Here is a 288,358-nt window from a genome sequence, read left to right as displayed (position 1 = left end):
TCTTCCCAGCAGTTAAGATGGCAGTTCTTACATATGCATATGTCTTAAAAGAGTAAGTGCATGCAATACTTGCACCATTTTACCCTGAAGTGTTACATCACTGCAACATTGCACCTCCTCAACCTCTGGTCCCAGATATCAAAAGTACATGTCATATTTTAAAATGTAAAGTGAGCGGGGATGGCTGCTGAACAACTACTGCATCATACTTCTCTATTGATGGGGTAAACCTTCCGTCACCAACAATTAGATTAGAAAAATGCAGCTCATTTTTTAAATTCCACCTTTCTTCCTTCTTCTGGCCTTGTCAGATGGCATGTACTAGGAAAGAGCCTAGTGCAATTGTTGTGATACGATGATTTTGAAAATCTTAGCAATTGAAAAGAGGCAAGCAAACACAGAAAGACTTCTTTATGTTATTTTTAGGTGCTATTTTGAACAGAATACCAGCAATTTTATTGACAATGATTCTGTGACATCTGATACCAATCTCACGAGACATTCTGCTGCTATAAGTACCCCAAGTACGGCTTCATTCCCTGACAATATTTCTGTTCAAAACCAGTGGCAGCAGAATGTGACAAAGATCCAATGCTTTCATTATTAAAAATCTTGTTTTAAAAAACAAAAATATTTTATTGTGATAGGTGAATCTTTCTATGGTGAAATATGAGGAGAGACAAATGGACACGATACAGATATTTTCCAGAGTACATAATTTTTGGTAAGTAAGTCACTGCTAGTGAAGAGGACGATGATTTATAGTAATCATCTCTGCAAACCTTGCTCATATCATTGCTGTTGCTCTGTGCTAGCAGATGAAGAAATGGCAAAGAAAGAGTATTTTCAGTTTAGCAGATGTGTACTTGTCTTGCAGGGTGGGAGCACATTGCGCACATACACATGCATACCTAGACGCACACACACACAAATACACACACACACACACACACACATACACACACACAGCTAATCCCTATTTACTGTTTGAAGAAATAGTGGTATGAAATGCAGCATTCACAGCCATGCTGTGTATCCACCTCCTTAGCCAGAGGAATGGGTTACACCAGCTCCCTGCATGCCCTGGGCCAAGGTGAGTGCAGGTTACCAGTAGCAGAGACTCAGCAGAAGTACAGAAGAGATATGGGCCAAGTAAATTCCTTATTCATGTACCAGGAGACCTACTGCTTAAATATAGAGCTGTACTTTATGTTTTATTGTGATGTTCCGTGTTTTTAACTGTTACTGTTTTATCAAGCCCCACTGTCCTGAGGGCTCCTGATGATGTCAATGAGAGTTTTGTGTAGACAGAGATTTTGGGACATGGCTCATAATAGAAAAGATGATTGATGTAAATAAGAATACAGAAGCATCCATAATTTGATCTGTCCAAAACCAGTTTGACACAGGTTCAGTTGGCAGAGACGAACATGAGGAAAAAAAAAAATGGGTGTTTATCTCCTGAGACTTACAAGCTTGCCACTTGAACCAACAGACTGCATAACATCCTGATGCACTTGGCCAGCAAGATTACCATTCATAGACTTTGAAATGAAACACCCTTCACCCTGTTTATGCTTCATGCATGATTAAGTGTAAAGAAAGCAAGCTGTATTGGTACGACAATCTGTCCGGGAGAGGAACCTCTTGCACAATGATAAAGCAAATATCTAAACACATTTTCAGTGTAAAACCTCTTGTGTTGTTTGTAGAGTATTACATGAAAACGGTGTTAAAAGGACATTAAGACTGAAAAGTCAAGCTTCTCAAAGTCAGGAAATAATGGAATTCAGACTTCTTGTGAAACAAACATTTTGTGTTTTTGGTAATATTCATTATTACCCAGTAATTAGATACGTGCATGCTGTATCTTTGCATTGGACCCAGGCCTTTCTCAAAGCAGAGCTTCAATAGTGCTCTGTGAATTAGAGGCTATTCAGTATTTAGATTTAGCCTCATTATTCACATACCTATGTACATAGTACATAGGTATGTGAGTGATATTTTTATTTACTCACATACCTATGTATTGTGTGTTCACATACATAGGTTATTCAGTACTGCTTCAGACTCCAGCATTCCTTATGTCATAAGTTGATGAAAAATGCCAGATTGGAAGGGAATTCAGAAATTGAAAGAAGGGTCAGCTGTAAAACAAGATGCAGTTGCTCACAACCTCTCTGGGCAGCCTTGTTCACAGACTTTTTTTAAAAAAAGAGTCTCCTTATATCCAGTCTCAAGCTTTCTTGATTCCATTATCCCCACTGCCTTTGGCAACCTCCCCAAAGGTGCCTGGTGTGGGGGGGATTCTGTTAGGTGTTCCCAAAGTTGCCTCTTCTGCAGTCTGAGCCAGTCCTGCTCCCTCAGCTCCTCCTCACAGGTTGAGTGCTGAAGTCCCAGCTGGTGACCCTCTGCTGAACTCCCTCTCTTTTATCAATGTCTTTTCTTCCCTGGGCAGGGCAGAGAAGGTCACAGTATTCTAAATGTAATGCAATGAGTGTTGAGTAGAAACGCATAATCACTTTCCTGAACCTACTGCTTGTGCTTTTATTAATACAACACAAGGTATTTTGGGCCTTCTTTGCAAGCAGTGCACACTGCTGGCTCATCCTCAGCTTGATGTTCCCCAAGATCCTCAGGTCCTCTCCTGTAGAGCTACTCCCCAGGCAGTCAGACTGTGTTTTATGGCAGAGTTTTTGCTCACAGGTGCAGAGCTGTGCATTTGTCCTTGCTGAATTTCATAAGATTCCTGTCAGTTTTTTTAGGTCCCTGTGGATGGCAATTCTGCCCTCAAGCGTATCAAGCAGTCCTTTCCAATCTTCTGTGGCCTGCAAACATGGTAAGAGTACACACCATCATCAAATCTAAAATATCAATAAAGGTAAAAGGATGGTCTCCAGGATAGATCCCTACTCTAGAAGGTAGTTACAGGTACACCAGTAGAGTGAATCTCATCTAAGCATTTTTTTATCTGTCTAGCTGTGAACCCAGCCAGATCATACTGTCCTGCAAATGCAGCCATCCCCACCTTCAAAGCAAATGGATTCTGGGTGAAGGCAGTTGACACTGCTAGAAAAGTCTCCCTCTGTTCTGCATCCCTTCTTACAGGACTACATGCCCACCAGAATGCATCCTGCCTGTGGCTGGCTTGTTTCATGAACACTGGTGCTGTTGCACTTTCCTGCCACAGGGCCTCTCTCATAACAAATAAATAATATTCCCCTTTTTAATATGTATGTATGTATTTATTTATTTATTTATTGCGCAGTGTGTGGTCCTGAGACTCATGTACTGCACGCTCTTCAGTTCTTCTGATTAGGGATGTGGGTATTTCAGCGCAGGCTTTTCTGTGGAGCTCCCTTCTGTCACATGCAAGTAGCAATGCTTTAATCTCCGTAGCCCTCAGGAGAGGTAAGGCGGCGGATGCAGAATTGTTCCGATGTGGAATTGTCTCTGTTGATTTCAAGTCATATTTAAAATGTGTAAGTCTGGTTATTCACAGGGTTTAGCTTTCCGTAGCACATTGTGCATTCAGACAACAACTCAGAGGCTTTTAGCTGGGCCCAGGAATAGCCTTAGAGGCTAAATTTGTGCACCCAGGAAGTGAGAAACACATATCGAGAATTACTCAGACATGCTGACATCTGTCTTTGGAGCTGTCTGTCAACTACCACTTCTCTCTACTGAATGCACAGAGAATTTGGGCTCTGAATTTTAGACTGTTTTTGGAAGTTTGCTTCAGAGCCGTTGGTAAAATATAGCTCTCCAATGGAGCACAAAGCTACACAACTGTGTTACAGCAGCCCAATCCTCCCTCAAGAGAGGGCACCCTCTTTCTGCTGTACATCAGCAGGCATCTTACAGGTAAGAGCTGTTCTCAGAAGTGTTCCTGCCTAATTTCCTGAACACAATTCATCCATTCGTTAACCAGAGCAGAGACCTCATATTATAAATTATCTATTACCCATATTGTCAGACAGTTGAGGACATACATGTATACAGAGACTTTCTGACTTTTCATCAAATTTGATGTTTCCTCAAAGTATTTGACTTTGGAAACCTCAGTAAAACCATTTTCAATAGACTCAAACACTTGTTTGTTTTCTAAGGTAGCTATGTATGAAACACTAAGAGTTGAATTGCTCTACACCACTTTTTCTCTTACTCTGGAGATAGGCTGTGCGTGTGTGTGTGTGTGTGTGTGTGTAGATCTAACACAGTTTAGGCTCCTCTATAGTTAGGCTGAACTTAAAGTCAAATCACGCTCCTTCAAATGACTTTCAGCACAATAGTTCATCTGGTGTGAGGCAACTAGATGACAGAACACTCAGATCTTTCTCAAAATCTAAATTACACAACAAAAAAGGGCACAGATCTGAGGTCAAGACAAGGGGTATCAATTATACAGAAAGCTAAAAGAGTGAGTTATGGGTGGGATAGACAGAAATAAGGAAATATAAATTGATTCAGAGTTTTCAGATAAAGGAGAAATGAAAAAGCAGCTCAACTAGATTTAATTATATGCTTCAAGATTGAATAGGAAACATGGGTCTCAAACGAGGCAGATTCCAGATGGATCTTCTATGTGCCAGAAGGCAGTAGGTGCAGAAATAACTGCTTACAATGAGAAAATATTAGTGAAAATTCAGGCAGAATTCCTGAATTTCACCAATAATAAATATCCATCCTAATAACAGTGCTGCTCTGTATTTTTTAAGAGATATTTTCATTGGTCTGCCTAACCTGTGTTCATCACTGAAGAAAAATGTACATACTTAAAGCAGAGAGGAATTTATTGAGAAAGCCAGACAAAGATAAGCATGTAAGGGCAAAATTAAATTAGGACTGTGAAAGTGTAAGCTTCTTCTGACTACAGGCTGAAGAATGTTGCAGAAAATTTTCATGCTTACAAATTTCTTTTAAGAGTGGCTCGTGATGGATCTTGTCTTGAAAAAGAAAATAAATTTGAGCCAATCTACAGCTCTATAAAAGCTGGCAGCATGGTTAGCTTAACATATCCCCCACTCCTTTCTAAAAAGAGCAGCTGTTAACTTACAGAACAGAGTGAAAGCAGCCTATCTGTACTAACACTCCGGCTACCAGTGAAACAGGAGGAAAAACAAATCACACATTACTAACTGCAGACTAAATTAATTGAACTCTAGTGACAAGTGGCATATAACAAAAGATTTATGAAGTGAATAGAGGCCGAGAATCGTCTGTTGTTACAGATTGCTGCAGACTGGTCGTGTCAGCAATGCGAACAGACGGAAACGTCAGCAGCATCAGCCCACTGACAATCCTGTATTTAGAAAAGACGGAGCGTACACTCGTAATTTAGTTCTGTGCTCTGTTTGCAGTACTACAAAGGCTGGAGTGGTTTGGTTTTTCAGGCTTACAGTATCCTCAAATCACCCCTTCCACACAAATTACCATATTTATCAATGGTTCCATCCTAAGCAATAGCTTTCAGGACTCTTGTCACATGTCGTTTGAAAGAGCAGAAACATGCCACCAGGGAATAGGACTGGTGTGAAAACTCTGGTAGCACATTTCTATCCCTGAAATTCTGGCAAAAGAAAAATGCTTGGTGGAAATGGTTCAATTCTGACTATTGCTTTGTGTGACTAAATAATTGTGAAAGTATGATTTCATCTGGGAGGGTTGAAATAAAGCGGTTTCATAAAATCTTGATGATTACATGAAATTCCAAATATGAAAGAGCACTTCAGCTCCCATTATGAGGGGCTTCCAGTCTCTGTAGAGGAAGAGTACTTCCTCACCCCTTCGCACTATGAAGGAGGTGTCAGCTAAACAGAGTCACTGCCAGATTTGGAAGGTATCACCAGAAGGTTAGTTTACCATGTCTAAATTTAATCTCTCTTTCTGGCCTGAATCATTCACAAGATATATGTGAGAGCACCCTGGAGTCCTGTGAATATGAAGAGAGAAAAAATTCTCCTGGAGAAGCCAAAAAACAAGAAAGATTAAATTATGATGGTTGCAGGACAGGAGCAAACTTCTCTCTCTTTTTTACTCTGGAGATTGGTGTGTATGTGTGTGCTTTTGTATTTTTTGTAGCTTTTTAGGCTCCTTGGCTTCCTGAAAGTAAAGAAAAGTTGACTTTCTACTCTGGTGAACATACCAAAAGCCTCACAGCGCTGTATTATTCATTTGCGCTCTATGAGTCATTGTCTGATCTCTTCGTCAAAGAAAATAATTGTGAGTAAGGGCAAAGGTGAAAAATAGTCCAAACCAGAATCATAGGCGTCTCTGTAGCATATTATGCTAGCAAAATTACAAGCAACTCTGTGCCAGGACAAACAAGTAGCTGACCCCTAGGGCAGCATAAAACTAGAGATGGTGGTTTTGGCCCTCAGTTGTCTACATACTTGAGGTTTTAATTTCTTCTCTTCAGAGCCCTAAGCCACATACATCAAAAGCTTCTAAATACAGTGTAAAAAATTGCCTTCCTAAATATGTTGTGCTAAAAACCCAACAAAAATTAGGACTAGTTTTAAACAATTTCACCATTCCTGTATAACATTTAATCAATGGGATTTAAAGCATTATTAGCCAGAAAAATTCCTGAGAAATTCCAATTTTCCCCTAATCCTGTTCAAAGCCTGTAAATGCTTAATAAGGAAGCAGGGACCTGATGTCCAAATGACCCAAAATTTTCCCAAAACGTATGGCATCTCCATTTTTTTACTCACTGCTTTTGCTCTTATTGCATCAAAATATGGATTGTTAAAATATGCAGCCAGATACAACTCTTACAGAAAATAAAATGCTCTGTGCTAGGCTAGCTGTGTTGCAGTCCTGAAATTTGTACTTCTCCCTTAAATAATCTATGTGATGCTTAAAGAAACCTCTGGTTTTTTTGGGTTTTTTTTTGTTTGTTTATATATAATGGGGCTATAAGTTCTTTTTAGCTCTCAGACCTTCACCAGCCTGTGAAGTACTGAGATGATTTGTGAACAAAAGTGTTGCTTAGAAACAAAAATAAAACAAACAGGGGTCTCTAATTTTGCCTCTCAAGGGAACTTAAAAAACAAAATAGGTCTTTGAGACCATGTTTCTCCTAAAGTGCACATGGGAAATAAGCTCAGAGGCAGAAAATGGTGCTGTGCTTTAGAAGCCAGGTGACCAAGCAGCGAGCACCATGTTCTGTGCTGCAGACTGCCGTCAGCTCTGCCACCTCCCCACATCCCACTGCTCCTGGCCTTCAAGGTGCCCAGAGCTCCAGAGGTGCCCTTGAGCCCTCCAGCCCTCCCAGGTCTTTGGCAAGCTGGATATGAAATGGTTGTTACCCACAGCTGCTGCACTGAGTGGAACTCTGGTTTAAGTAATTCATTTTGATAACAATGGGGAGGTTAATTGATCAGTCATTAATTTTCTTGCTTCACAGTTTTTCCTAATTATCTCCGTTACACAGAAGGTCCGCAAGGCATGTTCCTTGGTGAGCATGCCTACTTTTTATTGCTTTGTGTAAAAGTGCAACATGTGTGTAATTATTCAATGCCATTTCATCTCTCAGCATCCCTCTTGGCACAGCATACTCCATTCCTGGACTCCTCTAGATAATAGTTAACCTCTCTTCTCATGGAAACTGCTGATTTTATGTGCTGCAGCAGGAATTCAAGTGTTGAGAGAAAAGTCAAGAAAGAAGCACCTTTTTCCAGACTTGACAGCTTTTCCAATGAAATTCAGTTATGGACTTGTAGAGACAATCAGGAGCAACCCAAATGCTCCTGTTCCTTTTTAAAATCTGAAACACAAGCTAGTGGAAAAATATTTTTAGGCACAAATGTTTATTGCAAAACCGTGCAGTGGCAGCAGGGGTCAGATGGCCCATCCAGGTATCATTCTGTTCTGATACTTTGCAAATGGGCAAGACTTCTTATGCCACTGAATATTTCTGCCATGTATCCTGTGTGTTGTCTCTTTCTGGAGGCTGTCAGGTGCGGATTTGTCCAAGTCTCTAGGCAAGTTTACGCTGAAGTGTAAAGGGACAGAGGGACAGAATGTCTGTGTGCCTGATAGAGCAGGGGTGTGTATGGACACCTCTGTGCAGGCACAGGGCAATGCTCACGAGTTACAAGAGGAGATTTCTGATTTAACTGTTGGAACAGCTGTCTCAGCTGAACAAAATCAAGTTCCTGAAACACCTGTCTGACAGGGAATTGAGCTGGAAGGAAGAAAAGGCAGGCAGACACTAGGAGCATATTCATCTTTAAATAGCAAGGCTGCATCGGTAGGATCCTGAAATCATACAAAGTCACAGGGGCACAACTACAGCACAGGGTTCATTCACTCCCTGTTACATCTGTCCCATGAGATGTGTGATATCTGCTAACCACATGCTGTCCCTGTGCCAGGAAGAATCCCAGGTGTTCATTGTTTTCCTTGTCCTGATTTCCCTGGGGAAGAACATAGCAGGGAGGGAGGGACCTGTGTTGCACTCCCTTCTCATGCACTGGTGGAAGGCTGGAGCATATGGGATGAGCTGAATAAAACACCTGCTCTGCAATCCAGACATGGGTGCAAGGTTTTCACTTTTAACAGCAAAAAAATCTGTGCACATCAAGCTTCTTCTTAGAACCTGGAAAATATGACCCCTCTGACCCCATTGAGCTGTGCAAGGTTGCTTAGCAGAGAGGAAATGTAAGTAGTTCATGACTATTTTTAAATTTCATTGTAAGAAAGGCAGCTTCACCTTGAAAAAGGAATTCGTAAGACCCTAGGCACAATAGTCTATGATTGAAGGATTAAGACATACATGGGTTGTAAGGAGATAAATATCTCTGTACTCTTCTTGTACCTTCCAATAGGTCATTCAACAAGAAACAGTGAGAGGCAAAAAGCAACACCTCTCTGACCTTGTGTGTCATTTTTAAATTAAAATGCAGGACATTTTTTTTACTATTAGTCGAGGATGCTTACCATAGTATAAACCCAGGTGTATATAACAAAAGGTTGTATTTTCTCTTATGTCTCTCTAAATTCTCCACCAAATTCCCATGCCTCACGCATCCTGTGCTTGCATTATGGTGACATTTGCAGCCTTTCCTCACTCTTCACTTCCCACATAGCACTTTGTTTCTCTGCAATACCCACACCAACCTGCTCTTCAAACCCATGACTAGAAATTCTCATGAAACTTTTGTGGTTACCTCACAGGAAACCTACATGAGATACTCTTTTGAACCTAACACCTGGAGAAGTCAAGTCTCTCCCTAAAATATTTGGTGGGATCTGTCTGCCCAGACCCATTGCAGAGGTCCTCCACTGACTCCTCCATCCAACAAAGGTTAGTTGTGTTTAGTTCTCTGAATTGAAAAGGATAGAGGACTGATTTCTTTGCCTGGACAGATATTGTTACGCAATGCAAGTACAAGAGCAAAATCGAGCTTCAAATGGGCTTATATTTGGAGAGAGGAGCACAGACAAGTAATTGCATTGCAACAGCACCCCAATATCAATGGCATCTCTCAGTGTTGTTTTAGAGTTTGTTATCATCGTCATTACCCTGTTTTTCTGTCCTTTGCCCTTAATTACTGATGGTGCATCTGAAGAAGATCATAGCAGCTATGAAAATGCCATAATGCACTGAGAGACACCAAAAATGCTTATACTGAAAGATTCACACACTGTGTGTTTGGTGGCACAGGTGAAGCATCTGAGATATTTCAGGTCTGTGATCTGCTCAGAAAACCCTGTTGCTCAGAATACGGCTGATGGTCCTGCTACTGGTTTCCCCATCCTCCTCCTCCATCTCTTAAATAATCTGCACCTTCTGTGGATCCCACCCCCCACTATTGTATTAATTCTTATAGGAAATATTTCTCCTCTAGTCATTGTCTTTTTCAGGAACAAATTGAGGAAGAAAATAGTATCTGTGACAGTTAGATGGGCCCGACCTGAAGCAATGATGATGAATATCCATGCTTGTGGACAAGCTGTAGGAATCAGTTTAGCTTCAGCTGACTGCTTAAATCTTTCTATTGGAACTACCTGAAACACGTCTTTATCTGTGTTTTGGAAAACATAGATAACTTCTGTGCCTCTCTTCCAGTAAAATGGTGTTTGAGTCTTAAGGGGAAACCAAATAATGTTTCAAACCTCTTTTGTGGGGATGGTTAAGAAAGGAAAATACTGGAATCTCACACATAATGCAGACTCAACTACCATTGTTATGTAACTGTGTTTGTAATAACATACTTCTATTTGATACGTTGAGTTTGTAATACTTTGTTTGCACTCTCTTTAGCAAGTCCTTTCAAGCACTATGTCAACTTCTCTCTCTATGGTTTTGCGGTATTTCAGAGTATCAGGCTGCACTACTTTTATTATAAAACATGATCTTATTCTTGCAGACAGCCTGTTTAAGATGAGAACTGCCATCTACTCTATGACAATATGGAAATTCTGTTCTACAGCAACTTCTCCTGCAGCAAATTCTTCGGCCAGTTACTACCCATTAAGTTACTTTTTTTTTTTAATTTACTTTACCTTTCTTAGAAGTGTAGAATAGTTTGGTCTCTGAACTAACTCCTGCTTTCTAATTAAAACTGGCACATGCTCTGACACAAGTCAAAATTATGAGTCGTCCTTCCTCTTCAGAAAAAAACCTTTACCATACGGCTTCTAAAATAAGAAAAGGTAACTGGATATTAAAGCAATGGCTCAGCAGATGGATAGATAAACTTTAAACAAGTTATATTTGATTAAAAAAGGAAATATGAATGCTGAGACTGTAAACATGGTTAAATCCCAAGTAGTTCTTCAATGCCGCTGACAAGTGAATGAGTCAAGGGCAGTGGTCTCTTGCTGACTTTTCCATGAGGTTTGTCCCTCCACTTCAGCTATCCTTTATAGTTTTGCCTGTAGTTTGCTCCTGCCTTTTCTGTTTAATTTGAAAAACCTTTTCTAGCTTTCAGCATAGCTCTCCCACGCACTGATGACCTTTTAAATAATTAAAATGCTAACAGTTCATTCAAGCTATTATGCAACTCACTCTTCAAAGTAGCAGGCAAAGGATCAAATCTGGGAGAAAGAAGACCTTTCTGTGCTGCTTGGTTTTGACTTGCTTTGTTTTCCTGACAGGGTCTGTTTGAGGAGAACTGAGGAGTGTGCTTTGTTACTGCTTCAATAATCAGAAATTCTCAGTGTAGTGTCATTATTCATCTTTTCTGTTTTGATCATTTAAGCTATTTTTCACATTGTTTTCCTCCTGGATATATTATCTGACACGCAACTACCAGAGTTTTCATAAAGGTCTTTGGTGCCCACAGGTACACACATAGCTGCTGCCTGTTTAAATGGCAGCTTCACACCTTTCAGAGTTGTGCTGCATTATCCAAAAGAACAATTGCTGCACTAGAAATCTCAAGACACTCTTTTAAAGTCATCTACTCAAAACAATGACATGATGTGGGAGGAGAGGTGGAATCTAGGCAAAGTAAAATGTTAAATATCTTGGACTTGCTTCCTAAAATGCACCATTTATTTTATTTTATACCAAATCAACAGAAGCCTAGAAAATAGAAAAAAATGAAATCAAGAAATCTTGACTTAGAGAAAAAAAGTTGATAGATTTAAAAAACATGAGTTACAGAAACCTCCTCATCTGGGGTAAATAAATGAAACTGAAAATATGTTCCCAAAAAAGTGGACAAAGTTTTAAAAATGCTAATACAGCTGCTCCTTTATAATTAATGGGAACTGTCAGTGCTGGGATGCCACAGTTCTGCTACAGTGAAAAGTGGTATATGAGCACTAAAAATGCACAGGATTGGAGAAATAAACAAGGATTGTCTAAAGCATTATAGAAACAAAACAAAAATATGTGTTGATGTGACTGGCACACCCTGCTCCTGACAGTTACTTTTACAAATTTTGATAGCTGTACAGGCATTTGTGTCCCTATAGAATCACACATCAAGACAAAGAGATTGGGATTACATCTAGAATTAAATTCTTCTCAGAAGCAGGAATTCCTGAAGCACATCTCCAGGGTGTCAGGTAAAAATCCCAGATTATAAAACCCAGACAGGAGTTTTGCATGTTATATTTTAGATATGTGTTTTATATGTGTATATTTTAAATATGTTTCCAGCCATATTTCCTCACTGATTTTTACATTTTAAATTCTACTTACACCTTGAATGTCTCAGCTGTGAGAATGCCAAGCCTTTGCTAGTTTTACAATATGTATGTACATTATCTTGCTCCAATATAGCATCCGCAAAAGAGGCAGACGTCATTACCTGCATTTTGCAAGAGGAATATCACATGCAAAGCAATGTAGTTATTTGACCAAATGTGTTCACAAAACCAGTGGCAACTCGGGATGGATGGAATCTGGAGTATTGAAACATTTTTGAGGAGTCAACACTAAGTTATAATTGCATTATTATTTTAGTGGTTAACATTATGGGAAGTCAACATGAGAACATATGCTACACAGAAAGAAAAACAAACAATGCAGTGACACCAATATACAAATGAAATCTTTAGACATGGGAATGGTAAGAACTTTAATCAAACAAACAAACAAACAAACAACAACAGCTTGGACTAATGGCAATTTCATCATAATTTTTCTTTCTTTGTAGCAAGAAATTTGAGACCATATGAAACATAAACATTTTTATAAACATTATACAGGTCCCATCAATATTTTCTTGGGTCAGAAGACTGACTGATCTTCTGGGCATTTAAATGTAATATCAGAAGAGTCATTGCAATGTATGGAAATGATAGAAAACTAGTTGAAGAACCTCAGTGGACAAAGTCACAGAATATTCTGTTCTGTTTTGTAACTTCTGCTGCCTGAAAGTTTACCCAGTAAAAAGAGATGTGGCATCAGGGTCAAGCTTTCCTAGAAGATGCACACCTAAAGTGGCTGTAAACATTGCTCTCTTTTTAAAGCAGTGACAAGGTTGTCACTCAAATTACAAGGGCACCTGTTTCTAAATGTCCAAACTGCTTTCTGAAGGACAACACCACACTCTGGATGTCATAAAATAAAACAAAAATATTGTTTAAATTGATTGCATTTGAGGGATACATTCACTCAGTGCAGTATATGATCCCTTGTAACTTTTAGTCTGAAGACAAGAAAACAAGAATAATTTCCTTCTGAGCTATATGTCCAAAAATTTATTCTAACAAATCTAATTCTTGCTTAGCTTCAGATTCTGGTTCTCTTGGATCTCCTGGGAAAAATGTCACCTGCTTTCCTTCAGGGTTTCCAGAAGAAAAAAACAAAATAGCCAAAATTAAAATTTATCAAATTAAAGGATTCCCTCCTATGCCACAATATCCATTGAAAGAAGGCAATAAAAAATAATCCCTAAGTAAAAAATGAACCAAACAAGCTCCTAAACCTTCCTGTCAAAGTTAGTCTGAATAGGCTGGCGGTGTGCACTATGTGAATTTAATCTGATAGTTCAGTATAAAAAAAGTACATCAACCTCTGGCATCAGTAAAAGATCCACTCTCCAGAACTATAACCAGCATGACTAATGATATTTTATCATAACTCTGAAATGTCTGTGATTTAGCTATTTCAACATAATATTGAATAAAATATAGCACTGCATAGATCCTATGCATTTTAGTTCCAATCCATACTTTTTGCCTGGAAAGGGGACTGGTTTTTTTCACTTAGGACTTATTAACCTACAACTTCAACCCTTGAGATTGTTAGATTCACAAAGATTTTCACATCACAGACCTATTTGAATGAGATTAGCATGGATCCTTCAATCTCTCATATTTTTTTCCACATAATTTTGTCCAGTCCAGTCCAGTCTCAAAAGCACAGCTGTTCATCACTTTGCTCTCCAGAAGATATTGCTTTACCCACAGTTCTTTACTAGTTATTCCAAGTCAGGTTACAGGTATTTGACCTTCCCTGCAACTCCCTAAAATTATTTCCTGCTTATCTTGAAATTCTCCTAGCACTTCTTCATACTTTTTTCTCCATTCAATCCCTCTAAACACTCAATTCTTCTTGAATATAGAGACTGGTTTGATATGTAACTTTGTTTCCTATTTAACTGGGAATTTTGTAAATCTCAGCAGCCTGCTATTGGTTAACATTTCTCCAAGTACCATATTTTGTTAGACAAGGAGAAAGTGTCAGGACGCATGAAGGCCAGCCTGGTCTGTGACAAGCATCAAATACTTCACAGTTTCTCTGCTTGCTATTCTTTGCAGACCACAAAACCTAGAAATAACCCAAAGGACAAAAGCTTTAGTGAGAACTGAAAGAAATTAAACATTCTGGACAGGCAGAATTCCTGTAACTGGTAAGGGCAGATGCCAAGTATGCCTGTATACATGTTGCACTGTGTCGTGGATGGCTATAAAAGTCAAATTTTAGCATGTATTTTTCCTTTTTTTCTTGAGCATGTCTGCAGACAAAAGTAATTTCAAGAGTAACACTGTATTAGTAAGTTCTTCAGAAAATAACTTTCATTTAGAAAACAAGTCAATAGACTGACAAACCCATACACTCTTTAAATCATTCAAGAACATACTTGAACTGTGTGCATACAAAAAGGGATTTGAAACCAATTTATCGAAGGTCTTGCTGTGAAGACCCTTGCACTGATTAGGTGGGCTTCCAATTTTACTCTGCAGCTCTATCATCTTTTTTTTTGTGATAAGCCTCTGCTTTAATTCTTTCACAGGAAAAAAAAAAAAAAAAAAAAGTTTTTAAATCCCTAAGCTTATTTGCTGAGTTTTTCTCTAATCGAAAAGTTTGAACTCAGGATAAAATTTTGCATTTTGGAGGCAGCCTCTTCTGAAGCTCTCAGCCCTATAATACTGACAGGCCTTATGATACAGAGAGGAACAGCAATGTAATTGGTTTTGTTGGTGTCATTGCCTGACTCCAGATAGAGTAGGAAGGATTGTAGAGACCAGCTGATTCCTTTTCCATACACAGCTTGTTAATTTTTTTTTTTTTCCTGGAGGAAAGGTAATTTACTCTGGTTGTATTGTCAATTGTCAGAGGGTTGCTGCAGTGTGCAGTCAAGCTTCTAAGCAGTGTTTTGTTTTGTTTTCTATTCTTGCCTGGATTCCCCCTTTAACCTTATCAAAGCAGTTAAATTTCTTCAACCTATCAAGCTGAGCCATGTCAGCATCTTTAGATAGTTGCTGTTGACACGGCTGAGCAAAGCTGAATTGATCTCACAGCCTCAGGACATCCTGTACAGCATGCATGCTCTATACTACTGCCACATGCCTGATTTAAAGTCCAGACATTTCTAACTCATTGCTGGCAAGTTAAAATTGTTTGTATCACTAACGCTATTTAAGATCATTCTGTTGCCACAAATGCTATCCTAGTAATCTTAGATTGTGCACTAGAGATGGAAAAAGGACAGTGATGATAAGCTTGTTCACACTAAAAGAAAAACCACAAAACCCCTCCAATCTGAAGCAACAACAACAAGAAAAAAAAACCCCTAAACAAAACAAAAAAACCCCACCATGATTCAAAGTTGAGCTGTAGGTGTCTGTCTGAGAAAGCAGCAATAAAACATTAGGTACATGAGAGAACAAAGTGTGGTTGACAAGGCTTCCAGCTACTCTCCATGAAGAACTTGACAAGTGAATGGCTGCTTTCCAAGCTGTTAGGCACTCAAGTTTCTGCACATTTTCTTGTATCCTATATGTTTTCCATTAGCAGACATGCACGGTGACAATAATCCATGAATCATAAGAATCCTGTTTTTGTGCACTGTGAGCACAAAACTACCTGGATTTTGAAAAATGCAACTTCTTAACCAGGCCACCCAGGTCATCAGGAGAGCTCAGCCTCAGGACAACAAACGATCTTAATTGCTCATTCTGTTTACTTCATTCATAACTTAATTATATTCTTATCTCCTAACTTTCAAGTAGAGAAGCAGAAGAAAATTCTCTTGGAGAAAAGAATAATTTTGTTTTTCAAAGAGTCTTTGTTCATGTGTTTACGTGCCTACCTGCCTGTGTGCATTTTAGTTAATGGCTGTTTACAGAGTGCCCCCCAGAGAGGTGACAGACACTTATTGGTGACCTAATTTCAGTGCAACACCAGTGAAAAATGAGTAAGCTTGTAGAGATAGTGGTGGCCTATGAAGCAAGGGCCATTGATAATAGGGAAAAAAGGTTACATTTTAAAAATAAAGGACCAAATCTTGGGGCTCTGTGTGTAATGAACCATCTCTGCTGAGGTACAGAAAAAGTACTGGCCATAAGCAGAAAGTATGTCCACTTTGCAGACCCTAAGTAATCATTAGAGAAATGCAAACCAGCAATGTCACAGAAAACTTCATATACATTGAAGTCCTCTTTGTATAACCACAGACAAGGGTCTGTCCTTATGAGTTGTATCGCATAAGATCTTTGGGGTTCTTTTTAATTCACTGTCAAAATAGAACACTGAAGAAATGGTGTTTATCAACAGAGATGTGCGCAAATTCTCCTCACAACAGTTAATTGCCCAGAGAAGTTGTTCCCTAAAGTTCTTAAGTTACATGACAAATAGGTGTAAAACCTTGTGTTTTTTGCGGTAGAACAAACAACTATGACTTGGGAAACAAAGCTTGTGAGAACGGCAAGCAGAAATCTGCCTGCTCTCCAACTCAGTGGAAAGATGTCATGTAAACTCTCAAAAAAATGTAGTTAATAGGAGTGAAAATCTGTCCTTTAACACAAACCAGAAAACAAATAATGATCACCAGAATAAGAATTTACATAGATTTGAGGATTTTTTCTGAAGTGGGAACTTTCAAATTGTGGTAACAAGATGACTGTAATACCAAAGCAAAATTGGGGACAATAGGTACTATAATGTCAGTAATTTCATTAGCAATAAATAGGCTGGTGATATGGAACAATTTGTTCATCTCTCAAATTATGACTTATTGGAGCACTCTGATTTCGGAACTTGATTTCAAAAACATTTCTGACCTAATTTTTCTTAAGAGCAAGAGGGATTTTCATTTATATATTCTTCTCTTTCACCTAAAAATCACTGTTTAATCATCTTTCATTGTGCTTTTATTCAGAGTCAAGGAACATGCTTTACCTCTTTCACAGAGCATTCACAGAGCATTCACAAAAAAAAAGAAAGCACAACTAGAACTCAATTAACTTGTATGCATGCAGATGGTTTGGAAAGTAATTTTATTTGTATCTACATCACGATTCACAGATTGTGATTATTCCAGAATCCACTTTTTGGAGAATTTATACTAAATAAAAAAACACATTGAAAAGATATCTTGTTTTCCCTCCCTCATTTTTCCAGAGCAAGAAGCCAGCTAAAAGTGGTGGTGGTTTGTAATTTTACCTCTGACTGCAAAGGCAGTGATTTCCTCAGGAGTTACTTTTTGGGTGTTCAGATTAGAAGCAATAATAACATATGTGTTATCCCTCCTTTATTTTTTTCAGCCAAAATTCTGAGCTATAAAATGCCCTACAATCTAAAATCACTGCCAATGCATTCTGTGCTGGGATTTTCTGTGTGGTACATAAGTGAATCGAAGCAGCTGGAATGCTGTTTCACACATACACACACACACACACACACACACACACACACACACACACACACACAAAATCACATTCATAGCATTAAAATGTTCAGTCCATAATTTACCTATAATTTGTAGAAAATTAATAATATGATAAGACCTTGCATGTAAGTAACACAAAAAGTCTTGCAAGTTTGGGTGAATTTTTAAAATCCATAATTACAGGAGTAACCAGTTGTGTACTTTTTTCCTCAAAACGGTAAAGGAAGCCTCGGGGCAGCTGAATAGTGTGTGACTTGCACAGAGGCAGCATCAATATTCAAAGGAATTTGGAGGAACAGAAGGAACTGCTCACTGATGTTTCCTGGGATTACATTAAAACGTGTTTTGGTGACAACGTCTAGAGTAGAGGGAGGAAAAGTAACCAGACCAGCTGATACTCCCTGGCATTTTCTCATGTAAAAACATTGGGTTTGGTCAGCTGAAGAGCTGATGTTGGCTGCCAGTAGCGGTGCTTCCTATCTAGAGATCTGAGCAGGAGGTAGGTTTTTGGAAGTGCTAATGTTGGCACAACTGCCAACAGAAGCTAAAACCAAATCGTGTTCCCACATAGCCTTTGTCGTTTTCTGCTTCTGAGAGCTGGTGAAAAGTAACACCTTAGCACTACTCCAGTCCTTATGTATTTAATCTCTCATGAAGAAAAAAGTAAATGAGCTGCTGTGGTCTGAGCTAAATATGCTCTTCTCCTGAAATATGAGCTCAGGTGTCTCCACAACAACTTCTCAACAGGAGTTAAATGGGAGGATTTGTCAAATAGAAACACAGTCTGTCATACACAAAGTTTTAGTGCTATCTCACACACATACAAATGAAAATAGGCTTACAGATCTTGAGGACTAGAAATAAAAACTATGTCTGGCACTGTGTCAGGGGTTAATAATAAGTACTGCTTATGATATGGTTTGGCTATTTTGTAAGGTTTCACCAGTTTTCTTCTTGAGTATATTTAGGAAGTTTTATTATGATATTTCCCTAGCTTACTGGAATGGGTGAAGAGATCAAAGGAGGACAGTAGCCTTGTGTCCTGAAGTGAAATTATGATTCTGTTATTAGCTCTGCTACTCAGAAGCATACACGAACTAATGCAGCATCTATCCACTTTGCCTTATCTATTGTGACAAGCCTCCGGGGGGCTGATCCACAAGAAATTCATTTCACATCTCATTCATTGAGTGCCTGGGATTTGAAATACCTTTCTGCTCTTCTTGGTTTCAATAAGATAGACTGCACAGACTCACTGCCAGCAAAAAGTAAGAAAGTAAATGTCTCTGTAGAGACGGTGCTTTCAAATTTCCTGCGATGACACTGGAGATGCACTGACATTAATTTCAGGAACTGTGCACATGTGTACCTAGGACAAGGCTGAATTAGACAATAATTATACTTTTCAGACCAATGAAAACACATTTTCTATATATTACAGCTTATATTGAAGTTTATATCATATTAAGTAAGAAATATAAAATATTGAATTCAATCTGAGATATGACAATGAAAGCTTATCTTTTCCACTAACATCAACAAAAAAAACTCCTCATGCTTCCCTTTAAGAAAGTTGAATTATTAAATATTTGGCATTTTGTACTCAGTTTCTGTACAAATTTGACTGACAAAAGCAGAGCGAACAAGAGCCCACTGTTTGTCCAGAACATTGTTTTTTCATATTTCTAAGCAAAAACCTAAGAGAGAAACAGTATTACAGGAATTTCCTTCAAAATAAAGAAGCACCATACACAAAACCAATGCTCCTCCTCATTCCATTGCTCCTCAAAATGACCATTGCTCCTCAAAAGGACCAAAGCTGTCACTGTGCTGGGATACACATACCAACATCTCCAGAAGCTTGTAGACCTAAAGGAAACTTGGAAATAATGACGTTTCTTGCTGCACAAACAAAAAATTATTATCGGATGTCAAAGTGTGAACTACTGTATTTTTTCTGCAGTAATACTAAATCCTTGTGTCAACTAGGACAAAACTTTGGCATGCTACTTGATAAATCATAAAAATAAAACATATTCTGAACATGTTCTAAATTTTCATTAAACAAAATTTGATACCAATTTTTTATGTAATTCTTCCTTAATTTCAATACCAATAATAAGTTATTTCCTCCTAGGCAACTCTCTAGGAAATATTCTGTAATATATTTAATTTTAGCATTCACAGTATCTCTAATAATGTGTCTGATTGTTAATACAAGTCACAAAATAAATTTACCAAATTATCAAAATAATATTAAGAAAATCAAACAGGAAATACCAATTTACAACTCCTGTCTAAATCAGCATGCACACTCAAGTTCTTGGCAGATTTTTCTCATTTGGTGATGCGCACTTTCTTCACTAGTTCCTAAATTACAAAACACACAACAGCAGGGAATCTACAAATAAAGAAAGGAATTTAACAATACCATGGGATTCTCTTTGGATAATGGCCTCCCCACAAGTATAATTTTCTTCTTAAAGCAGCTTTGCATTTCTCAGTCTCTGATGCTTGTTCACCCACACACATTCAGTGTGATTTTATAAATTAGTGGTAGGTCTTGACAACACTGTCTTTCTTTTAGGCAGTTGTGCCAAGACATTATAGCCTATATTCCTATATTTCACAGTTACTTTGCTTGAAGTGTTTCCTCTAGTTGCTATCATGCATACACAGGGTACTATGCAAAACATTACATGCAACATTTTTTTCTTTGATGCTGAGCTAATGAACTAATTTAAATATTGTTTCCCCTTATAATAAAACACAAGCCTTGCCTCAGTGCAGTCACTCTATCTTCATGAAGTGGAATTGAATCAACATGAGAGTATATTGTAATCTTTCAAAAACCTACAGTTAGTGAACCTGGTTTTGAAATGTTCCCTGACAAAAAGCACATCAACTAAGCAGTTGAAAGCAACTAAATTAACAGTTAACCAAATTATTATTGTTAAAAGTTCTGTATTGCTATTGAATTGTTTGATGCATGGACTACGTAGATATGATTCTTAAAAACACTGTTCTGAGATAGTGCGACATTTCCTTCAGAATGGGACACGGATAATATTCCCTCGCAACACTTTGAATTGGGGAATATCGTCAACTGTCAGCACAAATCATATAAAAACTTATGCCAGTACTGCTTTAAATGTCTTGCTAAGATGGTGTGTTGTATCACTTTGCTAAAAATTTAGATTCTACACAGATTTTTATGCAAGCCAGATAAGCATGGCCATTTCTCTATATACTGCATGTTTACCTTCTGAGACTGTGCTCTGCACCAAATTAGTGGGGGCCTGTTCTGACAAAGACATGCAGTATTAGAGAAAACTGTTTATTGTGTAAGTAGGTATAATTTATATTACCCTGAACTTTTCAGGTCCAAAATTTTGTTCTTGTGATTTTCTTATGAAGAATGTGTCAGGTAAGTCACATCAGTTCTTAGGATTTTTTTTTCATCCCATCATTTTGTATTTTAGTTGTGTGTTTTTTGTTGTTGTTGTTGTTGTTGTTTTTTTTTTTTTTTTCCTTCTAATTGTAAAATTTTGGTGAAATATAATGAAGATTAAACAACGTAATATTTATTTGGAAATACACTGCATGGAGAATAGAAAGGAAAAAACAATTGTCATACATCTGTAAATTCAATATCCCAACCATTTTATAAACCTCTGATTCACAACTTTTCCCCTCCATGGAGGAGTGGAAGATACAGTATTTTTTCCTCCATCTGGTTCAAAGTATGTTACCTGTCAATACAGGAAATAATGTTTATCCCTATTTTTCACCAGGATAAACTGCTTTATTTAAGTCCTGCATAAAAAGAATTCTTATTAAAAATGAAGGCAATCCCCTTCTAAATCACTGGTTGTGTCTGTCTACGTGGACAAAACTGTGGATACAGCAGGTGCACTAAAGCAAATTAAGCTAAGAGACGAGCTCATGCCAAGCACAAATACACTCTGGGCAGTGAATAGAGAGAGACCAGTTCTGACAAAGAGGATTTGGGAGGTTGGTTGATGAGAAGCTTACAAAACTGTCCTGTGTGTTTGCAGCTAAGAAAGCCAGCTGTGTCCTGGGCTACCTCAAGAGAAATGTGGGCAGCAGGCTGAGGGAGGTGATTCTCCTCCTCTTCTCTGCTGTCCATAACTGGAGTGTGACATCCAGCTCTGGGACCTACAGCTCAAGAAGATCATGGACCTGCTGGAACGAGTCCAGAGGAGGCCATGAAGATGATCACAGAGCTGGAGAACCTATCCTATAAAGACAGTCTGAGTTGAGGCTGTTCAGCCTGGAGAAGGCTCCAATGAGATAGATCTTAGAGCAGCCTTCCAGTACCTAAAGGGGACTTACAGGAGAGCTGGGGTGCACTTTTTGCAATGGCTGTAGTGACAGAACAAGAGGGGCTGCAAAAGGGCAGGTTTAGATTAGATGTTAGGAAGAAATTCTTCACTGTGAAGGTGGTCAAATTCTGGAACAACTGGCCCAAAGAGGTAATAGATGCCACCTCCCTGGAAACATTCAGGATCAGTTTGGATAAACCTCTGAGCAACCTGATTTACTTGAAAATGTCCCTGATTACTGAAGGAGAGTTGGGCTAGATGATCTTTAAAGGTCTTTTCTAAGTGATCCTATGATTCTATGATCTTGTCCCTCACTATCAAGTATAAGTAAGGGATTTTCTGATGACGCACTTGAGAGTCCAAAACGTGTCCCTGAGGATGGCAAAGGAGGAACCTGCACCAACACAAGGTAAAATGGATGGTGAAACAGCATCTGCCTGGACTGCCAGATTTCTTCTAAAGCTGTGCCTGCACTGCAGGCACAACTTTTAAGTCTGTCAACTGGATCAAAATGCGCAGTGAAGGAAATCCCCCACCGCGGAACATGTTCGGAATCAATAACAGGACTGCCTCAATTTATTGCAAAGACCTTGTTAGGGGACTAAAAGGACGATTAGAGCTAAGGACCGCCTTTTGTGTGGAGTGTCACAAATGGCTACCAGGCTGTCATTCTCAGGGCCTTGCTTTGTACTCTGCAGGCTGCTGTGTTATCGATGCAGCTGTAGCCACCACCAGCCAGCTAGGCTGAACACTGCAGTTCTCCTCCCTCATTGTGTCAGCATGCTGCTCTCAGCATGGGCTCTGTGCACTGACCCGACTCTCACATGGAGACTTGAAAGCAGGTAAAACAAGACGTAAGACTCATATTAGCAGAAGGAGACAGCGTGATCTAAATTATTGTAATACTTTAACATGTGCTGTCAACCCTAGTTTAAGCAGCAAAGACAAAAAGGCAGACTGTCCTGAACCAAAATTTATGTTCCTTGCTGTATTAGAGCTGCAACAGAGATGTAGATGTGTTTGTCTTAACAATACCCCAGAGGACAATTTTTTATTCAACTCTATGAAGTATCAGCATAACCAATGTTTTTCCCCCTTAGCGTTATGGAATTCCTTCAAAGTCTGCTCTGTTCCTGAATTTCCAGTGTGGTCAGCTGCTCGGAGGCAATGCCTTGAAAAAGCACACCCCAAAATTATTGATATTCAGTCAATTTATTCCTTTTTCTGCAGATTTGAATATACTCAAGGCGTAGTTTATCCAGGGAAGTTTAATTAGCTGAGACCACAAATTAACTGTTCAGATTATATTGCTTGTATATATCTAGCACTGTGATATATTTATTTATAGAGTAATTATTATTGAATTTCTGAGATAAAAGCATTTAGACTAAAAGCACTTTTATCGTTCAAATGTATATTTATGTATTTCAAACTCCCAACCCTAAACCTCCACCTATGCTGAGAAAATGTTTGAACTCACAGTAAGACTCAAAACAAAGGAAATAAATAAAACATTAAGGTTGAATATGCAGTCATGAGATTGTGAAGCTAAGGCTTTTGTCCTTGTGAAGCGTCTATTGAAGTGTCTAACAGACAGTGGATATTACTCAACATAATTATTATCCTCTTATTGCAAATTTTCACATCACGTTTTCTGCGGGTTTGTTTCTTGTATTTCCTACTGAATCATACTTTTGGAATGATTTCTGTCAGGCCTTGGAGACTCTAAGGGAGCACAGGAGCAATAAAAAAGTTTTTAAATATTTGGGGAGGTTTTGATGCAAAGCCATGGAGATTCATTATAGAAAATACTAAACAAGGTTTTTCTTCAATCTATATAACTTATGGCACAAACATCACTGTCTTTTGCCCATATAATAATACTTCTTGGAATTTTCTTACTGCACTTCACACTTTTTGAACTCTTGCTCAACCTGCCTTGAGGATTTCCTGTATGTTTTTTCCTGACTCCTACAAAACCATGAAAAGTTTCCATTTGCATTGATTAGTGATCTAATCTTATCTATCCTTCTCAAAAATGTGACTGTATAAGGACTAAGTGTTTGAGAATCTGTCTCCCAAAGAATTATAGACAAGCTAAGCATTTAGTTATTTTGAGGATCTGGGCCCAAATCATGGAGCTTTTCCAAGGTGTTTTTCAATGCTGACTTCTAGTAAAGACTGAGAAGAAGCTTCATTTCAGTATGAGGGGAAGTTCTCAAAGGAAAAAACACAACTAAAAAAATTCCCAAGAGGTTGTAGACGATGAGATGTTTTCTTTTCTTGTTGTATAACTCCACGTTCATAGCTGCAGAACCTCCTGAGCTGAGATGGCCTTCAGCTTCAGCAGATGTCTCTGTCTTTCTGATCTTTCTTGATCACCTCTCATTTAATGGAATCTTCTCTTTGTGCTCAGAATACCAACTGGGTGACACAAATCCATATATTCAGTTACATATTTCAGTATATCAAAAAAATATTACCCCATTGATATTAGATTGGAAAGAAGCAATTTACTTAATAAGCAAGGCAGACAGTCAAGACTCTAATCTTTGCACTAGGTTCCAGGGTCTCAGGCTCTTCTGTGGAAATGGCTGGAGACTGTCAATCCTCTGAATATTTGACTCAAATTTCACCTACATCTCCACACATTTCATCATCTCAAGTCTGAGACATGCAAGAGCTGGAAACCAAGTGGCTGCAAATCACATTGATGTTGAAAAGAAAGGAAAATATCATTCCCTGCTTTCACAGTAAGCTTTCTTCCTGTTTTCTTACAGGAAGAAAAAGAAACAAAAAAAGTAATATTTTGGGTGCAGCTGTGCTTTTTCTTTTTTAAGAAAAAACCTCCAGTGGCTATGCATTCTTTATTATAGGTTTTCAAACTGAGGACATTTGCAGTCAGTGTTTATAACCTGTCCAAGGAACCTTTAAAGGCCATAGAAAAAGAAGAGGTCAGGCTACAGATAATCCTGAAAGTCACTCATGTTATTAACCTTACCTTCATAGAAGGAAAGACAAATGCAAGCAATATCGTGCTCCTTGCAACCTCAAATGCTTTCTCCTAAAAGCATCATCAACAGGTGGAGGGATGTAAGAAGCAACTGTGAAAAAAGCTAGCAAGACTCAGTTTTGCATAGACCATAGCTTCATTTTAGATTTCTGGAAGCATGAATTTTGATAAAACATCTTGGCCATGACAATTAGAATTATATTCTGAATTTCATTAAATTAATATCTGCTAGTAAACACATTGAGAAGATCCAAGAGTGTACTGGGAATTACTCCCAATGCATTCACCAAAGTTATTTCATGAGAGTCCAGAATACCCCATTAGTAAAAGCAGGTCAGAGAGCATCAGCTTCTCCTGTAAGACATTTCTGACCAGAAACAATTTACAGTGTACTGGTCATGTCTTTAGTATCTGACTTTTCAGGCCAGAGTAAAACTGGTGGACAGATTATACCACCAAATAGGAGATCCTACTGAAAACCTACACCAGGAGAAACTTAACACCTTTTCTTTTCAAAGAACTTGCCCACATGCTGTCTTAAAGAATTTAGCTCTTCTTTTGCAAATGGGGATCCTGCAGAGAAATCCCCATGTCATATGTGAACATGCCAAAGTGACCAACATATCAGTAACTTTACAAGAGTGCAAAAAGATGGGATATGCTGCATTATTATCTAGAACAATAAAACATTACACATGATTTGTGGGGAAAGCATGAACATTTCCAAAAAAATAATGTCCGTTTGAACCACAGTCACTTTTATATTTCAAAAAAGCTTAGCATGATTATAAACACTCAAATTGAGAACTGCTGCACACAGTGTCTGCCTTAAGCTGTCGATAATCTTGGATTGCTTTTCAGATCTTCCCTGGTTTAGCAGCTTCTCTCAAGATGTAAATAAAGGAGATCATGTGACATTCCTTCTACCAGTCATGAAGAAGTCACTTTGTTCACTGGCTACCCAGCAGGTTTGCACAGCAAGTCTGTTCAGTCACTGGAATTTTTGCCTGTTGTCTAAGTGATCAGTAATCCACTCAAAGAATGACAAAGTTACTGAGGTGCCAAGGGACAGCATCTAGGAATGAGAAGTATTTGAAGGTCGAAAAATATGTGGTTTTAGTGATGTTTGGTTAATTTCTCCAAAGAGACATGAAATTGCAGAAGGCAGACTGAGATCACTAAAACTCTTTTGCACGTGGATTAACTTGTAATTCACTTACTCATATGCATGTGGGAATACAGCTTCTCAGACCAACTTCCTTCAGCAATAATGCGGTTTATGCTTCTGCTCTTGTGTCTTAATAAAAGTCATGAGATTAAAAATTCTCCCTAGTGACTGCCTTCCAGAGCTGAAATGTAAGAAAAGGGATCATATATGGTACCTAGAAACCACAGCAACTGCGTTTTTATAAAAAAAAGTAAGAGATCAGTTGTAATGTGACGTGGCTTCTTATGGGATATACTAATCCTGCTCAGAAGAATTAGCTCACTTGGCTCAATTGCTCCTTCGGGGCTTACAAATAATGCACATTCAAGAGATACATATTTGCATGGTATCAAGAAGAGTGTCATTTATGCTTTAAGGTGCCCCGTAATGTAAAGTCTAGTTATGGAGAAAATTCTAATCACATTAACATAGCCTTATAGAAAAGCAGTAAATGTTTTACAGGAGAAGCAGTAAACTTCCTTTTCTTTAGTGTTTATACACTTTCTGGTCCTGGACCATAAAAATAAATATAGGCATTGCAGTTAGATAAATAAGTCATGAGATGCAGAGGCTACAGCAAATCCCTGCTCATCAAGGTGTTTAGGCTTTGCTCTCTCTGCCCTGTCTAACCAGGTAATTTGTGTTAGTTATGCAGGTCTGTATTGGTTTTACATGGCCTGGTTTTTGGTAATGGGGGGTGGGGTCACAGAGGTGGCTTCTGGGAGAAGCTGCTAGAACCTTCCACCGTGTCCAGCACAGACAATGCCTGATGGCTCCAAAGATGGACAAGCTGCTGGCCAAAACTAGGCCAATGAGAGAAGTCAGTAATGCCTCTATGATAAAATATGTAAGAAGAAAATCCAAACAACATCACGCAGGGTTTTTTTCTTCTAATCAGAGAAGACAAGGAGGTGAGAACATGTGAGGGAAACAACATGGCAACATCAAGGTCAGTGGAGAAGGAAGAGGAGAAGGTGCTTCAGGCGCCGGAGCCGAGATTCCTCTGCAGGCTGTGGTGAAGCAGCTGTGCCGCTGCAGCCCATGGGGATCCATGGGGGATGCAGAGATCCACCCACAGCCCATGGGGACCCATGGGGGATGCAGAGATCCACCCACAGCCCGTGGGGATCCACGGGGGATGCAGAGATCCACCCACAGCCCATGTAGAAGTTGCCCATGTAGGAGCAGTGGATGCCTGGATGAGGCTGTGATCCAGCGGAAGACCTGGTGGAGAGAGAAGGCCCTTGCTTCCAGGCTGGAGCAGTCTGTCCTTGGAGGACTGCACCCCGTCGGAAGAGAGCCACATCACAGCAGTTTTGGGGGGGCTGTGCACCCCTGGGGGGGACTCATGCTGCAGCAGGTGCAGTTTGGCTGCTGCTCGTGAGAATGTACCCACGCCAGAGAAGTTCACGGAGAACTGTCTCCTGTGGGACGGACCCCACGGCCTCATAGGGGAAGGACTCCTCTCCTGGAGCAGTGGAAGAAAATCTCGGTTGTGAACTGGCCAAACCCCACCTGCCTTGTCTCCCTGCTCTGTCTGTAGGAAGGAGGGAGGGGCTGGGGGGAAAGAAGGTGTTTTAAGGGCTTATTTTACTTCTCATTATCTCCCTCTGATACTGTTAGTAATAAATTCACTTTGCAACTTTAAGTTGAACATGTTTTGCCCTTGAAGTGTTTTCTCCCAGTCCTTATCTCACTCATGAAGCCTTTATTAATTTTTTCCTCTCCTTTGCCCAGGTGAGGGTGTGTGAACGACTCCCATGGATACCTGGTATTGGGCCAGTGTCGAACCATGACAAGGTCTTTGCCCTCCCACTTTTAGGGCAGCATCCTACTCATGCCTCAGTGCCTCCACTGTTCCTACTCCTTGAGCAGTCCCTGCCAAGCGAGCAGTCCCATAATTCCCAATAATAAGAGAAACTAACCCGTGTGAGCAAGAGAGGCAGAGCAAGCCTTGAGAAAGGCAAGAATGAGACAGAGAAGATAATCTCATTCTTTAGGGAAGATAAGACAGGCTGTTTAAAACAATGTAGTGTTATCTACTTTAAGTAACGTGTACTAACACACAATTTAACAAGCATTGCTTACTCTAGGAAGTTTAATTACTCTTCAAAACGCATTCAATATGAAATTTCTCAAGCTGATTGCTTCTGCTGAATGTCAATGCTTTATGTCCTAACCACTTCAGTAGAAATTGCTATGTAGCAGCCAAATTTTCTTCTGCTCCATAAGTAACATGTCATAAAAAATTATTTAATGTACTGATGTGTTCTGCATCTGTGTAAATAACTTCCATGTAAATATGCATTATGGATGATCAATGTGGCTTCCCCAGTGGTGAGAACAGTCAGCAGTTATGACTGTGTGAAGTGTTTCAGGGTGCCGTGGGAAGATGGAGATTTAGAGCAGATTGCAGCAGTTTCTATTGATTAAAGCTTGGCTTGCTACAGACCCTCTCCCTCTATCCTCAAGACGTCCCTTCATCTCCTTCTTTCTTCAGTCACCAGGGAGGCTTTGATCCCTCCCCCACCTTTCACGACAGCAGTGTTCCTGGCACCAGTGGTTCAGTCATCTGCAGCTTCCAAGTAACTTGCACCACAGAGGAGACATCACCATGTGTAGAGACAGTCAGAGAAGCACAGCAGGGACAAAGGCAAAATCCAGGTAAAGAAATACAGAGAAATATTAAGAAAGAGGATTCTACGAGAGATGGCTGAGGCTGGTGGTACTGGCAGCAAAATGTCTCAGGTACCAGTCTAGAGCACTGGAGGATGTTTCTATGAACCTCCCAGGGCACTCAGATGAGAGGATTTGTGCGGGACCTGGAGCAGGTGGCAGGGTGTGGGAGGGAGGTGGCACAGAGGAACAGGGTGTACCTGCTACGAAGGGTGGCAAACAGGAGGCAGAAAGCAGAGAAGAGAGAAGATATTTCTGATCCCATTCTGCCCCTCTTTATCACAGTCCAATGTATGTTTTGAATGTTAGCAGTTTTTTTAAAGAAGTTTTTTCTCTCATTTCTAGTTGGCCATATAATTGCCATATATACTACATATATGCCATGTACAGTATTATATTTTACACAGTATCTATTTCTATTATTTTAGGAATGGAAATCCATCCTCAGAACTTGCTTTGTCATGATGTGCAGGAACAGTTTTCCCACATAAGACTGCATCCAAGCTTTACAGTGCATGTACTTGTGAGGTTGCTGCTGGTAAAAAATAACTAAATTCAAATTATTGATGTCCAGTTTGGTCTTATAAACATACTCGCTTCTCAATAGTTGAAAAACCAAACAACGGGGTTCATCTCCATATTAAATTATTAACTCCCAACGGACATTGCAGAAAATGAGTTGTTCATACTTCTGACCACTGGCACTGTATCACTATGTTTGCCAATGTTATGCTTATGCATATTGCACCTAATTGTGTGTATATTTAAGAGACATTTAAGATGCAGGATTATCAATACTGCCACAAACTGAGCCGCCTCAAATTATGTTCCGATGGCTCTTGAAAGAAAAGAGTGAAGGATTTTTGGAAGGCAGTGGATTACTTGCAAGGCATTAGCTGTTGGACACATAGATTTTCACTGCAGACAGACACATTAACAATCTTTCAAAAAAAGGCTTAAATTGGTTTTTGAACTATGGTATGACTGCATTAAAAGCACTGTATTTTAAAGAGGAATTTATAGCGTGAATGGGAGTCTGCTTAAATGAAAACATTTGAGTTTTGCAGAGGTCATTGTCATAACTTCTTTCAGCTGGGACTCGTGGTTTTTGGGCATTAATCAGCAGTGAAAGCCAGCAAGATATAACATGCTTTGAGCTGCCTTTGAGCTGCCTCAGCTAAATCACTGAAATAGAGAAATCTGAGCGTGAGACACTTGGAAATTCTTTGCCTACTCTTGGGGTGGAAACCAACCCAAAATAGTATCTTGAGTCCTGCTACTGTACCACTGATATTAAGAAACAAAATTAATCCCGTTTGTGCCTGAAGTTTGCAGTGAGAATGTCTCACTAATGGCTAAGGTAGCTGTCAAGATGTGTTCTGAGGTGTGGGTTTTCAAAACTTTACATCCCCCCTTGTCTCCCTGCAAGAAGTATCTTTCAGTCTCTAAATTGCTAAAAAGCAAATGCATCTAGGAATCATCAGTACATCAGGCAACATGTAAGTCAGAAAAAGCAATGAGATGTTGGCTTTGGAGTCTGACCTCTTCTTAAACTTCTATAGAAAGAAGAAAACAGCCCAACAAATTGTCTTTGTCCAGGGCTCTGCTCCCAAGTTCCAGGTGATGCCCACTCAGAGGGGACTTGTCAAGTGATGAAAAGCCCCTGTCAGAAGATGATGGTTAGCAGGCAGTTTGCTCCCCAGGTCTGTCATCTGCCCAGCAAAGTTTGCAGTAATTGCAAAATACGTTTCTGAAAGGGTTTCTTCTATTGTGCTTGTCACAACTCTTGACATGTTAAGTAGGACAAAGACCAGGACAAACATGATGTATACCCTAAAGACAAATAGCTGTCTGATTTTCCTCCAGCTGGCTACAATCCCAAATTCTCAGCAGATGATACATGCACCACACATCCTCCAGTATCACCAATGAGACTGTCATTCATGCAGCAATTACAGTGTTCGGTTAAGCTAAAAGAAGGAATCTAGGACTTTAAGGCATGAACAAATGACAAACTGAAGAAATTTGGAGTTGGATAACATGCCAAGCACTCAGTTCAGAAATCAAAACAAAATTAATTTCTGTGTCTTCATGACTTGTGACAACAGCCTCACTAGAGCTCAACTCACAGCCTGAAAACCCGCTGCTGCCACCCGGTGTTACTCTGCCAGCATCGGCCTGCATTTACTGGGAGCAAGGAATGGACTTGGCCTGCAATACTAGGAACCCCAAGACAGGTGTTTATGGCTTCTGGCAGAAGAGCAGAGAGAAAATGGCAATGTATGTACATATGTGTGTGTGTACATACTGATCCCAGCTATCTGAGGCATCATGTTGGCATGATCTTAAGAAAAATAAAAAATTGTGAGAAATGAGGAAATAACTGTGGTTGTTCAGTAATTGTCTGTATGGAGCAATCAGATGGGCTGTTTTATTTGATTTGGAATCACATGCAAGTATATTAAATCCCCAGGAAACGAGTGAGGAGCAGGTGACTAGCAATATCATACCTCTTTTCATTTAAATAATCCACTTCCTTTCAAGTTTCATTCCATGAATTTTCTTCAGTGGTGCTGCTTTGCTAAGCAAAACCTAATGCATTTGTTACAGCCCAGGGAATGAGCTGAGGGTTGAAAGGTAGATTGAGAAGAAAAGCATACATTCATTGTGATTTTCCAGGTGATCAGTAATATTCAGGAGTCTAACTTGCCTTGCACTCCAAATTGATTGTTTTACCCAAGATAATTAAAGCCTACATTCTCTGAGTGCAGCAGCTGCTTGTGAATGTCAATGTTTTGGCCAGAAGCCTTTTCTCAAGATAATTCACAATGCAGTATTGTTAATATGCTGTCCTGTGGGGAGCATGTTGTGATAGAGAGACTTCTGCTCATCAGACCATACTCTATATTCAGTTTTGCACTGAGTTATTCTTCTGTGACAGGTAGGGTTTCATTTTGTTCAGAGGAAATCGAGCTAAACATTGTTTTGTATCACATCCTCTTGAGAAGGAGCAATGTAGGAATACAAAAATAGGGAGGAGAAATTTAGCTCTGTAGGGTTCTGGGCTTTTCTTGCATGAAAAAAGAGAGCTGTTTGATTGCTAGAACATAAGGGATTTTCCAAAAGAAACCTCCATCATGCTTAGGAATGACATAGTATGTCAATTGGGAAAAAAAAAAATAAAAACAAATAGCAAAATAATTTATATTGCATAAGGTACTTCCAATCCCTGGACTTTCCCAAGCCTGTCACGAAATTTGCCAAAAAGACAGCCAAAAAAGTAGAAACAGCATGGGTGAAATTCCTCTAGCTGGCTGAACCAAACTGTTGCCTTCTAGATCTTCCATCAGAGTTGGTGAGTCTGCTTCCCTTGCACTGATCCCAATGTCTGGCCCATCCTCTGTGGAGTCAATTCAGCCTACTAGAGTGCTAAAAATCCACTCACTGCTCTATTATGTTGTCTTCAGCCAGATGCAGTGGCTCACAGCAGGGCTACATAAGCCTTGCAGATGGCAGAAAGAAAACAAGGGGAGTAGGAGGATTGGAGGCAAGGATCAAGTAACCCTGCTACAGAACTCCAGTCATGTAGCTCATCACTATCAGTGCTTCGGTTACAAACAGCCTTATTAATTGTTAGGTGGAATTTTGGGCACTGCATCTTTAATAACGATGTCCTCATTAAACAGCAACAAGACTTTTATTCTGGGGAGAAAGTTACAGAAGAGTAGGCTGTCAACACAAACTTACATTTGGCTCTGGAGTCTGAGCAGGGATTGACAGCCACACCAAAGAAATGGAGACATATTCACTGATGTTGGTGCAATTGGAGGTGATTATCAGTCTCACAGCAGGGAGTGCGTTTAATTTTTCAAGAGGTATTTTGACCTTGCCAGTTAAGAAATAACTTGAGGAACATATCTGCTTATGAAAGCTTACATAAGCATATCCAGCCTTCCAGCTCCTGTGTGGTAACGAGGCATTTCCAGCTGCACATCCTTCTCATATCTTGATAGGAAAGGAAGGATAACCAGCCCTTGGTGGACACCGATTTTATCTTTTTTAAGCTATTGACTAGTGGATTCAAATCATCATCTTGAGATACAGAATCATAGAATATCTCATACTTGACAGACACCTGGACTAATTTTTTTCAACCCTCTTCTCTCAGCAAAGCTAATAGGAATCCTGATTTCCTAGAATAGTGTTAGCTGAGATGGAGCAAAACAAGAAATAGGGCCTAGGAAAAGAGATATTGACAGAGGAAGGCCGCAATGCTTTGTAAAGCCAGCATCCAGGTGACCAGAGTGCTGTCTAAGCAACATCTGGACATGGATGCCAAAGAGGACCCCAGGCTACTCAAGAACTCCCCTATGTTTCTTACTCCCTACAGAGGGGAGAGTTGTAACAGTGGTTGACAAGGAGGGTCACCTTTCTCCTTCTTCACCTCATGTTATAGCCAACCCTGACATTGAGTCCTGTGTCAGTTCTGGACCTCTCACTTTAAGAAAGTTATTGAGGTGCTGAAGTGTGTCCAGAGAAGGGCAACAAAGCTGAGGAAGGGTCTGGAGCACAAATCTTATGAGGAGTGCCTGAGGGAGCTGTGGTTGTTCAGCCTGGAGAAAAAGGGGCTCAGGGGAGATCTTATTGCACTCTGCAACTGCTTGGAAGGAGGGTGTAGCCGGGTGGGGGTTGGCCTCTTCTCCCAAGCAATAAGTGACAGGACATAACCTCAATCTGCACTTGGGGAGGTTTGGATTAGACATCAGGAGGAATTTCTTCATGGAAAGCATTGTGCAGTATTGGAAAGAAGGAGGTGGTGGAGTCAACAAACCAGGAGGTGTTCAAGAAACAACTGGATGTGACAATGCTATGGTTTAGTTGACATGATGGGTGCTTCGTCAAAGGTTGGACTCGATCTTGGAGGCCTTTCCAAGATCAAATCCATTAATGGAATTCGAACAATGACCTGTAGGAGTTAAATCAGAGATCCTATATACCCAGGCAGTTCCTATGGAGAAATGGCTGGGGCTCAATGTTCCTGTTAAGCTTTCAGTGACCAACAAGTCAAATCTTCCATAGTGCTTTTCCTTCCTCTCAAAACTCTGAAAAGTCAACGTTTGAATCGAGGCTCCAGTATTTCTGTAGAGAAGGGAGCTTCAAAGCCACATGAATACTGCATGCTGGCAAGTCAATAAACACAAGTTATAGAAAGTGAAAGCATTGACAACAGAGAGATAGGAGAAGAATAATAAGAAAAGACACTTTCAAGTCCAAATTTGGATGGTAAAACAGGGTCAATTTTTATGTAAAAATGATTGAAATTATGTTGGAATGCTATTCATAAATATCAAAATGTTTTACAAAGAACTGTTTATTATCTTCTCCTTTTATTTTACATAGGAGAAAACTGAAACCTATATCTCTGTATCTTTCCTGGTGGCCCAGTGATTAGTGCTAACAGAGTGAGAATTCTGAAATCTGAGCACTTGAAAGACTGAAGGAAATGTCTTAGAGAACTCCCTTATTTCAACCAGTTCTGCAAGAGTACATCCTGGAGTTAACAAGCCCCAGTTCTGTTTCCTTGTCTCATGTCCCAGCCTTCATTCATTTTGCAAGTGCTTTGGTAATACTATTTCTATAGAAGCTTTGGCTCTTCTGAACTAAAATGAAAAGCTGCTTCTTCATGGCAAGTTAGCTCTATCAGAAAAGAAAAAAATCAACAGCTTATTTAAACTTTCATTATTTAATTGGAATTAAATGTAGCTATTTAATTACAGTTATGACTGAACTTCTATTGCATTACAGTGGTATCTCTGCGACCATATAGCAAATTGATTAACAATGAAGGAGCAAATAATGTTAGCAGAGTTTGAGCACAAGCAGTTACCTCCCCTTAAACACCCATTAACTATTGCTTAATTGATAATAAACTATGTTAGACCACGTGAGAACTATCTGAATATTAACAGATCTTACAGGGGGTGTGCAGGGAAGAAGTACAAAATTAATTCATACTAACTGGTCACAAAATCTTTGCAATGAAAGAATAATTCATAGAAGAGTCTGAAATAATTTTTCATTGCATTATGTTCATGGTCCATCAAAAGACATAAAAATACAGCAGGATAAATTATGGCATCCTCTGCTAAGCATAGCCATGTCAGATGTGATCAACAATAATTGAAGGAGTCTACTACCTTTCTCTCCAATAGGGGAGAATGCATCCATTTAGCAAACTCCATTTCAAGTTGAGGAGAGGAAACTCCTTGGAATAAAAGACATAATTTAATAAATAACTTCATTTACATTTCAGCAGAAATAACAACCAGGACAGGATCCCAAACTGGCTGGTCAGTGAATATTAAACATCTCTTGATTATCCAGCGTTCTTCAGAATTCTGAAACGGCACAAATATCCATGTAACGTTTCGATACACCAGTAGAGGCCACCACACACTTCACAGAACTACCAGACAAGCTGGTCAATCAGTTCATTCACTTCCAAGTCGGGTGAGAGCTCCCGCCTGGATCCCACCAGGGCCAGGCTGCTGCTCACAAATTCCCACAAAGTACCTTCTTCTTCTTCAGAGGCCAATTTATTCTCAAGTATTTTCCCCCTAGTTTATCTTCTTTCTCCTACAACCCAGAATTCATTCCCATACCAGTTCAAATTCATTCTCGTGATCCCATCTTTGTGATATGTCCTGTTCCAAGTACGCCACTGAGATTACTTCAGCTGGTTAGAGCACGGTGGTGATAATACCAGGGTTGTGGGTTGGAGGCCCATAAGGGCCATTCACTTAAAAGCTGGCCTCAATGATCTGTGTGGGTCGCTTCCAACTTAGAATATTCTGTAATTCTGTGAAATTCACTGAACAGTTTTCCTCAGCTTACAAGGCCGCTGTGGGTGCAATGTGGCAAGGCTTATCTCTATGGAATACCAGTGTTCTGTGAGAAAGATGGCAATGCTTTCTCTTTGTACAGTGATACACAACAAAAACCCAGTGCCAAAACCATGGCTTATCTTCTGCCTCACTCACCCTCTAGATGCTAGCCGAAGATTTTAAGGTTCAGTGATAAAAAACCCTGTTTTTATTTATGCTCATCATACAATCCCTTAAGAGATATTAACAGTGTTTCTTGATACTCAAGTTTTCCAAATATACACATGGGCTAGAAGTCATATTTGCACTCTGTTCATCAATATATACCAAAGATTATTTTCATTCTTGTTTACATTACAGAGATAATTTTCAATTGTAGAAAGACTCTCTTTTCAAGTTTTATATTGCTACTAAATAAAGATGCATTAAAGGAAAGGAAATGGCATTTTCAGGATGAATATTACCAAGGTATTTTAAATTTTTGCTCCCCATTGAAATTCATGCATTGAACTGAAATAAAACAGTCAGTTAATAAACACACACAGAAAAAAAAAAAAAAAAAGGAAGGATTTTTTTCTGCTGTCTCTAAGGTCCATCCCACCTGGGTCATTGTCTAAATCCAGGACATGTTTGGGATTTCTTAATGACAAATATCCTGCTGCTAACACACTCAGCTATTTCTGCTGAATGTAAAATGTAAAAATCCAGATGTGTCCGAAAGCCCAGGAGACAGTGAAATATGGCCCTTGATTCATTAAAAGATGCTGTCAGGAACCTCAGTAACTTTGAAAGGTTTTCTGTAATCTATTAAAGTTATCTTTCAAGAGGAAAGTGTAAGTATCTCGCTATCTGAAGTACACAACACATATGAAGTTGTGCAAGCAGTATTAAAAGAGGAAAATATGTCTATGGAACTGAAATGCCAGACAGGTAGAGAACTGAGTGGGAGACAGATTAACAATGAGTGATAAAGATGGCAGACAGTTCATTAAATCTGTCTCTGAACAGAATTATTCAGAAGATAAAGCTAAGACCATTTTATAATGTACATCCCCAGAGTGAAATGAGAAAAATGCATCTAGTATTAGGCTTTCTGAGCCAATGTACAAAACATGAGGAATGTCTTTTCAATAGGCAAAGAGCAGCATTATGGAGTCTTGTTCAGAATGTCATTTCAGGTATGCTTTGAGAAAAATACAAAACAGGAAGAATAAATTAGAATTTTAAAAGCTTACTTTAACATTTAAAACTTGCTTGGTTTCCCTGTAGAATGAATCCCACAAGTCTATAGTAAAAGCCTGAATGGGCTTGAAATCTGAAAGCAAATATAGAGTGTATGTACCCATAGATGTGGGATTTTTTCATTTGTTCTGTTCCGTAAATATTGTCTGCTCTCAAAAAAGGGAAAGAACTGGGAAACTTCTGCTCCTGAAAACAAATCTGTAAACCATCTGTAAAAATTCCTGAGGGTTAGCGCTGCAAAAATGGTGATTGCTGTGTGTAAAACATCTGTATCTTAATTTCAAGTACAATTACACTTTGCTCTTAGTAGAAGTGCAGATGTAAATGAGTCCACTGATTGTATTCAAGAACCAAAATAACTTGTATAAGTGTAAGGAACTTCTATCGGTACAGAAAATGGATCTGAACAGATGTAATTTGTTAGGTCTAATACTCTGCTGTCCTAGAATATATCATCATATATTTTTCTTAAACTAGTAAAAAACTATTTTCAGAACAGTTCTGTTTTCTTTTTGTTCTTTCCCCTAGTTCTTATTCTTGATGAAAGATGATACCAGACCTCATTTCTCTTATCAGAAGTCAGTTAATTCTAATTTCTGTTCTGAATTCTATTCAAGGAAACTGTGCCAAAGTTCTCAGCTACCCTAAATAACTTTTCTTTCTTCTCAGAGTTTGCTTCTGTGGTCCATGAATAGTGACATCCCTTCTTGGCTTGTCTCTACCTGATGTGATCCTCTAGCAAAACAGGGTCTTGTGAAATACGATCTAGATGTTGTGTCATGCTCATAGCTCTTTTCTGAACCTGTCCCTTTTCACACTCCAAGTAGGAAACCACTACTGTGTACAGCTGTTCTGATGAACTGTGCTAGTGTCTTGCACAACACCACTGTGGTTTTTATTATCACTGCCAGAAATAATGCGTCCAAATGTTTAATTTGTTCCCTATAGCAGATTCTGATCACATATCTTTAACTGATAAAACTTTGAGCTTAGATGTTGCTGCAACAATTGGTGCATTCCTAACTGTTATCTATGATCTCATTCTTCTTATTTAATTCTCAAGGTTCTTTTGGCTTTTGTGCATGTGATTCTGGTTCCATCACCCAGTGCTGCTTATGCCTGTACCTCTCTGAATTGTGTCATCCCCACAGGTACTCACTGTCAGTGCATTTTCCTCTTCCTGCTTTGAGCTTCTAAAACCTAGCTTTGAGGTAGACCACAAATGACTTCTTTGTGACAGCTTCCCTTTCAGAATGTCTACCAGTGTAACTGTACAAGTTAAAAAGCTGTCACATATCTAGTTACCCTGATGGCTGCTCCTATACAGAAAAGTGTGTCACCACATCAGTATCAGGATGAACTGATCTGGATACCTACTTAAATTTAAAGAAAAAATAAGGGACTTCTAAATTTCTGTCAATGGCATCAGTTGGAAAGAATATTCACTTGAACCCCTTTTCCCAGCACTAAATTTAGCCTTAAACTTTCAGTGGTCTTAAAAAAAAAAAAAAAAAAAAAAAAAAAAAAAAAATATATATATATATATATATATATATATATATATATATATGATGATGTATTCTATCTTTAATAAAACAAGATAATAATAATAAAAAAGGTATTTGATGTATTCTATCCTTAATAAAACAAGATAATAAAGAAAAAAAGAAAAACTTGCACTCTTCCTAAATCAAATTCTAACATATGAAGTGCAGAAGTTCAGGGATTTGGGAAGGAGATGAATAAAAATGCTGTGAATCTCAGCAAAGCCTAATGTATGTGTTTATAAATCATTAGCAAGATGTAAAACACCTCTGGTCCCCTGTGACTGGAGTTTAAAGGCCATTTTAATTCAGCCCCCAAAAAACCTAGGGAAATAAGATATTATGAAATAGGCAAAAACCAAAGTGCTAAAAACATTCTTGTGTGTTGCCTGACTATAAAGAATACATCTAATATGAGCACTTCTCGTCTGTCCTGCTGTTGGATCTAGCTATGAATGATGTCTGTGGAATCAGAGGAGCAGAGAAGGAAACCAGGGAGGTCCAGCAGCCAGCTGCAATGCCAAATGATTTTATGTCCTGCCTGCTGGTGTCTTCTATTTCTCCATTCTGAGAAATTCAGTTGATGGGCCCCTGGGTATGAGGGGAATTCCTGGGTTATTCAGGCACAAGTAGACTGTCCCTGTAACAGTCTTGCACCCCATGAATTACACAGAATACCACTGATTGCCATCAAGAGCAGAAAAACAGTTCTACTTCGCACCTCTCCCTGCCTTGAGACTAATACCATTTCCATATCCAAGAAGAGTGAAATGGCAAATTTTTACATATAGAAATTGGGAACAATTCTGGAAGCATTAATATGCTAGTGGGATATATTATATAAATAATCCCAGGGACATAATTCCCTGAAAGAATGTACAGAGAATAGAGAGTCACTGCTGGAGACCAGACATAAAAATGGTCCCTCATAACTTCTTGGGATTGATCTGGGCTCATATGTCAAAGGGTGAATAGAATGGAAGTAGCAATTTCATTACTGCGTCTGTCAAAATAATGTATTAATTGATCCAAAGTCTTTGCTGTCTTTAATGGATTGAGCTGCCAGAGAGAATTAATGTCTCACAAATTTGGGTGAATTATAGGTTAGGATGCTCACAAGCTTGTCAGAAGAAAAATGGTCTCTCTACAACTAAACTGATGGCTAAGCTGAGCTTCTCCAAGTGCTAAGAAGAAATTGTGCTAAATGAACATATTTAAAATATGTTTTCAAGAGAGTTAGAAAACAGAAGAAGCAAATCAAAGAATTTTTCTGCGATCCAATTTTACATGAAATAACTTGATTTCAAATTTAGCAGTCCCTTGCATGAAGATCTGAAGAACAACACCACTGCAGATTAATATTTAAAAGAAAGGTGCCTTTGGGGTGGGCTAGAAGACAAAATTTACCCTTACTTACGTGTAGGGAATTCTTACTATTTTTTTTTAGAGTATAAGAAAATTCTGTGCATAGAAATAGTATCCCTCTATGGACTAATTAGATAGAAACTGAAAACAATGTTCGTAGCAAAAAACAACACTGATAGACCTTGCACGTGGACACAGGACTTGCTTTCTGTGTGAGTTCGAGGTCTGAGCATTTGACAACTTTACATCACTCAGTGCTCAAGGACAGGCAGGGATTGCAGCTGATATAGTGAGGAATGCATGGATACAGTGACTGAATTTTTCACAAGGAATGGTATTTTCTCTACCAGTTATAGCCAGTTTCTGCAACTCTCTCCTTATAAAGGCTTTATTTGATAGCCTTTCTTCCTCTGTTGTCCCATGTTTTTGGCAGTGATGCTGTTTTTTGCCTCTATTTTGCACAGAAAGAGAGACATTAAAAAAAAAAAAAAGAAGGGATAAAAAAAAAAAAAAAAAAAAAAAAAGCCAGAAAGAATGGGACCTGAAATGAAAACAGTCTTTTGATGTGTAGTGCTATTTGTCACTCTTCACCCAAAACAGCAGAGGTCTGGAAAATGTTAACTGTCTGGAAAATGTTTTCCCACCTTTTAACAATAAAGTCCTTATGATGCGTGTTCTGCCAGCAAGTGGGATTCTGGTATAAAAAAGGTCATACAGAACTCAGATACTTTTATTCAGAAGTCTTGCAATGAAGCTTCATAGCTAGAGCCAGCCAGCTGCTTTCCTTTACACAGCCAACATCTTATTGGAGCTAAAATGATGATCGTATGTCATCTTTTCCTTAGTGAAATCCCTGCCCATAGGGAGTAGCAACAAAGGATGTTCACCTGGGATTTCTGAACTACAGAGGAAAATACAGGCACACTATAATAAGGAAAAAAAAAAATCTGAATCTAATTCTTTGGATCTGTAAAAAAAAGCAAATATTTCAGCCAATTAATTACCAATTTTTCAGGCTGTAGTCAGTATTTGCACACATTCATTTCTATTAGCTGTGAGTACCACTATTGGAAATGCTATTAAACATTATGTAGAGCTGATGCAAAGCCTCTGTTAATCTCTCCATCTGACAGAGGATCTGGATCTATAAACATACACTGGGTTGACAGGTTCTTGCCATCTCCCTGCAGTCTTTCTTAAGGCACTGAGAAGCAGTAGGGTAGGGAAGCACCATCAGTGGTTCCTGGGCAAGAAAATCATGCTGTCTACCTGCAGTCCTGCAGTGCAGGCTTCCCAGGATCCATCTCATATGGATCTCCAGGATGGGGAGAGCTGGGATGATGCAGGTGACCTGGTGATCATTAATGGTTTGCCTCCTTCCTAAGTGGAATCCTGAATTTTCCAGCAGCTCCTGGATAGGCTGCATTTGAGCTGCTCAAGCATAGCTTACAAACTGTCTACTCTTGCCCTAAATTTAGAAGCTCATAAAACTCCTCTTGTTACTTCATACTATTTTCACATTATGTTAAATAAGTGGAAATTTTGATTTATAATGATTGACTTACATATTGTCAATCTACGAAAGAAACTGATGTAAAGAGATGAATGCTACATCTTGCCTTTAGTGTCCCCAGGGTGAACTTTTGCCTTCAAAGACAAACTCAGTTTTGCACACAGATTCTGAAAACCAGTGAATCCATTCCGGTAGCTGGTCACTGCCACCACAATCCACAGGTAAACAGGTGGACGCTGACATAACCAGGACCTTCCTCTCAAAGGATTTAAAACTGAAGCAAAACATTTTTAGTGCAAGGAGAAACTGCATATAGTTCCAAGAAAAGCAAAGGACAACTGGGCTGATAGCTGTCTTAGCAATCTGGTTTACAAGAGGTGCAGCTGCATCATAGACCAGCTAAGCCTTCACAAAGATTGTTTCGGCTGCCATAATCCATAACATAAAAACCCAAAACATGAATTACAGAGACTTGGTTCCCCTCCAAAGCTGGATTTCCTTGCCATCCACAGGCATTCCTTTCAGTGATGATCATAAGCACCCAAGAGTGGAGGAAAGTCTGAGTAGATGAATCCAGCGCTATAACCTAAACAAGGGCTGGGAGCAGTCCACCTGTGAGGCTATTCATGTAGCTCTTTCCTCTCATCAAAGTGATATCCCTTTTTTAAGAAGTTGCAACTCTCATTTCTTTGCCTTGAGCCTGGTCCTTTTCATCTCAAATCCCACTTTTCAGTGAATTAGGATATTGTTTATGTTTGTCATTTAAGGCACTATAAACAGACTTTATCTTTTGTGACATAGTATTACATGTATTCTCACCAAAACTAAGAAAAGTGGAATTCTGCAGATGTTTTCCAGGTGAGAACTACTTGGGAAGGAGGTAGAGGAAGTCCCTAATAAATAGTCTCAGACTTTTTCAGAGAGGAATGGAAAAAAGATATTTTTTAAAGGGATAAGATCTCCCCACTCTCCCAAATTTCTCAGGCAAGTCAGCTGCATCAAATGCCAAGTAAGCTAAAACAGGACTACAGCTTGGTAGAACAGCAAGGGCCCACCTGCTGGTAGCCCTAAGCAGATCATCTATCAGTGACAAGGGACTCTGACTCTACACATAGAGCAGCATGAAACTTCCCTGAGACTCAGTGAAGCCTAACATTGCAAAACTCGGCCTGACACCAGCTCCTCAGTGCTGATGTGAAACAGGACATGGCTGGGGCTGTGGAGGGCACTGATGTCAAAGTGATGACTTCTTAGCCAGAAGCAGATCAGTTAAGAACTGGGCAAATCAACAAGGCAAAAAAGAAAACAAGAAAGACCATGGATGGTTTCAAGGCCCCTACCTGATCTGCAGGCTCCTAACTGCTGTTACAAGATCATTTTCCTGTGAAGCTGAGAAGGCCTGAGGCTAAACTCAAACCCTGAAAATCCTAAAAGGATAGAAAAAGAAAAAAAAAAAAAAGAAAAAAAAAAAAAAAAAAAAAAAAAAAAAAAAAAAAAAAAAGAACGCGCCAGTGAAAGACAGTCTTGACAGAGTAGTGGAGATTCAAGCCTTCAAAGCCACAGCGAGAATTCCTGAGCTTGATAAGAGAATGCAATCCCTGGGCACTGAATTATGCTATCTTTATTTCTAGCATTTCTAATTATTATCTCAGTCCAGAATTTGAAACTAAACCACAAAGCTTAAAGCAGTGGCTACATCTCAGTATATATCAGCTTTCATTTCCTGAAAATCCTTCATGTACTAGAACTGCAAGCATAAACATTTTTATTGGAAGACAAAGCCTAGATATCTTAACAGTGATTTTGTACATTTGAATCCTGCAAAATGGCAGGCCTGTCTCAGACAGTCATTTTCAACTTTTGTGTTTTGAAAAGTGCTAAAAACCTAGTAGCACTAATGCGTTTCCAAGGTTTGTTAACCTTGCTGGCTGAACAGCTGCTCTCTGTCATTTTAGGGTTGAAAAGGAGTTAGAATGGCCTTGGCATTGCCAGAATTTGGGAAGCTGTGCTCTAAAAGCTTCAGACCAATTTCCCTCTTAGTGAAGGATGATTGGCAAATGTCGACAAGCTGAGGACGTTTACATCGTGTGATGATGAATGTCACAGACATTAAATAGGGCCTCTGCAAAATATAATGGCTGCTTTCGTTGCCTCATTTCTTATTAGAAAAGGTCACTTATCATCCTAGCTCACATGATTAATATGAGCTCCTGTATCTTTATGGGGTATATCTGCAATATGTGCTTTGTTTGTTCTCCCTTTCAGACTATACTAAGGTTTACTACTCAACGTGAATTTAGATTTGTTGTTGAATACAGGCATTTTTCCAGAAAGCTTGTGTAAGCTGTCCTACTGGGAAGAGGCTTATGTCTGGGGCCTTAAGAACACTTGTAGACCACTTTTGTACAATTTACTCCAGTGGGATGGCTAAAATTCATGACCACAGTGCCATTTTAAATAAACAAATTACTAAATCCTTGCAGCACTTCTCTACCTGCATTGTGAATTTGAAACGGGATTTTTTTTTTTTTTTTTTTAAATCGTTATTTTCCTGAGGATTTGGCAGGTTAATGCCATCCATACAAAGGAAAAACTTTAACAAGTTGTTTCCTCATTCCAAGATTTTCACCTTATATCGAGGAGCTTAGCTCCTTCCAATACGTCTCATTGCTGTGATACTGAGAAATGAAAAGCACTTTTCTTTTAACAGGAAAGGACAAGTGACTTTGAGCAAGACTGGGACAGATTGGCAAGCAAGGTCACATTTGGTACTGGGATCTTCATTTGATTTTGGAACCCTTAGTCAACTACTGCAAAGGTTGTACTTTACCTCAAATATTTAGGCTCAATCTCCTTAACTCAGAAGTTGATCCCTGGACAGCCAGATGCAGCTGTGCGTCCACCAAAAATGGAAACTAAAGAGGGAAAATAAAAGCCATGAGATCTTTAAACTGACTGCACTTCCCAATTCAACCATATTACTTAATTATTCCACAGCTGATTTACAGTTCAGATAAGACCTATCCTACGCGTAGTCCCTCATTCTGTTCTTATTATCAGTATTTTCCACTTTGCTTCACAGGGCTGTTACAGAGGCAAGGCACCAAACAAAGAGACTTAAATAGCTGAGGTAAATATCTGCCACAGAAGTCAACTTGTGCATATGAAGTATATGTAATACAGCCATATCCATAGGATGAAACATAATGATTTTATGACAAGATAACGTCACAGACAGGCTTTCCTTCCAAACTCCTGAATTATTAATAGGTACGCCAAACCTGTGAGGAATTCTGAAAGGCAGGCATTTATACAACACTTTTCAGGTTATTAGGAAATAAAAATAGAAATAGAGATGAGGTATTTCATATATATTGAGTCTGAAACTAAAAATCTACTGCTTGTTTTTGCTTCTGAGTTTTGAGCCCCAAGATTTTTTTAGCCTCCATCTATTGCTGTAGCTACCCTTACAACCTGTCCAGCACAAACTTTAAAGCAAAAGAGATGGCTGAAGGCTTTTACCCAATTTTCTTCAAGGTTTCACAGATATATCCCATTAAAGCAAGATCATCTTCTGTTGGTATACTAAACTGCTGAATATGGATAGCAATTATTTGCCACAATTTAAAGACATTAAGAGCTTGTCAGATTCAAATCAATTCTTGGTTAAGTAAGGTACATTAATAATTGCCAGTTGATGAAACTAATATGGATTTTATTTTAAACTGAGAGAGAAAGAAAATATTCATCATATTTGCCATTTTTATGGAGTTATTCAGAGAATGAATTATTGATTATAGGCACAGGACAAGTGAGTAGACTCTAGATATTTAGGTACTTGTCAGACTAAGAAGTATGATTATGTTCAAATGCAGAATTGCCACAAAATGGGTGCAGTGGCTCACAGTTCATTGCCAATGGAGAACAGCTACACATGGCTTGAATTGATTGTACAGAATGAGGCAAAATAAGAAAGAATTTGGTTCCACGTAATGCACAACTCAGGAACAAAGTGCTAATGTCAAAACAACACCAAAGATAAGTACTCCTCCCCTATCCTCATATTGCTGGGAAGGCCCCATTCCAACTAGTCCCCAAAATGGCAGCTCTGTGCCAGTACAGAGATTCTTGTGTTTCAACAGCAAGTCTGCAAGGGATGGGAGAAGAAGAGCTTGGGTGATCACCTCCTCCAAAACTTTTGGCACTGCAATTGCTCCCATGAGTAGGTCAGATGCAATTGCATAGCTGTAGGCCAGCGTACACTGATTAGGGATCAACCACTAATTTTTGTGCAAATGCCTTTCTTGGATTTTTTATTATATTTGAGGGTATTATAGTATTAAAAATAATTTGTCTTCAACTGTTGCCTTGCTATTAAAGGTCACGCTCTTCATTTTGAGCTACATGAAGGCAGTCATGATCTTTCTTTGTGAGATAACCTCTCCACTGTTCTATTTTTCAGCTTTGCTTATTAATAATCACACAAGGATGTGATTTAGGCAACAGCATAATGATAAAATAAATTGTTACATTTGGTTAATGTTATAATTTGTTGGTGCAGCTATGTATGTGTGGCTCAGGTCACCATCTTCATAGAACTGCGTAGCAAGAATAACCTTTGCTGCTAAAAGCGATCCTGCTGTTGACATTTTAACTGGAACATTTTCATGGGGCTACTGAGAATGACATACAAACTGCTCTTTGAAAGGTCATACATATGTGTGTATTGATTTAATATTTAGAGATGCTTTCAACAATCAGGAGGTACAGGTTTCTGCAAACATCTGTTAAAAGCTCCTCATGGGTTTGTTTTAGGACTGCAAGTAGAAAGTGTCCACAAAGCTAAATTAAAACTGGGATATAATTCTAATTATTTTTTTGCCCTTTAAGAAATATTGACCACTGGGAAGAAATTCAAGCTCATTTTTGTTTGGAAAACTGAATCTCAGTAGTTAGACTGCAATTATAGGTCCTTTTTTGGTCACTGACCCCCTGATAGAGTTAAGTGAATATTTTACTGTAAAACATTTGCACTACCTGTAGTGTATTATATTCTAGTATATTTCAGACCACTGAACTGAGATTTTTTAAAGCTGACTATACTGATATACCACTACATATGTTTGTTAAAGAACATGTTTTTGTAAGAGTTTACCTTATATGAGGAAGACTTTAAATTTTCATTTACAAAAATACCATCAAAATGAGATAGTAGATGTTTGTCATTTGTGAGTAAATAAGTCCTAAACCTTGAGGGGAAAATGGGCATTGGATTACCCAGTGCAATAGCGCACTTGTCAGTCCTTCGGATAAACTGATGATTAAGGAAAAGCACTTTGTAATGCGTGATTTAACCCTGCTGATTTCATTATAATGATCTGAATGAGACATGTATGATGAAGTGACTTAAGATACATGAATCTCTCCACTGTAAAAGGAAAAAGAAATCTGTAAAAGGCGTCACAATATACGACCCACACAAACAACTTGAGGTCCCGCTGATCCTTCATAGGTTTGTTATGGAGGAAAGCGCAAAGGTCTGGAGTTATAAGAGGACTTCTTTATCACAGTGGTGATATTACATTATTTAACTTCGGTGCTTGGTCCTCCAAGCATGGCCCACAGTGCTGCCTAGAATGACGACAAAACATGTAGGAAAACAAAAAGCCTTCCAATCAGCTCAAACTTCCTGCACAGAGTCCCCTCCCTAAAAAATCCAGGAGAAAAGCCATTTAATTTAATTAATTTTGTGAAGTAGCTGTTACAGAAGTGTACCAGGCTCTGTACAAGCATCTCAGAGAAGGAAGAAAACATTGATCCTAATCAGATTTATTAATGAATTGGGCTTTGGACTTGCCACATCTTAACCACATCTTCTTTGTGTTCTTGTCATACTCAAAAACAGGTCCTGATTCAGGGGGAACCTGCAGCAGCCAAGTACAGTGGAGCTGGGAAGCAGCTCAGCTGCCATCCTGAGGATGAAAGTTTTTCATTGAGAACCATAAAATATACTTAAGTCAATTTTGGGGTCTGTGCCCAAGTTTATTTCTGGAAATTTCTCTCCAACTTCTGCATAACTGGGGTGTTTCTTAAGAGCCTTGTAAAATGGACATTGTAGGGACTGGAAAGCAAAGTCTGATAGGGGATGGAAATATGGTTGAAGTCAGCGGCGTATCTGGTGGGAGCTTAAAGTGGAATGCACCCTAAGGCTGCAGTGACACTGTTTCCAGTTGCCACTGTCCCTGCACTGGTTGCTCAGCTGTCACAGTCTTTTTCTTTGTAAGCTCTGCAAAGGCCAATATTTAGAGGGTGTGGTAGTAAATGTCTTTCCTGAGTCCAACCTACCCACTGATCTCACAGCCCACTCCTATCTCTACAGCCATAGGTGCAAGCTATCATCTGGCACAGGGTGCTCATCTTCCTGAGGCAGAGTTTTCATGGCTGGAGAAGAGAATTTGCATGTGTATTGTACTTTTTGGCATATAACCCGTAGGGTAAAATCCAGATCAAAAATGTCCTTTTTTTTTTTTTTTTTTTTTTTTTTTTTTTTTTTTTTTTTAATAATATATACCCTTTTAGTAATTTCAAACCTGTACACCTTACCTACTTTTCATGGCTATTTTTCATAAAACTTTTAATTAACAATAACTTTTCACATTAAAATTTAATTAATTTTTCTCCCATAGTGAATAATTGGTCAACAATTCACAGCAAGTCTTATTAAAATCCAATGTAATTACTCTCTGCATGTACTGAGAACATTACAAACACTTGGTTCTTATGGTCAGAATGATTAAGGAATTGAATTTACTGAATATTATTCTTAGAGCTTACACGTCCACCAGATCAAATGTATTGGTCCTTTATGTTAGACTTGTATAATCTCCAATTCACCCAGCCAAGCTGCTCAGCTAAATCCTTACTATCAGACTGGAATTGGAAAGGACTGTGGAGTTTGTAGGAAAAATTTGTAAGTGCCATTCTTCTTTTTGTTCTTACTGCTTGGACTGCTGATTGCATTCTCCCGTCTGCCTCACTGGATTTTCCACAAGGGATTTACAACAGCTCACCATATAAAGAAGGAAAGAACAGAATAAGTAATGACCCATTGACGCCTGCCAATTCTGAAGAGGTTATTTACCTGGGGCTTTCAAGTATTTCATAATTATTTGACGCCACTGATGGCTTTTGCCAGGTCCATGTATTTCTGGACTCCTGCTGCAGGCTGCACAAATACATTCCAGGATTCCAATTATGCACCGGCTCAGTCCAACACGTAGATTTTCCACTTAATTTACAATGCTAACAGGTGTTCCTTAGGATTTAGCATGTGATGTGCCACTCATCACATACCTGCCATCACTTCTTAGGTGTCAAGGACTCATTTTCCCTTCTTTGTCTCTCCTCACTCTCTATACTTGCATGTAAATCACTTCTATTTTAGCAAACTGCGAGGTTCTTTCTCAGATGCTTCATAGACACCACTTCACAATAAGTGTAGAAAGTAAACAGGTAGAAAATTAATTATTTAAAATGCAGAAGACCTCTGATTTACATTTCTAAGACCTGGCCTGCACTTTTAAAACAAAAGTCATAGTTAACAGTAGTGTATTAAATGTGCAAAAAAACTTTTTTGGCATTTTGATTTCTCAAAAGCTTTTAAGACAGAAAGATCCCCACACTGCAGAGTAAGGATCAGTGCCCTCACACGTCTGAAGACAGAGTGCATTTCTCTTGCTTTCCTTATAAATCAAAAGTGTTGCAGACCCTTCACATCCATCCACTCCTCTGCAGATATTGACACTAAACCCTGTTCCCATTCCAGGTGGGCTTGATTTTGATTGACTGTGGCCCAACCTATACTGGAAAAGTTGTCCCTTTGGGTGTCAGTGCAGGTGATGAGGACATAAAAACCTGGATTTACAGAAATCAGATGCACAGTCTGAGTCCTTTCTCAAGCTAGTAGTGATTTCCATATCTGTTCACAATATCTCTACACTGGTGAGAACATATCGTCTTTCAAAGAATAATCAGTTAGGGAAAAGCTAACACATCTGATCTGTCAAAACAAAAGGAAAGGAGAATAAGATGTTTCCCTTGCTGTACTACTCACCAATTTCAAAATGCAACTTCAAGGCATTTAGGTGCAAAGATCTACTTGCTTCTTCAAGTGATTCAACTAACTGGCCCCCAATAACCATAGCCTTGACATTGTAGCCCTTTAGTGGATGAATCAAGACAGAATGACTAGCAGGCCCCTGTATATGTACAGCTCCCTATGAACTAGTTATTCCTTTTAAAAAGAGGAAAGATAATTTCCCAGATTTTTTCTCTAGCTGCCATTTTCAACAGACATGATTTCTAGGACAAAATTATAGTGCATGTATGAAAAGATGACTAAAAGATCAGAGGGAAAAAACCTCAGAACATGAAAAGGAACGGCTAAGTCACACTGTTACAAAGCTTCCTTCCAGTGAAGGTGTTGCAGAGGAAAATGTATGAAACAAGCTATCAGGGGAAACCATTGCAGTGGGCCCGTCTGCTTTTTGCTGGTCTTGTTTTCCTTCACACCTGAGCCTTGGCTTTGGACAGAGCTAGAAATGCAACAGGGAAGGCCAATAACAGTTCATGACACAAGGACAATTTTGTGCATCGATTGTCTTCAGATTAAGTAAGTAAAGCCTGTAGGGAAGACAAGAGACTGAAAAGGGGGATGATATTAAGGATCACATGAAAAATTAAGTTCCTACTAGAGCTTTAAAATTCCTAGCTTATTTATCTTTTTTTTTTTTTTTTTTTTTTTTTTTAATATTAATTACCTTGCAGTATTCAATATTTCCTCTAATTCTAAAAATTTACTTTCATGTTGGCAGGAATTTTTACTCACAAAAAGAAGAGCAGAGTTTTCTAAATCTCAGCTAAGATCTAGCATCTACAGTTGCTGAATAAAAGAACCAAAACTTACACTTCCTTTGATGACAGACAGAAAAGTGTGATGACAAAAGCCGTGTGAAACTTGGTGATAACAACAGGAGCAGTCTGCATGGCTGAGGCAAGGCTTTGCTGTCTGTGTGAGCTCACAGCAATGTTCATTTTTAGTTTTGAAAGTTATGAAGGAATAATTAGCTGGGAATGAAAAGGCTGAAAGGCATTGTGGGCCCACAGTAAACTTTCTGATGGAGGAATTCTACCCTTTCAAACTTGCAGTGCTAGGTTAGACTTGCACATCATAAGCAAAGCACATTCCAGCTGATTAAGTTCTCTAGCATGTGCTTTATAGCACATGAATGCTTGCTTCTTTAAAAATACTTCCATAGTTAATTTTAATGCTTATCACATAAACTATTAATGCCAGGACTCCAAAATGGTGCCAACACAACCCGTTGTAAGCTGCAGCATTTTATGACTAAATACTAAGTGCAAATATGAAAATGAGATTGGAACGGGCCTTGCTCAGCACTGTTTAACATTGAGTTTAGACTCTTCCCTTTAGAGGGCACATAACTTTCCACATCACTCACTGCTCTGCTGGGGGAGTTCTTGTTTTAGCGTTTGTGAGCTGGGGAGCTCGAGTGATTTCAGCACACAAACTCCTCCGAACAAACCCTTCTCCAGCTGAAAGCTTGGCCACAGCAGCTACTTCTCATTCCAGATTCCAAATATATCCTAGGCTCGCCTCTCCCTCCTCGGCTCTTGGGCTGGAAATGCTGGTTTTGTACAGCTGGTCAGAGAATGCCTTAAGCACCTGGTTATTTTCATTTCCCATTTGCACCTTCTCCACTCTTCTCACTATTCCTCTGATCTCTGGTATGGCTGCAGAAGAAGATCAGTAAATAGAGACAAGCTAAAGAGTCTAAGGAAAATCTGAGCTCTTCCCTGCAGCATCATCATCCTTGTCTTCAGCCCTGAGGTAACAGCAACCTGAGAACAAAAGCACAAGGACTATTAGGTGTAAGGGAGAAAACAGCCACTGCTTCACTATAAACTCCCTTTACACCTTAATCTTCACAAAACTCTGCAACTCACTCCCTTCATTCCCAGGAAATGGGTGTAGGTGATACCCACCTGCCTCCAAATGTATAAGGCTTTTGCTAATGCAGTTTGATAACATACCCAGCAGCAATTCTTAGTGGTTTTGGAGGAGGGTGTGGGTGTGTGTGTGTTCCTCAATGAACTTTTTCAGAATCTTATCTAAGTAGGTTTTCCAATGAACTACAGAAAACCTCGAATCCTAGCACTTTCATTCTCCCCTAGGAATTTTATAGTAGCTTGCATGTAAAAAATGTATCAAAAATCCTTTTGAAACCAAAGATAAAGAAAGACACCACTGTCCATGCTTCTCTGCAGAAGAACAAAAGAATTAGATGAAAGATGGTAGACATGTTGCTTAGGCAATAGGGAAAAATGTTATGCTTATGAATGAAATATAAGACTCTGTAGAACAGAAAATAGAAATAGAGGTAGAAGATTTATATGGGGTGCTTGGTTTTTTGTGTTTTAATTTTTCAGGAAATTGGATTCATGTTCCCAGTACTGAATGCATTAAGTAGCTTCATTTTCACTTTACTTCTGTTGTCCACATACCTGAAGCTCTATTGTGATGGCATTATTCTGAATTTCCTGATTTCAGGACAGGTGCCTGAAATCTAAACTAATAGCCTGAGACAGTTTGAACATGTCCTTAAGTAGCACTAGGCTGTTGTGCATTTGCCACTTTACTGAAGTCACTACAAGAAGACATTCTGTCATTCAGAGCAAAAAAAGCCTCACTGCATGCTGCAACGGTATAAGCTCAGTTGTTTGTTTGTTTGTTTGCTTGTTTGTTTGGTTTTAGATTTAATATCTTTCCTCATTTTTTGTTGCTATGCTTCATCTCTTTGGTCATGGTGTCTACATCAGGAATTTAGTTCAGCTGTTTCCCTCCACAGCTCTGTTCCTATTGAGCTTCATCTCCTGGTGTGTCATCAGTATCCATTAACATCTGCTAGATCTGTTCCAGCTGTTTTATGGAGTTTACCCTGACACATTGTGGCAAATTGTTATTTTACAGTGCATTGTCTATTTATTTTTCCAGTGTATCATAGAACTTGACTGCCTTGTTGTTGTAGGAGATCCTATCAATAGTGGTATTGCTTTACATATTATTCCCACATATGTTACAAAGTATGGAGCAATCACAACAAATATGCCAGTGAAAGCTGTTCTCTGGTCAGCCTTTCTTTTTCTGCTGAAGAACTTTCTTTCTCTGGACAAGAAAAAGTCATTAAGGATGTTTTTTACTCAAGCAAGAAAACAAATGATCAAAAGGTTGAATCAGAAAAAATAAACATCAGATAAAATGAGGCTGTGAACTACAGATAAATTGCAGAATAGTTACTGTCAATAACTTGTTATTCATTTTACTGTTGCCAATCTCCTTTTTTTTTTTTTTTTTTTTTTTTGGTATAATTTTTAGATAAGAGATTACTCTTGGGAATTACAAGAAGGAAGACAGGAAGAATAACATCCAGTTATACGGGCTGTAGATAATCTCACAGTCAGGCTGCCTTTGCAAAAACCTGACGGTGGCATTAGACTACACTAAGATTACCCTGAATCAATCCTGTGTACCCGTCTCCCCAACTGGAGGCTGAACAGTGACAGATGTAGGGCAAGGGCACATCAATCTCCCTCCAGAATTTCCCAAGCTGCAAGCAGCCCTACCCCTACCACAGACTGCAAATTAGGTGTTTCCAAGCTGGAAAACTGCTTGGGACAGGCTCTGCTTCCCAATCCTCCATTTGCATGTTTAAAACTTTGAGGTAATGAGGAATGAAGAAAGCTGTGTAAGCTCCCTGTGAGCACAGGGAGGAGTGGGTTTCAGCTAGGTCAGTCTCACAGATGACCATCACTAGAGACTGACAGACCAACAGACTTGCAGTTTTTGCTCAGTCCCTGACCCTTTGTGCTGTGTTAAGCCCAATCATTTGTCATGTGCACACAAGAGAAGACCTAGAGCGCTCCAGATTCAAGCAAGTCTTTCTGACCTTCAGGGAGTACATGAACTTTAGTGCCGCTCTGCCATGAAAAAAATAAACAGAGCCACTCTACTATTTCTTTCTTAAACAAGCAAGGGGGCACACAAACCTCTGTGTCCTTTACATCTGTGAAGAGCTTCTGTGTACGTTGCAGGTTGAGATTATGTTCTCCACCTATAAGCAGGTAGAAATCCCAGTGGTGTTTCTCCCTTCACAGACTGTGGGGCTTTTATGGTAGATTAAGCCCTTATCTAGCTGTGCCTTTCTTCCCAGAAGTGGTCCCAAACCACCCCAGGCAGAGGAGGCAGGTTTCACGTCACCTTCATTAAGAGATGTAGATATACACATGGAAAATTGTAACTGCAGGACCTTGGGATAGCGACAAAGACTGGATTAAAACTCCTTGATTAAACCTCAGACTTCCATGAAAACTACAAGTTCTTGGTTACATTTACCTGATTCCCCCAGTCCCTATCCACATCAACTGGACTTCGGACTCAATGGTTGGCATCAAAAGGTGGACTTAATGATCTTAGGGGTCTTTTCCAACCTTAATGACTTTCTGACTCTTAATTCATACTGCCACAGTAGTAGTAGTACTGTAAGTCTATTAGGGGAGACTCCAATCCCAGCTTCAGACTGGGGTCCATGTTGTAGATTTACAGGAGATAACCAGCAGGTTGGGCCATAGGTTCAAAAATATTAAGAGCACATAAAATTGTAAATAAGACTGTGAGGGCAAAACTAGCTAAATAAACTATATGCAGGGGAGTTACTAATGGCACCAATGTTACTAATGACTGTTCTGTAAAGCTTGTGTTCACTAGCTTTCCATGTTGTTGTTAATGAGCTGGATAATGGAAAGGATGATTCCTAAATCTACAGGGTACACCAACATGGAAAGAGAGGAAAAGAAGAAAGAAAAAAATTGTGACAAACTGGAAACACAAACAGACAAGATGAGAACCATGGTCTTAGGGACACAGAGAAATTTCCAAACCAGGCAGAAGAACTGACTTACATGAATACACCTGGTGAAGTTCTGGACAGAAAGGAGTTTTGCAGAAAAGAACCTGGGCATATGTTTTGTTTGAGAGAATAATATCACTGTGCCATCAAAAAAAAAAAAAAAAAAGGCAACCAAAAAATAAAGCCTACTGCACTGTATGAACAGGAGAAGAATCGAAGAATCTGCAAGAAAACGACAAATTTGTTTCAGCTGCAGAGGTTCTGATTAAACATTCTATATATTTTCATGTAGTGTGTAACAAAAAAGGTGCAGGGTAGAAAGAGAGTGAAAGTGAATATTAACAGACCCAGCTTGCAAGGGATTTGGCATAGATGCCCAGGAAAAACTTTCTAGTGGTAAATATAGCAGTGCACAGGGATAGATTTCCTGGGAAGCCTCCCAAAATAGATTGGCATCTGCCAGCTAATGTACAGTTGACTGCTGGGTAAAAGGATAGATGGGATGATCTCTTGATTCTCCAATTTTTGACAAAATGTTTAGTTTATATTAAAGCAAAAGCAAAAGTGTTACTGAGTTCAAATTATCATGTTACATTGCACTGCTTAAAATGCAGCTAAAAAGAAATCCAGGTATTTATGTTTTATTATTTTTTATTTGAAAGAAAAGAATTAATAATGAGTTATACAATGAGAAGATACCATTGAAATTACTCCAATAGTGCACTAAAGGTCATATCTTCCAGGAAATAAACAATGTCCCCTTTCTGACTAACTAATATTTGCATGTAGACAAATTATCTGTGCACATGGCTTGTCTCACAATAAAAGACAGCCAACTGAATATGAAGAATACTGGAGACCAGTGCTGAAGGAATTTAAATTAATTAATTATTAAAAAAAAAAAGGAAGAGGAAGGGTATGCTTGCGGATGTGTGAGTGTGTGTACATGCACACAGACACATGCTGTGTTTCTATGAATGTACACATGAATGTCTAAATTCACATTGTATCAAAGTAATGCTTTGTTTTGTTGTGGATTGTTTGTTTGTTTGTTTGTTTTAATGCAGAGGGAGCTATTTGTTTCTTATTCCTTTAAATCAAATTAAAGGATCCTGACTTTACAACTTCATAGTGTTTATTCATTGCTAATGGCAATTTGAGGATGGTGGTCTCAGTATCAGCCTGTTATCCTCACAGGCAGAGAAAATTTTTATAGAGAGGGCTGCAAATGGTGCTTTGCACAGTGTTACAATCTAAGCAAAACACTCATTGAGCACGCACAGAGGTGATCTTATTTTAAGCCTTCTTCCTTCATCTCCAGCCAAAGAAATCCTTAGCAATTGCTATATACAGGCCAAGCTTTTATCTTCAACTAGTTGTACTATATTATTCTACTAGAAAAACACTGGGAGAATATTTGGATAATGGATTATACTTTTCAGCCTGAGGTAATTCAAAAGGTTGAAGGGATTTTGCTCAGTGTTATATCCAGTAAACAGAGTATCACCTTTCAGCACAGCCAAGAATGGAAATGTTCAGCTGAAAATGTAAACATGTTGGTAAGTTATGAATGTGAAGAAAGGAAATGATATTGTTTTGCTATGAAGGTTCAAAATAACCACTGAAATGGCTCTAAGCAAACCTCAAATCTTCCAGTCACATGCAATTCTCCACACTTCTTATTTACCTTGCTGCTGGAAATAAGAAAAAAGAAACAGACTTTTATATTAAACTGCTTTTCTCTTTTAGAGAGAGATTCCAAAATGCTTTAAGGGCTCATATACAGAAATCGAATACAGCCATGGAGTGAAGCCACAGTTTTAGAAGTATACAAATTGCATGTGCCAGTTTTTCTGAATGCCTAGATAAAAACTGAGGTTGCAAAGCCACTAATGGCACAGATTACCCCTAGGGTGCTTGGAAGAACACTCTGTTACTGTACATGGAGCTATGGGCTCCAGGTTCATGGCAGGTCAGGTTCACAACTCACACCAAGCATCCCTTGATTAGAAAAGTAATCTAGCCAAGAGATGATTTAAATTTCCTCCAGCACTTCTGGAGTCTACAATTTCACACAAAACAAACCTGAGCTAGGGTGTAGGTCTTTCAAACCATGTTGCTGAAATGGCGTACGGTCACTAAATGATAAAACCTTTTAAAATGGTGACACTTAGTGCTCTTTCGGTGGAAGTTTACCCTATGCTGGCAGTCATGTCCTGCACCTATCCCACTCGCTGAAACACCTGCTCAGTTGGGTTCTTCCCGTGTGCTTGCACAGATCCAGGGGCGTGTTTGTTGGCAGGAACTGCTGGAAAAGATGTTGCTGCCTGCTCAAAACAGGTTCTTGTCCAGCCCTTTGTCAAGGTCAGCTCTATGTCTTTTAGACATATGCCACAGTCTTCTTTTCTTCATCACTCTTCCTCTTTGTCTGTGCTGGTCTCGTAAAAGTTTTCAGGAACTTCATGAACACTCAGACCCACAAATACATAGTTTTCTGTACTACACAATGTATTCTACATAAAGCTTTATCTGAGACCTATTTGCCAGAACAGCAGGAATAGTGATAAAGTACCTTGTTACTAAATATGTATGAATGGCTGCTCAGGTATGCAGGAGAGAATGAAAACTCTCACATTTGGACCTCTAGGGCTGTCAAAGTGACCTCTTAATAGATTGGCAGGGTTTATAAATATAATTCATTCATTTTATCAACTTATTTGTTAGAGCTTGAATTTCTTCTGATATATTTGCCTACTCCCAGTTTCAAAGGTCAGTTTGGCTAGTATGAATTGTATTCATGATTCACAGAATTACACTCTGTAATGCTGCCAAGGAAACAAGCTGAAACACAGTAAAACAGTCCCAGGAATAACATTCACTGTCTACGAGGTATCCTGAGGGTTGTCTCTTATGCTGCAGGGAGAAAAGACTACTATTGCTACCATGAGTAGAAAGGACATTCAAATTCTGGTGAGCAAGCTCTCTTTAAGCTTGAATGGCTGATGTTGTTCATCCATTAGCTGTAGATCTTACTCATACTGTCCCTTCATGGTTACTGAGTTTTGATTGCTTTGGCTGGGTGTAACAGAAAGACTGTGGTTGTTATCAACAAACACTGTCAATCAGCCTATTTGTTGACTTTGGTGCAGAAATTCACTGGCTTGGCTTCCTACTCTGTGCCCAGCTCTGGAGTGCATTTCCCTGTAAAACAATTGTGTTACTCCATAATCTTCCTTTTTGTTGCCAAACCTCAGAGATACTGAAAAAGTGTCCTGCTATATGGTGGTAGAAGGCAGCACACAGGCACCACATTTAATCCACAGTATTTTGTTTTTCCATTTTCAGTTTGCAACTGGCTATTTCCAAATGATGGATCTATCAGTGTTTACCTTAAAATTAAAAGATGCAACAGCCTGGAATTTCACCACTAGATATGAAATCTCTATAACAAACCTACTGCCTTTGGATATGAAGTTTAATAAGGTTACTGCTATTGCTCAGTACCAGTGGGGATTAACTTGAATTCCGCCACGTTTCTAGATACAGAAATATTTGTCTATTAATTGCCTGTTTAATATTGTGTATTGAAGGCATTTACTGCAGCCTCGTAGTAAGGTAAGTAAATACTATTTTGCCCTTTTCAATGCCGTTACAAAGGAGTGTTTCATTAGCCTAGTGTGGAGAGCCTGCCTGCACCCCATGGCTGTCTGCTGCTGCCCCACAGCTGCCTGCCTGCCTGCTGGGCACCCCACAGCCCTGTGCGAGTGATAGGCACCAAAGAGGTGGGGGTCTGATGCTGAGTTTCTTCCCAGGTCTCACCACAGTAGTTCCTGCTTGGAATCGTTTGCTGTATTTAATCATTTCTATTGTTCCTTGCCCTTGCAAGGAAATGCTGCAGAGTGCTACAGAACTACAGATTCCTAAGCTTCTCCCCTTTTTCCAGGCATTCTGCATACCAGGCTGCCTGCAGATACCTTCCTCATGAGTGTGAAATGCCAGAAAAATGTTCCTCAGAGAGATTTTTTGTTCCTAATGGCCTTCTCAGACAGGTCGCAGTGGAATTAGGAATCAGTGTCGTGATTTAATTGGACAGCTTGCTTTATTTTCTACACACTGCAGATTTTCCCTACATCTGCTTTCATGGGAATAAAAACTACAATCCTTAAATGGAGGAATTGGACTGAAATTAGGGTATTTTACTAGCAAGAGGGATGAGTAGAAATGAAAAAAAAACCCCATATTCTGAAGAAATACTTCTTCCAGATGATTCTCAGAGAATCAAAGCAGAATGCTGTTAACCTGTTTTTCTCTTTCTGACCTTAGCACAGGTCAGGAATGCCTCTTCTTCAGTCACACTGCACACAGTGGCATCTAAGCCTGGGTATGAAATACCCTCACCTGACTCTGAAAAAGCTTTTGAACTCTTTCACACTATCAGTGTTATTCCTTCAGGCTCCCTTTCCACATTTGCAGCACCCCAATGCCTCATGCTTTGCCAGTAATTTGCAGGGCTAATACTGAGCAATCGCTTCAGCAATAAGAAAGTATATAATTATGTCAGATCTCTTCCCAGCTATGTTTAATGACAGGTTAGTCTGCCTTTCAATACTCAAAGTGCATTGTAACAACAAGCCATGTCAGGACTAAGGGAAGAAATTGGCTTAATTGAACATTTTGTATGAAGGCAAGGGCTAATGTTACTTTGACAAAGTTAAGATAGCATCAAATCAGAGATGCTATATTCACGGTGAGCTACTCAGATCTATTAATATCCTGCTTTATATAAATTAACTTTTTCTTAGAAAAATATCTGCTGTTAGACTATTTCTATTTTGTTCTCCAGTCAGTAAAAAAAATACCCCTGGATTGATCGAAAACTTTTCCAGTTTGAACCACATTACTTAGCAGACATTGATTTTATTAGTCACATGGTGTTGTTCCTATTACCCAGCTGAGTGCATATTCAAGCTCCTTGAGCAACAGTGCTCGCCCTTGGCAAAATATAATATTTGGTTTCCAAGGGCACTTTTAAATAAATTGCTAAAATTGTTTTTCTACAATTATGGAGAACAAAATACTTTTCACTTGAATGTTCATAGAAAGAGAAAACAAAAGGAGTAGAGGTACATATTGTTGCTTTCAACTCACTCTATGTAACATTAAGTAAACAGAAAGTGTTTTTACTGCCTCCAATCGAAGGTTTCAAATATCCCCCATTTCTCAGTCAGGGAGGAAAGAAAACATTTCAAACTAGGATGGAAAGGAGGCCTCAATAACAGGAAGTGAGGGTCCCCAGTTATGGGGATCAGGTTGAGTCAGTCACCATTCCAACTCTACAGAGCAACACTGCTGCAGGAAGAGCTGAGTCAACACTGTCACAACACAGCTGGTGGCAGAGGTTTGTGTTACTGATTTGAATTGATAAGTCAAACCCTGAGAATTAAAATCCCTGTTCCTTGTTCTAGTGTAGGGTTACTTCTTATCCAAGGATATGTGCCTTGTTCTTTCTGGAAACTGCTTCTTGTTCCCTTGAAGAATTTTAGTGTTGAAGAATCAAAAATTCCCAGCAAAAAGCAGTTTTGTCAGAGAGGTGTTACTTTAAAGGGAGAAGATGGTGAGCTATGTGAACATCATCTCCTTTCACCCAGATGGAAGTCTACCTGTGGATTTTGACATCCAGTCCTGAATGGATACAAGCAGGGCGGGGTCTGTTTCTTCTCAGAAGATGAACAGCACTTAAAATTGTGTTGCATACAGATGCCTCGTTATATCAGAATGGTTCTTTACCTTGGAGGCTACATAAACTAAGCCTCTAAGAGTCGCACTTTTCACTCATCCCAAGGCAAAAGATCCCCACTGGTATGCATTAGGAGTGAGTCCTCAATACAGCAACCACAATAGAAACATTTTATTTTTTAACTGAATATTTCTAAGCTTTACTAATTTACAGAGAAGAAACCTCTTCTGATGCAAAGCTTTATACACAAAAGAGGCACCATTAATAAAATGTTCTGTGACATTTGGCAAATCGGGAAACTTCTGGCTACATTAATCAATGGGAAGCAATCACTTCAAAAAGTCTGTGCTTCTGACGAAATGCATGCATGTTGAAATTAATGTAAATGGATGATAACAAAATATTTTCACACTTTACTGACAAGTAATGGTAGAAATCATTATCCTAATGGCTTATGAACTTTTTATGCTAGAGTGATGCACAGTGGAAATATAATGACTTTCTATTCTGCACTTGACATAGTAAATTAATGGAAATTATTAGTGCACAGGAATTGATTTCTGTGTATGTTTTCTGTTAACTACAGAGAGAATACAAGTGATGTTCTGTCCCTCAGCATATCTTAACCTCAAGTCTTCATCTACACTAGTACAACGGGCTCTTTAGTTATAATGGACTAAAACCAGCACAGTTTCTCCAATCTGAATGCAGTTAAATCTGTCATACCAATAAAGCAGTTCCCTCATGGGCAAGAAACTAAATCAGTTATACAATTTTTCCTGTCTGCACCTGTACCACTGACAACAGAGACCTCTTTAATTTATTTTTATTCCATTTATTTATAATTGTAATGTGACTGGTATTTCCAGCATATAGGAATAACTTCTGTATTTGGATCCAACTTCAGTTATAAATTGACATCCGTATTTCTCCATCTCCAACTCCACATGCTCTCATTAACTTCATGCTGTGGCTGAGGTTGTCATCACTGATATTTCAGGTAAGTATTGGTGTGCCGTCGGGAAAAATCGATGGTGTCCTCATGGATGGTGGAATTGCTGCAGCACATCAAACCTGTCACTCTACAATGCTTGTAGCTGCAAAAGCCTTGAGTTCTGTATTTTGGTGGAATTGCTTGAGGTGAAGCATGCTTTATCACCATAACTTTCACATCCTGTACTTGAGGTGGTTCTGCTAGTAAAATCCCAACAGGACAGTTACAACATTGATATCCTTGCTCTATCCCTTAGGCTTTTCTGCTGCTACCCCCACAAACTACTCAATAAAGGATTCACCTGCAGTTAGAAATGTCACTAAAGATACATTCAAAAATTGTATGGGACCTTTATCTCGTATATCTAGGTCCACATTTTTGGGAAAGGGAGATCTTATACCAGCAGAGTTAAAGCAGAGTAAAAAAATAAGGCTGTAGAAACTGTAAAACAAAAGACTTGGGGCCAACTGCCTGAAAGAAAGAAAACCATGGGTGTTGAATTTTGTGTCACTGTCCTATTGTGACTCAAGAGTAAGAACACAAACAGCTTTCTCTCTCTCTCTCTCTCTCAAAAAAAAAAAAAAAAGAAGGAAGAAAAACAAAGAAAAAAGATAAAAGACAAAATAAAAAAAGAAAGAAAAAAGGGACAAAATGAGAAAGAAAAATAAAAAGAAAGGAAGAGGAAGATGAAGATGAAGAGGAAGAAAAAAGAAAAAGAAAAAGAAAAAGAAAAAGAAAAAGAAAAAGAAAAAGAAAAAGAAAAAGAAAAAGAAAAAGAAAAAGAAAAAGAAAAAGAAAAAGAAAAAGAAAAAGAAAAAGAAAAAAAAGAAAAAGAAAGAAAAAGAAAAAGAAAAAGAAAAAGAATTAAAGGGGAAGAAATTTAAAAATAAAAAAAATAGAAAACAAAAAATGAAAAAGAAAAAAGTGCAACTTGTCATAAGTTCAGAAAAATGTAGTGATGAGATGAACTTTGTGATAAACTTTGCAAAACCTGTAATAATTACAGCTCTTCAGTTAGATCGAGCCATTACCAAAAAGAAGAAAAAGCCTGACACTCAGAATCTCTCTTCCAGCTTTCCCATCAACATGTCCTCTCAAGCAGGTAACCAGCTTGACAGGTCAAGGAAGCTCTTCCACTTCTTGTGACAATGACGTGCTCTCAGTAGCCCATGCATCCTGAGCTAGGAGCAGACAGAGATGTCACCTCCGGGGATGGTGGCAGAAATAGCTATTTGCGTGTAGGGTTTTGTTCTTATCGACAGGAGAAGGCCTTTGAGGAATAAAGCCCAAGTTACACAAAAGCATAAAAGCAGAACTCTTTTTTTCTTTTCTGCAGACACTTCCATTATAAAAGTTAGAGCCTGCTGCTCACAGAGGTTTCTGTGTAAATGAAGGTCTGCCCTTGCACCACTGTGGCAGAAGAGAAGAGTCTCAAAGTAGAAGTTGGCGCACGCTGGCGTTAAAGTACCTCACAAAGGACATGTGGATAGCAAAAGACATGTGCAAGGCCTGGGTTCCTCCCATGCATGGCCCCCCCCGACACATAGGGTGCCGAGCTTTGCCCTAGGCAGCCGTGGCCACATTCCCATTATGAAGGCACACAGCAACACCAGGTGTGTGATGCCACAGTCAGAATATCAAATGTGTGATGAATTGCATGGCTTTCATGTGACAGCTGACTCACAGCCAGCCTACCCACAGCACAGTGCTCTTCCTGCGCTCAGCACTGTCATTGCACCCCCAGGGACACTGCACACTGTTATTGCAAACAAGTAAATACAGACACAGAACTTCCTTTTGTAAGCTTCTCTTTCTTCCCCAGTTTCAGAGCTTTCTGAGCAAGACATCAACCACCAATAGTTGATGTCTTGCTGTGTACTTCTCAAAAGCCAGGAAAGAGTAAATTTAGATTCTCTTAGGGTTAGATTTAGAGAACATGCACAGTACTTCAGGGGAAAAAAGAAAAAAAATATATTTTCTGGCTCACATAAAATCGGACTTTTTAGTTAAACACAAATTCTCTGCAGTTATTATTGTCTGGTATTTCAGCTGACTCAGCTACTGTCTATAAACAAAACTGTTACCAAAGGATGCTCAGAATACTCAATTTAAAAAAAAAAAAGGAAAAGGTTTGATTCTTGCAAAACTACAATCAGAACCATAACAGCACTTATCACAACCTAAGGGAGGAAGCAAACCAACACCTTACTACCAAAACTCTTCACAGACAGGCAATAAGCCACCAAGTTCTGCTTCATTCACTGAAAGAAGAAAACCTAATGCATATCATACAATTTGAAGAACAAGACAATGGGCAAGTGTTCCTCAGCTAATACTGAGCAACCTCCAAGGTGTCTCTTCAGGTTACAAACCAAGAGGTAAAGGGCATCAGTCCACATGAATTAGAGACACAGGGGAGAGGAGCCCCCTTGGTTCCTGCTTTCTACTTGTGCCAGAGCTGTTTGATGGTTGTGACAATAGGCTAGAACAAATAGCAAGGAACTAAAAAATCCATCCATAACATTTGAAAATGAGCTCAGGAGTCTTCGAGTGAATGGGTATTTTTCTATTCACGCCAAAGGATGAGGTACAACTGCAAGGAAAATTTAACTATTCCTCTCTTCTTTATGCCACCAGGATCTTTTTGAAGGTCATTTGAGACATGAATCTGACCTCTCAGTTGCAGTACTTTTTCTTCTTTATCTGTAAAAAAAAATTGGACAGCTCAGCAATGTGATCGATATATTTCAGATGTTTCCTGAAGTGGAATCCCTGGACTTACGTAGGAGGGCAGTATATAATGCTGCTGGTTTGCTTTAAAGCTCAAAAAGACAGACAAGGATGACACAATGGCTTCAGGAATCTTGATATTGATACATACCCATATTCCCAAGTGCAATAGTACAAAATAGAACCACAAGGAAGCAAACTCTGATCAGGGTGTACCATAAACACAGCAGTAGAGCTGGCTGCATCCTTGCTTTGTCAATGCCGGAAAGACTGGCTAACACGCCAGTGGGCACATTGCTACTTAGCTAACATAAATGAACCTTGCAAAGCTGCCATTAAATAAAAGAAAAAAAAAAAAAAAAACAACCAACAAACAAACAAAACCACAACTAAACTGTCTGTCAAAGTACTCTCAAGAGAAGAGGAATACTGAGGCAATGCCAGCCCGGTTGCCATCAGGCATGGCTTGATTTTTGTGGAGAGTGACATTGTGAAATGCTCCTGAGAAATCTCCCTTTGGCATGGGGAGAGTTTTCACGTTTACCCTAGAACCACTTACTGAGCTATTTGCACTCATTTCCACAAGAGTTTCTGTCAAGAGGACAGCTGGGAGCTCTGGCAGGAAAATGTTTCTTAGGGTGCCACTCACTAAGAAATACATGATACAAGCAATCCAACTTTTCTGGGTTATTTGAACCATAATGCAAACATTACCCAGTTTGAAAACACCATCATGCTCTGGATGAAAAGCTTTGGATGAAAAAAGGAATGTTAATGAGACCACAGAGGAGCCAAAACCAGTGAGTGTCAGGAGAAACATGAACTCCTTTTGCCCTGCATGGCAAGGATGAGTAAGTGCTTCAAGGAGTTTTCTCTCTTCTGCAGTTCTCTATTGCAGCAAAAAGGGAGATAGAAATATTTTGGCGATGTTGAGGAATAAAAAATATTTTGGTGAGGATGAGGAGGAAATCGCTAGGTGGGCTGGTTACTTGCTTGATGCTTAAAAAGAATAAAATAAGTTTTCAAATAAAAATCTCGGAAACAAGATGAAAGGTACATTTCCAGAAACATCAGCTTTTTAGAGACAAATTATCTAAAGCTTGGTTTACATATGTTTTAATGTTCACAAAGTAGAACAACACTATTCATAAGAAGTATTCAAGGTAACTATTGAATGGTGCTTGACAAGATGAACTGATCAACCCTATCACACTGTTGAACAGATACCTGCGTCTTGATTTCCGAAACTTGTAGGTAGCTCTGTTTTTAGAAACGGGTTCTTCTAATACTATATGTTTAAAGAATCAGAGTCTAGGTGATGAGCTACTTAAATACCTCTGCTCCACTAGGTCATGCTGGATTGTAACTTGTCTGCACAAAGTTTCTTTCTCCAAGTGGCTAAACTTCCCATAGTTTGCCTTTGCATGCAGAGTTGAGGTTTCAGATCAAATTGCCTCTTTTCTGCAAAGTTATTCTACAGATGCGGGAGGAATGATGCTGGGCATGTTAGATAAAACCTTGCATTTTTATGCTCTCTCTCCTTCACTTTAAGCAACAAAGTCATCTACAAAGCATGCTTTCTGTTAATTGTGATATATGTCCTAAAGTTAATTTGTGTTAAAAGATATAAGATGTAATTCACCCCCTGTAAATATAAGTTTTACTTCTAATCAGATATACTACGGGTTAACTGAGATGAAAGCTGCATGGAGAGAGGTACAAGGAATTTCTTCTGCCAGAGATTACACAGGAGGGACACGAGAAACTATGCTAAGAATTACACGAAAAGGGACACGAGGATACCTCTGCCGGGAATCGTTAAAAGGAGAACAAAGACAATGGAAAAGGGAAATGGAGAACCAAATGATTACATCAGATGGATATCTCATCCGTCTCCTCCCGACATTAACATCTCTACACAGCACCTGGACACAACAATAAAAGACATTGTCTTCCCGGGCGAATCCATTCAAAACACCAGAACCCGAACATGAATATCTAATGAGGCTGCCTCAGAAGAGGGGACCTTGGAGTCCTGATTTTCTCTCAGTGATCCAGTGTATAAAAAGAGACAGCGCCAAACCAGAAATGTGAACTTGGGGGGTGACATACTGACTGAGTGTGTTACCGCGTTCACCCAGCGCCGATCCCGGGCTCGATGCTGTCCTTTTAATTGTGGCTATCAGAGACTGTTATTTTTTCTCTCAATAAAATTCTAAAATTTTGATTTATAGAATTTGGTCTATCGTATTTATTACATTAATTAAGACAAAGATTTTGGCCTTGCTGCCGCCCTTGCTACATTTACATGATTTACATTTACAGTTGCCTTGCTGATACTAATCACATATTGCCTTGTTGACAATCTGATTTCTGCTCAAGTAATGCTCTTAGATTGTAAAAACCCTAGGTCTCAGTTGTCTAGCACAAAATTTAACTCTAGCTTCAAGTTATTCACTGACCAGAGTACTTCATCAACACAAAGCATTAGTTAACTTCTTACTTATTGCCCTATTACAGAGGCATCAGGTGATTGCTATTTTGAAGTACTCATCCCAAACTCTGGTTGCACAAATCACATGCCCACTGCACATGCAGTCTGGATTTTAAAAGGCAAAAGCAACGGGGTATATTTGCAGCTCTATAATGGTAGGAATTAAAAGCATAAATCCTCTCATGGTGTACAGGAGGTTTGTACCGTAGTTGCTGTTAAGTGTGTGAAAAATTTGGACTAATCAGGCCATCACTAAGAGGCACAATTTGCAGGGGGCCACTCAGTATAAAACATTTTGGGATTTTTCAGGTTCATTCTCTCTTCTATACGTTTTAGACTTTGTGCCTTACTTTGACCTATCAAGTTATTTAAAGGATGTTAAGCGCTTTGTTCCCTGCAATTCACAGTCCGTAGCTCCCATCCTCTCTTTTATCTCTGAAGAACAGGACAAGAAAAAAAGAAAAAAGGTGGGAAAAAAAGCCTCCCCATTCTCATTGCAATCATATGGCCAATACTAATGCTTTCTACAGAAGTGCCTCACCTGGGATGTTTTACTCATTCCCCTTCGACTGATTGTTATTAAAGGTCTTTGGAGATATTTTGTTTCATCCTTCTGTTCTAGTTTAGCAAGGGTGATGACATACCAACTGAAATGTCTGGAGGCTTGTTAGCAAAAACCCTGTCACTGGGAGGGATCAAAGTGGTTTTGTGCTAAGTCCCTGGGGCACTGATCCTGGCAATACAGATGGACTCAGATTCAGCCTCCACATGGTTTAACATGACAAGCAGCTGGATCCTCAAGCCAACAGACAAGAGAGTTGTCTTTGCAGAATGAATAGTGTTTCTCAAAATCAAGGGGTGAAATGAGCACCACTTCCAGAAAACCTTAATTTATTTTGCGATACAGGGAAAAAAATATTACTTCTTTCATCTTACTAAGAAGAAGAAACTGATTCTTCTCTCTGCAAAAACCACAGAATGAGGATCTGAGCAAACTCATCAGTGCACATCAAAAATTTTTAAGAGCAGGGGAGTTGAGAACAATTCACTTTCATGAGGCCAGCCTTCTGTGTTAATAAGTCATGGTTTTAAGCTGAAAATAAGCCCACATTGACTGTCAAATGTATACGCAATATTTGCAGTCTAGCTGGAAGATGATCTACAAACACAAGCTGGCTGTACATCCATAATCAAATAATTTTCTGGCTGACAACGGAGACCAGTATTTGGCTTGATGCCCCTGACTAGACAGGAAATGGCATTTCCTGCATCTTGATAAAGCAGATGTCACTTGGTCCCTCCAGCAAAATACATGGCACCAGGGGCATCTTCAGTAAAAGTTTCTTCCGAAATATGCAGTACCGGTCAGTTAAAAAATATCGTCCTGCAGTTTTATTAGGCACCAGCTCCTAACAGGCTAAACATTTAGGGGAAAAATTATGCAACAGATATATCTTCATAGCTGGCTGCATCTGTTGCACTGCTTATTTCCCAAACTGGCATTTCTGCTCTCATTTAGGTTGTGTCCCTCCCTGAGGACACACTCCCTCCTGCACAGAAGCACAGCACTTTCTCAGGAAAGCAGGGATACGGCAAAGGCTCATGAGATTAGGGTGACTCTTGAGTTAAGTACAACTAGGTAGCTCTGAGCTAGTTGTTTTGCTGTCTGTGTTGGTTTCCATTAACTTAACCTACAAGGCTTCATTCTTCTTGTGGTTTGCCCGGACGGAAATAGTAACTGTGACTGCAGCTAGTAAATAGTATGTGATTGATGTTTTCCAGTCTGAATATGTGTCTTTCTTTGGCAGTTTACTCCACAGACATGGATTAAGCTTATAATCCCTAAGTCACCTTGCATGCTGTTTATTTTGTTGCCCAGCACTTCAGAAAGTCTTGTGGAAGGTAGTCAGCTTCTCTGGGGGTAGCCAGAAATGTGGAGGAAGCAATGTGCAATACGTGCGAGCACCAGTCTCTTTTCCTATGATTACTTTTCAGTTGGTTTAATTCCCTGGACCAACACACCTCAAAATCACACATACACCGTCAAAGAAGAAAGAGAGAAGATGAAGAAGGGACAGGGGTTCAACTGCAATCCCAGATGGTAGCTGCCTCTGTGAATGTGAGATCAGGATCCCAGCAGACCTCTATTTATAGTGCTTCCCAGAGGGGAGGGGAGGTAGTTTAGTTCCTGCCTTCTGGAAGAAATGAGAGCATTGCCGTCATGCCAGAGATCAGTGCTGCCAGTCTCTTTTGCCAAGAAGCATTTGGGACTGCAGAGTATATGCTCCCTTGATGAAATATGAAGAATTTGCATTACCAGATTACTCCACCAGTCTAATGCACATTCTGACCCTGACAGAAGCCAGTACAGGTTCTTCAGAGACTGAAGTCCTTATAATAAACAACATTACAGCCAATAGAATAGTGAAAGCCTGTATGCAGACAAATCCCTGCAGTTTTCACATTCAGTTTGCACAAGTTAAAACTGAGAGTTGACCATAGGATTTGGCCTGGAAGAAAATGTCATGTCCCTGTTACCCTCAGAGCTTATGCAACTAACAGTGAAAACACAGAAGCAGTTCTAGAGTTATCTGCACAGTAACAAAGGACTGCCCTTAAAGGATGCAGCCTTTAGTTCATATTTACAGGGAAGATGGGTACATGTTCCTGTGACTGCTTTTCTTCTTCCCACTCCAAGTGCTGATGTCTGAAATCATCTCTCCACAATGGGTGTTGCAGGACCCCAGATGTAAAACCCCGGTGTGACCCATCAGGCTGGTTATGACACTTGGTATGCTGTAAGGATAGTTGAGCTGAACTTAAGGAGGCAAAAATCAATTCATAAACAACATTTAGATTTGAAAACTGTCCAAATGTTTACCGCTTGGGTAAAGATAATTGTACTTGCATGCGTTTCTGAAATCTATGGCCAGGGTGCAAATAGGTATCACTCAATAACTCATGTTTCAACAGTAGCTGTAAATAAACTAGTTGAACTATAAAGATGGCTTGGATTTTTTTTTTTTTGTGTTCTTTCCTCCGCTAGTTCTTCATCACCTCCTTTTTTTTTTACTCTTCCCACCTTCCTGAAAATATTTAATTTGCACAATCCCTGTAGTACAAGCATGCCATGCACTTATACTGCAGGCACTTAGGACGCCACATGAAGAGTAGAAAAGACTCAAAGTTTTTTAAAAGCATTAAAACTTGCAAGCAACAATAAACACTGTAAGGACTACTTTAAAACTTGAAGGGAAGATCTAAAGGGTTTTTCATTTTGGATCAATGGGAAAGATAGAGTTTTCCAGGCATGTCGTTGGACTAGACAATTATTTAGGCATAGTCTGTAATCAAGGCCTATATATAGCTCACTTCTCCCAGGCCTGAAACAACATTAGGCACTCAGAATATTTAACAAAGATGTGATTCCTTAGCAAATGAGGTTGATCCAAGTCAGCTGTGCCCCAACCCAGCATCCCATCCAGCAGCTCTGCCCCCAACAGTGATATTGCCTACTCCTTTGCACCAGGATTGATACCCACACTGCTGCATGAAGAGCTTGTTTGGGGAGATGAACTGTAAAACTGTTTGGGGAGATTAACTGTATAAAAATAAAGAAAAAAAGCTTCAGAAGTATTCAGTTAGTTCAGATCTCATGCCATGACCTTACAAGCAGCAGCAAAAAAAAAGGAAGTGAGGAAATGTACAATTGGGGTCAGAATTGATGACAGAATCAGAGAAGCCCTGTTTAGGATCAGTTTATGCTGGATAACATTACATTCTCGCTCTTTTCAAGGCATACTCTTACACTGCTTTTGGGGGGCAGAGAGACTTCGACATACATCAGAGTCCACAGGCCTCAACATATTAGGGTGCCCTCATGCCTCCAGATACAAACAAATGTGCACCTTGAAGGAAGGGTCTGACTCGGACTCTAAAACCAGGCTTCTGATAACATTGACAAGAGTGTAGGGTTTTGTGATGCTTTGTGTCCCCAGTCCTGGAGGAGAGGTGCACTGGGAGATGCAGAAGGGCAGCTGCACTAATTTTGCCTGTGTATCCCTAATCCTGCAGTTCCCCTTACTTGCATTTACCTATCACCTGGGGGATACTTCATTAATGTATACATTTATTTATAAATTCTATTTATTACTGTTTCTGACCCATCCGTTCGAGCAAATTTCATCCCATGATCTGTAGAGACCTGGTGGTTTATATCACTTAATGATAGTCCACAAAGCAAATGTGGCTCTAGAGCTTAGACTTGTCTTGCCACCAGGCAATTACTAGGGCAGCAGATCTGTCTTCCCACTTGGGCTTTTCATTGCCACCTCCATGTAATTTTATCTTTTGATGGATGCAAGAAAGGAGGTAATGGAGAGGCAAGACCGAAGGTTGAGCATGGCACAGCTGCATCTGGCTGTGGAACTGGTCTTACACTGCCTGAAAGCAAACATAAAATAATAGACTGAGAAACAGGGGATATTGTTGTAGGCTTAAATTTGCCAAGGATCTCCTGCTCCTCTAAAATATTTTCTGTGGGTTCACAGAATAGAGGAGGCTATAACACCACGGCATTACAATATCCTGTGTGTATCAGAGCTGCTTCAAAGAGGAGAACAACTGCCATCTGACACAATGCAATCAGACCTCTGGCTTCTTCTCCATGCCTTTGGGATTTAAAGTTGTGGGGTTTTTTAACCTTCAGTTCTCCTGCAAACCTAATCTATCTCTTATTCTACACAAGCATGTAAAGGTTAAACTTGAGTTACACAAAGTTCATAGTGAGGCAAGCATCTATTATTGCTTCTAAGCACCAAAAGTCAACTTGTTTCTTTACTATCCTCATGTTAACATTTCACCCTTGTCTAACACAAAAAAAGGTTCTGCAAGTGAGCACAAAGCACATGGTGGAAGCCACATGCTGAAGTCAGTGTATACTCTGCTTGCCTCTTGAACAGTGTGTTGAGGTACAAGCAAAATGTTTATCTTCGTGTATTAACCTGATTTGCAGTGGTAAAACCAGTAGAATGCGGGGAAAAAATATCTGGGAGATGAGGGGAAATACAGGGATGCAGTCCTGAGCTGCTCCTGTCTAGTCTGCAAGCTGATGAACATCGATTGTGCAGTGCTGGACTAGTGCCTGCAGACTGCCCAAATCCTGGATTAAACAATCATGCACTGAACTGCTGACTCCACTACATTCCTGTGCAGCCCGGTGCCACAGATATCCATCCTGTTGTCACTTCTCTTTAATAATAAAAGCCCTCTCTGCTTTGTGTTGTGCTACATGCAAAACCAACAACAGTGAAAGAACATTGTGGGTGCAAAGTCAACTGCTCAAAAGTTAGGAAATGACATGTTTAAGATTTTCTGGTCCCCTTCCACTCACAACAAAGCCTTTCATTATAAGTCCACATACTATTTTCTCTGATTAAACCCTGTGCCTCACTCAGTGCAATAGATGGTGCCAATGCACAGCTGTGCAGTGTATTGTTTCATTCCCTTCGCCTACCATCTACTTCCAGCCTCTGCTTAACTGTACAGGAACCAAATCCCTTCCCTCTGCATAAAATAATTTATCTCTTCATGGGCTCTCCTGTGGTGCTTCTCAATATGCCACTTGAATGCTTGAGAAGCAAAAGTTAATTTATCTTTAAATTAGAGAGGAGTTTATATTCCCTCCATTTTGAAGATGGGAAGCTGATGAAGTGAGGCTGCACTTACAAAGCACAGCAGCTCACCAAAATGTACCCTCACACCCCATTTACTCCTCTCATCCGTTCGTGCACCCCAGCTTGTGCACGCATCTCTCTCAGGGTGTGCAGGCAGGTGGGGATGTCTGCCCACAGAAAAGGGGCTGTGGGAAGGGAGGAAGGCACCTCCTCTTCACCCCTCTGATGTGGGGCTGCAACACAGCACGTGCAACCAACACTGCCATGCTCCCCTGGCTTACACATTACCCAGTGAAATGAATTGGAAAAGCCATCAGATATTTCTCAGGAATCATGCAAAGAGGCTCCAGATTTTCAGAGAACTTTTACTTCATCACTCTCACATTTGACCACTTTTGATCTTATGTACAACTATAGCTCAGCATTTTGGTGTGGGGTTGTAAAATCTCCAAGATCTCTGGTCAGGGAATTAAGGAGCACAGTCCAAGACTGTCTGCTGCTATATTTAGTCCTGCATTTTTTCCAAAAGGAGGAATGTCTCCTTTTGGAATGTATACAAAATACAGTATCTTTAGATTGGATCAGACACTTCTCAGTGACTTGGAACCTACAACACAGCCATTAAGAACAATAGGTCCTTTATTGCCACAATGGAAAAGGGGCTTTTGCAGAAGAGCCATGCAACCATGTCACAGCAAGAAATAAATCCCCTCAAGCAGCCCCCTGGGGTCAGCAGCACAGGTTATTGCCTTGGAGCCTGAACCACTACCTCTAGCACCTCAGCTCACAGCAAACAGGTCTCAGTAATGACTTGCCCATTTGGTAACTAAATCAGTGGCAAAAAAGACATACTTCCTCTGGAGGAGGTGTCATAGATGCTTCCTTGCCTCTGAGACACAGAACAGTGGATCCCCTCTCAGGCAAGGATGCCCCTCCTGTGTGTCCTGACAGCCATGCACACTCCTTCTTTCCCCTCCCAGGGCTCCCCTTTTAATGCTGTCCTGTCCAACCAAGCCTCAGCCTGAGTGTTCTCCATGCTCTCTGCTTTTTCTAGCAGAGCATAAATAAAACGTATCTATTTAGTTACTCACAGTGGAACATTTTTTCACGCATTTCCCTGGCCTTTAATTAATATGCTTGTTTCACAATTACTTCATTCATCCCAAGGACGTGGAAGACCCTTCTTCTCCTTCAGATCTTTGTTTATCTTTTATTCTTTTTTTTATTTTGTCTGCCTGCATCTTTTCCCTGAATCTGCTGATGGGCTGCTTTGTCACATTAGTTTTTCTAGACCCAATATTCTTCCGGCGACAGGCTTTTTTGTTTTACTCTCACATCTCGGAGCAATATCTCACAGCCTTACTGACGGATTTGTATCATCTGACTTTTTCATGTTCAGTGAAATAGTTTTCAACAACACTGTAATTATTGTTGCATTTATAATCTAACCTGCTTTCACCTTCCGACACAGTAGTCTGGGCACTGTTTTTGCTGGCCACAGGGATTCACTCCCAGGGTAGCTGAGTTTATTGGAACATTTTGCTTCAGCCATCACATTGCTTCCTTGAAACAGTCAGAGAAAGACTTTAGGGAGAATGCCTTGCACTGAACAACAGTCACCTTTCATTTTGAAGCCAATTCAAGAGATTTCAGGGACTTCTGTACAGCCAGAAGGCATTGCTATACTTAAAGCAATCACCTCTTACCAGCACTGGATTAAAACAGCTTGTGCTTGTTTCCTTTCCACTCTCAATCAAAAGGCAAAAAAGTACTTTTCTAAGATCTGCTCCTTTTCCCGAGAGCCTGTTGGGTGATGTTTATGCTAGAGCAAGGTTTGACTAATAATCTTTCTTTGGCAGCTTTTACTGCACAATTTGATGGATTCCTACCCCAACATGTGTGATCAGACAGCTCTTTGCTTTCTACTGTTTCTCCCCCATATCTAATGAGCTGTGTCCTCTCAGTCCTTGCATTCTAATCTGAAAATTTCCACTCATTTCCACTTCCTTGGTCCCAGGTTTCTTTGCTTGGTTGTGAACATCAAAGGGGTAAAGGGACATCTGCCAACTCCTTCTCCATGGAAATGGTGCTCCACAGGTTGTTCTAACCAGGACCTGATGAATTTGTCATTTAGTGTTGTTTTTCCTTTTAACTTCCTGTTTTTATATCACAAGTGTTGGGGCAAATTTTTATACTTGTCAATTTTGAATTTATTTTCTTTTCCAAATGAAAAAAAACCCATTTCATATACTGCTTGAGTAAGACTCCCCCCTGCGCCACATCACACAATAAATCACATGATAACAAAACATGCGGCTACCAAGCTTCCCAAAATAAGCCAGAATCCCCACTGAGGAAACTACCTTCTCTTTTGCTCAGTCTCTTTCCTTCACCCCATAAACAAGACTGTTCCTTCCCAGTGCCCAGCTGCTCCCAGGACAGCTGCAGCACTGCATGGCAGGACTTGTGGTGCATTTCTGGGCATGTGGTTTGCCATGCAGCCGGCAGCTGGGAATGCAACTCCGTGCAGGTGGGACAACAGGGCCCTGCTTGCCTGCAGGAAAAGGGAGACCAGGACAAAACGTTGCTGATAAGGGAATAAAAGAAGAGGAGAAGGGGGAGAGAAGGCAATCTCTGTATGGAGGAAAAGGGGGGAAGGGTTGAAGAGCAAGAAGCAGTTTTGGAAGGAAACAAAAAACAAAGCCTGTTCTGAATGTCTAGACTATGTCGTTCCCATCTCTCTCCACTTATCACCTATCACAGCAATTAATAATTTCATCAGACCTCTCAGAAGGGGGAAAGGATAGAAAACTAGGAAAGAAGCAGCTTGAATACTGAGAAAAAATTCTGCTTATAACCTGGCACTTCTCTCACATTGCTGCTGCTTGACACTATTGCTTTCAGAGAATAATAACCTTCCCCACATCTGTTTATGTGGAAACTGTCTAATCCAGTCAATCCATCGCAAGCAACAGGCTCTGGCACCCCCACCCACTCCAGCATGAGCTTTTCGTTTGCCTTCCTCATTCACGTGGCAGCAGAAGGATGTTGAAGCATTCACTTAGCCTTCAGTTCTCTACCCAAGTCTCAAAAGCCATATTTCACCGTATCAAATGCTAAACATGGGATGACATTTAATTTTCAGCTCAGGTTTTATACCATTCCCAAGTAGTGATCTACGGATCTAATGCCCTGATGTGTGCTCTATATCTTTTCAGCTTATAACCACGCATTTAGAGAAATACCATTGACTCACCATTCAGCTATTTTAAATTAATTAAAAGGAGACTCAATTTTCACATCCAATCCCAAATCTCTTTGCAAATTTTCAACCTCTGCTTTCTTTAGACACTTCCCCCCCCCACCCCCTTTCTCACAGATATCACCTTTCTTGGACTATAAGACATATAAGGTAAATTAAAACTGACTATGCAGGAAGGAGCTGTGTGAGTGATCATTCTCACATATACCTAGTTCAGGCTGGCCTCACTTTTGACTCATTCTCACAATATTGTTTGGATCTCACCTCTCTGCATCCAGTACTCTTTAAGCCTTCAGAGTCCAAATAGAAACCAAACCACCATTCCAGGGCTGAAGTTCATCTGTAGCTTTGAGTCTCTTTGTGAATATGCCCTCCCCTCCTCCCCCAGAAACTAATCTCTATTTCTAACTTTTCTGGAACTGGACTCCCAAATTCTATCCATTTACAGAGATGTCTGAGGGACTGGTGACAGTCACCTCTCACGTGTTTTTTTTGTTTTGTTTTGTTTTGTTTTTTATTCTCCTTAGCAGCTGCATTAATGGTTTGAGTCCTTGCAAAGAACACCAGAGCAGCTGTACTTGGGTCACATCAAAGGTCCAGCAAGTCCAATACCTCATATTTAACAGGAGGCAATAGCAGATGCTCATTATAAGCTGCTATCAGTTTACATTAATATGCCAGGCTGCACAAATCACAGCTGAAGCCTCTGACTCATCATCTATCATGGATTTATCTGCCCTTGTTACAACCCTCACTCCTGCTTTTGGGGGTAGATGTGGTGGGGACAAAGTAATCAGTTTAGCTGCAGCTATATGAAAGGGAAAGTGAACCAAAGCCTAGAGACTTTTCCCAGTGGTTTGAATGTGACCCCTTTCTTTTCAGTCAGAAATTGAGCTGAGGCTTCAAATTGCTATAGCTATCTGCTGAGCTTCATTCTCCTGCCCCCGACCCCCAAAATGAAAGTATTTCTTCTAAAGATTTATGTATAGTAAAACATTTTTTCAGGTTAAAGCTGAAAAAAGAAAAAGTGTTTCAATGTGTGAAATATACAATAGAATTAAAAAACAGGGTTGCTTTACCTTTGCTGGTCTGAACATGTAGATGCTACTTGCAGTAGTGAAAGCTGGAAAGTTTTTAGATCAAGGTGATATTTAAATTGGAAGATGTCCTTCTTAAGAATAGAGGTTTGCACATTTGACAGGGTGTTAAATCCCATAGAAATCCGCATGAATTGTCACCACTGGGAAAGGCTGTGAATGTACAGCCTTTTGTTGAAACAGAGTATCAGGAGTTGTTTCTTCCAAAATGAAGGATATGGAGGAAGAAAAAATGTACAAAGTCTGTAATATTGGTATGGTGTTAGAATACCTTGACTATTAGCAGATGGCAGGACAGGTTAATATTTTGAATTTGAGCTCATTAACTTTATGAACTGTATAATTTTATCACTAGGCCTGAAATTATCACTGCTTTACCAGCCTTCCCTGGACTTTGGAGGACCATAGGAAAACAGCCATAGCCAAATTTTGGGTGCAGTACTAGATGGAAAAAATTACGTTTAGGCTGAAGAGATGTTTTTATAGAAAGTACTCCTCCTCTTGAAATATTTTTGTCATGGTCAAAATAACTAAATGCTTGAATAGCACCAGAGCTCTCTCAATTTACCTCTGAAAACTATGCCTTGCCCTTCCTTCTTCTAAATAGAATGACCTATACTTTTCCTTCCATGGAACCCAGTTTTCTAGCCAAGGACACTAATAAATCAGTATTTTTTACTGCTTTTGCATGTGTGTAAATAGCTATGCAAAGTGACGAAGAAAGGGGTTGTGGGATTTCCATGTACTCAGGTTTTTTTCAAATCCATTATCCTCCACAGTTACAGAGTTGTTTTTTCCTTTTCCTCTCTAGTCCTTATGCCTCCTTTTTGCTAACAGTAAACATTAAAAAAATCCCAAAACTTGAAGGCAAAATTCATAACAACAGCAGGTTGGAACAACTGCCAGCTTTCAGAAACAATTGTTTAATTAAAAAGTTATAAACTAAAAGCAAGTACATGAACTGTAGAAATTGTCTGCATGAAACATTTATAGTGAAAAATTCCATTTCATAAAGATAGATGGAAGGACATCTTCTATGCAAAAATAAAACAATTTATTTGCCTGCAAAACTGGCTTATTCTAAGTGTGGCTCTGAAGAACTAACTGGAGCACAGAGCAGCAGAAAAATGCAAACTCCACTTGCCAAAGCATTCCTGCATCCACATGAGTGACCAAGGGAGGCCACGGGGAGCCAAAGGTGGCGCTGAGAAGAAATGAATTAACCTGCCTTCCCCCATGTGAAGAAGTGTAAATAAAAATCAAAGGGATCTTTATCCCACTGACAATATGGTATGCAAGGTCACATGGCCTAATATTTTAAGAGGATTAAAGGAAATCTCTGCAAACTTTGAAATGGCCCAACTGAGCCTGTAAGGTTTTCAATTTAAATGGGTGCACAGCATGACTCCTACGATCATTTAGAATCTGGTAGGATGAGATGTAGTGATGTGGACTCAGACACAATTCAATCCTACAGCGATAGGCTTTACACATTATTTGTTAATTTGAAGCTGTGCAAGAGGTGGAAATAAAGCAGATCACCAGAGATAAAGTACATTACAAAGAAAGTTTGTGTGAAAAGGAAAAAATCCTTCATATTTATTATTCATCAAATTACAAACATCATGTCTGTAGTTCTGCTTTATTTCTAGGAGAATTGCAAACACCAGGGTCTAACTGGAGCAGACAAACCACTTAAACCACACTTCCATCACTCTTAAAAGCCATAGTTCTCTGAAAACATGAACAGCATAGAGCAGAAAGCCCTGCTATAGATAGGGAAGAGTAGACTTTTACCAAAACATCTCTATTTGAACCTCAGATGTTATCACATGCAAGGTGCACGTGGAGTAAATCTATTCACCAGATGGGAAAAATTGCTAATTGTCCAGCAAGTATGTAGCCACCAGCTGGCAGGCAGCTACCGACATGCAAACAAGAAGCAATCCCAATAACCACACATAAAAATAGCATAACAACATGCATTCAACCTGAACCATCAATTCTTGTGAGGGGCAGAGCTGACAGGGAAAAAAAAAAAAAAAAAAAAAAAAAAAAGGCATCTGAAACATCTGCTCTGAAAGCCGCACGTGAATATGTGAATTATGTGAATTTATGTGCTTGTGTTTAACTTGTGTTTGGGAGTATTGCAAAATGTTTCCACTTTAAAAGCAGTGGTAGTAAAGCAGCTGGGAGATACATTGCCTCTAATGCTGCTGGCTGCCCTCTGGAGCTCAGAGTTGAACCCTCACATATGGAAAGATACGAACATTTGCAGAGTACGATCCCAGACAAGTAGTCTTGAAATAATTGTGCCAACATGGTACCTGCAATTACCTAAGAAATAAAACCGCTGCTGATCTCCTAGAAAGTCTGGGAAGATTCAACAGTTTTGGCATGAGTGCAGACACCTTTTAGATCTTAACTAAATTGCTCTTTTCTGAAAAAAATTAGAACAATTTAAATTATTTATGGAAAAGAGGTCGCTGATGAATTCTGATAGCTCTGTACCTTTTATCCTTCCACATGGAAATGCTGATATGGAGACGCGGCATTTCCTTTCCTTTGGCACAGCCAATGATTTTTTTTTTTTTTTTTTTTTTTTTTTTTTTTTTTTTTAGCTCTTTCTTGTCCACTTTCTTCCAGCTTTCCTGTGGCTTTTGTTAAAAAAAAAAATCATGACTTAGCCAAGAGACCCTTGGGTGAAATGGGAAGCTACAAGAGGGACAGCATATTTTCAGGGAAAAATGTAAGGAGTATTTAACCAATCAAGCTTTTAACTCAGGCTTGCTCAGGAGGCAATGTTCAGAATGCATGGATTGAGACTCTCCCAGTGACCCTTAAGACAACAACAACAACAACCCACTGCCTTTAAAGTATTTTTTTCTTTTCAATGTTATTCAGTGCCAATGTGTTCCCAGAGGCTTCCTCAGTAAAATACGTCAAAGGCATCAGGACCAAGAAACTGCAGTGTGGGCTCAGATTTTCCAGCTGGAGTTCACTAGCTCAGAACTGCCCCCTACACCTCTGTGCCCCTGAGAGGTCAAAACAGAAGGGTTGGGGGTTAAGTTAAAGAAAACAACAACAAAAATACTCAGGAAAACAGCATTTTTAAAAGGCACATTCAAGTAAGCAACATTCTACATAATAACCCAGTTTTAAGCACCTATCTGAAGATCTTAATTAGCCTATTCTGCTGTTAATTTCACATATCCCCTCTTTGCCTTCACTATCTTTATAGAATAATTTTCAAGCAACTGCATCTATGTTTAAATCCATATCCATCTAGGCAGGATATGATTATGATTATTTATGATTAGTCCTCTAAGCATTCCCACTTGATCAGTGTAAGAAGACTGAGAAATTAACCTGCTGCTCTCCTGTCCCTAAGTAACCCCCTGCACCCCACTAAAATAATAAATGCTTTTTACCCAGCAAATTTTTATGGGTTATTTTTTCTCTTCTGATACACTCTTGTTAGCTTTACAGAACAGTCTCAACTGTGTTTTCACTTGAAAGAAGATTACTATCTTTTTATTCATAGATATTCTGGGGACAAAACATCAGTTTGCAATTCGGGGCCAGCCGGTTCACCTGTTACTGTCCCAGGTAAGGTGCCCAGGGACTGTCCCTGACAGTGCTGGCTGTCTAAAATGACAGCTGCCAGTGCTCTCGAGACTGGAATGGGCATGGGCACAGGGACATTGGGATGCCACTCTGGGTCATCCAGTCATCCCCTTGTGGGATCAGAAGAACACACTTGCGCTGGCTTGAAGGCAAAACCAGCGAGAGACTATAAGTCAGAAAAAAAACAATTTAATAGGAGAGAAAAAAAGTAAAATAAAATAAAATAAAATAAAATAAAACAAAACACATGCAATAGTACAAAGATGACTGACAGAGTCAGAATACAACCTGGCACCGTGGTGGTGGCAGTCCAGATGAAGTGGTCTTGTTGAAGCAGTGTTCCTGCAGAAAGGTCTGGTAGCTCTTGTCCTCTGGGAATCCAGTGAGTAAGGCTGCCTGTGCTGTCCCAAATCCCAGATTATATCCAGGTGGGAATGCTTGACTCCTCCCCCTGGGCGGAGCATCTCACAATGGACTGATATCATCTCATCAGTCTTGTAATGGGTCCTTGATTGCCCATTAAACAGAGATAGCTCCTGGGGAGAGTTATCTATGAGTCATGCAGCAGGGCATTGATGGGCCATTAACAGAAGATAGTCTGGAGGGAGGGGGCAAGGGAAACAGTGCACAATTTAGTTTCAACATTTCATGTAGATGGTGATAGAATACATACTTTGGGCACATTTTACATTGTAACCTAGGACAACACTGTCCTCCAACCTGGAACTCACAGCCACGGCTTTGGCCCCTGTGATATGGTCAGAAGAACAGGTTTATCTTATTGGAGCAGGGCTGGCCATCAAGCATCCCCCAGACAGCTCACAGTGTCTGTGCACCTTGCTATCCCCTGTCCCTCCTTTCTCCCTCCTCACAACTCCCCTTGCTTACTGCAGCCTCTTCCCAAATAAACAGCAGCCTTTTTATTTTCCCATGGCTGCCAGTTTTGTTACATCCATACCCAAATAAAGTATTACTGATGTGGTTACCTAGGCACTGGTGACCTTGCAGGACTATGGGCAAGAAGCTCCCAGCACTCCTCAGCTCGGTTATTTGTGACAGCTGACTATTCCTCATGTATTTTCTTAGCCACCTGTAAAACCCCTCCATCCATCCATCCATCCATCCATCCATCCATCCATCCATCCATCCATCCCTCTTGATGCTACCTTTAACTTCTGCCAGTTCCTCACATGGATATCTGTCACATCCAGAAATTTCCCGTGTCATGTCTTGTCCTTTTCTACTGAACACCACACTTGTTTGGATTAATGGCAGGGCAGGACCCAGACAGAGGTTCAGACAGTTGTCTGCAGCCCTAAAACCAGGTGAAGAGACCCAGCATCTCTATTATTTTTTCTCTTCCAAAGCTAATTGTTCTTTTGTGCCCAAATGATACTGTAAACTCATGACCAGTGTTTTCTGACCAATCCTTCACCAAAGACTGCAGCACAGATTGGTACCTTTGGCATTCCGCTTTCAAACTTAACTATTTTCCTATAACTAGTGCTTGAGTTTTCTTCTGTGTTCTGGTTCATCTTTCTTTTTGGGCCATAACTGAGTCAATACACTGCACTCTTTGTTAGAGTAACTTTCTGCCCACAAGCCTAACAGCAATGGGCTTGTGTGTAATGGGACACGTGAAAGTGGGAGGGCCTTCAGAACTTGAACATAACGTGACTGTGGAGTGGTCTGGCTGAAGTTTAGCTGCTCGGTGAGATGGGTATAAAATGAAGCTTCATGTTGCCAGTAAGCTGATCGAACAGATACTGAAAATTCTATCTCTGGTTTTCCTGGCCTTCTTGCAAACTCTTCCCTTACATCAGCTCTGGCTGTTCATCTGACCCCACAGCAGACTGTTGCAAGGAGGAAAATACAGCAGAAAGCTCTTCATCAGTGTTGACAGCAGCTCACTAATGCAAGCTTAGTTTAGGCTGGAGGCTCTGTTCATTTTTGGCTCAAATCAAAGTCAGAGATTTGACTCTTCAAAGTAAATGCAATCTGGAAGACTCAGGCTTCTTTCACCTATGCTAACAGCCATGTACAAAGCCAGCTGTCCCAGATGTGGACATTATGTTTCTTATCTTATTTTTACTTTTTTATAGGCAAGGAAAAATGATTCATCTCTCTCTCACAAAAAAAAAAAAAAGATTCTGTCAGATATCTCTAGATAGTTATCTCAAAAATTAAGACATTGAGAAGAGAAAAAACAGCCACTTTTGAAAAGTCCTGAGATATATATTTAGCCTAGACCTGTATCTTTGTTGGACAGCACAAAGAAAGAACAGTATCTGAAAGAAATCAGTATATTTTCATTATCTAAGAGGAAGAATATTTTGTACTAAATTTGTAATATTGACTTTGCTGCCATTGCCTCCTTTCATTCATAAGCATTTGAAGCCTTTGCCTCTGCTGTGGATGTTCAGACAGTGCCTTTAGAGAGCAGAAATAATTTTCTTTTGTTAATTTACATTATATCAACATAATACCACTTAAAAAAATGGAGGGGAATGAAAATAAAGGCTCCTAAATTAGCTTCTCTGGGGTTAGAAGTGCATTATGGGTAGCAATTAGAAAATGCTTGCACTAACCATCAACCAAGTGAGCAGATTTAGCACGTCACAGAAATTAATGAGTCTCCATGTAAAAGATGATAATAATCTTTCCTCAAAACTACCACCTTGCTTGCAGCACAGCAAATGCAATTTAACTTCTTGAGGCAATAGAGATGGTTTTCACTGAAATGTTTGAGAGAGAGATGAATGCAGACGCCATGGTCCTTGATGCAAGGAATGCAACAGGAACCTCTGACCTAGCCTGCTCTGCCTTCCTGCAACTTGACTTTACTGGCCAAGAGGCTCCTAAGCTGTATTCCTGCAGGTTTTGTATGCAATGTTCCCAACAAGATATCTGTTTGCTGAAATACTTGATCCTTTCATGCTGTTGTTCGCCCTCCCTGTCTTCCTAGTGGAATTCCTAGTTAAGATCTGAGAAAGAGAAGGAGAAAGAGAAAGAGAGAAAAACTAGTGTGAAAACTAGCAAAGGGAAAGAGACCAGAAAGCTGAAAAGTAAAACAAAGCACAGCCTGGCCTTGTGCAATTGAGATTCCCATGCCAGTTTATTTCTAGCCAATATCAAAACTCCCCAGGCCAGATTCATATGCTAGAGATGGTCCACATGAAATAAACAGCCTGTCTCCTCACTGAGAAACTGCCACAGGCCTAGAAAACAATCAGCCACAAGGGAGGGGAAAAAATGATGAGGAGAGTGTAAGGATCATAACACTAATAGAAACAGTGAAGCAAGACAAAGCAGAGGAGTCTGGTGTATCCTCACCTCCTTGCGAGAAACCTGTAGGGAGAAGGCTAGCAGCTTCCAAGGGAACAACTTCTCTTTGAATGCTCTGCAGGGGCTGGGACTTGAGGTAGAACCCTGACACAAAGCAACTGCATTTTAAGCTGCTGTGCTCTAATTAGGCAGCTGGCCATTTTCCTTATAGTAAATAAAGGATTGGCAAAAAGGACTGATAGAGAGAAAATAAAGACAGATATTAAACAACTGTAAGACTTTCATTTGTTGTACTAATGCTAAATGTGCTAAAAGCACACATTTCTCTTTTCTACATCCTATGAAAGATACAATTGTCCAGGGAATAAGAGAATTTCATCATATTTGTATTCAAGTATTAATGGTGTAGTTAAAAGGTCAGGAGTTTGCTTTTAAAAGTGGTTTGTGGAGAACCGATCTGAATGGAAATAATTAAATATATTTACAAATTAATATTCATTAAAAGAAATTCCTACAGTGTTTCCTCATTCCATTATCTCTAATGTCACTGTAGTTTTGACTCGAAAGGACGTGTTTCTAAGGTTTGTTTTGTTGGTGTTTTTTTTTTTTTTTCCATAAGGACTCACTTTCTGTCCCAATGTGGTCTTTTCTCCTCAATCACTCCAAGCTTTTTCTCTCTATCCGTTAAATATCATGCTCCAACTGATTGGTTTCACCCTTCCTGAGCAGTGGGTCCCTCAGCTGATGCTGTCTTCACACCTTTCCCCGTCTCCTGCAGCTAGCACAGCTATGCCCTGCCACCCCAATCACTCAAATACTTCACACGCACAGCAGCCGCCTTCCTACAGAGCGACACCCAACTGTATCACATGGAACTGTGAAATCCAGGAATTACATGTGGTATTCTGCACCTGAGTGATTAGAGGAGGACTGCGTGTTCATCCAAAACAGGACTGATGAAAGCAATGTACCATTCCAACAAAGACAGGTGATGGCAGAGCTATGTGCACTAAACATATTGTCATGGGGATGGGAGGCCCTGCTTGTTAAAAGTCCTACTACTCCATTTAAAGAACAGTTGAGTAGCTTTCTTCATCTCTGACAGAGTCTGCTGCTTGTCTGCCAGCTGTCATATTGTCCCTATCTGAGAGAGCGTTTATACTTGGAGATCATAAAATATACTTCCGATGAGCTCTCTTTGCCTTTCTAACGAGGTAGATTATACTATGCTGAAGATATTTTCAGACATGTTCTCAAGGAAAAAATAAATCCAATACTCGAGAGGGAAGCTTCACCTTAAAAGTGAAGCCGCATAAATGCTGCATATCTTTTCCCCAAAACCATATATTGTGGTTCTGCAGCAGAATTTATTGTGGTGTGTCTTTCCCGGTTGTTTTTCTTCCATAATTATGAATGACATATATGTGTTCAGTTTAAGAGAAGAAAAAGTGTCAGGCTTTTCCCTCAGTCTATAGTACATAAATGCTTTATGTGGAACACATACTTTCAGTGGAGTAGAAAAGTTTTGTGGGTCTTTACAAGGTCTTAGACAAGCCATGGAATGCAAAATGCATTATAAAACTGTATGTGATTTTACAAAAAAAAAAAAAACAAAAAACCCAAAAAAACCCAAAACTACCAAAAAAAAAACCAGTGGAGGCATATTCTTCCACTCAGTAGCTTCAGTATGGCAACTACACCTGTTTTTAACACCTCCACGACTGGATGATTACTCAAGGTGAGGGAAAAATATATTACACAATAAACAAGGACAAATAATAATTATTTGAAAACTTATACAAACAGCAGCACCCACTTTAGCTACATCTCATATAAGAGGAAAACTCATCCAAAAGTTGGTCCCAGGCTGGTAGGGTGCTCCATGCAGATGGCAAGATTGAAATACAAAACTATTGAGGTCAGAGGAAGAGGCCACATCAGATCATGCATCCGTATATTCTTCCAAGCAACTCCAAAGGCGAAGCCTGAGTACTGCTGTACAAACATCATCAGGCAAGTCATGAAGACCACAATGAAACCAAAAGAGAGTAAGAGTGTCTTCTACTGCCTCTTCCAATAGTGTGAACCCTCTATGAGCCAGGCTGAACATAGAAATTAAGGAATTACCAAGAAAATGACTGTGTTACAATTATTTATGTCCATGCTGAGAAGAAAAGCAGAGTGTTAGTACAATGTGTATTACTAAATCATTGCCTAAAGTATGTCTACTGTATTCTTATCATCAGGCTGAAGCAAGCTCCTTTCCTTGTCCTGTGCCTTTTTCTCAGTGTTATCATGTTTTCCAAGAAATCTTATTTCATTCTTCAACAAGAGAGGCAGAATGATACCCCCAAAACAACTTGTTTGTTGAAGTAGTCACGTAGGAGGCAAGCACTTGAAATTGCTAACTCTTCAAAAATGCACTTATGCCAGGCATCTGATCTCCTGGGTGAATGGTATCACAGCTATGCAACTCTGTTAAATGGAGGCAGGATTCCAATCTCCAATGCTTTTTAGAAAGGTTTGCCAGAGTCCCCGTGTTTTACACATAACACTTCTGATAAATGTGAAAAGCAGGTACATCAGGGAAGTTACCCACAAAACTTCCACATCTTCAGTGGAAGAGCTTTTGGTAGTTTAGGTGGGAGACAGCTGCTAAAGTGGAGTGGTTAATATGGCAGAAGGTCTGGGAGTTTCATCACTGAGGATGCATTTTATTTCTCAAATTCCAGGTCAGGGAGCCTTCCAACTACAAGCCTAGAGTGCCTTCCAACTCAGAAACACACCAGCAAACAGCTGCAATAAAAATTATTTGTCTAAACAATCAGGGAACTGTCTCCTAAGGCCATGATGTTAAATTTGGATGCACCAGTGGAGAATTTTGCACAAGAAAACAAAAATAACTACAGTTTTTCAGACACAGAATAAGACAGGTTTAGGCATGACTTTATTTTCTAGTCTTAGGAACAGAAGTCCTTTGTGGGCTTGGATTGCAGTAATTTAGTTTTCTGGTCCTGTATAAAAGATTCCTTCACCTTTTCCAGTGCCTCATAAAGGATCCACATGAATGATTACCTTGCATATGGTCACCTGTTTGGGTGGAGCAGGCAGCTGGGTCTTCACCTTCTAAAAAGAAACAGCAGACAGCTCATTTACCGACTCCTGTTTCTTTGCACTACTGTATTATTTTGTACTTTTAAGGGGTTCTTGTGGACCTAAATTAAAAGGAAACTGCTGGAATTCCCAGTCCTGTGTGCTGAAAATGGGAAATGTTCAGCAAATCAGTTCCATGGGAAAAGTTGGAAGAGGATCCATAGTCCTGCCAGATCATAGTTGAAGCTCCTGATTTGATTTTTGTACATTTGATGGGTTGTGCTGAAGTTATCCGAAAAGTGGCCTGTGACACAAGCCAATCTTAGAAATGTTGACTGACAGCCATGGTTTGGGCTTAATAAATATTTAGATGACCTTCAAGGCTTTTGATGATAATCTATGCAGGCTAAGACTGGGAATAAGACATTTCATGGTTTCAAACATTATGTTGTCACACCAGTTAATTGCTCTCATCACAGGGTAGAAAGTGGAGGGCAGTTTATTTAAATCCCCTGTAGACCTTAGCTCCTTAATTTCCTACACTCTTTCACTCTTTCATCACTTGCTCTTGATAATCTTGTAGGAAACTGAAGGACTCCATGGAGAACCAAAACAAATTGTGCAATGAGTGAAAGAGAGAAGGTGGAGTGGAAATACCAGATAAGATGCATCTGTGTTTTTGACCAAGAATGAAAGAGCTTGTTACAGCCTATCAGGCAACAATTTCTTCCTTTTGCTCCAGATGTCACTTTTTAATTTCTTTATTTATCTCATAGTAATTGACATTCATGCATGGGTTTTACTTTGTTTTCTGTTAGTATTTCCAAAGTCTTTACCATGAAGGGGTAAATCCTGTTGGAAAAATCTTACTGGTCTGTAAGGACAAGAAGGTCACCTGTATAACAGAAGTTCAGTCATGTACATATATATATAATCATCATGGAATCATAGAGTGATTTGGGTTGAAAGAGACCTTAACGATCTTGTAGATCCAACTTGCCTGCCATGGGCAGGAGCACCTTCCATGAGATCAGGTTGTTCGCTATGTAAAGTGTCAATTACATATATTTATTACATATATATATATATAAATACAAATGCATGCCTGATCCATATATATATTTGATCAAATCCCGTGTCCGTGTAAAGAGACAACCAGCCTGACGCACTCTTTCCTTCCAGATAACCTGGCATCCACATAAACAGAGAGGTCAAGTGTGAGGCAAACAGGAGCCAGAGTTGGTTCCAAGAGGGAATCAAGAATCAGTCATTGTATCATTTTTTATTCAAATCAAGTTTTAGAAGCCTCTTCATAATCAGTTTATTCACATAAGTGTCTGTTTTCTCGCTCAGATTCCAGTCATCTGTGGTACAATTAAATGCATGAAATAAGAGAGCTTTCCCTGGACAATACTAAATTACTCCCTTCTGAAAAGGAAAGTTGTTCTGAAGAAATTCACAATAAAAGCAAAGCTGTTGATCTACATAGGCAGAAAGACATACCATGCCAAGTTTAATTTATGTATGTTTTTGTTTCTTCAATGTTTTGTCAAGCACCCTGCAGCACAGTTCAGTGATAGCGGGTAGTGTTTGAATGAGTGGGTAAAGAATGTCAAACTGAGTACAAGAATGAAAGCATCAGCTTTGACTATGGAAGGTCTGGTTGATTTAAAAACTAATTCAATCATACAAGCCTTCACTCAGTTGGTCTGTTCAAAGTATGCAAGCAGACTTTTTTCTCTACTTTTTTCCTCCTTGTCTTTTCAACGTGTGTTGCTGGCCTCAGGCATCTGTTCACAGGCTTTCCTTTTCTTACTGTGGAGAAAAATCTTCTCACCTGTCTGAAAGATGGAGTCAGGACACCACATGACTCTCATTAGTTGTGAAAGCATTTTCTTGCTTCCTTTTGGTTCTGGGTATGTCTTTATTTGTGTCACTCATGCCTCCTGAACCTCTCCCAGCTATATCACCTCAGGACACTTATAGCCTAGTACAGCACGTTGTGAGGTGCTCAGCGTTTTCCTCTGACCAGTGCTGCTCCTCTGTGAGGCAGCTGCTGTGCCATGAGGAGGATGGGGTGGGAAGGAGGCAGGGCTGGGAACTCTGGCTGCTTGGAGATTAAGGCAAAGAGCTCCTCCTTGATCTTTTTTTCCAGCCCACTGGCCTGCAGAATGACAGTCTGGGGGTCACTTGCTAGACTAGTTCCCCAGCTGGGCTTGTCATGACACCTAGTTGAGAGCTGGGGCTGTCTCATCCTGTTATAATTGGATCAGTCTTCTGGCTTGCCTGGACAATGGAGGAGTTTTGTAACAATTGTGTGTATATCCAATACTGTGTGGACTTGTCTTGTATGGACTTGTTTCGTCACAACCGGTGACATAGCCATGAAAAAAAAAAAAAAAAAAAAAAGGGAGGAAAGGAATAAATATTTCTGATCCTGCAGGATAAAAATTATCTTCTTGAATCAATCCCAATTTGACGTTAGTGTAATTATGGATTATTTACCAAGATCCAGTCTCATACTCATAGCATCGAAATTGTGAAGGTGCCTGGCACTAGTAAATTAGATAACAAGGAAGGTGATTTGTCATTATTACAGATCGTTAATTCTTTTCATGTTTAAACTTGCCCTTTCCAAAGACAGACTTCTTTTGGGTGTCTGGAAGATACAATATTCTTCCGTTACAACCCAGCTCGTCTGTTGGTCATTGCACTGGATTGATTCTGCCCTCACCCAGAAAACAGCATTAACAACAACATAAAGTGTGAGCTAAGAAAGCGAGGTCCAAGTGGACAAACAAGTCTTTGCCAATAGAGAGATTGTAAGGTCATGAGCTTCATCAGCAGCCAAAATGTGAAAAGTAGTTTTTTCACCTGTTCCTTGGACTGAGGATCCTCTGTTCTGCAGCTGTTTAAGAAAAGAGAACTCTTAATGGGGGATACATGAAACTCACAGAGGTTTGACAAAACTGTCTGAACTGGACCACTTGGAAATTATGGCATCCTAAAATCCTTTTCCTTGAAGGTGAGAAAATGTTACTGTGCTGCCCTCTAATGCTCACAGCCTTGCATTCATTCGTGGATGGAGCGGTTTGAGGTTGGTGTCGCTTAATAAGCAAACCACTGCTTTTTTTGTCTGGTCTCATCACATAAAATTGGAAAACCAGGAATTTATGCTAAATTGCATGTCTCTTTTCCTATGCGAGCACACTTGTTATTATGCAGTGAAAGCATGAATTATGGAGTGCTTTGGGGTGGTAATCCAATTTGTGGATATTTCTTTTAGAGTGTGCCATGAGTGAATCGTGCCACTGTGATGTATTGATAAGCTCTAGGCTCGTAGTGTCACTGAGAGGTAAAATAAAGCAACTCAACACAACTGGAAAAAAAAAAGGGGAACCATCTTTTTACAAAATCATGATAGACGTGTCAGGTTCCTGTGCCTTTAAATTTTAGAGCATGTAGAAATGATGCTCCCTGGTCTATTATATCTTGCAGAACCATTTCACAGGATCACTTAATCTTTTTCAGGAGCTTCTCTACATGGAGTTTCTTATTGTTCTCCCTCTGCATCACCTAAAACCCTGTTAAAACTGCTATCCTAATCCAAGATTGAACGCCTGAGCTTTGTCCTTTCATACCTCCTGTTTTGCACTTAAATAGATGCCAGTGATCCCCCTCTTCTTCCTTGCAAAGAGATGAAGAAAAGGGGGAAGTAGAAGTCGTCAGGAGTTCCAGTTTAAGGCTCAATAGTGTTCAGGCCCCTTAGCGCTTCAAAACTTGACCTTGAAGTCTGAGAGCTATAGCAGCAGCCACACAATTATTACCAGGATGGGGGCAGGAGGAGGAAGAGGAGGGAGGGTAGGGAAGAAAGCACAGACAGAGAAACCCAGTGAGGGTCAGGATCTAAACTAGCTTATCAAGCTACATAAATATTAATCGTACTATTTAAGACTATATTCTGCTCCATTTGCAGAGTTTCACTCTGAGAGGTGTCTCTAATAGGGCATGATGTCTCCAAGTGTTTTTTATTAATAATTAAAACACTATATCTTGAATTACCAACTGGTTCATGAAAGATAATGCTGTGTTGGCAGTGTCAGGCAGGGGAGAGCCTAGTGCAGAATGCCGAGGTGAAAGGGTTAGGTATGCAGCCTTCTGCCTTTCTCTTCATTATTTACATTTCATTGCTTCCTAAAAGCCGTGAGAATGTGCCCTTCTTGTGCTAGGCTCCTGCTCCACGCCTCTTTTGCTCATCTGAAAAATAACAAGGCTTTCATTTGTCAAGATCTTTGAGGCCTGCCAATGAAAAGCATCATACATGAGCTGCCCTGAAAAATAACTTCCAATCCCAAGAACTTGTTTGCTAGAATGTACCAATGGCATTGTTAAATGCTAGTGCCAACAAATTTTGCTCTGCCTATGGTCTTAGACTGCCACAGGCAAGCTCGCTTCAGGTTCTGGAAAAAGAAAGTATGCATTATGGAAAGAAAAATATGCATTTAAGGATTCCTTTCTGACAAGGAGGAACAGTAGAAAATGCAGCACAGTGATTCAGCAGAGCTTTGGCAAGGAGCGTTGAAAGGCACTAGCAAGACTCAAGTGATGATGGTGGAGGAGCATCAGTGTCATGGACTAATGAGTGGAAAGGTTTAAGGATGGAACAACAGCTCATCATATGGCTTGTAGCACACAGGAATGTGAGTGTGATCAGCAACCACCTCCCTTCAGGGAGCTCAGCCACAGGAAATGAGAGCAGAGTAATAATAAAGGGAGAAGATGCAACCAATCCAGATACAAATTATTTTAATTGTGACCTTGTGTTTCTCGAATTTACGTCTGGCAACAGGCATTAAAGTGTGTACAAAGGCAGGTCTGTGTCTCCTGGTCTGCCACAACAATAAAGCTCAGGGACTGAAGAAGAAACAGAAAGAATTGAGGCCACACAATGCTAAAAGGACTCTGCAGGAAAGATGTCTAAGGAAATGATGATCCAAGCATTATGGTTGGTATGGTGTAATCCGTACTTGACCAAGATTGTGGGTTTAGCTATGGATGTGGTGAAACTGAAGCAACCAGGACTCTTCTGGAGTGCAGTATTAGAGCATATCCATGCTTTAACTATTTTCTGGCTGTTGTCATGTCCTTGAATCATTCTATGCTCTACCAAAATGAGTAGAACAACTGAATTTGTGAGCACCTGTATCTCAGGCCACACTTACATCAGTGCAAGCAGGTGTTGCATGTAGTTTTTTTTGAAATTATGTAAAAAAATCTTTTTTTGTGTCTGGAATGGTGTAAAAGGACTTCAGAACTGATCTTGCATCATTTGCAAAAGAATGATTTTGCAAGACACATCTTTTATTCCTATGCAGATTAACTTTATGTGAGGATGAGAGAGGGGAATCACTGATGAGAGCAGTTGAAGTTCCCAGTGAAGCTGTTGATGAGCTACCTGATTTTTCCAGACATGGCAAGTTACTTGTTCTCATCTGCTCTAGTCATAAGGTTAATTTAGTTCTAAAAGAAGCCTGGATGCCAGATTTATTAGTTAACAAATCTGGAAAAAGTAGAAGAAATCCCTAAGAAGCAGATTAGAAAAAGGTTTGTATAGCACAAGGCACTCACAAATGGAGATGAAATTTTTGCTTCCTTTTTGGTAATAATTTTAGCACCCATTACCTTCTTTGCTTCCCTTTTGTGCTCCTTTTGCCATTATTTTCTAATTCCATTTTCTCATGATAGCTGATTCACAGGAGGCTCTTAATCTTTTGGCAAGGTGTCGTAATTCTGTGAAAAAATATTAGATAGCTAAGCTGAGGGACAAGAGAATTAAGGGACATGTCTGAGGTCACACAGTAAGGTTAATGGCTAATCACAGTTTGAATCCAGGAACTTCTAGTTATTAGACTTTTTCTGCGATAGACTGTGTTGTCTCCTGGAACTCTGAAGTGCTATAATATCACTTAAAAATTGATATGTGTCGCGTAGGTGGAAATTAAAAATGTGGTCATGAGAAAAAAAATTATTGGGGATCATTAACAAGCATCCAACACTGATTGCTTCTTAAAACAAACAGACTGGACTCTGATAAGATATATCTGACACCCTCAGAACAATTAATCAAGTCTCAGATGTGGCAAGCATCAGTAATAATATCTTACTTGTAGATCACTGAACATCCACTGAAGACTGTTTATAATAAAATCTTCCCTCCTTTTGTTTCCATGGTAGAATATGTTGGCACTTACTGCTCTGCTGGGAATGTTATGTGGGAGAAATTCTGGATGAAGGCAGAGTATTGTTCTCCTTTACCTGCCTCCTTCCAATTAAACCTCCACAGATTTATGTCTTAATAAAACAGCAGTTATACTTTCTTTTTTTCAGTTCAACTTTGCAGTTAAAAACCACTACTCCAAACATAATAGGTGCTGTCTGCAATTGCTTAAATTGGGCATAAACATTTATTGCCTCCTTAGCTAACAAATGCAACCTTGCTGTTCAAAGGAATGAGGAAAATTCCACTCAAGGTCAAGTGACCTGATGTTTTCAGGCAGCCTCATTACCCACATTAGCACTGTAGAAGACGAGGCAGAACATCTGGTAGTGCCATAAAAAAGATAGAAATATATGCATATTTGCTTTAGCTCTTCATGTTGACATTGAGCCTGTGCTTTCATTTTGGCTCAATGTTCTGAAAAACTGTTAGTCTCAGTCCTTAAGATTAAGCTCAAAAGTTTCCTTGGTCTCTACAATTCCTTATGTCCAAAAAAAAAACCATGAGGATACTGAAACTGTCTTTTCTTGCTGCTCGGCAGCACTATCAGATTTCAGGCAGAGATGGCCCAGCCAATCTGATATGGATTTTGTCTCACACATCTGACACCTACGAGGGAGCTCTTTATTGGAGAGCTATCGGCAATCCTCTGTCATCATGTCCATCAGCAGGAGTTTGCTCACCATAATGAAAGTTAGTTACAAACCTGGAAGAAAAGAGGATGGCTTTGCAGCACTACGATTTTTCTGCTCCTCTGTCACTGCCCTCTAATGAGTTTCCTCCCCAGTGGCTTTACTTTCAGATTCTTTGGAGGGTGTGGAAGAGCAGCAGCACCTCACCAGTTCCTGCAGGAGCAATCTTCCTTAGCTCATTTGAGCTCCATGGCTACTGTTTACAGAGCTCCTTGTTACTTTGCCTGACTCCCTCATAAGAGTAATTCTGGATTTATTTTGCATCCATAGGTTATGATTGCATACTGACAGCTGAAAGACATTGCTCTCTGGCTTGGCATTTCTCCTGAAGTCTGACACATCTGAGGGGTGTGTGAGAGAGTGGGGATGGCGATGAGAGATCTCTGGAGTCCAGGGCAGCTCTTGAAACATGTGGTTTGTTGTATTAGTGCAAGAGCTTTGCTTAAGCTGCCAGCCACAGCTAAAAGTGTGCCTGAGCAAAGAGACCTCGGTTCTTGTTACAACACATTATATCTCCTTCTGTGTTGAATATTCTAGTTTACACTAACCAACCAGTACAAGACACAAATGCTACAGAATTTACATACAGCCTATAAGAACTACTACATTACCATACTGTGCCACTTTCCAAACCCTAAAAGCTAGTTTCCAGACTCCTTTTCCCTGCCACCTTGGCAAGGCCCTCCCTCTTGGACCTTTGGCATCCTTTTGTCTGTTAGGGGTATTGCTCAATCAGCAGGGCTCTTGCCTTCAGCTAACTCAATCACTGTCTTCCGGCTTGGCGTCCTACGTCTCAAAGCTTGCTTTCATTGCAATTTCTCTCATAGGTTTCATGCTGTTAGAATCTTTTGCCAAGCAATCATATTTGTAAGGTTTTCCTGTTTCATCCTCTCCAACAGTGTGGAAGGAGGGAAGCATAAGATGTGACTCCACAACTCCTTGTCATGTGGGAACACTGTTGTCCAGAGTATTTTACTATGGAATTTAGAAGAGCTTTCCCTCCCTTAAAGGCAGGGTAGCACTGCAGAAGAGTGGTGCTGGGGTGAAAAGCTGCCTGAAACACATGCCCATACAGCCCATCCACACAGTGTGACTGCTCTGTATCATATTAGCACTCCTGTTCGTTTCAGTACAATATAAATGTCTCTATTCAACACTCAGGAACTCCTGCTGCAGGTGCTATGATGATCAAAACCTGGACCTTTTGTGATCAAAAGATCCCAGAAACTCGCTCTCTCCCAGAAGGTCCAGAAATGAAGTCATGAAAACAGAAAGTTATCCAAAGGGTTGCTGGGGGGTATACAGTGTTGGTCTTGAACTTGATGTAGAAGGCAGACAGGAAAAAGGGAAGAAACTGGGTAGGGCAGTGCCAGACATTAAACTGGTCCTCTCCCACTCCCACCCGTTCCTTCCCTTCCTGCATGGTTTCAATTAAAATACAGAAGAGATAGCAGGATCGTCCTCCAGGGAAAATGTTTCAGTGTCAGTCATTCATAATGCTGTGACCAGGGATAATAAACATACATTGCTGGTGACTGTTTGGAAACTGCTGCAGACAGAAGTACAGGAACAGTACCCAGTGATTAACAACAGTCAGTGCAGCCTTTTCCAAGGTGGCCTTAGTGGAGTTCCATGCAGAGATGTGAAACCAAGATAATCTAAACCCACATTTCACTCCATATGTTGTATTGCCTTAGCACACTTCCTTGCCCGTATTTTAAAGTGCTTCAATTCAGAGTAATTTAAAACCTCATCAGTACTCACTAGAGGGTTGGGGTTTAGAACCTCAGTCAATTAGGTCCATGTGGATGAGTAATAGGAGTAAAAAGCACAGTTTTCAGTGCAGAAAAAAAGAGAGAAAAAGAAGAAAAAAGATTCTATAGCCTAGCTATTCAAAAGCAATTATATTTTTAGTTACACAGGGAGACATTTTCAGACTTCTAATTGCTCCAAATCTATCTGCTAAAGAGTCATTACATTCCATTTTAACCCCTCTCTGACACCAGGAACTGATGCTGTAATTGAACTGTGTCACCAGTGATCTCAGTTCAAAATCATTAGTGGAGTTCTTCTTTTTTATATTTGCTCTAACATTTCTGCTCATTGCTTACAGGCATGGGGCCAGATTTGCTGCCAGCATATGTGGGTACAACACCACTGAGATCAGTGCTGTTGTGTCCAATTAGGCCTGTGATGAGGTTGGCCCCATGTGCTACGAGCTTTCATTAACCAATATATTCCCATTATAGACTGTGGTCTGTTCACCCAACTACATCCTCTTAAACATGTGGCAATGCAGTAGAATAAAACTCAGCAGGGTCATGCTTTGAATTCTCCTCATTTTTATTTTTTTAATTACCAGAACCCCATCTTTGGGCAATTTCATATCCACACACGTGATTTTGATTTCACGCTCAGACAATCAAGGAACAATATTTTTTTGAGAATTTGGGTTGCTGTGTGCTCTCTGATTCCTTGTTTATAGCAACGCATGAATGTAAAGTACCCTGGCTTCATCTCCTTTTTCTCCACAGACCTTAATTCAAAAGTGAGAGAATCAGAATATCATGGTAAACATGTTAATAAGGGTCCATGCAGCTTATGTGTTACAGTCGTTGTTGCACTTATGAAAGAAAAAAACATTAAATGTCAGGGATATTTCTAAATGTAGTCTTATAAGGCGATATTTAACTGTAAACAGTATGATAGTTATTGGCAACTGATAATGTGAGTCCTATAGCAATCTGTTAATTAAAATTCCACCCACATTTCTAGTTTAAATGCTGCCATAAAATTATGCTCTGTACTATAATCTGGAACACAGATTTTAGCACAGCAATGCTTTTTGTTTGTTTTGTTTCTAATTCCAAAAAATCATTCAGCCATTTTATAGCTGAGAAAGGCAAAAAGTAAGCTAGAAGTTTCCAAGCCCTCTGTTATGATCTTACACAACTCATCCAAACTCAAGATTAATGCTCTCAAACGCAATAACTCAACCCCATTCCCATGGCATTTGACAGCTTAGAGCCCAGCATTTAGTCAGCAGGTACTGGAGGGGTTTGCTGGTGCCAGCGTCTATCAGACCTGATTCATAACCTGCCTGACTCCTCTGAGCATGTGCAGGGCAGACAGATGTCATTATTTACGACCTAACTCTGCCTGTGCTCCCCGTGATGGAGTGTGCACCATTGGGCTGTGTTAGCATTTACTGCAGAGCTCTCCTCTATATAATTCCGGTTTGAGCACAACTGTGCAACTAGCATTTTCTGGGTCACATCTCATTAATGCAGAGCACGGGAGAAGGTAGTTAGTGGCCATCTATCTGTACGTATCTGTGTAGATAACACCTGAGGAGAAAATGCTTTCTGGGCCAAACTGTGGCTCATGACCCGTTGGAAGGGTTACGTTGAGATGAGCAACCCAATTTCCATTTTTACCTGTCTCATATTGAAACCAGGCACCTTAGGGACAGAAAAATGAGCTTGTATCTGGGTCAAGATCCTGGCCAACTAGGTCACCACCATGAATGCGCCACCTGCGCTCAGCTTTGCTCCTAGGGGAAGAGCAAATGCCATGTGTGACACACACAATGTTGGACATGCTTCCAACACTGCCATCAAAGGAAACACAACTTCTTTCCCCAGTTCAGTCAGCTGGTGGCTTAACAACTCTTCCTTCTCTGAGGAGAGAGCATCAGTGCTAGTGGAGACACAAAATGGTGCAGAGTGGAGAATGGATCCTTGATTAAACCAACCCAGAAGTGCAGGGGAAAAAAAATGGACAAAAATTCCTCCCAACTAGTTTTAACCTGCTTGGTTTTTCAGTCTTTCCCTTCTGGCTGCATCAAAAGTTATGGCCTCATCCACCAGTAAGATGTGATGCCAGTCCAGTGGGAGAGCAAAACAAAGGAGAGTGCAGAGCAATCTGCTACAACACCACTGCTGGCTGAGGCAGCTTAACGTGTACAGGGATCGGTGGCTCAAAAATTCAGGTGTGATAGTTCAGTGATGACCAGCATCACTCCGTAATCTGCTGTCTTTGTTTGAGAACTCAGGTTTTGGCTCAGGCTATGGCCAGTTCATAATAGCATAAGATCTGATTGACTTCATGAACCTTCAATCAGGTTCAAATTCAGCTTCTTTCTTTGAAGCTTAGTAAGAGGTTTTATGTCCTTTTTACACAATTGTACCTAAATTTACATCAGTTTTACTGTTATTATATGATTACCAAATCAATAATATAATATTTTTTCAGTACTTACTTAGCATAATAAAATCTGGAATATTACCTGAAAAAGCAAAATGAAAAACATTCCCCAAGCACAAATGGAATTAAAACACTACAAAAACTCCATACTCCCAGCTCCTCTCACTTTATGTAAACGTTAACCTGAGCTTCTCTAGAGCACTCAGTACTGTTTTAGTTCAATTCCCCAAGCTCAGCACCTGTCCATATAAACACCCCTGAGTTTTTCATGGCAGCTGGAGGGCAGCTGTGTGAAACTTTCCTAACAGCTCTACTCTACAGCAGGTCACAGACCTGCTTCCCCCTCACTTCCTTCATTTACCCAAAAGGTATCTTCCTCTCAGCCATACTGAATGCATCTAGATCATGCAGGAAGCAAGACACCAGCATAAATGCCAATTATTCTTATTACCTGTTGGAAAATAATCATTATCATTATGTTTCCAAAATTAGGTTCCACATTAATATCTTCCTGTAGTGGCCTTTGTATTACACCACAGAGGTTTAATCTGCAACTAGTTTTCCTTGCTTCTGTGGGATTATTTTATCACCTTAATGTTCCCGTAATAGACAGTATTTTTGGCACATGAAATGATGAGTGTGTGTTGTAAACCAATTAAGTTTTATTTCAAAAAGAAACTGTGATAGGCTATGGAAAAATATCATGAAGCACTGAGAAATGCTTGAATTTCTTGATAGTTCCTGCCATCAGAAACTGTGTTGTTTAGCCAATCTCCTAAACCATTTAAACAATTTTTTTAGATTATATGTCTCCTCCACTAACATTTTTCCTGTTCTGTAGAACTAATTGCCATCTCATACACTATTGTACATAAATTTAGTTTAAATTAAAAGCTAGAGTTATTTAGTTATTCTTTCTAAAAGAGCAGGAGACAAAGACATGCATGCCCTCTAATATTATTCTGTGGAAAATTTTATTTTAGCTGCCTCATATTTTAAAGATTTAATTTCCATTTTGACTGTGTTTTAGTAATAGGCCACTGGAAGCTTATAAACACTTCAAGGCTTTTTAAGATTGTGTTTTTGCAAAAATGATTAATTATGCAGTGTTATGGATTATGATGCCCTCTTTTCCAGACTTCTTGCTTGTTGTCATGTAACTCCAACAGTTCAATGAACACAAGAATATTTTTTTTCCCTGTGTATTCTAAAAGGAAGTGTGATTCTTTATAAAGGACATATTGCAAATTGATAAGCTGCCATTCACACAGTCAGGTTGTCCTGTGGTTTATATCATAAATAATGGTTCTACACTTCCTAAAGACTAGTTTAGCTCTTGTGCAAGACCCAGACTATCAGCTGCAGAGACTGACAAGCTTAAAGGCAGCAGAGACAGTGGTGATCATCAAGACTGATTTCCCACACAATGCAGACCATATACATTCTCTCACTATTTCTTCCAAAGGACACAATTTTTCTTCCTGAAGCATAAGAGCTATTTTATCTCTTAGACAGCAAAGGGATGGTGTCACCTTCTACTGTGTCACCTCATTTTTTGACAAAACAATGTCTGAATCGTTCCTTTACTTAGTAATTCTTAGATTCTTTATGGATCATGTGAACCAGATCTGAGTAAATCTTGAAACAGGTATGTCTACTGGAGAGTATCAATTTAATTTCTTAATTGATATAGACAGTGTGTCCCAGCCCTCCAAACACATACATAGCTTTCCTACTGTCTTTCTGAGAATATCACAGTGAGTGAGTGGCTGTGTTCCCAGGAATATTAGTGATTCTCTCAGTACACAGACAAAGAGGAGAAATTACACTATTGACTTAATTGCAAATTCCCACATCAGAAACCTGATAGAGCAGGCTTGCTCTACTCTGCTGGAAGGGCATCCCTGGGTTGCAACAAAACAGTTTTACAAATGCAGGCAGAAGACTACTGATACGCCAGGAACTGTGCATTGATGTTGCCTGTCTGCAGGGCAGTGTGATGGACAGGTGCATTCAGGAGCCTTGGGGCTTCTTCGCTGATGAGGCACCAGCAGAAAGATGTAATAATCATGAAGAATCGCATTTTGACCTGGCCTGTCCATCCATGTGGAGAAGCATGGTAGGGAGGTAGAGAAATGTCTTGCTCCCTCAGGGATTTTTCTTGTTACAGGAGACCAGCAATCTACATCTTGTGCAGTAAACAGGCAGATGGGGGGGGGGCATTCCTCTGGTCCCTGATATAGTAGCAAGCTCAAGTGAGCTTGCATGGACAAGAAAATAGAAGAGCCTGGAAGGCAAAAATGACCTATCTTTTCTCTAGTCTTGGGCTGGGGGTGCAGGAGGTTGCCATGACCTATAGTCTGGCATGCACTTTTCACACGGAGCTAGACAGACACATGAAGCCTTTCCTCCAGGGACAATGGGAGATGGAATTCTTATCTGCCACAAATAGTTAGCATAGAAACCATTTACTTTGTTCCATGGCTAAAATGCAGCAGCCATGCCTGCCATCACTCTTTTAGAATCTGACATAGCAATTCTTAATCATGCTTTGGCTTTTCTTTTTGCTTTCCATCCTTGCTCTTGGAGGAGTTGGCACAGCTGATAAATTCTACCTTGCATGAAATTCAGAGAACGGCATCAAGCCCATGTTACAGGCAGGAGAGACAGACAATTCTGACCAAGAGCGTGCAGACGTGTGGCACCTTTTACCTACACCTAAGGCAACAGAAGGAGCTGCTGCAGCTCTCCCCGTGCCCTGGTGAATCACTGCTCCCACAGCAGAATCTACTGCTCCTTCAGGCTCTTTCAGCTGCTCATGGAAAACTCACCAACCCATTTCAGCTCAGACAAGTGGGCCCTGCTTGAGAGGGTGATGAGAAAATCTCTGCTACCCCTTCTGGATTCAAGTACATTCCTGGAAGCAGCTCAGTCCTACCTCTGGCTAGGAGGGGTAGCTAGGAGGCAATGTTGGGCTGATAACCTCTGCAGCTGGCACTGCTGCAGCAGCTGGAAAAAGGATGCATGTTCACACAGTGACTTGCCTAGGGTCAGACTGTAGCATAAAGAGACTTACAGTTGCTTTAGTTAATAAGCAGAAGATAAGCACAGGGAAGGCAGGAAAATGTCCACAGCAGTAATTCTACAGTGCAGTAAAAAAGAGAAGAAGCAAGGGAAGCAAAGGGGAATAACAGTTTTTTAGAATAAAGTCTTTTATTCAATATTAGAAAAAGCACATTTTCTGTCATTCTTCACTTTTTGCAACAAAGTCTGTATACAAACAGCTCCTAGTTTTTTGAGGGAGCAACCAAAAAATCCTTCTCCAAAACTGTTAGACAGTGATAATTAAAGCTGCTTTTGAAGAGACTGGATTTGAACCACTGCTTGACAGAGAGAGAGCATTATGCAGTACCCTGCACTGCCTCTGCATCATACAGCCTTTCTGTTGCAATGAACTCACTCCAAATGAAAGTTAAATCACATCAGACAAACACATAATGAGCTTGTGCTGCAATGTTTAATAAGTTAATCAAGTATGTTAATGATACATATTTACAAGAAAGGACTTTGACTCAAAATCAAGTCAGGAAACAACAAAGACTAGTAATAAGAACAGCTTTACATCGACAAAGTCCAGATGAATATGAGATAATTTGGGCATCAAAAAGAGAACAGAGAAACTGGAAATAGATGGAGCGATGAAGAAGAGCTGAATTTCACAGCATATCCAATTACAAAAGTCATTATTGAAGAGAACAACAAAACAACTTGTCTATACAGGATATGAACAGAACTCAGTGGATTAAATTGTCTAAATCTGTACCACATTTCATATTTATTTTTTATAGTGGCTTGATATGTGGAATCTGAATCTCAGATTCTTGGAACATCTGGAAGGTCTCAGGTTTTTGATTATTCATTAGAAATTAAGGTAGTTGTGAGTTTAGTGTTTCAAACATTATTTCCCCCTTTAAACATAAAGCGTGCTTGGAGTCATTTGGATTGAGGTTTCTGTTTTGCTGGTCAATTCTCATGTCTTTAAAAAAGAAATGACTGGAGTAGAATCATCTAATTGTGAAAGCCTCCATTTTAGATACTGTGATTGATTGACCCTGGCTGGATGCCAGATGCCTACCAAGGCCACTCTGTCACTCCCCTCCTCAGCTGGGAGAGGAAGAGAAAATATAATGAGAGGCTCATGGCTCAAGATAAGGACAGGGAGAGATCACTCACCAATTACCATCATTGGTAAGAGAGATTCAACTTGGAGAAATTAAGTGAATTTACTGCAAATCAAAGCAGGGGAGAATAATAAGAGGTAAACACACATCTTAAAACACCAAAAGTCACACTGATGAGCTCAGTGTGCAGTGGGTTTGCACTCAGCAAGCAGTGGGTTTGTCTTGGAAACAGCTTACATTCTGTTGGGCATGGTTCTGTTGGGCATGGAAAAATTCCTAGAAGCTTCTCAGAGAAGCCCCCCTTGTAGATCTCCCACTACCAACAGCTGGCCATGCAAATCCAATACAGGTAAAAAATGTTATCTTCTCTTGATCTCAAAACCATGAGGCACATTTAAATGGTTAAAAATGAAGGAATCCCATAAAGTGTATCCCAACTGGGTCTTAGCTACATGTCTTTCACTGAAGAGAATTTAGTTTCTACTTTCTTTCCTTTAGAGAGAAAAATTACTGGTCTAGATGTAGAAATATTGCATGTAGTTCTGCTGCTAGCTTGAAACAAGCCTGAATAAAATATCTCTGAGCTCTGATGCACACCTATTATACTGCATAATCCATTTGTTTGGGTACATTTTGACCATCTCCCCATCCTCAAATCCTTCTTGGTGCCTCAAGAACATGTCACATCTGTTAATGTTTAATGTCTACTTGGTTGACTCTGGTGCACCCACTTTGTTTGAAGGAAAGCTCCCTGGGGTCAGATAGAACTGGCCCTTAAATGTATATTTAAAACATCTGTGTTCTATTTCTTTAAAATCTTTTGCTTTCTTGAATTTTCTTAAGTTTATTCTCAGTGGTAATAATTCCAACTTGGAATCCAGTGATGCTCAACCATTTTAAATTTGTTTCATCTTGCATGTCTATTTTCTTGCAGAACTGCACGTATTTTAATTTAGTAATCTGGTTTTGTTTTGCATTGTTTGTCTGTAAATATCCATTAAACATCCTGTCCCAAAATGGGGGCTGTTCTTAAGCAATGTGCTCTTGGCTATTTGAGCTTTGTGACTGGTTCACTGAATGGTAGAGACTGTTTCTGCTCCCTCCGTTGGAGGGCAGAAGTGTTGTCATTTAGATAGTGAGCAGCAAGAGAGCTCCTTGGATACCCAGCATTTTCTGTGCTTGAGTACCTAAATCACTCCAAAGGACTGATTTATTTTTCTAGGTTAACACTTTTTAGCAAAGTGTGATTGTGAGCTACCTAATTTTTTATGTCTGTAATTCAGCTTTACTTATATTAGCATTAATAGCTTCATCTAAACATTCTGTTGAAGGATGAAAGACATAGTGACAGTGCTTGAATGGTTAATGATTTTTGTCTTGTAAACTTCATAACTCAGATATTAAAATCACTTGGAGCTATCAATGATGACTCTTGTTAACTCATTATGTGTCATCACCAGTGGCTTTCAAATAACTGCATCACAAAATCCCACTGAAGACCCGTGGCCAGCAGGATAGATCATCTGATGTCTCTAAAAGATTTTTGTTGGGCTGCTTTGACAGCCAGAATTCAGCATGCCTCAGATCCTGGCAGAAAGGAAGACTGAAAACTACTGCATAAAGGAACAGAAACTTTCCCAGTGCTGCTTCTCTCTTCCTTTGTTTCTTTCCTGCTCTCATCTCAAGGGCTACTTTCACTTGGTCCTTCTGACTGCTGCACTTTTGCCTTCCAGTTCCTCTCTCATCAGTTTTTCTGCTTTTTAGAGTAAAACACAGAGACCAGGTAGCAAGGAGATGTTTTGTGCACTGCAGCAAATATCTTTTTCCTTCAGGGTTAACCTCATTGAAGTTTTCCTGTATTGTTCCTGGCTTTTTTTTTTTTTTTTTTTTTTTTTTTTTTTTTTTTTTTTTTTTTTTTTTTTTTTTTTTTTTACTTTTTCTACACTGAAAACTTTAGCCTCAAAGTCTATTTTTCTCTCAGCTCTAGTAGCAGGGAAAAAAAAAAAAAAAAAAAAAAAAAAAAAAAAAAAAAAAAAAAAAAAAGGTGGGGGGGGAAGCCAAAAAAAAAAAAAAAAAAAAGGCAAGCAGCTGTGCCATAGCTTTATTTTTTAAATTTCTTCTAATTGTTGGACAGGCTATTTTTTTTTTTCCACTACAGCAGACTCTCTTTGTCCAGCTAAGAAATAATGGAAAATAATAATAAAGCAGTTAACACACTGAATAGTTGTGCGAGGCACGCACTTCATCCCAAGTCTTTTCTGCTCTTCATATGCTCCTGTTTAGTCCCTGTTATTGTTCACTCAGCGTTTTATAATGATAGGCACATAAACATTATAGAATCATGCAGCTGGAGCATGCCTGAATGCAAATTACCTCGCATAGGAAATTATATAGCACACACAGTACCTGAAAATAAAGATCTAGATAAGGAACATGGAGAGTCTTTGAATGTGAGCGGAATGACACTAATTTACAGCAGCTAAGGATTTGCTTATGCATATACCTCAATAAGCAGGTGAAAACCAGCTTGTCCTGTTCATAATTGGTATATTTCTTGGCACAGCCCCTCAAAATCAGAGGTAAATTTCCCCCCTTCCCTCAAGGTTGAAATACTGGGGCTTGAGGGATTTGACTTGTACATGATTTAGGTATAAAATAATTTTAAGTGCACAGACATGTCAATCCAGCACAAAGGTTAAATTTCTTCAGGGAGAGAAATCTCTATAGTCTTGTCCCTTTCCTCGAACTGAAATGTCCTCCAGATAAAATGCCAGACAGTTCAGAAGGCAAGGAGCAGATTTAGAAAATTGTAATGAAGGGAAGACAGGCTCTTTGGCAAGGAGCTGATGCAGCACAGCTACCAGAGAAAGCAAGTCAATTGAGCTATGATGACAGAAACTGAGTCCTTCCAAGTAATTCCTTTCTCTCCTTGTCCTTTACAAAATTTAAAAGGGTTTATTATTCCCTCATGACAACTAATAGGAGCAGACCTAAAATTAATTAAATATACACAGTCCTTTCGCAAAGAAAATTAGTTCTGCACCAAAACCTCACCAACAGTTACTGTTTTGGATATGGCAAATTATAGTAACAAATACTACAGAGAGAATAGGTTGGGCTAAAGTTCTAATACAGTAATTTTACTTGCACCAAGCATGTGTTTTGTTTTAATTACTGCTTTGTGAAAAACTCCAGTTGCCTCACATACCATACAAGCTTTAAGCAGGGATTTGTACTGTTTCTTGCCCTTCCATTTTCCTCATGGACAATGTTGACCTGTCTGCCTGAAGAGCCAGTTGAGCTTCTGAATCAAGGCAAGGAAGGAACAGAGAATACCCCTGCCTTGTCGCAGTGTCCCTCACACCTGGCAGGTGCTGACCACAGGCTAGCTCAGTTCAGCACTGCGGCAGCGAGGATCGGTCGGGGTTACGGGCAGGGCGGGTAACCTCCTCCCGGTGGGTTTTTGGTTCCCCGCGCCAGCGGCTGGACCAGATGGCGTCATGACTATGGCAACGGACAAAGGGTCGACTCTCTCCTGAGCAGGGTAAAACGTGGTTTATTAAAGGGGAGTCGGGCAAGGAGCTCCGCCTCAGACCATGCTGCCCAAAGAGAGAGCCTACAACAAAGCCTTGCAGCTACTTATAAACCGGGGAGGATCCAGGGGTGGTGACAGCGGGTCAGCTAATCAGGGAATATGGGGGTGTAACAGGGGGTGTTAACTTTTGAACATCGGATCAATCACAAGACGGGAGAAGGGGATTTCCCAGGCACCAGCCTATCACTCGATGCATCCCCTGGATCTTCCCAGAAACCGGGGAAAGGTCCTGAAGTGACAGACAGGGCGCCCAAAAGGAGAGAGAGGGGATTGACAAGGACAGGTGGAGGAGTGGGGTGATTGACATAAAACGACTGGTTATATGACAAACTCATAGGGGGGAAATCATTACAGACAACGGGAGGGGCACAGTGGAATGTACCATTACAAAAACTTCTTATAAAACTTACAAAAATTACTTAATAACTTAATAAAACCACTCTTGCACACCACACTGCCTTACATCTTGAGTGGCTGTCTACACTTTAACAGGAGCAGATTAAATCAAAATGGCACTTTCTGATACTTTGTGTTATGCAAATTGTTCCACCAGGGGTAATGCCAGTGCACAATGTGGTCCAAAGACCTACAGAAAAAGACTTGCACAGAAATTAAATGTGAGCTGAGTGAAAGCTGTTAATTCATAGGGCCAAGAGCTAAACATCTTCATTTTGCAGCATGTGGAGGAGCACTCAGGAAAGAGGCAACCCCTTAGAGGAAAACACAGCCTTCACATAAACTTTTAAGGACATAACACAGGCACTTGGAATCAAAGACCTATGTGATAGCAGAAGGTATCATCCTATCATCACACAAAAAAATTCTCACACCTTTAATTTAAAATGAATGGATATCTCTGAATGATAAGTATGAATTCTGTACTGAATACCAGGAGTGTTATCATCCTTGGCTCGTTGTGACAGCAATAAAAAGCGTGTTGTAAACAAACTAATAAACAGCTAATTCTGCTTTATGTAGGGAAACACGGTATCTGTCACAGTAACACATCCCCCATGCAGGCCCCCATCCTATTTTATTTCCTTAAGTTTTGACAAAAAACCATGAATTCAATTCATCCATTAAGAGGGATTTTGCATGTAAAGAAACCGGAATTGATTTCAGAAGCTACCCCGTAGTACAGGCAACTAGTGTCCAAGTAATATCTCATCTATCCAAAAATGTAGCAGAAGACTAATTAGAAAAATACTTTTAAAGCTTTTCAAAACATAATCTTCAGCGCTGTATAAGTACTGTTCAGTCATGGCATTCCTGAACCTGATTTGAAAACCTGCTTGAAGGTTCAGCTGCACCATTGCTATTCCTTTCCCAAACAGACCTGAGATAAAAGTGATCTAGGGAAAAAAAGGGAAAATCTATGCAATTGTACTCTTGAATGTCTGGCTAGGTTTCTTGGTAATGTGACATCAGGGGGGTGAACATGTTTGTTTTAAATTCCTTGAGTGGTCTCTAAGCAAAAAGTGCAGAAAGTGCAGAAAGGTCAGGGTAGTTGATAGTTAATACCAGTTAATAACCAGTTAATAACCAGTTAATAACCAGTTAATACTGGTTGTATTACTACTTTTGTCCTTGTTAGCTCCCCAACAGGTAGAAACTGACACCTCCATCTCAGTGAAGAGCAAGAGAGGAGCAAGGCATCTTTCTGAGCTTGTCCTCCATGACACATTCATCATTTTGGTTTATTTCAGTATTCCTTTAGTTATACTACACTAGACACCAATACTTTTCAGCTGACTTTCTCTGTGAACTGTGTGTTATCATAGAACCATAGAAATGTTTAGTTTGGAAAAGACTTTTAAGATCATGAAGTCCAATTTTTAACCCACTGCTGCCCAGTCCACCACCAAACAATGTCCCCAGGTGTCACTTTACGCACCTTTTAAATATCATCAGGGATGGTGACTCAACCACTTCCCTGGGCAGCCTGTTACAAAGCCTGATAACATTTTGGGTGAAGGAATTTTTCCTAATTTAATCTAAACCTCCTGTGGTGCAACTTGAAGTAATTTTTCTTGTCTTATTGCTTGTTGCCCAGAAGCAGAGCTACCCCAACCTTAGTACAAATTCCTTTCGGGCAGCTGTAGAGAGCAATAAGATCTCCACTCACCTCCCCCTGAACTCCTTTTTTACCAAACAGCTTTCCAGACACTGTCCCCAGCATCTAGTGCTGCATGGGGTTCTCCAGGGCAGGAACTTTTTGAATCTCAAGTCATGGATCCATCCTGTCCAGATCCCTCTGTAGACCCTTCCTGTTGCCCAGCAGATAGATCAACCTTCCTGTCCAGCTCATTGTCATCTACAAACTGGTTGTACAGACTGCAGGTACACTTGATCCTCTTGGCCAGATAATTGATAGAGATATTAAATGGGACTGGCCCCAGCTGAGCCCTGTGGAACAGCACTGATGACCGACTGCCAACAGGGTGTAACTCCATTCACCACCTCTCTGGGCCTGGCCATCCAACAGCTTTATACTCAGCAAAGAACGTTCATAAAATCCATGAGCAGCCAGTTTCTCCAGGACAATGTTGTGGAAAACTATGTCAAAGGCTTTACTAAGGTTCAGGTAGACACCATCCACAGCTTTTCCTTCATCCACTAAGTGGCCTCATAGAAGAAGGCACAGTGGATCAAGCAAAACCTGCCTCTCATAAACTCACACCAAATGGGCCTGACCCATTGATGGTTCTGTGTGTGCTGCATGGTGGTACTCAAGATGATCTGGTCTGTGACCTTTTCCAGTGTTGAGATCAGTGTAGCTCCCCAGATCTTCCTTCTAATCCTTCTTGTAGTTGTATATTATACTGTAATTTAGTGTGTTGAAAAGTCATTTGTTTCATGTTCTATAAGCTCAGCAGAGGAAGACATGGAAAAAAATTGAAGAGTGGTATGAAAATAATGGCATGTTTCATGGTTTTGCTCTGGTCCTGTTAACATTTATGCACAAATTGTGGTTGATAAACAAAAGCAATCCTGTGTCTAAGATGAAGGGGTGGTCATAGGGAGAGTAGCAAGGCCCTTTGCAAGATCAAAGCTGATGTCCGCTCATCCTTGGGGAATTTTGAGGAATATGAAGTCAGAAATTTGAACTTGTGCTTTATCTCCTGCCATCAAATCCCTGTTCTGTTTCACTCGATTGAATGGGATCCCCACCAGGGACTTCCTATGCTTCTGCCTAATCAGGAGAAAAACACAGTGAAAGTGGCTAGCCATCTGTAGGGAACAGTGCCTGGGCCACAGACAGGGGTACAAATTTGCCTTGCTATGAACTAATTCAGTCCAGGGAATTCATCACCCTTCCTGAGGCTCCACTTCAAAATTCACTGTGATGGATTATGAATGCCATTACCAAAAACATCTGAGAACTTGTCTCCGTGGGCTACATTTATCAGCACAAATACAGATACTCTTTGTTAAAATGGATCTTACTCCCAGTCTAGGTAGAAGTAAGGGTGATTGCTGCAGCCTCTTGGGTTTTTAGAGGCTTTCACATCGGGATTGCAAAGCTTAGGAATTAAATTTCTATTTACTTTTTTTTTTTTTTTTTTTTTTTTTTTTTTTTTTTTTTTCCAACTGAGAAAAGAAGCATAGGCCAGTGACAATACATGTCCAACGACACCAAATATGAAATGAGCCTTAACTCAATCAGTTCCTAATGGGTGATGGCTGTTCCCGATGGTGAAAAAACAGGGGGACAGGATCTACCATACATTGTGGAGACAAAAGAAAAGAAAAGAAGAAGAAAAGAAGAAGAAAAAAGAAGAGAAGAAAGAAAAGAAGAAAGAGAAGAGAAGAAAGAGAGAGAAGAGAAGATAAGAGAGAGAAGAGAATACGAGAACGAAGATAAAGAATATACATATAAGAGCATACGCCCAAAATAAAAACAAAAAACGAAATAAAACAAACGCCCCTCCCTCCACAGCCCCTCCCTCCTCCCCTCCACTCCCCTCCCCCACTCCACCTCCCTCCCCTCCCTCACCTCACCTCCACGCCCCTCCCCTCCCCTCCCCAGACAACACGACCACATCCCGCCCCTCCTAAAGCAAGAAAGAAAAAAGAAAAGGAAAAAAGCCCCATAGGTGCAGAAAACAGGCTGAATTCAAGGGAAGCTGGTCTTACTGTGTTATAGTTGGGTAAGAGAAAAGGTTATGATTGACTGGAAGATTAAGTGATTTGCTGATGTTCTCAAGCAGCAGCTTTCCAGATAACACAGAGGTTTCTGTTTATCCTGTTCTTTGTGCTGGAGACACAGGTGTCTCCTCTGTCAGCACGTGAAATATTACTGCAACACAGCACACAAAAAGACTCAAGAAAACTTTTAAGACCTGTGCAACAGTAAAGAGCTACTTTTTTTACCACATATTCAAAATAAGTGTCATCCTTGACATCAGCAACATCTTATGGTGTGGCACATGTGACCATATTCCACAGAAGTACAGTCATCTCTGTTTTAAGCCTCTGAAATAGGACTGGGAGATGTAGCAACTTGTAGAATCTCAGCAGTGAGTTTATGAATGATGCATGAAACAAAATCTACCTCCGCCTGACGCACAAAGGGAATATCAGACAGGGCTGAAAAACCACTGCTGGGCTGGGGTGCTTGATGTGATATTCAGATCAGGCAAAGACAAGAAAAGCCCACCGAGCACATTACTTTCAAAATGTATGTGCAAAAGTGCAACAAGAAAAAAAGAAAGAGATAATGATATTACATTGTTTGTATAGTGGGTTTTCCCCTCTTCCTCCTTTCCCTTGCTGCCATTCTCCTTCCCAAAGCAATTTCATTCACAGACTGGGCAAGAGTAAAGACTGTTTTCATCACTCCTTACGCAGATTCTTCAGAAACTCATTGTAGTGAAATATACCTAATATATTTCAAGGAAGGTCTTTCATTTAAAAGTAGTGTTCTGTGACCTTTTTAATAATGAAATATCTTCCCATATTGCACATACTAGTGGAGGGATCTAAGAAGCACTGGGAATTATTTCTGTGGTGTAATAAAACTCCTGTATTTTCCCCAGATTATTCTGATTTTTCAGATGACAGAATAAGAAACAGTGGCAGTTACCAAACCAGTTCATACGTGTATGTATCTAAAATATGGGGGGTTATCTCTTAAATGATCACCAAACAAGAATGCAAAGCCTAACAAAGACAAAAGGTCAAAAAATGTCTTTCAACACCACATCACTTATACATCACTTGGAGTTCTAAATTTTAAGTCACAGAAGCCTTATCTACAAAACAGCAATGGAGGTAGAAAACACACTTGAAAATATTTTCTGTCCTGTTCTACATGTCAGCATAGGCAATATTCAGTTACTAAAATGTCTTTCTGGTTAACAGGCATTTGCAATAGCCTTTTACTGAATTGCTTGTGCCGAGGGAGAGATGAGTATGAGGATCAATGCACCTGTCAGTACCAGCAAAGATGACAAATCAGCAGGCAAAATAAGTCACCTTCCTACTCTTATGAAAAAGCCAAACACGATGTTTTCTTGATGCTGATGCACCATCAAATATTCCACATCACTGTAGTCTGAAAAAAACCCCTTGGCTCCCTGTTTCCTACATCTCCACACTGAGGCCTTCAGAATGTAAGTGTTAAGAGTGACTATTTTCTCCAGCATTTTGCTAAGATGTAGGATTGCAAAAGCTTTTAACTTCTATTAGATTTACAAAACAACTAGAGAGAAAAAAAAAGTACAGATTTTGGAGTTCTCTTATAAACTTCGGTAAGAAACATCAACTTAAAAAGAAATCTAAAAACAATTCAGATATATTTGCTCATAGCTTAATCTAATTTTGCTAACTGACTAGAAAAGCAGTGACAGAGATGTGACACACATCAGCAGGAAGAGAGTTAACAGAACCTATGGAACAGACACAAGAAAGAAACAATTTATGTCCATGAATATAGGGTCAGACTGGAGTAGCACGTAATGTAATATCTTCATTATTGTCCTTTTGAGTAACCAAGGGAGTTACAAATTTTAATACATACTTATTATTGGAAGGGATTTGTGTGTCTCCCTTGAGGTATGCTACTGGGGAGCCAGAGATGTTTTGTGAAAAAGAGTAGATTTGAAGATTTCTGCCCTTTATTGATTATCTGCAAAAGTTCTTGCTTTTGTACACATTATTCAATTTTTAAATGACAGCACTGGTTGTCATTTAAATAAGTTTTTTTCTTTATATAATTTTCTATGAAGAGCATATGTAAAATCAAAATATTTTAAGGGTCTACTTATGGCAACATTCTTGATGTATTCATTATATCAATCTGGAAGATTTGGGTCCATTTAACAAGCATTAGTGTGTAGAAAGGTTTCAAGAGTTTCTTGAGGATGATATTGTTTGAGAAGCGGAAATGAAATATTGCAAAGTCATATTTACATGCATTATTTCCAAGATCCCATTTCTGCTGTACAGTGCAGAATACAAAGAGTGTATTTAACAGTGGTCAGGTAGAGCTGTGCCTGGAAATAAATTATATTGGCAGATAAAAATGGTACATTCCAGTGCAGAATTATATCTGAAGATCATCCCTTCAGCAGGGGCTTAGTACTTATTTGTTTTTCTGAAGTTTTTCCAGGGAAGAGCTGCTCATTCCTTTCACTGTGGAATGCCTATCATGTTTGAAGCACCGAACAAACATGATTTTAATTCAGAGAAGTGAGGGCAGGCCAAAAGACAATCTGAAGGCAGAAAACCTGGAGGCAGCTCCTACATCATAAAGTTCACAGAATGTCCATCCAAGTCTGCTTTTACTTCCATGGAGATGTAAGAAAAAGCAGAAGTCCTGCACCCAAATTCAGGCCTTGGGTATTCAACATACTCCCCTGGAGTGGTGTGAACTGCGCCTTCAGCAGCCCTGCATTTAACACGTCTGACACAAGAGAGCAAACTAAGACAGCTGCTCCCAACTGCTGTTGTCACTGGTCAGGAGAGAAGAAAGGAGAAGGTGGTGAGATAAAGACGAAAAGAGGTGAGAACAATTAACCTCTGACATACAATATAATATATTATGGTCATCGCCAGCTTAATTGAGGATAGGAGCTGCATCAGGAATATACTCTAACATGTGCATAAGCTTTGCAAGGTTCATTTGCAAAATGCCACGTATTTGCATTATCTGGGAGTAATTTGCATTTCTCTTCCCCAGTCATTTTTAGACAGGTGAATGTTAATAAAGCTCCCCAGGTAACAAAATATTAAGAAGATTTAGAATGCGGAAAAACACTTAATGTGGTTAAGGGTAGGTAACAATATTTAAGTGCAGGTCATCTAATAGTTTAAAGGAGGATGCAATTCTCATTGTTCCTTAAGAAAACTTTAGTCATGAAACCTTCCAGTGACAGGCACAGGCCAGCACACAGCATGCCGTCTTGAAGCCTGGAGACCAAAGTCATCTTTCTAGATCCATCAGCTGTTTCATTTTCTTGGGCACTGTTGTTTTGCCATTTTTCCTGGGGAACAGAGAAAATGTCTGCACATAGACTAATTCTGCATCTCAGCATGCATAAGCTCTACAAAGTACCTTGTGTGACAAAACACACTTCAGCGAGCAGGGAAGAATGGGTGGTTTGGTTACAGTAAATAGGAGCTGGCAGTAAATGGTAATATCTCATTAGGTCTATCTGCAGATTCCTTGCCCCTAAAATGGAGCCATTGGAACTTCACTCCACTGTCATACAGTTTCACATCATGGGGGTAAAAGCCCAGCAAAATGCTTGGAATTGCTTGAATTCTCCATATTAATAGAGTGACCTGCCATCTGCTGCCCTGCCCACGCTTATGGTCTGTTGCTCCATAGTTAAGCATCCATTCACAAGAGAGGAATGCTTGTGTGGCAGGCAGCTAGGACTCTATTGTATAGGTCTTTACAAACATTGCACTGTGTTTTCCCAGGCATTTTTAGCTCTGTGTCTAAACATATAGTTTTCCTGTGTGGTTTTGTTTCTTGGGGGCTTTTTTACCTAAAGGAAAACAAATTTCATAGCTTTGTGAGTATTTTTGAAATTTAGAGTTACACATGCACACATATATAATATTTTAATATAGATTTTTATGCATACATACATATGTATTAAAGTACAGTTAGAGATGGGATGAATATCAATTTTGGGGTTAAATTCTGATGTAATTGAGTCTACAAAGAGACTTTTGGGGCAATTAAATATTATTTTTGCTGACAAAACTGCCTTGGGAAATTCCTCAGCACTGCCCTGACCCAGCTGCTGCCCCTCTGTGGCAGTTTCCTCTCCCCTTGAAAGAGGCAATGCAATTGTTTGTGGAACACTCTGTGCATCAGACTCTTGATACAATCCAGGGCAAAAATAAAAACACCAGGAACAAAAGGCTTTTGTTCTTGTTTTTCATTTGTTTGCTTTTCAACACAGAACTCCCTAATCTGGTCCATGAAACGATCCCACAAGCAGTTGTGCTGGCACATCTGAATGAGTGTGGGAGAAGGCATAAAGGGCTGAAGGGCAGTGGAGGAAGGGCAGCTCATTTTGCCACCAAGGAACATATTACCATGTAACTAACCCCAACAGCTCTCAGCAACAATGAACCAGAACTTCAAACCTTCTAAACTATTACTATATTTGATTCATGTGTTTGACTCTTCAAATATTCTAGGTGTGAGGGTGTACTTTAAAAAAAAAAAAAAAAATTCTCTTTTGTTTTTTCACTAAGGCATACTGACAAGACGCTATTCATTTCTTCCAAAATAGAGTGTCAGACAGTGAAATGCAGCTTTAAGCTAAATGATTTTTTTTTTTTTTTTAATGTAACATCTTTCTTGTCAGAGAAATAAACAACCAGCATGTATTTCTGGTTGGTGCTCAATTCTTCCTCACATTTCAGTCAGCTCTTGTGCATTATTATATGAGCTCTATTGTGAACAGTTAAATGTATACAAATCTCTGGATGTTTGTTCCTCAGTGAAGAAATTTTTTTACCCCTAGGATAAATAATTGTGGACATTTTATTTATGAAAACTCAGTACTGAACATGCTCATGCAGGTCCCGCAAATAATATAAGTATGTACTTAACCTCCGGGGTATAATTTCTGCTGTACTCATCAGGGGCAATATTTACCTGCTGAGAGCAAAACATGGGTCTCACTGGATTACAGCCAGCATGCTCAGAACTTCCCAAAACTGAGCTCATAACTAATTGAAGTTACTACATGTGCTTCAGTAGGAATTAGTCACCTGAACACCATTGGAGATCTGGTCTTAAGGCCTCTTTGGAATCCTACTGATCCCTTTTTCTCAATCATGTTTCATTTCAGTGTATACACAGCTACATACTATTTGTGCTTCCAGAACTATCATTTTAACAGTTTTAAATTGGTTTCCTTATAATTTATAATGTCCGTAATTTTTTTTTTTCTAGTATGAAAGCAATCAGGTGTCTCTGTCTAACCCTCTTTGTTCTAGTCTGGATATATTTATGCTATGCCATAATTTATTTGCTCCTTTCTAAAGCATTCACCTTTATAATCACCATGCACACAGGAGACATCTTGCTATTCTTCTGACATATTTTTTTTGTCCTTCTCTGGATCCATTTGCTTTACCCTTTTTGAAGTGCTGTGCCCAGAATTGTAAACCGTATTCAAGGTGAATGTAACTCTCAATTTACACTATGAGACATTCTTAGTGGCATTCCTCTACTTTCTTAAGATAGATTTGTTTATTTTATTTGAATCTCAGCTTCCATCAACAGGTAGTTTTCATCAAGGAGACTATGATGAAGGCTTCTTTTTATTTTTTTCTGCCAGGCAGTACTCATAAGTCTTCTTGCAGTTCAGTATTTTGCTGTCAATTTGCTTCCATTCAAATTCCTTGACTACTAATATTTTGGATTTCCAAGTCTCTTTCTCAGGCCCTTCTCAACCCAAAGGTTCAAACATGGAGAAACAATGGTATTCATCCACACACCAAATCATGGCTGCATTACCATTTAATTTATCCTTCCTTCAACTCATCCCCAGTACAGTTTAGGGCATTCTCTACACATCCATCCAGCTAAGGTGACAGTGCCATTCAATGTATAGGTAGGCAATTCCTCTTGCCCTTCCATGCCTACAAATGCATATGAATAAGCAAGAAAACAAGCAAAAGTCCTAGACATAGAGATCTCCAAGTTCCCAGGATGCAACTTCTTGTTTCAACTGCAAGTTCCTCTGCCCAGGAGTGAGGGGCTCCATTGTCCAGAGATAGGTACAGTCTGAGTTCCTAAGACAGTTCCTTCTTTTTTCCTTTATCTATGGTATTTTGCATTGTTCACAAGCTTTGCTTTATCCTCCTTTGCTTCTTTACACAAGCATTGATGAATTTACTGCACCTTCCAGTCAAAGAGTTGTGTTTTTTTAAATTTATTTTGTAAGTCAACCCCTCCCTGGGCTGAAAACAAACTGCTTACTACAGCCTATGCTGCTGACAACTTTGAAATTTCTGATTGATTGTATCACCCTTCTTTCTCATCCCACAACTGCATAGCTGCCTTTATGGTCTCCCAAGGGACATTGTCAGGAAATCTACAGCAGGTGGGAGAGCTCATGTGTCATCTCCTACAAATGAAGGCTGAGAGACTACTTACCCAAGCTCAGGCACAGATAAGTACCCTAAAATTAGCTGGGCATTTGGTGGCAGCAGCTGTAGGTAGCAATGCACTGCAAAATGTAGAAACAGATGGCATTGCAGAGAACACGGATGTTGTGTTTATTGTCTGATGGGAGGCCTCTCTGTCTCCTTCCTCTAACATCTTCTCAGAGCATTTTGGGGGATAAAATGGGATTCCCTTTCTGCTTCCCTTTCTACTGTGTCTGTAGTCAGCTTCTCTGGAACTTCCATCCATTCAGAGTTGGTAGCTGGTCTTTCCTGCTGCTTCTCTTCTACTTTTGACTTTTTTATATTAGAGCCTTCTTCTTTTATATCTTTTGCATGACTCTCACTTCACATGGTAGCAATAAACACAGAAATATTTTTCCTGGAGCACGCTGACATTCATGAGGGGGACTAGTGTAAATATTAGCATTTACTTCAAAGCTGTCAAAGGAAAAATCTTAAAAATTATACCAAAGATGTTCATGGATGTATGTTTTGCCAAAAAAAAAAAAAAAAAAAAGCCAGAATAATTAGAAAAAAGATTTTTTTTTTGATTTTTTTTTTTTTTTTTTTTTAATTTTTTCCCAGAAGAGAACCAGAAATGGGAGACCAGTAAAATTTTGACAAAGTTCTGGCACAGTTTCCAACTACTTCTTTCAAAGTCATGTCAAGGAATTTTTTGCAGTTTACTTGAATTTTAGGGACATTTAATTCAAAGAGATTTCCTCAGCACAAATTCCCTGAGCTCTATCATGTACAGATGGCTCCAGACCTGGGACACCCACTGATTTTCTTACTGAAGCAGTAGTATTACACTGCATCTTGGGGAGCAGAGGGAAATTAAAATTGAAAAATTGACTAATGAAACTACAAATTTCAGAGGAGGTTAAGTGAGTGTAATCACTGTGTCTCAAGGTGTACGAGGGTGTAGTATCCACTGAGTTAAGTGTTCCATGGCCTCCAGAACATGTTGGAATAGATTGCTGTTTCAAACGCCCCAGGTTAGCTGATCCATCCCTACAGAATGAGGCGGCACAACCTGCAGGGAGACCAGCGATGTGTAGGTGTTTACACCCAAGGCCTGACACAAACACACAAAACCAGCAAAACACCAATCACCTCCATACAGCTGGTGGTCTTCTCTCAGCAGCAGCAGAGCCAACCCCCTCCTCAAGAAGAACATCAGGGCATAGATCTTCTTCTCTTGAGCCTTCTGCACCTCCACTCTGCTGCTTTATGCCTTCCCCTTCTCATTTTTCCTTTCATATCGGTCTTCTCACCCTCCCTAAATGTCCCTCCATGGCATGGCTTTACAAAGTCACTCTGGCCTTTGATTTTGTGTTTTTGGTGCTGATACAGCTCTCCAAGTCTGGCAGACATATTCTCCTTCCAAAAGAGCTGCTTCACACCTTCTTTATTTACCCTTTTCCCTCTGAAATCCTCCTTTCTGTGAAGGGAAGAAGTTAACTAGGTCTACCCATGAGGGACCCACCCTGGAACAGGGACACTTAGAAGCAGCCTGGCAGGAAAATGAGTGGGTGACAAAGGGCAGCAGAAGAGCATTACTCTTTTCTTCTCCACCTCCACTACTACCCATTGCCTCACAAAGGTGAGCAGAGACTGTAAATAGATGTTTTACCTATGTGTTTGTAAGTCCTCAAATTACTTTTTTTACTTTCAACTGTAAGTTTTTGGTTTTGGCAATAAATTAAATAAAATTTTCTCACCTGAGTCTGCTTTGCCCAGACACCCTTTAAATTCATTCTGCCCATAGGAACTTCAGTCTACAAATGCAAGAATATTTGGACAAAGAGAGGGAGTGCATGCTTATGCTCCATGACACAGCTTTCCCTAACTACTTTTACCCGATAATAGCTACGGATGTAAGCCCTGTGCGCTTGCAAACTAGATGATAAACTTGTGTTCACATACTCCTGACAAACACAAGCCACAAAATCCCCAGGCATTCACCAGGCTGCTGAACATTGTTCTGACCTTCACTCTGACGTGGGAGAGAGTGGCTGGGGGCAGAAAGGAGCTGCTGATCTGTGATTGCTTTTGAGGCAGTGAATCACAGTCATGTTATCCCAGAACAACAGGATTGCGTATCTTCCAAATCACTGAAAATTTCAATTTCAGCCCATGAGTGGCATTGTATGACCTGTTTTGATAAGAGCTTATATCTATCTTTCGTCAAGTGAAAATAACTGAACTGCAATCTGCAGACGCTTTGCAGTCTTCTTTATGTTTCTATGATCTTTTCTTGTTAATTGAAGTCTGAAAATGATATTTAAATTGCATTACAGGATCTTCAGCCTACAAGCATTGTCATATGTGGCAATGTTTGTAAACCAGCATGGTCAGTAGGAACGACAATGATGAGGCACAGTTTTCTTGTGAAAATAAACTCTATCAGAATTTGGGGCACCAATTTATAAGTGTTTTCTTTTTGTTTAATTTTGGAGAAAAATCAAGGACTGTTGCTTCACAGGAGGTGTTAGGACTGATGCTGCTTGTTTGTGTTTCAGCAGCTATAAAGTAAAAATTTACATGGTTCCCAGCTCCTGCCAGAGTATACAACAAATGGAGAAGAAATATACTAAAATTTATAAGTATAGGCATACCTTAAGGAATTGGATATCAAGGTATAAATGCTTTCTGCTCTTTAGGAAAAAATATTGTTGCAATCACAGGCTGCAGGAACTCACAGTTCTTCTGAAAAAAGAAATCCACTTTTTCGCGATAAAATATGTATAATTCATTTTGCCCAGGTTACCTTTATTTTTCTTTTAAAGGAGCCTGGACGCTTTAAACTGGCATTTGTGAATTTATTGTAAATCTTTGCAATATTAACCAGGTGACAAGTTGGCTGCAGAAAATGAGAAATATGACCTGTGGAATAGCCCATTTAAACAGAAGCATGAGTTGGGATTCAGTCTATTTACAAGCATTAAATAAAGTGCTCAGACATCTTTGCACTGCACTTTATCCCAGTGCCACAGTAGGTCTTGAGTCATATATAAATTACTTTTTTCCCCCGTCTCTTTCCTAAGAAGTTAATTTTAAAATTAGTAGTACTAAGTAAAAATTTCCTGAGGATATTCACTTAAATACAAAATTGAATTAGGTCTGGCCATGTTCTAACCCACTTTGCCTTTGTCTTTCACACGCCTCTAAGCAAGTAAATTTTGCTAACATAAGTGCTGAATAAAAGTTTTAGAATTCACAGTGGAGGCAGTGTATTTTAGGACATTCAATGCTGTTTACACAGAAAGTGTCTGACCTTCCAAAATCCTTTCACACATCCTTAGTGCAGAGACCAGGCAATGATTCAGGAAATGTTTTGGCCACACCTTCTGATAACTGGGAGCGCAGATGCAGCCGCATTACCAGAGTGGTAAATGTTCATTGCAAAGTTAATTTGGGGAATTAGCATTGGGAAGGATGAGCAGAAAAGGCAGTCAGGTTGAAAAGCCAGAGCATGTCACTGTCTCTACTGGTGATGCGCTTGTGTTATTGCTTCTGTGTTGTATATTACTGTTAATAAAGGCTGCAGAAAGTGGGGCTGCTCCATTGCAGTGAAATACTGGAGAACCTGTCTGTCTTTTTGAACAAACTGCTGGAATATAGTCAGCAATTTAATGTTTCAGAATGGGCACGGTAGATGTTTCCCAAAAGGGGCACTCTTGGTGCAACAAGAATACAGTCAAAGGGTGGGAAAATGTCACGGACTCAAATGAATTCAGTGCAGCTCTTCCTTTGTGGTAATAAAATGTATCTCTCTCACAGAAAAAAAACCTATCTTTTTTTCCAACCATTACATGGATCTCTGTCTTCCTACACAAACAACAAGACAAAGTCACTAAAAAATTTTTCATGGTTGGGCATGACTGGTTTTGAGTGGGGGCAACTGTGAAACAACACAAGGAGAAACCCACACCCCTTCCTTTTTTTTCCTAGAAACACTGCCCTGAAAAAAAAGTCAAGAGCTTGAAGCTGAATATTGGCTGAAACCGATTTTAAACTATGAGCAAATGCCTTGCTTCCCAGTGTTTAATCCTTTCAACGTTAAGTTCCATAGGAGTAGAAAGGTATAACCTAAAAGATACCCTGCTCTCTCATCCATTTTCACTCCTAACAGAGAGCTCTGAGGCTCATGAACTTTGGCAAACATGAGAAGTCATAAGGGTGTCTTCCAATACCAGCTGCAAAGAGGGCATAAATGAGGATGGGCAAAGGATGTCAGATATCAAATGGTAAGTGAGAGCAATAACAGTGACTGGGTGAAATTATCCACCCAAGCAGATAAGACTAGAAGGATTCCTAGGGAAATACTGAACAAGCCAGGCAGAGTATTTCAGTGCATATCAACACAAGAGAAAAAGCTCTCCAGTGGATAAAAATTGAAAATCCAAACTCGCATTGTGAAGGAGAATAGAATTACCCATTCACTTCTGAATTTATAGAATGAATAAAATGAATGTTCCAATCAAAACATTAGAAGATTGTTGCGCCCAGATGAAAACTGCACTTGGTCATCATGTGTTCCCAACAGCTGGCAGAAGAAGGCAAGGCATCCGATTACTTTGTAACAGCCTTTCAAATGTCTTTCATACTGATGTTGGGATATCCTGCAGAAAAAAAAAAAAAAAAATCTAATGGATTTACAAATGATTTTAAAAATGAGGTAAGGCAGTGATAGGACAAACTAGAGCAGCTATAATCTCCATGAAGTGCACAGAGGCACACCCGACAAAGAAAAAGCTGTGCATGGCACAAGAACAAATGCAAAGGCTGGTGTAAGATTGCACAGTAAGCTCTGTTTAAAAGGAAATTGTGTGATAGCAGATCAAGGAAACAAATGCACACTTGTATTCAAGAAAGAGAATGAGCTTAGGCAAAAGTCCCCAACAAATCTCAGAGCTGTGAGCAGCTAACAAAATCCTCCTAGATGACAGCTTTGAAGAAAAATAGTTTTACAGGAAAGGTACTGGGCTGAGCCTCAGGAGGTTGGTGTCCCCACTGCTACACTGCTGCACATGTGCTCTGGGACTCTGGAGAAGAAAAAAAAATCAGCAAAGCTTTCCTTTATATAATGGAGAAAATATTTCCCTTCCCTGACATCCTTTGCCTTATTTATTTATGAGGTATGAACATCTTTGCATTCTCTCTCAGTGAAACCTGCCAGGATTTACTGTGGAAAACAGCATTCAAGGGACCCCTTATAGAAGAAGGCGCGTACCAAGAGAACCATTCTGAAAACCTGCAGATTCAGAAGGAGAATATGAGGCCATGAATACCACTTACACAGAGGACATCTTTCATGAAATTGCAGGGAGGCTTAATCCACTCACTTCCTTTCATGTCAGTCTAGGTACTTTTATGCTCTGCAGATTGTCAGCAGGCAAATCTTGCAACCAAAATGGGGTTTCTTGAAGTCCATTGGCACACATTTAACCAAAGAGACCTCTAATGGTCCCTTTGACCTTGCTGTGAGCAGACTGAAAGACATCCCATGGTCCATTCCAGCCCAACTAATTCAGTGACTATTGCACAATGAAATGTCCAAATTAATGACAAGATTTCTGTCCAGCACATGGCACAATTAGAGTCTGATCTTATGATATGGTCTGAGACAAACAGCATAGTAGCTGCGACAGTAGCGGGTCCAGCTCTGCTCCTGAATATCTCCATCCATCCTGCTCCTAACCATGCTACCAGTGCTCACTTTGAGCATCAAGACACAGCAGCCGAACCAGATGGCAAAAAAGGACACGACAAAGCAGTTTCATTTGAGATCAGATGAATCATTGTAATGGAATCAGGAGGGAAAGTTGATGGCTGTGGTGAGAGATGGGGAGGGGGAAAGCGGAGGATGGAGAAAAGAAAAATCAGAGGAAAAGTTACCACATTTTCCCCCTTTAGTCACTGGTGAACTTGTAGATCAGCTTTGCCATATTGGGAAAATGTATCCTAAAGAACCTAGTTAATTTAGACCTACAATTCATCTCAAAATTATCCCACTCTACCCATATCCTATATCCCTATCCAAGATGTTGTTTGCAGTGAGCAGGGTCTTTTGAACCTCAGCAGAACTCCGAACTCAAGAATTGAGTAGTGCTGAAAATGACGCAGACAGAAAAAGCTGTTGCTCTTGTGTGCTGTATGATGGCTCTGAAACACGGTAAGAGTAAAGTTGGGAAAATGAGAATGGTAGAAAAATTGTAATCTGAAGGGTTTGATCCTTCACAACACAGGGGCAGGGTTATGAGTCAGGATGGAAGAGAACCACAGCTTTCCATTCAAGGAAAGGACTTCACTCTGCCTCCAAGACAGAGCTGGCTCTCAGTTTGTCAGCAGCAGAGGCAAACTGAAATATTGGGGCATCTCAGAACAGATGGTGAGGTTGTGTGGAACAGGCAGGTGTTGGCACAGGGAAGCTAAGGCAGTTACCACTGCCTCCTCTCCTCTGCTGCCTTCTTTCCTGCCGGGCACAACTAGCGAAGTCAGCCTTCTTTTCCTTGCCTATTACTCCTCACCAGAGGCAGCCAATGATGCTGCTCTCACACAACAGGACAATGATCAGCCCTTTCTGAGGGACTTGCTTTGCTGCCCAGTACAGGCAGCTGTCAGCTTTATTTTTTCCCCAAAGCCAGCCCTGCTACCGAATCTATTCCTACCAAGAAGTGTAAGTATGAAGACGAGAGTACACATCTACTCACACTACAAACTCTTAAGGTTTTCCATCATCAATGTCCTCACTGATGATGTCCTCATTCCCTGAATATACAGAGTGCTTCTAATTATACACTTGTGTTTCTGATTTATTCTGAATGGTGCAACATGATGACTTCAGTGCAGTGCTCTGTTACCTCATAACAGGATATGTCTTTCTTCAAATGTTTTTTCTTCATATGTTTTTCTGTAACTTGCCTATTAGAGAAAACAACACAATGTGTGTATGTATGTGTCTTTGATTCCCAAGACTATGCAGCAAAAAATGTCAACCCCAAAATACACTACAAGGGCCATAAATGGAAACCGACAAGTCTATGATGCAGGAAAAATTATACATTGAGGCAAAATCTCAGGATAATCTACAGCTCTTCAGGTCATGATGAGTGGTACAAAAATATTAGTGATAGTGGACATGCAGCTTGCTAGGCAGAAGAACATATACTATGTAGCAAAGACTTTGTGAGTAAATGCCATTTAGGGACAGTCAGACTAGAGATACAAAAGACTATAAGAAGTGACTGCATATCAAGGAAGCATCTTTCCAGACAGAATAATCCCAGAGCTGAAAGTATACACTTTGTATTATTAAGGAAAATTTAATCCCAAAGACTGAAAATTATTCACTCCACAATAACAGGGATGGATTTAGATCACTTTGCTTCCTTCTAAATTTGACCCTCTTCACACCTTACAAGCATTTAAGGTCAGGTTTTCAAAGATAATCTCTTCTAAAGGGTTGCTGTGACCGCAATGCTAAAGTGGCAGCAGTGGCTCGCTCCTCTGTGCTCTTGAATGGAGAGACACATGTATCTCCTGGGGCTACCTAGAAATGGAGAGGGCTTTCTGTTCCCATCGTCTGACCAAATGAAGTGTAGCCTGAAGGAGACTGCATGGTTTAGGAACCTGAAGAGAAAAGAAGTTATGAGGATAGCTCTTGCTCATATCTGGTAGTTGTGGGGCGGTAGAGCTTAATACCAGAAAAGGACCGCCTTTTAGGGCAATGAAGAGTAGCTGACTAGTGAAAAGTGAATTCAAAACAGCCTAATTCACATTAGAACTGTGCACAGGTTGTGAGAACTGCTGACTCTGACCATGTCTGAAAATAAAATTGACTCCATTCTGGTTGCTTTAATGTTGCATACTGCCATAGTCCATTTCCATTATTTCCTGATTGTCCTCAAGTTCTTCCTCTCCCTGGTCTGAATATGTGGGATAATGCTTGGTAGGAGTACAAACCTTTCTTTGGTTCAGCAGAATTTATCGGTTTCTCAGCTACCACAGGCTGCTTGGTTTATTCTCTTCACTGTGAATGGCACCTGCTAGCGCTAACACGAAAGACCTGTGGGCAGCACCACCGTAGCCTTGCAAAGTCCCAGCAGAAGAGCTGGGACCACGTTCGCCATGGGATGGCAAACTGGTGCCTCCGCTTGCCCATCCTGCCCTCCAGTTGTCAACCCCAAAACCTCAGAGAATGTTCCTGTCCCTCAGTGGTACCCACTTCACTGTCCTACATGTTCATTTGATCCAGCAGAGAGGAAAGTTTGGAAAGATTGCTGGAGAGGACTGGTGTGGCAACAAGTGGCCCTTTCTATTTTCGGGTGGAAGCCTTTGGTGGATGGGAGACAATGACAGCTGGGGCAGTAATGCCTTCTGTGGCCAAAAGGGTTTTTGCTCTGAATGAGCAAGCTAGACCTGCTTGGGATATAAAGACAGGGTTGCTGCTCAACCAAGTCATTCCTTCAGAACAGATACGCAGTTCATTCTTGCCAAGAAAAACTGCTAATGTGACTTTTCAAAGTTTTTCTCTCCTATAAGATCAACTGGGAGAAGATTTCAGGAAGCCCACAGCTGTATTTCTTTTCTCTGGATGAATGGCTACCCTAAATTGTTAGTGAGGTGCAGTTTAAGAGAGTTGGTAATAGGTTTGCCAAAGTCTTCTCTCTAGAATTGATATTAGCTTGTACTCATAATAGCATTTCAAACCATCGTGTACTGAAGCCCTGACCATATGGGCCAGGAAATGGCAATGTGATTAGCATTTCTCCTCTGCTGGCCCCCAGTATGCTACCCTGTGGCTATTACAGGCATCTATTTTGCATTCTGGCTCCCCTGTGGTATCGACAATAAACAGTAAACAGTGCACTTGGTAATAACTTCTCCAAAGGAAAAAGAGAAAGAAACCCATCAAACAACCCTTAGCAAAAAAGCATAATGTAGACACACTCTGTAGGAGTTTCCAAGATGGTTTGCAGCAGCTACCCAGGCATCAATGCCAAACAAAATTATCTGAGTGGTAGAAATAGGTCCCCAAACAGCTGCCACCAGCTGTAGCAGGCCAAGATAGAAATAATGAAAGGAAGACTTTTTTTTTTTTTTTTTTTCCCCTGAACATTACAAGAAATGGAAGCAGAAATACATAAAGTATCTGCATCTTCTAAAAACTCTTTTGTTACAATAATCTTTATAGAAATTTACATATGTCACCATCTGCTGGCACCCTCCATTACTGCATCTCAACATTATGTTACTCTACAAGATGATGATTCATAAAATTCCAATGACTGTGTTTAGAAAAGAGTGGATTGAAGATGTTGGTGTAATGAAAATGGCCAAATTGGGGTGAAATCACTAGAGCCTGAGATTACTGTTCAGCCTATATTTTCTCCAGAAGAACCACATAAGAGGTTTTAGAAAGCCACGCCTGAGAGTGGGAAAAGAGATTGCCATGCACTGTAACTTGCTACAGAATGATAGAGGGATTTGTTTGATTGTTTGTTATGGATGAGAGGAAGGAGAAGGTCTGCAGGCAGCCAGGGATGAAGAAACACTTTAATCAGTTTGCTGTCCAGTTGCTAGGACCCTATCTTTTGCCTTTCCATCCTTTTTGCTTTACATCTGCCTGAGTTCTTGTGCGAACTCCAATCATGCACTCACCAGTTTAATTTTTTTTACAGCACTTAAGTTTTCTTAAAATTTAAATTTTTTTCTTTGCTTCCTTTTGAAGGATGACTGGAATCTCCAACTTGTAACTCTTTTGGTAAATCTGTTTGGTAAATCTGTTGGTAAATACGCCTAGGAATGTTTTCTTTGTCTGGAGACAAAATTCTTCACATGAATTTCACATGGATCAGTGTAATGCTCACAGGCTAACATTGTTTAATGGTGAATCCAGGGAGTTTTACAGGTTTAATATAAAATAATCTTCCATAAACTATTCTCTGAGTGAAAATATCATGTTATATATATATATATATATATATTTTTAAACCTGCCACTTGACTGATATGCTGTCCTGCATGGGTTTGATATCTCCATGTTACTCAGGGCTCCTTTTCAAACCAAAAATATTGCATTTTGAACTGCAGGGAAGTGATGGGGCACACAGTGAGGATCAGTGAGGTAATATTTCCTTCCAGGTAAATTCACTCAAGTCTTGACTTCAAGGGGGAAATGCTGTTGGTCAAGGTGAATTTACCCCAGAGAGAAACAACAGGAATGTTGTTTTCATTATGCTTTTTCTTTCAGACTGAAAACACTTCCCAGATCAAGAGAAAAAAACTCTGTTTTATTTAACAATGAAGACCAGACACCAGAGAAGCATGGGGGGGGAATAAATAAAAAAAAAAAAAAAAAAAAAAAAAAAAAAAAAAAAAAAAAAAAAAAAAAAAAAAAAGTGAACAGCAGAACAGAAATCTCAGAGGACAAAATGTCAAAAATACACCACAATTGCTTGGTTTTGTCATCGTTCTCTTTACCTCTGAAATGAGCAACAAGGTGTCTCTCACTAATAAAAAAGGAGTTTCGGGATTATTTTTTGGTGAGGGTGGTTTTGATGGAATTTCCATCCTCACACACCAAGCTGGAACTCAGCTGCTGAAAACTGAAACTTCAAATCATCACTTTTACTTTAATCGTCTGTTTATACATTAGTCTATTAGTCTTTGTTCAGGTTTCACTGTATATATTTAAATGATTTGTGTTACTTCACTTCTTTGTGTGGTTTTTATTCTACATTCAGGGGACATGTTTAAGCTTCAGATAAGATTTGAAGATAAGAGTTAAATTCTCTCCTTAATTTTAAGGAACAAGTCACGTTCCAGAAACAGCTTTATCTAGAAAAGGATTTGAATTTTTCCATATCTTGTCATGTTTCTGTTGTATTCAGGCAAAATATCACACACTAGCATCTATAGGGGAGCTATTGTTAGTGACCTTTACACCACCTTGAAAAAGCAGTAGAAAGGGCTTTTTCCCCATTTGCTCAAGGGAAGAAGAGAGAAAACAACTGTGAACTCTTTCATTAGCAGCTGAGTCTTCACTTGCTTCTTAACAGCTCTTGCCCAGAGTAGGTAACGAGCATCCCAAGGAAAAGAACCTGAATAAAAGAAAAGAAAAAAAAGAAGGAAACAAACAAACAAACAAACAAACAACAACAACAACAAAAACCCTGAGAAAACTTTAGTGTAAAGCTACATTGCTTCTGGCATTCATTAAAAGACACAGGTTTTTGCAAGCTCAAACGTTTTGCTTCTTCACGAGTTCCTCCGCACAGGGCAACAAAACCGTGAGTGCTCCACTGTTCAAAACCAAAATTAAGACCAGTTTGCACAGTGCTGTAGATTAAACAAGAGAAAATGTTAGGCAATTAAGTGCTAATGATTCAAGCTGGGTGCTTATGTTTTGTATTACTTGCCTAATAATGTTAGCATTTAAATGGTCAGCTTTGAAGTTAACAAACAGCCCATTAAGATGCAACCAGGGAGTTGTGGGCTCTTTGGGTGCTATTGTTTCAGTCTGGTTAGCTGCAGACTCAACAAAACAGTAGCGGTGGGATTTACTTAGTGAAGACTATTCTTGCAGTTGGAAGGGCTAGAAGTTGCTGGGTTTTGTTTTTGTCTTTTTTTTTTTTTTTTTTTTTTCCCTCTTTTAGTGAAAGCTTGTATTATTGAGAGCACAGCATGTGAGAAAAACCTAAATCTACTCATTTTCTTCTGAGTCCTGGGATTTCTATTGTCCCTGCTGACAACTTAAATACAAATCAGTTGGTTCCCAAGCTCTGTACAGTGATCATCCTGCTGCAGCCATCAAAATACTACCATATTGCTGACTCTGAGCTGGTGTTTCTGGATACTTGCAGGGGTTAATATAAAAATGCACTCCTGGCAGTAAAAGTTGAAGGAGGCTCAGTGATGAAAACTGCATCACATAATGAGAGATCCTCAAAGCAGCGGCTACTTAAAGGACAGAAATAAGATATAATTGTCAATGGAACAGAATATTATCCAGGATAATGGGCTCCTGCAGATGCAAGAACAGCAAGGCAAAACCAAAGCCTTTATGGAAAATAAACGGCGTGATGCAGCTCAGGTTCGTTCTTCTTCAAAGCGCACAACATTGATCCTGTAGCAATGGTCTCTTATTCCAAATCACTGATGTAGACTTAATTATTTTATGTAATAGAGGTTGATGTGGGAGTTACTTACTGTGCCTCTGTAGACCTATGCATTAGGAGTGCCTCTGAAGAGAAAAGCACTGTGGATTTCAGTGCCTGGATTTCATCAAGCATTTTGTTATCCCTACTGTGACTGCAATTCCCAGTACTTTCCATGTGGTGTTAACCAAGGAGAGCTAGTTTTCTGCTGTCAAAAGGCAAGTGCTGTGACAGTTTGATGTTTCCTGGTGGCAACTGTAAATATTGACATTTTAGTCAACAGCAATTGATGCAACACATTAAATATAATGGGTTTTTTTCACTGAATTTAAAGTGAATAATTTCAGGCCCTGTTTGGTGCATTAGGAGGAACAGAACTGTTCTCAAACTGTCTTTGTTTTCTGATGTACCCAACATGATGTATAAATGCCAGAACAACCTCCTAGTAAAACTGTATTACTTCTTGGTTTTGATCTTTTATGGCCTGCTAAAGGGCTTATTAAAAATACCACAAAATATGTACTGCTAGCTCTCACATCTTAATTGAAGAAAGAGGTGGTCTGGATGTTTAACAGAGACTTCTGTGAGTCAGAAATATGAAATAGGGAATTAGTTCTTAGTTAGAAACATAAACCAGATGTACTAAAACAATGCATTTCAGTTATTCACTTTTTATCTCCGTGGTCACTATGTCATTTCTGTAATTTATCATAGGGTTTTTTTTTCAGAGAAATGTTAAATAGAACATGGCTATTTATTTTGGTCTACCGTTCCATCCTGGGTTAACTTAGGGAGACTAGCCTTTAAAGGATAATCCTACATATTGCCACCCACACATGACATGACCAGCAAAATGATGGTCATTTTAATGCTGTGTGGGCTGTGTGTAACTGTACAAAAGAGCACAGATTTGGTCCCCTGTGTTTTATGAAGAAACTGAATGCAAAATCTTAACAAGTTGTGTTAAACCCCCCCCCCCCCCAAAAAACAACAACAACAAAAAACCAAACAAAAAACCCCCAGAATACCATAATTACATAGGTAAAGTGAGATCAATATTATGATTAAAGTACTAGGATCCCACTGGGCTTCTTCCAGGTGTCTAGAGCCATTATAGTGAATGCCTGATGATTTTTGAGCTAGCATTGTTTTAACTGGGTAGGTGACTGAGGGAGCCATGTAAAGCCTGCCTTTTCTTCTGATTTTTTTTTTTTTTTCCCCCTTCTTTTCACAATGGCATTAATAGCATACGGTCAGCTCTGTGACCTTGTGCAAGGACAGTCAAAAAAGCACCCACCTCTGTCAAATCTTTACAGAAGATCATACTGGAGATTATGCCGTCTGCCTCTTGAATTTAGCCTAAATTGCCCGAGAGCCGCTGATGACCACTTTTTAGTGCAATCTATTTATTTTTTGCCATATATGATTTTTTGTCTGTTTCTAACACTTGAGAAAATGTGTGCATTCATTCTGAACAACTTGGCAGGCTTCTTATATTTACTCTAATTTTTCTGGCACTGTAAATGGCCACTGTATGGATGTCACAAGTAATGTAGATTACGGCAGTTTTTCCATACTCTTTTTATTATGTGTTGCAGCATTTTCGAATGGCAGTCACAACCTGGGGCCTGCCTCTGAGTTCCAAGAAAAACCAGTCATAAATTAGCTGTGTCTGTCTGCCTGCTAAAACCATGTGGTAGCTGGGAACTACTGCACTGGCTTCTGTAACACTTTCTCGTGACAATACCTCACTCTCAAGTTCTCTGTCTCAAAGATGCAAGTTCTTTGTTTTGCAGCAACTTGATGGGGGCACTGAAAAAGCTCCTTGAGGAGCTACAGACCACCAGAACATATCTTTTTTTTCTTAGCAGTCTTGCCAGAGACATCATTTTCAATGCACTCCACTGCTGACACATTTATCCACTGAATGACTAGTGTACTCTACACCTCCTCTTCTTCAAGTCCTTTCCCTTGTGTCAGAATATCAGACTGTAGGATTTACACAGCTGCTGGGAAGAAGTGATAAAACAACATTCCAAAGAGCAGCTTTCAGGTGGGAAGGAATAAGCAGCCTCTGAGAGTGTGGCTGCATGGCTTGCACAAGTTTCTCTTGCTAAATTTACTGTTGAACACACTCGTAGATGTACCTACTTGATAATGATGTCATACTGTAGAGAACTTACAATGCTTTTAAGAAAAGAGGCCTTATTTTCCTTCCTGTGTGTGCAAGTCCTGCCTTGAGCATGTCCCAGGCTTTCTCTAAGGTCAGTCCTCGATTTCTGCCTTTACATGGTTAACTTATTTGCTTACACTATCTGAAGGTGCTTCAGATGTCTCTATCAGCTGAAAACCTCTCTGTGCCATTATTTCTGTGTGCAGCCCTTACTTGGCCACCCGAGTTTGCCACTCTCCATCACAGGGGACAGCAGCTCTGATTCCTTCCATGCAGAATTTCAGCAGTACTCATGAGAGGGTGGATCCTGCATTGCAAGGCTGAAGCCTACTGCCTTCAAGCCAAGAAAGTCAGTCTGGAATGATATGGTCCTGCACCAGTCCCAGGACTGACCTGTTCAATACTCAGACCTCAAAGAATGACCAGCACTGCTTATGGCAGATACAGAGACATTGCTTCCACAGCAGTCAGTGTTTGACACATAATCATAACCAAGCCATTCTCTATGACAACTGCTGATTGTCCACTCTTAACAGGTACAGACAGAAACTATATATAGCCACCTCTCAGTTCACCTTATGCTACGCAAGGAGATACAAAACAACTCATATACAGTCGGAACTTGCCAAAAATGTTGCCACCAAATTTCCACTAGTTATGAATTTAAAAAAAAAAAAAAGGCAGCTCTTAAAACAACATGTCTACATTTTCTGTTTTACTCAAGGCAGAAAAAAGATTCTAAAATTCTTCTGTTTCTGTTTAACGAAAAACTAGATGTGCTTCAGTTTTAGTTGAAACCCAAAGAGAAGTCAAGACCGTTCATCCACAAAACACACTTTTAAAAATGTAAATTAAGTGCTTCAAAATGTTGCTTTTTAAGGTAAAGTTATTTTATATCAGTCTAGCTGTATTCTCCCTGGAAGCAGTGGAATGGTGTCAGTGGAAATGGCTTAGTAGGTCTAACAGTTGCAGCACTGTGTATAACAGGTTAAAATGAGCTCAGAAAGCAGAAAATTGGAATTTCACATGCCACTCTCACCCTCTGCTTCTTCAGATGACTAACTCTGCATCATGTTCTGCCTGGATGTCATTCAGTGCTTTCACTTTTTTGTCCAGGTCTCTCCTGGTTTCACCACCTTTCTTTGCTTACCTCTACCATTAATAGATTTGCAATATTGTCACGCAAAACAGCTGGCTCCCAAGATCCCATTCATTTGGAATCACCAGTGGCTGGAATAGAGTAATTAAGTTTTAAAAAGATAAATCTCATGAACAGATTTTTTATCAGCTTAGTAAGATGGAGGTAAAATGGGAGAGGCAATGGGCCTACAGAAAACCCCGGGGCCTTTGGAATACCTGTGGTACAGATGTTAGAGGCACCTGCAGTGGAGGAGAGCCCCCCATGGTTAAGTGTGATAGCTGAGTGGGAAACCAACTGTGACTGTGACATTAGAGCCCCTCTACAACTGAAAAAACATATCAAAGCGCTGTATCAGATTGTGAAAAGCAGAACTACTTGAAGAAATTCACTTGGCTGCTGCCACTCTGCTTTGATTGATATGAACAAGTCTTATCTTCAAAAATATATACAGCTAAAGTGAGTATTTCTAGAATCACTTCAGATTCCCTTCCTCAGAAAGGAAGAAAATTTTGCCTCCTCCCTGTCCCTCCTCCTTCTCTTATGTTTCCTCCACACTGGAAAAGTCTTACGCATGGCTAAAACATATGCTAAATGTGGGAGGAAAAAAAGGTGCCTTCCAAATCTTCACGTCTTTGACAGCAAAGCAGCTGTATAAATCCCTGTTATTTAAAAGTATGAATTAGGGCTGAAGAACTACTACTCTAAAATCTCTTACCTTCTGACAGAAGATAATTTTTGTTTGTGGTGGCTATGGTTGTCAGCAGCAGTTTGTCAAGCTTGGAACAGTATTTGATATTGGATGGAAGGACCACCTTTTTTCTTTTGAAGGGGAAATCCAGGAGGAGAATGACTGTCCATGCACAGCTGTGCACATATTTTCAGATTTTCAGTTTGGCTCATCTAATACTGCAACAACCATCCTTGTTCAACAGAACAGATCTTGCACTCCACAAGGCAGAGTTGCACACTCAAGTATGGAACCCCTGCCTCCATCAGTCTCAGCATGGAGACTCAACTCCTGGTCCAGTTACAGCAGCACTGCTAGGGGACAGCACTTGCAGTATCAAAAAATTTCCTCCCACAAGGAGGAATACATTGAATGTGATTGTGGCTATACAGGGAGTGAATTCAGTCCTCTATTTTATTAATAGGTATTAAATTAATTTCTAATAGTGCTAAAAATTTTTGGTTTTAAAAGCTGATTTTAACAAAGAAAAAAATTCTAAATATCAGCAGCTGACTACAAAAGCTTTAGGGAGAACTAAACAAGAAACCAATAGCCACAGGAAGACAGAAAAATGCAGCAGATTTTGATGAAGAAAAGAAATCCCTTGAAAGGACGGCTGTATTTAAAAGCAAAGAAGAAAAATGTAGGCAACAGAATAAAGAGAACTTACTCTAGGCTAAAGACAATTCACACTGGTTGGCCAATTTTATCAGTTGCTGTGTTGGTGGTCTCCAAAGAAAGGTCAGACAAAATTGTATCAAAATCCACAGGAGGATTATAAAAATGCTTATTTAAGCCAGTGGGTTGCCTGTGGGAGACAGTGCTAGTTTCATTATATTTCTAACAGTGTTTAATTAGTTTATTATTGCATTTGGAATTACTTTCTTAGAGAATTTTGTCTTTTTGTACTATTCAATACTCACTTCCATCCACATTTCTTGCCAGAGCTGCAACAGAAAAATAATTTTTGAGTTTAAATTCTATATCTTAATCTTTGCATCTTATCAAAGATCTCAGGCCTCACCAATAAGTTCCTATGCAAATAATCAATCAAAATTTTGTTAAAGAGACCAACTTGCCAATGCTCATCTTCTGCCCCTGATATTGCAGCAATGTGTCATGCACTCCATGCACTTCAGAACCTTGTCATTCCAAGATTGATGATGAAATAATGGCTGTTTACCCTTTGGAAAGCTTAGTTATCAAGCACAAGGTGACAAAAATATTTATCTAGGATGGCCTGCTGACCTTCTGTTCTCACAGAAGTTGGATAATTGGAAAACATGCGGTAACACAGTCTGTAGGGTTGCACAATCAACCGAAGCCTCTGCAGCTTCTGAACGTAACCTACATAGAATGCAAAACTGTTCTGGAGCAGGAACAGCATTGTTGGATATTCTTTTTTCTGTAACACGCAACAATGCTTTAAGTCAGGGATACAAGCCTGTGAATAGTTTCCCAGTGGCTGAAAATGCTCAGTATCTCTTTGCTAAAATACCTCATCTCCTTACCCAGCAAAGGGAGAAGCTGAAACCTTCCAAAAGAAAGTCCTGTATGTGACTGCAGTACCTCCAAAAATCTTTTTCCCCCCAGTCTTGCAGCTCATACCTGTCCAAGGCTCTGCAGTTAGACCATTTAAAGCCTCCAGATATTCTTTAGCCTTCTGGTACCTAAAGGGGCTACAAGAGAGCTGGAGAGGGACTCCTTACATGGGCAGATAGTTGCAGGGCTAAGGGGAATGGCTTGACATTGAAAAAGGAAAGGTTTAGATTGTACATTGGGAAGAAATTCTTTACTTTGAGGTTGGTGAGACACTGGTACAGGTTGCCCAGAGAAGTTGTAGATGCCTCATCCTTGGAACTGTTCAAAGCCAGGTAGGATGAGGGTCTAAGCAACCTGGTCTAGTGGGATGTGTCTCTTCCCATGGCAGAGGGGTTGAAAACAGCTGTTCCTCAAGGTCCCTTCCAACTCCAGCCATTCTATGATTCCATGATTCCACGATTCCATGATTCCATGATTCCACAATTCCATGATTCCATGATTCTATGAATACATGAGCATAATTGTGCTGTGAAAGGCTTAGGTTGGATACATTGCACTTGTGGGAGATCCTTTGAGAGACCCAGACCACCGTCAATGGCAAAAGGGTGAGAGTTTGCTCTTTCCGGGGGAGAATCAAGCCTTTATTTGGGTTCCAGCCCCTTGGCAAGTCCAGAGCCAGTAGCAAACTCCTTCCTTTTCCCTGTTTCCAGGTGAAAGTGACTGCTCCTCCTTCTCTCAGGGCCTTTTCCCAGGGAGGACGGGCCCAGAGGCAGGGACAAGCCACTACCCAATCCAGGACAAGGTGGAACAAGTGGAACAGAGTTGGGTTACATTCCAGTGTGGGAGGATGGGCACTGCCGTGCAGGGACAAACCACGTGATACAGTTTGAACAGGGGATGCAATAGAAAACATTACAAAATCCAATATAAAACTAAACACAATATAAACCCAATTAACACACTGTCACATGCACTCATTAGACTAAGCAGCTTAAAACACGTTTTTGAGACTCAAAAGGGGTCTATGATCGGCCCACACAGGTCTCCTTCAGAAAGTTCTTTCTTTCACGTTTTTTTTGCAGCCTTCGGCTCTTGGCCAGCACCTTCCCCATCAGCCAGCTCAGTGCTGCTGACACCGAGAGGCTGCAAGATGCTATCGAGCTGTTGTCACTTCCCATCTGACATGATAAAAAACAGAGGGAAGGGGCGCTCCATGAGAAACATGAAGTTAGCTGATGCTTTGCTGATAACTACCGTCCTATCCCATTATGGTGTCCATTACCAGAGTGTGTACAGGATTTGACCTTGTTGGATGTAACATGTTGCTTCAGGCAGCTCATCCTTTTCTCTTGGCAGTAAAGTTGTTGCCCTCTACAAGAAACAGGTTGAACTATTCCTGAACGTGGCAAAGCTAAGCTTACCTTGAGGAAAGTCTCTGGTACCAAGGAGAAGAAGGTATTTTTTAGGAGTACTGTCACGGAAAGTGAATCTTGATTTGTGGAGAAGAAATCAGATTCAACAACAATTCATAATGGAGCTACTAAGACCGAATACCTTGATGTCCTTAAAGAGTTAGGTGTTTAGTTCAAGCTGGTGCATGTACTGTAAGATCTAACAGGAACTTTCAGGACAAAAATTCTCAGGACGTGAACAATCCAGTCTCCATTATCATTACTGTGAGTTTAAGCTAAATTTTACACAGGGCCTGAAATGGGAGCACTATTGGGTCCTTGTACTGCTCACTATGATATAAATGTATAAGGAGCCCAGCAACACACAGACCTACTTTAGGATTGAAACTACTCTGAAAATTGTCCTATAAGGCAAAATTGATTTCATAATATGTGAGTTTTGTAGGGAACATTTTCCACTTTTTTTTTTTTTTTTTTTTTTTTTTAACAGAGTGTGTGCAAGTTGGTCTCTTCCACAAAATAGTATTTGATATGAACTATTATTAGCTGAAAAAGATAATCTGTTCAGTGAAACAGGCTCATTTTCTGGTCCCAAACTGTCTCTGCTCTCTAGAAGCAACAATCCCACAGTAATTCAGAACACAGGCTCTGCTAATGTTATGCTTGATGCACATATTTATCAATCTGATAATTATGCTTAAAATAAGGCAGGGAAATAAAAAAGGCTGACTGAGATAGAATTCTGATCAAATGCTAGAGGCAGACACAGTCCAGGTCTGCTAGCACAGAGTTTTACAAGAAAACAGAAAGATAAAATGCAATTTCACATTTTATTCAGTGCTGTTTATTCAGCTCTTTTTCCCTAAGAATCATTATCAATATTTTGAAGTTATTTATGCTTCCATTTCTGATGCAACTTGGACTTGGTCAGCAAATCTTTTCCAGAATATAGTAGTCTTTCTTTTTTTATATTTGCTCACAGATGTTTTAGGATGAGATATTGATTATCCTGCAAATGGACAAGAAAGCAGTTGCTTTTGAACCAGAGAGTTGTTTTCCTCATTACAGTTCTAAACCAGTTGCCTTTTTTTTTTTTTTTTTTTTTTTTTTAAAAAAAAAACCTTTTTAACTTATTCAATCTCCTAGTTATGTTTGATCAGCTTCCCTTCAGGGTTGTTTTTTCTTCGCCTCTCCTCTCTCAAATCCTTAAAGTTGCAAAATTCCTGGAGTATTTCACTGTTCTATTAATGCTGCACAGAGCTGAGAGAACTAAGGGATAAGTGTGTGTTTTTCTTTCTACATATGTTTGAAAAAGTTAATGATGCCATGATACTGCCACTCAAATATTATTGGTGATATGTTTATATGTTTTTGTGGTGGGCTGACCTTGGTTGGCCACCAGGTGCCTACCCAGCTGCACTTTTGCTATCCCTCCTCAACAGATGGGTGAGAAAATAAGACAGGGTCGTGATACAGACAGGGAGATCACTCACCAATTACTGTCACAGGCAAAACAGATTCCACCTGGGGAAAATGAATTTAATTTATTGCCAATTAGTGTAGGATAGCGAGAAAAACAGACAAAACTAAAACACTTTCCCCCACCCCCCCCCCCCCCTTCTTGTTAGGTTCAATTTTACTCCCTCAGTCCTGACTCTTTTATTGGAGGAAGTAGGGAGGGAGGAATGGGGGATGTGGTAAGTCCATAACATTTCACCTCTGCCTCCTTCCTCCCTTGCTCCATCATGGGGTCTCTCCCATGATGTACAGCTCTTCAAGAACGGTTCCAGTGTGGGTGGCCCATGGGCAGCAGCTCCTTCCAGACAACATGCTCCTGGCAAGGACTGCAGCTCCCTTCAGGGAATGTTCACCTTGTCCTCCATGGGCTGCAGGAGGACAACCTGCTCCATTACATCCCTCCTTCTCCAGAGGCTGCAGGAGAACCTCTCCTCCAGCATCGGGAGCACTTCTTCCCCCTCCTTCCTCCCTCACCTTGGTTTCTGCAGGGCTGCTTTTTGCACATTTTTCGCACTCCCCTTTCTCACACAGCTGCTGCACCAAGAGTTTTTTCACTCTTCGTAAATATGTTATCACGGAAACGCCACCAGCGTTGTTGAGGGGCTCAGGTTTGAGCAGCAGCAGATCCTTTTTGGAGCCAGCTGGAAATATCTCTGGCCCACATGGGGGCAACTCCAGGTTTCTTCTCTGAGACACCACTCCTGCTTCCCTCCCTGCTACCAAAGTCATGCAGCATTTTTTTAAGTCTTCAAAACAGCATTTGGCTTGGAATGTGGTGGGCATCAAGAACACCTTTGAAAATCTTAGAAATCTGATTTTTTGTCTCTGATATCAAACTATTGTGAGCTGAATCTTGAAAGAAAAGTAGAAGGTTAAGACTAAAAGCTAATGCAAGTGTCTTGTTTTCTTGTTAAACCGAGAAGGGTTGTCCTCCTGAATAGGTAATTCACAGCCCTACCAGCTTCCTAAAGGTCTGTTTGTACTAGATAGAGATAAAGTTGGAAGCTCCTAAGTTTGAAAAGCAAAGGAAACATAGGGGACAGGGAAGTGAGGGTTGAATTATCAGAATAACATGTAGATAAAAGTAAATGGAGGCATTTTGTGCATCCTGGACCTCACAAGATCTGTGTGATCACAGAGTAAGTATGAGGCAGCAGTAGTTTTCTGAAGTTTCTGAACTAAAAAATTCATTGTAAGCATTCCTTTATTTGAATATTACAGCCAAACTTTTTTTGTTTCCTAACTGCTGCCAACTTTTGTAATAGGCAACCCTATTTTTAAATGAAAATGTGTGAATGAAAAAAAATGTTGGCACCTTCAGGCTTTGGGTGAGTGGGGAGGCAAAAATTACTTTTAGCAGAAAAATAAGTTTGAACTAGTAAGAGATTTAACATCCAAAGGATGCTGTTATAATAACCCACAAGTGTTGTAACACAGTATCACACACCATCTAATGTCATCATCATTCTCTTAGTGGACTGTCGTGGGCTCAACATTTGCCTCACGGCATAAACATGAATATCAAGGTTTGTGAAGCTACATTTGTGTAAAAACTGTGTCATTAGAGGCTGTCATTTTGAAAAATGATAAATGGACCCCCAATATTCTTTAAAAGTGTTTTTGAAGGAAACTTGAGGCATAGAATCTCCTATAATCAGTGGTTCCTAAAATGACCCCCTTAATGAATGACAAAAGCACATGAAGGAAATAGCATTTTGAGCCATCTTACCTGTTCTGAGATCTAGACTAAGAGATTTCTTCTGCAATACCCTACCCCATGTGTCTGGTCAGTGAGAATGATGCACATTCCAGCTCACACATGGGAATAAAGCAGCTTAGCATGGTGCAGCTCGGAGGGCTGCTTCCTCTCCTGGCAAGGGCCATCTAAGAGTCAGCCCCTGCCCTGCTGTACACCCATCACTGTGCTCAGCTTTACACCTCTTTCCTTTCCTTTCCTTTCCTTTCCTTTCCTTTCCTTTCCTTTCCTTTCCTTTCCTTTCCTTTCCTTTCCTTTCCTTTCCTTTCCTTTCCTTTCCTTTCCTTTACTTTCCTTTCCTTTCCTGTCCTTTACTTTCGTTTCATTTCCTTTCCTTTCCTTTCCTTTCCTTTCGTTTCAATTGCTTTCCTTTCCTTTCATTTCCTTTCCTTTCCTTTCCTTTCATTTCTTTTTTCTTTCCTTTCCTTTCCTTTCCTTTCCTTTCCTTTCCTTTCCTTTCCTTTCCTCTGTTTACCGTGGGACTGTAATTGACTCTGGCTATTTCACACCTCCTTTTCCTTCCTGAAAAGTGGCTGAACACCTTCCAGGCTCTGGTAGGACCCTGCCTCCCCATCAAGCCGACACTCATACATCAAATCCTTTGACAGGCCACTTTATAAATGCAAATGTTGGAAGAATTTTAAGCTAACCAAACCAAACTGAAAGCATTCACACCTGTTTTCCTCTTGTTTTCTGAGGTATGTTCCAGGCTGAGCTGACTGTAAGACGAAGACCAACCAATGAGTGTAACATAGAGAGCAGTAGGAATTATTTTTGATCTTTCGAGGAAGGACATTCTCAGATAAAGAGGACCAAGCAGATGAAAATTCTGCTTTGCCTGAAGTGTTTTGAAGGTCTGGAAAGCACTTTGTGCATTTGAGTGCCCATTAGAGTCTGGAGGAAAAGTCAGCCTGAGAGACATGAATCGAATGGTACAAATAATTTTGGGGAGAGATGTAGTTACTGTATTGCTCCTTAGACATCCTGCATCTCTGAAACTTCACCCTGACAGCCACTAATTGAATGATACATATAACTGATTTTTGTAAACACAAAGCAAGTGAAATAAAAAAAATTCTTAGCTAGTGTAAATTAGCTTAGCCTGAGTAGTTTTAGCAGTTATGCAAAACTAAAGAAGGATATGAGAGAATCTGCCCCAATATATGAAATATTAGATAGTATTAATTTATTAATAAATTAGTAAATATTAAATACATGTGCGGGTACACGTATTTGTGTGTGTTCACATCCACAAGACCATAATACAATAGCAGCATTTTGTTTTAATACTTTTTATACTCAACCTCGAAATGGATAAAGTTGATGATATTTTGAGGATATCAGGTTTTATTAAAAAAAAAAAAAAAAAAGAAAAAAAAAGGAGAAATTCTTGCAGTGCATGAAGCTCTACCTCAGTAATACCCTTTCCTATTTATGGCAAGTAGTCTATGTGGCAGCTCTTCAGAGCAGAACTGGAACAGGTCTCAGGTTGGGTGACGCTGACATGGTTCTCTCACAAGATGAGCCACTCAAAAGTACTGTCATTAAAAAGAATGTGTCATTTTCTGACACAACTGAATACAGGACTTTGCCTACCAAAAACCAGGGAGAAAAACAAACAAACAAAAAAAACCACCAAACCAAAACAACAACAACAACACACCAAAAAACTCAAAAAAACCCCCCAAAACCAACCAACCAACAAAACCCCCAAACCACTCTACCTGTAACTTTTCTCATTTCTCTCAGATCTCCAATAAAAGCCCCACGATTCCTCCCTGCTACCAAATTATTTTTGGCTTTTAAAACCTTGCTTTTCCCTTTAGCTTCTGATGATTAACTCTCCCTGTAAACTGCTTTGTAATACTCTGCATGGAGGACAGTATATAAAAATAAATTGCATTGAGTTTGATCCAAACCTCATTTGACACAAAATTACACTGAGGTTCTGGGCTGCCTTTTTTCCTACCTCCACATTTCTAAGTCTGGCTGGCAAGCCAAATCATTTCTATTTGCTATCATAAAGGCTAAATAAAAGGGCAAACAACTCAATGCTTTTTCAATAAAATTCATGTTGTTATTTCAAAACGTAGTTCTCCTTTGTCAGTCTCCCCCCCCCCCCCATATACTCATTCACACAATACCACTTGGGTTGCTCATGTCTTTGCAAATTACAGTCTGCAGAAATTACGGAATAAGGTTCTACCTCTTTTGGTAAACCTGATCTGTGAAGAAAGAGTGAATCCGTTGGAAAATAAGCCTTTATTTACAGCACTGACAACAGTGAAAAGATGCAGCTTCGTGCTATTGTGCTGAGGTTATTACCTTCCTAGTAGCAAATCTCAGGACACCCAATTAAAGTTAACTTGCAGTTTGCAACAAGCAGCCTGTAAAGTTTGCTGGAAAGGAGCTGTCACATTGTCATTCAAAGTACTTTATATTAAACGGCACAAGACAGCAACAAAACATCTAATTATCTGATTACACTGCAAGAATAGTTTCTTACATGCACTGAATTTTGCATACCATCAATGAATGCAGACTGTGTGCGTCAGTGACTCACATAAACACAACAAAAAAATGAAAATAAAACAGAACAATGTCTCTCTGCTACTATTGCTCCTAAACAGCGAGAGAGTTTTGCTAATACTTCAAATTAACAGTGGGGATTCTGGGGACATTCAGCTCAGGAACAGAAGTTTGTTCTGTTCTGGCCCTGCACAAAGTGCATGGTGGCCAGAGACTGGACAGTCTGGGTGGCCACCAAGAGGAGAGCTGTGCACCAAGTTGGTACTCCATGGCATCCAAAGAGTTTCCTAAGAGAGACGATGAAGTAAAAAAAATGCAGCCTTAATCTTACTATTTCATATATACCTGCCCCTGACACTGTACAAGGAGCCCTTTGGAGGGTGGTTGGGACTAATAAAAATGTTCCTGTGGTGTGAAGGAGGGCAGGGATTTGCAGCTACTTCATGGGCAAGTTCTTGTGCACTTGCTCTTACCCTGGGAAGATCCAAGAAAAAAAAAAAAAACATTCAGGAGCCCTGGTGGAAAGTCAGACACACACAGTTAGAGAAAATTAATAAATTTCAGGTCTACGCCCAGGTTTACCCCACAGCTGCTCATTTCTCTAAGCAATTCAACAGGTGACAAAAGCAACAGAGCATCAGCAAGGATGCTGCACTGTTTCCCATAGCTTTTCTGCTTGTTAGTCTCACCATGGCTGGGTTGCCAGCTGATTGCACAGATAATATATCTGGTACTGCATGCGCAAAACTAAATGTGGGTAATGCACTCTCACTTCTTTGACTACAGTTTGGGGCAATACAGAGGGGAGAAAAGGGCTTCTTTTTATATCTTTATATAGGAGAATAATAAATTCAGTGGAGGTAGTTTTTAATTGCTTTACCGTGAGTATCTTCACATCAGCCATAACATAGTCCAACTTCTTCACAGTTCCAACTCTTTACACCATTAAACACAAATCTTGGCCCCTAGAGACCTCCTTTTACAGAAGGGAGAAACAATTTAGCCTCCATAACATATCAGTCTCCAGCTTGTCCTGAAAAGGCTGTCAATTGTGCTGAATTATGTATAAAATCAATGCGAGGTGCTGTCTGCCAAAGATGGGTTGACATTAGCAATTTTATTCTCACTGAAGGGGGTCGCAAGTCCCAAATCTTCAAGATCACAGAATAAGTGCTCATTCCACCCCCCCTTCTCTAGTTCTAAAATTATACTCATCTTGACTTTTTTTTTTTTTTTTTTTTAGAGTTTAAAAAAGGTCAAAACAAGATGCTGCTACTATAAAAAACCTCTTCAGTTACCTGCAATGGGCAAATTTATATAGTGTTGTTGATGGGGTGCTATTATAATCTGCCCTTTCTACCTATTTTTATTATAATCTCTTTTAAGTGGACTTCCACAAACATTTTCTTTTTGTCAGGGATCCCACAATATTCAATTAACAAATTGAATATTATATTCAATTAACAAAAATTTCCACTTAAGGCTCACTAAGGATTTTCAAGTAGTGGAGAAAATCTCCCCCACAATAAGATGCAGAAATATGCAGAAGCACAACATACCAATGTGAATGGAAAGGAGAAATAACCTTGTGATCTTCAGAGAAGCCCGGTATTTTATTTGCAACTGAATATGAATCCTATCCTTGTAAAACTGCCATCACTGTGCAGGTGGCCCACAGATCAACTGTAAATACTTACACAGCATCTAGCTCATGACCCAGCATTTTACTTTATGTTATTTCCTACTGTACTTATGAGCGGAACAGTGTTAAAATCTAATTTCACGGCTTCATCTTCTCCCTCTCCTCTAGAATGACAACTGATCTGACATTCAGATGCAGCTACCAAAAGTCTGAATGCCTAGTGGTCTTTGAGACCATCAGCCAACAAAACTGCCATCAAAATTCTCTTTCAAATACCCATATTCTGAAATATTAGATTTCAGAAATCTGAAATAGATTTCTGTAAAAGCTCATTTAAACAGGGTCACCTGTCATCACAACACAGCCCAGAGTTCAACAAACACAGTACCTTAGTGAATACAGTGAGTTGTTAAAACATATTAAGTAATTAAAGGACATTTTTCAAAAGGAAGTCAACCGATAATTGATAACAACTTGGAATTGTTATGTCAGCCTCTATTTTCTGAAAGAAATTTATTCATGTATATATTGCTGATGATTCAAGGTTGTTTATCTTCAAACGCTATCATACATGGCTGCAGGAATAATGCAGACATAAACGTTTCCCTGAGCTGAATGCTTGGGGGACATCCCCAGCGGGAGCATCTTGGTTGACTCAGGAGCTTTGGCTCTGAACCCGCTTTGGAAGGGGCGTGTTCTGCCACTCTCAGTCACGCTCTGCGATGCACCGCTCTGGTACATATGTTGACACTACTGAATTTCAAAGGGGAAACATCTTTCATGAGAACTTGACCTGATGGACTGCTGTTCAGCAAAAAGGATTGCTTTCCAGCGTCTGAAGGACGAGTCTGAAGGCTAGTGCTCAAAAGGTTTCTTTGTTGTTGTCAACACATATGAAAACCTTATTGCCATTTAAGTCTCGCTTTCAAACAGCTGAGGGCTGAGGGAGAATTTCCAGAAAACAATTAATTTTGTGAATAAATGCAAAGGATTTTTGACCTGTTTCCTTCATGATAAAGTCTCGAGATTTCCACAAGGTTTTCACGGAAAAACTCAATTTGTTTCAAAATAATGGCATTCGCTCAGCATATAAATCACCAAGGCATATAGTCCTTGAGCATGGGCTGGGGATTTTTTACATCCCAAAGAGTAGTTCAGGTGTTAAAAGACTTTTCTTAGGTATAGCAAATATTTAATTAGTTAGTCATACCAAGAAGGAACAACAGGAAACACCAAAGTAACTAACTCTAACTTAGAGCTTGGACTTAGACATTCTGCAGTCAGATAATTCGGTCTGCAAGTCAGTGTGAATTTTTGCCACACACAAAAAAGGGAAGATCAAAAAACTTGGCAAGAGCCTGGAATTCTTTGTTATGAAACATGACAGCACAACGGGTCTTTGAACTTGCCTCTCCCATTCCATGAGGAGTTTTTAAGGGTTGGGTTGACTATTTTTGGTCGTTTTTCTTGTTTACTTTCATTTTTGCCCAAATGAGGAAAAATCAGTTCTCAGAAAGATAGGGTTCTGAATATTGCTTCCTGACTATGTCAGGCTAAAAGATAAATTTTTGTTTATTTCTCAGTTTATCTTGAAATAACCTTACTGAGAAAACTGCTTTTGGTTAACTTCGAGTCAGAACATACCAGTAATGATTCTACATTTTTAGTGTAATTCCCTCTAATCATCCTAGCACACTGCTTGTTTTTATAACTGCTTCACACAATGCCACCAGTAATGAATGTTCTAGAATTGGAACATAATTTTGATTATCTGGCTATTACTTTTGATTTATGGCACACAGAGACAGCTGGGTTTTTATAAGCTCACTCTGCAGTACTGCAGATAACAAATGTAATGCAATAGTCAAACTTCTGTGATTTGGAACCCAGAACGGGTGGGCCCATGGATCTGTCTGTCTGTATATAACCATACCATATCAACACATTTTATCTTCAGAAGCAAGAGTACAAAAGTAATTTGCACAATGCTACTATTCATTATTCATACCCAGAGAAAAATATGTTTCTTTCAGAATCAGTATTTAGGCTCTGTGGGAGGGAGTGAACCACCTGAAGGTGGTTTCATGAAATTACATAAATGTGTACCACCATGAGGTTTAAAAATGCATTAGTGCTTGTGGGGAAAAAAAAAAAAAAAAATCCTCTCAAAATGAATATATTTTAAGTAATAGTCATAAATAAAATCCATTGCAAACAATGAAAAATCTAACTTTTTTCCTGGGCGCAACACCGGAAAATAGGAACTCTACAAGAATTTTCTCCATTCGGAGGAAAAAGATAGCCAATTTAAAGAAGAAGAGGTTGGTCACTGTTTCTTTTATGGCATATTGGTTAACGGTCTAAAAACAAGAGCAAAAGAGATTCTTAGAAAAACTGAAAATGGCTAAGTAGAAACAGACACAAAAGTGGAAACATTTTCTCAGACTTGCCAAGAGAACTAAGAAAGGAGAATTTATGCTTATTGAAGGCAAAAGGGTTTAAAAAACTATGCATTAGATGAGAAATGCAGCAAGCAACAAGAATAATTCATAAACCAGAGTGAATTCCCTTTGTTAATGAAAGACAAATGGTCCTAGGTATTTTCTGAAACATAGGTCGGGGGAGAATAATAAAGATGGAAGCAAATAGAAAATAATGACCATCTTGTTGAGGCACTAAGTGATGGTAAAGGTGGCGAGGCATGAAGGAGATGAGATGTATGGGTGAATTCCAGGGGTCCTACATGGGCGGCTTATTTGTGCTCAGAGAAGAGCACAAATAAGAGATCTGCAATTATGCGTAAATCTTCTGAGAGGCAACAGTTAAACCCACAGAAATGCATTCTCTGCATCTAAAGCAACAAGAGAGCAACTCAGAGAGCGGCACGTCCACCACCTCACCCTGACTGATCTTTCCAAAAAGCCTACTCTGGGCTGGGTTGTCACTGCAGGATTTGTCTGTATGTGGCAGAAAAGTCAAGAGAGCACATAAATGAGAAATCTGATTGTAAGTACCTAGTGTATCACTGGCAATTGCTGCATTTTTAGATGTCCTAGAAACCCACAGAGCTTTTGGGGGTAAAATACTGTTCAGGACACTGAACTTTGAAAAGGAAGACAAGCCTTCCCAGCTATTGCTATGTGGAGAACACGTCCTCCAGCCTGAAGCAAAACAACCAAACCAAAACAAGACTTAAGACCTTGATTCTTTGAGGCTTGTAAAGTGAAGATTACATAAAACCTGGTGTGAGATTTGACACTGTTCAACTACCTAGGTAAACTGGGGAGGAAAACTGGGAAAGCACAGTGCTGGAATGTAACCCAGCAGGACAGGAAGTAGCACTGACACTGAGAACTCCAGAAAAGGGACATCTCCAAGTTCTCTGTTAACCCAAAAAGATGTCTGGCCAGTAGAGACCTGCAGGTTGGCCAGAGAATGGCTTGCATTGATTCACCAAAGGGTCCCCAACAAATGGGATGCTCTTTCCCTATCTGTGTGACGGAAGGCACCTTGGGTTCCTGTGGGGAACACTTAAACACTTAACCTTTTTTCTTTAGTCCTTCTTCCCTGCTTCTATTTCCCAGCTGGGCTTTGTTGCTAAAGGGAAAGATTTTTGTTATTCCTGTGACATATGTTAAGTAAAGGGAAATTATCCTATGCTTTAAAGAAATTCCTAGGAAAGATCATTGTCTAGAGCGAGACTAAACATTAAAGTTTATTTAAGCAAATGTAAAACAAATAAAAAGTTAAGGACACCATACAAATCTAGATCATCCCTGGCTGAAAATTGTGTATAAAATATACCACTGTGAATTAGGTATTTAAGCATTCATCTGACTTTTCTGATTTTTATTTGACTAGTAAATATTGACTAAGGTAAAAGCAAGACCTTTGCTTTCACACTCCTGAACCAGAAAGGTAAATCTGCCAAAATCATGCTACTACTTCTAGCAGGAAGGTTTCTTAGGAAGGTGGGAGTAGTGTAAAGGAGGAATTGGTAGTGGCTTTCACGAGACATCTCTTAAATAACTACAGAAAGGTTTTAGAGACCTTTTGGGGACAGCAGAGTAGATGTAAATGTTTGTGGCTAAGGACTCTAGTCCAAAAAAGTACTGCATACCAAGAAGGAGAACTCCCAAGCAGCAGCCTTCATGTGGCTTTTAGTGTCTTTGGCACCAAAAGAACCACTTGGGAGTTCAACTACCTGGAGGGAGCTTGGCGAGTACATTTTAGACTGTTACAGGATGAGTATCAGCACACATTCACCAATATTTGGCAGTCCCAGAGAAAAGGCAGTAAGGTAGATCCATCCACACATAAGGCCATTGGCACCCATTTCAAATGTTTATTTCCTGAAACTACTCTTTCCCGCCTTTATCAGCCCTGAAGTTGAGAAGGATATACGCAATAAAAACTGTCACTGAAAGAAAATAAAAACAGCAGAAAGGCTGAAAGGCCTAAGTTCTAAAGCCTAATTTCTTGCCAGTAACTTCCTATGGATGAAGTGTCTAAAAAGCAGAGATCATATATGCCGCTACCGCCATTTACAAATTAGGCTGCAAGAGTTTCAGATTTTCAAAAATACCATAGGGCCCAACATTCGGCCATCTTCCTCTCAGTGCAGCCTTCTGATGGGCATTGAAGCAGGTATCATGGGTAGAAAACCTGGTTGCACATTTCTAGAATAAGAATGAATATGAAACTTGATGAAAGATGATCAAACATCTCTTTTCTTCTTCTATAAGCATTTGAGATGCATAAAAATCATTTGCCTTTTGTTCTGTTCAGCAGACCTAGCGCTGATCTATCACTGGGTCTGAGAACTGTTGCTACAATTTCAAAGGAGCTGTAGAGCTGGCTGTTTGTCTGATCAAGACAAAGCTCCTACTGCTGCGTAGAACAGTCAAGTGCTTATAAAAGATGACCTCCATCCACTTTCAACAAAAAATTGTGCTATAGCCCAAACTGGAAATCTTTCACAGATCTCTCCCCCAGTGTGTCTTTTAACATTCAATGTCAATGAATAAAGTTCATTTAGCATTTCCAGTTTATTGGTTCCAAGTAACAATAATAGATTATGCTTAAAATACATTTTTGCATAATTTGTTGTGCTAAAAGCTGTCTTCCACTTATTTAACATGCATTGACAGTTTAAATCCTGCCCTTTATGAAAGTTTTCCTTACTTAATTATGCATGGTCAGATTTTATTTCCACATCCCGATCTACGTCCTTTGTTCCTTTTATTACAAATTGATATTGGAAATAGCTTAACGGTGCTCGTTGGTAACTTTGACACATTACGCAAAAACCAAGGCCATATTACAGCAGTAGGCATAATTTACAGCCAGGTGTGCAGAGGTTGAAATAGTATATCCCAATCCAAGAGGATCGCTGCCTTACACCAGGAGCAAGAAAAAGGAAGGAGACATGGAAATCTCAGTCAAGGTATCCCCCATACAGCATTAAGGCTCCCCGAATTAGATTTCGGGGCTTACCTCCCAAAGTCAAGTTATGTAAATTCTGGTGTGAGTGCTGAGGGAGCACTGAAGTGGCACCAGTGAAGACTTTCCCCCCAGATTAACTTGCTGCCCACGCAGCTGCCCTGGCACAGAACGTGGCTATGCCAGACCCAGAGCCTGGCTCCCCTCCCTGTCCACTGAAGGCAGAACTGGGGTTTCTGCTGAGTTTGAGCTTCACACCATTCATAATTAGGTCCTTAATGCCTGTAAATGTAGGCATTAAACTTGGGCAGATTGCTGCAAGAGAACAAAGACAACTGCTGTACCTACTCTGCTTGCTTTGTTTGCAAGTAAATCATGGTAACAGGTCAGAGACATGTTTACTAACGTCAAATCTCCTAATAGGGCATTTTGATAGAGCTCCATGACCCTAAGCACCTCCTTGAAGGACATATGATTTGATGTGCACTCAGGTTAGCAGGGGCTTGTCTTCATTTCAGCACAAGAAAGTCCAGGCAGCAGAGGACTGCCACAATCTGCAATTTATTTATGCAACACGCAGCATAATCACACATTCATTAAACTGTCAGTCTAGAAATGAGCCAAAAGTGATGCAAGTTCTTATTTAGATAATGCACCATAAACCAAAGTGCTAGCCATCAGTGGGGAACTGAAAATTGTCATTCCCAGAAATCACTTTGTTTTTATCTGGGAACTTGCCCTCCAAATTTGTGCTGGGCTTTCTTTTATATGCAGATTGTTTTCAGTCTGGCAGGAGGAAATGCCAAAACAGCACACACTTCTCACAGAACTCAAACACATTTTGCACACTTTTTATTTACTGTAGTCACGGCTGCTCAGGTGGAAGAAAAAATGCCAAACCAAGCACCAGATCCAAAATTAGCATTTTATTCAGAACGTTGGGGTCAGAGGTGTATCATTCATATTCTGGTACACAATACAGAGGCAAAGCTGTTCTCAGAAGTCTCTCCAGTTTGAAAGCTCCTTCCCCCCCTCCCCTCCCCACCCTGAAAACATACAGTATATTTTCTCGTGCCACCAGTATCAGGCCAACTCCCCTCCCTCCCCTTTTTTTTGGTACAAATTATGTAAAACTTTTTTGTGCTAAGAACTTTTCTCCCTCCCCAAACCAAAAAAATAATAAAAATAAAATTAAAAAAAATATTGAGTACTCTAACTACAGTTCAACAATTGAATCAATGTCACTTGTTTGCAACCTGTTTTGTAAATACTTTATCCATAAACGAAAGATATAAACATGCAAAAACCTGAATCCATAGTCCAAATAATACATACACGTGTTCTGAAGTTTCTGTACTTCTCCACAGACTATGCCAATAAAACATTATGTACACATACCATTTTTTACAGTGAAGTGGGAAAAAAATACTAGAAATTAAAAAAAAAGAAAAAAAAAAAATTAAAAAACCCAAAAACCAAAACAAAAAGAAAAGTGTACATGGATTAAGACCAAAATGTGTCTAGCATTCTAGCATAAGGAAAAAAAAAAAATCAATTCTGCTACAAACTGGTGATATGAAAACTCCCTTTATTTGCAACCAGCTGCATAAGTTTTAGAATTTTAGTGAAAAAAGTCCCCTAACATCTAAAACTAGAAGTAATGTACATTGTTCCACCTCATGGTCCTCTCTCCCAGATAATAAAATTGTTCCATGAGGATTTTTTGTTTATTTTTAATCTCCTTATTTTAATAAAAGCAATGCGATGTAACAAAAGCATTGTGAAGTATATTGTGTTTCACCTTACTCCTCCCCACCCCAACATATTTTGTCTCTTTAATGCATCATTTCATAAATCAGTACCATTAAAGCCTTAAACATAAAACTAATTCCGATCTGAAAAAGGTACAAAAAGGCACATAAAATCCCAGTGCTTCTGTACTGTAAAATTCAAGTGTAACTGAGCTCAATATTTTTTTCCAAACAGCATTGGATCACTGATATTCCACGGAGCCCAAATCGGTTTGCAGCCTAAGCCAAAGCCTTCAGCAAGCACTTGTGCTAGTAGACTACAAAGTTAAAGCCTAGCTTCTGTATGCTTTTGGGGAATATCAGTTGAAATGTTTGTACTTGTCCAAAACCAAAGTTCACTTTGAAGTTTCAGTCATCACCTCCACCGTACATATCAGCAAGTTTCTTGAAACGTGGGCCCCAGTCATTTAGGTAGTCATAGTCTTGCTCACCACCACTACTTGAGGAGTTAAGAGAGCTCAAGGATCCAGCAGTGGAGCCGCTTCCTTCATAGTCAAAGACTAAGAGGGAGTCATACGGGGGGGCTGTAGGGTCATTGTCGGCTGCTTTAAGTCCCTGCAAGAAGGAGAGGGAGAAAATAAGATAAAGTTCTGTATCTGAGAACGAGACAGAAGCATATCCGGAATATCTGCGGCGCAGATATCTATCAAGCACCACTTGAGAAAACAAAGTTCCTCCTCTCCTGCCATTCAGTGCAAAACAGGATTTACATTTTTGTGACTCCTTTTAGAATGGCCAGGTTTCCAGCACTGTAGCTCCACACATTTTGAATGTGGCTGCAATTACAGCCCTAACAAAACCTTAAGAGAGAGTCATGGCACTGGGACTGAAGCTAGTAAATGAACAGTTTCAAAGATATACCGCTCACAACCTGTGTCATGGGCAATGTGGGAATGGATAGACAGATGGGGAAGGAGAAATAAGCACGTTTGCAAAGATTCACTTCAACAGCCATCTCACATGGTAAATAGCATATCCACTGACGTTCCTGGCCTGAAGTCCATCTGCATGTGCCAAAATCCATATTTAGTCAGTCCTGTAAACTCATGCACCTCTGGAGGCTGCTGTGAGAAAAATATATGGCATGTTGTCTTAAGCCTTTTATGTTTTGCCACATCTACCCATGAGATCCACCTGCCCTTCAGAAAAAACACGCAGTGATATCAAAGCTGAATACAAGATGATGACCGTTTTTGTTTCCTCATTTCAAAGTACTGAAGTTATCAACACACAAATAGTGGGCCATCAGCATTTTTAGATTTCCAGTCTATAGAGTTGAATAGCCCAAATTAAAACCAACACAAATGGAATTGGAGGAAATGCTGGGAAACTAAAGAGGAAAAGCCAGGAAAGAATCACACTTCTTCCAGAAAAAAGCCTCTTCGTTCCCGTTTTGTTATGTAAGTCCATACCTAAACACTTACATGAGTAACTGACTTTAGAATATGACACAATTTCTCTGTGCTTATCTGGGGAAGATTTACAAGCTGAATGTAAAAGCCTGAAGCCAAAAAGCCCTCTTATGATTTGTATTTTTTCAGCCTCACAGTTTCTTCCATAGGATTAACAGCGCTTTTTCAAGATCTTCCACTTTGAATAGGATCTACTCCAGCAGCCACTGACAGGGGATAATGTATCTTCCAGAAGTCTATAAGGCTGTGCTAAGATTTTATATTGCTCACTATTAATTTTTACCAGTGATATTTGTGCTGGCTTTTAATTTTTAATGTTTATTTATTTAAAGAATGGCATTATTATACTCCCACTTACTTGAAGGAATGAGCATGCCTCCTTCAAATTATTTAATATATTCTGGTTTTAGAAAAATACATTTCACTCTCAATTGTGTTTTGTCCAAATATGACAAAATGGAACCAGAAGCTGATTTTTCTTCTACAGATATGTATTATGGAGTATATATATATATTAAATCCATTAATTAAAGCATTTGGCATTGATAAGGTAGAAGTAAATCCTGGTTCTTTATTACCTATTTAAGTAATTCAGAATTGTGCAAAATAATTTCCAACCTAAAATAATTTCCAAATCAGTGGTGGAAAAGCCCAGCATATTTATCAAGCTAATGACCTCTAATCAAGAACAAATTTTGGCCTTGAAATGATCGTTTCATGTGGTACAACAACATCAAAAAGGTTATTAATAGCCTGCATTAAAAGCGCAATTTTGAATTAGGAGATAAGAATAATTGGTGATGCTTGTTATCTCTCTCTGGCATTTTCCGACCTGACGGCCGTAATAAGCACAAAAGATGTGAGATTTTGAAAAGGCAATAGCAAGTATTGGAAGACATCCCCTATCCAGCTTCCAAGGGGGAAGTTCTAAGGCTTTTTCTTATTTTCTGCTGCTGAAGCACAAAGGCAACTTTACTTCTTAGGCAGTAACTGGCCTTAGGGTATTTAGATTTTTCCTTAAGCCTGCTTGGGGTGACAGACACCCATGTGTTTGGAACACAGGTGACAGAGAAGGAGAATAAATACCAGTTGAGGTTAAGGAGTGCTGAAGTACGAATGCCAGGTATTCATGTGTGAAAGTCATTTAGGAAGCTGGTTTGGAGACGAAATGTTATTTCCTTGCAGTTCTGCCTACTAATAGCCAGCCAACCATGGGATACCAATTTATTTAAAAAAAAAAATCAGTGAACAAAACATTTTCCTACAAACTGCAAAAATTCTGATACCTATCAGTCATCCATGACAAGGCAGAAGTCAGTCTCTTTCCATCTCTTTCTGAAGGGGAAGTTGTAATTTTTTTTTCAATTTGCTGCTGCTATCATGATAGTGTTTCAGAAAAGGAAACTAGTTTTGAGTTACTGACTTACAAGATAGGATCTCACTAACAAATTCACTTTCTCAAAGGCTGTGCTGGCGGTGTAATCCATTTCATTCAGAGAACATAGCTACGGGTCATGTTTTGGAGGTATTGATTCAACTGTGCAGCACAAGTTACACTGACATTTGTACCTATCTCCTGGTTCACAGTGTAATGACTGAACTTAGTGTCTACCTCTTCAAATGACAAGATTTCTGCTGTATTTGTGTCACAAGTTACATACTAAAATGAGAGAGAAGGAAACACTACGATGTTTTCTCTTTCCCTCTGCTAAGCCAATTCTTTGAGCATACCCAGCATACTGCTGCACTTTGCTGTTGGGTTTTACAGCACGTCAGACAGCCCTGGCAGTGCTATCAGCTTATGAAGCTCCCTTCGGTTTTAGCACTGACACTTTTTTTTGTTTATTATGCTGTCCCCTTTCAGTGGGTGGAGGCGGTGTGGATACACAGCCTGCTGCATCTGCACAACTGAAAAGACAACAAATGGCTGCCAGCAGTGGCTTCTGCTGATTTTGCTGCAAAAGCATTTGTTGTCAGTCACTTCTGAAAAGAGATCTCAGTTTTCACCAGATGTGTTCAAGAAACTCAGAGCTGCAGAGTTGTTACAATTACTTGGTTTACAGTTTCCTCATCTGAAGACACAAAGTTTTTATTAGAGTGAGAAGCTCATTCAATAACAGAATTTCCGGGGCACATCCTCAGAAGCAGGGGAACCTGTTGGGACAGTGAACTGTCACATTTCTTTGCATGTGCTACACACCACCACACAAGTGGTCACAGAAGAGCCACAGCAGAAGAGAGGCCAGCTTGAGACCTCGAACAGACTCACTTTTTTCCGTTTCCTCTTTTATATACGTAGTAGAGCTTTAACTAAAGAGGAGATAAGGGGCAGAAGTGGAGAAGCTACAGTGCCTTGGCTGAGGAACAACAGCAAACTTGCCTTAATACAGGCAACATTCTCCATCTCTCTCAAATTAAAGGAAAGCAACCCCCTCAAATTTTGACCTAACATGAAACATTACAAAATCTAATGCTTCTGTTTTCATTAATCCTACTACTTAATCAGATTCAGCAGACTTTTGATGAGAAGGAAAGAAAGAACAGAAACATTTGGGGAAATACCAAAAAAAAAAAAAAAAAATTGGTTTATATCTGGAACCATTTTTTGAGATGAGAAAACAGAAACCATCGAGGGACTCCATTCTGCATGGAGGCGCACTGCATCAATAACCATTTACTAAGAACGAATTGAGGGTCCTCCACGTCCCCATGGCATGAGACCTTTAGTTTGCAATTTAAATTTATTTTACCTCAGGCTATGTCCTCTATTGATTATAAACATATTCTTAGCCACCAAATCTCCACCACAACATAACTTGCTTGAGATTTCTAGGGACATTATAGGTGGGTCTTGAAAACAGGATTAACAAAACTACTTCAAATGGGTCAAATTTATACTGTCCTGCAAATCCTGACTATTCTAAGTGTTAATTATGCTCCACACTCTGCCGGTTAGGCTTTAAAAGGCTCAAAATGGAAAACAAAGTCTACAGAGGATTTTTAATAACACATGACTTATTTTGCTGACTTGTTTGTACACTGGACTGGAAGAAAAGGAGGTTTTTTTCCTTCCCCTCTTAAATTACAGATTCATCTATCCATTGAAATAGACAAAACAAGAAAGCCCCTGAGGTAATTTAGCTTATGCTGGCAAAACCTATTTTGACTAACAGACACCTCTGGAACCTTCCTATTTTAGACAGTTCATGGCTCTGTACATGTTATCTCAACTCCGTGTTATAAAAATGCATGACTTTTTATCCTAATTCTAACTTATTTTTCAACTGAGAAGTCAACAGAACATTACAAAATACTCTTACTTATGTATGTCTCATTGAGTTAAGTAGGTTTAATACAAGGAATGACAGATAGAAAATAATATACCAGAAGAAACAGAGTACTGCTAAAAGAAAAAAAAAAAAAAAACCCTAAATGACCCACTACATCTTTTTTGCTTTTTGTTTCTATGACTCTGTAATGAAAATAAGATAAGACACACCCCCCATGCTTGCTTGGCAATGGGAGCTAAACCCTCCAGTATCTGAAATCAATGATTTATAGTTATTTTTTGTCAAAAGCTGAAGTAATTCAGAAGCTAATCTGAACAATGCTGTCTGTGTGTCTGAGGTGCTGGTGAGCATCCAAATCCACACGTGGACCAGCATCCTAAAAGATCGTACTGACCTGCGTCTCCTGGACTAGAGTCAAGTCACCCAAAAGATCGGACTGATCTCCAAAAGTGTTGCATCTTTTCAAAGCAAGGGGCTAAGGCAGACTGTTCCCGAAGTCCTGACAATTCAAAAGCAGCCCCTCCCTGCTCAGCTATGGACTGGGCTAGTTTTGTGGGTGGTTTGGGATAGAGATGCCCAAGGGAAGAATTAATAATAATATTGAATTTGGATGCAGAGAGATATGAACTTTGCTCTTTCTTATCTTGCTATGTTGCTTCCACAGCTTAGCTTATCTTCTGTAGGAACTGCCTTAAGAAATGTCTGGTACAGGCTTTACTCAAGGTATCTTTTCAATTTACCTCAAGTAAAACTGAGAGAAACTTACCAAATTTCTTGGGTTTAATCGTACGAGGACTGGAGGTACAATTTTCTGGAGAGTCTGAAAACCTGTGCAGCCTGAGCATTTTTGCTCTAAACACTGATAACTTTGAAATTTAGCTGTAACAATGAATACACTAGTATGAAAGACAGACCCATCTCCCCCCACATCCAGTAGACAAGTTATAATCACATCTGCCATGAGAAATTTTTTCCATAAAACTCAAATTAAGATGACACTATTTTAAAGAAATAAAATGCCCATTTTGCTCAGATTTCTGGTAAAACAGAGAGAGCACGGACAATCTCGGTGGCTGCTAGAGAGAGGGTTAGGTGGAATGCCTCGCAGTAAAACAATACATTCCTGTGAAATCCTAAGGAAAAAAAAACCTTATGAGGACAAGCTAAATATATAAGGCTTAAAACATAGAAACTACCTCACATAGCTCCTTTCAATCAGTGGATAGAATTAATTCTGAGCTAACCTGCAGACAAGAAAATTGCCGTGTTTTCTTTAACTTCATATATATTTCCATATATTTTCTTAATCAATGACATTAATGGAATTATTTTACTGTGTATGAATAGTTGGGAGAAGCTTTCTTTTTTGGTGGATGGCAAGGGGAAGCATAAAGGGAGGCACTGATATACTACAATAGACAGCAGGAAGGAAATGGCTCCACGCTCATCTGTAGTGCAATATAAACATACTGGGTTAAATCAGGACAGCAAGTACTGTTTCTTCAGCTCCATGTGTACACACTGATGCTATCATCTTCAGGAATGATACCCTACAGAAAAATGATGTTGCAAGAACAGCTCGCTAAGTCATTAAAAAATTGTAGGAGGCCAGACAACCTCTGGCCCCTTTCTGGCTTTCCAGCAGAATCAGAGCCATTCCCTGCCTTTGCTCCGTAACAGAGCTTCCTTGCTGCTTTGAGAACGACAAAAACCAGGGTTCTTCACTACTGCCTGCCAGGTGGACACTGTCTGGTCACAGCTGTGTGAGAACAGAATGGGATCTCTGATTGTTTGGAAGAACAAGGAAGTTCTTGCGTGTACACTGCCTTGGCCAACGGTGTGGCCCTTTTATTGTCCCATGCCTCCACTGTTTTCCAGAAGCCAAATATATCTGTAAGATTTAGAAGTGTAAGGCATGCAAAAACTGGAGTCTCTTAAAATACAATGTCTTACAAGAATATTTGTACATCTCCTGCTAGTCAACTCCCCTTTAAGTTTTTTGACAATTGTATCACTGTATACCTTAAAAGGGGAAAATTCAATTTTCTGCAGCTCTCTAACACAAAAGACTTTAGTATATTAGCCTGACTTTTCTTCAAGGCGAACAAGAATAAACACGTTTGCAGAAACGGTTCTGCAATACTCTGCAATGTGTCCAGCTCCAGCTGACAAGGAAGATAGGAGAAAACCAGAGAAAATAATTAACTACTACAATTCATGTACAGAATAAAGTAAAAATAAATTCTGGGTTAGCTTTTATTTCTATAACCAGCAAGCACAAGAAACACATTCTATCATAAGTACCACAACATCAATGATTTAAGACTGACCAGTGATAGAAATAATGAGGATAATTTCTTTCAGAACTATCAGTACTCTGGTATAGTCTGAATCTCAATTACATTTATTAGATTGAAGAATCAAAGATAATGCAAAATCTTTGAAAGCTCTATGACAAGACAAGTATTAAAGGCACTTACATAACATTTAATTTAGCTGCCCTGCTCACTAATCGTATTTGATGGAATTCTTTTGGTCTTATTGAAGGTACTGAATTTCCACTATTATCTGGATTCAAAGGGCAATGTACGAGGAGAATTAAAATGAACTTCTTCCATTATTAAATTACTGTGAATTAATAAATGAATTTAGGCTACACTACAGTTTTGTTAGTCTGTTTATTACTTGGAACGCATTGCATAATCCTGCTTGGAGATATTGTGGTTACAGCTGATAACGTACTATGAATGTAATTAATACGAATGCACAGAAGTTAATTGATATATCTTCCCTTTCTGTTTGAATGAATTAATTAAATTTGTCTGCACTTTAAGAGAACATATTTACTTCTGTCTAGAGAGACAATTTTAATCGTCTAAGGAAGTTTTAAAAAGTTATCATGTTCTAACATAACAGCTACTCATGCGGAGTAGAATAAACAAAATATAAAAGCTTATCAGATCTTAGGAGGAAACCCTTTTTCACTTCTTTACCTCATTAATGAAGTCCCCAATGTCCCCAGGATGAGGAGCAGCTGATCTGACTGGATACTGAGGTTCGGCATGGATCGGCCTTTCATCAAGACGTCTGATTCCAACAGGTTTGATGGCATCTGGTTCTACAGTGTCAGGCTGCTGGAGCTGGCTCAAGTCATAATCCTGCAAAATATGGAACAGACACAGTACGTTAGCAGAATTTCAAACAATATCTGTCGGGGGAAACATGGGAAGGAAAATAGGAAAAATGCAAAGTATCATTTTACCAGAAGTCTGGTTTTCAGGATTGTAATGCTTACTGAGAATAAGTCAATAGCACTGTTATTTGCATACCAACAGGATGTTATTTGATTTATACTCCCTGAATCTCCTGTTTTGATTCTATTCCATCAGATTTGTAGAGCTTCTCATAAGTTTTCCCTTGAGAAGTAGGGATTTGAGTAGTACTATTAAGGGACTAAACCCTTTACCTAGTAATGATGATTTACAGCACAGAGCAAAGAAGCCAAATCCAACTCTTATTTTGCTAAGGAAATAAATACCATGCATTCTGAGGAAAAAAAAACCAACAAAAAACAAGCAGAGTGTTCTGCAGCATTTTCTAATACCTTCAAAGAATGAATTTAAGACCCCTTGCTGATTTTATGTGGCTTCCATAATATGAAAGTCAAAGGGGAAAAAATGTCATAGAAGTACAAAGCTCCTCAGATTTGGCCTTAATTCTAAGCACCTTCTAGAGATTATTCATGAATCTGTTCATTAAGTACTTGATGCTGCAGTTGCAAACTCTGGCAGACTGATGAAGTTAGCATAGCAGTATGAATTCCAATAAGCAGTATGTATGTATGTGAAAAAATTAATTAGATCAATGTTTATGCATTGAACATAGATATGCCCGAACTCTCTTTGCACAGTATGATGCACTTCATCATTGTCATGCTCCTCACTGGTGCCATGTCTAGAAGGAAGTCGTGCTCTAGGATGCCTTTACATGGGGCATTGGTGAGAAAGTGCAACAAAGAACTGGACTCCAAGGCTTAAACAGAAGCCATTTAAGAATCAGCAGATAGGGGCTCATGCCAACTCTACTGTATGCCAGATGCCCCGCCCCACAAATAATCCAAGCACTTATAAGCATCCTATATAAGGTATTCTATTAATCAAAAATGTCCATTTTTTAACAGTGCTGTTCTGGTAAAAATCTTATCTATAATCTCAGCTTGCTGGAAGTTGTCTGTTCAGACTATTAGATTTTCATTAGCTCCTTACTGACTCCTAAGGGAAGGAATGCAAGCTTTCACTGCTGCTGTTACCTCTCGGGATGTAGATCCTTTCTGAGACTATGACCTCCTGTGACCCCAAACCCACTTTTGACCAGGAGAAGAATTCTTTTTGACAGCAGTGATGGTAGTTTGTGGGGAGAACTGTAACTGATTATCATATCTACTATACCTTTTGATTTGTTACTTGGGTTCTCAGATGGCTGTATACAAATATATAGTCAAAAAGGTGGAACAGCTCCACTGAGATCTGAGAATGCAGTTTCATATGCTTTAATTAGATTACAAGTTCCTTGGGGCAGAGCTGTAACTCCTACCCCTCGGTACTTCGTGTACCAAACAGAATAATAAGTGATCTCCAGGAAGCAGTATGAATCGGAGAAAAGTAAACAGAACAGAACTTTTTATCCTTTCCCTTTTTATTACAGAAAATAAATCGAAATAGTTTAGAGACATGCTATCAGAAAATCCTATCAAACACAAAAGAATGTACTTTTTAGAATGCTTCCAAACAAGTGCTTTTCATACCCACCCAAAAGACAAAGGTGGAAAACATCAACAAGGAGAAATGAAAAATACATTTTTTTTTTTAAATCTAAGCATTTCATTGTGGAGGAATTCAAACTGGTATGGTTAAATAACAATGTATTAAAACCAGAAGAGTGTCTCTGTTCATTTCAATTCTATAAACATAATTTATTTTTTCCCACCCACACACATGTATACAATTCTTTTACTGGTCATACAGAAATATAAATAAAGGTTGTCAGTCTATTATGTCTACATCTAAGGCACCCTTTTGTATGTGTTTAATAGTTTGAGACATATACAGACTCTAATAGCTAAAAAGTCAGCAAAGATCTGTGAGGTAACAGCAAGGCAGAACATGTCCTCATGTGGAATCCCACTTTAGTTTTATTTTCTAGGGTAATTTATGATAATGTCATTTAACCTTCTATGAGAGGAAATTTATTTTGCAGGTCCGACAGTGTCCAGACGGGAAAAGAAGATCCATTGTTATGTATTACCTCGGACTCTCCAACCCCTCGAATCAGTAAAATCAATACTTGTACATCAGTGAGGTATGGCCAATTCTTCCACCACCTCCCCAAACCTGCTGAGTGCCATGCAACGACTCCAGCGGTTTCAACATTCTGTCTAAAGTCAACTGTACTCAATTACCGCAAAGTAAAAGAAGGAAAAATGTTTTAAAATGCCAGATCGTAAGCTGTTTAGAGGCGCTGAGGTCCTATCTCTTCACTCAGTGCTGCTTTCACAGACAAGAGAGTGGGAAAGCTTTTCACATACTACCCAAAGCTCCTGAATGGACTTAAAGGTTGGCTTCAAACAGAGTTTGTTAAGATAGTTAACTGTAGAAGTGACAGCTGAATGGAAAAGTGGCACATCAAAGAGAGAACAAAACATGCTGGGATAGGCTGGGACAGACTGCTTTGAGCAGTATTCTGGGTCATCATTTTTACTCTTAATTTCAGGACCACAATTCAACAGTGTTTGGGTTTTGCTCCAGTCTTTTCTCATATAACCTGTTCATAGTTAAAATCTGCTTAGGGATTACTGTCAGTTCACTAGGGAAGAAGTCTTGGCCCTCCGTTGGAAATGTACTTCAGCGAGAGTTGTGAGCATCTAATTCATATGGCTGCCAATTTTTGTCAGAGGTGCTCATTTGTACTGTTTAGCCCTAACTCCAGCAATTCTAGAAAAAATTCCCTTCCTTCAAGTTTGGACTTGAGCACACCCAAACAGATGGTTCGTTCAAGTTTCTTCCTCCTCAAACTTCTGGACAAACTTACGGTTGTTGATGAAAGAGAGAACCTATTTAGTTTTTCTCAATTGTAATACTGCTAAGACATGCTAGTTTGCTACCACTTTGCATCTAGAAAAACTCAGACCTTTGGAAAGCAGAAACCTGGACTAGTCTGACAGTCCAAGCCTACAGTCAACAGGGAAACAGAAACCTCACATTCTACAAAAGGGATGTAAGTGAAGCAAGCTGAATGATTTTTTGCTTTTCTGCTTGTTTATGACAGGATCTGTTATCACTGGAGAAACTACAGCTGCCTTTTCGATAACTGGTGGTTAAACAGAGGACAACCTAGAAGGGCATTTTATCAGAAGCTTCATCTCATGAAATCAATCTCACCACCCCCTCCCCCAAACCCCACTAACCCCATCTCCCCTTCCACACTGACTGCAATATTGACATTATTAGCTCTTCACTCAGTTCCAACAGCTTTAAGAAAAGACTTTGACCATTATTAGTTCAAACCTTACATTCCTGAAACATGCAATCCCAGTGAAGAGTGCTGAAAGTCAAAATCAAGTAGTCAAGCCGTAAAAATTAACTACCTTACCAGAAGTGCGTGCAGAAGGCTCTAAAACCCCCCAAGGCACTTCCTTAAGAACATCTACACAGTAGTTCAAAGCACAATTCAAGTATCTCAACTTGAATAGAAGAAACATCCAGAACAGAAGAAAAGGCTGCTTTACACTGCCCAGTAATCACTAAAAAACAAGATAATGCAGCCTTCAAACATCTCCTCTTTAAACAACTTCCTCTTGGGCAAGGCAGCTATTCACTGAACAGCACCTGAATAATAATCCCTCACAGAGCAGTCATCAGTTACAGCAGGAGATGTTTTAAACATATTTTACTTTTTTTTCATCCTCATTAGCTGTTCTAAACTAGAAGATTTACTTAAGTTCTTGGAAAAAAACCCTAACAAAGTAAAAAAAATTTACAGTAATTTATAACTGCCTTATATGAATGTATCCTGAAGCATTATAATGCAGAACTGCAAGCAAGAGAATGAAACCACAATGAAGTAAAACTATAAAATACTGTGAAGACAGGACTGACTTTTTTGAGAAAGGAAAACTCAGAAAATATTTTAATACATTACATCTGAATTGAGCTTTCCACTACCACAGCCTAGTGCCTGGCACGTGACTGACATTCATTAATGATTTATGACTCTGGCTTCTCTGTTACCTCGGAGCTCTTGGTTTACTTCCAGGCTGTTCATGAGACTGTGTGATACACTTTTAGGGATGACTTGGGTTTTTACCTTCCACAGAATGAAAGCTTTGGCTAGGCATGAACACAGGGCTGGACACATGAGCCACACAACAAAGCCACTATACCTGTTTCTCATTTTCAAGGGATGCATCCCTTGCAAAGAAATATAGAAGTTCAGCTCTATCCCCATACAAGAAATAATCAACTTAACTGTCACCAGATCACTTTGACTTAATTTGATGGTGAGATCTGTAAGCATCTTTCACTAAACACAGTCAGCTGCAGTGGGTTAGGTGCATGTAAAGCAAGAGTAGCAGAAATTTGAATTTTACCTGCCCCTTTTAGAGGAGATGGAGCCTTAGTATAAGCTCAGTTTTCTTATTTTCTGAACAGAACTAATTATGATTTTGAAGTACCTACGGATAAAACACGTGTTCTGCTTTGCCATGTGTTCTGAAGACAAATACTGTCTACTCCAATAGAGATATGGGATGGGGAAGTAAGGAAAGAAGTATTTTACTTCTGCATGTTCCCACTGAGATCTTAACAACAACAACAAAAAAGGATGTGGAAATCAATCCTGCTACACATTCTACCCCCAAACCCAGCAAACATCTCCCTAAAAAACAATCAGAAATTTGCACTTAATATATTGCCAGAGTTCTGCAAAATGCTACAACCCCCCTAAATCTTACATTTGCTGAAATTATGAGACTTCAAAACAAAACAGAGGACTGACTATAGGTAGGCTGAAGGTGGGAAGATAGTTGAAATGCTTACGCCAACAGTTGCTCTGTTTGTCACTTGCTTTTAGGTTACTTTCTGCCATATTGCTTTTCCCATTTGTTTTTATTATAGATGCATCTGGAGTACTGCAAGTTAATAATTTTTAAGATAACAAAGAAGCTAGCTTAGCTTTTTCATAATAAAAAAGGTGAAAGTTAAACTCCAGCTGCAGATACAACGCAGTAACACGCAGGGGTTCTAGGTATGATAAAATAAAACGATTTTGTAATGGAATTATGAAAACATCCTTTTCATATCATAAGATAAAGATTCACCAAGGAATGACAGTAATTCCTCCACAGGAGCACTGTATGAGTCACTTATTCAAGAAAGTGAAGCTAATGTCTTAGTAAGCAAACACAATCCCGGAAATAACTACCTTTTAATTATAGTATTGTATATTCATGGGGAATATCATGGCAACCTTTATTTTATTCATTATGTTTGAAATTTCAGAACATAAAACATGTTCTATTCTTAATGCAATGCAAAATGAAAGTTAAAAACCGAGTGGAAATGAGCTGATTAACACTCAGGGTGGTGAAAAAGAAAATCTGATCACATGGATTTATAACGTTCATGGAGTAGGTAAGGACCATTATCACATTTACAACAGATGTGGTAACAAGACCCAGCACAGAAGACTAATGTTATCTCAAAAATGTGGGCATAAGGAAGTTATGACCAAAGAAAGAAACCTACCAAAACCCATACACAAAAATTCAGAAGGATTACCTAATTTTGCTTTTATCTATGACACATAAATGCTGGAACACAGCTACTCTTTCATAAAGGAGCAATTTCTGTTTAGAATTTAGATCCTGCACACATAACAATAAACCATTCATCTTTTATTTTTAATGTGATTAACATCATTAAAGTAACACCATTAAAGTAAATGCAACTATTTTCTCTCTTTATGTAAATATCTAAAAAAAATGACAAAAAAAGCTACAGACTAATGTAAAAAGAAATCCCGATGTAGGAAGGACGACGAAGACTCCTCAGCAAGAAAACGACTTTGAATAATAGTAGTTTTCATTGCATTGAAATTCTTGTGCTGAAAAGATCTCAGGGCTAGATTATTCTACATGCTCAAAACAGCTCATCTGAAATACTTCAAAAGCATACCACCCACTTGCTCAGACAACTTGCTTCAACAGGACCACCTGCATGAGCAAGTACTGCTAAAATTCAGAAAACATTATAGAAATGAACTCAAAGGAGAGAATCATCTTGTGCAATGAGATGTACACAAAAGCAGTTAGATGAAGAAAAAAATGTACCGCAGTTATCAGGCTGACATATGCTGCACATATCCCAGTCAAGCACCCACCGCCTTGATGTAAGTCACACAAATGGCCCGAGATACGTGACGAAAATGAGTTGGCGATGGTTATGGGCTGTGATGCGCTGTGTGCGTGAACTACGCTGCAGACACATGCTAAGTGCTGCAACACTCAGTCAGCAGCAGGTTTTGGTATCTGGAACTGAGACTGCTGTTACACGTTCAGAGCACGTCGTATCAGGGAAGAATATTCTCCGTTTACACCTCACACCTCGCCATTTGCTAAACAACTACAAGCTACAGATCATGAGGTCCATTAATAATCAAGAGAAGCACTCACTACCAGCGTCGCAATTTGAACTTTCTGTTCCAGACTATAAAGAACTATACTGTCTCCCACTCCCAAGAGGTTAAGATTCAGATACAATTTTAGGAAAAACAAAATATCAAGGTTTAACAAAAAAACCCCCCAAAACCCCTAAACAAACAAACAAAAACCCATAAATAAAACAAAACCAACCCACCCCCCCCCCCCCCCCAAAAGACAAACAAAAAAAAACTAAACACAAAAAACCCCAACACTTCTCCCCTTCCCAAACCAGTCCCATTGACTTCTGTGGAATGATGCTGACTCAAACCTCTCATGGCCTCTAAGTCAGGTAGCTAAACTGTTATAAGTAGAAAACAGTAAACAGAATCCTCAGAAGAATCCAAAGCTTTCTATCTGGAATACCTCTGCTTTCTCTCATTCCTCCCTTATCCCTAACTTCTGCTAGTACAGTCATCGTTCACACAACGCAGAAAGTTGCAGCCTGGAATGACAGAAGTGCTGTAAACCTTTTGGAGTCTGTTTTTTAGCCTGCTTTTTCTAGGTTAAAAAACTCCAGAACATTTCCAGTGTTGACAATGCTCTTCAGAGGTGAGCAGGCTGACTTCAGTTATGACCCACAGATCAAAAGCTTTTCTGGCTTAGAGCATTAATAGCATTTTTCTCAGCTGCTGTGGAGATCACACGACCCTGTGTACAACATGCCAGGGTAGAAGACAACTATGAATCATTCAAGATCCTCAATCTTCTTGACAAGCATTCTGTCTGTCAGACTGAACAAAGCAGGCCAAGATGGCCTCAGAGAGGATTAACAGAAGACCTTCACGATGGACTAAACTGCTCTTTTATTACAGATTTTGCATCATAATTCCTTGGAACTGCTGGCACAGGAGAAAAAAATCAAACACACCAACAAAACCAAACAGGAATTCCAACTTGTTGCTGGCAGTTGCTATGACGCAGAGAAACTAGCTGGAATTGGACCTCATCTAATTTCTTACGGGAGACATCACTGATAGAATGTAGAGCATTAGAAAGGAACATGCTGAACCTGTTTTAGGAGTTTCTGGGTCTGCCATGACAGCTAAGAAATCCAATGTGCATAGCTAAAAATAAATTTATTAACCCCCTCAAATAAATAAACAGATAATTTTAAGATAAAAACCTCCAGATTAATTTGTTTCAGGACATAGAAAGATCTAAGTTCTATCACTTACACCTTCATGCCCTAACAGTCATATCTTCAAAAAATGAAACATCTGGGAAATATCAACAGGCCACACAGGGTAAATAATCTCTAGGTTGTCTTTATAGAGACGCATGTGATTTTAAAAAGTCATTTGCTGGCTATAAATAAAAGTAATTTTACCAATTATGAAAATGTCTGAAGCTTTTAAAATATTGTTTTCACTGAGATGCACACAAGGCTTTAAAATTCCCTTTTATTTCACCATGAGATGCACCCTGGGCTGGATGGCTCTGTGCTTGAGTCACCTTGTGTACTGCCTTCTACTGAAACTGTTTGTTTAATCAATCCTCAGGATTTTAGGGATGGTGCACCTTAAAAAAGTTAATATTGACTCAGAGCATTTTCCTGTAATTTGCTGATGACTTACAGATCCAAGATTGATACAAAGCAAATTTTCTTGATTTTAATAAAACGGTAGCAGTTTTACCCTATGAGGCCTCATTCTGAAAATACATTTCTGATGTTAGTCCCATACTTTCTTAAAACACTCACTTCAACACCTGAATACTTTAATTAACATTTGCAAAAACGCAAAGGTATTTATAGCCATTACCTTTTGCCCACAATGCTCTGTACACAGCTTTCCTTATGCAGTATTTTGCTAAGCCGTGGTTTGCAAAAATGAGATTACTGCTTGCAGAGAACTTGCTGGGACATTCCAAAATCTTTGCATTCTAAGTTCTTAAATCTCACATAAAATGTGCGCAAAACCAAATAAACCCCAACGTAATTTCCCTTCTTTCCCCTGGGCACAGGAGGTGAGGGGGGACAGGAGGGAACCAAGAAGAAACAAGCCTAGGAATCCTTATCATCTCGTTAAATACAGGCAGAATTTAGATTCTAAAAAATGTCTAGCCAAAATAAAGTAAAATCATCTTCCTGAAAAGCAAGACAGAACATATTTACATCATCCATTGCGGACAAAAAAATAAGTTGAAAAGTTTTTGCTCTCTCTTCATCCATTCTGCACAGGAACAAATTCCTAGCTTTGAAGCTGTGGGAGAACCTACCCTCATTTTGCTTACTAGTGGCATAAAATTGTCTACAGCAGAAGTGGTCATAAAAGCGTGTTATACTTTGTATGAGCTGGTCTTTTCTGGATGTGTTTTCTACATTTAGAGTGTGCAAGGGTGTTTTACACCCCCAGAGACTGGCCTATTGTCAGTGGGTCCAAAAAGGAACCTGTGTATCTGAACAAAGTGGCTGCGATGAAGATAACAATCACAGTACTGGTTTTAAAATTCATCTTTAGAAAGTAAGAGGGCGGTTTGTGGCTAAAAATCACTGAATCTTTTGTAAATCCCTTGTAATTGTAAAATTCTCTAGGTCTAGATGGTTTCTACAGTCACTGTGAGAGGAAATGGTCCTAATTTCACATTTCTTACTATTTTCCTGCTAGTCCAGCTGCTGGCAGTTCTCCTTTCACTGCATGCAGCACATTCATTCACTGCTGGTGAAAGGCTGCGATTATGGATGGTTTACATTGCGCTGATCTCTGCGGCATTCACAGGACGCTTCCTCCTGCCACACCACCCTAACTGTACCTCTCACAAAAACAGCACTGCCAGCTGGAGAGGAGCACAGCACAAGATGGGCAGAGGGGAGACTTCAGCACCATTCCTGTTTTGCTCTCATTGCTGGTGCGATGCTTAACGTTTCCGATCTGCAGCACGGCCCCTCCCAACACTACCCCACCTCACCTATGGCTTCCCAATGGACTATACCCAGAGAACCCAACTCACTCTGTCCTGAGGGCAGTGTGGACTAATTAAAAATCAAAGATCCATGACAATTGCTGAGCAGATCCTCCAGAGAATTCGAGATGAGTAAGAGCTGGGAATACGTGAACTGAAAAATTACTTCTCACAGGACTGAGTTTTCCTAATTTTCATTTAAGATTGTAACTTTCCTGTACAATAACAGATGCACAAACAGGATGCAGTTTTGTACTCAAACTATGTACAAACAACTGAAATACATGCATAGACTCAAAGGGTTGTTCTCACTTTATTTAATGTAAGCATTTTTTCCAAAACTGCATAAACTGAAGTTTCCTTTGAAAACTGCCTAAGATGAACATTATGCAGAAAAGCCAGGAAGAAGAACAGTACTTGGGGAAATGCAGGAAGCATGGAAATTACTGAGGGGAACACAAATTTCAGACAAACAAACAAATGAGCAGAAGGAAACTATAAAAGTCTGCACCAGTGAAGGGAGACACTTTTCAGATAACTCAAGTGCCAGATGACTGTGACTGGGGATGTGTAGAAGAATTGCACTTAATTTTTCAAGGCTTTTAACTGGAAAATTTTTTAGACTCTATTATATGCACTGTTCCCTTTGTAATTACTACACTTACTTCTACCATTAATAATGTGCATAAATCTGCTGTTTGTCATGTTCGTAAAGCACTTAATAAACGTCCTCTAAAGGAAGGAAATCACACTGCTTGAAAATCCACTAACTTGGAGAGAAAAGGGGAGAAAAGAAGCTATTCTTAGCATATACACATCACTCTTAGTCCTCTGACATATCAGCAGTGGTTCAACCAGAGGTGACACGAGAGTAAATGCATATGGTACCTGCCTGGTAAGGTATTTGAATAAACACAGATGTGCCCTGACAGCTACTTGAAACCTAAATGCTTTCCAAGCTTGAAATCCCAGTGGTAGCAAATCTGTCAATAGCCAACGTTACTATATATCTAGGAAGGCACTCACCCACCACCAAGAAATGATTGTATTTGGTTTAGATGATATTAGGCACCCTGCACTCGTGTTGCTGTCCAACAAGTTCCCAGACAAGGAGTGAGGAAAGTTTACAGATAGCAATGAGAGTGGACGCTAACTTTCGTTTAAACGTAACAGCCTTAGCTGGAATCTGGTCAGAATGCTTTTACTGAAACAGGACAAGAAACTGTTTTTATATCTTATCCAAATGTCAAACAATTGGTATATCTGCAACGGCAAAAAACCAAAAGGAGAAAGCAATGTTTTATTTAAATTATTGCCTTCCTTATTTAAAGTTATTGCCTCCCAAAATTGCCCTAAACAGGACAAATACTTAATGTAAAAATTTAACTACCTACCAGAGTGCTTCAATGTAAACAAAGTGCAGTGAGAAGTGTACATCTATACATAAAACCCATTAACCTTTCCTCACCTGATCTTCTTCTCCACCCCCTTCTTCATCGTATTTCAGAATGTTGTCCCTCACATCATCTTCAGGATCAATCAAGAGCTGCTTTGCCTGACGCTCTTTATCACGGCGTTTCATCCATACCACGAACATTAAAACTAAAACTGTAATGCAAAAATAGGAGAGACAAAACCACATCTTGATTCTGAAATACAGCCATAGAAGATAGTAGAAATTTACTGCCAAGATTTAAAAAAAAGAAAAAAAAGAAAAAAAAAAAAGAAAAAAAAAAAAAAGAAATAAAGAAAAAAAAATAAAGAAAAAAAAAGAAGTTGGATTTAACTGTTCTGGATAAGGTACAGGGTTTTTTTTTTAAATTAAAAATTTGACAAAAGGCAGCTGAAACGAGAGATGTTTAAACTCAGACCACAACAGGCAATTTGGTTTGGCAATCAATCACATATTCAAGGTTGTAAGTAACAAATCCATTTCACATCTGCAAAAGAAACTTGTCATGAGAAGAATTAAGACTATGCCTCATAAAGCATATTCAGAAAGAAATCTCTCCTCCAATAAGACTCTGCTACTTTCACACCTAGCATTTAGAAAGTATCTTGTATCAAGAAAGTAAATGTACTGTGTGCTTGTGTAGAATCATGTGCTCATCCAGGCTCAGTTTTTTTTAATTGCTCCTCTCCATAATTTTCTGTTCTAGATGGGTGCATAGTGTACTATGACCAGGCTAATCTCTCCCTTGTGTTCCACCACAACAGGCAATCAGTTAACTATAAAGTGTAACATTATAGAGAGCTAGCATCTAATTTACTACGCTGGACAGACACTTAATCACGATTTTTAGTCATTTCCCTTACCCAATGCACTTCGCACAAAATAAAATACTAGTACAGGTTTATGCAGTACTTAAACATACACACCACTGCAACACCTGCCTTTCTTGTCAGGCCAGGTATTACTTCCCAACACTAATTTCCACTTGCATTAATCTGAAGCACAACAGCAGTAACATCAGAGCGCTCCTCAAAAGCACTGTTACCCGCAATGGGTGGCACCAAATTACACAACACTGGCAGCACAAGAGAAATTAGATGCCTGGGGACTAATCACATCTTCAACCTGGCCACTCACTGATGTAACATTACAAGTGTCCATGGGTATAAATGGAAAATCTCTTTCACAAACCCACTGCAGGGCTTGACTGCCAAACAGGTGCTAGCTGTACTCCGTCCAACTCCAAATCCTGTACTATCAGGATGTTTTCATACTTGTCCAAAACACTGAACCATGCAGCAGCAATTCCTGGACCTGAGCCTTTAATAACTCCCATCTTTGTTAGGATACCCGATACTAAGATGTAATATTGTACTTAAGAAACAAGAATAAAGGAGTTAGAATTAAGAGAGCTATCTACTCACTGAGCAAGATGATGATACAAAGCAGAATTGCAATGATGGCACCAGTGCCCAGCCCCGCACCAACAATCCGGTCAACATCAGTGCAGTCTCCATTTAAGTCACACTGGCAAACTTTCACCTTCAGCAAGGAAGTGCTGGATGCATGTGGATTGCCAGAATCTGTAATTACTATGGGCACATCGTAGATACCGGCCTCCAGGAACCGGATTCTTAAGGAGAGCTGGGCGTGATCGCCTGTGGGCAAAAATAAGGCACTGGTTAAAAAGTAATATACTGCTCATATGGGATTAAAACAGTATCGGCAAAAATAGCTCCTGTCTGAGCTCGGTGTTGACTTCTTGCTCAAACTGCTATTTGACACTTAGGGTAACAGACTTCCTGACTGCTGTGACCATATTTTCTTTCTTAAAATTTCTTGTTCTCCGGAGAACTTACACTAAGGTGATTTCCCGTTCATATTAACCAAATTCAAGTATGCTGTGAAATAATACCAAAGACATTTGCAAAAGTTTTTTTAAAACGATGAAGATTTCCGTAACGTTAATTACCACTAATTCGAACAATGGTCCAATTCCTCTTAATACTAGCCGGCGTGTCAGGCAGCTCAAAGGCAAAGGGGCCTGCGTTTGGATCTATGTCAGGATCTACGGCAGTGATGTTAATAGCATTAGGCTGCAGTGTTTCACAAGTTGTGGCTTCTTTTGGATGCACTTGGGGGGCATTATCATTGATGTCCAGCAAGTATATCTGAAGTGTGCCAGTTCCACTCATTGGGGGTATTCCTAAAGAAAAGGAAATAGCATTAAGTCGGTTTCCAGTTGTAAAGTTATTTAAATGAAGCTGTACCAACACTCTTATATGTTTACCTCACTTTTGGGATTCTGTCTTTTACAAAACCAATCTAACACTGTCACAGCTCCTGCTAACACACTAATTCTTATGTGGTCTGTTCTCAGAAAAATGGCCCTACTCATCAAAACTCGGCAAATAACTGCAGATCCACAGATCAGGGACTCATCCACTTCACTGACCAGACAGACAGTTAATCTCCGGAGACGTTCCACATCAAATGCTTCAAAGAAGAAGGTGCAAAATTGGCATGGGTTGTCCTCTGGACAAATTATTTCCTAACTTTGAAGGCCTAAGATCACCCTTTACCATAAATGTGCTATTTAAATTCTTTCTAATACTGACTCTCAGCATGCTATTTTTAGACATTCCTGCTATCCATATCGAATGTGTGATGCTTCCATAAACCTCGCTGGAATCACACATTGATGTGATCACTTGGCACTGAATTTTTCAGTATAACTAGCAATGGTTCTCAGTCCACCTCCCATAATCTTCCAGTTCCATTTATGTTTTTTCTCCAGAACAGAGCCAAAGTATAGAAACAGTTGATCTAGCTTCCAGATCAGAAAATTTTACCATGTCTTCTTTCCAAGGCAAATAGCCCAGTGTTTCAGTTTTCCCTTCTAATGTGAGAATGTTCCTAACTGCGCCTGTCCATCTTTCTGCTATCAGCCATGAACAGTGCAGCACTCCAGCTGAAATCAAAGGACTCATTTCCGAGCAGTGTTAATTGTCAATAACAAACTGACAACAAAAAGATACTTTTCCCTCTGCACTGCTGCAGCCTGAATGTGGGAAAATACAAAGCCCCTCCAGTGACACATTACTCCCCATAAAGCCCACTCATGCTGTGCATTCACTCAACCTACCACACTCCCATGCAGAGTTTTTTCAATTTTCTGTCAGCTCAACTAATGTAACCAAGACAGTGTTTTTCTACAAACTCAGAGAATTATTTTTCAGCCATTTGCCAAGTAGCTGGGAAATTATACACAGTCTGATAATAATACAGATTTCCAATGGAATGTATTCTATGCATATCCTGTTTTCTGCCCCAGTAAAACTGAATACTATTCAATCACAAAGAAGAAAAGCTTTTTGAAAAAAATACACAATATTGACACATACCATTATCAGAAGCAAGAAACGTTGCATTATACATATTGTTTTGCACATATATTGACTCTCTGTCCAAAACAGCTGTAGTAGTTATTTGTCCATTAACAGGGTCAATTTTCAGCCAGTTTGCAGGATCTGAAAGTTTTGAGTACCTGTGTATTTAATCATAAGCTGTGTTATTTATCTGCCAACAAAGACAGTATTAGTATTTTAATTTGCATTCTGAACAAGTTTTTGGAATTTGAAGATAGCATTTTACAAATTTCCATTTATCAAGCCCTGTCAGTAAATTTCTTGGAAATACATATTAAAACCAGTCCTGCATTTTGATTTTTTAAGTGCCTTGCCCTGTAAGTTATCATGTAACTGGAGGAAATCATATAATTACCATAAACTATATAGCATTAATACTCAGACTCAATTAAAATATTCCATCAGGATCCTTCTTGGTTTTTCTACACCTACAGAGCTATTCATACTAATTTTCATCTTGTCAGCATGCTGAGAGCAGGAGAGAGGTAAAAATGGATAGTGTCAGTTGCACTAACTCACACTGTTCTAGCACTTCCATATCACTTCATTTTCAGAGGCCCTGGTTTTACTGCATGTTTCTCATCTTAATTTGAAAGAGAAGTGTATTTCAAAACCATCCTTCTATCTGATAAATTTTCCCCTTGACATCAATCAAGTGCAAGCTATCTTAGTATCCAAGTCCTCATGCTGTCATTTCTATGATGGTTATGTCCAGAAATAAGCAAAGTATCACAAACAGCTAACCAAAAATCAAAAGAAAATAAAACTACAATAATCTTGATTTTGGAAGGAAAGATGGAACATAAATTCTGGAGTTTCTTCTACATGAGCTAAAAAAAGAAAAAGCTGGATAAGGTGGGTCCAAATCCATGGGTAGTCACAGCCTTAGCTTTGCAGTTAATGACCATGTCTTATATAAGGCATGCTTGTGTATCAAGTTTTAAACATAAAAAAAATTATGAACAAATTATGATCATAGCTATCAGTACAAGAGTACACAGACACTCAACACCACCACTCTGCACTGCTGGAGAAAAAATTAAAAGAAAATCCTTCATATTTCATCAAAAACTCGAATTTGTTGCCATGTGAAAATTACTGGTGAATTTTAATTGCAAATGATCTTAGTTCACAGAAGCACATTCTGACTGCTCTGACTGAATTTGTTGGGATAAAACATATACTTTACCAAGATGCCTAATCGCATTTTATCTTGATGAAATGGTTTTTAGGATGAGAAAAGGACCCAGTTTATACACCTATGGATATCAGTCAGTACACCTTCTCTACAGCCAAAAATCCCTTTGGAGAGAGCTGCACAAAACCCACAGGATGCGTTGGGATAGCTGAGTGCTACGGTAAACGCAGAGATTTCACGCGTCATCTCTCTGCACCCCCACCCATTCCATAACACAAACATTGCAAAATGCTCATGTAGACCTTAGAGACGTTTGCTGCATGTAACGATCCGGGTCCTGAGCAGTAAAAGTTGTCAGCATGCTACCAGCCATCAGCCCTTCCTCCTGCCGCACGAGCTTGGGGTTTGGGACAAAGTACGGGCTCTCATTCACATCAATGACCGTAATGGACACGGTCGCTGTTGACTGAGGAGGATGCTGAATCCCCTTAGCCAAAGGCACTTGATTTTCCGCAGCTACGGTAAGTACAAACATCCTGTTGGTCTCGAAGTCGATAGGCTGGGAAGAGCAAAGAGCAGGAAGTGTTAATGTTTACTCACAGTAGCAATGGACACATGATAACATTTTAAATTTAAAGTGCATTTTTGAAGATTACTCGTACTGCTTTTCTCAAAAATGAGCACAGAGTCTGAAGAAAGCACAGTATTATCACCTCAACACAAGCCCTTGTGCTGGGGTTTTGCTTAGCAGGAGCAGCAGCAGTTTTGAAGTCAGAAGAACTACAAACCTTGTCATTCCTGGATTTAACCTACTCTGGTACTGCCATTAGAGACAAATGAGGAAACAAATAGTTTAATCACAAAATGATAAAGAAGCTCCCAGCTTTGTTCCAGGCACCCACATGTGCCTCCTGATGATCTCTCCTGGGGACAAAAAGCTGCCTCTTTCTGTTAGAATGATGAAAGCTTCCTTCAAACAAGCTCATGACTATAGTTATTCCCATAGATCAGAGACTCTCATGCCCTCAACACCTCACTAGAAAGACTCCTGGTAATCCCAGTAAACCTCATTTCTCGTATACCTACAACTTCCATCTTCTCAGTGAAGACACCCTTCAGTTTGGAGATTTCTTCACTAAGCCGGAAGTCCAATTTAAGGAGAAGTGAAAACAGTGTGACTCTACAGTTCTGTGCCATGCTGCACAGGGTAGAGGCATTCCTGGAGACAGGATCTGCCTTTGTACTATGCACTGTACTACTTACACAGATCCCAGACTGGAAGAAAACCCTGTACCTTACTGGGGCAGCTGGCATGTGACAGTATGAAGTAAGTGACAGGAGACAATCTAATCTTCATTACAGGTTGAGAGATCAACTCATCGCACTGCCAATAAAAAACTGCAGGCAGGTTTCCAACTCTTCCCATGTCTGGGCACTTAAAAGCGTGCTAAAAAGCACAGACACTCACATTAATTCTTCCTGGAAGACTGCAATGCAACAACTGGTACCTCTGGGGAAGAGCAGTTATAAACCAGAGACAGTTCTTAAAAAAAACCCAGTGTGAATTACTATCAATGCTGTTTGTAGGTTGTATCTTTTTGTCAACTAGATACCCGGAGGATTAAAATCAAACAAAATAAAATGAAATGAAAGGAAACAAAACAATCAAACAGAAAAAAAGAGAAAAGTAAAAATGAATTTTTTAATTTCCAAATGGGATTACTGGCATCACACATTTGACTTTGAAATGGATCAGCCAAAACCAGAGCAGGCCAACTCAGAGACGAGACATTTATCAGAGGGTCATGATGAAACGTGGCTACTGCCTGGCAGGTTTAATTATAGAACCACATTGTTATTATCACTCGAAATAAGTTGTCCCTCATCACAGAGCTGTGTTGGCTAGAGAATGAAGATAGACAGGTTATTCCATAAAAGGTATTTAAATGAGGTTTTAAAAATAGCCAGTCTTTAAATGTCTCTTGTAGAAGTACCTTCCCACCTATCATTTTTTCCTCTCTGATTGTGCTTTGACTGCCTGTATCTGTTCCTTAATGGAACATCTTGACATAAAATGTGCAGACAACACGCATGACTTCTAATTGAGGCGGTAGGAAGTTGTTCCTTTAGACAGGCAAAAAATACTAAGCATACGCTTTTGCACACAGTAATTTCTAACTTTTAGCAGATAAAGATTCAAGATTTGTAATTTCTAATAACCTAGCCTGATAATTTTAAAACTGAGCAGGTGGAATACTACTGATAGCACAAGCAAGGTAACATTTGAAGAGACAGGTTACTAGATTCCACAAGAAAGGGCGCACCCATTTTATTCCAGATTTATGCTGGCCTCCGGAATTCAAATTTGCCGGAGTTCTCCCACTTCTTCCATCTCTGCTGAATTCTCTGAAACGCCAGCCTGCCTTACCTTGACCACAGTCACCAGCCCGTCGTTGCTGTTGGGGTCGGTCAGGATGGTGAAGCGGCCCGTCGGGTCCCCCCCAGTCATTCGGTACATCGCGTTCCACGCCGGCGTGTGCGGCTGGTCTTTATCCATCACCGTTAGATTCGCTACGATCACGTCCACCCTGTTTTCTGGTACCTCCCCGTAGAACTGCAAAAACCGTGGAAACGCTTTACTTCATCTGGAGGGGCATGCAAGGGCCACATCAGGCTGAACATCCATCAAAGCAGGGTAGCCCATCTCTCTTCAGTGGAGCTCTGACAATTTATCTAATGAAGTTTACCTGAGGCCACCCAGAGAACCAATGGCTTAATTCCCTTGTCAGCTTTTGCCTTTTGGTCAAAAGCAGAACACTGTATGTAAGGGAAATATATATTCTTCACAGATTTTGATTCTGCTTGCCAATATGGCATTTAATAAGTAAAGAATATTTACTGTCTGTGAATATAATGAGAAAGAACAGTTATAAATATGCACATCCTTCAGTAACTCCTATCCTGTACTTACAGTCATGGCAGTGAACTCTGGAGGATTGTCATTGACATCTGTCACAGCGATGACAGCAGTTGCTGTGTTTGAAAGACCATATGTTGGATTTCCTTCCATGTCCGTAGCTTGAATTATTAATGTATATTGTTGTACTTTCTAAAACACAAAATGACAACATAAGTTTTAGACAAAACTAACATTACCATAGGACAGCAGGTGTTCTCAAAATTGCACTCCGCTAAGCAGTGGAGCCTATCGCACAGTTTATTCTAGTTAGTTAGCATCACCTGAAATGACAGGAGCAAAGTCTGTGCCACAGGAATACAGCAGCAGGTTGCTTATATTGCACTACTGTTTGACTTTCTTCAAAGACCATCAAGGTAAGGACAGGCTGACTGCTTCCTACCCCAATAAATCAAACCACTTTAGACAGTTAATGCATGATCACAGGTTTAACAACGCTTTTCAAATGGCGAAAAGAGAACCAGCGTGCATTTTATACTAAAACAGGGAAAGTCCTCAAAAGCATTTGAGAGCACTGAGCCAAGGTACGTTTGTCGGCCAAACGGCCACAACTGCCAAGGTTTTGTTTCAGCCAAGCCTGAGTATAAAACTGCTGCTGCAACTTCTTGTGATCTCTATGGAAACCAAAGATGTCGAGGCCAACAGAGATGAGTAAGGGCACTGGGAGAAAGGGGGAGGGAAGCACCAAACGGGCTATTTCCATAAATGTTAAACACCCTGGCTGAGCACAGCAGCTGTGGGCCCCCTCTCCCCCCACTGCTGCTAACGGCCCTTGAGCTGGGCACTCGTTCCCCCCTCACAGCTGGAGTGGGGCCAGGGTCCCTAAGAAACGCCTGGCGGAGGGAGACCTGATCCTGACAACATCAACAAGGTTCTATTAAAAAAAAAAAAAAAAAAAGAAAAGAAAATAAAATCATAAAGATGTTTTCCATATAGAATTGCTGAAAAGTTTATTTTAATGCATTGCTCTCAAATATTGTGCATGCTCCTTCATTTAGCAGTTCATCATCCTTCCTCGGAGAGAACTGTTACGATTCAGTTCTTCCCAAAAGAAAGGACACAAACATAAGGAGCTGCTATTACTTTGAAACAGCACTTTCACAAATGGCTTACTAACACCGGCAAAAACCTTTTCACAAAATAAAAATATTTCAAGAAGAGCCTATTTTTCTGTTTTGTTTTGGGATTTTCCCCCCATTTGATGTGTTATTATCTTCCACTGTCTGAAGAGTGGGGTATATGACAGATTACTTCTCATGGAAAGAATTTATAAAATCATGAAACATGCTGAGCTGGAACGGACCCATCAGGATCTGAGAGTCCAACTCCTGACCCTAAGCAGGACACCCCGAGAATCACACCATTTACAAAAAGGAATTACAGGTATTGACACAAAAAATAAGCAAGGATAATTCCACTGATAGCATTCAGCTTTCTTTCAAACTTTGGCCAGACAGTACGACAGACATGAGAGGTTTAACGGTTTGCACATTTCCAAGCAGCAACTATGAGTCACTGAATAGAAAGTTTTTAAAATTAGCTGTATGGGTCTTTATCGCCCACTGAAGATAATGGTTTATGCTCATGCCCTCTTTCACACAGAAACCTTACAAAACACCCCAAATGTGTATTGATATACATGCATCCCACAATTCTTTAGAACAGCAAGTCTTAATACTTTTAGTATTAAGTCTACAAAAGTGTAGTATATATGTTTAATAAAGCATATATATATATATATATATGAATTCTTGCTTGGAAAATATACTTGCAAACTGACCTTCAAAAGGCTTTACACATCCTACAGGTTTCCTTCATGACACCAAGAGTAGCAGTCATGAGGGAATCAAAGAAATGCTTTTACCACTTTCATCCAGGAAAAAAATCATACTTTACTTACTATGAAGCAATAAAATCTAAAGCAGTATTGAAGCAAATCTCACTGCCATAAGATTCTATGTTATTGAAACAGCAGGTGCTTCTGATTCATCTGGGTCTTAACACATTGATCCCAAGAAGCAAATTTCATTAAGGAAACTCCATTATTATTTCTCAGAGACTTCGCTTCCTGGTAATCATCTTACTTAATTCCAAGAGAACCAGCACACTAAAAACTTGTCCAGAAAGTGCCCCTAAAGACAGCATACTAGTGTTTTTGTTTGGCTCCTTGTTTTTTTTTTCCCCTCCTCCCAGCACTCACATAAAGTAAATCAACTGCTGAGAGTGAAATTTCAGAAATCAACAAGCACAAAAGTTTCCAAGCATGGGGAAACTGGGGGAAGGTGGGTCTCTCCTCTTTTTACTGTAGTTTGAGAAGCAGCCAGGAATAAGCTGTGGAGCATGTGTCAGCAGCCTGCACAGAGACTTAGCAGCAACACATCCAAAAGCGAACTGGCAGCTTCAAGAAAGAACGCAGACCTCATCAGTTCACATCTTTCCACTTCAACACAGGCCAAATAAAAGAGCACTTCACTGAATTAACCTCACGTGAGGCAGGAATGTCAGTGTGTAAATTTAAGTACCCTGCCTGACTTCTTCAGCACCTCCAGCAGTAAGGCAGATGTTTTAATGCTGAAGTGAATTCCACAGCAATAACGGAAGAAATAAGAGCAGCTGGATCTCATGAAACAGCATCTTTTGAGATAACAAATGAAAGATTTCTGCTGCCTTAAGCTGAATTTCCTTACCTAAGCAAACCTCTTCCTGTGCATGTTAGTACAGATAATGCATTGTGCATGTTAATCTAAAATACCAGCAGATGAGGAATGCTATCAGAGGAACCACTTTTTTTTTTTTTTTGAATGCTTACAACACTTATGCCCCCATAAAAAAATGTGTCACATTATATAAGAATTTAAAATTCTGTCTAGTATTTTATGACTTTAATCAGAGCTTTATAAAGAGAGAGGAGACCTGCAGGGAAGAGTGGGAAGGCAGGAGCGGGCAGACCTGCTGGGGAACGTGGACAACAAGGCACTCCCCGGCCCACTGTCAGAAGACGATTCAGCTTTGGCACTCTAGACTCCCAGTCATTTTAATTTAATTGACTTCCACAAAATGACTCAGGAAATGGAGGAAGCAAAGCTTGGGAAGGAAACCATTTTATCTCATATTAGTCTAATTTAATATTTGAATGATTTAACGTTAGTCATTAATATCCAGCATGTTCAAGAAATGTTTATATATACCCATTTGGGTATCAGCAGAGTGATCCATCAGGGAAACTGATGATGAATGACAAGGCTTTTCCAACTGTTAATGCGAGGGTCTAAGCTCCACAGGCAGCTGGCTTCTTCCGAGTTAAATCCCTCTGGTACAGCTAGTCACCAAGTGATAAAACCTCAAGAATTATCGCTATGTCCTGAAAGTTCATCTGTCAAAGATGACCAGGGGATTTTAAGAACAACGGCAAAGCTGCCCATCATTCTTTTAATTTAATAGGGCAATACTGTAAAGTTCAGGGTTTTCCTTTGCTCAAATCCCTTCTCTTCAAAACCAACTTAAATTGAATGAATGTTAATAAAACCCCCAAAATTAATTGGAATATCTAACAGTCTGTTTAGCTTCTCAAATCTTCTGATTGCCTCTTTCAAACTGAAATGCATCAGAATATTAATAGCAAACACAGAACTTCAGAAAGCATTTTTATTCTCCATTTTAAATAACTATAAACAAGCAGCTAAAAGATGAACAGTAAATCCAGTACTTCAGATTTAATGAGCTAAAATGAGGTTAGTAATACAGAAGTTGAAACAAGATGTATTCAAAAGAGATTTGTTTGGATTTTATAGCTTGTTTATAAAATAATGCTTATATTTTGTGAAGTTTTCAAGTGGTTTAAAAGCAGTTAGTGTGACAGATTTGGAGTTGGGAGAGAAATATTTTTATTCCCAACCTCACAGATGGGTGAATCAGAGCAGAGGATCTGGCACGCTCCTTCTCCAGTGGTGGGCACAGTGAAGAACTGCCTAGACAGGATGGACCTTGCTCAGCACGTAGCAATGAATTACTGAGAGATTATTTCTTTTTACTGTCATTATTATTGCATTGCTCTGCTTTAGTGTGTATCTGTTTCTTAAGTGCAAACAGGCTTATGTGACAAGATCCCTTCCATGACCCCACACAGCCAAGATGTATGGAATATGTAGGTCCAATTTTCATCCCCAACATCACTTTCTCTCCTCTAAGTTTTTGTACTCTGGGACTAGGACAATGAACAGTGTCATCAGGGTGAAGAAAGGGAGTAAGTTAAGACTCAGTGGGGGGAGAAACATTTCACAGCATCATTAAATTATTTGGACTAAAAGTGACCTTAAAGATCATCTAGTTGCAGACACCCAGCTCCAGGTAGGGACACCTCCAACGACACCAGGTTGCTCAGAATGCCATCCAACGCGGCCTTGAACACTTCCAGGGATGGGGCACGCACACTTCCCTGGGCAACTTGTTCCCACGTCTTACCACCCTCACAGTAAAGAATTTCTTCCTTTTATCTGATTTAAATATACCCGCTTTCAGTTTATAGTCAATTCCCCTTGTCTTATCCCTCTATGCCCTTACTAAAAACCTCTCTCCAGGCTCTCCTGTAGGCCCCATTTGGGTACTGGAAGGCAGCAAAAAGGTCTCCCCAGAGCCTTCTCTTCTCCAGGCTAAACAGTCCCAGCTCTCTCAGCCTATCTTCATAGGAGAGGTGCTTCAACCTTCTGATGATCATCCCATCTCTCCTCTGGACTTGCTCCAGGCAGGTCCATATATTTCCTGTGCTGAGAACCCCAGATCTGGATCCAGCACTCCAGGTGGGGGTCTCACAGGAGCAGGAGAGAGGAGGAAAATTACCTCCCTGGACCTGATGGTGATGCTGCTCCTGATGCAGCCCTGGATATGACTGCCTGCAGGTGCACACTGTCAGCTCATGTCCAGCCTCTCACCCACCCACACCCCCGAGCCGTGCATCTTCACAATACTAAGTGCAGCCCAGCCCATGGGTTTAAGATCTGCCATACCTCTCTGTCAAGCCCAGCTGCTACAGTGATAATGTCACCAGTTTCGTTGTTGATTGTAAACATGTTTGGAGAGGGGCTGCTCGGGGCCTGTGACAAGATTCTGTATCTCAGCATGCCATTCTGGGTGTTGGGATCATCAGCATCGATGGCAGTAACAGTCATCACGTAGGTTCCTAGCAGCAGGATAAATAATTGATGTTATATAAACAGTTTACACTCAGATTATACAAGATCACTTTACAAGCAGCGGTCAAAGCACGTATTTCTTTTGGTAAAATCTGCACATTCCTTCTTTACTTAAAACAAACTGGCTAAACTCAAGACTCATTACCAACAGAGTAATTAAAATACATAAGAGCAGATAAAAATACTCTGTGTTTACAGAAGACTAGATTTGCTTATATCTGAAGAAGCTACATAAACAATGAAATCCTACAGTTCTGCCACAAATAACATTTCTGTAACAAGAGAACATCTCATGTTTAGATACTTATGTTATTAATTGGGCCAAAGGAAATATACTTATTTTTCAGAATTGGTGGACATACTGATAGCGACTGAAAATCAATATAAATAATACTCTCTCAAAAGTCTTTGAGATAAATCTCAAATGCCAAGTAAACACTGCAAAGTTAGAAAACACATTTCTGGTGTTAACCTTTCATTTTGCACTTCTGACAAATTAAGAAAGTGGTTTCAGCCATACTGCAAACTTTAGTCTGAGCTGATTAGAATTTTAATGAGATCTGAACAACACTTAGGTTTTCTCAAGAATTCAAATGACACTGATTTCAAATCCCAATATCTGCAAAGCCTCTGGGAATCAGAACTAGAACTGGATCTAGTGACATTTCGGAAGTCTCTTATACCCTGACCTGTCAACTAAATGGACATCAATGTCTATCATAAAAACAAATGTAAGAACTGTGATGTTATAATTAGGATTTTGAAAACCATGAACCACAAGTCATATTCTTAAAGCCTCCCCTGGTTTTAGTTCATGTACATAGCAATTTTGCCTTTTGGAAATGAATCCCAGCATGCTAAAAAGTGCATTAAAAAGAGGGTGAAATAAGAAGATAGTACCTGAGATTTTGCTTGTCACACTAAAGACACCTTTCAAAGTATTACAAGGTCTGAAGGTAGCCCCCTCATCACACCTTCAAAATGATACTGTAAATATGATACTTCAAAATGATATCCCTGCCTCCCAAAAGTCCATGTATTACCTGGCTTTGATCCCTCAGGGACTGTCCCATTCCACACCTGGTGTAAGAATTCAGGTCTATTGTCATTCATGTCAATGACATTAATAACAATGTCAATAGGATTTTCCACCTGGTTTCCATTTACATCCACTGCATGTGCTCTCAGCTGCAAAAATCATTAAAAGTATTAGAATTTGCACAACGTACAGGTGCAAATAGATATAATAACAGTGACAGGAAGTTTTAGGCCAGGCATTTTTAGCTCAGTGTATTTTGTTATCTGCCACTGCTCCCTCATACCGACCTTTTAAATTCCCAAGTTGCTAATGGAGCTGATGTTCAGACTTCCAAACTATTCTAAGTTGCAGACTTCCTTCTCTGATTTGATGAAAATAATTTTAGATCATGTAATTTTGATTACTACTAGTGCCTACTGTCATATAGAATTCTGGTTTTAATAATGACTATTAGAAAGCATTCTCTAAAAGTATGCAGATTTGAATGTAAATCTGTGTATTTAGACCACAGTGTGGCCTTTGCTAGGGAAAAGAGGAACTTTCTCCTGTAGCAGTACTGCTGATGCCCATCATACATATACACACACATTATCTTATGGCCAGAAAACTACTAGAAAGCAGCAAGATGGCATTATTAACTCACCAATCTGGAAAAGACTCATATAAATGTGAATTCCCAAATCAGTAAATCCTGAATTGCCATGTCAAATGCTCAATTAAAATCTTACGGACGCCAGAGCTGTTGTTTGAGAGAACCTTTCACACACATTTCCCCTTAGATGCCTCCTGCTGTGTCCTCTGTTTGGGAGCAGCACTCAAAGGGCTCCCCAGAGCACAAGGCAAGGAGTGTTTTAATCCAAAACATGCTGGAAAATTCTCTCCAGGAGCTGGGTGATTTCAGCATAGTTTCTCAAAAGCACAGCAAACTTTAGTTCACAGTCTGCTCTCCCCCTCTTCCTCGAAACTTTCCTTTTCCACTGGTACTGGAATCTGTGGTCTACTTTGTCAATTTCTTTAGAGCAAAGAATATCATTTTCATAAGCTGACAGGCCTAATTTACAATTCTATTAAAATGCTTAGATTCACCCCTAAAATAAAAATTGGTACGTTATTCTTCCCATCCATTTCTCAAATCACAGCTGCTGCAATTCTAATAGCAGTCACATCCTAATTTAAGTTGCTGAATTAAAAATAAACTTTTTGAAAGTATACAATTCAGTGGAGACTGTGATCAATGGCCTGTACTTGAAATATAAGCCACAGTATCCATATTTCAATCTCTTAAAATTACTTTATCTAAATACATTTAATCACTGTTTACGTATGTTAATGTATTTAAGCTGCTTAAATATAGTAAGAGTTAGCCTTATTAAGTACAATAAATACAAATCTGCTACAAACTCTTCAAATCATATCTCATACAAAACTAAATGCTGGCTGCTCAAGTCATGTTCGAAGCAGATGTTCATCTTCAATTTGATAATCTGATTTATGGTAAATTAAACTCTTACATGAAAAGAAGCAATCTGCTCCCGGTCTAAAGGCTTTGTCACAGACAGCTGTCCTGAGATGGGGTTGATGATGAAGATGCCTGTTGGAGGCTGGTCAGCTCCTGGGCCAGTCACACTGTACCGTAGCGAAAGGCTTTTATCACGATCAGACCTAATCTGTGTGTCAAAAAAGATGAAGTTTACATTAGCTACAAACAAGTGCAGGATGGGACTGCTGCTGAGACATGCAGCAGCTCTATTTATTTTCTACTTGCTCCTTAAGCTGTACTTGCAAAAGTAGTTGTTCTGGAAATGGTGCAGAGCTGGTGTAAAGTCTGAAGTTTTCAACAGCACTCTGTTAGAAACTAGTCAAAGGATATTCAGAAACGTAAAATTATCCCTGTTTATTTCTCAGAATAAAAATGATATGTGCTAAACAAAAGCAATTATTTTAGCTTAAGCAGAATTGTTTAGATCTCAGAGAAAAAATATACGATTATAGAATTACACATGAAATTAAAAGTCTGGTTTGTGTTTTTCCCCTTCTCCTATATCTACCCAGCCCAAAGCTACAGGCTCTGTTCCACTGTAGGCCAGCTCTTTAGAAACTTGCCATTTTTGCCTAAAGACTGAACTTGTTTCATCTTCCAAGGAAACAACCGAAGGGCAGTGCATCTGTGGGGAGCAGCTGAATCACCAGCACACACACAAAACAGAACAGAGTGAAACTGTGTCCTATCAACTCGGGCTAATGCTCTGCCAAGTTCCAACAAATTGATCATGACCAGCCAGTAGCATGGTTGGAAGCCAGCCCAGCAGTAGCATGCTTGGAAGCTTAGCTCCTTGCAGTGGCCACTTCTGGGCAGCAGGGTCCTGTGGAACAGCTTCTGTCCTCACCCTATCTGATCCCATTTCATTTGGTCTCCTGCTGCACGCTGCTTCCTGCTCACTCCCACACCATTTCCCAGGCAGAGAACTCTGGGGCAGGAGACTGGAGAACTCCTGAACCAGCAGAGATACCCCTTAACACACTTACACCCAAAAACAAGGTCGCCTTCCAGCAGTACAAGTGCACAGGAACAAGTTAAACCCCAGGAAATTAGATTCATCCCAGCATGCAATGCAGAGGCAGCAGTAAGAAACCAGCCCAAAAGACTCTGATAAATGTCTGGACGATGAACAAGACATCATTTACACAAAATCTCTTCAAGAGCTCTCTGAGAGACACTGAAACCACACTTCTATTAACTTCCTTACCCGAACTAATTCCTGAGGAAAAGGTCCTTTGGAATTTTCTGGTAGGTTGATTGGCGGAATAACCCAGTCCCTCTTCTGCCTCTTCAAAGGGCTGCTGTGCTTGTATTGTTGCCATGGAAATATGATTTCTTCAATTTTCCTTTGGTCCTTTCCCAGGTACAAGATAAAATTAAGCACATGTTAGAAGCAGAATAACTAGCAGATGTTACAAAGTAACTCAGGTACAATTACATAATTGACTGAAAGGCTGTCTTTCCTCTGTGTTCATCAAACTGTTTTATTTGCATTCACAGTGCAGTTTGAAAATAACCGATATCGTTTACAACTGCAAAACTATAAGAATTCTTTTTTTCCTTACTTAACTAGGAAGAGAAAGAGAATTATAAACCATTTATAACATGGTACTACTGTGTAAACTATCCGGCACTTTCTGAGAAGTAGTTAATATTTTGCAGAATTTAGAAGTATGCCTTTATGTATTTCTCATTAGCAAGAGCTTCAGTTCAGGTAATGTGCTACTGTACACTAAATTTAGATCTGGGTGTGCTATAATGTAATTTGAGTTCCAAGATAAGTTTAATACATACTGGTAAGGAATGTCTCAAATATTTATGACCCTATTAAATCCCATAGAATTAATGCTGTAATTATTTTAAACCTATGTCAGCCATGATGGATGCAGTAGATGACCCACTTTACACACTGGGCATTAATCTCTGCTGGGTGTCAACATTCCCTTCCTATTCCCTTCCTATTCTGTTCTACATCTGCAGTCATTTCATCCTTTCGACAGCTAGTTTGCTTAATGTTGCAAACAGGGTGACAAAAACATTTTCCAAATATTTTAAAAGAAGAACTTCTATTTTAATCTAAGCAACTATGTCACAAAGTATGAACAGACTCCCAACTGAAGGCCAGATTCTACTATTCTACATCCTGTTGATGGTAAGGATACCTGAATAGCTGCTTTGGAATAAACAGGGCATGCTCTGGCACATCTAAGCATCTGCTCTTCTACTGTGCTTCCATGAACAAAATAACTGTATTTCCATTGCTAAAAACATGCTTTAGCAGATTTAACACAATCACCAAGTAAGCAAACAAACAACTGATGATTACACAGCAGTGGTCTCCAGTGTGTTCTTAGGAAAAATGTATTGCATAACCACATTACCTCTTTTAACATTATGCTTAAATCTTTAATGCGTACCTATTACAGGTATGTTAATCTACAAATAAATTTTGTTCTCTACCTGTAAACCTGTAAACCTGTAAGCACTTGTACTTCACTAAGGAGAAGGCAAGACACAGCTGGTAACAGGTAACAGAAAAAGGTAGACAACCTAATATGCTTTTCTAAAGCAAGTACATTGCTAACTGCATATTGCTATGTCTGATTTTTGTTACAGTACGTGGTTTGTCCTACGGCAGCTTCCAGCAGAGGGAGACTATCTTCCTTACAAGCAGTGCTGGAATCATGAATAATTTACAATCTCCAATTTGATTATGACGGGACAAGACAAAGCCAATATTCCCTGCCAGAAGTGTTTTCCTACTTACTGCTGGAAGTCTGCAGCTCCCATCTAATAAATGTGACTGATGTATTCTATCAGAGATTTGTTTATTTTGTGGTTATATTTAACCGCTTGAATAAATACTATAATACTTTCAAGCAATTTAAAAAAAAGAAATGTGAGACTGTGTGAGACTTAAATTCAGGCATAAATCTCAAGCTATACAAACAAAAAGCCCAAACACAAGGAATTCTATATAAAAGAGCATGACTTTCCATGCCTTAGCAAAACTCCAGAATAAAAGGCTATCGAAGTTCCTTCTAAAGCTCCAGCTTTGCATGCACTAGGTGGCCATTAATAAGCTGGTTCATGGAGAGGTGCATGACAGATGAAATTAAATCCCTATTTTCAGGCCTCTTTGTGGGGATACATTTATACAGGCTGCATTTAGCTCTTGTTATACCTTTTCCGAAGCCACTGTGAAGGCTGGTTCAGGGGTTAGCTTCACCCTCATTTGCCATTCTTGCTGTGTTTCCTTGTCTCGAGCAGACACAACAAACTCTGTGGGCTCTGCTGAAAGTTGAAAGCTTCGCTCTGCATAGACCACACCATCTTCACCTACTCTGAAATCTTCTGGCTCACTGCTACCAAAGTGTATTTTCTTGTTTCCATCACAGCTTCGAAACCTCACTGTAAAACAGACATAAAATGACAAACAAAAGAAAATTTGAAAAAGTAGTCCACTTGAATTCACTCTGACATCAAATGCACTAAGAACAAACTCAAAAGCAGAGATACTTAACTTGTTGCTGCTATTATCACATGCAATTATGAGCACTTGTACTTCACCCGCCGTCCACGCCATGTAACAATGATACTCTTCTGTGGACAGCTAGGCAGAGATTTTTAACCCTAGACAGGAACAGCATCCCTCCTACAAATTGACCCCACCACCAGCAAGAAAACCATCTCCTTCCACGTCCTATGGTACACCTCAGTTGGTTGCCAGTCGATGGCCACAGGGATTTGCACCTCAAGCTTCACAAAGATCCAGTCAAGCTTGAAAACATTCAAAAAATTTCATTTCGCAGCAACCGTAACTATGCTCCCAGCACCTTCTCTGCCAATGGGGTAAGGCAGAAACCCTAAAATATGTTAAAAATACTACATTCTGTGCCCACATCAGCCTGTGATTCAGCTGTGCTATCTCAGGAAGATTACTTATGAGCTCTGGGACTGTCCCTCACTGACAAGATGGAGGAGGCAGTAAATACCTAATAGAAAACCTAAGTTAAAGACCTCGAGTTTTTGTTTTGGTTTTTGTGTTTGTGGGTTGTGGTTTTTTTTTTTTTTTCCCCTAAGCTGTATTTTGTACCACGTGTCCCTTTATCTACTTAGGAATTACCTATTCTTGTTTAATTCCCTTCCTCCTTCCTTTTGTTGTGTCTGAAAGACACACACTGGAACAAGAAATCAGTGAAACCAAATGTAGAGATAATGACGTGTTGTGCACAAAACAGAACTGGTAACAGATTACTGCCTTCTCTACCCAGTTCTGTTCACCACCACTTATCTTCTGGGTTACTGCAAATAATAGTAAGTAAAAAAATAAAAGTGTGCTTTTATAACCAATGATCGCTCTTTAATGTTTCCAAAGTTTATGAAGTATTTTGATTGTATGGGCTATAGAAGTGCAAAATACCATTATGAAGGTTGTGCTGAAATCCACATATTGAAGATGAAGATGAAATGAGGCTTTATGCCTCATTTCAGTTATTGCGCTTCTTATATTGTGCTAAACCATGCACAAACTATTTAGCTTCAAAACCTAAAGGTCCCTCTCAAGAAAAATCACTACTAAATGTCATGCATCATATGCTTTCTTCTGTAATGCACTGTTTTCAGGAAGGTACTAAGAAGAATCATACTTTTTTGTATTTGTACTTTAATGACCAAGCTGATGTTCAGATGACAGACAAAATTCCTTTTCTTATTCAGTTATCCAGAATCTCCCATTTGCCCTCTCCTGACAGAAAAGACTGATTGAAAAGGGTCCATCAGATACAAAAAGGAGAAAAAGCACAGCACTACTCTAAATAAATGATACAGCATCAGGCTTCATAATTTTAATCTTGGTGAACTGGGCAGGGATACTGCTCTCTCCAGACTGTTCCCAGAATTCAAAGGTCTTTTCCTGTGGAAGGCCAGCCTCACCTTGGGGAGAAGAGCATGCCCTGTCCTCAAAGCACTGAGCCCTGAAACAACAAAAAATGTGCCCGGTAAAAAGCTGAAGCCTCACCAGGAGGGCTGCTCCTGTGATCCTCCTTGGAGAGGTTGCCTCTGGTCTTCCTCGTAAGAAGAGAGAGTGATTTCTACAATTCTAATAAATATTCAGCCTCTAGTAAAAGTTTTCATATATTTAAGCAATTCCTACCTGCTTTATCAGGTACAATTACTTCCTTCCCTATAAGCTACAGGCTACAGGTCCACAGAATTTGGAGAAGATGACAGATCCTCTGGTTTGCTGTTCACAAGGGAGGAGAAAATTGAGTTGGATCTAGTTCCCAGATGTTAACCATCCCATTGACCTCCTCTTTTTTTCAACATGGGCCTTGCAGCTTGAGTCAAGCTCACTGTAACACTATATTGAAATGCAACAGCCAAATGAGAACATGCATGACTCCAAGCCAAGATACAAAGCTCCTACTTAAAGAAACTACTCCAGTATGTAGAAATATTTACTGCAGTCCCAATTCTGAAATTCTGTAATTCTGAATTGGAATTCAGAGCTGGGTAGACCATACTGCCCAGCACAAAAATAAAAAGATGTCCAAGAAGAGCTTACTCCAAAGTCACTACATTACTGATATACAAATTTAGTGACTGGACTATTAAACAGTACTATCTGTACTTGTTTACAGAGGCACAGATGACCCAGACCCCAAGCATGGAGGAGGCTGGGCATCCTTGAAATGCCACTACTGTCCACAAACCAACCTCTCAGAAACAGTTCACCTAAGTAAAGAAAGACAAAAAAACAAAAACAAAAACACCACCACCACCCAGCAACATAACCCATAGCCCTGTGCCTCTTCTAACCTCTCATCTCAGCTACAACTGCTCTCAAAATCTGCTTTTCAAAAAAGTGTCTTGACCAAAAGGACAAACAGCAAAGCCAGCTCTACGTCCAGCCCTTCTCAGACTCACCTCTGAAAAGGTACAAGAGTGGGAAAGAGAATGAAGATTAAACTAAACTCTGGTCATTACTGTTTCTCAAAAAGGTGAAACCTAAAATGAATATTTGTCATTATGGTCCAAAAGAACAAGATATCTGTCCTGGTTTGGGACAAATTTGGGAGAAAACCCCTGTATAGGATCCCTCCAAGGAAGCAAACCCACGTGGCCCCTCCCTCCAACCGGTCCGGAAAAAAACCCAAAACCCTGCCTGACTCCTCCACATTCTTCGGCGGACAGCGTGTTCGGCGGAGGCTTGGAGAGACTGCAGGACAGAGATCTTGGAGAAAAGTGGAAAAAACTATTTTCTCAAAACAAACTCCGCGCTTCTCCTTGCTCTTAGAACCAGTCTTAAAGGCACAGGACTCAATATACAGCACAAACAGAACAGACGATTGGGGATACAGGCATCATAAAGTTACCCTAGGACAATATCACAACAATATTTTATAAAATATTATTTCCTAAGTATTGCACAGTAACAGGAAATATTTGTATTTTAGATATTCAAATTCATAAAAAAGATGATCTCTTCCCCTCATCTCCTTACATACAGATTCTAGCAGCACAAAAATAAAACAAAAAACCCCACCCTGCTAGTCACTTCATTGATATTCTTCCCCCAGGCGACTGCATATTATGAAATTCAATGAAAATCCCTTCCTCTGACAGTATCCTGGTAAAAACATATAAAATTGTCAATGCGAGAATTATTCTTCCTTTGCAAGGAGCACACATTAACGAATTATGGTCAAGTATAACCATCTATAATTAAATTCCCTTGACAGAGTACAGGTTGTGCAGTAGCTACTCTCCCCCCAACCACATGGTTATCAGTCTTGTAAATTCAATTTAGATCACTTTGCTTCATTTTTCAGTGTTCAACTAGTATGAACAAAGAGTGATTTCTGACAGTAGGTTTTTAGGCAAAGGGTTTTTGGTTTTTTTTTGCAAAAATGCTACAGGATATGGGGTTTTTTACTGTGAATAATGACTGCTTATGCAACAATGTTCTTTTCTAAAAACCACAGGAAAGGGAGGCATGCTTTCCACAAGTCACTTCATGTTGACAGATCAATCACAGATATTTTTTTTCCATTTAAAAAAAGGTTAACTAGATATACTCTGCAGAATCTTAGTCTCTTTGTATGCAATAGAAAGAGTAATCTAATATCTGATTTTACTGCTTTTTAATAACACTCTGAATAAATTATCAATAAGAATACCATAATCTATAAAAATAACTCATGGATTTTTAAGTATTTTTTAGTATCCTGGGTATCTTCTGAAAGCACCTGGTTTTCAGAAGTATATTATTTGAACACCCTAGGAAGTATTCAATCAAACTCAAAGATAACTCTTTCAGTTTTAAAGAGAATACTTTTGGTCCTATCAAAGCAGTAATATGCAACATGGGAGTAAATGCGCTCAGGCTCAAAATAAGGCTGTGCACAAGGATTTATAAAAGTAGGGTGTTTAAACAGAAGAAAAATTGTATTTAGTATTAGCGTATGATTATTATTAAATATTATACGCTAAGATAAAAGACATTTATTATCCTAATTTGTGTCTTTTCTTGTTTTAACACCAATGCAAGTATATTCTATTAAATAAAGAATAAAAGAGGACCTCTGAGACTACAACACCGTAAAATGAAAGTCTACAGGCCCATGATATTAAAGGAAGCTTTCAATTTAACACTCTCACATGGAAGTAATTACAACATATGCATACATGTGTAGTGTACTAAACGTTAAGAACCAGACATGCAAATTCATTTAAAGTGCACTAGAGATCACTACCACTCATGCTCAGGTCTAATGAGATGAATGATTCATAGTATCTGTAAAAAACAGCTACTCATGTTGGTTTGCACTCTTTGACAACCTGTGTCTGCTCCTTTTGTCCTAGGCATATAATATCAGAATTACTTGATCCAAACAAGGACTGAGCAAAAAAATTGATGTTAATAATATAGCCCATTGTACAGTATTTAATGAAAGTATTATATTCATGTGCAACATAGAATGTTGATACAGAATTTTCGTTACTTGTCTTGATTGTGAGACTGAGTTTGCCATCTGGATTTTCTTGCACTTGGAAAATTTTCAATTCACATCTAGATAACATCCACATGCTTACAAACACACTAGTGTGCTTCTTTCTGTAAATTTGTTGGAACACTACTCCTCTTGAATGCTCTTCTCAATGCCTAAGCATCAATCTCTAGGCAAAGGCTCACTTAATAGACATCATGGAAAACTGCAACAAATGCCAAGTGCTAACACCACATGTACTTCAGCAATACAGTTACGAGTGTGCCTCATAAAACAGAAATCCTATAGCTATTTAATCCACTTGGGATCATTTCACAACAGACAAAACTGAGTAAAAAAAATCTTAGGTAAAACCACCTACTAGATACCACTTTTACCTTTGACAGACTGAGAAACTATATGGAAACATTCTGCTTGAACTCTCTAGCTATCTGCACGCTTAACATCTGAACACTCTCCAAGAACACTCTGTATTTAACAAGTCTTTACTTCTCAGAGAGAGACACGGGAGAAAACTACAGGAGAAGCCCCATATAATGCCCTCCCCTGTCCATCCCCCTCTCCCCGCCCTTTTACTTTATAAATTAGTAATTTATTCATACTGGTTACTCCTGTATCTGTAAGATGATCTGTTAGTCCTACTGACATAGTGCACATGGCTCATATTTCAGTTCATGGCTTGTTGGAGTGGCATGTGTAATGCCCATGAGACATCCTTTACTATAATTATAGATGACGTTCAAAAGAACTGGGTTTTTGATATCCTGGTGTACTGTTATAATCACAAAGAACTAAAGTACATTCTAACTTGCTTTTTCCACCACCACCTTAAATTTGATTGGATTTTACAACTTCCTGAAAACGGCTTGAAATATTATTAAATATTATTTAATTTTTGATTTTCTGATACATGGGTTGTGTACATCAGCCAGAAAATGTTGTTTGCATCTGTAAACTGAGAAAATTAGCTATGGAAATTATGAGTCAAAATAAATTTGAAATACAATCAGGTAGTTTTAGGTAATGGCATTTCCCTACCTGAATTGTAATTCCATTTGTCATTATATCCTTTAGAGATATTTCCACACACCAGCGTTGTTTCTAAAAAGTTCTTCTAGTCTTTTTTTCTAATCCTTTTTTATTCTCTGCTTTTATATTTATGACCTGTAGTTTATCCCATACTCCAGACAATCCAAAAATCTCAAATTGCTACTCATTTTGAGCCTTGCTTGAGTAACCAAGCTGTGACATGTGAAAGCTGGCTGTCAAAAGACAGCTACTTACCAAAGCCTGCTAATTCAATAATTGCTTTTGAAAACCTGTGCCTTGTGCCGAGCACTGTGTTCTGCCACCCCAGCCCACTTGGAGTACAGGACTGCTTCAGCAGCTCACACAAGCCCAACTGGAGTTTTGCCACTTACTAAGGGCCAATTATGGCCATTTGCTTCTAAATCCTATTTACATTTGTCTTCAACATCTTTACAGCCTGGTTCCATGGGTAAGCCTGGTTATGAAGCTCTCAAGCGGCGAAGAAGCGTCACATCAGAAGGTTCCAACTGAGGTAAAACTAAGGATGTATTCAAGCTATTTACAAACTTTAGGTGTTTCATGATCTGACTAATAGCAGCTTAACTTCCCACTTTTCCATGCTGAATTGTTTGCTTAATTGTCTCTTCAGTTAGGAAATAATTAAAAGGACAGGTGATTTGCAAGAATTAGGGTTAATTCATACTGTACGCTTTTTTCATTAATTGAAAGCAGTTTGAGTGATCTGCAGCAGGCATTAGGTAAAACCAAGTACTAAAAAATGACTTTACTCTGGGAAATTAGGATGTTAAGTAGTTTACTGTACAAAACCCCTAAGTTTCTATAGAAGTTATATGTTATGCTGGTAAAAATAATTTGTACTAGTTACCAACTATGATTCAATGCAATTCTCTCTCCTGCCCCACTCCTGAGACAGCTAGTTCTAGATAGATAAATATGTACATTTCCTAAAATAACATACTTCAAAGCAATCTGGCAGTCGACATGACAGAAGGACACCAGACAAATCTCCGGCTCCCTTAGTCCTGCAATATATTCTTTTTCATTCTTAATTTGTACAATTACCGTGAAAGTTTTTCTTTTAAACTATTTTGTTGCAAGGTACAACTGGGAAACGTTACAGCTCCTTTCTACATTCATGAGGACTACTTCTTTATGAACCCTAATAATTCAAACATTAAGTTCTATTTTTAAAGTATTTTCTTTCACAGGTAGCTATCACCAGACTGCCTAATTCTTGCATTCACAGGGAAAGACTCACACAGATCTTTAATAAAATGCCATCTAGTTTCCAGTTCCCATAATCCTCTTTGTTTACAGAACAAAGTCGTAACAGGCATGCCAGAATGAAAACGGGGATAATGTTCTTTCTATTCGACAGAAATGCCTCTGCAGCTTTTCAGTACGGGAATACCAGCCATCAGCAAAACACAGGACTGGTATCTCAAACAGAGTCCAAATTATATCTGATTCACTGACCCTTTTCAGTCCTTGCCTCTACCACTCACTGGCACAAAGATCTGTGCTTTCACACCCCTTTTGTCTTTATTTTAGAAAAAATAAAATGTAGAAAAAGAGAATAATCATCTTCAAGAGGGAAAGTACTTGTATTTCGACAACTGCTTTTGTTTTAAAACATAAAAAGGTTTCTTTCCATTTTCCTCCACTCTGTGTTTTTTAAGGCAGTTTCACTACAGATGAGCCTATAGGCCCCTGCAGAGTTCTGCACCAGCTTTTTTTCTGAATGATGCTACTGAAAGAAAACTCAGTAATAAATGTAATTTCTGTACTCTGGAGTATGCAATGCACCTTTAATACTTTTCTAAGTATACCATTCTACACAGTAATAAAAAGAAGGATTAAACACTAATCTCTTATACCCATAATGCATCGACTGACTACACCTGCTAAAATCCAATTTGGTAATTAAAAAATGTATCTACTGCACAGTCAAACCAGGAGACTAAAGGGAAAGTACTGTCTCTGCAGATAACTAGTAAAAAACAGTTTCAAAATTGAGGCACTTAACACAAACCTATTTTTACCTCTATTCATTTTTATGTGACCTTAAGCAGTGCAAGAAACAAATACCTATAATTGCGGTACAACAATTAAAGGGCAGTTTTTGTGCTAAAGTAATGACTTAAATATCTAGTAAAAACTGGATAAGCTGCTTCGCCTTTTATTCTATCTTTAGAGAATGCCAAAAAAGTTTAAAAAGTTAGCTATTTTTTTTTTTTTTTTTTTTTTTTTCCTTTTCCCTCACTAGCAATAAGGAAAGTGAGAACAGAGAATAGATGCTTTTATATGTTCTCTATGCTAACTGCTCTTGGCCTGAAGTCCTTTTAGGCTTCAGGTTTCACGTTTTTTTCTTCCTAGCTCTTCTCTCTTTCTTCTTTATTGTTCCTTCTCCCTGCCTTTCCAGGTGTTCTGTTTTCTAGTTTCTTTAAACTTACTTTATTCCCTGACGCTCCCATTGCTCCTGTCCCCTCTTTCAACTGTGCTCCTGACAGAGGAGCTGAGGTGTCGAAGCATTGCTAATTTCAGGCTACAGCTTAGGCTTGCAGCACACCTAGGCAGAAAGATCATCAGAGGCTGTCTTTACAAAAATAAACAAATTAACTAACAAAGTAAATATCCTGGCTCCTAGACTTTCCGTAAAAAAGCCAGAACTTGCTGAAATATCAAATGGGTGCATACTTTCAAATAAGCTGATGATCTATTTTATAAATTCAACTGGTCAGCAGCTTTAAACAGTGGCTTAAGCCCCCATGCTAAAAGAGGTTTAGGAACAACAACAGAACATAGGAGAGAAGTATATCTCACTTTTAGGCAATGTGTCACTTCTTACCATGAAAAGAAATACAGTAAAATAACATCACATATTTTTCTCATTAAATTACAGGACTGCTAAGGCAGAACTGAGTGTTGTAATTGCACTCTATTAAACAAAAATTCCCAGCATTGACAAAATGCAGCACTCCTCTTAACAATCCTGCCTCCCATTAAAAAAAGTCTTGAAGCAGATGTGGGAACACTTAATGTTTTGTATTCTCTGCATACCCCAGAATACCACCTGTTTCTTGAGATCACATTTTGCAGTCCCTCCCACGAGGCTACGGATGCTGCAAGGGGAAAAGGGACAACTCTCTCTAAACTTGCTTTTCAGCTTCACAAACCAGCAGATATTTGAATGCAATGACCCTCCACAAACACCAACACAGATCTTCCTCTGCTTCTTTCCCTCTGTCTGGCCTGCCTAACATTGGCGGCTTTTGTCACTCTCCCACGTGTCTCTCCTCTGGGCACGCTACGGTCTAATTTTCCAATGCTGCAATTATTCTTTATGACTTTTAAAAGGTCCTTAGTCATACCCTAGTTACTGTGGCAGCTCTGTGCGCCACTTCTCTGCTAAAAGAGGAAGGCTGTTACCCTCTGGGGGGAACCTGGAGAACCTTCCAGCCAACGGAGCTGGACATGGACACAACTGCAAACAGCAGGCACAGCTGATCTCAAAGCAGAACCACCCTGTAACACAGGGATGCTCATTTCCTTAGCAAATGGTAACGGTGAAAAAATACCCTGCTCGAACACTGTGCTTTTGTATTAAACAAGGGCAAGAAACCTGCCAGCTGCCAAAGGGGGTGGAAGAGAGAGCAGAGACAGCCCAGCAGTATTTACACTGATGTGGTTAGATAGCAATAAAAATCATAAATCCCACGGATTATAGCATCACTGGATCATGTCCAGTAGGCCTCAGGCAGAAAACCAGTTGTCATGGGAGCTTAACAATATCTAGTCAGACCTCAGGTTTTCATCATTATTATTCTTAAAAAGAGATAGCTGACCTTAAAATTCAGAAAAAGCTCTTGGCGACTGGTATAGGCTAGTACGGAGTATTTTACAGCCAGGCCACAGTAGTGCTGCCCATAATAAAGCAGAGCACTCAAAAAGTTGTATGTCTATGCTATTATGAGGGAGTACCTACGGGTGAAAGAAACACCTAAATGGGTATTCACTCCCTCTGTGTATTGCTTTCAACATTTAAAATAGCTAAGGTGACACGCTAATTAACTGATTGTCGTTAAAGAGGAGGAAATATCAAGAGAACTATCAGAAAAATGCCTGATTTCACATATTTTAAGATTATTATTCGGGTTGTTCATAGAATCTTGTTACAGCATCTCTCTGAATACACCTCACATCCCCCCTCGATCCAACATATGTGTACAGTTACCTTAAAAATAAATGAAGAACCACTAGTATCAGAATCAGATTTAATTAGAAATATGTAGGAAATTACCTGACTCTGCTGACTATGGAAGCTCACCTAAACCACTGCAACACCAGAGAGAAACCTTAATGCTGTCATCAGTCCACACAAGGGAGCAAAGAGTAATTAGTACACACGTTACGTATTTTTCCTCATGAGCTAAAAATAAGTACAATGTTCAGGAAAAAAAATTCAGTGCTGGAATACTTTCTAGTGACTGGCACTTAATGAACGCTCACAAATGATTATTAATTATTTTTATCTTCTTGGTTGACTACCTAAACTATTTTCGCAATGAGATATTTTAAAACCACCCATCCTTGCCAAGGTCACCAAGTATCAACAGCACAAAAGGAAAAAGAAAAATAGGAGGAGAAACTTGAAATTTTTGTGTCTACATTGCAGACACAGGACCTCAGACTTGAGTCTTTTCAAATGACTTTTTAATTTCATGTAAGGCCTATCTGTCTCTAGGTAAACTAGACAAACACTGGCTGCAAGCAGAAGTAGCACTGTTGCTTCATGTTTGACTGCACCATACAAGGCAAACTCATTAAAATGACCAACATGAGGTTACGTGTCTACGTGTGACAAAGTGTAAGTCAAAATTTAAGTGATGCTACTTTTCTTCAAGATCTTTTACGTTCTTTGAACATCATGTCTGGGGATTACAAAATTACAAGGCTCAGATAATCCCCTCAAATTCAGTTTGACAGTAATAGAGTTGACAGAAATAAAAGAGGCGTTACCCCAGGAAAAAAATACTGATTAAAAAAAACGTTTTCTTCACAAAATGCAGACAAGCATGACAGCAGCACGACATGGTACCAGGATTAATATAGGAAGGGGAAAAAGAAAATAAATCCTTGGATACAATTTGCAGACAAATGAGAGAAATACAGACAGACTTCATTCAAGAGGGAACTTTCAGTACCGCAAAATTAAGACATACTTCAGGATTCTATGCCAAAGCAGTGCTGTCCAAATTTATGCAATTTACTCCAGGTGGAAAGAGAAGAGACAGACCTGGCTGCACAAACTCTTGTTTTACAATAGGGTTTCAGTCTAGTCACAGAAGAACAGAGAAGAAGAGAAGAAAAAGAATATATATTCCGATATATTTGAAGATACTCTTCCTATGATAAATGCAGGTGGTGGTGGTTGTGTGGGTGTTTTTTTTTTTTTGTGGGTTGCTTTTTTTTTTTTTTTTTTTTTTTTTTTTTTTGGTGTGTCTAGACTTTCCTGTGGGCCTTGTGAGCACAAAACACAAGACGCTTGACATTCAAATTCTGTTAGATTGGAATAATGCCTGAAAATAGCAGGGGCTTGACTGATTGAACTAGAACTGAAAATTCTACTTTTAGCAAAGCCTAAGGATGAGAGCAGGGTATTACCTTTCTGAACCCCTTTGCTGGATTGAACAGTTACATGAGCTTTGAGACCAAAGATTACAGTTATAAGTATCTCAGAGAAAACCCCACATGTGATAATGGCTCCTGGAGGGAATCATTAGGATTCATTTCTGGATGTGGCAATTAACCTATTACTGTCTAAGTCAAGGCCATTTTGCTGAGAAATACTGAGCTATTGCACTCTACGCAGTCTTGATTTTTCAATTATTAGTCACAACATTCTAAGTTTCCTAGTAAAGATTACACAGCAACACCCTCCAAATGCCCAGACCGCAACCCAGGTGTCTGAGGATTATTTCTACAGCAGTTGGTATAACATGACTGATCCCTGATTGGGAGTCCTAGGTTCAAGATGAAAATAGGTAACTTCTAACATTTACATGAATCAAACATAATACATATACCTGAACACTCAGTAACTTGCAGAATCAATTCATCACAAAAATGGAACTAAATCTTCCTTTAGAAACCCAAGTACTGTGTTATTATTCCAATAGAAAGGCACTCCTTGCTTTGCTTACCAGAATACTAAATATTCGCTTCCAAAAGGAATCTGAGTGGAAAAGCCCCATTGTAATAAACATTTTAACATTTCAATGGCTATTTCAATTGCCATCTGTATTCCTCTCAATTTTCCTCAAATGTCTGAATTTCTCAAGAAGACACCTGTGGCATTCACTCATGAGAACAAACATCTCTTTTCACTTCCTCTTCCCAAAAACAATACCAGTTTGCAAAGGGAATAAAGCAAGCCACGCTATGCTTGCTGTATACCTCAGAAAATACTACCCAATGTGTTCTACAGCAATGATTGCTGATCCAGAGACATTTTCCCTTAGGATAAGCATTACCATGAACATCTTGTGCAAAGATCACTGAAATGCTGTACTTTGATGGCTAATATAAGCAGATTCATGATCTATCTAGAAGACTGTTAAAGTTACTCATGGCAAAACTCCTTCCTTTCTTGGTGCATGAAGCACAGTTCCTCTCTAATACTATACTCCAGATGTGTCTTTGTATGCGTGTGAATATGCCTCTGGTCCATAAACGCTATAGTGTCACCAACAGGGAGAACACAAAGTCATTCAGTGAAACAGCATACTGAGTTTCTTTTGAAACAAAACTGCAGAGCATGAAATAGCAACCTGTCATCAGATGTTGGGAGTCTGACATTTGTCAGTAGCAGATAAAAAACTGTTCTCTCCTCTCACCTCTGAGGGAAATGACAGCCATCTACATGCAGATTTGGCCAGTCTACATCCATAGGCAAGGACTGGAGTCTCTACAGCGCTATTTAGGACCTCTTTCACTAGCGTTTACGGCTGTGTTATAGGAAGCTTTAAAAATCCCAACAAACAAACAAAACTACACCAAACAAAGCAAGAAAAAAACTACCAAAACAAAAACCCACCCCCAAACCCACAAACTAACACAAAAAGCTACAAAACAAACCATCCCCTCGCACACGCACACCCTGAAAATAATAATAATAATAATAATAATAATAATAATAGCCCCCAAAGCTAAATGGGTTCTATTATTTTCAAGTAATTTTAGTGCAGGTGTTCTCCACTACTTTGTACTTTCTATTAAAAGGTGGACATTGTAACTGTTAGATAGATTCATACTCACATTATCCTACCCCATTTTATAGTAAAGGTGAGGAATTCAGTTATCCCCAGGAGAAGGCTCCCAAGAAACACAGAGAGCCTGCAAACACAGGCTCAGTACTTGACAAAAGGCACTATCCAAAACATGTGGCATCACGTTTCCATCTTTGTTTGGACAGGCTGCTCACAGTCCCTGTACTGCAGACCTTCCTGCTGGTACGAGGAGTCTACATGGTTACTTTTGATGAGGTAATCAGACAGGTTAGCAAGCAATATAATCAATTTGATCTGCCCATCTCAGCAGAGCACTCGGAGTCCGGACCAACTCTTATTAGTTAGGCAATGCCTAGAGTAAATGAGTGATGTGTTATCTTGATTTGCCTCTCAGGGCTCAAGATTGTAGTACCTAAAGCTCACCTTCCCATGAGAAAGGGATTTCTGCAAACTAAAAGCAGCCTCTTCCACAGCAGGATGAAGCAGCAAGTGAAACGGAACAGATCTGACTTTACAATAAACATCTGAGCTACATTTTAAAATACTGGCACTGAAATGTTATTACTTTGCTTTGATATGCTGCCAAGGGAAAGCAAAGAGCCATTGAAAATTGAACTTCATTTTGAGGTCCTGTCCATTTTTCAATACTCCTTGTGGTACTGTGGACATAACTTAAGGATGTTACAAAAACCAACATACTATGATGTCATAAAATAATAACATTCATGTGAAGGCCTGAACAGATTCATGCTTAGTAGTGTCATAAATCAAAAATAGTATCAAGGAACATATACACGATGCCATAAATGAAATACATACGGTACCCTGGGTATGGAGAAAGGCATTTGGGGAAAATTAACAAGATTTTTGGCTCACAAGCACAAAACACGGCTGCTGTTCCTTATTAGAAGTTAAAAACGTATAAATTTCAATAGTGTGGATTTTTTGTTTTATAAGTGACATCTTATAATGTACATCTGTTGGCATTTTGTATATTATAGTCATAACTTACAGATTTTCCAAACAAATGGTATAACCAATCTCCACGGTTTTTCCTTAACTCCTTTATTGCTGGAGGTCTCCAATATACTATTCAAATTTTCATTTGATGACCAAGGTAACAATAGCAACTTGAGATGTGAAATTTTAGTCATGGAACTGTGATTTATCTGTGCTACTCTCAACAAGTTCCCATGATAAAAATCAGTAACTGCATTCAATCTGCCTTCAAATCACATTCAACTGACTCATGTCTCTCTATGCTACATAACTCTGTTTTTACAGTAGTTTACCTCCAGATCCAACAGATTTCTGCACTTTTGCCAAGTATTGCAATGTTAACTTGTTTTAGTGTTAATTAACATCCTTAATACAGCTTGACTCCACCATGTCTATTTTTAGCCTACCTTCTCACACATCACACAACCCCTTTCTCTGCCTTCACATTTTTCAACTACATGTGTTTGAGAGGTGTTTGCCATAAAATGTGTCCATGTTTTTCAGGGCAGTACTGTTGCCATGTAGGTGTTTGTTCTATCATTCTCCCCCACTGGAAAACAAAAGAGAAAATAAGAAAAGTCTCTAAAGGCAGCAGACCTGATGGTCTTCCCAAAATCTTGATGCAGGGTGGCAGAGCCAAGACAAACAGCAATGTCTTAAGCAAAAGCATCTCCCTCACCTGAAAAAGCTTAACTCACAGTATTTTAGGGGACAACAACACTGGACACATCACTTCTTTCCACTATTCTGTCAAATGCATTCTCCCTATCACAACCAGAGATGCTGTTATCTAATGATGGAATAAGAACAAACACAGTTCATGCTGTATTTACAAAACAACAACAACAACAACAAAAAAAAAAGTAAAATTCTTAAATTAGTTCTAAAAAGCAGGCAAGACCTGAGTTCCTTCCACAGAGGAATCAGAAATCAGCACAAAAGTCTGTCAAGAAAAATTTGAAAGTCATACTGAAGTAATTAAAAAATAAATGAGGGAACACAACACTACTTTCAGGTCACTGTCCTGAAAATCTGTCACCACTTAAACTATCCACAAAGTGTCACCACTTTGTTGTTTTATTTAGAAAAAAACCCAACCCACTAGTATGATTTGTGTCAATGTTTCCTCTCTTGTCTAAGAGAATCATTCTTTCTTTGTAGTCTCATCAGGTCAAAAGCACAGGTGAACTTGTGATTCTCACTGATCTGAAGGAAAAACATGATGTTTAAGATCAAAAAAGCTACCTAAGTTCTCAGGATGAAAATGAAAGGGTGCATCTTTTCCTAAGAACGTCTGCTCAGTCACTTTTTATTTTTTAAGTATTTGCTAATATCTGATACTTTATTTCACTGTGGTCATCAGCTGCAGACAGCTGAGATTTGAAATTTCTTTTATTAAAGTAAAAAAGGTGGCTTTGTCCTTTATTTCTTTCATCTGAGCTGGAAACAGATTTAGAAGGCCTGGTCAACAAACGCATGTAACTTTGAATTAGAGAACTGAACACAGTTTTGATACCGCTTAATGCTGTGTTGTTAATTACTACCGTTTCCCAACATTAAATTTATCAAGTTTTTAAAAGACGCATTTAGTTTTCCTGATACAGTGCTTCACTACATTTACTGGACCAATAGCCAAGCCTGCATTTGTCATCTGCTCATAAACAACATGCACATACAGTAATAGTTTGACTGTTTCCTTTTCTTACCATAGAAAATAAATTCAAATAAAAACAACACCCAAACTTTTGAAGGGCTTCAACAGCAGCTCCTATAAAACATGATCTAAGGTAAATAAAACCGTCCAGTAAAGGAGGCAGTGAATGAGCCTATCCCTGCCACTATTAACGCTGCTTTACTGGGTAACCCCAAACAACATCACTCCCTGGTCAAACAGGAGCAGCTTCCCTGCAAATGGAGGCGGAGAGAGAAGAGGTGAGGAGGATCCACTGCTACTGGTGCCACAGCTGAGCTGGGCGGTTTTACGCTGCCCACGGAAAGCACCATCTGAGCCTACACACGAGCAGCTTCTGCTCCTCCTAGAATTGCTACAAACCTGCCTTTCTAGGCGAGAGAAACCATGTGAGTCTGCTCAGATGAGGAATTTATGCTCTGACCCACAAACACGGAGCTCAGGAATACGACGTCAAACGCCACCCGAATGCTGTAGCCCTGCGTTCTGCCGTGACGCTGCTGCAGGCACAGCTGTGCCATACGGGCGGGACAAGGGGTCACGCAGGTCAGCAAAACATTAAGGGCAGCAAATTGTTTAGTGACTATTTTGTTTACTGTGCAAGCGGCTTTTGACTAGAAGGGGTGGCAATTCTTTCCAGCTTGCCTTGGGCAGTGAAAGCTACAAAAATGTTTGTGCTTGACGGGTGTCCAGGGAAATCGGCAGTCTTAGGTCTGTTTCTTTATCAAGTCTGCCAAATTCCACGCTACATGCGGCACACCTTTTTTTTTTTTTTCCCCCTCTCATTCCTCCCTCCTCAATTATTCTACATAACATGTCCAGCAAGAGTGCCAAGCATGCCAGTTCAAAAGCAAACAGGAAGCAAGCAAGCAAATTTCTCCGAAACTACTTAGCAAGCTGTTTTAGCAAAGGTTTACAAATGGAGCAAGAATCTGCCCTTGCCTTCATAGCAAACCACAATGCCACAGAGATTCCTCACGAGAAAAATCTCTCTCAGGCTAAAGATTTTCACGGCAAGTTGAAGGAAGCGATATATGGCTGAAAAATAATTTTATTTAAGATAGACAGAAGTTAAGTAACAGAGCCCACTAGCAGGCATTAGTGATGATAAAAATAGAAGTATGGATTTATAAAATTTATTTGTGGGCCATTGTGTAGTTTATGCTGTATCACTAGTTCATGTAAAATAAGAAATGATAACAGAGCTGGTGACAATGGGGAATAATTTCATACTAACCTGACATAATCAGTTATCTTTCTCCCCAGACTTTATCTAGAAGAAGGTGCAATTTTTGTCAAAACTCCTAAAACTGAAGTAGATTGTAAATTATTACATTCATAGAAGAAGGTGACTTCAGCTAATACTGATCCATTTACAGAGAAACAATCTACCTTTCAAATGAAACCATTAAACATGAAACACCTAAATGATTAAAAAGTTAACGGACTATGAACTGTGATTATTAAATGCAACATAGAACAGTAACTCAAGAGAAAACTGCGTTGACTTACAGATTATTTTGATAACACAGTAGATTAAAACTAATTATAGTTTCAGGTTCTTCATTATTACATAACACAATGCCCACATCAGTCAATTTACTGAAAACATTACACAGGCATGAAACAAATTATTTATGGCGCACCTGAAAAGCCTGAACCAATCAACCATAGCCTGTTCATATAGTAAGACAAATCATATCAACCTTAAGTTCTTGCAAGTTTTTATAAAATTTGAGTCTCCACAAAAATATTTTGAAAGTCATGTGTCCTCCCACCCTCTCCAATTTCAAGGTATTATTCACTCCACTGCTCTGTTGAAACTCTTGGATGTCTACTGGAAATGTAATTTCAGGCTGTTTTGAAAAAAAACCCCAAAAACAAACAAAAAAGCCCAAAACCCTCACAAACCAAAACAACAACAACAAAAAACCACCTCAAAGATTCAAAACACTAAAGCAATCTTGGTATTATTTATTCTTGCTTTAAAAAAAGGTAAGAAAGGAAAAAAAATGAACAGACAGCTACAGAAAAATGCATGAGTCTTCACTTGTGATTTCATTTAAAAGTTGAACAAAAAATCTTCCCAAACATGCATCTGAAATTGATATTTAATATATAAATCTCAACAACCAAAGACCAGCTTTTCCAGAGTAGTCACTGTGTTTGCAAAGTGCTGAAGGGAAACAAGTAGATACCAGGAAACTCTCTGGTATCTACTGGCATTAATTTGGAGGGGTTTGGTGCACAGTAGGACTGCAAGACTGCATCCTAGGGAAATGAGAAGGAGTTCCAACACAGTTCCTGATGTCTGGAATCTTACCAGCCAATGGAGGTTTTGCTCCTGTGGCTTTTCCTAGAATTTCTGATGACTAACAGAAAAAGGGGAGGAGGAGGTTGTGCGTGTGGGAATCAAGGCTGCCAAAGCATAAAGAGTGTCCCTGTCTCCTCCTCCTTTATTCCATATCCTCTTGCCTCTCAATTTGACTGCTCTGCTGAGACCAGTAGAAAAAAACAGAGGAAATGTTTTTAAGCACAGTGGTAAGAGAATACATAACTGGTCTCACAAACTGCATGCAGGCAAGGGAGAATGCTTCTGCCAAGTTAGGTATGGCCCTGGTTACATGCACCATAGCCTTCTCTCAGTCATTCCACTGCAGACTATACCTCCACCAATACTTACTCACACAGTCCTTTCTTACTGTCTACAGGCAAGTCTTTGGTTATTCTTTTCAAGTACACCAATACAGTGCTCGCAGAAATCAATTTTATCTCTAAGATACCAGATCCTGACATACAAATAAATAATAACCTACAACAAACACTACTGAAGATGATGCATCCATTTAAAGATTTCCCAACATATATAAATGTTATCTATCTAGATGTTTATATTTTTACAGTACATTATCTATAGATTTTTTACAGATTTTATTGAGGCTGCCAACAAAACAGAACTGCCACTACTCGGGCTGGAATTTACTATGAGAGAACTTTATTTCTTTTTCTTTTGTCTAAGCATGTGGGTCTCAGATATTCCGGAAAGTGACAGCAAACAGCTGCTTAACTCTAAGAGTTAAGCACATGCTTAACTACCTTGACAAAGCTCATGGCAAGGAAGGGGTGGTGTTCCTGACTATGGCAGCTGTAATCCACAAATAATTACATTATCTTTAACTAGTTTTCACTTTAGCCAGAGGAAACATGCCTTGGATCCTGCTTCTCCTAGACAACTGTAAGGAAACAGAACAATGGTAAATTCCCAAAGCCCCTGACCTCATGGAACCGTATTTCATTAACCAGTTTTCTCTAAGCAAGTGGCAGAGAAGTACATTACACTGAAGGGGACACAGAGGCCACAGATCTGGGGCAGCTGGACACTGGGGAAGGATTGTGATGATGTTGCTCAGAGAACACATACCATGAATGAGCGCTCACCTCCTCCCAAGTTTCCGAGTTTGCAAATTTGCAAATTGACATGACAACTACACAGAAATCATAAAACCAGGTATTTTGACTCTCTCAACTAAAATTTGAAACCAGATATCATTCAAGAAGGCGGCACACATGGGCAACAAAAGAGCAGGCAGAACACAAGATTCAGTACATCTCTATTCAACAGCAGGAAGGCATCTATTATCAGATGCAGAATGGACCCAAAATGCAAAGAAAGCCAGCATTGTTGCAGGCATTACTGGGAACATCTAGCGGCTCCTTACAATTATTCAAAGAAAGATGAGCTGGGACGACCTCAAAATGGTTATCTTTAAAACCAGTATGTGATAAACTAAAGTTTAATTCTTGCAAAAAACTGAAACCAAAGCAAGCACATAAAGTAACTTAGGCACTACTCAGAAAACACGTGGATAAAAACTGGCTAGAGGCTGGCCCTCACAGCCAATCTCTGCAAGCTTGCTATAGAGCAGCAGTGAAAGATGCAGTCAGCCTTTTAGACATGGTTGTCTTGGAGACACCAGAACACACTGTATTGATGACAAAGGAAACAAAAAGCTGGATGCACTTTCTAAGGCTTTTAGTCTGCTCTCTTTCATGTGGAGTTTACGGAGGAGGGCCTCCCTGGGATGGGTATGCGGGGAATGCTGGCAGCAGGACCAGCACATTGAGGTAGAAATCTTCACTTGCTTAGGAGTTTCATGCATCCCCAGAGCACCCTTTATCCCAGGAAACAGGAGCCTTCGACACGGATACTCTAGCAAATCAGACTCATGTTTGCTCACTTTGAAGGTTTAGCCCTGCACAAGCATTAAACCCTTCCACCTAAGGGTCTTTAAGAGAAAGCAAGCAGTCTCTCCTGGTTTGTGCAAGGGCCCTGGAGCTGCTCTGGGGGCTCTCTCCAATTATTCAAGTGCTCTACTGCTAGGCTCCTTCCAAACTTTGAAGCAGGAAATCCAGCAAAGTACCTTGAGGTAACTAGGAGAGAAATGGCTAGCGATATTTAGTCTGTAACTGTGAAAACTTCAAGTTCTGTCTTGGTGTCACTGAGGTAAGCATAGGAAAGAATTTTGATGGAAGTTTGTTTTTCAAAGAGACCATGAGCAGTGAATGCTTCTTATTCCAATTATCAAGTAAGTCTTGTAATGCTGAAATGCAACTCCCACAGTAGACTGTCAGATTCTAGCCTTGTAAGAAGACAGCACTTGATCAGTATATTGCATTGTAGAATATGCATCTTGTACAAGAATCTTTTCAGTTTGTAATACTTTTCACTGATAATGCAATTTAGACCGACATTAGAGGATGCCATGACGATAATAGTAAATACTGGCTTTAGGCACACAGTCACATGCATCTATCAGCCCTTGAATTAAGCACTGTTACACTGAGCTCTAGCTGGACTGTGTGACTATTTAGCTGATAGTGCAGTATTTGCTGCAAGGGGTCTGCCTCCCTTGCCTCCATATCCTAACTTCCTGCAGGACAAGTATGACACCAGCTTCTTCCCTGGAAACAGAGTGCAGGGGGTGTAACTATTTCTCACAAAAAGAGAGGGAAGGTCTCACCCTGCCACAGGGTGAGAAAGTTTATAAATTTCCTGATTTTATAGGCTGCTGAGTTTTATATGCCCACTTTCAAATTCTGTGAATACACTGAAAACTGTGCTTGATATATCAACATTTAGTTCTGACAGCAGGATGGGTGAAGCAGGAAAAAGAATTGGTAATTTTTCACATCACAACCTCCTCTTCTTTCATGTTGCTCCTCTCTTTTGCCTGTATAGGGGATTGAAGAGGAGGGAAGCAGCGAGGCTACACAGATAGGTGATAACTTTCCAGTCTCTTCTGAAGAGCTATAAAATAGATAGGTAATAGGTACCTGACAAAGGGATATTGAAATAATCAGCACCAACACCACCTTAGATCTCTCAATGTCTTTACATAAAATTGTGTATCTGTAGTAGATAATTGCTACCCTCTCATACATCTGACTGACAACAGCAGAAAACCTGGGTCAAATGATGCAAAAGACACTTGACCTGAGAGGAGCAATTGCTACTCGTGTATTTCCATATCCATATGAAGTCGTGCTAAAACAACCAACTCTGTTAATTCTGCCTCGTTTGTTCTGTCACTGAATGCAAACCAGTGTATTAACCGAATTGCTGACAGCAGCTGAGGCTTTGTGGGACCACTGAAATCAAACTATTTATAAATACTACAATATGGATTTTTGAATCTCATTTCAGGCATCCCATAGGCATATCCAGATGAAGACAAACATCATCAAGACAGAACACCTCTCATCTGGAGAGCCTATTCCTTGGTGTAGCTGCTTCATGTACCTGAAGCACCTGTGACAGTACAATTCAGCATGATTTGTGAGGAAAAAACCATCCTATTCCCTCAGTAAGTAAAATTAAAACCCTGCCTGCCACAGAGAGGTCCTCCAATATGGACACAGGTGAATCTTGCACTCAAGGAATCATGACTTGTGCTGTGAAGTTTATTGGAACTAAATAGTCAAGCTGTGCTAGCACTATTTCAGGCAGTGATGCCAACAGAAAAGACTAGGCTCAGAAAATGTACCACATGATTTTGATGATGATGAGTGAAGCAGAAACACAATATACATCATCCTTTTTCCATCTACTTCTATTTTTTTAAAATAAGTGAAATATTGCATGAGATTAAAGAACAACTGTATCCATTTTGTGATGTCACACTAGAGACACATTCCAACAGGCAGGAAGAGCAACCAGAGGATGAACAAAGTCACTTGTGTACGCTTTTGCATCAAAACTGCTTTTTAGGTTGGATGCCTATCTGCAGCCCACCTCATTCTGTCAGAGGAGGCTCTCAAATGCTCCTTGGAACTGGGGCACAATATGTTTTTACATAATGAATCCATGGGGATTTAGTAAAACAGTTAGGCAGTGACCACAATGTATGTTCATGGTAAAGAAATTCCTAGCTAGAAGAATTTTTTCCCTAGATCCAAGCCAAAAAGCTCAACACCGCCCCCCCCCCACAAAAAAAAAAAAAAAATGCCTCTTGATTCCCAGACCAAGAAAAAAATCAAAAATTAGAAGTTCTAATTCTACTTTTCAGGCAAACTGATCTGTTGCATTTATTTACAGGCAAGAGAACTTGAAAAGATAATATGCTTTTACTGATAGCTGAATTGTATCATTGTGGACATGCCACACTGGATGTCTATAAAAATTATTTCACCATAACAAATCTGGGAAAGAGTAAATTAGAGGTTTGTTCTTTAAAGCACACTCCTCTCTGCCCAACTCAAAATCACTGGAGCTCAGTTTATCAGAACTTTTTTAAGGGCCTGGGTTTCATGTAGCTTATGCACAAAGACTGCTGAATTTCAGAGTTATCACTGACCCGCCTATTATATCCCGATACAACAAAACCTGAAAGTGACAAGAAGGAACACAGCTGTAAAAACCAGAACCTGGAGTATTTTCTTCCTTCCTTCTGTCATAAACGAGAGTGAAACTCTGTGAACCTATTCACATTTGGAACACAAATCTCTGTATGTTTTCAGTATTTGCAATAATCAGCCAATAAACTAAGTTTTCACAAGATCAATGCCCACAATAAATACTTGCAAACTAACATACTGAAACTTTTATTACTAGGTAGAACAGGTTTTCTTATTTTTTTGCAGCAGAAGCTACTTTCTTCCATTACTCTGTTTTATGAGGATTCTGTTCTCTATTTAGACTTGAACACTAAAGGCTGCATGGTTTATGGATACAATTATAACCACAAGTCTGCTTCCAATTTTCCAAAGCCAAACCTTCATTGTAACAGATAGTCAGAATTATAGGAACAAAGCATGATCATGGAAGAATGACATTTGTAATGTAAACATACAAAATATTTTACTACACAATCAAAAATCGTATTTTTCAGCCTTAGCTAATACAAATCACCACGAGGTCAATTGTAGGATTTGCCTGACTGGAAAACAAAGCCTGAACCACTAAAATAATTTGCATTATTACAAATACTCTTGGACTACTCATTTGCTTTGAACTGGACATATGTATAAATCCTTGTGGAGATGCAGTCCTGGGCTGTTAATATTTATATCTCAGTATTCATACAGTAGTTGAAACACTGAGGTTTTACACTCCTGCTTCTGACATCACTCTTACAGCTCTAGCTGGTATCTACATCCATGCTATTCCTATGGTGGAAACAGGCAGGATAAAAAATTTGGTGACACTAGTTAGGAAGGTGACTGATTGCTTTATTTAGTCATCTGCTTCCAGAGGAGCAAATCACTTCAAATCCATCAGAGTAGGCTCTTAATACTGTACTTGAACATTACTTCCTCTAGCTCATTTTCCCCTTACTTTTTAAATCTGTGCATTATATCCCTTCCCCATTTTCTTCAGCTAAATCCCTTTTCTATTGTGCAGATGCAAAAAGAAATGTAAAACAAGCCTGTACTCCTGCTGTGGGATTTTGTCACCAAAGCAGAGAGAAGTTCACTAGAATTATATACTGCCAGCTCTGTTCTACTCCCACTGATACTCACAGACATCTTACTGTACAGGAAGGAACAGAGATGCAAAGCTCCAGCATATAGCAAATATGTATGGGGGGAGAGAAACAAAATGGAAATCCTGGTGTATAATAAATATTATGCACTCTGACTGTGTGCGTAACAGATTGCTAAGCAGAAGCAACAGGAATTCTAGTTACATAATCAACAGTCTTCCAATTTGATTCCAAATTATAGGTGTGTATAACCCATGGAGTTGGGGGTAAATCACTGCTTAAACTCAGTGATGTCAAATAAACTATACATTAACAATTAAATGTTTTCCCCTCCTTCTAAATGAAATATTCATAACATGAAGTCTGACAAGTTCCTTTTCAGCTGAAATCACAACTAAATGCACTTCACAGGAGAGATCTGGTTGCCTGTGAAGTTATTCAAGAGATTCAGAACCACTTCAGTTCCCATAGGAAAGTCATTCAAGTTTCTGATGGCTGGGAATTATTTCAACATCTGAGATTTCAAAATATATAGGTTATTGCTACACTTATTAAAAAGTGGTCCCATTCTTCCCTTAGAAATTCTTAGCCAAAGAGTCAAAATTTGCTAATAAAGCTGCATAAAAACTTCGATTTTTCAAAGACTGTATCTGTAATGGATATTAAAATTTCAATTTCCATTTTGAGAACACAAAAATGAAAGACATACAATTGAATTTTTTTGTATTAACTTGTCCCATTAACAATGTCTTCTTTGGCCTTTATCCAAAGACAAGAAGTAGATACATAAGAGAACTTCACATATATTTGAAAGGGACCATCAGCTAGTGTATTTTCAGAATTTCAGCTTAGCCTTAGCATGATTGATATTGTTAGGTGATACAGAAAAATGCAAGATGTATTCAGAATGTAAACAAACATGTTTTTCTGTATCTTAGGACATTTGCACTGTTTATATATACATGGGTGCCCTACACACACACACACTAATAAATATATATGGATTCATAACAATGCTTTAGGACACCGAGTGCTATTTACCTCTGCCCTAAGTTAACTGTGGATTAAAGTCCTTGACATGGGGATGCTGCTGATGTAGTATTCATATAATGGCTTCTGTCTTCAGGGGATCCTCAGAAGCAGAAGTCCAGAAATTTTCTGGCATGTTTTTACCCCATTTTCTACTCAATTTATCAAATAAACGTAAACATTTTAAAGACAAGAACAACTAGCTGAAGATGGTGAAATTCCTTGCAACCAAATGTAGCAAGTTCAAATGTGTCTCATCATCTGGACACTTTTTGTACTCAGCTGAATGACAAATTGCTATGCTAAAGGGTTAAGACACACTGGGAAACCTGCCATCTAAAAATAACTCCCTCTTCACTGGAGAAGCCAGAGCCCAGACAACACAGACTGAAGGATTAACAATGAATGATAAGTTTTAGATGAAGAAGTATCTTTCATTAGGCCAACAGTTTTTAAAAATGACACAAGACCTGGGGCAGACAAAGCCTTTTTTGTTTTATCTTTCCAATGTTATTCTCAGCTGGGCAAGTATTCTTATTTTGGAGCCAAAGAAAAGCGTATATACAAAGTCAAAAGATTTGTCCTGGGCTACGTGCAAACCACCAGCAAACTATGATCAAAGATCAAGTGGTTCTAGATGTAGATTTGGAGCGGGCTCCTTTCCCAGCTTACATCACTTCTCCTGATACTTCTGGAAACCTTGCACTGAACAAAGAGAGAGTTGTGAAAACGCCTTAAATCAGTTTTTGCAGGACATATTCAAATGATAAAAGTATTCTGGTGTCATCTACCCAGCAAACGTACTCACTGCTTATAATAAATGGTATCAGCTCAAGAGACAAGAAAACTCCATACCCCATCAACACTGTCTATTTTTTTAAAAAAAGTCTAATCCATCTGTACAAGTATTTCCACAAAGTCAAAGAACAGCCAGCCACCTACAAAGAGGAAGAACGCTTTTTCTGGTTGCATTTGTGGCTGTTTGGTGTTTTTTTGATAAAAAATTATAATGTTACATTGAAACAGATTTGTTCTAAGTAAGATTAACTGGACTAAAACAGGAGCCTGTTTTTAGGCAGTGTTTCTGAAAAAGAGTCAGTCAGAACAGATCAGAAGTGGTTTATACATAAATATATCCAGAGGGAAAAATTACTGAAATATTTGTTTACAGTTTGGAGGTTGAGACTGCCTACAGGTAAATAGTCTAGATGAGAATTAGCATCTGATGGTAACCAGTCTTTCAAAAGTCTCTGATCTCATATAACTCTTTGACTGAGCTATAGATAGAAATCTGTGCAGTGCCCCTTGGGGACTTAGACACCAGACCCGACCTTGAATGGATACCAGCTGGCCTGGCAAAGGCTGCTACCCTGGATCTGAAATAGCCCTGACGATATACCCAGTGCGGGTCGCGATTAGCAAGGCCACTGGACAAGGAGCAACGCCTTCTCTAATCTGCGTTGCAGTTGGCGGGCACAAACAAAAAGCTTCCCATAAATCGTTGAGCAGTGCCCAACAGAGCAGGAAGAGTCCAGAGGGAAGCTTTAATAGGCCATTGAAGAAAACTGTGATGAGCTAAGTATGAAACAGCAATAGCAATAATAGTGGAAGATTAAAAAACAAGGGCGTAAAGCCTAATATGGGTAGACGTGCCAGCTGGAAGCAGAGAGAAACTAACACTGAAAGAAGAGATTACAATGAAATTCTTAGAATAATGAATCAGATAAAAATATCAGGTTCCTCCTGTCTTTAGCTTGTGATGCATTTAGTTTCATTGCATACATAGGGATGCTGCTTTGCTATTTGACTGGGCTCCCCGACTGGCTCTCAGCAGTTGTCAGCAAACTGAGGCACCAGCTCCTGCTTCTCTCCCAACAAAGCACCCAACAAACCCAACAGACTAATGATTGCTTTACCTTCTCCTCTGCTTCCCACAACCTGTGAAAGATACACCTCTCAAACATAAGTCTGAAATTTAACGACTGGACATTATGTCACTAAGCATTGCACACAACTCCCCAACGAGCATCGGCCGAACATGGAGGCTCTGCTTCTCTCTTGGTACAACCTGACAGTGCTGCAGTGGCAGAAAAGCTATTAACATTAAAGCACAGTGAACAAAGATCAGTTAGAAAATGGTGTGAATTTTCCAATTCATATGTTTACAAAACAAAAGGGACTTGTGATTACAAAAGGAAATCAATGGGGAAGAGATGCCATAAAGGATCATAAAGGGGTGTTTTTCACTGAAAACACACTGTTTCTCTCAAAATGTCCAAGCAGACAAAAAACCCACATGATTTAGGCAACTATAACAAGACAGTCCCCAATCAGGACCCATCCAGGTTTAAAATCACAGAATTGTTTAGTTCAGAAAGGACCTTTAAGATCATTGAATCCACCCATTAACATGACACTGTCAAGTGCACCACTAAACCATGTCCCTAGGTGTCACATCCACATGTCTTTTAAACAACTCCAGGGATGGTGACTCAACTACCACCCTGGGCAGCCCCATTCCAATGCTTGACAACAGTTCCAGTGAAGAATTTTTTCCTAATATCCAATCAAAACCTCCTTTGGCACCACTTGAAGGCAAAAAGTACCAGCTGCTCTTTTCTAGCTAACAAAAATACATGATCTTGCACTCCAAGTCTTATAAAAGCCAGGCTTAAATAAAGATATTTCTTTCTTTAGAGAAGGAGGATTTATTCTCTTTAAAAAATTCTGAGATTTGAGGTAAGGTAAGCACATAGATTCAAGGGAGTAAGATCAGCATCTAGAAGCTGAGCCCTTCAAATAAGCTGGCAGAAGAGGTCATATGCTCTTGAAGAATATCTAACTACAGAAGATCTATTGCTTGGAAGGAGTTGCATCCAAATTATGTGTGAGAGAAGTGTCCCTGCTATTTGTGCTTTGAGACGAGGGAAAAAAAAATCTTTTATATACAAGATTTCTTTATTAAATTAATTTTTTTCTATTAATGCTTTTAATTCCTTTGATTCAACCTCTTCAGAAGTAATTCTTTTACTGACTAACAGGAAGGAGAAAAACATGTACCAGGACACACAAGTCCCAAGCTGGCAGAGAGAAATCTGGCAGCTACAGACTTAACTAGGCTCGTTTTATGTAGTTCACTCTATTAGGTTAGAATCAGATGATGCAGAAGGTAGGACATGAAGGATATAGGTTGTTCCAGCAAGACTCCTAGATCTGCAGCAGGATTTGGTTCTCTATTTATATAGTTCATAAGAGTGTATTTATTAAGTATTTCACTAAATGGTCTACATGGTAAACTGACTGAGCAGAAAAAAAATCAACATAGAATTCTATCCCGACTCAAACAAGAATCACATCAACTACATCTATAAGACTATTTTCAGCTGGCAGTATTGTAATGAGAAAAATAAAGTGTTTCTTATCTGTAGACAGCATTCTAACAATCTGGATAGGTGACATATTTAACACTAGTCATGCAAAAATCGTCTGAAATAAATATCCGCTATTCCTTCTGCACTCTGAAATGACCTTCAGTGGTAACAGTTACGCCCTTCCAGCTGCATGGGTGAACATGGTATCTTCCATCCCGTCACTAACAGATTGTCACTCTGACAATGATTTACAGTGACCACAGTTAATGAGTAAGACTGCATAGTGAAGAACACAATGTTTCTCCCTATCAACTTGCTGAAGTAACTGAAAAGGCTAAAACAGGATTTACAAGCCAAACAGTTTGAGATAAGAACAGAATAATTCACTTTGTTCAAAGAAAACACTTTGTTTGCTTTTCTAGGACACCTCACAAGTTTAGGTTTTAGAAGTCTACAATGGCGTAGCTACAACAGTCACCCTGAGCACTCACAGGAGCAAATACGCCTGCACGTAAGTATGGGCCTGAGGGTCAGATTTGCCTCTGGAATACAAATGTTTTTGAAACTGTTTCTGTCTTTTTTAGCTTGTTACTTCAAAGGTAGTTCAAGGGTTAGAAAATGAGAACCCATTAAAAACAAACTCAAAAAGAATTATTGGGAGTGGAGCAGTTCATGGTTTTGTTTTACCAACAGCCTTTACAGAAATGCAACATTTGTGTTTGCTGCATTTCAAACTGTGATATTCCAACTCTTCTAATGCATTGTGTAATACACTAGGTGTCAGTTGCACAAACTGACCATTTCATTATTGGTTTTAAACTGTGTATTATTTTCTTTACAAGAAAAGGCTGAAATTACACTTTGGTATTTACTTACAAGTCCATCTGTGTCCTTCCCTCGCCTGCCCCTTGCTCCTCGCTGCGTTGGCTTCTGACTGGTGCTGAGCAACCTGCTGTTTTTTGCTTTTATTAATACTTCAATGGCTTTCTGCTGAACAAAGCAAGCCTAATCATCAGGAAGCAAGACCACAAATCCCAGCTTCACTACATATAACCAGCCCAGCTACTTACCGACATTATTATCACAAGAACAGAAAACTGTTCTTAGAGAAACAGCATAAAAGTTACAGGGAGATTTACTGCTAGGCTATAAAAGGTATTCAAGGAACAGCTGGACAGATAACAATGCAGGAACAAAAAATTATTCACTGCGTTACTCTTACAGCTATGAGCCTGCCCTGTCATTAAGTCCCTACAGCTACCTCTTCCTTGCTATATACTAACATTCAAAGAGAAATGAAATGATGAAATGAAATTTAAATACTTCTATCAGTCTCTCAAAACCAATTACTCCATTGTGGATGTTATTCTAATATGTTACTTCTGAATTCAACTCTAGAGAGGGGAACAAAACTACAACTACTGTTGAGTCAGATGCTTGTTTAATGCCACTGCTGGACAAAATCTTAGTGGAGAGGAAAGACTGCGGCTACTGCTATTTACTATCAAGGTGGACAATAAACATTTCCATGTTTACACTATGGAAAACAATCCTTTCATCTCTCTGAATTTCAATCAACCAACTGCAAAATGCTTTTTAGAAATCCTTTTTAGTGGATTAAAGCATCTTTTAAGTCATACATTTTACAAATGGTTAATTTACAGGCAATGGGAAAAAAAAAAAAAACAAATAAGAAGTGTTAGCTTCAAAACAAATGACTACCTCTTTCTGAACGAGACACATCTAAATTCATTTATCTCCTTAATGCTTTTACAATTCTGCTTGAAACCCAAAATTTTTGGGACAGAGTATGCTAGACAATATGTAATAGGCGTAATATTTTTAGCCTGTCCATGATAAAGAGATAATAAACACTATGAGAAGCCCATGGCTATGCCCAGGACCACGAGAAGTCAGGGAATACTTTAAATGTCCCTTTGAACTTTTAAGAATTAAAGGCTAATCGCCTTTTTAGAACGGAGATTGCTTAAAGCTTTCCGCAGAAGATAAAACCTTTACTAGATGAACTACATCTGTTCATCACATCATTCAGAGTCAGCCACAGCAGTCATCTTGGAATGAAACACAACAAATCTGGGTGGAGGCTAAAAAGAGATTATTCTGACTTCAGTCCTTGCACACGCTGTTCAGCGTGAGCCCCCCGAGCTCAATGGGAGCTTGTGCTCAACCACCCTTTCCCAGCCCAAGCCCTCATCTAATTACAATTTCTGTATCCTCTGGTCCTGCAGAACTCCCCCTTACCTTCCCTTGTGTTAAGGCACTGAAGACAGTAATTTACGTCTAATTAACGGAACTGAGTCATAACGAGCTTCTCTCTTTTACGAGTCTTGAATGTTAAATGTCCGAAAAATCCAATGAAACCCGGCTTTTAGTCCCGCTCTATGTGTTAAGTTCCTGCAGCACAAAGCTGTTATTCAGGCCTTGCTTTGCATACAGTCGGAGGGTCGGGGGTTATTCACACTGACAAATTCTTAAGATGGCACACACAGAGGCACCAGCTTCAATATTTTAGCTAGGCAGCCATGCTGAAAGAGGCTCATCCTCAGGGAACCGCTGTTTTCTCCTCCAGCTTTGGGAGGGTATCCTTTTCTCCCTGACTGAATTTGACAGCGCCCTTTAGGAGGGATCAATTTCCACGCCACAGAGACAAAAGGCGGGATGAAAGTTGGAAGGCAGGCGCACAAAGAGCTGCACATCTGCCCAAAGAACAGCATGATAAAGCAGTTCTGCTGCTGATCCAAGATGCACCACCAAGATGCCATGAGGTAAACCAAGCCTATCAAAGAAACCAACTATGTGGGAACAAAAGCATGCACGAAAATGTAAGAAAAGAAACTGAGCTTCTCACTCCAAGAAAGCAGCAATTGTTGCTGATCCAGTGAACTGAACCATAATAACACAAAACCCCAAAATGTATGAGGATACTGATGTATTATCTCAAAAGGCAAGGCAAGTTCTTCTATCATATTTTCATCATCGTGTTTTAAAAGTTATATAGACAACGTTGACCATGCATAGATTATACAAATATTGTATTTGCATCTCTCTCTCTCTCTCTCTCTCTCTCTCTCTACTAAATACTATACTAATTTTGTTACTATAAGCAGAAAGACAAGAAAAAAGCCTAAGAAGGACCAGGTAGACCATCAACGTACAGTCTTAAACAACTTTGTTCTTCCATGTCCACATGAGATACCGTAACTTTGGAAGTGCAGTCAAATGAAGTGCAGTCAAATGGAGACTTCCACCTGCACAGCACAGATACCTCTGCACATCCACTCAACGACAAATGGATTCATGAAAGAAGAGATTTCTATTCTACGTCATGGTCTTGGGCCTTCCTGCTGAATTTTACATGAAATCACAAATACAGACTCTTTTGTGGGCTACCAGATGCAATAAAGACTGAGAATTATCTACATATTAAAGCAACTCTATATGCTTGTTGTAACTTTAGAGTTAAGAACTCCTTTTCCCAAACTAACTTCAGGATGCGAATATTCTTTAATGCCTGATGTCAAATGACACATAAATAGTTATAAATCTACCTACTCATTTTTATCTGTAGTTCACCTAAAGTGCGAAGTAATGAAAACAAAATCTTAGACTAAAATTACTGATATTGAAATCCAGTCTGTATGAAAACTTTCACAGATTAGACTTTGTGTCAGTATCATCCGTACTTACCCACAGCAACTTGTACTTCCCTATATATATTGTTGCCTGTAACTTCAAACTCAGCCTCTCTAAAAATGTCATGAACAGCTTAAACTGGCATGGCATTTAGTTTTCAGCTGTTCTGACTTACTTCCCAAGTCCCTTTACATACCTCTTTCTGCACAAACTTGTGCTAGTAAGAAAAAATCCAAAGATCATAGTCTTCATACTACGAAATTAATGCAATTAAGATTTACTGCATAAACTTTTAGGGTTTTTTTTTGTTATAACAGATTGAATATATTAAGCAATACCTACACAGTTTTGGTTGTTTTTTTTTTTCCCTGTCCTGTCAGTCAAAATAACTGAGGCACATTAAGTTAACAATCTAGTTACTTGGTAAAAATATTTAATTTGCTTAATAGAAAGAAAAGGTGATTATTTTTCAATTGGATAAAAGCACCATTTGTTGAAACTGAATTACATTAAGAGCACTTTTAATTTTACAGCCATATGAAACGAAAAAACAATGTACGTTTAAAGAATCATGCTTGTCAAACATTCATTTTGTTAATGTACTATTCTAGTCTTCCATGTTAACGGCTTACTTAATGTACTTTTCAAAGACATTTCACATAAAAAGAAAACAATTTAAGCATATCCCAGTATATTAAAACTAATCTTCATTTGAAAAAATACTGGTAATGAGCTAAATTAGTAAGTGGAATTACATTCAGAAGCAATACAAGTTCCTAATCAAAGATATGATCAATCAAACTTGAGTATCTTAGTAAAACTACTGCAGTCTCTTTAAACCTAACCACCAAAAGCAAGATATGTACTTTTCCTTTTCTCCACACATTATCTTTCTTTATATGTAAATATATTTAAAAAACCCAACATATCAAGAACCACATATCATGGGTTTGTCAAGGATCCCATTCCTCTTTTCTCAATCATTCCAGTTCTGCTCCTTTAAAACTGAGTCAAATGGATTTTCAAAGGTTGATTATCATCATTTGCATGTAAAATGCGTTTTTACCGGAGAAGTACACAGGGCAGATAAAAAGACAAGAGGAAGGGAAATTGCTAATAAAAACATACACCAAACATGAAAAATTGTTTCCAGAATTTTCTCTCCCAATATGAACACACAGATACAGCACAGAAATGGAAATCTGCAGATGAGACTACCCTGCTTGCTAAGAGCATAAGGTTCAGGCTGAAGTGTACCACGTTTTCTCAGAAATTCCCAGTGCACAGTTGTCTGGGAGAGATATTTTTGAAATAGTATACACAGTGTTTCTACAAAAAAGTGCATTTTAAGGTGCATCACAGATTACATGACTCTATCCCTGAAAGAAAAAAATAAAAAAAGTTTGACCAACAAAGCTACACATAATTTTCTACCTCAATATTTACAAAGGACTTTAATAATTGCAAATTTGATTTAACATTTATCAGAGCCACATTATTTTCTACTCTATAATTTCAACACTTTTTTGCATTATTTATACGAGTAGACTGAATTATGAAGAAAACCCTGAATGATTGACAGTGTCAATGGATGGCATTATTGTGCTGAACTCAGATTGCTTCAACACATGCTGTACTAGACCAATGAGCATCTTATCTTTCCTTCACTGTGAAAACTGAATATAAAAGCCTGCATTCTCATATCGCTAAAAGTTTAATTCTGTATAAGAAGGATCTACTCCTAAAATTTAAGAGTCATGGTCAATGAAATTTTAATGCTAGACAAACATGTCAGATAGGATACATTTCTACATTTAAATCTCAAGTCTCTTTATTTATGTAGCAATGCAGTCTACATAAAGTCTCTTTATTTATGTAGCAATGCAGTCTACTATTTAGATGACAGACTTCCAAAGCAAAATTTGCAAATCTATGGGAAATTTGAAACAGGGATAAAGATGGATGCTGGCTCTTCCAAACAGCAAGTTCTTAATTCCCAGTTATTGGTTCCACCTAGTTAGAAACTCTATTCTTAACGCAGATATAAAAACCCTTTTGTTCCTATACTTAGCGAACGACCAACAGGAACAACAACAGCAACAAAAATTCAGGCTGGAGAGAACTAGTTTTAGGCCTCATCTCTACAAAAGGGTCTTTTAAATTGCTCAGTCAGATTCTTTTCTTTTGCATTTGTGCCCCGATGCAGCTGCACCAAAGCCAAACTCACAACATAATGGATGCAGCATTTTAGAGCAGAGCAAAATGTGTGCACCACTACTACAACAGCATTACAGGAGGACAGGATTTTCAATTAAAAATCAGTGTTGTTTTCCACACCCTGAAGTCTTTTCTTTATAAAGCTTTTCTTTGGGAAACATAAATAATTTCAAATAGATTAAATTAAGTGTTTTACAAAGGCATCAGTGGGGCCATTTTGCTGGGGTTTTTTTATGGTATTAGTTTATCTTTACATAATATGGTTTCAGCAGAAAAAGTGAAAGTGCTCTGAAGATCAAAGCTTTGGCCAGTGCATTTTTCCATGTCTGAGAAAAAGGAAATAAAGGAAATAAGTTCCTATATAGAGCAAGAAGTCTTGTAGGCAATTACATAGTCATACTAAGTTAAGAACCAAGATCCAAGAGCTGGATACCAGATTCACCTTTTAAACATTACCCCTCCTTTCAATCATAGTTAAATTGTAGTAATAAATTTTGTGCAAAGAAGTTTACCATCATGATAACATTAAAACAAAAACTAAAAATATATGGACTTTTGCCAGTATCAAACCCAAATACTGCTTTTCAGGTGCTCATCTCAGGCTTGTACTAAGGAAATAAGGATGACCACTGCAACATCCAGTCTTTTCTGCTTTCTGAATGATCCCAAGTTAAAACTGGAAAAAGTCTGAAATGTAACACTAAACACACTTAAAAATACATTATTTCAACACATTGGGACATGGTGAATCAAAGGCTTTTTTGTTCCTTTGTAAAATTTCTGAATAATTATACTAATAGAGACATGCAAAACCTCTTTTCAGAATGGGACATATGTTGTTGGCTTCAGAGAAGAATTCACATCACATTTGATGAGTAGGATTCAACTGAATAACATCTCCACAGTACTGCAGAGAATAGTATAATTCCTGGGTCACAATTAAAGAGCCTCATAGCTCCACCGCACCAGCTAAAATCCCTCATGCGACCCAGTACAGCGCTGGTATGTCCTTAAGAGACCGTGAGGACAAAAATACTGTGTTTGTGACTGAAGCAAAGAAATATACTGCATAATCCATGGTTCTCTCTGCTGCTCATTTCAGAAACAAAAACATGCAGACAAATAGAGGGAGTATTTCATTTTGGCCAAAATTAAGCATGACTTCCACCAGCATGGGAACAAGAACAGAACACAATAAACTAATCCTAAAATTGCACTGCTATTTTATATGAGGGAAAAAAAAAAAGGTAGTATCCCAGGGAGGTTCTTCTCTAGCTGAAAGTATTATTTGATTGTGGTTTTTTTAAATTATAACAAAGTCTTTATTACATTAGGTAAGCTACTCTCTCCCTGCTGGGTGGACCAGTTATGTATATTGGAATTTATTGTTTGTAACACAGAAACTACTCAAAACTTCTGCTGAAGGTTTTAACTTTGTAGTTCTTCAGTTCTCTCACCTCTGTGCAGAGCTAGTGGGATGTGCCCAAGATTGTTACAAAAGAATAAAGAAAAACACTTGTCTTGAAAATATCGAACCTAAACGACAAACTTCCAGAGAAAACTATTCTCTTTCACATGGTCCACACTTATAAGGGGTTTTTTTTGCCTCATATAATATATTTCTCTAAGCATTGATTATTTCAGGTACGAACATAAGCAATTATAAAGAAGCCAAGATTTATGGATGAAATAATTTTAAATCTAACCAGATATCATCAAACCAGTAAGGGATTGCTCTAGTTTCCACGTCGTAGTAGATAAAATATAATATTAATGACTTAAAAAAGGAAATAATCATGCCGTAGAAAGCCAAAACATGGCAAATGAATTGCATATAAAAAATTATTTCCCATACAAAGAAAATGGATATGCTTGCAAAAAAATCTTTGCTATCCTGAATACACTTTGTTAAACAGCGTTATTTCAGTATTAAATAAATATCCAGCATCTAACATCTGACCAAGTCTGTTTCAAGAGCAGGGAAAAATATTTTAAATAAACTGTGGTATCTGGTGATTTACATTAAAAAAAAAAAAAAAAAAAAAAAACCAAACCAATAAATCTTTAAAGATGAACAAAACATTTAGAACTGTACGTCCAACAGGGTTCTAAAGTATTAGTTCACTCACTGAAGCTGGTAGGAGGGCAAACTACCAGTCAGTGATTATATGTTCTCATATCCCAACTGCAAGTCACAAGAAAGGAAACACAGGATTTGGAAAGGGGCACTAATTCCAGAAAGGAAGTTAAAAATTCAAAAATACACATAATGACAACTTTTTCAACTTCTTTCTCATTCACAGTCCAAAAGTCAGTTTTAACAAGAGGGAAAAAACGGGCATGAGGATATCTGAAAAGAGCTAGGAACACACAAAAACATGCAGCTGTTGGAATTTTTTCCCCTTTTTTGAGGAGGCTTAAAACATTTTCCATTAGACATGTTCCTCTCCATCTAACAAACTTCAGTCTCCTTGTGAGAGAGCTTCTGAACACATGTACAGGAGACCTCCCAAAACCTACAAACAAGAGGCAAAAATCATAGCAATTGAATAGCTATCCTCCTTGCAACTGAGATACAGAACTGATACAAGGCATCTGGCTGCAGAGACAAGGAAGTCGTGGTTGCTCAGTAGTTCTGCTCAACCAGAAAAATAAAAATCTGGGACTGTGAGGTTTAACCTATCAAATAACAATTCTGAAGGGCAATAATCCTTTTATTTGCTTCAGTCTGGAAACCTGTCTTTCCTCAATGGTGCTTACAGGCCCTCACAGTAGGAACAATGAAACTCAAACCATGTATTTCTTAGAGGGCTGCCGTTAAATTTGGAAAAGCATATATAATTTGGGGGAAAGAAGGAAAAAAATCATTCTTCCTTGCAGTGATTTCTTGCAGACATCTGCCAGATGGGACAATTCCCCAGACTGATCTGCTTTCCAATTCTGTTTCAGATACCCAGCTTTCCTAAACAATTTTAATTGTCTGACATAAAATGTCTGGCAGTAAATCACATATTTCTTCTATAACTTGGTGTAAAAATTTTACCAGTTCTCACTGGAGTATGATTTGTCATGATTTACATATTTGTAATAATTCCTTCCTTCCTTCCTTCTGTCCTTCCTACCACCTCTCTGGTAACTGGACTATGGCTAAGTTGCTACATTTCTTTAAATCAATTTCCCCTCCATCAAAAAAAAACAACTCAAACCCCCTTATTTTTATTGCAGACAAAGGATGCAGATGCTTTTTTTTAAGTCAATGCAATACTACAGATTACTTTCCTCCTCTAATGACATAAAGTAGAAAAAAGAACACAATAGCTACATGATGCAGAAAGACCAGAGGTAGGATAATCAGTGATAATTAGCCATATTCTATTAACCTCCCTAACTAGTATTCCAAATCCATTGTTTGTCCAAGTCTAAAAAAGAGGATAAAGGCAAACGAAAAGGAAGTTAAGCAACAAACATAAGCAGCAGCCTGACAACAGCAGCTCATATTGGATGATTAAAGAACTGAACATAGAGGTTCACATATCTTAGTGAACCAACAACTGAGGGAAGCATGATATCCTCTGCAAAGTATTTGAAGGACACATAATACGGAGGAGGATGAGGAATTCTGTAAGGCTGCATGACCCATGTGGGTGCCCAAGTGCAGCAGCCTGTGAAGACAGGAACAAGAGAAGCAGAATATCAGCAAGAGTCTTTAATAAGACTCACTTAACATGCAGTTATGCTTGAAAAGAGTTAACACTTCCTCCGACTCTTGTAACTTCCAAAACCTTGCACCACCTCTGGAAAGAAACAGCCTTTCATGTGAGAACAGCTCTTAGCTCTTTGTAACCTACGTGACAGAAGACAGTCTAAGTTGTTCACCTGACGATTTGTTTTCTTCTCTGCAATCTTGGTGTTTTTCAACATGGGCTTTGCTGGTATGGCAGGAATTATAAAACATGGATTTAGAAAGCCCTATCACTTGCTGTCCTAGGGTGATGTTAGGCATTTCCTCCTAAATTTTGTCTAGAATCAGGACACTGGCCACACAAGAGATGATTTTTTTTTTTTTTAAATCCATAAACAGAAATAGAAAAATAAGAAAACCCTTGGAAAATGCTTCTAAAACATGAAAAAAAAACCCAAAACAAACCCCTCGAATAAAAAAAACAACCATAAACCCATGAAACAACAACAAACACCCCACTTGCTTCCCCAGAAGAATCTGGAGGCAATACTCTGGCATGTTCTGGGGATGAACACCTTACTACAGACAAATATGTGAGAGAAATAAGAACATCATAATTTTTTTGTTTTTTCTAGATGGTGACTAAGAGTTCCATCAGCATCTGAAAAGCATCCATAAAATCATTTTATGAATCACTTTCCAGAGATTGCACTGAACACGGCAGAGACCAGAGGTTGCTGAACCTGCATAATCACGCATGTGCCAAAAGGCGTAAGATAGAGCAGGTGACAGAAGGGCTTAAATCCCAGAAGTTCATCTAGTTCTATGTAGGAATTTCCTTAGATCGGCTTTCTAACTAGCCGTGGTTTCAAAAAACTGTCAGGGGGAAAGAAAAAGATCAGGGTTTTGGCTACGTTTCACTCATGAAAGCTCATCTACGACTCCACAAGATCAAGGATGAGGTTGCTAAGGTTCGAGGTTAGCAACATCAACACTTTGGGAGAGCAAATTTACATCTAGTCTTTGAAAGGGCCTGTGATTCCCAGCTTCACTTAACTAGAGAGCAATATACAAAAATAAATCTATCAAAAATAAGAAAAGTAACCTAATCACCCAGGGAAAAAAAAAAAAAAAAACAAAAAAACAAAAAAACAAACCACAACAACAACTAACAAATAAAACAACAAAACAGCCCCAAACAATAAATATGCAAATGCATCACTGGATACATACTACATAAGGATGAAAGAGACACTTTTGTATACACAAAAGAAAATGGGAAGAATGGCATTATAGCATCCTATCTTAAAAACAAAACAAAACCAAAACAATCAAACTAACAACCCCCCCATCTTTCTTGAGCAAATCATGCATTGATTGTAAACTGTCAAATGCCAAATGCAAGAGGCCAATACACCTGTGGGAGCGCTAAGCAAAATTAGTTTTGGAGGATGATAGGATGGTTGGTATAAGTACCAAGAGAAAACATTTTATTTTATTTATAAGAATACAGCATATCTCTTACAGTACAGCCTCAACAGTTCCACTGGGCAAACCTGCCAGTACTAGAGCTGCAAAAATAAAGGCTTAGATGAATCCACACAACATTTAATATTAAGATGACAGAGCAAAATGCACTTTAAACTTAGGTTCCAGGCTGGAAATGCAAGACTAGCAATTAGAGGGAACATAATTAAATTGCACAGTAAGCATATTTGATGCACATCTCACTGCTGAACAATACACTGGGAAGTGCAAAGCCCTTTTTACAGACATGTTTTACAGAATACATGCACACAGACATTGACTTTAGGGTGACACCAGAAAGGAGCATCCTCTGTTGACTTTTTGTTATTTCTCTGTCTTGATCCTACATATACCACAGCTTTCAACTCAGTATATAGCCTCCTAGCTGATAATGGCTTGTTGAAATATTCTAAAGAGAGCTCTGGTAACACTGACCTTCGATGTCCTCTGCTTACAGTAATTATGTTTAGAAGGAGAAAACATCATTACTTTCCTTTAAATGTGATAGTTATCTCTTAATAGCTGTAAATATAAGTAAGGGCCCAAATAATGTCAGATTTATATGATGCTTTTTCATCAATATAAAGAAATTATTTCTAAGGTCAATTTTATTTAAACAAGTAATATTGTTAATTTTTGCCGGCCAGTTTTGCCATAGGGTGCTGTCCCAAAGAGCTCCCCCAGACCCCCCGCCATCAGCCTGCTCCGACCATTCTCTCCGATTTTTCTCTGTAATTTAGGTACAGTTCACAGAATTTCCATTTCCTTTCTTGAAGTCTGATTTTAAATCTATATTCCATACAGCATCCCTTGGCTCCACACATCAGATAACACTTAGATTTTACCCTGTTTGAGGCATGGCAGTCAGTACCTTGTGATCACTCCTTAATATGACTACTGCTCCCTTTAAAAAACAAGTTCTTAAACAAAATTCACATTATTTTACTTTTCCTTCTATTGAGTAACATTTATTTGCTGACTCCAATACAAATGCAAAACTAGGAGAGATATGCACCCAGGTTATCCGATCCACAAATCCTGGACAGGCTGTCAAGTAAGATGCTTACTTATTGTCCTTTTAGACAGTGCCAAAATTACATTTCATCCTTTACTACCCTCCCTCCTCCCATAAACATACCTCTGGCAGAGGTTGTCAAGTAGAAGCATCTTAAATGGGCCATCTGCATGGAGTGAATTTCATCCACAAACCCCATTTACTGCTACTAAGTATTTGTATATTTTGTGCATGAATCTTCTACTATATAATTTATGCAGTCAGTTCAAAAGTACACAGAAGTCATTAGATGCAGCTGAACATTTAGTCTACTCAGATTTATGTTATGGAACTCCGAGCAGCATCAGAAATTAGATTATCTGATTCGCAGCAGAAAGCAGAAGAAAGCGTGGAGGAAGGGTCTTCAGTCAAACAGATCCTTGCTTTCCTGAGTTAACATTATGCATTTCAAGGTTGCTTTTTTGGGAAAATAAAAAGAGGCAAGGCATTTTGGGCCACCTCCTTCCTGCAACTGCCTTAAAACAATCAACCTCTCAAAACTCTCTCAAAACTTCATGGAAATCGAGACGCTTTAACCTATGTCCAAATAGCTGATGTAGAAGTGGAAAGCATGATTTGGTGTCAAAATGACCACCACAGAATCCAAATAAAATTGAATTAAAAACAAAACAAAACAAAAAAAAACCCCACCAAAACAAAATGAAATACCACAAAACCCCCCAAAATACAAAACAAACAAAAAAAAACCAAAACAAAAAAACCCCAAACCCAAACAAAAAAAAAAATAAAAATCAACCAACCAACCAAAAAAAAACCAACACAAAAACCAAGAGCTCATGAAAACAACGGTTTTGTAAACACAAACCATTAAAGAAATTAAGCCTTCTATATTTTCTAAAGTTAATATAGCTGTGAAAAATACTCTGTAGAAGAAACTCACCAATAATCCTTATTTTTTGTCATAAATTAGAAATTAGTTTAAAGAAAATTATTTTGTTGTATTCGAAATTGTGCTTGTTTATAAATTTCTTGTTCTTATGTAATGAAAACATGCCACAGACAACTATATATGTACATTGATCAATGCATGTTTCCAAAACTGCACACAACCTACAACTTCTGGTTTTAGCCCCCTTGCACAAAGGCAAACATAACTGTTTACAGATGCTTCATTCTACTTTGCTGGAAGGGTTAAGCAAAAACTTTTTCCATACATTTTGGTTAGCCAGTTTACAAACCAGAAAGCAGACCAAGATAAACTTAACATCTTCTGTAGTTATAGTGGTTTTCCTTCAGTATCATCTTCGTAGCTACTGACAAGATTTATCTTTAAAGAACTTCCTGTTTAAAGTACATATATTATTCTGACATTAATTAAATGCAATTATACAGTTTTTTGTTGTTTTTTTTTTTTTTTAAACTGAAGCTATTTCAAAATTCTCTAGCACTGTTTCAGTCCACAAACAAAACAATAACCCACAGCTGATGGGAAGGGGCCAGGGGTGTTTGGGAAGAAAAAATATGAGAGGAGAGGGGTCTTGCTAGACAGTTAATTAAAAAAAATAAACCTACATGTCCAATAAGCATGACAAATGGTGAAGAGATAAACTGACTCATTTTCTAACACTTTAGTCTTGGCATTTGACCAAGAGGTCCCTTCCTGGCAAGCAGCCCTGCAAGCTACTGACACTCAGAACATTGGTAAGTATAAACTTCTGGACATTTATTCATTCCTAACATATGAGCTCATTAACTTTTTTCCTAGTTGCAAACTGAGTGGATTTTTTTTTTTTTTTTTTAATTTTTTTAAAGAAAGACAGAGGCAGGGTACTCAGTTAAAGAGGTCCAGCTGCTGCAACAGCAGCAGCCAAAATGCAACTGCTCATGCCTGGGGCACTGCCAGTGCCAGTGCACCCAAGTGGGCTGGTGCTCAGGCCTTCACTACACAGTTGCTGCCCAACTCTTCTAGCCTATTAGGAGAGACTTCAAGATTTTCTAAAAAATCAGATTTGCACTGAGCACAAAAGTGGTTGGACTTATGTGATTTGTTTGTTCTGGAAGAAGGTACAGGGTCCATCTAAAAACTTTTCAAAACGTGTATTATCTTGGTCACGTTGGATATCTTCGTTGTATAATCAACCAGTCAAGAGTGTCCTCCCCCATCACATCACCAGCTTAAAATGTAGGCTGACTTCAGTCTAGTTAGCAAAATTAAGTGGGGACAGAATTTCCCTCTCTGTTTTTAAACTGATGCCACTTCTCCCCATCCTGTAATCTCACTTGAAGAATGAGCGCAGCCCTTTGAGTACTGCCATCTTGTGGAATGGCATCCTACAAAGGAAAACCACAAACATCTAAGTAACTTGATAAATTACAGGGCTTATGAGAAAGTGAGTTAACTTTGGTCTTAGACCACATCCCAAGAGAGCAGGAGAAAACTGTGGCATAACTTCTCATTATCCCTGCAGAACCATTTATGCCTCTCTGCTGTGTAATTCCCAAACCTCTGGTCTTTCATTACACTCTCAAGAATGCACACCATGTCTCGTTAAGAGTAATTTCACTATTCAACACAGCATTTACATATAACTCTTGAGGAATAACTTAAACCAATCCCTGGGCCACTGTCTTAGGAGTTGATCAGTTCTCAGCACACAAAATTCACATGGGTTTGATATCCCAGCTCCCAACATTACAAACTTTACAGGGCTCTGCATTAAAGATGGGAAGACTGTGCAAGAACGGAAAGGTCTATCTGCTGAGTGATCTAGTCCAATACATACCTTACACCTACAGCTTTTTTGGCATAAACTAGCAATGAATGGTAGCATTCAGTTTGACACCTTCTGGATGTGCCACCACTTGAGCATATGCACAAGGAGGTTGGCAGCTGCTCTGTGACAATGGTAACCTGTTCAAACCTGTTCAGCAAAGCTGAAGCAAAGGTGCATTTGAAGTACACACTTGAAAGATGAGGCCTTTCTGGTTCAGCAGGTTGGGGATACAGAAGAGGACAACAGCAGGAACTATGTCAAAAACAATGCTGGGGTCTGCATTTAGGAAAGCAGGATGAAAATGTGTAGAGGGGTAGGTCTGGTTCCTGCTTTCAGTGAGGTATGGATATAGTGGAAGTATAGGGAAGACAGATTTGAGAGCCCTTCAAGTAACCCCAGAGCCTCTTTTTACATGGAGCAAACTTCAGTCAAAAAGGTCAAGTCAGCCTACGTGCAACTACTCTGAAAACAAATGAAGAGTGGAGCAAGATGACTCAAAAGTTTGGGGCTATTTTGGTAACAGAGTCATTAGTTCTTACATACAGAAAACACTAGAGAATGCCTTCCAAGGTTTGCCACAAAGTAAAAACCATCTTTCTGAAGAAAATTCAGCTAACTTGTAAAAAGGATGGAATGAACTTTACGTGGCATTTCAACAGCCCTGGCCTGTCAGAAGATTATAGACATCACAAAATATGCATACTGTGCAATGGTTAGACCACGGACAGTGATAATGACAGCCTGCACTACCCAGGGCTTGTCATTGTCAGAGAGCTTTGCAAACAAAAAAAGCATCACCACAAATGTACTTCCTAACAAAATTCTGTCTGGAAAAATATGAAAGAACTTTAAACCCCTGACATGCTCCTCTCAACTTTCCTTCTTGACCACATCCCTGTTTAGACTTCAGATGTCAAGCAAGTGTGCCAACTCCAGCCTCTTTGCTCTCGGGGAGTGTAAAAGTTGACAGAGACCAACTTTGCTTAAACGCAGTGGAGCATTAATTGCCTCATGTATCAATTCTACATGAGACCTCTGAACCATACTTGCCAGTGGTTCACAGGTCTAGCAATGAGAAATGAAGAGCATTGCCTTCTTCTAGGGAATGGAACATCACAGAAGGCTCTATAGAATTAGCAGCATTCAGCTGGTGTAAGAAACAACATTCTAAGACCATCCACCCCCATCTTCCTAGGCAATATATTTCAGCAGCAACCTCGATCCATGAAAGACAAGAAAACCCCCAATGCCCACAAAAAAATTCTGTTGCCAAAGTTCAATCCCACTGCCAGAACTGTCACAATTTCTAGTTCTACTACATAAAAAGTAACAACTTCAGGGTGCTGTACCCTAAGTGTAGTACTCTCCTCTCCTTAAATATTTTCTTTAGGCATATTAAGGAGTTATGTTCATTTAGTAGTGAAAGGATAATGACAGGTTGAATGTCAAGTCCAATCCCCTAAGGACCAAAGATTCTTGTATTACTGTCAGGTAACTTTAAATTACTAGATCTACATTATTTTACATTGATGGACAAACAAATGGGAAGCACAACACTTTTACTCATATTGGTATGATTTTTAAATTAAGTTTTTAAAATTTCTGTTAACAGCATTTTTTGTGTCACCTTTGCATGTTTGATCGTTCTGTCTTACAGACTCTGGCAGTGAAGAAACAAGTAAGTTCATCCAGCATGGCAGGATTTGACCCCAATTCTTCCTCTAGCTGTAAAGGATGCCCACAGAAACATGCTCAGCTACTCACTGCTATTAGAAGTATTCAGCATTTAAATCTCCGCTGCTTGTTTCCCTTAATGTCTTTCTTAATTTTTGCTTTGCTTTTGACTGAAAATTTCACTTTTACATCTTAACTTCTCTTAACGCATGAAACAATAATGACTACCAACTAATTACAGATCTAGCAGAAAGTACAGTCAGTATCCATATGATGAAGTTTATGGAACACCTTGACCCCTGCAGATAACTTAAATCACACTCACTACAGGCTCCAGGAGACATGCAGTTCTTTCATTTTCCTATCTCTGCTTTGCGGCCAGAGACAAAGTCACAGGACCAAAATAAACCACAGACACTTTCTGCCATTACCATCCTGGGAGGTGCCTGGAGATGACCAGAGGTGCCTCCAGCATCTGACCTCCTCGCAGTTGTGGCAGGGCAGCATCTGGGAATTCTGCATGCCCAGGTCCCATCAGATCTGACACGAGGTGACAGCTAGAGATAAGGGCCATCAGCTCACTGCCACACCTCTTAAGTCATCTGCCTAAAATAGCCTTGGTATCTGTGGCATTCAAAGAGAAGTTTGATGCATGTGCACATTCTGGTCTCTCTCTGAATTCACTCTTCTTTTTTTTTTTTAAATCTCAGAAAATAAAGACAAAAATGTAAGAACTGTATCAAAGAACAGACAGTACGTGGTAGTAACAAAAATCTTCATTCTCCAAAAGTTAATACTAGATTAATAAAGGTTAAAAAAAAAATAGAAGGGAAGAAAAGGAAAAAGAAAAATAAAAAGGTTAAGCTTTCCCCACAGTGAAAATACTGCCAGCAAAAGATTAGCAGTTACTAAAATCTGTCTTCAATGAGTATTTCAACTCCAGGCCTTTGGTGAGGAGAGAAAGATTTCCCCATTTTTCTTACTTCTTTATAAAAGACTATTTCACCCAAATACATAAGAAGACTTTATTGTGAGGGTTCTTTACATTGTCTCATCTGAGTGAAACAGAAAGTTGCTATTTGAAAAGACTTATTTTTAAAAGTTGATCTATTTCAGATGGTCTCTGGAAGCTTATCCTATAGCTAGAGCCTTCTTAAATATAGAGATCATCTTTGATACTTGCTTTTTATTCTTTCTTAAAATGCACTTTTAAAAAATGCAAGTCAAGTCTCCCAAGGCTTTGAAGGTTACTATTGTGCCACCACTCCCAGTGCAAGGGTGGAGGACAGCGCTGATCTCCTTGGATAGAGATCAGCCTTGCTTGGTACAACTGCTGGTACACTGTGCCTCAGCAAATCCACTGTCCTCTCCCCCGTGGCACACAAATCCACCATGCCCACGGGTGGGAAGCAAGGCCTCACTAGTACGTGTGGCTCCGCTCAGAGCTGTCTGACCCCACAGCTTTCCTTCTCACATTCACAATACAGAGGTTTCCAGATCAGCCCTTCAGACTCACAGGACAAAAGCTACCTTGACCAATGACGCAAAGCCAAGCAGTATGACAAACAAACAGTGATGACTTACAGGATTTAAGGAGAAAGTATTTCAGTGAAGGCAACCTGGTGATCTCCAACTAGCCTTACACTTACTTTAGCTAGATACTTTTAATCCACATGCTACTCTCCTCCTGTATGTAATGATGATATCCTTTCAGGGGCAAAGGATCACCATGGGAGATGAAAAACTGGACTAGGTGTCAATAGTGGGAATTGCTTACCGAGCTCTCCAACAGCATGAAACAAAACACAAAGGCTGTGAAACATATTACATAAAACCAGAGGGTGTTTTTGTTTTATTTAAAAAAAAAAATCAAAGGCTTTAGTAGATGGCAGAGCTACTGCGTTATTGAAAAGCCCATTCCCATCTCAACATTTTTACTGGGAAGTTTTCATCCTTAATTGCTCTGAACTATGAACACTGCTCTGCATTTTTAAAACCATTCTTGGCATCCTGCTCTAAAAAACCTGTTCCTTCAAGGCTGTGCTTACTGTCTAAGTGTCTCCAAATACCCATAACTACAACTCTTGAAATTTAGGGATGAGAGATTTTAAGTATAAGGACAGAGAGATAGAGAAAGCACTCTGTAAATGCTCTGATGGAGCATTTGGCTGAGCAAAGGAACAGTGCAATCTTCCATCCAAACTCTCCTGCAAGCAAGTACTCTACCTCCAAATCACCTATAAACCTCTGGCATTTCTGGTGACACAAAACAGGATGTAGGTTCCTGCTCCCTGCAGCGCCAGTGACTAGAAAGTGAAAGGATTCCCCAAAAAATGTGTGATGTTCCCTGTAGTTCCTACACTAGAATCAGCTCACGAGATGGTGTCCAGCACTGCACGACACAGTTCGTCTCCGGTATTAACCACCAGTTTCTAGAAAGCAAAATTCACTTCAAGCTTGAATTGAACTTTCTGTACTGACAATAAATGATGAAATTTTATTGCTTTCTGCTGCTTCAAGAATGTAAAGGAGAAAAAACTGAAACAATTCACCTAATGAAAGCAGAGCCTATGTAATTTAATTACTATTGAGGTACTGCATTTATCGTTTCGGAAAAACAGATGTCCCCTGTTTTCACATCTACCGCAGTTTGACAGAAGTACAAAAAAGTTCCAGAAACAACATCTAATCACCAATCTTAATGGTAAGTATGCAGGAACTACAGACTTCCATGTTTTATCATGTCATGCATTTCCCAGCTTGTGACTTAGGATAAAAGAAAAACCCATGGTGAACTCAATCAAATAATTTTGTATCTTGTGTTCTCCTCCTTCCTCACACTGAATACGTGCAGTAAAACCGAGATGCACATTAACTATCACGAGCTCTACTGAGTTCTCTATTGAGAACTATTGATCTCTGCTTAACAGGTGCACTGCTGTGAGTGTATTAAAATTGGTTTTAAAATGTAATATTCATATTCAGTACCTTGCATAGCATTTCATAGAAGCTGAACATTTCCAAGTTCCTAATACTCCTTTAAAATTGCTCTAGTTTTTCAGTATTACAGTCTACTTCTAAAGTTTTGCACCATAACAAATATTCATCCATGCAAGGCAAGAAGTCATTGAATTTAGATGAGGAATTCATTCTGTACTGCATCTGTCTAAATACTGCAGATTTATTTTCACAATGTTCTCATAAGAGCACAAAATAGTTCAGTTTTACAAAAAATAATAAAAAATAAATGTCTTCATTAAATATTTGACTCAATAATGAAAGCCTCCCTGCCACTCCCTCCCCTTAAAGTCTGCTTAGAAAAATTAAAATTATTGGAAAAGCCACATTGTATTGCATTGAAAAGCCCCCTCTGGCCACGGCTGTCAGTTTTTACTTTTAGAATTAGGATATGCCCATGGGCACACAAGATAGCTTGTAGCTCATAGGCTCATTTCAAGTCAAGGGCAAATAAAAATAAATAAAAAAAAAAAAATCCATGTAAACCAGTAAGAAACACTAACGTAACTTTGGATGTTTAGATTATGCAACTGCACATCAGTATTTTAATTAAAAAGAAAAGTTACGAACAAACATCCAACTTCATGGGAAAACAAGGTTTCTTGTGACATAAGTCACAAGAAAAAGCATCAACAGTCCTGACTAATGATTACTGACCAATTATCCTCACCCATTTATTATAATCTGGGTCAGATTATAATAAAAACAGATATAAAAAAATCTTTATCTGAAGAAGCACACCGATGCCACCCAATATATTCTCTTCATCACACACAATCTCAAGATACACCTTTATTCCTATTTGTCCCTGAACAGAAAACTCGCATCCATTTCATTCCCTGTAACATTCATTTAAGATACATAAAAATAATTTGCAAATTTTTTCTAGAATGCAAGATCCATAGCACATCTATCTTTTCCAGCTGAGATATTCCAAAATAAAAAACAATCAAAAGCCCAAACTCCTAAATACTAGAAACTTAAGTTTGTGGTTGATTTTAGTCTAGCCAGCTTTGCCTTGAATTTCAAGTGTTCTCTGAAACTCCAGACCTAGTTTTCCTCTTTCTTACACCACATACTTATGTAAATCCACTGGGTTTTGATGAATTACTTTTAAGCTGACCACTAATTTAAGAGGAGAGATAGACTGGTGCTATTTAAAGAACTTTGTAGTAGATAGTTTACAAGGCTGCCGGGTTTTTTTCTTTTTTCCCTCCCTTAATGGGAAGCTTCAGAAATGTTGTCCAAAACAAGTCACAGCCTTCTGCTTAAATAGAAACATTCCTGTTGTTTTCAACCCAAACTTAATCAAACTAATTATTACTAGTCACGGAGATTGTGTCACTATTTTTAACCCCAACTGCCACAGTACAAACACCTGGAACGAGACTTCAGCCTCAGCAGAAGGGCAGCAAGCCTGGCCACCACAGGAATTCACTGCAGAAAGCACCGCAGACCATTTTCTGAAGACAGCTTCAAAGGTCTGTGTGACCAAGAGCCCTGGGGCTCTTTTGTCTTCCCACCACAAAATACTTCCAACCCCAGACCTTGACTTTGCTAAGGACAGCGACGAGCACGGCCTGACAGAAGGCCACGCACATCCTCGTGCTGCTCCAGCTCTGCTGCTGCTGCCCTGGTGTCAGCACATCTCCACGGATCGTTCACAGGAGGCTCTGACCCTCAGAGGCAAAGCGCAGACAGGCAGCCTGCGTCATCAGCCCTGCAGCAGGATGGCAGCCTCCAGCAGGGAGCCAGCAAGCAAACACCCAGGCAGCAGCATCCTCTGTTAGAGCAGGACACTCCAGCAGAGCCATCCTTCAAATCCCTACACAAGGAAGAGTCTGAGGGACCGAGAATGCCACTGAGGCCCCTGAAGCAGCCCTGGTAGACTGTCACGTTTTACATCACCCCAGGTGACTAAAGAGAGTTCAACAGGGGCCGCATGCGAAAATGACCTACAACTATGGTAGTCGGCTTTGTTTGCTTCATTTTGTCTTTGCAATGAGCCTGCAAGTCTTCTTGTCTGGAGAGACTGCCACTTGCTTAGGGGTTTGCTGCTGGACTGTTAGTGTGGAGTGACAGAGACAGGACAGACTGGAGATTAAAATGCTGCACATCGTTCTCATATTTCACAGAAGGGCTTGAGCTAATGGTGAAAACATCCATGATTTATACATTCATTAAAAAAAAAAAAAAAGTAATCACAGTAAAAAGGTCATCTGATTTGCAAACTAGAGGCTCAAATCAACCAGAAGGACAGCAAAGAAGTATGGCTGGCCAGTGAGAGATGAAGATCTCAATAGAAAATAAGCAATATTTACAAACACAGCTACGATGCACTTTTAGTATGACAATTAAAATTATTTAGGCACAAGATCCTGCTAAAAGATGTGGTCTTGCAGCCCATGGTCCCATATCCCTGTTCTCCCAGAAGCCACTGCAGTGCAGCTACGGAAAAAGTTCATTCATCCTGCTGATCCACAGGAATATCGCTTCTCTTTCACTTCAGTGTAAGCCTGCCATATGATCAGACCAATGCACTGATTCATACTGAGGCTGCAAGACCACTGCAACTAGTGCAAAACACGCACTTGGACCTCTGGAAAAGGCTAGGAAGAGATGTGGGACTGCCCTCTCCCATGGTAATTTAGATCACTCTGTTCCAATACAGGACTGAGACCTTAGCCTTGAGAAGTAACACCTGTCTGAGCTCCTTTGTCACCAGGGAAGATGCACACTGGGTTGTCTTCCCTGCGGTGTGACTCACATCAGAGTTGTACCATTCAGTCCCTCATCAGAACACCTCTTTCAGCCCACCTCTCCTTGGTCCTACTACCTTTTACAGAACCAAAACCAGAGACCAAGCTTTAATTTAGCCACCTCATCCACAGCAATGCAAATGCCTCCGCACGAAATCCCCCAATGCATTTGGGTCTGGGAGAGTGAGGCGCAAGTAGGACTGCTATCAACAAACCTTATTTTAATGTGCATCTGTTTTATGTCTGTCTCTCACTAGCAAGATATGATTCTCTATTTGGAAGCTGCCGATGCTGCTCTGCAATTCTTATACCCTCCAAATAAGGGGAACTGTTGCTCTTGAAATAAGGGAACTTGGGGCAATCAGTCTACCAAATTGACCCTCTGATCTTCTCAGCCATTTTCAATATCCCCCACGACAGCACTCTTTAAGTCTTTCAATCACGGAGATTTAACCTTTTTTTAAAGAGCCTGGAACCTGCAACATCCACTTCGGAGGGCTCTGAACACCTGATGGTTCAAGTCATAGAACAACAAAAAATTCTGCAGCCTATAGCAAAAACTTTTTACAAGATAAACATTAATTTTAATATTCGCTATAGTGAGGAAAATGTATTTTGAATGTTTAGTAGAAGAATCGGTTAAAAAGCTGAGAAATACCATGTTCATACACTTGCACTCAGAAAGGCAACAAATAGACTGTGCATAAATAAGAATTAATGAGAATTAATCCCCCAATTACATTATCAGAATTAATTGGGTATGTTCTGAAACAACCTAAAACCATTTGTCTGTCCCATATTGAGTATTACAGACTCCACTGTCCCCTTGGCATCTCCAGGTCTGTCTAAAGACTTGCGTAACATTATAATTTTGTTAATAAAACAATTATTAGATAATAAAATACAAGAAACCCAAAATTTATTTTTTGTTGTTGGCAAAATCAGCAAATTTAACATAAAGTATGTGATACAAAATGAGCAATGTTATTGACACAGTTTGCACTTATGGCACAAAAGTGACCTTCTCTCTCAGTTCACGGCATGGTATGCTCAGAATTTAATTTATCCTCTGCATGGCTTGCAGGAATTTTAAAATGTAAGAGAGTAAGATTCTTACTAAAACAATAATACAGAGACTTTAGAACTCTAGCACCAAATAAAAACAAAGACCAATAAGCCAAAAAACCCGTGTTTTGACCTGCAGTGACATTTTGACACTACCCATAATCTGGAAAATTCCCTGCATCATAAATATATGTGGTTGACAGACATTATTAAAACACTGGTGTAACAGCTTACCAAACTATTTATCTATTTCCACCCCTTCTACAAAGGTGCAAATGCTTGACAAGAAGTTATTGCTACTAAAAAATACATATAAAGCCCTTACCAGACTCTGCTCATCTGCTAGGCACACATTCACAAATATTCAATTGTCTGCAACAGAAGTCACACTATCATCCTTGAGCAGACAGCAAGCAGACTTCAAAAGAGCCTTTTCCAAGACCTTATTTGGTTACCCTACAAAAACTTTAGGTACCTTTTGAAAGTTGGTAGTCACGGGAACAAATGTTTGGAATGAGCTTCTTCAGTTTTTTATCTATCTGATATCTTTTTTATCTGCCTGATAGACAGGGCTTAAAAAATTAAGTATCTTTGTATACTGTTGCCAGGTTTTGTGAGGAACACACATCTCAATACTGTTAGGACTCAGTAACTTTTATTTTTGTTTTAAATCAGCTGCAATATAAAACCCACAGACCCTGAGACAGAGGCCAACTTAAGCCAGGCTTCATCACGGCACCATGACCTGCCCAGCAGACTGGAACAGCCATGTTCTACTGGGATACCCTTTGCAAAATTGCTTCCTAAAGCCAGGTGCACCTGTGCTTTTGTAGGCTTTGCTTCCTTTAAACAGCAAACTCACTGAAGGCTAACAAAAATCTTCCATTTTAGCCACACTACGTTGGCTTTCTGGCATGCATCTGTAAATTAAAGAGACTTTGTTTCAAAAACTGAAAGGGGGAAATAACTTCCAGATCATTTGCAGCTGTAACAACTGATATAATCACTTTCTCTGAGGAAAAGGATCCATTTTTATAAATAATGACACATACCATTCTTAAATAATTAATTGGCACACAGGCATAATGACAAGATTTTAATGAAATGAGACTTGGCGTGGTCAGAAGTATGGGTAGTGACACACAGGGCAAGGATGAGAGGGATTTCTTTTGCTGTTAATTTGTATTTGAAGTTTCAGTGTGATACAGACTTCACTCCAGTTCTGGCAAACACACTGAATCAATTACTGTAGGCAAAAACACCTACAGTACCTTAAATGCTAGATGTGCTATTTGCTCTAAGCTGTTAAAAATACTGCCCTAACATATCTCAGCTCTGCATAAATGCACTTCAAGAGGTTAAAATTCCACTCTGTTTCAATGCTTCTCTCTTCCAGTCAGGAAAGCACTGTGATGTTGACCTTCTCCAGCTACCTTCATACACATGAGCACTCCCTGCCCGCATGTGCTGACCCAGTTTCCACTAATTTCAGCAGTATTTCTGCTCTTGTGTAATAAGTACCTTTTCAACAGAGACTCCTTCAGAAGAAACCAAATCAACCAGAGCTCCTTTTGCATAACCTACCAAGCAGTTGTAAGTTACTAGCTACTGGATGCAGATGAGAGACTGATCTGAACCTGTGACCTCTGAGGGACCTACACTCCCCCATTAACCACCACCTGATAGAAAGTTGACCAGTTTTTAATAAAAGCACATATGTGCACTAAAAGCACTGTAAAGGGAAAATCTGGGTTATTTGAACAGAAAAGCACATACTGAACTGGAAACTCGAAGACTTTCACTGATGTATTATTTCCATGGTATTAAATGACTACTTACTGCTTTAGAGAAAACACTTAACACAAGGGGTGTGGGGTGTGTTTTGTTTTGTTTGAGTTTTTTCCTCCTTTAAGAACTCAGATGATAATCAGCACTGAAAGCTAAAATCTATATAAACATTAATTGGATGTAATGAATGCACAGTGATGAGAATTTGATTTAGGGTAGTAGATTCCGAAAAACTTTTAGCATAAAAGATGACGCTAAATGAACACCATTACCAGCTGACGGAAGGAGTACTGGTGGCTGATAAAACCACACACTTGACCCACAGATATAGTTAATACTTCTGTCAGTAAACAATATGCTTACAGAGGGTAGTTAGCATGGTATCAGCATGTCAGTGAGTAAAGAGATGTTTTAGAGGTTAGAAAATACAGACACTAAAAAGACCCTGAAAAAAAAATTTTAAATATATGATCTTTGTTTACCTCTTCCAACAAGAGTTCTTATGCACCAGTTTTCTTGTATGGCTAGGAAGAAATTCTTTACTTTGAGAGTGGTGAGGCACTGGAACGGCTTGTCCAGAGAAGCTGTGGGAGCCCCATTCCTGGGAGCGGTCAAGGCCAGGTTGGATGGGGCTCTGAGCTACCTGGTCCAGTGGAAAGTGTCCCTGTTGATGGCAGGGAGCTGGAACTAGATGTTTTTTAAGTTCCTTCCAATCCAAATCATTCTATGATTCTCCTTTGCAGAAACCCACTTGTATTGGGCATTCAATTCAAGTTTAAGAACCTACTACATATGACCAAAAACCTCACAATATAAACACCACTAATAGCTTATGCACCCGGTTTCTGGCACAAGGCTTGAAAATGACATGGCTACACCATATAGCAATAATTTTAATAATGAACATAAATATGATCCAAATCCAAGAAAACTCAACTGAGTAACTTCCACTGACTCAGCTATGTATCAAATCTTATGTATACAACTAGTTGACAAAATCAGAAGAAATGAAGACAGTAAAAAAACTCATGCACACTTAGTATTACGTTACTAATGTTTAAAAGCCACTCACTTGTGGAAAAAAAAAATAGGGATTTCTTTTTCCTCTTTTCATGTGCTTAAACTAAAATGATGAGCTATTGTAACCAGTGAGCAACCATTAATAAAAGCTCCATGCTGCTGAAAACAACTAAGAGCTTACCCTTTACCCACACATAATTTTGATACAGGTATGGTAAATGCTGATGAAAAAGCCTACTTACATAGATGTTTTGCTTGTATTTGATTGCCAGTTTACTTGTATTTGAATATCAATTTGCAAGCTAATTAGAGAACATTGCTTAGCCCATTACAGGAAAATAGTGCTCCACCATTAACTGCAGTGCTATCTCACTAATTCCTTTAAAGACTGGCATCAAACACCATCTTCATCTCCATTCAAAACAATTAGTGTACATTTATTTCACATTTTAAACTGCAGCAAATCAAAATTTTAAACACTTTAACAGATTGCACTACTATTTTGATAGCTTTTAGATTATAAATTGTGCTTTTAGGGATTCTAACTTTCCTATTTAAGAGAATGTTAAACTGGAACTCACAGAGGGCCTTAAATAATTCCTCCTCTCTACAACCTGAGAGGCATATGCCATTAACTATCAAAACGAAACAAAATCTACTTCTAAGGGGATGTACAGTGCACAAGAAAGAGCTGCAGGCAAGCAGACATGATCATAATATTTGCCACTGCTCACAGGTCTGCCAAAACACAGCAGACAGTAAAAAAAGAAGGAAAAAAAAAATCAAAATGGGCCAGTTTCTGAGCTCTGCCGGCAGCTCAGAGGAGGAGGAGGAGGAGGAGAAGCACCTCAGCCATGCTGTGCTGCTCCTCTGCCCAGAGCATCAGTGCCTGCAGGCAGGCAGGAGCTGCAGCCAGCAGGGTGAGGGATGGCGGCCGTGGGCAGCGCTGGGTGCCCTGGTTCTCCAGGATTATCTGCAGCCAGGCTGGCATGCTAATGGGATTGCTCACTGTCATCTGCAACCCAGCTGAGAACTGCCGGCACTGTCCACTACTGTGCCTGGGTACTGCTGGGATGCAGCAGGCATCAAGGACAAGGGATGGCAGGGCACTGATCCTCAGCTGCCCGATCCTGGAATGTATTAAAACAGCAGGAAGAAAGCACTGCAGAGAAAAGAGGGTGGGAAAAAACGTAATAGATAATCTAACAAAGTGGAGCTTCATTCAGTTATGACTTCCTTTTATCTCATCACCACTGACACACCTCTTTTCTCATAAATTTATCTCCTTTTCCAGAGCAGACCCCAGCAAATCAACAACTAACCTAACCCAGAAGAGAATGAGCCCACTGGAAAAATCAGGAACAGTTTTGTCATGGATCATCTTGCTGATCAAACTCATCCTGCAGCCGCATCATTGCGATGCATTTGCAACAAGAGAAAAGATTTACACTTTGGGTATAGCCTCTCCTAGCTTTACTTAAGGCTGGTGTTTTCATATGCACTTAAACTGCACATCTATACACACGAGGTGACAAAAAATGAAAGCAGCAAGTGAGTTTTCATACCACTTCATAGAGGCTGATGGACCCTCACAATGTTGCCTCCGAAACAGGGAGGAAGTCATGATGTGCAACTGTAGGTACTTTGGCTAACCTCATGTCTTTGCTCTAAGATCAGTTTACCCTCAAAAGGCTCTTCCTTGAGCATGTTCTGATCTTGGCTGAATATTCAGATAATTAAATTTTTTAGCATAAATTGCAAAAAAAAAAAAAAAAAAAAAAAAAAAAAGGAACATGTGGAACACTGTGCTGCCATATTGGTGTCAAGAAGGCCTGATGGTTTCTCCTGCAAAAGTATCTCAGCACTATGCGCTCACTTATTTCATATGGGTAACACGCTCTACTGGGTACTCAGCATTTCCTTTAGGCAGGTTATTGGATGCCCATGACTAGCTCAAACTGCATGCCACGAGAAATATGAAAGTATTCCAAGATACCGTCCTTTTCAGCTTCAGTTGCTTCTGCCTCCTCTTCCAACTAATATGAAGTTTCTCTGCTCTTTCTAGGGTTGTGGAGAACCTTTGTTTTTCCTTCCCCCTTGAATGACACAGGTTCATGCCTCCACCCATTATCCATCATCCTTCACCACCTGGATTCTTCTGCTTCCATCCTTTCCCCAGCCTCAGCTTCATTTTGCACTCCAGTGTTTCACTCCATTTATCCCCCAGCATTATTTTCCCTGCCCTCTGGAGGACACATCAACCAGCGAGGGCATATGGAGACGAGTAGAAAACCATCTGTGCTGTGTTAAATTGGAAAGATTTAAAGGGTACCAAAGGCCAGTTGCTCATTCCACAGTCTAATTAGAAGATAATAGCAAGTCCAGTAAATTTCCTTTCCATCCAAAATCCGACCCTGTTCCTTTGCACCTACCTTCTGCTCTTTCTTTTTCCTGACTTTAGCAAGGCTGGCTCTGATGCCTAGGACATGTTGTGAAGGTGTGGAAGTGACCTCTTCCAAAAGTTATTATTTCCAGAATAAAAATATGCCCTCACAGTCCCAAGTTCAACCAAAAGCAATAAATCTGCCTCACTGCATTCAACCAAAATCAGAGCAGTTCAAACTGTACTTGGGATTTGTTGACTGACACCCAAGTCTTCAATGCAGTAGTATTTGATTTAATGTGGTCTTTAAATGCTTAAATAGTAGAGTTTATCCGCATTTAGTACGGTAATATGTTTTGCAATAAAGGATATTTCCTGTAATATCAGTTCAGCAGGATGCTCGCATGAATTTGCCTTCCAGATTGCCTGAAAAATGACAAGTCAACAGAAGATGTACTGTAGTCCTAAGTGATAATTTGAATTTCCTAATTATAAATACCATTTTCTCACATTATGTATGCTAATACAGAAGGCCTCACCTGAGTTTCTGCTCCAAGTATTCCATATACTTATGTACCACACAAAGAAACATTTTTTTTTTCTATGCAGCTCTTGCATGCAACAGCAACTTTCTTCTGTGACTAAATAAATCACCCATTCCTAAGGGCACCTTTGCCTCTTGGGGAGGTTTTCTGCACAGCTTCGCAGCCACCATTCCTCCCAGCCTTCCTTAGAGCACTGGTCAGTGCTGAAGAACACTCTAACTACAAGGATTCCAGGAAAAATAATGGCCCCTTGGGAGTCAAAGCCAGATGGTATAGCTTAAAATTGAACTACAGCTACACTAAATGGTTTAGAAAGACTATAATGCCAGACCCAGCTTCAGAGGGCAGAAAGAAACATCCCTTTCGCCATCCTTCACTGAGCCATGCTCAGAGCTTACTGAGGCAGCTAACAATTCTGCTGTTGCCATTCAGATTTCTGCACATAGAAAGGACACTACATTTGAGACCCTCACAAGTAACCAGCTGAATATAGGAAAAGGGAATAAGTACTAATTAATCTAGTGAATTCCAAGTAAATGCACTACAGACAGAAATTACTATCTGATCTGGACTAATTAACTAAATAATAACTTATAGATGGCAGAATATGGCAACCATTCAAGATTTCTGTAATTTCTCTGTAGGTGTATTTTTATCAAGATGGAGTTATAAGAGTCTACAGAAGAAACAGAAGCAGCACTCCCTTTCTGGGGAATAAGGGAGAATCACATTTCCTCTTTGGAAAAACTGGACAGAGTAGTTTATTTAGGATTTTACTACAAACTGTATTTCTACCTGTATTACAAATATTCCATGATAAGTAAAATTTTTGTTTGGTACATTTTGGTAAGATTTTTTTAGACTTCCTTCTGATCTAGAACTCAAGTAATAAATTCTTTGATACTGGATATACAAATTGATTCACATACTACATACAATTCCTACATACAACAGCTTTACGGTCCACCAAGGGATAACAGAATTATGTTTCTGAAATGCTACTCCTTTGTACACATTCATAACATCACTGCATTTCTTTATTTATTCTCCGTTTATATGCATGTAACATTCAACATACAAGCTTAAAATGAGATGATATCAACTTATAGTGAGTAGTTTAATACTCTGAAGTAAAATCACATACCACATAGAAGTCAGACAAAAATGCAAAAAGGAGTCACCATTCAAACAGGTATAACACCACTGTTCAGCAAGGTGAATATATGATATATATGCTCTAGGATATAATCCATGTGTAAGTAGTTGGTAAAAGGGAATAAGGAAACAACATCTCAGGAAAAGCAGTCTCTTGCTTCAGCAGAAGAAAGCTCTAATTTTCAGGGGACGAGTATCTAAGAATAGATTAAGAGCTTGGTACATGAATAGACAACTGGCATCACAAATCATGTACTGTGCTAGCATAGTGAAAGCAAACAGAAGCAGCTCTTCCAATCCAGGATAGTAAGCTCAAAACTGACACTGGAAAATTTAGGATGCTGTGGGGTATAGAAAGGAAAACTGTGTGAGAAAAAAATATGAAAAGGGCTAAAAAAGCAAGAAACCAAGAACTGGAATGAAGCTGTAACATAATAAAACAACAAGGCAAAGCATCACCTAGTAACAGCAATAGAACTTACTCTGCTTCTCACAGAAGATGGCAAAACTAAACCTACTAAATCTTATGCAGAACTGAGGGAGGAAAAAATACTTTAACAACAGAAGCTTCTGGAAAAAAACCCCAACACTTCCATTAAGGCTTAAAAGAGTAACTAGAAGGGGCTGGTAGGTTGTAGTGGGGTTTTTTTTGTTTGTTTGGTTTTGGTTTTTTTTGGTTTGGGGGGGGGAGTGTGTTTGTTTTGGTTTTTTTTTTTTTTGTTGGTTGGTGCTTGTTTATTTGTTTGTTTTGGGTTTTTGTTTGTTTTTGTTTTTTGTGTTTTTTGGTTTTTTTGTTTTGTTTTGTTTTTTGTCCCCCCCCCCCCCCCCCCAAGAGGAGGCAGGGTGAAGTGCACAGGAAAATAATTTCATAAAACAATACATTTGGGAAGAATTGAAACTATTTTTCCCCAGCTTGCCAGCAGCTCATAGAGAGACCCCATCCATCTGAAATACTTTGGCTGTCTGCCTGGAAGCAACTTGTCAATTTGTCTTATTGCTTAAGGCAGGGAGACTTCAAACAAAGTGGTTACCATTTCCTTTTCTTTTCTTTTTTTAAATAGAAGGAAAAAAAAATAAATTTCTAAGAACACTTTCCTTGGCTCTACAGTTAATGTGTCTTAAAAGATGTGCTGCTGTCTTCAAATGTAAGCATTATGACTTTTTAAAAAGGAATTTTACTCTTAGCTGATGGTACACATTTGTATATGTAGAATAATAAAACTACACTAGCAACAAAGCAGCTTCATCTGGGACAGAGAGCATCCACGAAACCCTCCACTACATCATGAAGAAATGTCAAGTTACTCTTAAACACTGGGCCACACCTGAGGGCCATGCTCCCAACAACAGATTTCTGGATCGAAACCAATTGGTATTTTCAACAGTAAACTACAAAATAAGTCTGTGGGAATGCAAAAATCAAGTTTAGTCACTCAGTTTGAACACTTCAAAACAAACGTTATTCTCTAATCATTTCACTGCTAGAGGAAAGAAGACAGCAGAGACACCACGGCTCTGTTTAAGCCTACAAGGTCACTAAAAGCAAAGTCTAAAGGAGTGGGAGTGAAAGTTTACACCAGATAAACTGGCTAACTTTGTTCATTTTATGGTTTCATGAGCACTTGGTACAAGGCTCAAAGAGGAGGGAAGGCGTAAGCATGCCTTTTTTGGCAGAGCTGATGCTTACTCTGACTTAAATGGCTCACGAAACTGCAGTGTTAATCATCCACAATCACTGCTTAGCCCTGTGATCAACACCAAAACTTTTTTCTTTATCGTTGTGATACGCAAAGACCTTAGAAGTATTTTATAGCTACACAGCGTTCAAAGGAATGGTTTAGGAGTGAATTTGCTTATCAGAAAACTAAAACCATGCATTTAGTAACAGGATAGACAATGTTAAAATAACGTCTTTGAAAGATAAGGAACTGCTACAGTAATAATCAGAGTAAGAATCTCTAAGAAATGATTCTGCAAACCATTCAAGTAACCTCTCGAGGTGAATGATTTTAGCTGAAAACGCTTTATTTGTATCTCAAAATTTGCAGGATATAGAACAAAGATTAGATAAACATGCTGGACATATCAAACTGCCACAAGTACTTTTCCCTGGATGAACTACAAAAATGTGATAAAACCAGCGCAAGTAAGGGCATTTAATATATTAAACGGAATTCCCTCTTGACTTAACCTCTTCTCTGAATACTGCATCTCATTTATGGCTCTCTAAACAGTTATCACATTTTATTTACAAAAGCCAGTTGTAAGTACTGTGCCTTAAATTTGGGTTAGATATTTACTTCTATTAGGTGATGACTGAAGACTTAATTGCATATTACTTATTGTCTTTTAAATGTTGGAGGATTTAAGTCCTAAAAAAATTCAAAGTCTATTACATTTTAAAAGAGCTCAAATAACTCCATAATTCAAAAATTACTAAGACAATTTTTAGCAATGAATCAAGTTTCTCTTAATTCTGCTTCTAAAACTACTACTTGTTTTTCTCCCTTTACAGAAATTAAGGTAGTAGTTCTGAGCTCACCTAGTTCCTTGGTAAAAATCACTGTAATTTCAACAAAGCCACTGGTATCAAGTGAAACAACATGTCAAACATAATAAATAAATTCAATACTAGGCCTATAGGACTCCAATGCATCTAGTGACCTAAGCATATTGTATCTTGAAGTCAGACTTGCCAGACATTTTACGAGACAAATTGCAAGGTATCAGCTTCAAAGAGTCTCCAAGGCTATGACCAGCGAAGTGTGCTCCAGGGGAACGCAGGACCATGGGCTCTGGTGACACGATGCCCGAAGGAGGCAATAGGGGACAGCCTGCATGGTGCAGGTTACCTCCTACACAGCTCAGGCACAGCCTACCAAAGGAACAGCTTCCAACTTCTGTGAATTCTCTTTTGATGGAGTCATCTTTTCTACTTCTTCATCCTGGAACCAAGGGCAGCAAGGGCAGCTCTCTTTCTCTTTTTCTCCCCCCTCCACAACCCACATTGAAAAATGTAGGGTTTTTTTCCCTTTTCCAATTTAAGTTATTCTGATTATATTTTGCTCCACCAATTTTCACATACTGGGACAACTGAACACCTGGATAACAACTGAATCTGTAGTTGCCTCTCATGCCCAAAAGGAAAAAATTACTAGATGTTGTCATAACGTCCTAGCCATATGAATGAACTAAGCCATTATGAATTATTCTTAATGCAGTGGGAACAAGTCCAATCCTCTGTCAAAAACAAGCAGCACCTGAACACAGGATGAAAAAAAACACTTTTCAAAAAACACAGTATAGTGTAGTGCAAGGAAACTTCTTATAACAGTGTTTTAAAAGCCAGATATTCTACGTCACTGTAACCAATGGAATGCAGAGACCAACAAATCATATGATAACTCTAATTTTATTTAAGTTTTGGTAAGACAGAAGCCAAAGAACTTAAAAGAAGCCTGTCCCCCAATGTACTAGACAAAATCAAATAAACAAGACAGGTGATAAACATACAGTCATTTTTTTGGGCAGTATTTTAAGCAACTTATCAAGAAAATATCCAGTTAGGGTCAAATTACTCTGCAGATATCTGAGATGTCCATAAAGCCTCTGTACTGGTGGTATCAATGCACAAAACCAAATTAAAAGAAAGCCTTCATCTCTAAAACATACAGAAACTAGTATAAGTATCTACAATGATATTGCAAGGTTATACAGGGAGAAAATAAAAGAACCCAAACAGAACATAATCTGGTGACAGATTACTATTAAAAGACATTTCTTAGAAAAATCTTTCTAGGAATCAGCAACAAAAGGAGGGCTAAGAAGAACCTCCATCCTTTATCAAATGTGAGTGGAAACACAGGGACAAAGGATGAGGAAAGGCTGAGGTACTTAGTGCCTTCTTTGCCTCAGTCCAGTAGTAAAAGAACATTTTTTTTCTGGGTACCCTGCCCCTGAGCTAGATGATTGGAATGAGGAGCAGAGTAAAGCCCCCATAACACAAGGAGAAATATTCAGTGACTTGCTGCATCACTTAGACATACACAAGTCTATGTAGCCAGATGGGATCCACACAAAGGTACAGAGGGAGCTGGCAGAAGTGCTCAGCAAGTCACTTTCCATCATGTATCAGCAGCCTGGATGACCAGGGAGGTCACGGTTGACCAGAGGTGAGTAAATTGGATGCACTGCTACAGGAAGCTGGAAGGAGGATCTGCAGAGCTACAGGCTCTAGGGGCTGGGGAAGGACATGGGCAGATACCCGGAATGCCACCATGCAGCACACACAGGACAAACAGGGGATCAGGCCCAGCCAGCCTGAGTTCACGAAAGGCAGCTGCTGCTTGATTGACCTGATCTCCTGTTATCACAGTGTGACCCACTTAGCAGATGAGTGGAAGGCTCTAGATGTTGTCTACCTTGACTTTAGAAAAGCCTCTGACTCTGACTACCACAGCATTCTCCCGGAGGAACTGGCTGCTTGTGGCTTGGATGGGTGCAGTGCTCACTGGGTAAAAACCCAAAAACTGTCCGGACCACCAGACCTGGGGAGTGGCGGTGAATGGAGCTACATCCAGCAGGCAGCTGGCCACCCGTGGTGTTCCCCAGGGCTTAGAGCTGGGGCCAGTCCTGTTTAGTATCTTTATCGATGATTGGGATGAGAGGATTAGATGCACCTCGGTCAGGCAGGAATGCTGATCTGCTGGAGGGCACGGAAGCAATAGAGGACGAGTGAGCCAAAGGCCAACTGTGTGACCTTACTGTTCTCTACAACTACCTGAAAGCAGGTTGTAATAAGGTAGGGGTTGGTCATTTCTTCCAGAAACAAGTGATAGGACAAGAGAAAATGGCATCACCTTCCATCAGGGAGGTTTAGATTGGATATTAGGAAGAATCTCTTCAGCAAAAGGGTTGGCAAGCATTAGAACAAGCTGCCCAGGAAATTGCTGGAGTTACCATCTCAGCAGGTATTTAAAGGACATGCAGATGTAGTGCTTAGGGACATGGCTTAGTGGTAAACTTGGCAGTGCTGGATTAATGGATGGACTTTATGGTTTTAGAGGTCTTTTCCAACTTAAATAATTCCATGCATTTAGATAGGCGAGGCAGTCAAGATCAGAATCAGGCACAAGATTATCCCTACGAAGCAAATGTCATGCAACTATACTTAACTTCCAGCATCATCTGAATCTAGTTTAATAACCAGAAAATAGGCTTTTGACAACAATAGTATTTCAAAATGACAGTGTAATTAAATTTACGTCAAAGCTATGCAATGATGGACTGTATGTTTATGTGTAACCAGCAAATTATATGCTTTTAAGCATGTCAAAATTTTCAAAAGAATTAACCACTGCAGTAATTCAGTTGAGGAAACCGTGGTAGGAAAAAGACTCCCCCAGGTCATTTTTCAACCAGCTGATATGATGTGATACATACTGTTTGCCTCATACAGTATTTCCAATTCCTACTTCTCTAAAATGTTATGCATTTTAATACCATTCAAGGACAAACCAATAGTCATGCTTCACTCACTTCTGAGAAGCAAGGGAAGGGACTGTGGGACTGGGATGAATAATGAGACAGGAAGTCAGTTTGTCATCCTATGTTACTAGCTCAGACTCAGTTAAAGCTAATCAGACATTATCATCAGGTTTGCATGAGCAATGACAACAGACAATTAGTGCCCAGTCTACTGTGGTTCCTAACTGGTGGCGAAAGGGAATAACTGCAGAAACAGCTTTGATTCCAGAGAGTAAAGAGAACTTCCACAGGACAGGGCAGATCTCAAAACTTATGTGATCTCCATTTCAAGAGGAACTGATGGTATGATAGTTAACCTGTAACCAACATTCCATGGGTTTCAAGGCGGCACCTTTGGAAAGCATGTGTCTGCTGTGCTCTGCCTCTCAGTTTCTGCCCCCTGCCTGTGTTCGTTCAGCACATGCCAAGGAATTCTCATGCTGATGTCTAATACAGGAGTCTACAGGAGAGCCATCTATTAACTCCCATTTGGTGGGAAAGTGATGAATATTCTCTTTCCCCTTTATTATTTTCTCAATTGGCAGCACATTTACTACAATACATAAATTTCTAAGCCATCTTCTAATAAAACAAAAGTCTGTGCTGGTAGAATATACTTTCTTGAAATTGAACAGAGAAAGGTTTAATAACTCAAGTTTAAATACACTAAAGCTGATCAATTCATCCTGCGTTCAAGTTTCCATTATACTTCTAAGAAAGCACAAAACAGGTCTGTAAAATATAATTAACGAGAGACTGCTACATACAGCATGTAAAATCAAGACTACAGCTTTTACTTCATTTGTTTTGCAGACTAATTATAATTTTTTTCATTTAAATGTCTCAAACTGTGTATCCAAATTTATACGTGAAAGAAACAACAAATTAAATTAAATTAGTCCTTATTTAGGCTGTATTTGAAACAGTAACACTGATGTTCTTAGTTCCACAATTTCCAAATTAGATTAAAAAAATTATGTTAGCGGTTCAGAAAACAGACAAATTAATGCAGGGGTGGGTTTTTTTGTTTTTTTTTTTAATGTTGTACTTCTGCAAACTTGTATACTGAAACTCAACTGGCTGGGAAATCTAGGAAACATTCAGAGCATCTGTCTCTGCGTCCTACTCTACCCCTGCAAAATAGAGACACAAAAAGAAGAGTGAACTGAATTCCCAACCTGGACAAGACTGGGCAGGTGTACTGACTGCAGGGCATCCCTGGTGGAGAAAAAGGCTTGTGCTCACTGAGCACGAGGTGAGCAGGTCATCCCCAGCCTGGGCACCGTGCCATTCAGATGCAGGTAGGTGCCAGGGTGAGAGAGCAGGGCACTGTCCCTGAGACAGCCCTGGCACTGTCCAGCCTCTCCTGGCACACCTCCTCACAGAGCCTGCGGCGCTGCGGTCACTGACCAGAGGCTCACAGACAAACACTCTCTCCTGCCGCTGCCTGTCCCATTCCTTGCTCTCCATAGGTGTCTCTCCTCGGATTAACACGAGCACTAGCACTGGGTATAAGTGCAGTCTTCTGTGAGAGGTAAAGCAGGAAGGACATTCTCTTTGCCACCTCATATACACATGGGCTCTAACTAGAAACTAATGCCATATACATTATTCTTACTACATATCTTTAGTAAGAAACATCAGTGGAAATGCTGCGCTGAGAATTAGAGGATAATAACGGCAAGTTTTGCAACACTTGATGTTTTCAAATTAGAGTCAGAGGTGCACGTGCTGCCACTAATGCCAACAGATTTTCCAAGTCCTATGACAGTGACCAAGAAATAATCACAGAGCAGCTGATGTTCTTTCCTGCAAGAAATGTGTGTCCTGTTTAATGATGAAAATGCTCCCGAGTGACTTATGGTTACAAAAAGTTCAAAATATGTTTTCTAACAGTACCATTGAGAAGAGGCTGTCCTCCATGTACACTCCTTGACACTACTGCACTGTGAACATCTTCAGGAAATCCAGTCTTGCATGACATATCTTCACAGGTTGCTTTTATCGGTGCCTGAAACACAAGACAAAATGTATGTAATACTTGTTTCTCACCAGAGAAACATTCCAGTTGGCACATATTCCACTTTGCTGCTGTCTTGTACAAGCAGAATCTTTGTTTCTGAACGACCGCAATTAGGACTGCGAGGGCAAAGGGTTAATCTTTCTGATAACTGGAATGGAAGGAACAAATCCCACTTGTCTGGTAAGATCTAAATAATACACCATCCTGATTCTTCTGACAACTTAACATTTCCACTAAACCAGACATCTACACTGAAGTGGAATCACAAAGGGAACAAAAACATTCCTTCCTCTGGAAATAAATGTTGCACAAAACACATAGTCAACTTTTTCACAGCCAGATAACTTGAAAGGGTTCACTTCAACCACTGGTGTAAAATGCTTTATTTCGAGTATTTCTATGTGAGGCTGCACCCGAACAAGTAAACTAAGACAAACTGTTACATTTGCAGTAACTTAACAGAACTTATGTTTGTGTTAGTGTTCAAACAGATACCATATAAAGCCAAATGTTTCCAATGCAATCTCCTATTTCAAAGGGACATTAAGTTAAAAGGAGAGCAGCTCATTAAATTTGCACAATGGAAGAGCTGAGCCACTGAAACTGTTTGTTCTCTTACTTATTAAAAAAGCTCACCCTCAAATCACATTCTTAAAAGAGCTTCATAAATGCCTTTCTATTAAGAAATATAATACAGCATTTGGAAACTTGTTTGTTCTGCAGTCTTCCATGTTCAACAGATGCTTCTGGTAGCAAAGCCATTTTCCAGGACAGTTTGTTGCCTATTTGGAAGAAAAACCCAAACCCAAACATTTTCTGTGGCAAAGGACTAAGATTTCTTTTCAGTGGATTGGTTTTGTCTCTTTTTAGTACTGCACAAGACAATGGCCCACCTTACACGTGGCTACATGACCGTACATTAGCAAAACCCCTGCCACACTGTACACAGCACAGACGTCAGCTCCCATTCCAGCCTAGGCTGAAATATATCCAAGAAATCACGACAGCCCTGGCACAATCTCTAACACCTCTACATGCCAAACAAAGGCCGATTCACATGCATGCACAGATGTAGTATATGGTCTTGGGCAGCACAAGCAACTGTGTGATTATATCATACTTAAATCTGATCAACTTAAATTAGATTTTCCTGTTTGCTTTCTCAGATGGGCTTCCATCAAGCAGACCTATTCAAGGCCACGCAAGCATGTCTGCATACACTTGGTGTTACACCCACCCACCATGGCAACCTGAGGGAAAGAGTATGTTAAAGCAGAGGTGGGACTGGTGCACCTCCAACGACAAGGGCTTCCGCAGGGAAAAGGAACTAGGTGGAAGCGTAATCTCTCCACTGACAAACATGGCCAAACTCAGCATGTCAACCACTGCCAGAACAGTTTTATCACCAATACAAGGAAGCATTTGTAACCCACTCCGCTGCATTTACGCCACCAGCATCTTAACTGTGCAGCTCAACACTGACACTAGCAAAACCAAAAAAAATTTAAAACTTACTAACCCGCAAGTTAATCTACTATCCAGGTATTCTCTCAGTAAGAGAACTTGTAATTCTCAAGTTTCAGATTAACTTAACTGTTGTGATTTAAGACCTACATAGGTATCTCACCTGTGTACAATTGCTAATGTAGTTTAATGTCTATACGGGGACCCTAAAGAGAAAGCAAATAAAGCAATAGTTTAGCTTGCCACGGGACTATGTTCTCTACAAAACTGGAGCCAGGATTTGTAGCTATGTGCTAATAGTCTATTTACATACTGAGTTTTTAAGATAAAAATATGGCAAATAAAAAATAACTAAAATTTCAACCAGCCAGTTTCCTCAGCCTTAGAACCCAAATCACAGGTTAGATAAGGTTTCCATAGTTTGAAAGAAAAATAGTAAGACTCATTTAAACTACTGCACAAAAGGTGACTTCAAAGTAATGTGGTGGAAAAAGAAATAAAAGTCTTTCATGGTATCTCTGAAACAAAAAGGTACTGGGCAGGCAGCTGAGGAGATAGCAGGATTTTTAACAAGACTGCACCGATGTGTTTGGGAATCTTTCAGCCTTTCCAGTAATCTATATGTACTAAACAGCTCTTATAAACTGAAACAATGCTCACTGAAACAAAGGCTCGGAACATGAATAGAGAGCCTTCTTTATTCTTTTATTTGCAGCCATCAATTTTATCCAGAAACAAAAGACTGTACTCTGCTCTCCAAAAACAGCCCTTTGTAAAGATTGTTTCAGAATAAAAACACAAGGGAAGGAAGAATTCAGATTTTCAGCAATTCTTAATCGCCCTGTGTTAAGCATTCTGAATTAAGTAGAAGTTGCAACTTCAGACACACTGGGTCACATCAAGTTCAGCCTAAAAGTACTGCAAGACTTAAACCATTTTAACTCTAAGAAGAGAAGGATGCTGAAATATTTATATCCCCTTATCTGGGGCAAAAGGCGAAAGCTAGTGAAGATTATGGGACACATTATTATAATTTACAGGATTTTGTGTGATTAGTACAATCCCCAAGATACTTTCAAATTTAAGATAATATTACTAGTACATTCATCTGCAGGACACTATTTAAAAAACCCCGTCTTTTAAAACAGAAGCAATTACCTTAGCTTGTACCCACATAAAACCTGCTCAGTGGAGTCACAAAGCTTTGAACAAGCTCAGCACAAGAATAAGCTCAGCAAGCTCAGGAAAACTCTCAAGTACTTACAGACTTTGCAACAGCAAAATAAAGTTACTTCTAAAAAACTACTCTGCTTTCCTCATCCTTTATGACTTGTCTAGCCATTTTTAACTGCTGAGTGATAAGCGTTACCATCTCCAGATGCTAGAGAGATAGTCACACATGGTATCAGATCATGCATATAAACTCAGTACTGTAGATCTCAGACTAAATGTAACAGGAAAACAGCAATCATGAAGCAACACGATGTAAATTAGAAGTCTTCTGTCAAAACTGTTATTCAATCAATTAAAAGAATTCACCATTTTGATATAGTTAGGCAGTTAAGCCTGCAGTTTTGACGCCCTGCTCCTCTGTTACTTTAGTTTCATCTCTATATAAGAAATCTGGGGTTCAATTCCAAAGCTGTGTTCCAGCACGATTTAAAAAAAAAAAAAAAAAAAAAAAAAAGCCAACAAGAAACCCCAAGCAAAAAATACCGTAACAACCTGTTTACAATCTCAGCTGTACAATTCTAAGTGATTTGCATTTACATATTTTTCTAAATACCACCAGTAAAAAAGTCTTCCAAATATATAGACTTCAAAGTTTTGAAAAGTTTCTAACTGAAACAAGAATAGAGCCAGGCAGAATTTCTTCACTAGTACTGACAAATCTGGACTCATAACCAATTATTTCCATTGTTTCTAAAAAGCAGACACATTTAAAATTCCAAATATCTGGAAATATCCATTTAAATAAATATGCATTTCAAAATGTAATCTCACCACCTCCTCTGCATATGCCATATACCACTGGAGCTCAGTAGTAGCTATCCATCTGAAATATCCAAGTCTCTTCTACTTTGCATCTACATGTACTACTACACAAGATTTTTTAACAGCAATCGTACCAAAATGCACGGCAAGTTGTTTTTGGAAGACTTCTTTCTTTTATAAGTACTGTAACTTAGCCCCATAGGAAAAAAAGCCTAGGTAGCAAAATGAGAAACCAAGCCTGATGTATCAAAGAAAATATCATACTATACAGTATAATTGAACATAGTACAGTTACCAATTTCCAAGACTAGCCAATTCAGAGGATATTATTGTGTGAAGTTCAAAACAATGTCTGACATAATTATATGTATGATGAAGCAAGAATGGGGTATTTGAACTCTTCCTCCCTAATAACCAACATCAATTTACAATTACCACAGTAATATTCAACTTAAGCACAGATCACAGCAACATTTGTGCCTGTGTTTAAAGACTGGGTGTTTCTTCATTAATTTAAAAGCCAGGATGATACCCAATACTCATTTGCAACTTAGATTGCAACTCTAGAGACTGTTCTTTCCATTCTTAGTCTTGTGTACAGACATTATCTGACACAATGGGATATGCTGTATGAGGTGGTATTATTTAATAACAAGTTTCTACATAATGTCATAATGCATAAGAAATATACTCTGGATGACAGAAACATCTCAGAAAAGCTTTAGATACCAGAATTCAAAATGTTCAGCAACTCTTTCTTAAATCTCCAACTTGCTGCAAGCAAAGCTGACAGCAGTTTATACTCTCACAGGACTCAGTACTTCAGCAAATGTAGTCAAGTACAATTTGTTTTCAACCATAGAGTGTGACTAGAGAAAAAGAAAAGTGCCTTTCATTCAAATTGTTCTGGAAGCCAAAAGCTTCCAAAGCGGGTTCTAGGCCACATCCTTCCAGAGGTCATTCAGTTACAGCAGAAAGGGCTTTCGCTATGCCATCCTCACTTCTAATCAGTGCTCTACTTCATGAACCCCAAGATTTTAGATCAGAAAGTCCAATTTCTTAAACCAATGCCTATAGGTCTCAAGCACCTTCCCCAAGTAAGAGAATCTACAACTTTTATGCTACTATCTGGTTTAAAGAAACTTGCCTTAAACCACCAAAGGTTCATATCATACCATGCCTTGAGTTGGAAGAGGCCAACGTAAGTCATCTATTTCCACCCTTCCCGCCCACGGGCAGGGACACCTTCCACAAAACCAGTGGTGCTTGCTCAAAGCCCCATCCAACCTTGCCTTGAACACCTGCAGGGATGGGACATCTACAACTTCTCTGGGCAACTGGTTCCACTGCCTTACCAGCATCCCAGTGAAGAGTAACTAATCCCAACCTACTATTTTTCAGTTTGTAGCCATTACTACTTGTCCTCTCTCTACACGCCCATGTAAAAAGTCTCTCTCTCCGGTCATCTATCTCATCTATCACCACCATCAAGCCCTGCTCTGCATCTGTTCATCTCCCAGCTTTATAAACCATGTCCACAGTCTACCCTCTTAACCCCCAATGAGAGACAATGTTCATTTGCTTTATTAAAAATTGAGACAATTATTTAATATACCTCACATAGCTCAAAGCCATGATCCAAGTTTGGACTTTCCTCCTCCCTCAACTGGGAGAACATAGGAGTGGCTGCATCTTCTATAACATCGTTCCTCATGTAAGCCACAGCCCAGAGAAGGACATCTTAAAATTTCTGTACATCTAAGTTTCAATAATCCTTTTAATAAGAACTTAAAAAAAAAAAGTTGGTCCTGTATTTGATCACACATTCTAATTATTCTACAAGAAATTACCTCTCTCTGATTTGATAACAGTCATTGCATTGCTCACACTGAACATCTCAGCCCATAAAACTGCTGCTATTTCATACAGGAGGATGCTGCTTTTTCTGACCTTTGGGGAGGTCTTGCAAGGCCTCTTTGGGGGGAATCACAAAATTTTAACTATGTCTTCAGCTGCTGGGTGATAATTATATGCTAATTATAAGAAATGGGAGAGTCTCTAGAGGAGTCTGTTGGTAAAAATATATTTTTTAAATATGTCAAGGAGTGCCTAGAGAAGAGGATAAACGTGCCTTTTGGAAACATGGAATTTAATTAAATATACGAATACTGACTAAAACCAAATACTTGAAGTGAAATGCTGAAAAGATTTGGCAGCGAACTACCTTCCATCTTGGAAGCTGCTGATACTGTATCTGTTTTCATAAGCCATTTAAAAATAGAAAGCCTAATTTCCCTTCTTTATTCAGACAGAGCTCCCATGATCATTCAACAAGAAGTGCAGGATCAAATCAAATGATGAATCACGCACACTTGGATTATACACCGCTCAAGGTGAACAGCAACATGGCCCAACACCCAGGTGAAAAAGGCCTCTCTCAGCTCACTCACAAACTACAAATGCACTTGAGAGAAATACAGATCTTCCTTAAACTCATCCTGCAATAATATACGTTCCTTTCCTCTCAGGATTCACCTCATCATATGCCACTGTTGGCCAACAAGCGAGTCTCAGTTCAGCGGTAGGTCAGAAGTGTTTTACCACTGCTCCTGCAAATGATGTCAAGTATTCTTTTCACCATCATTACTCCTCACCCAAAGTTTGGATAATGCTCCCAGGCACGTGGTGAGACTCCTGGGCATGGTGCTATGCATGGCCAGGAGCTGGATCCTTGTGGGATCATCACCTTATTCTGTGATTTGTCTCACTGAACCTTACACACAACTGGTGCCACTGGGTTAGTGGAAGCACACAGGCTAGCTACTCTGTAAGGCCACTACTGGTTCCTCCTACCCTTTATAACAAAAATTTAAAATAAAAATTCCACGGAACATCAGAGATTGCACAGCCTTTGGGAATGGACTTGGGCTTCACGTGTGTGTGTTGTTCAAAATAAGTTCTGATTTCATCCTAATGGGAGTGCAGGTAACTACTGAAACTATTCCAAGCTTTCTGAACTTTTCTGTTAACCTGAAAAGCACTTACAAAACCAATGAGAAACAGAAAGAGAGTTTAACTGGTAAATGATTCTGTTAAGCAAGAAAAGCCACTCAAAAATTCCTGTTCATTACCACATGACAAGTCCCTTACACAATACTGTCTGTATTGAGTAAAAATAGCTTTACTCACAGCTTCCTCAAGCTATTTTTAAATATAAACATGCAATTCTGTCACAACTAAATTGTCTCATGTGTTAGTGCTCAGTTATTAAAAGAAGTAATAAATTACATTATTGACATAAAAGCATCAACAAAACCAAGTAAGATAGAACATGACAGGGCTCTTCCAATGACGCTTCTGGGAGGTCCTCCAACTTCTAGAAACAGAAAGGAAAATAACAGACAGGGAGTTTTTGAATTACGCACTCTTGACTAGCTGTAGTTCAAAAATATGGCAATTTTGGGCAATATTTTAAAAGCTGGTATCATAAAACTATACGTTCATCTTTCCAGCACACTGAGCTGTATGCCTAGGTAGCAGTACTTCTCAAGAAGAGAGAGAGCAGTAAAAGGCTCTCTAGAAAACACACATTTATTAAAAATACATCAATTGACAACATGAGAATATATGCCTCCTGGTACATAAGCAGAATACATATTTCTGAGCTTGCTACAATATCTGCCCAGATAATTTTGCGTATTAAAAAAAATCTGATTATCTCCTGTCAACCAATCACTTAAATTCAAAAAACTCGTTGAATTACACAACCTTATCTGTCCTATAACAGATGTTAAAAGGAGGTGGTTTTTTTAAAGCATTTTAACATATTTAAATAATATATTCAGTTTAATATCCAAAGAAATTTAACTCTGCAATTATCTGAATTTGGAGGATGTGTCAGTGGTGTCACTATCACCTAGACCAGACAGACAAGGACTGGAGAGCTCTTTGCTGCAATACCCTGCCACATTTAACTTTTCCAATGGAGTCTTGGAAGACAAAACAAAACCAGAACACAAAGACGTACATCCAAAAAGGCTGAGGTATACCACATAACTACCCTGGTCAGGGGCTTATGAATGTGCTATAAAATGCATTCAATTCACTATATTCAGTCTACTTTGCAAGGAGTTAACAGTGTTGGAGTCTGTTAATGGAGACATTTATCAGAGACACCATAAAACTCATGCTCATACAGATTTAAAAAAATTAAATTTAAGACACAGGTATACTGAGAGAGCCAGAAGATTCACCCATAACAGGGGATCTTGTTTCTGCACAAAACAGCGTCATCCCAGCCATAGACTACTGTTGCTGGGGGTAATTACTAGAGGGGTAGAACTGGCAAGAAATGCCACTGCTGGATTCTCGGCTGAGGTAGCTTAACAGGAGTGTCATTTAGGGTAGTAGCTTTATCACCTGGATACATTCGCTAAGACCTGGAAGAAGACCAAAATTGCCTGCAGAGGGTAATAACTTACATCTTCTGTCATCGTAATTCGAATTCAAACCAGACACCTAAGCTCAAAAGGCTCCAGAACTGCTTTATTGTTTACTTGCTTTTGATTTAGAAACTGACAACATCCAGGTAGTGATTCAATCAGCTGATAGTAAAAAAAAAAAAAATTCTCTTTTTTAGCACTTTATTTTCATTTGTGTTCCAGTTTATTTCTAATAGTAGTTTCACTCCTGGAAACTCATACTAGCTTTCCAATTCCTTTGCTGAATTGGAATTGTTGTTTTAGCCAGAAAAACAAGACTCACTCCTTCCATCCTCTCTTCTGTCAGGATTTTTTTCATGTATACTCCCAGACTCATACTGATACGCTAACCAGCAAAACAGAGTGCAGTTTTCATTCCCTCCTTTCTTGTGCAGATTACACACTGCCAAAACTCTTAAACTGTATATCCTGAACATAAACAACATTCACAGATCTGCCCTTAAAATCTGGCTCCAGTCACAATCTTTCAAGTAATTCCACAATGACAGCTTTTCTACACCACTAATGAGTAACAAACTGATTATTAACTCTGGAAAATAAATGCAGTTAGATGCTGTGTTGCAGAGGCAAAACTGAGTGAAAGGGTTCAACATTTCAGAAGAACCTGATACAAATAACCTCCTACAAACCACAAGTGGTAGGTATGAGGACAGGGGAAAAAAGTTAGCACTGCACCTAGCTGGTGAAGGTCCTTGCAGTATGCATGATGGAAGGGGGGGGAGGGAAAAAAAGAGCTTTTAAAATAAAAGCGTTGTACAGACACAGGCCTATAAATCTGATTTCATACCCAAGTTCCAATTTTGTTACACACTATTAAAAATCAACCCTAACCTGATTTAATGGATACCGAAACAAGGGGGAAATTGGATTCCCCAACCATAACGTGCCAGTGACACTGAGTGATACATTAAGAGCAACACGGCTAGTTCCCGTCCTTAATTCATAGCCTGTGCTTCAGTCTCAAACCTGCCTTTGGCAGGGGAAAAAAAAAAAACAAAAACACCAAAAAACCCCCAAACAACTAAAAAACCACGAAGGCGGAATAAAAGCTTACTGCCGATTTTGTGCTTTAAAGATTTATTGAGATAGGAAGACTAAACAGAACTGAAAGCACATACAGTAAACAGCACATACAGTAAACAGCACACACAGTAAACAGCACACGAAAAAACAACAACACAACAACAGCCGGTAAGTGGCACACACAAGTTTCTGAACACGGTGTCTGCTATCACATGCAGCCGCTCATGCTCAGCCGGACACTCCCGAGTCACGCCAGCCACCCTGCCTCGCCTCCTCCTAGGACTCAAGGGAAAATCCCCGGCTGCCGCGGAGCAGCGTTTCAGCACCTCTCTCGCCTGGTGCAAGTCATCAGCCTCTAAGAGCGCCTCAGAAACTGCGTGAAGGACTCAACTGCCCAGGGACTCCCGTGCCCGGGAGTGTCAGAGACGGAGAAGCGGACAGGAGACGGGAGGCCGGGCGGTCTCCTCCCGCCCCGGCGCGGCGGAGGCAGCGGGGCCGCACCATGGACAGTGGCTGCGCCCGCCGCCCCCCCTTGCCCTGCGCCAGCCGCTGCGGGCGCGGCGGGAGGGCGCCCTGGCCGCCCCGGCACCCCGGCCCCGCCGCCGGCCTCGCCTCAACCCGCTCCCCCGGCCCGACAGAAATGCCCCAATCGCAAATACCATTAAGAGGCGATGATCTGCGCCATCTGTCCCTCGGACTTACCGCCCTCTCCACCCCCGGCGCCGCGCCGGATACGAGCTCGGCGAGCACAAAGCGAACGGGGAACCCACCGGGTGACCCGGCTCCGCTCCCGCTCGGAGCACCCCTCGCCGCCGGAGGAGAGCCCAACCACCACCCCCCGTGGGCACTGCCCCTGCTGCCCCAACGGGATCCATTTTGTCGTCTCCCCGTCCTCCCCACACCCGCCCGGTCACTCCCATCTCGCCCCAGACCTCCACTTTCTGCGCCCCACGGGGAGCACACCGCCGCTAGCGGTGCCCGGAGCTGCCCCGGGACCCCTCCACTCGCCCTTCCGGAGCGCCCCGGCGAGGCCGCCGGGGAGAGGCAGCAGCAGAACTTCCATAATAATAAATTAAACACTTCGGGGCCCGAGCCTGTCCCAGTGGAAATTCCCGTTAGCGGCAGGGGGTGGGGAAGCCCAGCGCCCAGGCGGAGGCTGATTAAATTCTTCCCGGAGAAGGGATTAGCGGCCGAGGGAGCCGGGGGCAGCAGAGGCGCGGGGGCTGCTCTCTACCCCGCACCTCTCTGGCACCCCAGCCCGCCCTTCATCACGCGGGGCGGAGGGGGGAATGTTCGCTCTGTCCCCCACTCCAGTAGTTTGTCCTCCGCGCCCGCGGCGGGGCCGAGCTCCCGTGCTCCTGCCAGGCACTCGGGTACCGGCCAGCCCCCCCACGTCCCGCGGCACCTGCTCTCCCGGGAAAGAGGGGGGATCGCTGCCCGCACCCCCTCTCGCGTCTCGGGACCACCCTCTCCCTCTCAGCCGGCTCCGGGCAGGAGTTCCCCCCTCTCTCTCTCCCCGCGGCGCGGAGCCCGGTGGCGGAGCTGCCCCGAGCAGGTGGCTCTGCCCGAGCGGCCACGAGCCACCCCAGGGCACCCCCGGCGGCGGGCCCACCTTTCCCTACCCCCTCCCCGAAACCCCCACCACGAAGAGGAGACAGCCTTCCCCCCCCCCCCTTTTTTTTTTTTCCCCCCGGCTCTCCCGCCTTCCCCGGGCATCGCCGCCCGCAGGGGAACAAAGAGCCGCAGCCCGGCCCGCTACCCGCCGGCGGTGCTTACCTGCTGCAGGGCCGCCAGCAGCATCAGCGCCAGCGGCGGCAGGATCCGCGGCGGCGCTCCCGCTACCCGGCACATGGAGGCGAGGAGGGGCGGCGGCAGGGCGGCCCCCAGCAGTTCCGGAGCGCGGCTGGAACCCGCGGAGCGGGGCGAGGGGAGCGGCGGGGAGGGTCGGGCAGCGGCAGCTGCCGGGAGCTGCGGTCGGCGTCTGCCCCCGCCTGCCGGAGCCGGCTGCCGCTCTAGCTCATGGGCAGCGATGCAGCGGAGGGAGAGAGAGCGGGGGGCGGAGGATGGGTGAAACTCAGCTCCGGGTCAGTCTGCTTGTCTCTCTGCCGAGTCCCCTCCGCGGTGCAGAGGGTGGGCAGGGAAGAGGAGGAGGAGGATGGGCGAACAAAAGGCTGGGAGATAAGAAAGAAGTAGTCGCTGCTGCTGCTGCGAGGCCGGTGCGGCGGCGGCTCCCCTCGGCTGGCAGCCTTCCCCACGCCCGGATCGTGCCCGCCTCGCTCCTCCCGCCGGTGCCCCCCAGCGAGCTGGGGCAGGCGGCTCCTCTCAGCGCCTCAGCCCAGGCACGCCAGCACCGCCGCTTCGCCGGCCCCAACCCTGCTGCATGCTCGCCCCGCACTTTCTCCCTCTTTCTTCTCCTCCCTCCACCCCTCCCCCTGCAGGCAAAGCCCTCCGCCGAAGCACAATGATAACAATACCCCAGCAGCCTCTGCCTGCCTTGCGCCTGTCTACGCGCCCGCCCGGTGCCTGCCTGCTTGTCTGCTGCTGGCAGCTCCCTCTCCGCCTCCCGTCGCTCCCTGCCGGCCGCACGGCCAATGGGAACGGCACGGCACAGTGAGCGCCGGGGAAATTCGCCGCTGTGCCTACGAGTAGTGCTGCCCCTCCTCGGTCCCCGGAGAGCGGGCGCTTGGGGGCAGCGGGACGGGCGCCAGCGCCCGTTGACCCTGCAACGCCAACAGCTAAAGAGCGGTGGGAGGAAATAGATTCCAACCCACACGCTTGGTGCTCCGCAATGGTTTGGGGGGCGAGAACTTTCTGGGGAAGGAAGGACCCTTCCCCGCCGTGCTCGGTAGGGGACAGTCGGTGCAGCGAGAAGCTGCGGGGGCGCCGCTGGTGCCCAGCCCGGGGGCCGTGGGACAGCCCTGCCCGCCGCCCAGTGCTGGCGGATCGGCAACCTCCGCTCAGCTGTTACTGCTTAGCTTTCCCCCTCTTTTTTTTCCTTTCTTTTTTTTTTTTTTTTCTTCTTCTTCCCTTTATCCATCTTCCCTCCCCCTCATTCCGTATTTCTTTGTCTAAACTACCTGCTGAATTTTATTAGCAAATGTTTTCAAAAGCTTGGCTAGGTCCGCAGTCCGCGGGTCCGAAAACGTCGGCGTGCGGAAGGGAGCTGGGGAGTGCTGCTGAGCGAACAGTTACAGAAGCAAGTACCAAGTGCTGGGTCATTTGCGGAGCTGGCACGGATTTTCGCTCGCCCACAATCGGCAAAGTTGTTTTATGTCTATGCATCAGGGCTTTTCAGTCTGGGACATAGTGAGGGGAGGATTCGTAGACATTGGCCCCTAGGCAATCTCATGAAGCGTTCCTTCAAAATGGTGCATTATTTATTTTAAAGCATCTTTACACCTGAACTTGCAAGAAAAATACTTCCCCCTCCCGCCCCCCCCCCCCCCTTAAAAAAATAACGCAAACCCTCATGCTCAGTGTTTTGAAAGGAAACTGCGGATTTGCCTTTATATTTTTGTCGGGGAAAGGCGGGGTAAGTACGTGCTTTTACGAGGCTGGTTTCATTAGCCAGGGAATTGAAAATAGCGGTCACTCGCGAGCTGGGATGCAGCTGCGCGCCCGAGGCAGGGGAGAGGGAGAGAAGAGAAGGCCGCGGGGCCGATGCTCGCCCGCCCGTGCCTGCAGCCGCAGCCGCGCCGCCCGCCGCCTCCGCGGGGCAGAGCAGAGCCCGGGCGCCGGGCGAGCCAGACACCACCTGCGAGGCTTGAACACCAAATGAGACTCGGCCGAGCAGAGACGGCCTCAACTAGCAAAAACAGCCCCACCACCACCACCCCCTCCCCTTCCCGCGCCCTCTTTAAAGTTGTAGCCCGTGCAATTGTACCGATCCCAAGAGCTGTGAAGAATAATGAGAGAAAGAAACTACGGCTGGTCATGAGTTTTCTGGATTAAAATTTAGCCAAAGACTGAGGGAAGGTAAGCAAGAAGGGCACAGCTGATGTTTATACCCTGTTACAAGGATGAGTTTCCCGGTTTTGCACCTGACGGATCATGTATTCGGTCTTTTTAGCAATTCTAAAAAGAAAAGCCTGGATTTGCTTATGAAACAGTAACTTTCCCTGAGTAACATATTCCTGTTTGTATTTTCTGATAGGCAGGCAAAATATTAGCATTTGCTAATGGCTGTATTTGAGCATTTATTCACTTTTACAAGTGTTTTACAGAATGCAAAGCTCACATTATAAACTACTCCATAAACCAGCTGTCCGATGAGAATAATTACCTGTCACCTAAATGAGCCTGGCCCCTCACATCCTTCAACCCATCCTTCCCTAAAGGCCTGAAAAACTAAAGGCTCCGCAGCATATCTGGAAAGTTACCAGATCTGGGCTCTGTCTAATGCTTCTTATGGTTCTACTGCTGCCTTTAAGTTCACTTGGCAGGATTAGTAACGCTGGCAGAAAAATTGCTCTCACCAACATCATTTTACTGAATCTTCCAGCCTCGAACAAGTTTGAATCAAGCAGTAGGCTTGCCTCATTTACTTAAAACCAAAAGTTTCCTCTGGCTCATAGTTCCCTACTTCTGGGTATTGTGATAAAGAGATCAGAGGTCCAGGGTGGGTAGTACCTTTTGGGGTATAAATCTCTGCATCACATCTCTTTATGGTGAGAGACATTTCTTTGGGAGAGCAGAGCAGAGGAGAAACTTGTGCATTGCTTCCAAACACAAATTACTCCTCAGAGAATCCTTAATCTGTAGCATAAGCTCAAGAGAACACATTTTTAATTTATTCCCCCATAGAAATAATCTAGCATTAAGTAGGTATAGCTGGAAATACAGTTAGTACTGCTGCTAGGATGAGCTCGTCAACTTTTTTCATTTATATCATGCCAGCAAGCTGGCAATCTCTGGCCAAGATTCAAACAAGTGATTCAGAACTCAAAGGGTTGATCTCCTAATTCAGCCTCAGATTGCATTTATGACTGTGTTTTAACAGGTATGAAAATAGTGGACATAAGTTAATGTTCAAGCTAGGAGATCTCAAGGGCTTCCAGAAAAACCTTGTTAAAATTCCATGATGGAGTTGAAGAGAGGATTAGGGTAATTCCCATGTTAGTCATGGAGTTGAGTCTCTCTTTCAACTAGTCCAAATTAATTTTCATTCCTAAGGTTCATAAAAATTCTGTAAAAAAAAATGAATGCTTTCAATTTGGAACATACTAGATTGCTCATGGCTTCAAATATTTTGGAAAAGGAGATCCTTTCCCTTGTGGGTCTATTCTTACATTTAATCTGCCAGGTACTGCGACTATTACTCCTCTCCTCTATTCAAATTATGCAAATTAAGTACTTTACTGAGAGTTTAAGCTTTTATCTGACATTTATGCATGTGATTTTAGCAAGCTGAGTTACACTTCACACATCCATAACCCTATGTCTAAGTATTTACAAGATGGAAGCGTAGATATGTTGAGCAAAAGTACTAAGGGCATATTAGGTTTTGCCCAGTTTTCTTGTATTCTTGTATTCTATATGAAGAAATACTTTTATTTGTTTAAAAAGAAACCCCAAAACCAAATCACACAATTAATGGGTCTGAGAGCATCTAATGCTTACTAATAAGTTTTATCACAATACTGGAAAAAGCAGTGAATGCTTTTTTTCTATGACGCAAAGGCTGCATGCACCATCAGCTAATCCAGATAAATTCTCCTAACAGAAAAGAAAGAAGGACTAACAAAAACAAAAATCCAGGTTTTTAAAACAGTGTTTTTTTACTTGGATTCTGTTGCTATCCAAAGACTCCAGATTTATTTTGAGTAGTCTGTGACAGGCAATGGGGAAAAAGCATATTTGTATATTCTGTGTAGCAACTTCATGCATGTGAAATTCCTGAGGGGAGGGAGATTTTTCTGAATAGTAAGACTGTTAGTTGTTGGCACCAAGTGAAAATGATTTATTGCTTTAGGAAGTAAATAATCATGTATGGGCAAGAAGAATGCAGTTTTATGTAGATAGCATCAAGTGGGTAAGAAAAACTGAGTGGCACAGATACTAAAACAGCTTAAATATTTTAAAAATTAGAATAATTTAAATGCTATTGTTAGTGCTGCTGTCTTTAACTTCAGTAAAATAAGTATGACACTGAATTATTCGGTCTGAGTGCTCGGTTTTTTAATATGCTTTTTCATGTTGATCATCTGTGTGAACTAAAACCCCAATAAGTTCTAATTGTCATTTTATTTAGGGACATATTCTCAGAAATAGGGGGAAAAAGGTGATCTTAGCAGTAAGTAAGTAATATTTATTAGACTTGTAATCTTGTAATTTCTTACAGAACTTGAACAGATTATCTTAGTGGGCTTTTCTGGCCCTATCATTACTTAAGATGCATAGCTCTACATGTTTTTCCATTTTTTTTCTTACATCAAGGAAATGAAAGACATGGAAAGGTAACTACAGGTGCAGCATTAGTGTGTTGTTATGCTCACATTTGAAAATCAGCTGAGTTAGGATAGAAGAATGTACCATACAGCAGATCTGTTTTTGCTTTTGATAGCCTCGGCAGCATTAATCACTTTTATTGAGATATACATGTGTGTGTGTACACACACACACACACACACACACACACACACACACACATATATATATATGTTTTGTAGAAAAGGATTTTCTTTTCCCTTTTCTGGTAGCTAAATTGTATCTGTCACCATAGTTGTATTTCTGTTAATTGCTAATGAATTTTGTAAAGGATTTCTCTATGGAGAAGTAGCTGAGCATATGTAATCCAGATGTGATACAATATATTTGCATATTGTGTAATTGGCTTCATGTTTACATCCTTAGTGTGAAGATTTGGGATCAACATATTCAAGCTGATTGCTTATGTTTCATTCTACCAGGAATTTCATTCAGCATCACTGCCCATTTCCTTCAAGCTGTTTGGCATGGAGAGTTTTTATTGAAAATCAAGACAGGGACCTTCTGATCAGCATAGCATCTCTATTCAGTGGGATATCTTAAAAAAAATAAAATCTTTTCCAGAGCAAGGCTATAATCATATGATGTGAGAAAGGATGATCGACTTGTGACTGATGATGGACTGAAAGGATGATGACTTCTAACAAGGGTGTATGATGATTTCTAATATCCACAACAGAAAGTTTTACGAGTTTCACAGAGCTGCTTGATACTGATTAGGCCAGTAGGAAGAGGTGGACTTGCTTCTTAAAAAGTTAGCTTCAGTGAATACCTTTTTTTATTATTATTATTTATGATTTGAAGTATTTCCTTTTTCTTGATTGTCTTTCCACTGATATAAAGTAATAATTTTATTGTCTTGGGATCAGAAGTCTTGACTTTTTTCTGATTTATGCAGTCTGCAGAGTCCCAGACTCCCTCTCAAGCCATAACGAGAATTCACTAGTGTGAATGAAGCCGTTAACTTCTCTGAAGAGGTATGTATGTAACACCTACAAAAAAGAAACGAAGAAATTTCCAAAAGATAAATCTTACTGTTCCTGACTTCTCGCTAATAAAACTAAGAAACTGTAACACTAGTTGTTTGTAGAAAATCAGCACAGACAAATAATAATTTAATTTAATGACATTTTAATAATTTAATAAAATTATAAGAGCTGTCATGTGGATTGTCACTTTCATTATTAAATAGAATTTTTAACACCTATATTTAGGTATGCCTACTATTTTCTGTCACCAAATCTTATTTCCATTTAGTGTAGTATTTCCTTTATTTTAGTTGACGAGTTTTAATTCTCTGTTTCAAGCCAAGTGCTTTTTGAAAACTTCAGAAAAATTCTTTTTCTTCTAAGAAGAATGAGATCAGGGAAAATATGTAATTTTATTTTTGTTGAAAAGTTCTTGTTGCCATCTCAGGTATTTTATTCCAGGCTTTGAAGCAGAGAGCTTAACTTTGGGAGGAGCATGAGCCTTTTTCAATTGCTGTTAAAGCTGGCCAAAATCTGGCATTTTTACAGATCTGAAAATATTGTTGTTATAGTTCAGAAGAGTTTCACAGCCATATCCCCTGACGGATCCATCTGCATCCAATATACCTCCTATTCCTCCAACAAATGCTGCTTTGCAAAAATTCTTCAAACAGGCCATCTTCATTGAATAAGTCAGTGTCCCTTATTTTGAGAATGGAGGAGATGCTCTGTAATTTTCAATACTTCTCTGTTGTATTAAACATGGGAGAGATGGTAGAGACTGTCTATATTCATGAGTTTGTTGCTCCCCTTTCAGACAATGTTCTCAAAAATTGCAGAAGGATTCAGGAAGTTTAGAACAGTTAGTTAGGGAATTGTGGATTCAAGAATCTGAAAAATTGTTTTTATCAACAAGTATATTAATAATAGTAGGTCTCTTATTAAAAGCATTTACGATTTGCCTGCAAAAATTCAGTCCAAGTTAAAATTAGACATGCAGTGAAGTAGCCATGGAGAAACATTTTACATACTTGGAGAGAAATCTGATGATTTTAAAAAAATCCTCCTACTTTTTGAATCATTTTTACATTAGTAGGACTCAAAAAAGGCTTTAATCTTTAAAATGAAATTTTGCAGATCTTCCATGTATTTTGCAGCAATGGAAGCCTAAATCGTCCCCAAATGCTATCTGAATTTTCATGACAGGATCGTTAACCTGAACTTTAGGAAGTCTCTACAGATTAATTCACAGGGGAAGAGTATTCTCCCTTGGTTACATTAGACCCCTGGCATCTGGAGACTTGGGGTTTTGTCCTCACAGTGCCAAGTATGTCCTGTGAGAAGTCTCATCTCTGCAGGCACAGCTGTGTCTGCAACTTCAAACAAAACCAAACAAAAAGAAGAAGAAGAAGAAAAAAAAAAAAAAAAAAAAAAAAGGGGCTTTTTCCTGTGGCATGGTGGTTTGCTATTGTTAACAGCTGCTCACCTTGTCTCTTCCCAAGAGAAGAGGTCTCCATCCCCAGAGCTGAGGGGAACATGTGCTTGTACCCCTCTCCACTGGTTTGTTGGTTCAAACACTTCAGCAGCGCCATGTGCTGAACAGCTGAGCAGTGCCCCCAGGTAGCTGCCAGGCAGTGATTAGAAAATGGTGACTCTGAGACCACAGAGCAGGAGGGTTGTTTGGATTAAGGTGTTAACAACTGTCATGACAAGATGAGACAAGGGCTCCTTTGTCAATGCCCTAAATCTGCGTTCTTCCCGCTTATAAACACCCCTCTGCTGCTTCTCACATCAGGATCAGTGTGAGTTCCTGAGGGCTTCTCATATTTGAAAGATGGTCCATTTTTTTTTTTCCCAGAGTCTAATAGAAGTATTTAGGAGTTGAAATTAAGAATTTTTTTTTTTTTTTTAAGCTGTAGCCCTAATTTATTTTCTGTGTTAAATATCACAATTCAGTACATGTGCAGATTCTGAAAACAACTAACTAGATATAAAAAAAAATCTATTACTTTAGTTCTTTGGCTTTAAAATAAAATCTCTTTTCCTCCACTGCTAATTGATCACATTCACTGGGGTTTTTTTCTATTTTCTGAATTCAGAAGGGGCCATTTTAATAATTTATTTTGACTTCATCAAAGCACAGGCTTAAAAATATTACCAAGTAGTTTTCCTACAAAGGCCAAAAACTTGTGCAGAGCAAAGGGATGTTTTTGAGGCAGGCGTAGCAGCTTGAGTTAGAGTGTCAGAGTCCAGCACAAGTTTGCTAGTTATATTTCCCTAGTGAAATGCGCTTCTTCTGTGAGAAGTCTTACTTCACAAGTCAGGGACAGACACTTTTTCCACCTAGGCCTTTCTTTGAACCACTGTGGAGAGGGTGCAGTGTGAGCTGCTGCTACAACCTCGTCTGTTCACAGTTCCTGAGCTGCAGGCAGCAGCAGGGAGCTCAGCACGGACTAAACACCCAAGTGTTCACTTTGATTTGCAGGAGGATTTTGCATCCAGCGCTGAGTTTTCTGCTACTGTGGTGGTACCTACGTTGCACCACGGCTATTGCACAGCCAAGGAGTTTTTGGAGAAAAACAAATAAATGCTGAAAATGTCTCACAGGGTTTGTAGTCAGGCATTCTTTATGTATGCTTGTGATTTGCCTTAAAATTGTTACTTTGGAGATGTTATGTATCCTAGATTAAATGAAGAAAAGTATAGGCTGTCTTTTGACATAATAGTACATAAAACATTACTAAAGAAGTTGCTGTCTAAACTAGACATTTATTATTTTCTACAAAAAAATCTGATTTTCATTTAAAAATTGCTGGTGTTGGAAAGTCTAATGTTACCTGTACTAAATTCTTCCAATGGTTGTCCTTCTCTTTAAAAATGCCACAGATTAATGTCATAGAATCATGGTTTAAGTTGGGAGGGACTATAAATGTCATCTAGTTTCAACATCCTTGCTGCGGTTAGGGACACCTTTCAGTAGACCAGATTGCTCAGTGCTCCATCAACCTGGCTTTAAACCCTTCCAGGGAAGTAATGACTGAGCTACATTTGTCTAACTTGTGTAATTGCAAGGCATTCCCTCTTGTTACTTTTTTCAGCACTGAAAGAGTTAACTTTTTCATGTGTCTTTTCACTGTATTGGAACAGACCAGTTACTTTTGATAAGACGAAGCCTTTCCTCATTAAGCTAACTACAAGTCTTTGAGTATTTCATTAAATACATAGCTCCCAATAGTTTTCCAGTTCTTCCCTGACCCTCTGATTTTTAACATGCTGCTTGAAATACTGGTACTAGAACTGCATGCTGTATTTTATCACCAGCTGTAGTAATTTGAAAGACACAAGTAATACATGTACCAGACTCCTACTCAGTGCTCCCATGTTAGCAGATATAGTGAACATATTAACCTTTGCTTCACACCCTTGCTTTGGTTACTGGATGACCCCCATCAGAACCAGCTTCCCAGAATAATATCCTTTGCTCAGAAACACACCCTTCAGTATTTGCTCTCGGGCCAGGAAGAACCCTCATTTTCCTTTGCACTGAAGCTTTTGTAAATACATTCTTTGCAGTTCCACTCCTGGCAGTCTTCCACTTCCATCCCACGCTCATCACTTTATATCTCTCTGTATTCTCTCCTGACACTGATTTGGAGTCATCATGACCAGATTGCCTTTGCAAATAAATATCCTTGGGAAGCCAGGAGTGCTGATAAATAATGTTGAGTTTCCATATCCATTAAAGCAACCATGTCCCCTTTGATTCTGCTTGAACATATCTTAAGGTTCTGAAAGGAGAATGTGTAATCCCACCTAGAGATGAGTCAGTAAATTGGAGACACATACAAGGCATTCAGAACAAAACCCCTCCATATATGGGTCCTTGTGTCAATGGCTCAGAAATGACAACAAAAGAACTGAAGGATGAGGAGAACAGAAGAGGACTGATGATGATAAATGTACCACAGTTGTGAGGAGTCTGGATCTTGGTTGTGTCAAACAAGTATTTATGTAGTGTTTAGTTATCCATCAAAACCACAATTGATATGATCCTTGGCTGTAACTTTGCATTGTATGCACTAAATTACAGGCCTTGGCTGGCCTTCCCAGTACTGTTACTTCCCTAGAGTCAGGGAACTGCGTAAACACCATAAACTTCAGCCTAAACTAGAGCAACATATAACTTTTGGAAATGGTTAATTCCTCCAGTGGCTTTTTCACACTTTGCATGCACATCCATATCATGATTCAGCACCTCTACTCACTGTACTGGCTCATCTCGAGCAGTGCTAGGGAAACAAAAGTCTGGCAATACTGAGACGGTATTTTAATAGAATTGTTTAAGTCTGACTGAGGATCCACTCGGTCCTGATAAGGATATTAAACATGACTGGCCCCAGCTCTGAGTCCAGCTGCCTGCTGGGTGTAACTCCATTCACCAGGCCCTTTTTGGGTTTTTACTGGGTTTTTGCCCAGTGAGTGCTGCACCCATCCAAACCACAAGCAGCCAGTTCCTCTGGGAGAATGCTGTGGTAGTCAGTGTCAGAGACTTTTCTAAAGTCAAGGTAGACAACATCTAGAGCCTTCCACTCATCCGCTAAGTGGGTCACACTGTGATAACAGGAGATCAGGTCAATCAAGCAGCAGCTGCCGTTCATGAACTCAGGCTGGCTGCGCCTGATCCCCTGTTTGTCCTGTGTGTGCTGATGGTGGCACTCAGGGTGATCTGCTCCACAACATAAACAGCCAAAATCACATTACAGAGAAAATTGAGACACACTGTAGGACATTGAAAACTGCTTGGCCTTAAACAGCTATTGCAAAATGCTATTAATTTTACAGTGTATTTGATAATTATTTGTAGGTATAATAAAAAAAGAACTGAAAACTAAGGTCACAGACTCCAAGGAAGAAAAACTCTCCTGTGCTTGTTCAGATATTTGGTATTTCCCTTTACTCTTCCAGCAGCTGGAATACATCTATGGCTGAGAGTAAGACGAGGAAAAGATCATGCTCAAGAGTACCCTTGTTCATCTTTCCAGTTTATCCATTTTCTGTTTTGAGTAAGATCCTTCTCTATCTAAGGGAAGTCTTGTCTCTGGGTAACATCCTCAAAAGTAAAAACAGATTTAAGGGCAGTAGCAACCCTCAAACTGGGGTTGCTAGGTTGCTGGTTTTTAGTGTTTTTTGTTTGTTTGTTTGTTTGTTTTTGCCAAGCCCCCAGTCTAACACATTCCTGGCTGAAGGACCAGCTGCTGTCACAGTATCTTTAGGAAGAAGGAAATAATTCCAAACATAGCTCAGCCTCTCAAGGGATGTCAAACAAAAGGTTAAGGTAGAAGAGTAGCTGGGAATGGCTCCCCAAAATCTGTGGGGGAGGTGGGAAAGGGAAAAAGGATTGTTTATGTTGTTGGCACTGATATTATGGAGAGGGGTCTCCCAAGTTCCTGGGATGTTTTTGTCATGCTGCTGCTTGCATAAAGGGAGTACCTTTTCTCCATTGAGAAGCAGACATCTCTACAGGGAAAGGAAGAAGAAAAGATCTTTTTAGGGGATTAATATATTTGCTCTAAGAGAGCCGTAAAGAGACAACTGAGAAGCAAGTAGCTTCTTATGCTAGGACCAAGGGATCAAACTGGATAAAAATAGTCAGGAAGGGGTCAAAATAAAGAAAATTAGTGGAAAAATGACACCAACTGAACTCTTCAGCAAAAGGCTGGGCAGCATGGCCTCGGGCTTTGCTGCTGTCACTGTGAGGAGTCCTTTTCAAGCATTGGCCATAGGACCTTCCCACAGCAATCACTTAATCCTTCTTTCCTTCCTTCTGAATAAAACGGTCCTTTCCACACATCCATCCTTGGGAAAAATTCAGCATTTAACCATAAGTGGGCCAAAAGCATTTTCCAATTTTGAACTAAGCAAAATTAAGCCAAACTCTTATCTTTTGCTATCTGTGGAACAGAGAGAAAGCCCCATATGCTGGGGAACTGAAAATAAATCAGATATTCCCTAGTGAGGGGTGAATTATCAGTAACATTAATATCTAGATTATCCAGAGAATAGATTTTTCTTTGGACACTGTTGAAGATGAATCCCAGTTCCTGGCAATGTTGATGTTTCCCCATTAATATTAGGGGACCTTCCTTAATAACTGATGAGGCCCTGTGACAACATGAAAAAATATTTTGCCCTGTAGGTGAAGATTTTGAAAGATGAAGGCTTGAAACCTTGTAAAGGTTATCCATATACATCCCTCTACGAGTCCTGATGGAATCAGGAATGCAACTATACAGTGCAATTCATAGGGAGCCTGTTGCTCCTCTTCCATGAGCCAGATGACTATGACATCTGAAGGTACACAATACTGCACAGTGGTATCCATCTGCTGTAAAATTCCTGTTGCAAAGGCGCAGCCTGTTTGTGTAAATAGGACTTACATTCACAGCATTATTCACGATTCCGTCAAGTGTCCTGAAAGCAATTCAAGAGCAGAAATGGCGAAAGTAATGGATATCAAAAAATCAAGAAGAGTGTAAGTCTGAGTCAAAGTTTGAAATTCTTTCCTTCAGGGATTATCCTGAGCTGAGGAAAAAAAAAAAAAAAACCAACAAAAAAAAGAAAAAACACAACAACCCAAACATGCAGGATAGAGATGTGTGGTGGAACATCATGCCACTGTGCATTTTGGCAGAGTGGCACATTTGAAAAAATAGTTAACATTAAAATAGTCTCATTACAGTGAGACTACTCTAAACTGGTGCCTAAAGTGACAGAGACCCAGTTGGGTTTGATTTTGCTAAATTGCTGTGCTGAAACAGATTTATGGTTTTTGATTGACCATCTTGTGTATGGTCAATTACAGGTGTGGCCTCAGAAAAGTGTATGTGGAGCATTTCTTCAGATGATTTTTACTCACTGTAGTTTGCTAAAACCTGTACCAGGAAGTATTACTATAGTACTAAGAAAGTTTATTTTATTGACTGCTGTTGCTCTCCCCTAGCTCATTCTTTTCTAAAAACTGGGCAAAGCCCCATAAACCACAAAAGTACAGAATCAAGATTAAAATTAACCTCAATGCCACTTAGTGAGATCATTTAAGCAGTTGGAGTCAGTGTAGTTTTACACCAATTAAGTACTGTTACAAGGCAAAATCCCATTGACTAGAATTATGTCAGTGTTTAGTGCAAAATAACGTACATTATCCTAGCTATATGAAGTCATGATGGAGTATGGTGCCAATACATTTTAAGAACACTTTGCACAGTCCTAGCAAAAAATTTAAATATTGCCAGTGTCAACTGAAGGACAGCATTCATTTTCTTGATGTCATGCTGGGTATGAAGAAAACACCTAATGCAAAATATTGAATATGATATCAATGAAGAATTTTGTTTGCTTCAAACCAAAAGGAAATGAAATAATAATACTGTTACCATGAGGCACTCCACCCAGGTAATGATTCATCTAAATCCAAAATTAAACAAAAAAAGACCAAAACCAAACACTTTCCTCTTCCCCCCTGCCACCACTCACAAAAAACCCCCAAAAACCAAGAAACCAAAACACACCAAAAAACACCAAACCCCAAGAAACCAAAAACAAACAAACAAACAAACCAACCACACACACACACACACACACACACACACACACACACACACACAAAAAAAAAAAAAAAAAAAAACCCACGGAAAAAAACCAACAAAAAAACCACCACCACCACCAACATAAAACCCCACAGCAGAAACCAAACGCGTTTATTCTCTGTTTGTGTTGGATGGAAGAATCAGAACTAGAACTCTGGCCAGCCAATACAGTCATCAATCTACACAGTCATAATAGTTTTATAGCTCTCTAACCATGTAACAATCAGTTCTGTTACTCTTTATTGGTGGAGAAGTGCATGGAAAAGAGATGAAGGTACCTCCTTAGTCCTTACAGAGCAAATAAATCTTAAAATAAATTCCCGAAAAGCAAAAAAAACCCCAAAACTATTTTTGTTATACTAAAGGCATTAAGCAATATCTTTTTAAGTGTCTTGCCAACAGTTCAAACATGGAACTAAAAAACTACTCCTGTAATCACCATAAAAATTAATAACCTTGAAGCTGGGAAGGTCTCAGAGGCTTGGATAATGGAATCTGCACCTCCGTTACCTTGTTAGATTTGTGACCAATTTTTTTCAATTGGAAATACTCTATTGTAAAATCTTCCTAAACTTTCCTTATGTGTTAAATCAGGTACTGTATGGAGGGAAAAAATCAGAAATTCTAAATCCCCTGGAAATTAGACACTGAGATAGCAGTTTCTTTGACTCACAGAAGAAGCCTACTGTTAGGATGAACTGGCTAATAAAATCCACAAGTCACCAGAAAAAAAGGAGCGGTGAGCATTTTGAGCATATACTAAATGGCCACATTTGAACCCTGCTTCTCCTTGGTGAAGCTCGAGTAACATTTATTGCTAGGAGTGGGTCTATGGACTTCTATTAAATTTCTTCCTTAAATTTGTCACAGCCTGAGGATCTGCCATTTCTCTGGCCCCAACTGCGGGGAATGAACAGCGTGCCCTCTACTGTACTGCACTTTAGTTACCCTTTAGATGCTCCTTCACTTGCCTTAATCCTCTCTGCCCAGGATTTATCCTAATTCCTTGAATTCAGCCTAATTTTCACTCAACTCTGTTGAAGGTATTTCTTACATTCTGAGAGAATGTTGTGTGAGGAACTCTCTACTGCATTATTAAACAAATGCAGCCAAGGTGATTAAACTTGGACAGCTGGCTGGTGTTAAAGTTCTTGTGTTAAAGATTCCTGTAGTTATTTTTTTCTTAATCAGTCTAGAAGCGACATGTTGCTATAGACAATCAATTTGTTTACAGCAGAAGATAAAGTCTAATATTTATTATTCAGTGATCCAGACACTCACATGTATGTGTATGGATTACGTACTGTATTCACAAAGAAAAAAACAAAAAGAAAAAAAAAAAAAATTGAAAGGTCATAACATGAGGCAATTTTCATAAGACTAACAATGCTGACAGTAGGTGTCCTTTTAACTGAAGAATTTTTTTCTTCAGGTCTGTTCAGTAAGAGAGTAAGATCTTTAAAATAACAAAGTTAATTGTAGCTAGCACTGAAATGATAAATAAAAGATTTGACTCTCTACGGGAGGCTATTTTTTCAACTGATGAAAGGAGAGAGATGTCTGACAGAATAATAGGATTAATTTTAAAAACATGCTCAGCTTTGGACATTATGTCCAAAAGCAATGACATGATTACTGTTGTCTTTAAACAACGTACAAAAGTTTAATTTTAGGGAAAACACTGGAAGTGCTAAGACAGTAGGCATTTGATTTGCTTTGATGACTTAATAGACAGTTTAGCTACCTTTCAAATTGATGGCTGACAATTGAAAAGGGTGCATTTTAAATAAGTTGTCTGGATTTCATGTTGTTGGCTGCTACGGGCTTTGCTGGAAATTGTACTGTTAATATCTTTAGTAACAAATCTGTTTTCTGGAGTCAGTTATTTTGGGCACCACCAACTTCCCCTGTCAAGCAACATGAACACACAGCTTTACCATACTGGTCTATAAGGAAAAGTCAATCACATTTTACACTTTTTTTTTTTTTTTTTTTTTAAGTGATATCCTGGTCACCTGGAAATTAGTTTATTTTCAAACTATTTAAAATGGTATTTTGTCCCATGAACACACAGCTGTCTGAAAAGAAAGTTTTACATGTTCACACAGTGAAGCTGGATAAAGATAATATAAGAAGCTATTTTGAATTCCCTGACCTTCACAGATTGAAGTTTCAACTTCAATCAGTGCTAACACAGTTTCTCTTCTTCCCTCCCCTTTTCACAATACAATAAAATTTTATTTGAATATTGTAGTGTGGGTTATAAAATCTCAGAGAATTGAAGTGGCAAGTCTCCAGGATCTGACTGTGCTGAGGCAAGAGATAAATTACCTTTCTTGAAGAAGAGAGTGATTGCTTCATGTTTAAAATCTTTCTGCTATTAGGAATGAAAAACAAACACTTGGATTTTGGTCTGTGACCTCTCTACAATGTCCATGAAGGAAATCACATAAATGTCAGCTAAAGTAGGCCTTCACATAGGATGGGGTTTGAAACAATTTCCAGAGAGAGTGGGGGCTTTGCCAGCTCAAAGAATAACATTTTTGAAAGACGTTTTGGGGACAGGTGTATTATTATGCATTACAGTAACTGAACTCTTCCAACTTTTGTTGTTTTAAGCAAAAGAAATATTAGGAAGATTTTTGATTAATATTAATATAACTTCTACCTCTGAAACAGAGAACATTTTAAACATTTTAAAAGTCAAAAGGTACACTTAGAGGAGCATTCTTGTTATACCAGAAATACACTTTTCAAGCAAACATATTGTTATTCTACAGGATTTGTCTGTCTCTTTCTATGTAATAACAGAGTTCTAACATTAATAAGAAGAAACCTAAGTAATATAAGTAACTCTGCTTAGCACATTAGCTGCAATACTAACAGTCCTTGCCATTGTTAAATTTTAAATCTTCATTACCAAATACATATGAGACAAAATAAATAATTTTGTATAACTGCAGAAACCTTTCTCCCCCAGATTCCTTTCTTTTTTCCCCCTCTAAGATGTTTTCATGCTATTTTATGGTAGCAGAACACATTGACGTCTTTATGCTGCAATTTGCTGATATGAAGTTTCATTGTACATGTTAATATAGGAATGCTACAAGAAAGTTGCTTGATCTTCTTCCAAGTTTTAAATACCAATTTTAAGCAGCAATCGTCTCATTCACTAATTGCTGTTTATTTCTTACATGCCGCTGTATTTTTCCTTTTCTTATTTTCTCCCTCTACCACAGCAGAGTCTTTTTAATTGCAGCACAATTTTTCATTCTGCTCAGGTCAGTTTTATTTCCCTTCTTCCCCCAGCTTTAACAATATTTGCACAGAAAAATAGAGAGTGCCATGTTATTTTTGGCTTTTCATAAAAGTAGGCAATATATTCTAGCTTTGCATTAAAACCAAGGTTAAGTCGTGTTATAAGTAAGGTGTGGATGGACCAAAACTGAAAAAGCTGCTTAGCTTTTGTGAATAAGAGAGGTCTTATTCACAATCTAACAATAATTCTCTGTGGTGCAAATCTGTGATCTCATTCTGAGAGAAAAATCAGTTTCCTCCAAAATTTGTCTCAAACTGGGGCACCTTTTCATTAACAAGTTAAAAAAAGAAACACAGGGAAAACCTATCATTTTTTCTGCACTTCCAAAGATGGTATATTCTTGTTTTAGATGCTTTAAACCTGAAAGAGCTGTAATGTTCTAGCCTCCAGCCTTTCCTCCAACTTTTCCTCTTAGGTCAAGAAGTAGAAATGAAAACATTAATGGAGGTTTTGCTTTTAGTTAGTAGACTTGGGGTGTCTTCAGGCATCCTGGGGGCTTTTTTTTTTATCTGTTTAATTCTCCAAGGGAAAGTATAATCTTCCTTGTACTGTTCTAATGTTACCAAGCTCAACTTTATTTAGTCTGAGTGTACTTCAAGGAAAGAAGCTATCATCTCACTGTATGCTGTCTGTGTATCTATGTGTTCATAGCAAAATTAGTTCTTCAATCTGATCCAAGTCTAAAAATTGGTCTCAGATTAATAGAAAAAAACCCCTCATATTCATTAATTGTTTTGTGTTCACCCTCTCTCATCAATTGTTTTCTTCTCTGCACAGTTTTTCTCCATCTTTCCCTGTTTCCTACACTGTAGGCATAATTCAGTGAAATGTCAAGGTACTTAAACGAAAATAACTCAGCATTAGATAAAACAATGAACAAAAATATGGGCTGATTTCCCCTCCTCCCGCTCTTCTTTATATCCAAAAGACTATACAAAATTTCCATGGAAGGTGGAACACAAGTGCAGCTTAATAATGGACTTTGCAAAAAGCCTTTTGACATGCCTTTATTGCTGACGCTGCTTACCAGGCTCCTGCTGAGTTTAGGGCATTAAGTTCTGAGCACTGTGTAAACAAAGAAGAAGTGTTATATTGCACAGGGGGAGTGAAAGTAGGAAGTTATTCCTCATCCTCAAGAAGGATGGTGAACTGGGACTGTGTTGATTATATTTTCGAGAGTATCTCTGGCCTGATAAGATCTGACCTGTTAAGACTGATACTACAGGAGATGTTATAGTTGAATGAACCTGTTAAGAAAACCAAGAAAAGGAGGCTCTCTAAATTGAGTAGATGCTGGCCTGTGTATTCTCAAATTTCATAAATCAAAAATTTTAGAAAAGTTAGAGCAATAATAAGACTAAATACAGGACTTTCCAGCTGTCCACTATTACGTAGTACTTGAAATAGATGTTGACTTATGTTGGAGTTCTGATAAGTACTTACATTACAGTTATTTTTGGAACACTCTGATGAGGTTTAAATAAAAACAGACAACTTGGATCTGCCATAGAAACTTTTATTTAAAAAATAACTTACATATAAATCCATATAAAAAGCTTTTAGTGGCTAAGTGAATAAATACAGAAGAATGCTCATAAAGAATCTTGAAAACTTCTGCTACAATTTTGTATTACTTTGTTGTAAAATTTATGTTAAATAGGCCTCTTTAATTTTAGCTCTTTAAGTTACATGTGAGCCTGTTAGATCTTGAGTTCCTCTTCCATCTTCACTCCACATATCTGCTATTTAGTGCAAGTATAAAAGATTTTAAAATTCCCATTTCCCTTTGTTCACAAGGCTGGAATAGAGGACAGGTTTACATCATAGAGGAGAAAGAACTTTTATAATGAGAAAGCAAGTAAGTTAATTTTCACAATTTGACTGAAATACGCCTTTTTCTAATCGAGAAGCTAACAGTAAATATACTAGCACCTTCAAAACACTGAAGTCTCCCTTTGAATTATTCTTCCCATCTCATCACGAGTCTTGTCAGGACTTTTGTTGGCAGGTATGCAGCAAATGTAAGTGTTTACACTGGAGCTGTGGCATGGAAAGCATGGTCTGAAGGAGAGAGATGTCGAGTCTAGTCTAGAAGCTTCTGTCAATTTGTGTTAGTTTGTAAAGTTGTAAAGTTAGTTAAGTCACAGGATTTGTCTTAAAAAATAAGCCAGTATTGCCTCTGTACAAGCACACATTCTCACATCTCTTCTAGTTTTGTTACGCAGTACAACTTTACAAAAACTTACCAGTTGTAAACAGAAAACAACAGGATCAAAAATAGACACTCTTTCCTTCTAAACTCGAGACAGATGAACAGAAAATTATTCTCCTTTCTACTTCCAATATACTCTGGCATGGTCCATAATGTGATCAAAATATGTCCTCTCTCTTCAGGTTTCAAAAGTCATGTTTTTCAATACAGAATTAATTTCTAAACAGGGCAGCAATAAGACTTCCTTTAAAAAAATATCAAATCCAGACATTTTTCTTGAATTGTTGATTTTTTAAATGTCTGAACTTAATGATAATTGATTCCTGGAAGATTTATTTGCTTAGAGAGTTTTTATCATTGATGCTTCTGTGGCCATTTTGCTGTTTTAGCTGCTGCCCATGTATCATAGACTTCACTGTACTGGCTGTCCAGTCACACGCTGTTCAACCATTGCCAAAACTATCTTCACATTTTCCACTAATAAAACTGCAGTACAGAGAAATTGTCATGTTTATAGTGTCACTAGAAATAATAACCCTTTAAGATTTAATATATTAAAAAGGCAAATAAAACAGCATCCCTCAAGATGGCTGAGGTTGTGCAACAGCTCTAAAGACTATTTTTTCTGTACATTGCTTTTGCTTTTAGATTTTATCATCACTTCATCTTGTACTGAAGAAAGCACAAATTGCTCAACAACAAAGTAAAATTTAGGAGAATTTTTAACTCCTAAAAGAGGTTAAAGTACACTCAATCTCAAGAACATTTGTTAGAAAGCCAGCTTTACTCATGTTTTTGCATCCTTCCACCCACAGAACCGACTGTAAAAACTGAATTTTGTATTTGTCACCCACAGAAGCAACTGTAAAAACTGAATTTTTATTTGTCTGGGAAAAGAAAACTGCAAAACCAAAACTGTTAGTGTTTGAAGATCGGGTAGGTGTGCATAATAACTTTTTCTATCTCTCTTCTTTTTCTTCCTAAAGATGCATTTGTATGTTGACATGCCCTGAAAAGTTCTACTACTACATGAAGCAAGGGGACTTGAGGAGGTAATCTGTTCTCAGTGGGAAACATAAGGTGTACAATCTCTAGGGAAGATTGCTGAGGGGATGGAAGGGCTCAGTTTCTAGCATTAGACAGTCCCAGTTGTATGTGCCATCCAAAGAGGAGAGCATGCTGCCTCTACCAGCTAATCTGCTTCTGTGGACTACCCAGTGATGCTGCTCACTGCATATGGCCCTGGATCAGCACTGAGTCTGCTCTCATATCACACCATTATCTCCCTACCATGAAGGTCTTTGCATCTGAGGTGCTTAACCTGTGTTATTTGTATTATTCAAAACCACACTGGCAAGTAGATCTCCGAAAGATGTTTATGCATTTCCTGCAGAATCTGATATTTATGGACTACATACAAACTAGCCCAGGTTTCTTTTAAGTGTCTGGCACAGAAAATCCAAACATGTTGGTGTGGTTGCATGACAAACTGTGCTTAAGATCCTGTTAGGATATCCATTAAGTGACAGGCTTGTTTTCCCTCACCCATCAGAAAAGATGAAACCTTGGAGTCCCATAGCTCTGTATTCTCAGCTGTGTTGGCATTATGGACCCAGTCATATCCAGCAAAAGCAAAATCTTCCCTGTTAAAGAGCCCATGATTAGCACACCCGGTAAAAATTATTATTTTTTAAATTAAATTTTAGGCATTCGTTCATTCATTCGTTCATTCATTCATTCATTCATTCATTCACAAAACACAGAAAATCAGGGAAAAAAAAAAAAAAAAAAGGTTAGGCATATACCCACATTTCCCTTAACTACCTGTTAGTCTTTACTTTCTATGCTTTGTAAACCTACTTGAACCCAGTTCTGGTCTGGGAAAAACAAACTATGCTTCTGCAGGGTGCTTTATTTAGCTAGGTGTAACTGCAGTGATATATTGACAGCCTCAGGTCGGGAGGATTAAATGGAGCAATGCTCACAGCTGCTCATCCTACAGTTTCATCCAGGTAGTGGATGTACCTTTGGCTGCCTCTTAAGCTTAGAAGTATGAAATAGGTTAAGCATCCCAACTAGCAACAACACAGGAAGACGTCACTCCTAGAGTGCCCAAGCCTGACTTTTAAATCAGAGGAAGTTGTATTTGGAGTTCTACTGCACAGAATTTCTCCTTTTTCTTTTAAACACCATGAAATCTAAACGTATTATGCAAAGGAAGGAAAAAAAAAAGGGGGGGGGGGGGGGGGGGAGGGATTGAATTCTTGCTGTACATATTTGGTATGCAGGAAAGCTGCAGTATTTTTAATTAAATTGGGGTATTAGAGGTGGACTGAGTTCAGTTCTAGATGTAAAAGCAGAAGAATGAATGTAATCCAGAATTTGAAAAAATCTCGTTACAGGCAAGACTGTATCATTAGATATTTTCCATAAGGAAAAGAGACAGGGGAAGGACATGAACTTCAAATATGTAGAGAGTTGCTTGTTATTCTCTATGCCCATGGAAACTAATGTAGTGGAGGAAAAGAGAATGTGCAAGTAATAGGTGAGGAATAGTGATCTAAGGGCTCCCGGATCTCCATGCCTCATAGTAAGGACTGGAAGAGGAGAGGATGATCCAGCTAAGGACCACCCAGGTGAGTCAGATGTATGGGTCTGTGTGGGTACCTTGGAGGTTGTTGGGAGGTCACTCTGAGGCTGCTGTTTGTCATCTCTGAAGTCCCGTCCTACCAATGTTCCCACCTGCACGTGCAGAGAGATCTTCACTATCTCACAACTTGACAATCAAAGCTGGGCCACAATCCTTGCTATCATTAAGTTGTCTAACAGCTAACATGTTAAAACTCTAAGAATTTCACCACTTTAATTCCTTTAATTGCTTTAAGAAGACATGATGCTATTTACGAATATTAACGTGATACTACTCATGAATGTTGACATGTTGCTGCTTATGAATAAGTGCATTACAGTGAGGTTTGCAATAAATTTCTTACCAGATCAGGGGCTTTTTTTTAATTCTAGAACTTATTTCTTGATGTCTTTTTGTTCATAGTTGGGGGTCAACTGCACCAGATATTCCTATTCTCCTTTCTTTCTTTCTGTGTTTCCCAAATGTGAGTCAGCCTGGTCTAGAGCTGTACCTGGAGCAGAAAGCTGAAAACCAGAGTGTATTAACACTGCTAATTTGCCTCTCTGGCTGCCAAGCCAAAGCACACGCACAACTTCCCAGCTTGGAGTACAGCCAGGATAAATCTATGACTACACTTATCTGAGCAGATGCACATTTCAACATCTAATTCCTTTTTATGAACATCATTATAAAAACCCTTTCCTCTTTCAGGGTAGGAAGCCTCAGTCTTTGTACATGTCTTAGCATCAGTGTTACTGGAGACAGTGGGAAGCAGTAGCCATTTTGAGAGAGAATAATTCTTTTTTTCACTAGGAAAAAGCACCAACTTCTAATGGAAGCAAGTTTCAGCTCTGTGTTTTTATTGGTAGTTCAAACAATAGCAGAGGTAAGAAGCACAGGATAAGGAAGAGAGGCTGTGTAGGTGTGCATTTAAACAGAGTGTGCTGAGAAGAATTATGATAGAGTATTTATGGCGGAGAGCATGTGTTGGGGATATGTGGGAAGGGTAGGAGTGGTGATGAAGTCTACCATGGGCACTTCAGCCACGTGGACTCCTGTTTCACCAGAAAAAGACACTTTCAGATGTTCTGGGGAGTAATTTCTTTTAATAAATATTCCACCAAAGGTGAAGATCCAGACAAATGCCTCAGTCTTGACCTGGGGTTATTGGATGATTTCACTGGACATCATAGACCGGAAATTGATTTGGTTCCTCTGTTGTCCATAGCTGATGTCTGAGTTTTAGAACTAATGGTCAGCGTTTTTTATTTATGTACATTTATTTATGTACTTCTAAGCTCTATTTTGACTATATTGTGTATGATGGGTTTGCGCAGAGAAAGACAGAGATGTTTTTTGAGCACGATTTTTGAGCAGAACCACTTCCTGTGGAAGATTCTGTTTTGGCAAGAAATTGACAGTTTAAAAAATCAAAAAATAAAGCTCTGTCTATAAAACAATAGAATCAATCTTTTCATGAGTCAGATTTTCAATTGAATGTTTAAGTTAATTAAACCTTTTAAATAAGTTCATTGTTGAAATTTATTACACTGTTGAATGACTTGTTTAAATAGAGCTGGATTTTCCTGAGTATTCTTGAGATCTTAATTTTTTTCTTGATTTGGTGTGGGAAGAGTTTATAAAATCTTGACCTTTTTCATGATGATTAAACTATTTCCTATACAGTTTAAATTTTTAACACAGTAAGAATATGTCTTAGTATAGATTTCAGATATATGCCATCAACGTTAACTCAGTTTTATTGTAGATTTTTATAGCAATTTATTAACTGACACAAATACATTAAGACCATATTGTAAGCCAACCACTGATATAGACAAATTGAGGCTTAAATTCTATCTCAGCTCATGTTCTCCCCTTCACCTTCCAGCACTACATTAAATGAAATGATTAACATTGATCACATGCAGAAAGTGGCAAGATTTGTAAAGGCCATTATTTCATGTGGTAGCTTCATTCATAGTCCTATAGACACCCTTAAAGAGTTGTGTCTCCTGCACAAGCTTTACCTCTGTCATAAAACTGCCCTTGTATCTGAAGAATACGACTTCTCCCCATTAGTCATCATTTTAGAGCTTTAGGTGACTTTTCAGTTACCTTGGCTCCCCCCCAAATCTTGTCTGGAAAATAAAGACTGTGACCCTGGACAAGGAGTGAAAAACAGATCAAATGTACACGTGGTAGGCTACATTATTGAGGACATGTGCTTAAGCTTTATTATTATTACTATTATTGCTATTATTATTATTTCCTAAGAATTGATAATTTCCTGGCCAGATAACTTTCTGCAATCATGTTGTGATGGGACAAGACAATAGATGGTGAAGTCATTTTCCTCTAGGTTGTTGTAGTGGTTTCACATTCACCAAATTTTGGTCTTGATACTTACTCTTTCTGTGGGAGAGAGACTAGGAGAAAAAACAAAGCAGGTTCAACCTTAAAATTAACAAATAGTTTTATTTACATACACTAAAAGAATAGAAAAAAGAAAGTTGGAAAGAAAAAAAGCTAAAACGGAATGAAACTTCAAAAACACTCTTCCCTCCTGTTACAAACCGTTCACTTTCTTACAAAACAACATAAAGAGACAAAACTTGTAATTTTCAGTTTCACTATCTGACAATAGTTTTTCATCAATTCATTAGGGAAAGAGTCTCTTTTAGAGTCATGGATCCCACTGACAACTTAGAACAGTTCTCTTTGGGTTTTAAACTGTCACAAAAACAACCTTCTGGAGAAACCTGCCTTTGTTTTTCTTCTAGTCTCTCTCCCACAGAAAGAGTAAGTATCAAGACCAAAATTTAGTGAACGTGAAACCACTACATTAACTGGTGTTTCTGCCCAGTTTGAAATTAAAACTATGACAGTTGTGATGGAGGGATGAACCACCACCAGATTTACATAATTAAATAATAT

General features: G+C 39.5%; 2 protein-coding genes across 2 annotated transcripts; both read right to left on the bottom strand.

Annotated features, from left to right (window-relative positions):
• Positions 1 to 148,906: 148,906 nt before the first annotated feature.
• On the bottom strand, positions 148,907 to 264,056 carry CDH2 (cadherin 2). Its single transcript, XM_040087533.2, has 16 exons — positions 263,938 to 264,056; positions 253,054 to 253,165; positions 187,115 to 187,341; positions 185,138 to 185,284; positions 183,902 to 184,057; positions 182,395 to 182,539; positions 181,166 to 181,338; positions 176,157 to 176,294; positions 175,614 to 175,799; positions 173,488 to 173,744; positions 172,024 to 172,166; positions 170,592 to 170,825; positions 170,044 to 170,277; positions 168,635 to 168,774; positions 157,502 to 157,666; positions 148,907 to 150,361 (listed from the first exon to the last, which is right to left on the bottom strand). The coding sequence occupies exons 1-16, from the start codon at positions 264,010 to 264,012 to the stop codon at positions 150,155 to 150,157; spliced, it is 2,739 nt and encodes a 912-aa protein (XP_039943467.1). The 5' UTR covers positions 264,013 to 264,056; the 3' UTR covers positions 148,907 to 150,154.
• A 117-nt stretch (positions 264,057 to 264,173) lies between these two features.
• On the bottom strand, positions 264,174 to 271,207 carry LOC131378526 (uncharacterized). Its single transcript, XM_058420038.1, has 3 exons — positions 271,102 to 271,207; positions 264,689 to 265,122; positions 264,174 to 264,332 (listed from the first exon to the last, which is right to left on the bottom strand). The coding sequence occupies exons 1-3, from the start codon at positions 271,205 to 271,207 to the stop codon at positions 264,174 to 264,176; spliced, it is 699 nt and encodes a 232-aa protein (XP_058276021.1).
• Positions 271,208 to 288,358: the final 17,151 nt, after the last annotated feature.

This window comes from Hirundo rustica, chromosome 1 (assembly GCF_015227805.2).
Source record: "Hirundo rustica isolate bHirRus1 chromosome 1, bHirRus1.pri.v3, whole genome shotgun sequence".
Lineage (NCBI taxonomy): Eukaryota > Metazoa > Chordata > Aves > Passeriformes > Hirundinidae > Hirundo > Hirundo rustica.
The sequence above is the reverse complement of the archived record's forward strand: the minus strand, read 5'-3'. Positions and strand labels throughout refer to the sequence as shown.

Excerpts from the sequence above, each read along its gene's own strand:
- CDH2 (XM_040087533.2), bottom strand. The coding sequence starts at position 264,012 with ATGTGCCGGGTAGCGGGAGCGCCGCCGCGGATCCTGCCGCCGCTGGCG. Across the intron at positions 173,745-175,613 it reads GGCTGGTGACTGTGGTCAAG|CCTATCGACTTCGAGACCAA; the intron begins GTAAGGCAGGCT and ends TGCTCTTCCCAG. Across the intron at positions 168,775-170,043 it reads TTGTATCATCATCTTGCTCA|TTTTAGTTTTAATGTTCGTG; the intron begins GTGAGTAGATAG and ends TTTGCATTACAG.
- LOC131378526 (XM_058420038.1), bottom strand. The coding sequence starts at position 271,207 with ATGGCGCTGCTGAAGTGTTTGAACCAACAAACCAGTGGAGAGGGGTAC. Across the intron at positions 265,123-271,101 it reads TTCTCTTGGGAAGAGACAAG|CTGAGCGGAGGTTGCCGATC; the intron begins GTGAGCAGCTGT and ends AAGCAGTAACAG. Across the intron at positions 264,333-264,688 it reads TGCCAGCAGCAGACAAGCAG|CCTTTTGTTCGCCCATCCTC; the intron begins GCAGGCACCGGG and ends CTTATCTCCCAG.